The 288,358-nt window shown below is 40.7% G+C and overlaps 2 protein-coding genes across 3 annotated transcripts; one reads left to right on the top strand and one right to left on the bottom strand.

Annotated features, from left to right (window-relative positions):
• Positions 1–66,168: 66,168 nt before the first annotated feature.
• Positions 66,169–146,407, top strand: RAPH1 (Ras association (RalGDS/AF-6) and pleckstrin homology domains 1). Its single transcript, XM_077830207.1, has 13 exons — positions 66,169–66,288; positions 77,121–77,226; positions 78,091–78,611; positions 113,960–114,037; positions 116,523–116,682; positions 124,775–124,896; positions 126,727–126,792; positions 128,563–128,706; positions 130,585–130,695; positions 135,342–135,440; positions 136,728–136,848; positions 139,086–139,228; positions 144,382–146,407. Exons 1-13 carry the CDS (start codon positions 66,169–66,171, stop codon positions 146,335–146,337), a joined length of 3,747 nt encoding a protein of 1,248 aa, XP_077686333.1. The 3' UTR covers positions 146,338–146,407.
• A 15,608-nt stretch (positions 146,408–162,015) lies between these two features.
• On the bottom strand, positions 162,016–263,320 carry ABI2 (abl interactor 2). Of its 2 annotated transcripts, XM_077829980.1 has the most exons (10): positions 263,128–263,320; positions 220,358–220,525; positions 208,400–208,576; positions 193,732–193,829; positions 189,289–189,435; positions 188,048–188,172; positions 182,050–182,208; positions 174,902–174,988; positions 174,399–174,572; positions 162,016–162,492 (listed from the first exon to the last, which is right to left on the bottom strand). In XM_077829980.1, the coding sequence occupies exons 1-10, from the start codon at positions 263,242–263,244 to the stop codon at positions 162,317–162,319; spliced, it is 1,428 nt and encodes a 475-aa protein (XP_077686106.1). In that variant the 5' UTR covers positions 263,245–263,320; the 3' UTR covers positions 162,016–162,316. The 2 variants fall into 2 exon arrangements, with proteins under 2 accessions (XP_077686106.1, XP_077686107.1); XM_077829981.1 differs by lacking the exon at positions 189,289–189,435.
• Between the last annotated feature and the right edge of the window lie 25,038 nt (positions 263,321–288,358).

Raw genomic sequence — 288,358 nt, 5'->3', positions numbered from 1 at the left:
CCTGTCTGTCACATGTCTTGATGGATAGTGTTCACCTGTGATAAGCTGTAAGAAATCTCAAGGGTTAAGAGAATTTTTGCCTAGAGACCATTTAACAAGTCTCTTGTTTCTTATCTACATGGTCACAAATCCTGTTCACTCTTACTTGGCTCCTGATTTTGCATTGTGTGCTTTACATGTTTCCAAAGCAGACTGCCAACTCTGCAGGATGCTTATTTGCTATTAGGAATTTGGTCCATTAAATTTTACATTTTAAAGTACAATTATTAAAACATAACTATCGCAAGAATTTATAATGTCTGTTAAATATTATTATAACAGTAATGGTCACTAATGCAACACTGACCACACATACCCTTAACCTGATGTCTTGGATTTTTTTTTTTTTAACTGCCTCATTGGAAAGATCAAGAGAGCCATGCTGCTCATACATTTTTGTTCTTGTAATCTTATTAAAGTACTCATCTGCTTTTGTGCCTTTTCTGCACTCTTTTTGGAGATTGGATGGCAGTGGAACATTTCTTAGTTTACCATCTAGTCCTTGTATCAGTATGTATTTCAAGCTCCTGTTCCCTTGGGATGGAGATTCACTTTTTTTTCCCTCTTTGCAGTTACTACGTCAACTCTGCTTCTAAGTTCAACACATATTCTTGACTCTTTGTTTTGTTTCTGATATCTTCCTCCCTCCTTCCTTTGAAACATGTTTTGGAAGTCTTAACTTAAATCACATTTGTCTGAATTTTCTAGTATCCAAATTGTGTCCCTCTACTTAGTCACTGTTAAAACAGTATTATTTTAGTTTCTCCCTTAAGTTTAATAGACTCAACCATTTTGCGTTCTCTTACTATTGGGTTAGTAAGAGAGAGAGGAAAAGTAACCGTGACACTCTCTCTAGCATTTGGAGTAATCAGTTAATTATATAAATATTAATCATTGATTGATTGTGTAAATTCTTTTGAACTGTGTCGTTGACAGCTGTTTGAGAACTCCAAAAGAGTTTCTTGACCTTTTAATCACATAATTGTTATGTTCAGATTCTAAATTTTCATAAAATGTATTAACTAATGCAAATGTCTCCCAGCGGCTTTCTGAACATCTGCAACCATTCCTTTTGTCAGGTATGTTTAGATAACTTAAGAACCTTTCAAACTAATACATTTAGTCAAAATGTATGTACTAAATTCCCTTGGTGAAATTACTTCATTAAGTTTTAAAATTCTTTTAAAAAATTTAAAGAAGCGCAAACAGGCTCAATGATTACTTCCTTGGAGAAAATAAGAATAAACACTTCACAGCCTACCTTATTAATGAATGGCTTAAGACAATGATTTTTCACATGGGTAGATAAGTCTGGCTGACTTGGTTTGATAGGTAAACTAAAATTTACAGACTATTCAAAAAGAGTGATTTATAACTATTGTATTTGGAAACCTTCTATGTTTTGCTTATCAAAATTTCCTAGATTCTGGCATTTCTAGCAATTTAACTTTAGTTAATTATATCTGCACACAAAATTTAAGAGAGACACTTAATAGTAATATGAAGCTTTTTAGGAGAACAGGTGAATGCAGGAGCAATAGTTGTGTGTGCCAGTTTCACTGATATTATTTCTCAGAAACTAAAACCTACGGCTTTGTGGACAGCGGTGGTGGGAGGATCTCTGTTACGAGCAGAGGAGGAGAGTCTGCCTTTTCCTGCACCTCTGTTGAAGTGTGTACTCCCACCCATCAGCAGATGACTTAGTTCTTGGATTTGCTGGCTCTTTGAGAGCAGCTCCATAGAACTGAAAAGATACTTTTCAATTTGAGTTGCAGCAATGGTATGCACACAGTAGAAAAGAAAAAAAAAAACAGTAATGAGACTTGCTAGTAGTGTGGGATGTCCTCCTGTTTTCATTTAAAAATAAAAATCCATGATTGTTAAGGATTGGGAATTTGGAAACTCTTTGCCAGAAGGAAGGTATGAGAAGCTTCCTTTCAGTAAGTAAAGAAAGGAGTCGGTATGGAGAAAATTTTGAAGCTCCCACTCCCTTCCAGTTGCTGACAGGGAGAAGGGTGTGAAAGAATGGGGAAATGAGTGAAATTCTTAGATGAGCCACAGAACCCATATTGCTACTTACCTATTAATGTGGAATATGGGTATTTGAGTTTACTGAGTTTTTCTGTACTATTTAAACTACAGTTGGTAATGTATAGGCTTGGAAGGATTAGATTTTTATAGGTAAATGTCAGTAAACATTGATTTCACGCACGAACCAACGAAAAAATATTTCTATTGATGATCAAAATTTACAGGTAGGCAACATAAGAAAAATGTTTAAGAACCTAGAGTTTGATTTAAGGATATTTAGGCTTGTATATTTTGTCATGTGATGTTGACAATTTGTGTTTTAACTGTTATAAAGCTTTCACTTTTTGAATCTCAATGTCTACTGTCATTGAATAATTCTGACCCTCCATTTCCTGTGCTGGTGAGAATTTAAATTGATAAAAATTGAAAACAGTTGTTAAAAATGAGCATTGATATTATCCATTAAAGTTATTTTTAAAAATTTAATTCTGCCAAGCCTAGTAATACAGCAGTGATAAAACTCTAGTTACTGTGGTACTGTACTTATTTATGAAAATTAAGTTTTTCTCTTGTAAGAAATGGAGCTAAAAGAAGAAAATGTGGTATACTTGTGCTGTGCAGAGAACTACCAATCCATTGTAACTGTATAGGAGCAACTGATACTACAAGTCAATCCATGGTCTAAAAAGTACCCCCAGAAAAGGCAAACTAAAAATGAATTTAAGAATAACTCATCACTACTTTATATTTACAAATATAAGTTAATGGTAACTTAGTACTTTTGAGTATTTCTGGGAAGGAGTTGTGTTTCTGCTGAGGTTGAAAGTCCAATGCAGAGCAAACAAAACAAACCGGTTCATACTCTGCACTTTCAGATATGTTAGCAAGTGGTTTCACTTCTGAAGTCTCTTCAGTAAGAAATATATTTTTAAGCACTCAGATTATATGCACTTCATCTTCATTACTGTTATTTTATTAATTCGCTTATACATATACCAGTTGATGTCAGTTAGATTGGATAGTATGTCTTCCAAAAGTTGTATGCGTTCTGTTGAGTCAGTCTTTCTGTATGGCTTATGGGGATTTAGCCTGGATCTTCCAAAGGTAATAGCAGGCTTTTTTGAATGGTCATCTACATTGGAGTGTCTTCTGTCTTAAATTATTCTTGAAGGTACAGTAATATACAATAAATAGCATTTCATTATGTGACATTTTATACAATTATAGTTTGGTTTAGCTTACATTATACAAGCTATTTTTTGGTTAGTTGCATTGAAAATATTTTGAAATGAATTTTTCTTGTTCACTTTCTGGCCCAAAGCCTGATTTAGTTAAATACTACTTTATTCTATTTATGTAGACATGTCACTTCATTATCAATGAATATTTAAATTACTTGTCACGTATGTAGTGCTTTCTGTCTGAGCATCTTCGAGTCTTAAAAATGATGAACCAAGTTGTTATAAGAATGGCTGTTCTGGGTCAGACCAATGGTCCATCTAGCCCAGTATCCTGCTTTCTGTGAGTGGTCAGTGCCTGATGTTTCAGAGGGAATGAACAGAACAGGGCAGTTTCAAGTGATCCATCCCCTGTCTTCCAGTCCCCCACTTCTGGAGGTCAGAGGTTTAGGGATACCTAGAGCATGGAGTTTTGTCTCTGACCATCTTGGCTAATGGCCATTGATGGACCTATTCTCCATGAACTTATCTACCGGTAATTCTTTTTTAAGCCAGTTATACTTTTTGGCCTTCACAACATCCCCTGGCAATGAGTTCCATATGTTAAGTGTGCGTTGTGTGAAGAAGTACTTCTTTTTGTTTGTTTTTAAATGTGCTGCCCACTAATTTCATTGGGTTACTTCTGTTTTTTTTGTTCTATAAAGGAGTAAATATACTTCCTTATTCGCTTCTCCACTCCATTCATTTTATAGACCTCTATCATATCCCCCCCCTTAGTTGTCTCTCTTATAAAATGAACAGTCCCAGTCTTTTTAATTTCTCCTCATATGGAAACTGTTCCATACCCCTAATTGTTTTTGTTGCCCTTCACTGTACTTTTTCAAATTCTAATATATATTCTTGTAGATAGGAAGACCAGAACTACATACAGTGTTCAAGATGTGGGGACTACCATGGATTTATATAGTGGCATTATGATATTTTGTTATTATCTTTCCCTTTCCTGATGTTTCCTAACATTGTTAACTTTTTTGAGTGCTACAGTACATTGAGCAGACATTTCAGAGACCTCCAAGATCTTTCTTGAATGGTAATAGCTAATTTAGATCCCATCATTTTGTATATATAGTTGGGATTATTTTTTCCAATATGTGTTGCTTTATACTTCTCAACACTGAATTTCATTTGCCATTTTGTTCCCCAGTCACCTACTTTAGTGAGCCCTTTTGTAACTCTTTAAGTAAATATTATTTATAAGTATTGTTTATGTAGGAGCACTCCCACTTTAATCTCTTAGCAGCCTAAATTAGGACCCGTCTCCTATCTTTCCGTGTCACTGATACCTACATGTACTATGACCACTGGCTGCTTACCATCACCCAACGTAAGTCTGTTCATTGCTTCTGTGAAGTAATGAATGTTGTTTCTATTTTGAAGATGAGATATAGGGGCTCAGATTGGTTAAATGGCTTTCCTAAAATCACAGTACGTGTCTGTGGATGAGCCAGGAACAGAATTCAGACCTCTGGATTCTCAATCCTGTGGATGAAGCACTAGACCATATTTTCTTTTGTAACATCTAAGGGACATAGTGCAGTATACTGTCAGATATGGAAATCTGAGCTGACTTAGAAGAATTAGTCATTGTACTTCATAGGTTTAAAAATGGAAGAGGTAAACTTGAAGTATTCCTTATTTATTCACTACCATACACAGGTGCCAGCTTCCTCCAGGCCCCACCTCCACCTGATCTGTTCTCCCAAGCCTGCACCCCGCCCTGCCTCTTTCCGCCCCCTCCCCTGAGCGCGCTCCATCCCTACTCCTCCCCTTCACCCTACCTCCCAGTGCCTTTTGCATGCTGTGGAACAGCTGATGGTGGCGGACAGGAGGGCCTGGGGCAGGGGAGCTGGCTGCAGGTGGGTGCTAAGCAGGGCTGGCCTTACCATGAGGTGAACTGAGGCAGCTGCCTCAGGTGCCAGACTGTGGGGGAGTGCCACTAGGACCCAGAGTGTAGAAAATTGTGTCTGCTGCTGGTGCATACGTATTCTCTCTGCTCTAGATGCACAGAGATGGTGGAGTGCTGTGCTGGAGGAAGGAGGGCACAAGAGACATGGCAGGCAGGCAGGAGAAAAGATGAGAGGGAATAACAGAATGCAGCAGGAGCTGCAGGGAGAGAGAGGAGGAGAAGCCTCTTATGTACCTCTCTAGCACCCCCGGGAGCCTGGACGGATTAACACCAGCTTTTCAGGGAGCTTCCTGTTTCCTGCTGCTTCCCTGAACCCACTAGAGGAGAACAGGCAGTCGGCTGAAGTAGCAGGAGCCAGTTAGGCCCTTTAAGACACTGATATCTTCCCTCACTCAGGCCCTGCTACCAGCCTGCTTTTTTGTCCCCTTCAACTGAGTGTTGAGAGCCACTATAGCTGGCACAGAACAGCAGTCATGAGTGAAAGAAGAACACGCCCCTCTGGGGCAGCATTCAGAAAAAGAAAGAAAGCAAAGGAAGCTTTTCTATCTGAGCAGGAAGGAGCTCTCCTGAGATACATAGACACAGATGTTCACGGTGAGCCTTCCAGTCCCAGAGAGGATGTGAGAGGTGAGGAGATGCTTGATCTTCGGGTTAGTCAGAGTGCAGGTGACCTGGCAGCTGCTGCAGCATCCGTATCTCCATCTCAAATGGATGTAACCATGCACATTCCTGAAGAAAAGTGTAGATCAGAGAAGTGTGGTGGAGGCGCAAGAAACAGCTGCTGCTGAGTTTAGTTCCTTTAAGTCTAGATGATCCAGGATTGTGGACCCATTTGAGCAGTAGCCTGAGGGACTTCCTTGTACTGCATGGACCACAGCAAGTGAAAAACTTCATGTTCCCCAAAGACAATAAAAATAGAAGTTTCCATCGAACACATTACTGGTGTGAAATCCCCAATGGTGACAGAGTGGAGCGGCCATGGCTTATGTACTCAAAAACCAGAATGCTGCATACTGTTTTTGTTACAAACTCTTCCAGTCTAATGATCCAGCCACATTGGGTTCTACAGGAACAAAGGACTGGAAAAGTCTGGGTAGAAATCTGGCATGCCATGAGAAGGCAGCAAATCACCAGAGAGCATTCCATAGGTGGAAAGAGCTTGAGATGAGACTAAGGTTGAAGGCCACCATAGATGATCAGCATCAAGAGAAGATTGCATCAGTCTCTTTACTGGCAAAATGTTCTGAAAAGGCTCATTGCCATTGTGAGAATGCTTGCTACCCAAAACCTAGCACTGCTTGGAACTTCAGATCAGCTGTATGTGCCAAACAATGGAAACTTCCTTAAAATTGTGGAGTTGATGGCTGAGTTTGATGCTATACTCCAGGAGCATCTAAGAAGAGTCACCACCCAAGAAATGTACACACACCACTACCTTGGGAAAAAAAAAATCAAAATGAGATCATACAGTTACTGGCAACAAAAGTCAAACAGAAGATTGTGGCAGATCTGAAGTCAGCAAGATATTACTCTGTTATTCTGGACTGCACACCTGACATCAGCCATACGGAACAAATGACTTTAATGGTGTGCTTTGTAACAAAAACAGAACCTAGTGAAAATGTCCCTGCAATGGTGACTGTCAGAGAACATTTTCTAAAATGTATTGACATGGATGGTACTACAGGAGCTGGTATGACAAATGTGCTTCTTAAACAGCTGGAAGATACGGGAATTGCTATAGCTGACATGAGAGGTCAGGGCTACGATAATGGTGTCAACGTGAGAGGAAAGAACAGAGGAGTGCAGACACAGATCTGAGCCTTAAACCCTCAAGCTTTTTTTTGTCCCGTGCAGTTCTCATTCATTGAACTTGGGGGTCAGTGATACAGCATCAGCTTCTAGTGAGGCTGCTGAATTTTTCAATGTAATTCAAAGCATCTATGTATTTTTACCTGCATCAACTCATGGATGGCAAATTTTGAAGCAACATCTGGGAATATCCTCTCTGATACCGAAAGCACTGAGTGCCACATGATGGGAAAGTCGAGTGGAGGCGATAAAGCCTATCAAACACCAAATTGGGAAGATAGATGATGCCATAGTTCCCATTATGGAGGATAATGCTATGACAGGAACTGTTCGTGGGAGAACAGTGGCAGAGGGAAATGGAATCACCAGAAACATACATAACTTCCAGTTCCTGTGTGGCTAAGTGTTGTGCTATGACATACTGTTTGAAATAAATGTTGTAAGCAAGAGACTCAAGGTGTTGACCTTGATATATCTGAAGCAATGGAACAACTGGACAAAGCAAAGTCATACCTACAGTCTTACCGGTCAGATGAGGGATTTCAAAACGTTCTGAAGCGTGCACAGAAGTTGGCAGAAGAATTTCACACTGAAGCTATTTTCCCACCCATTCAAGAATACAAGTCACCGAAGAAAACAACATTTTGATTACGAGGCACGGGATAACCCCGTAAGAGACCCCAAACAACAATTCAAAGTTGAATTCTTTAACCAGGTGCTAGACTGTGCAATACAATCGGTTGAAGAACGTTTCATGCAGCTCAAGGAACACAGCAGTATATTTGGGATGTTGTATGATATTCCAAAACTCCTCACTATACCTGAAGAAGACCTACACCAGCAATGCAGGGCACTAGAAACAGTGTTGACACATGATGACATGCGCAATATTGATGCGAGTGATTTAGGTGATGACCTGAAAGCCCTTTCAAGATGCATTTCAGCAGGATCAACTGCAAAGGCTGTTCTGAAATATATGTGCACAAATGAGATGACCACCCTCTTTCCAAATGCTTTTGTTGCTCTGCGCATACTTCTAACATGTCCTGAAACAGTTGCCAATAGAGAACCCAGCTTCTCTAAGTTAATATTATTCTAATTATTATGACTAATTATTATTATTCTCTGAAGTTAATAAAAACACATCTATGCTCCACAATGACACAGGAGAGCCTGATCGGCCTAGCAACCATCTCAATAGAGCATGAGCTGGCCCAGACTGTGGACCTTTAGGAAGCAGTTCAAATCTTTGCAGCCAAGAAGGCACGGAAAGCACCACTTTGATTATTCAGACAGATAAAAATGCCAGTGTTTACTATGCAGTCAAGAGATGTTTGAAAGTTAAGTGTTACTTAAAATTTTTGAACAAGGCATTTTAAGTTGTTAGTTCTCCTTTATTGGGGTAGGTAGCAGAGCAGTACCATGAGAGAAGTAGAACAGAAAGGAGGCAGAATTGAGACCTTTCAAAGTTTTGGCCCAAGCAAAACTTTGAAACCAAAACCAAGTTTTGGCGGTGTTATTCGAGCCCCCCGCCTCAGGTGCCAAAATGTTGTGGGCTGGCCCTGGTGCTAAGCATCCACTACTTTTTTTTTTCCCGTAGGGTGCTCCAGGGTTGGAGCACCCACAGAGTCGGCACCTATGCCACCATATAAAAAACACTCTCCTTCTTGAATTATTTACTTAAATCAAGCTGCACTCTATTGTAAAGTTTGACGTAACATTTAAGTGGTATGTCTGGATTGCCAAATTATATTTGCAAGTTGTTTTGAGACATTTGTTTTATAGTGGTAATAAAAACAAACTACATCTGGATTTTGTGAAAGGCTGAAATCCACAGAGCATGGATATATTTATTGGCCTGCTTGCTGGTTAAGCTACTTTATAGTGATGAACTTCAGAAACTTACTGTAAAACTAGGGTTTTATTTACAGCAGTACTGAAAACCTGATACCCTTGCTGTCCTCTGCCTTTTCATTCTAACATACAATATTAGAATAGGAATTAGGAATATCGTTTTTCCTTTTATGTAAATTAGGTCTTAAATTTGGAGTTTGTGTGTGAGGGGAGCCAACAAAAGTATTGTGTTACATGCTTAAATTTATCTTAAAACTAATAGTGGTACAGATGTATTCCTCACTACCTCATAATGTGGCTTTTTTATAGCTATAGAAGTCTCAGCTGAACAAATCCTGTGGTTTGGCAGAAGAATCATCATTCCATTCTTGGATTTCACGAACTGTTCAAATATAGATATATGCCTGACTGAAAGTGATCAAAAATGGCAGGACTGTTTAAAAGGACTCCTGGACTACTGAGATGGGAAAAAAATCTTAATGACTCTTGTTTAGAGGTAGCAGTAAGATTCTAAAGTGCTTTTCTGGCCGAATGAGGTTAGAGAAAATTGTAAAATAAAACACTCTGAAATCATGCTGAATGGTACTCCATTTCTCATTCCAGTGTTTTACAAAGTTAGAGGTGCACACAAAATAAGAAATAATACACATGAAGATTTCAAAAATAGTGAAATGCAGAACTAGTAGCACTTTGCTTTATAGTCAGTCTCTCTCTTAGCAAGTCTGAAGTGTTTGCAAACTCAGGGAAATGCTGTTTATTAAAAAAACCCCTTAAAGTTCAATTTTAAAAATTGATATGGTTCTATTGCCCTCATTTGTAAAAGGTTGTTTAACTGAAACCTACACTTTGGCTCAAATTTAATCTGCCATGCCCTTTTATTTCAAAGGACTCTGCTAGGAGCTTGTGAATCCACCCTTGTGAGAGCTGGTCTCAACAAATGTTTTGAAGTAGGTAGTGCATTCTAACTGGTGAAGCATTTTTAAAGCCAGCTAAGATATCTAGCTAGCTAGCTATAGATAGAGAGTTTTAAAAGTCTAACCAAGTTTGTAAAATCATACAGCTTTTTCAGGAAACCCCTACAGAATCCACAGTTATGCAGAAATATACTAAGCACTCTTGATCTTAATCAGTTATATGTTCTCCTTAAAAGCTACTCCAGGAAGTGTCTTTGGTATGGTTAACAGCACTAAACAGATGGCTATGCTGTGGGAAAGGAGACCTTTACATTTTCTAGAATTTAGACCCACTAACTGCTTAAAACATTGGACATATTTCTAAGCAAATCCACACTTAATATTCTTCAGTATTTAGGAATTAATTGTTAAAATATGAATAATCCTCAGCAAGCATAATATATACTTAAAAATGTATTTGCCCCCCAAAGCCTTAATTCTTCCAAGGAGAGGGTCAAGGTGGGTGAGATAGTATCTTTTATCGGACTAACTTCTGCTGGTGAGAGAGAAGCTTTCGAGCCACACAAAGCTCTTCTTCAGGTAAGACATTAGCAGTTTTCTTTACTTCTATACTTTTGATGAGCAAGCCCCAAAGGTCTTTTCAAGCACTCAAAGTTAGTGATTGGTACAAAGTATTCATGTGATCTTACATGTGGATCCCATGAACAGGTCCTCAATCAGTTAAATGTTCAACAGTTAGTGAAATATTAAATTGTAGTAATACAATAAATGGACACAAATCAGATGTCAAGAATGATAACATTCAAAAACCAGTCGGAGAACACTTCAATCTCTGGTCACACGATTTCTGATCTCAAAGTGACTATCCTTCAACAAAAAAACTTCGAAAACAGATTCCAACGAGAGACTGCTGAATTGGAATTAATTTGCAAATTGGATACAATTAACTTAGGCTGAATAGAGACTGGGAATGGTTGAGTTATTATAAAAAGTAACCTATTTCCCCTTGTTTATTCCCCCCCTCCCCCCCGGTTCCTCAGACGTTCTTGTTAAACCCTGGATTTGTGCTGGAAATGGCCCACCTTGATTATCATACACATTGTAAGGAGAGTGATCACTTTAGATAAGCTATTACCAGCAGGAGAGTAGGGTGGGGGGGAGAGAAAACCTTCTGTAGTGATAAACACCCATTTTTTCATGGTTTGTGTGTATAAAAACATCTGCTGTATTTTCCACAGTGTGCATCCGATGAAGTGAGCTGTAACTCACGAAAGCTTATGCTCAAATAAATTGGTTAGTCTCTAAGGTGCCACAAGTACTCCTTTTCTTTTTGCGAATACAGACTAACACGGCTGCTACTCTGAAAACTTTTACTTCTGTGGCACCTATTATTATAGGATCTCCGGGTGCTTCTTAAATCATGAATTAAGCCTCATGACACACCAATGAAGTAGGTATTCTCTCTGTCTGTCTCTCTTGCATGTGCTTGCTCATTTGTTTGGTAACATTTTTCCAATATAAAAGGGTGGATTGTGTGAAGGTCGTCATCTGTAAACGGTGCCCATCTGTAATTATGGGGAAATGAGAGATTCATTGGACCTTTGTGCCTCAAAGTCCCACAAGTCTCTCAGAGCTGGAAACATAACCCAGTTTTCCTTTCTCCGAGTCTTGTGCTCTAACCATAAATCCCTCCCTTTAGTAGATGTAAGTTAACTTACTTTCAGATTCATGATGGAATTGATCTCATCTCTTCCTGGAGTTCATATTCACTTATCAGTATTAGAGAAGTTGTTATGGTCTCTTGGCACTGGAATAAAAAATATATTCTCCCAAATTTGCCCTGAGCTTATTTGGATGAAATGTGGTTGATCTGAGTAGCATCTTTCAGGTGAGTTGCTTGGCAAGGGTATCTCTCTTTCAGGAGAGACACTGTGTAATCAGGATAGAGCCTGTTTTAATCCCTATTTCATTAAACCCCCTCGCTGTATTTACTTTTAAATAAAATGTGTGTATACTAGTTCTTCCTAAAGTGAGACATTTCTGTCAAGACCTGTGCCTGGGGACAGTTCAGTGTCTGGTTCTGATGGAATGCTGTGTGCGGAGTTTTCCAGTTCTAAGGTGCAATGATTGTAATTGTTAATAGAAGCATAGTTCACACTATGACAATTCTAGAGTTGTCTGTGTTCCCATTATAGGTCTCTCTTTTTTTTAGCATTTAAGTAGCTTCTTGTTAGAGCGAAGGTTTGCTATTGTCTGAATTTGATCTTCCTCAAGCTGGAAATAATTTTTATCCAGACTTTAAAAACTGCTTGCTCATATCCTGGGACCAGCATGGCTACTACAATTCTTCTACAGGAAAGCGACTGGCTGAGCTCTCTAGAGATTTTGGGTGCTTCCTTGCACATAGGTGTGTTTCTCAACTACTGGAAAGATATTATTTCTAGTAAAGGACAAGCACTATCAATTTTCTTGACTTCTGAGTTGGTTTTGTTGGTGTTCATGAAATGTGTGGTGCCAGTTGTCTACCTGCACAAGCTGGGAGAGCATACCTTTCACCTGCTTAGATAGCTAGCTGATCACGATCACCCACGCCACTGCAGATCATGTCAAAAGATGAGTTTGTCAACACCAGGATGAGTTGCTAGATTCATCATAAACTACCTAAAGACCTGATTTATCTCCAGTAAGTGGAGTACGTAGAAACTGTGCTAGACACAGCTCGATTCCAGTCCTTCCAGACTTGGGACAGGATTCAAGACGTCAGTCTGGCTGAAAGGAGAAGAATAAGCCAGTAGGTGACAGCTCACTCTGTGCTTCAAATATAGCAGCTCATGGATGCAAGAGGCATATCTCCACATAAATGGACTCTTGAAATCCTCGTGGAAGCAAGCCTCAGAGTGGGACGCTTACATTGGATCCAGAGAATGGATAGCCTAGTGGCAGTCCAGGGAAAATTTATCATTAGGAATGAGTCCAAATGAGGATGGGGAACCAGGGAATTCTCTTTCAAACAATAGCAGTTGCACAAAAATGTTCTTGATATGAGGATGCATACATATGACATAATAAGGGCTTTCATAAAGGTGGTATTCCAAAAATTAAGGCTACCATGTTCCACATAAACACTCAAGGAGGTGCATCAGACTTTGCAAGTCCTGCAGTGTGAGACTGGAATCTGTTCCACAAGACATTGATAGTCACCACATATCTGGCAGGGAAAGAAAATAAGACCACAGACTAAGCCGATCAGTGGTACATTGTCATGAGTAGACACATCAGATCTTCTTTCATTGTGTGGGGCGTGCTTTGCCACTCATGTACAATAAATCAGTTTTCCGCTCATGGCACTGTGTGAAAGCTGGCACTAGCAAGTGATGCCTTTCTTCCACTGAGGAAGGAGGATTCGCTACACCCTTCCACCAGTTCCTCTGTTAGCAAAAGTACAAGCAAACCTCAGTGATCTTGGTGGCCCAGACAACTATTCAGTACCGTGCATACAGGTCAAAGTGGAACCACTTACTTTGCACAAAAACTGCTCAGTTTCGTTCATTCTTTAATAGTTAGAATCTAACACTCAAGTATATTTGGCAACTATTTTGGTTTATCATGAACTAGCTAAATGTAGACAAGGTAGCTCCTTATAGGTTAGATTCATATTGGGCATGACTTTAAAAAAAACAAAACCCCAAACACTTCATTATACCACCCCCAACTCCTGGGAGGGTAATGTTGTTCTGACAAAACTGATGAAAGCTCTCTTGAACTGTTCGGTTCCTGTGAGTTTCTTTTATGGAAGGCTGTCTTTTCCGAAAGAGAGACTTCATTGTTCCTAGAGCTTCAGGACTTGGTTGTTACGCACCTTATATCCGATTTTGCAAGGATAAGATGGTGCTGTAGTTTCATCTGAGATTCCTCTCCTGAGTGATGTTGGAGTTCCACTTCATGACACTCTCATCTTGTCCACATCCTTTTCACACCTATACGCCTATCCCCAGTAGTCCATACTCCTTATGCTTGATGTCAGAAGGTAGTTTGGAGTGGACTAAAGAGCTTAAAGTCTTCCCAACTTTTATTTCTTTTGATACCAGTTTTCTGGACCGTGCATGCAAAAGGTCCATCTCTAAATGGACATCTGAGTAAATTTTCTTTTTGGTAAGACCTGTTTGGCCTGAAACTAGAAGGTCGTGACAAGACTGCTTTTTTCCTATCAAGGGCATTTTTTTCATAACCGATCACTTGAAATAGGCTTATTTTGGAAGGTTCATCTCCTGTAAACTAAAGAAACTAATTGAAAGATTTGGAAGGTAGTATTTACGTCCTCCAGGGTGGGTGCATGATGGCCAATATGGGGCCTAACTTAAAATCTACCCTGCTGTCGCTATCCTCTGGAATCAAAATTCTTTTACCTGTGGGATTCAAAATTTGTTTGAGCTCTGATTTCAAGTTAAGAATCAAGAGTCCAAGTCCTGCAGGAATTAGATCTTCAGAGAATCCGAGTTAACCCTAAGTAACTTTCCCTCTTACACTGTGTGGTATGTTTCACATGATAGTTCACATGTGTAAGAGCTTTGAAAGTCTTTCTTCTGGAAGTTTCCTAAAGACTTATATTGTGTACTTTCCTTCTAAGCCACAAAGTATAGGGAACACCCGTAGTAGAAATGGTGGGCTTGATGATACATTTGTTCTTATCCAATTGGGTATCTTAAAACAACACTGATAGAGAATATTTTTAAAAACTTATATCGGAGATTGATCTTTTGAGACTAGAAGTGCTAAGAGAAATTGTGCATGAATCAGATTTAAATGTATTTCAAGCAGATAAAATGCTTTAATATTTAGATTGGTTTCTTACATAAATTTAATTTATTCTGTTCTTCTAGTTAAAGCTGCCTAAATCTTAATTTTGAATACTTTGGAGCGAATTGAATCTCAGGATAAAGAACCAGTTGTGCTCTAATGAAAATGTTAAAAGTTGCAGCTGACCCTATGCTGTCTGCATTCTTCAGCCTTGCAGTGTGGATTTAAATATTTGGTTTTACAACTGAGCATGCTTTCACTGTGTTGTGACATGCCAGAGGGGTTGAAAAAGGCGTAGCCTGTTGACAGCTTCAGCAGCTGCCTGTTCACTTCTAAAATGGGTTGTGCTATTTTTCTTACCCTTAAAGTGTTTTAACAAGATTCAAGCAATGTTAAGAAAGCGGAATGATCAGATAGTTAAAAGTAGGACTCTTGATTGACTTTGAAGTATAATATATTAAGCACATGCCGTAAGTCATTACTCAGTTTTTTTGCTTGTTTTCGTACAAAAACTGGCACTGTTGAACGTTGTGCGATAAAGTGCTAACAACAAATGTTCAGACTAGCTCCTGTAGCATGGTGGTGTTTTATTGCCTTACGGAACTTAGAATGTATAGATGAACAGTCTAACTACCTAAAGCGTTACATATAGTCAGTGAAAAGAGTCTAAAATGTAGCCTAACTTTGTGCATCGTAGTTGTTACAGTTTACTTGTAACTATTGAAATTGAGTAGTCATTTTATTATGAATCCTCACTTCTCCTTGTTCTTTACCTCATATTTGTCTTTTGTAACTTGATAAATTGCAGAAGTATTACTTGCCTCTAAAACGTGAGACGTAGAAACATTTTGTCACTGCGGTAAAGTGATATGTGAACATGTGTGTATCCAGTCATCTGTGGATTAAGGCAATGCCATTTTTAACTATCAGTTTTCAAGGTAGAATTGCACTTTGTACATAGATGATGGCCTGCCTAGGTTTTGTATGTAGCGTAGTGTGGCTTGAAAGCTTGTCTCTCGCGAACAGAAGTTGGTCCAATAAAAGATATTATCTTAGCCATGTTGTGTCTCTTCCTAGTTTTGGCCTAGTTTGAGAAATAATGTTTAGTATTCATGCCTTCAAGTTATTGCTGAAGTGCTGGATGTATTTTTGTGTAAATTACTGAGGAAATAACCTGCCTAAAACTAATTCGTCCAAACTTATTTTTGGAGGGGAGACTTGCTATGTGTAGAGCTAAATTTTTATCCATGTCTTCGCATTGTGTAAATAATCAGTTGATGTCCTTGTATTACTAATACATTTATAGTGTCTTGAAATATAGGACAGCACTTAAAAAGAGGAAGTGAGGGTTGCCTCAAAGCAGTACTTCAGGAAACAGTAAATGTTGGATTAATTAAAGATTCCATGGTCATCTTTCATCCACATTGTTATGCTGTCACTTCCTTCTCACTGTTTGTTTACTCTGCAGTTTCCCAACTTACTTTATTTCAGAGGTGGGCAAAACATTGTCTTGAATGTGATATTTGTAGATCTTTGGTCCTCATGCTAAGTTCACACAGGATGTATTCATGGTTTCTGGTCTTGATCTTTTGTAATGCTTTTGGTTTAAATTTTACCCCTAAAATCAATTACTAAAAATCACTCCTCATAACACCACATGTGACTTCTCTGTGTATTCAAGGTCATATCTGCTTGCTTCCATGACAAAATATTGCTAGTACTTACTCATGTTAGTACTACAGAGCTAACATTTTAAATGGATTATATTTCCATGTGCTCATCAAAAGAATTATTTACTAAATTTGATTTGCAGAGTAAAATCTGTTTGCAGTTAAACAAGTGTGAGTAGGGTTGTACAGGTATAATTGAGGGCATAAATTGCATTCAGTGGGACTGCAAAAGGTAAAGGAGGACTGTGACAGACCCAGACCAGTGGGGTACAGGAGTCTGGTAGAAGGCAAATATATTGGCTACTGAATGAACAGTTTTGTGTTCCCTGAGTGACCAGAGCAGGGGCTGCCCTGGAGCAATCAGGAACCTGCCAGAACTAATTAAGACAGGCAAGCTAATCAAGACACCTGGAGCCAATTAAGAACTTTCTAGATTCAATTATGGCAGGCGGCTAATCAGGACACCTGGTTTAAAAAGGACCTCCCATCAGTTAGTAGTGGGGCGTGCCAGGAGCAGGGAGTGAGAAGGCGTGCTGCTGGAAGAGTGAAGAGTTCAAGAGTGATCAGGCTTCAGGAGGAAGATCCTGCAGTGAGGATAAAGAAGGTGCTGGGGGGAAGACAACGGGGAAGTAGCCCAGGGTGTTGTAGATGTAGGACATAGGAGGAGTTGACCTGGTCTGTGAGAAACACCAGAAGGGAAGGTCTAAATTGGAAAGGGATCTGCCCTGTCCCCGACCCACTAAGTGAAACACAGAGACTGCGGGGATTGTTCTCAGTTTCCCCCATGCTGGCCAGTGATGAGGTTAGCTGAGTGGATGGCAGGTTTGAGCCACTAGCAAGAGTGGCCAAACTGAGGGCTGCCGTTAATCTCTAAGGCAAGCAAATCCGCCAATAAGCGCAGGACCCACCGAGGCAGAGGAGGAACTTTTGTCATAGGACATAACCTGGCATGCAGAATCTTCATTATTGTCTATCTGTGACCAGGAGAAATCAGCATGACTTTCAGATCCCAAGTTTACTTATCACTGCTGACATGAGAAAAAAAACCTTTTTATTAGGGCTGTCAAGCGATTAAAAAAATTAATTGCAATTAATGGCACAGTTAATAATAGAATACCATTTATTTAAATATTTTTGGGTGTCTTCTCCATTTTCAAATATATTGATTTCCATTACAAAACAGAATACAAAGTATACAGTCCTCACTTTATATTTATTTTTTGATTACCAGTATTTGCACTGTAAAAAAAAATAAAGTAGTATTTTTCAATTCACTGAATACAAGTACTGCGGTGCAAATGTAGAATTATGTACAAAAAAACCCTGCACTCAAAAACAAAACAATGTAAAACTTTAGAGCCTATAATTCCACTTAATCCTACTTCTTGTTCAGCCAATGCGAACATTTGCAGGAGATAATGCTGCCCGCTTTTTGTTTACAGCGTCACCTGAAAGTGAGAACTGGCATTTTCATGGCACTGTTGTAGCTGGCGTCGCAAGATATTTACGTGCCAGATGCTCTAAAGATTCATATGTTCCTTCATGCTTCAGCCACCATTCCAGGGGACGTGCGTCCATACTGATGATGGCTTCTGCTCAATACCAATCCAAAGCAGTGCGGAGGAGGTTGAGTTTCTTTTTTGGTGGTTTGGGTTCTGTAGTTTCTTCATATGCGTGTTGCTCATTCAAGACTTCTGAAAGCATGTTCATACCCCGTTCCTCTCAGATTTTGGAAGGCACTTCAGATTCTTAAATCTTGGGTTAAGTGCCGTAGCTATCTTTAGAAATCTCACATTAGTACCTTCTTTGCATTTTGCCAGATCTGCAGTGAAAGTGTTCTTAAAATGAACAGCATGTGCTGGGTCATCATATGAAATATTTGGCAAAATGTGGGTAAAACAGAGCAGGGGACATACAATTCTCCCCCAAGGAGTTCAGTCACAAATTTAATGAGTTTTTTTTAACGAGCGTCATCGACATGGAAGCATGTCCTCTGGAATGGTGGCCAAAGTGTGAAGAGGCGTATGAATGTTTACCATATCTGGCACGTAAATACATTGAAATGCCAGCTACAAAATGCCATGCAAATACCTGTTCTCGCTTTCTGGTGACATTGCTCATAAGAAGAGGGCAGCATTATCTCCTGTAAATGTAAAAAACTTGTTTGTCTTAGCAATTGGCTGAACAAGAAGTAGGACTGACTGGACTTGTAGGCTCTGAAGTTTTACATTGTTTTGTTTTTGATTGCAGATATGTAACAGAAAAATCTACATTTGTAAATTGCACTTTTACGACAGAGATTGCACTATAGTACCTATATGAGGTGAACTGAAAACTAGGATCATTTTTACAGTGCAAGTATTTGTAATAAAAAAATATACACTTTGATTTCAGTTACAACACAGAATACATATATTGTACAGAATATACATATTCATATCCATATATATGAAAATGTAGAAAAACATCCAAAATATTAAATACATTTCAAGTGGAATCCTTCAGTCCTTCAATGTTGTTTTTTAAAATTAAATGTTAGAAATTGACACAGTGTTTCATTTTGGGCTGAAGAAAACATTTTTTTCAGCACGAAATTATTTTTATTTTTTTTAATTGTCATCAAATTAAAAAATCAATTATTTGCACAGATCTAACTGTAAATGGAAGAGATTGAGAACTTTAAGTATGAAAACAATTGTAAAGAGGCAGATGGTGCGTTGCCAGACTATCCAGTTGACATTTTGCAGTGCTGTCTTAGGAAAAAGAATTCAGTATTCACATTTTGAGACTCAGTTGAAATAGGGTGTTAATTATTCAAATTCTTTTTTCCTCCCTTTTTAAAGAAAATGAAGTGGGATATTATAGGCCTGTTTAAAAAGGTAATTTGGTTTTGAAATATAAGCCATGGCAATCATAAATAATGAAGATGGGTAACAGAGCGGCAGATGCCCCATGGAAAACCGCAAATGTTTTTCAATTGTAAAATACCTATCAAATATTGGCCAGATCCTCAGCTGTGCAGCTTGGGAGAGTGCAGAGAAAAGGGGACTCAAAGAAACCTCACTGCTCACTGATTACTTCAACTTAGCACTGTCTATACCGGGTTTAAATTGGTTTAATGTGTCGCTCAGGGGTGTGGATTGAGATGCTTGCTGTAGGATTGAAACTGCCCTGATGTAATTTAGAGCAGTTTAAAGACTGCTTTAAGCTCTACATTGGCTGCAGTAGTCACACAGGTGTGGATAAGGCAGAAGTCCGTGTACTCTTTGGCACTCCCCACCCCAACATGCTCCTCATGTGGAGGCAAGAAGATTGGGTGGCGTAAGCGGCTACATCAGTTTTACACTCCCTGTGGATTCCCCTCTGTTGGGGAATCCCTTACACAGCATGAAGCAGTTGGAGCTGGCGTTGAGGATCTGATCAGTTTCTGTATTCAGTTTCCTTACCTTTTTTTTTTTTATATTGTCAAAGATACTGGAATTAAAACAGGATCTTTGTGTGAACTTACTATTTAATCCTCTCATAACTCCAGAACCTGCGTGTGACTTCACAGATTTAATGCTTTTGAAATTATTGTCCTCCGAAAGAGAGTTGTGACTTCAGATGAAAAATAGGAGCCAAGAATAAACTTTTGACACGTCCTGTGTCCTTGCAACTGATCTTTATAAAGAATAAGTGAATAGAAATAAATTCTATTTAGATGACCTCTATTTCCAAGCTTCTTATGAGGCACCAGTAGCTTTAAGAGATTTGGGTTGTATATTACCATTTAGATTGAAAGTCTTCTTTCTGTGAAGATACTGTCTGTAAGGGGCGTAAGGCTATCTGATGATGGAGTGCTGACTGAAATACTTTCTCTCCCTTGTTGTGACATATGTGCAGTTAATTACTTGGCTTGTAATTCTTCACTGTTTCACCCACCGTTATTCTTAAGGAGCGGCTGGCATATACCAGGTTTAGTAATGAGGTCAGTTGGCGACTTGCAAAGTGAAAATATTAAACCAGATTTTGAAAATGCATTTCTAGGCCAGGTCTACGCTAGGAAATTAGGTCGCTTGGATGTGAAAAATCCACACCCCTGAGCGACACATTAAACCAATTTAAACCCGGTATAGACAGTGCTAAGTTGAAGGGAGAATTCTCCCAATTGACATAGTTACTGCCTCTTGGGGAGGTGGAGTACCATCAGAGAAGATCGCATTTTTGCTGAAGCCCTACAGTGGTGCGAGTGCACCTGTGCAGCTGCAGTGTTTCAAGGGTAGACCTAGAATCTTTAACTAAAATATGGTTGATGGAAAAATACCTTCCATAATAAGCTATTAAACTCTTGCCTGGTGCGTATGGATGCTCGCTCTATAAATATCAATAAATGAGGCTGACAATATAGTGAAAACAAATTGTCCGACAGTGATACCTCTCCCACATGCTTCCCACATGTGCAGAAGGCTAGGACATCCAAAGGTAGTCAGATTTTGTTTATGGTTCTTTAATGGTAGCTTTTCTTTTCAAAATTTGGATTCACTGGAGTTTGGACTACAGGATGACAGAAGTAGCTAATGTTCTGTTACAGATATGAGCGCACAGGCTTGGCCAGTCGTCTTTACAACAAATCTGCAGAGTTAAGTTTACTGGCAGCTTTGTTGAGAAGGTTCTTGATAACTTCAGTTTTCATTATAGTTTTTTAGCACCTTAGCATCAAGCATTCACTCAGTTGTTAATTCTAGCACTGTTCAGTGAATCTTAAATTTACATTAGCCTTTTAATTAAGATACTATCACTTTTTCGTAATATTATAATTTTATGTGCATGTTGATGCCAATCTACTCAATTGGTTATTTTATTTACTTGGCCCTGATGAAAATGTTAGCTAAATTTTGGCAGGGTTTCAGGGTACTTTTATTTATTCACTCAGCACCTAAATACAAGGCATTGGGTTTGTAATTGTTCATACAACTATGGAACAAAACCCAGACCCCACCACCACAACCCTTTGGGTTTTGCTTCTATCCTCTTTGAATAATAAAGCTATGACTATCTTTAAAATGTAGGTGACACATTGCATTTCATACCTGCGTATATTATAGCATACCTTGAGTTTTCGTTTTCATGTGCTTTTCCTCTCTCAACACTGATATGCCATCACTCCTTTTAGAATGGAGGACTGCATTTGCTTGAGTTCACTTTGTGGAGGTGTAGGATCTCAATTTAGATTTTGTGGCATCTGTTTTCATTAATTCTGATTGTGTTGTCTCCCATCTACTTGTGCTCAGGCAGCTTGGCACATCCACAGTTGTGATCTGTGGATAGCTTAAGAAGAGAATGCTTTCTGATCTTGTGCTTTAAAAGGAAGGAGAGTTGAGATGGCTTGTTTCAGCTGTTGGTTATTGAGGAAGTTGTGGCATCCTTTAATCCTTAAGTGGGTGCTACATGTGACAAATCGCCAGGCCAATAATGAAGCGCTTGGAATTCGTTATCTCAGTGTTTGAAAAGGTTATCACAGTTTGTATGGAAAAGCCCAATGTATGGAAAGGTGTTTTTACTTTTAATAATGTAAATAGTAGAAACTGGGAATTCACCAAGCATTAGTTTAGTTTTTGCTTCTTAACTCTCGTACAGAACAGTATGTGAAACAAACTTTTGATGTCTTATCAAGTTAATGCTTAGTTACGGTATTACTAACCTGAAGATTTTATTTATATTCTGAATTCCTTTGGATTTGCCATTTGATATATTTTACTTATTAGAAACCCCCTTGGATGCCGATAGAGCTATTTTTAGTTTTATTCTGTTAAATGGTTTTTGGTTTTTTGGGTTGTTTTTCTTTTGGCCTGATTTAATGGTTATACTATTGCAGGTTGGGGTGGGGAAATTGTTTTACTTCTGAATACACCTGACTTCAGTTAAAGGCCATATTTCCTTAGAGATATTATTTCATTTTGCCGAAGCTGTACTTCCAAGATAATGATCTCTGAATATTTTCTGAGCTCTTCAGTTTATATATACACTTCAAAGTGTTTTCTAAGGCTCTGTGATCACTTGGATTCTAGTTCAAAATCTGTTTTTAAGTGGACTAGAGTCCTTTCAGCCTTAAGTGACAAATAGGTGATCCTTTTAGCTACCCACCCTCCCTGACAAGTATGGGAACTCAGTTGTGGAAATTCAGAAGCCTGGCCTGTGACATGGGGAAGAAAATAGTGGCTTTTACAGCATATTCCCCCGCACCACCCCACCCTTTTTTTTTAAAGGCCTGAGCTCCATGAGTGCTGCTCTTCCCCACAGACTCTCCCCTACTTTTTCTCATGCTGCCTAGCAAGATAACTTTCCTCATTATACTGAGAATCAGCCATGTCATCTTTGTCAGGTTGAAATATGTGAACACCCACTCCATCCATAAAATGTTTTCTGACAAATTCAAGCACTACTGTGTGACTAATCAGTCTAGTCTCTTTAGGTAGATTTCTAGATTGGATCTATAAATCAAAGGTGCTATATAAGAATTTATGCTTAAAGATCCATAAAATTAATAAGCATCCATCCCATACTCTAGATGCCTTTAAATAATTCAATTTCAAATATTGTGATTCCAGGATGTTTGCTAGTTTCACTGCCAAGGCGCTCTAAATACTAGGGATACTAGAGAGACAACGTGACTGAGATAATATCTTTTATTGGACTAACTTCCATTGGTGAAAGAGATACGGTTTTGAGCTTACACAGAAATTGGTACAACAAAAGATATTACTTCACCCACCTTGTCTCTCTCTCAGATCCTTGGACCAATACAGCTACAACAACACAGCAAACCGGGATATTAGCGTTATTTTATGTACAATGGAATAGGTTCAGTTATGAGGTATGTACTGGCTTGCTTTGAATATTAAACTGACTCAATTGTAGGTTCTACTTTGTAATATTACCAGCTGATTTGTTTTCTTGAGGCTGGTCAGATTCATGCAAATCAATAAATGAAAAAGGAAAGCTGCTTTTTTAGTCTAGGAAAGTAGTTCTGTAGCATTGATCCACTCTCTCTACAGTTATGATTAGCTTGACCAGCTGTTGTGATGTAAGTGAACAAGATCCTGTAATACTTTCGTTCTTGCTTTTTGTGAGTTAAAAATTGCAGATAGTAAGTGCTAGCCAGAACAAGCACTACGGAATCACTTCATCAGGATGGGAGGAAGCTCAAATACTCAGCTAGTATTTGCGGAGTTAAATTGTATAGTATAGCGGAGTTAAATTGTATGGAATCTCTTTCACTTGCAGAGTTTCCTGAAGCTCAGGAGCTCCGCAGGAGAAAGGAGGAGCCAAAAACCACACCCCTTCATGCACTGGAGTCAGGTAGCATTGAGCTGTCAAAAGATTTGTCAAGAGATGTTGTACCTGTTACACAGTATGATCATACAATTCAACAGAGATAATTAAAATCAAATAAAGAAATGGAAAGGCAGCCAGTACTGGTTAATTTTTTTCTCTCGAGTAATTGTGCTTCTTCAGTTGGTATATGTTTAAAATAAGCTTAGATTCTCTTTGAAGGTACTGCTACTTGCTATAAGGACAGGAACGTGGTCACAGTTAAGGTTTGTACTGCAAACGTCTTGTTTTTAAATTTTATTTATGTTTAATCTTTGCCTAACTTTTCCAAAAATATTTTCTGTTGGCTCTTTCTATTTATTAATTGTAGCTGTTTCTATTTATTAACTGTAGTTTCATTTTTTAAAAGTAAAGGGACACTGTCAAGCAATTTAGGCAAAAAATGAAGATTTTTGCTTTAAAAAAATTAGCATGGTTGAGAGTCTCGGTGCTGTCCCACCCCTCCATTGCCTGATATGGGAGGTTGAAGACGAATATGCAGAGGTTCATAGAATCATAGAATATCAGGGTTGGAAGGGACCTCAGGAGGTCATCTAGTCCAACCTCCTGCTCAGAGCAGGACCAATCCCCAACTAAATCATCCCAGCCAGGGCTTTGTCAAGCCTGACCTTAAAAACTTCTAAGGAAGGAGATTCCACCACCTCCCTAGGTAACGCATTCCAGTGTTTCACCACCCTCCTAGTGAAAACGGTTTTCCTAATATCCAACCTAAACCTCCCCCACTGCAACTTGAGACCATTACTCCTTGTTCTGTCATCAGCTCCCACTGAGAACAGTCTAGATCCATCCTCTTTGGAACCCCCTTTCAGGTAGTTGAAAGCAGCTATCAAATCCCCCCTCATTCTTCTCCTCCGCAGATGAAACAATCCCAGTTCCCTTAGCCTCTCCTCATAACTCATGTGTTCCAGTCCCCTATTCGTTTTTGTTGCCCTCCGCTGGACTCTTTCCAATTTTTCCACATCCTTCTTGTAGTGTGGGGCCCAAAACTGGACACAGTACTCCAGATGAGGCCTCACCAATGTCGAATAGAGGGGAACGATCACATCCCTCGATCTGCTGGCAGTGCCCCTACATATACATCCCAAAATGCCATTGGCCTTCTTGGCAACAAGGGCACACTGCTGACTCATATCCAGCTTCTCGTCCACTGTAACCCTTAGGTCCTTTTTTGCAGAACTGCTGCCGAGCCATTCGGTCCCTAGTTTGTGGCGGTGCATGGGATTCTTCCATCCTAAGTAAAGGACTCTGCACTTGTCCTGGTTGAACCTCATCAGATTTCTTTTGGCCCAATCCTCTAATTTGTCTAGGGCCCTCTGTATCCTATCCCTACCCTCCAGCGTATCTACCTCTCCTCCCAGTTTAGTGTCACCTACAAACTTGCTGAGGGTGCAATCCACACCATCCTCCAGATCATCTATGAAGATATTGAACAAAACCGGCCCGAGGACTGACCCTTGGGGCACTCCAATTGATACCGGCTGCCAACTAGACATGGAGCCATTGACCACTACCCGTTGAGCCCGACAATCTAGCCAACTTTCTATCCACCTTATAGCCCATTCATCCAGCCCATACTTCTTTAACTTGCTGGGAAGAATACTGTGGGAGACTGTCAAAAGCTTTGCTAAAGTCAAGGAACAACACGTCCACCACTTTCCCCTCATCCACAGAGCCAGTTATCTCGTCATAGAAGGCAATTAGATTAGTCAGGCATGACTTGCCCTTGGTGAATCTATGCTGACTGTTCCTGATCACTTTCCTCTCCTGTAAGTGCTTCAGAATTGATTCCTTGAGGACCTGATCCATGATTTTTCCAGGGACTGAGGGGAGGCTGACTCGCCTGTAGTTCCCAGGATCCTCCTCCGTCCCTTTTAAAGATGGGCACTACATTAGCCTTTTTCCAGTCGTCCGGGACTTCCCCCGATCACCATGAGTTTTCAGAGATAATGGCCAATGGCTCCGCAATCACATCCACCAACTCCGTTAGGACTCTCGGATGCGGCACATCCAGCCCCATGGACTTGTGCTCCAAACTCTTTCCCCCTGCAGAGGTTGAAGAGATGTAACTGCTATTCTGCTCAAACCATTATCATGGATGGGAGAGAGGAAATGCTGCTATCTCCCTTGGTGAGATGAGAAATACTTTTTGGATTCCCTTCTTCCATCCTCCTGATGCTGGGGTAGGCAAAAAGGTTGGTTGCATAAGGTTCATGGATTGGTCCTTAAAATGACACTGGAATGAACCACCTTTAATGCTGACCTTGGAAAGATGTACATTGTCACGAGACATAATTTTACCTCTGGAGTGTGTCATTACCTAAAAGATTTGCAGGGAGGAGTTTTTATGATAGACTTTGTATTTCAATAAATTGACGTGTGCAGTGTGGGTGGCTTATCTCCTGTTGCTGAGATGTGGTAGGAGGCAGGGGTGATGTGCAGAAAGAATTCGTTGTGAAATGTAATTTGTAACTCCAACAAGAAAGACACCTTCTCTGGCTGGTAAATCTTCTGGGCTTTGTCAGAGCCCACTGGCAAACCTTAATAGGTCCTTGGGATTAATAGATGGGAGAGGAGGAATTGGGAAAGCTTGAATCTAGCTGGTGGCTATAGGCATGGAGTGGGGCCAGGGAATCAGTATGGCCAATGGAAAAACTTGATTCACTTTTCAGTACTTTACTATCTGTGCTTTTATCTGTCAACTGCCACTTCATGTACATAGAAAAATTTGAGGAATTATGCTAATTTTATTTAGTTACGTAAATCTTTTATAAAAGTGCCTTGACCCTGAGATTTTGTCTGCAACTGCTTGATCTTACACTTTCAACTACTACAACTGAGACAGTGTTCGCTAGAGGGATCCAAAGTAAATGTTAGATTGCAAATATTGGGATGTCACAAATTGCTGCATTTACATAAAATTACCATTAATATGGTGCACAGTAGAAGCAGCAGATTTGATCTGGAAACAATTTCACTTTAGGTTTTAAGGTGTTAGTAACAAGAAATTAAGATGTGATTTTAAAATATGGCTTTTAAACTGCCCCTTGTGATCTGTGTTTTAAACCTCTAGTTTTGCCTCTGTTTTCTTTATTTCAGCTACAAAAAAATTAATACAGATCAGTTGGTTCTTGTCAACTGTTTTTTTAACAAGATGTGAATTTGTGCCAAGTAATTACCATTTCTGGTGTCACAAGTGACTCTCAAATTCATTCCTTGCACAACATGATTAACTTAGTAGAGCTGCTCTCAGCAGTAAAAATACTCAGTATGTTACCTAATGTGCATTCTGCTTTTAGAATGTATTCTGAAGTTTATTCATCTGGTTCACTCTATAGAGGGATTTCTATGCCAAAGAAGATATTTTTGAGGAAACAAAAATAATTGCTCTTTTGGGATGATGTTTAGAAAAACTCTTTCGTCTGAACCCTGCCAATTTGTTATACAGCTGTTAAAATGACATAATGGTTTTTTGTTTGACCAAGGGCATAAATAAGAACTTCCTTCCTCCTTCATTTTTATTTATTCTAGCTCTGTGCAGGATTCATGATAAATCTTTTCAAATTACTTTTGTTAATTGAGGGGGAGTGCCAGTAAAATATGTTTTACCAACTTTTGCTTGATGTAATCTGTGAGTTAATTTTTGTGAACTAGATTACTTCTCTCCCCTTAACCTCCAGTATAAATTGACCCAATGCATTGAAGAAAAACATTATACTTCTTTCACTTAGAAATCTTTCTTTGAGACTATTTGATTGTCTGAAACACCCAAAAATCTTGACACCCTTTATACTTAAGGTAGAGTAGAATGTGTTTAACCAGTGTTTAAAATGTATTTAAAAACTGAATCACAGTAACTAGTACATTCTATCCCTCTTGCTCCATGTATTTAAGGTGTTACTGTTTTAGTTATGAGGCATGTTTCCTGTCAGTGTCCAGTTTATGCTGAAGGAAATGACTACATTGGTGATCAACGTCATGAACACAGGCATAAGTGTTTTAGAAAGGAACTTAAGTTTGGCTAGGGTGGTACTATAAATAAGTATTGATTCTGCAAATTTGGATGGTATTTGTGCTTTAGGAAGGGCATGGTTCTCAGACTGTGAGTGTTCAGCAAGCATAGAATATAATGATTTCTCGCTACATTTGGCGGCAACAACATGGAGTGGTTTACTTCCCCATCTATTGGTAAAAGAGGTGAATAAGCTTTTAGATAGGTGCAAATGACGTGCTTATGTAGAAAAATGGAATGCCTGTTAACACATTCAGATATTTAAAAAATTCTAATAGTACCCTTTTACTTGTAATATTGTAATGAGGGATTGACCATAGTAAGCTATTGTATTTTAATAATTATGAAAGGGCTTCTTGAATTACAAGTTGCTTGCTTTTTAAACTTCTTTAACATTTTTCATGACGTGCACATCGCTAATATGTATGTAAGATAGTAATCCTGGGAAGGGTGATGTGTAAGAACTTAAAAAATGTCTACACTGAAATATCCAAGTTCTAGTTATGGAGAGTCATGTGCAGAATTTAACTCGCTGTCATTTTTCCCATTCCCAGCTGCCTTAGGGTCAAAGAGAGCCCTGTAGATGTCTAATGCTGAAGCTTGATGTTAAAACTGAATTGTGTGTCAGAAATTGATTTTTTTTTTTTTTTTTTTTTTTTTTGTTGCTGTTGAATTTGCTGATAAAATTCTCCAGGGCCCTGTTGTGTCTATTATATTTTTGTCCAAAGGTGACTTGATACAGTGACTCTGTAACTCTACAACATAGATGTTCACCTTCCAAATGCTGGGATACAAACATCTTTTGGCAGTAAAATTCAGAAGAAATAAAATGTCATAGGCTTGTTCTCTTCTGGCTTTTTTTTTTTTTACTGTCCTGTTTGTCAAGCTTTGCTTTCACATTGAAGGCCCCAGCCTCTGTGAGATTTGTAAGAAGGATTCCGTCAAAACAAGCGGAGAATAAAATGAAAGGTTTAGAACTTTTCAGAATATAAGGGCTAAATAATACCATATTTCCTCAGTCATATACAAACGTTTATTTTCTTAAAGGTTTAATGATCCACTTTTGTGAAAATACATTTTTAGCAGTTCTAGCTTTCAAATTCAAAAAGCAGGGAAAGAAAGGAGGATAGATATGTGAAGTGAGAGCTTGTGGAGACATGATAAAAGGAATGCTGCTGTAACTGTGCCAACCTGCATGGTGTGCTTTAATTCAATGATTGATTTGGAAGGAGTTTGCTTGAAGGTACCACCTTCTGACAGATTACCTCTGCTGCTTCAAACAGCAGTTCAATAGATGCAGACTTATTCCTTTTTAATAGCTAGTTAGGTTATTATGCAGGATTGTTCATTTGTGATACTAATTACCTGTGTCTTCTTTCTGACATCTTCTCTCACTCTTTTCCTCTTCCTCAACTCTACCTCACTATAAGGCAGTTATGTTATTTTGTACATCTGCAGATAATTTATGTGCAGTGCAAATTTTCAGGTCTTCAATTTCATGATCCTTTTGTTCTGCAGTGGTTTACAGCCACATTTGCCGATGTGGTCAGAAAGGAATACAGAAAATTTAGTCACAGAGATAAGCAGAGGACCATAAGCTGATTTCAGTACGCAACAACCCTCCACTCAGTCCTGATCTCACTCACCTGCAAAGAAAAGCCAGTGAATGGATCAGTCCGCAGGTAAAAAGAGTTGCTGTTGGCCCTCACCTCACAACACACAAGAGGAATCTGTCCGTCACAGCTCGTTAGGGAGAAGAGGAGCCACTGGGTGGTGGTGAGGAGCTTATTGTCATGGGGTGGTGATCCTTAGCTTCTCTGTAGAAGATCCAATATTCAGTCCCTTCTTCTCTATGTAGCTCGATCAATAGCTTCTCTTTTTTTGTCAGGAAGGATGATGAGGTTGCCTTCTCTCATTCCCAACCCCACACAGGAGTACTGACAATTGGTCTCTTCCAAAGCCTTGTCTATATACAAACTTGCACTAAAATCACTAACTTGGTTTTATTCACACCTCTTCTTGCTTGGGTGCAACTCTGTGTGGACACTTTTATTTCTGGATAAATGTCCACAAACACACTTGGACCAAAATAACAAAAGCTGTGATTTAAAACCAATTTAGTTAACTTGGTGCAAGTCTGTTGGCAGACCAGCCTGAGAATGAAAGCAGGTATCAGGACCTTCTCACTACTGAAATCGCTGGTCCGGCAGAATCTCTTCTTGTGGAGTGGGGAAGGAGAGCCAGGCAATAATTCTAGGCTTTTTTATGCGGTGGCCACTAAAGACAGCAGTTAGACAAACGGATAATGGTCTGAGTTGCTCACCGTATCTAGGTACCCAGTCCACCACAACTGTATATTATGGTTGGTGGTGGGAGAGCTGGATCACATTTTCTCTCTCATATATATCCAAAAGTTTCCAGACTGCTATAGGTGACAGGGAAGATTTTAGGGAGCAGTGGAATCTTTCAGATACCCATTTTCCCAAGATGTATGTAGGAGGGACAGTGACGATGGGAAGCAATGTTTCGCACTCCTGCTGGCCAGAGAATGAGCAGAAGTTTCCTTTTCAGATGTCCACAGCAGGGAACTGGGCTTCCTTTGACTTGGAGGAAGAAAGAGGGAGGGATATTTAAAGATGGTTTATTTTATCTCTCTAATCAAAGTATGTCATTAGCTTGAATGAGGCTTCCTTATTTTTAAATGTTTGTATTCAGAGGTAAGCCACACTTCGTGTTCTGGACAGAGCATCAGTTAGTCTCTTTACCTTAAGAAAGAATCTAGCAGGAGACCTTTAGAAGGTTTCATTTCAAGGGAATTTGTGTCTTTACTCTGAATTATAAACTGGGAATGAGCGACAATTTGCTAAACTTGTTTTACTTGTGAGTTATTAAAAACTACTTAGCATTGTAGATACTAGTCACACGTTGGACCCTGATGCTTATGGCTAAGGATTGTGAAAAGTGTTAGGGATTAGGCTCTGAAGTCCCACTCCCTTTCCTGTAAGCAAAATTGATTTTCAGTAGGATTTGGGCACTTCTGAAAATATTGTCCTATGACGGTAGCATACATTCCCACACAACCAAAATATTAAAGTTTTAGATGTAGTTACTAGTACCTAATGGTCTATATGGGCCATACTTTATCAATGAACTCCAGTTTTGACCTGGATAGCTGTAAAGGAATGCAGGGAATCTTCTATACCAGGGCTTCTCAACTGTTTTCTTTCTGAGGCTCCCCCAACATGCTGTATAAACTCCCCATCCCACCAGTGCCACAACAACTGTTTTTCTGCATATCCAGGATATTAAAAGCCAGGGCCGGTAGTAAGCAGGGCAACTGCCTGGGGCCCCATGCCTCAGGGGGCCACACAAAGCTAAGTTCCTCAGGTTTTGGCTTCAGCCCTGGGCAGCAGGGCTTGCACTTCAGCTTCAGCCCCTGCTCTCTGGTTTATTTTGGTGGCCCCCCGCCACCTCCTTGTGGACCACCAGGGAGTCCCAGTTCCCTAGTGAGAACCACTGTTCTATACTGTTTTCTTGAAGCCCAGCACCTCACAATCTCCAGAGCTCTGATCTCTCAATGCTTCCCACCCTTCCATCTCTTGTCAGAGCACTGAAAACATGTGCAGTTGTAAGAGAAATGTGTATACTTGGTTCAATAAAGCCTTATGCAAACTTCTCAAGGAATCAGAACCCATTACATAGCAGGCTTAACTTTTCGTAGAGCCATGAAGATACCAGGGTATTTCTCATTACCAGTGGGGAGGAAATTATGACATTTGGTCCATAAATGTTGGATCAGATACTGAAATAAAGTGAAAGTCAAAGCTCATTGATATGTTTGCAGTTAGTAGTAAAGAAAAGCTGCTACTTATACCTAAGAACAGTCACATACAAGGGAAAAACAGCCTGTCAATATGGGAAGTTAAAAGAGAAAGTCAGGGACACTGTGCTAGAAATACAGCCCAAAAGAATTTCTCTTAATCTCATTATGATGCTCCTCAGATTTTTGTTGTCTTGCATAAAGCTGGTCTCTCACACCAGAGTACATTCACACCTCCTGCAGTGACTAATAATCAGTTCAATTATATTCCTCAGTGCAGATTCTCTACCAGATACCATGACCCAAAAGCTGGGCAGGTTTTCGTCAGCCTCCATGCACAGCTATTCACCACTATCTTCCTTTGTTTTCATCCTCTGCACAAACTTCATTTGCCCATCTACAGAGAGTTCACTCACTTGTACTAAATATTTTGAGGTAGATTGAGGTGAACATTACAAACATCCTTGGATGTGGCTACCCCAAAACCAGCACAGAGAGAGAGCATATGAGTAAACATGCTGCTGGCTGTGCTTTGCCTGTTCTGCGGATAAATAGAAGTCAGTCTCCAGGGATGTCAGTCTCTCACTACTCACCAGCACAGAAGTGAATAAAATAGAACAGTGCTCCAACAAAACACTTTTTTCCATGGTTAAACTATAATTTTAAGGCTCTCAGTTATTGGGAGATCCGTTATAATTACTGCTGTGCTTGCTATGATTTTGTACTCTTTTCTTAAGTGTACTGAGGAGCTGAAATTAGATGTTTTCTGAGTTCAGAGCTTGTTTTTAATGTGTATACTTTTAATTTTATGGTGTGTTTTAAATGAAGTTGGTGTACATTTGATAAGGTGTGTTTAAGCACAATACATTGTGATACTTTGGAGAACAGTTATTTTTGCTTCATGGAGAAGTGGATTTGTGTTCCTAATAGTAATGGAAAATGAGATTTTTGTCTGATACTAGTTTGAAAGGCCTCTTTTAATTGTTACTAACTTCAGAATGTTGTTAGCAAACAAATCTATTCAATAATTAAATTATGCTAAGAAAATAGCTGTAGAAATTTAAATTATGTTTTCAGGAAAATGTTACAAATAATATCCAGATGACTCGTTTTGAAAAGGACTACAAATAGTTTTCTTAATTGTTTTAAACAGTCTTGTGGCACACCTACCACTAATGCAAACAATGGCTTAGTTTTTTATCCAGTTCTTAGTATTTTCTTTTGCTACATAATTACAAAATAAGAATCCATCCAGATTGCTCTGGCTTTTTTACAATGTTGAAAAGCCCCCAAAATCTCTATATCAAAAATAAACCGTTCATGTTTCAAACATAATATCCCGTGACCACACACAATTATAAGCTCCTTTTATGAGCTAGTCAGCTATTAGAATAAGGCAGGGTATATCTTTTACCTTTGAAGATACGTGGCTCCTGGATTAGATCAAATAGAATGACGTGGTACATAGAACCTCAAAGTTATGAACTGACCAGTCAACCACACACCTCATTTGGAACTGAAAGTATGCTATCAGGCAGGAGACAAAAAAAACCCAAATACAGTACAATACAGTACTGTGTTAAATGTAAACTACTTAAAAAAGAGGAAAGCTTTGATAAGGTAAGAAAACTGTTTCTGTGCTTGTTTCATTTAAATTAAGACGGTTAAAAGCAGCATTTTATATTCTGCATAGTAAAGTTTCAGAGCTGTATTAAGTTGTAAACTTTTGAAAGAACAACCATGACATTTTGTTCAGAGTTACAAACAACCTCCATTCCTGAGGTGTTCATAACTCTGAGGTTCTACTGGATTGGGAATTTTAACTGGTTGCAAGCTGGAGGAATTTGTGAAGGTCAAGGCCCCTGGAATGTGAAAATGTGTCCCCGTGTTGATGGATCCCATGAGGTCTCAGGTCTGTCTCCATACACCATAAACTCATTGTGCCAACTGATGCAGAAATGAGATTCAGCATTTACTCCACCAGTGCAGGTCTATTGTCAATATGCCCTAATGCTAACTGTCACTGAAGCACTCATAGGGTTGCCAACCCTCCCGCATTGGCTGGGGTCTCCTGGAATTGGCCTCAGTCTCCTGGTGACTATTAAAGGCAATCTGGGAGATTTTAATAGGCCAAAGTCCAGTCAGCGGGACTAAGGCAGGCTCCCTGGCTCCGCACAGCTCCCGGAAGTGACAGGCACGTCCCTCTGGGTTCTAAGCACAGGGGCGGCCAGGGGATCTCTGCACACTGCCTCCGCCCTGAGCACCGACTCCGCAGCTACCATTGGCCGGAAACTGCAGCCAATGGGAGTTGCGGGGGTGGTGCCTGCAGGTGGGGCATTGCGCAGAGCCGCCTGGCTGCCCCTGAACCAGACATGCTGATCACTTCTGGGAGCCGCCTGAGGTAAGCGCTGCCTGGCCAGAGCCTGCACCCCTCATTCTCTTCTGCACTCCAATCCCCTGCCTCAGTCTGGTGAAAGTGAGTGAGGGTGTGGGAGAGGGAGCGATGGAAGGAAGGGGGATGGAGTGAGTGGGGGGCAGGGTGTCTGACAAGGGGAGGGGCGTGGCATGGCAGGATCTTGGGTCAGGGCAAGGGTGTTTGGGTTTGTGCGATTTAGACAGTTGGCAACCCTAGCCACTAGGGAGTTTTATAGAATGTCTACAAATTGATCCACAAATTTCCTTAGTTTCTTATGATTTAGTTGATATGTGGTATATCAGATAACTTGTTTTAATAAAATGTAATGTTAATACAAAGGCAAAAATATGCTTAAAATCCTAATATGAATCTTCTCACTGGCAGTTAAGTCTGAGAAGTTGACCTTCGTGTAGCGACTTTAATAAAACACTAGATTTAGAGATAAGCGCCAGAAATAATAATCGAACTTTGAATGACAAAACTCAACTAGCAAACATGCTGAAATGTAAAGCTGTATATACCCAAGACACCTGCTTGAAGTTGTGCCCAGTGCTCATTCACTTAATAGAACAGCATTTAAATGAAAAAGTCTGTCTAGACTGGCTGTAGCCAAGAATTCCTTTTGTAAGGTAAATTTGAGAACATTTTATGTGCAAGAATGTGCAATTTTAGTGGGGTCGCAGGGGTTCAGTTGACTTTGGTGTTGAAATTCCAAGGAACAACACCATTGTAATTTTTAAACGCTAGAAGGATCCGCTTACCCTGAAATATCGCTGACTAGTTGTAGTGTTCTCTGGAGAACTAATGTCCCCAGACAGTAGAGTTGCTCATTTTCCATGTGTTTCAGTGCTGAGCTGTGTTGGCAGGATCCTCTCAGCCTGGGATCCAGAAAGTGCTCTCCTCCTGGGAACAATGACCTACCCCATGGTTCAAAGTCCTATTTCCTTAATAAGGCCCAGCTGTCAGCCTCCTTCCTCCGTGGAAGGAAAAGAATATGTCATACCACTGAGGAATTGTACAAACTGTTAGCACAATTCCTCAGTGGTGTGGTATGTACTTCTCTTTCCATGGGAGCTAATTAACTCCCTTCCATTGTCAGGGATGGAACACATATGCTCCAAAAAATTGAATGCTTGTCAGAGGACTTAGATTTGGTCTTAATAACTGTAGTTGAAGTCTTCTTGATAAGATCCCTTCATGTGTGTCGCTTGCCAACTTCTGTAGATCTCCCGCTGTTCTAATCCCTGACATAGAAGGAACCTGTATGACTTGAGGCTGGTACTTGGTTTAGGTGCTTCGTCCAGGGAGTACAGTGTAAAACTGATCTCCCCACTGGGATTTGCTTGGAAACTGGAGTAATGTGCTTTTTCAGCAACATATCTTCAGAGAGCATTAAGTATACAAAATGAACTTCCTTATATATTTAAAATGATTTTTGTCTTATTAGGTTTCCTTCATTACTGATTCTGAAGAGCAGTGTTCAGTTAGCTATAATTTTAGCTCGCTGTCAAGCAGCTTTTATACATTCAAGCTATTTTATCTCAAAGTGATAGTAATAGCCATAGCATATACTATAACTGAATAAAGTTATGGTAATTAGTCCCTCCTTCAAGTGAAGACGATGTATAAACAAAATTAATATGGAACATTTCAAAGCTGTTTTGTTTACTTCATACAAGAGGGTTTTTGTTTTTGTCCTTGTCAGCTTCATCCATTTTGAGGCACTTTTGAAGATTTTTTTTCAGTGACATGCTTCCAAAAGTTTAACAAGGTGCTCACTCAAAATTTCTGCCTCAATCAGTGGTATATGGACATTCCCTGAGTGAAATATGCTCTCATTCCCCATCCCCCAACACACGCATGCTCCATCAGTTTCATACTTTCCCACCCTTGCTCCATGCTTCCTCTTGGGGGAGTGGTAAATAATGAAGAGAACTGGTCACTGATTCAGAGCAATCTTGATCACTTGGTAAACTGGGCACAAGCAAACATATGCATTTTAACATGGCTAAATACAAATGTATACATTTAGGAACAAAGCACGTAGGTAATATTTACAGTATGGGGGATTCTATCCTGGGAAGTAGTGACTCTGAAAAAGATTTTGGAGCTGTGGTGGATAATCAGCTAAACCTGAGCTCCCAGTGTGATGCTGTGGCCAAAAGAGCTAATGGAATCCTGGGATGCATAAACAGAGAATCTCGAGTAAGAGTAGAAAGGTTATTTTACCTTTTTATTTGGCATTGGTGCAACTGTTGCTGGAATACTGTGTCCTGTTCTGGTGCCTACAATTCAAGAAGGATGCTGATAAATTGGTAAGGATTCAGACAAGAGCCATGGGAGTGATTAAAGGATTAGAAAATCAGCCTTATAGTGATAAACTCAAAGAGCTCCTCTATTTAACAAAGAGAAGGGCAAGGGGTGACTTGATTGCAGTCTATAAGTGCAAACTTGGGGAACAAATATTTAAAAATGGTCTCGTCAGTCTAGCAAAGAAACATATAACATGATCCAATGGCTGGAAGCTGAGGCTAGACAAATTCAGACTGGAAATAAGGTGTACATTTTTGACAGTGAGAGTAATTAACCACTGGAACAATTTTTACTAACGGTCATGGTGGAGTTTCCATCACTGACCATTTAAAATCCTAATTGGATATTTTTTAAAAAGATCTGTTCTAGGAATTATTTTTGGCAAGTTCTATGGCCTATATTATACAGGAGCTCAGACTAGATGATCATAATGGTCCCTTCTGGCCTTGGAATCTATGAATCTTCCTTAGCAACTTGTAGGGAGGCATTTCTTGGCATCAGCAGTAGCAGGGGGTTGTTCTGTAATCTCTTCTTGCCTCAGTAGTGGCAGGGAGGTCATGCTGCGGTCTCTGGCTATGGAATGGCTCCTCTCTTGTTCTTCATGTGGTCTTCCCTGACTGCTAGCAGTCTCCCAATTGGTTGCTGAGGAGGAATCATGGAGGTCTTATGCAAGGGAGTCTGGTGAGGCTCTGAATCTTTTAACTCTGTTCAGACAGTGGCAAGAGGAAAGGCAGGATACAGGTAGTGCAGGACTCCACCCACAATGGCGGCTGTGTCCCATCTTCTCTCTTTCCACCTCGGGTACTGTTGGAGGGTTCTGGTGATACATGCTCTGCACAGTGCATCCTCCAGGCTCTCCTAGCATATTTGGTAAAGAGGTAGGAGTTCCCTCTGGACCACCTACTGCGGCTGCTGGGTTGACGGGTACATTTGCAATAGGTCAATGGTCTAAATGAGTAGCAGTTGGCTCAGTCTCGGCTGGTCTGTGTAAGGTGTGAATTTAATCAATTTAGTTAAGTCTCTTTAAAAAAGAACACCACCCTCCCCCACCCCCTGAGCTATTCTTTCACTGAGCCCATTGGCTGTCACTCATGCTAGCCCCCTCCAGCTCCTCAGTGGATCTTTCTTAGGTAGAGTTCTACATGTTTTGTGGGAATAGTCTCCTGATTTTCTTACTAAGACTTAACTTGCACTATACAGACCATTTTTAGTAATCAAACCTTTCAATCTTTTTCTATTGCAACTTTTAAAAAGTACTTATGCTATCCATTTTCTCTTCGACCCAAATCCTATTTAAAACTTAATCCATCTTTTTAACCATACAGTGATATCTATGATTACTTACAGAATGGAGGAGTTGGGAAGATGTTGGTAGAAGTAAACCTAAAACAAACTGCAGATAATGTGCTTGTCACTATTTGAATAGTTTTTAAGAGGAAGGAGAAAATGATCTTTTGGTTAAGAAGTTCTGAAGGAAAGTTATGTTTTCTTGATTGCTCAGTGGTAAGACTAGATGGTGATTTATTGAATCTTTCTTCAAAGCTGGTGCATTTTAAATTATTTTTTCTACACTCTTGCTGCTTGAGAACTTCGTGACTAAAAGATTGTTTCTAGAAGTAGGGAAGAAATATATTCAAATTATAGGTGTCTATCGTATGTTCTCTTTGTAAAGCTAATTATAAAACTGAGTCAGCACATTTTAATTAAATGCTAAGAATTAGGGACAAATATATTCTAGATATATGTAACTTTTATTTTGTGGTTCTTTGAAATGTGGTGTGTGTGTGAGTTTTTGTCCAGAGATATACTAGCTCTAGTTCAGTAGAAGTGCTGCCGTTAATAATGTAATCTTAATTCTTCTCAGAAATCTCAAATCAACTTCCGGCTGCAATAGTTTGGGTTTAGCATAGAGCTGTATCAAGTTTTCCATTTGGGTACATAGAGCAACTTCTAAAGAATGTTGATTATTTATTATAGCAGCTAAAACACTACTCTTTCATTTTTAAGCCATGGCTCAAGGGTTGACACTAGGTTCTTGTTGAAAGGAATTTGGCAACTTCTCGAGTCATATTGTATAATACCCACATTGTATAAATTGACAGTCTCTGGCATCATAAACTTATCTCAAAAGTGACTATTGGCATAGATAATTATTTTAAGCTCCCATGGAGATCCCTTTGACAAAAAAAGAGTTTTATTATAGTGAGTCTTCGTACATGTTTCTCTGAAACACGAATGTCATCCATTAATTCATAAAGGTTTTATGATCATCATGCATACCTCTATCGTAAAATTTACCTCTTTAAATATTATCTATTTTGTTTGCATTATTTCCTCTTTGATTTTAATGTATATCACTCTGTTTCACACCTGAGGGCTTAAATAAGCACTGTAAAATGATTGATTTTAATAAGCAGGTATCTGGTTAATGTCTGAAATCACAGTGGTACTGTGTCGTCAGTGCAGACTGTTGGTTTCATGGTGCTACCACTTTTGCATGGCGAGCCTATCCAGGGTTGATGAGTATCAGCATTAAAGCAGTAGCTAATTGGAACGTGCCCTTCCTGTGTACAAGCCCATGTACAGTGAACTCTTCCTGGTGGCCACACTGACAAATTTTCCTAAAATACTTAAGTACCTTTAGGAAAAACAAATAAATATGAACATATACATGTCCAAATCATTGCAATTTATTTATGTAGGGTTTTTTGCAGACTCAATAATAAAATACAGTCGTATGTTGGTGCCACTGGCCCTGCTGCCTCCCCCCGTCCTCCACAGATCCCCTCTGTCTCCTGTTGCCTCCACCCACTCCCCTGGTCTCTCCCTCGTGCCCCACCCCCCATTGTCCTGAGCTCCCTTCCAGGGCCTCGCACCTCAGGCTCACCCCACTCCTTGCTGCTTGACCATGGTGTCCAGTAAGACTGGTCCTGGGCTGAAGCCCAGAGCTGGAGCCCCTGGATGCTGCAAGGAGGGGCTGCCGCTTTGCCCCTTCTCCCATCTCTGCCCAAGAGGCTGTCGTGGCTGCAGGAAAAACCCCTGGCCACGGTGGCCACATTTGAGAGAAACTGCTTTAGAGGAAATATGCTGTTAGTAGTAAAGTGTTGTTAAAACATTGTCAGTTGTGACATTGAAAAGTTACATTAGGATAGAAGTGTTTGGTCTGTTCAGAAACACGCTGAAGCTCATATGAATGTCAGCAGAGTGGCATGAAGGAGAGGAGTGGAAAGTGCATTATTCTCAGGGTAAATGCATATGTTAACCTCCTGGAGTTGATATGAATGATTACAAATGGAAATAAACTAGTGCTTTCCCATGATTCTATGTGAGCCTTGCAAAATCAGACTAGGTTTGATGTAATTCGGCATGAAAAGCAGTCTATGCTAAGACTAGTTCAGGACTGAATAAACAGGGTTGTTGCAAGTCATGATTGAGACATTAGATTGTATGTGAGACGAGAGGATGCTATTGAATGCCTCACGTAGTCTAGTATAGTTTACCGCTATGAAGAAAGGTGTAGGGCAGAGTGACATGGTTGTGTTGGTGCCATTTTCAAATGCTGTAAGGTGGATGTCTAAAATTAAATGGATGTTGCCTATAGTCCAGTGTAACCAGTACTTCACTTTCAGGAACACTAAACTTACTCATAAATTAAGTAGCAATGCTCAGCTTGACACTTTAAGCCTTTTCAAACAACTATCAAATGCCCTCTTTTGCTAAGGTTGCAGCTGTATTAAGATGTATTTTGTTTAAATTATAATTAAGTGCTCCCTGCATATGCATCCTGTCTGTCTGTCCTTCCTGCTAATAATTTAAAACTGCTCCGTAGCGGTTTGTAGAATTTTAATTTATAGAAATACTGCCACTTACACTAAGTAGCTCTCAGCTCTTAAACTGTTTTGGAATCAAGTTTTTAATTTCTACTTGAATTGAAATATTTTAATTTTTTCTATGTGACATTCTGTTTCTACTCAAGTTTGTTTGGATACTGTACAAATATGTCCAACAAGTCAACATTATTTGATAGAGGAAAAACAGTATCAGTGTTTCACTGATACAAACTCTTACACTGTATAATGAAGATATTGGGAAAGTTGTACTAATTTTTAAAATTAAATAAAAAGCATACCTTGTGAATTACAAACAGACTGCATTTTAAAATGGGTTTAAGATTATACATACTGTCCTAGTTTATTCTCTTCCCCCAGCTCATGCTTAGAAAAGTGGCAAGGCTACTCCTACAGCTGGTGAGAGAAGTGGATTTATGGGAAATTGGGTTTAAAGGACACCTGAATTTGTACTCTCTGCTTGGCCAGAATTTTTTTTAAGCAAAATTATATTTGGGGAAAGCCTTCCTTTCATAGAGTCGCTAGCTAAGCAATCACTTTAAGAAGTCTACAGGTTATCTCATAAAAGATCCTCTGTGACATGATGCAGTCTGAGATGCTCTAATTTTATGACAATTAGCCTTACATCCAGTTGGTTTCTCTGGCTGACGTTTTAGTTCAGGAAATTGAACATTAATGAATGATATATCTCTCTTCCTTTTCAAGAGAGCATTTGTTTGGCAAGCCACTAGATCAGGCATTGAAAGATATTCAAGAGAATAAAGGTTTTACTGTTTGCCTTCTCCTTCAGATGTGATTGTTAGCCCTTTCAGCAGAAATTCCAAGAATTTTTTAATGTAATTTCTCCTCTTGTCTCCTAAAGATAGTCTCCAGAGATGCGGGACCTTTCAAATCTTCTTGGATAAAATCGTGGTCAGTTCATTTAGGCTGACTTCAGTATGTGGCTCTGACAACTTTTGAGAGCATAAGCCAGCTTTTCATTACACTTCTGGGGAAAGTTGGTAGTAAGCAGAAACTTGATTTGTAGAGTTCAGTGTGTGCTGCTTTTTGTTCTTCTGGTCATTCTCTTTGTTTTCATGCTTTCTAAAATAAAATAAAATAAAATAAAGGTCTTAAGCCATGATGGATCACCACCTTGATGTCCAAATAGTATTAGTGAGCACCTCCTAAAGAGACTTTTGGATATTCATGTACTTTGTCGTAGAATTAAAGGTCAGAAGGGACCATCACATCGTCTAGTCTGATGATCTGTATATTACAGGCCACCAACACCACCCAGGACCTGCATGCTAAACCCAACAACTGACCCAACAGTTGGGAATTGCTTGGGTATTCTTAGCTCAAAAATTGAGAGATCAATTTGTGGGAAGTAATCAAAATAAGGTCTAAAAACTGCGATACTGGATATGAATGTGAAGAATAACCATTGCTCCTTTTTCTGAAAGCCACCAACCAAGCAGAAAGTTCTTATTTGCGTGTGTTCATTCTACTGAATACTCGCCTAGAGTTTCCCATACATGCTAGCATCTTGTTGCATCCCCCATCACACCTCAGCTCTTTACAAAAGTTATGACTGTGGAAATGGGGGATAGCTATTGTCCCTTGTCTCAAAAATTGATCTAAGGGTTATTCCTATGATGTTACAAGTTTGGCAGTGTTTGAAACTTAGTGGTATTGTAAAGTTATCTAGTTCTCCCAAAAAAATGCTTCGCAAGAGTTCAGTTACCTGTAATGGCATTTTTCAAGATCAACTCAGCAGGGTGGATTTGATTTAAATCAAATTGATTTTTAAATCATGATTTAAATCACTAGTCAGGAAGACTCCATTTAATCATGCATTTCTACATAAAAGTGCATTCTCATTTGTTATAACCTTAATACATATGCTTCACAACTCGGATAGATGTAGGTTTCATTTTTAGAAGGTACACACTATACATTTTTAAAGGATTTATTTTGAAAACTTTTCAGATTAGTTTTACAGCTATATCAGGAAATGAATGATTGTTTGGTTATTTCATTTAGCAAAGGTAACTGAAGCAGGTATTTATGAAGTAAGTTCACCTCCCAATTACTATCTCCAGTTCAACAGGTTAATCATTAATATTTGGAGGATTTTCTTCCCGTGCTGTATTAGGAGAAGAACATCACCAGACAGACATTTAAATTGTTTTATTTAACTAAAACAACAACGTTCTGTATCCTGGATTTTTTTCTTCAACAGCGAACATATATTATTTTAACGAAACACGCATATGAATTTTTGAATTTAGTTAAACTTTCAAGTTTTTTAAAATCAGGTTTGTTTTTGTTAAAATTGTTTAACTAAAACGTTAAATTAAATATTAAAAAAAAAATTAAATAGACTGTCAGCCAGGTCAACATGAGAAACTTAAAATATTGGCTTCCGCAGCTAACTCAGTCAGCTGCATCTTCATTTTCCTGTTTGTTCATAATCTAGAAAAGAAAAACAAGCTTTCCTGCTTTTTCAGTCCCAAACGATTTCTCAATTTGGAATGATTTAATCCAAAGGAAGAAAATATTCTTTCTACACTGGCAGAAGATGCTACTGCTGTTAAAAGTGAGATTATCAACAGTCTCTGAATCCAAGTGCTTAAGTGACTTCTACCAGTTCACTGGTGTGACTTTCTTTGAAACATCAGCAAACATATATTTCTTGAATGGTTTCAGAGTAACAGCCGTGTTAGTCTGTATTTGCAAAAAGAAAAGGAGTACTTGTGGCACCTTAGAGACTAACCAATTTGAGCATAAGCTTTCGTGAGCTACAGGTGCTACTGTATACATCCGATGAAGTGAGCTGTAACTCACGAAAGCTTATGCTCAAATAAATTGGTTAGTCTCTAAGGTGCCACAAGTACTCCTTTTCTTCTTCAGCAGTTAAGGTTTGACCCTGGTACCGAGTATTGAGAATATTTTCAAGAAAATGAGCTGGAGATAGTGCTTGTTTCACTTGTTTTTTTTAATGCTTGTAATTTAACTCTGTCATTGCATATTTCTCTTATTTTAAGATCTCACTCAGTTCCTTCCAAATTGCAACAGCATCAGCAATAATACAGCTGTTCCCCTGCATTTTGTTCAAGGCTACAGAAATAGGCTTCAGAGTATTCAGCATGTGTTCAACATTTCTCTTAAGCCCAATGTTGAGAACTTTAGCTTTGACAGTGCTATCTATCTTTTCACGATTTTGTTCACAAACTGTCAGCAGATTAGGCCAGTTCTTGATATAGTGCTCAAAACAGTCCACTACTGAGTTCCACTGCGCGTCTCGTGGGACAGTTAGCTTGGTTCCTCCCACTTTTTTCAAAGTAGCTGCTGCAAAGTGGTTGTTACGGAAGTATTTTGCAATTTCAACAACATTAGCCTTTATTTCTGGAACACTGAAGCCTTTGGCTAGGAGGTGCATCAAATGAGCACTGCAGCTGAATGTTATTAGTTTGGTTCTCTCTTCACTCTCTTCTAAATTTCTTCTTATCTTGGATACATTTGCAGCATTGTCTGTGACCAAGCTGCGTACTAGACATTTGAATTTTTTTCACAGTTTGTTATAGCTTTTACTGCTGCTACTTGTAAGTATTCTGATGTGTGTGCATTTCCTGATGTATCAATTGTTTCTGTAAGAAAGACATTCCCTTCTTCTGTTGCCACACAAGCACATACAACAGGATCATTGTGGACATTGCTCCACCGATCAAGACTCAGGTTAACAATTTTACCCTCTAGACCTTTTGCACGCTGCTCAATTTCTCTTTCATGCACTTTATCCAGCAATTTTCCTGCAACATCTGCTCTGTTGGGTGGACTATATCCTGGTCTTAATGACTGAACCATGTTAATGAAGCGGGGGTTCTCAGTCATACAGAAAGGAGAGTTTGTTGCATAAACAAACCGGGCAATTTTTTCATCAGTTACCTCTTTTTATAATCTGCTGGTTCTTATCACAAATTTATCTATGGTTGTTTCAGGATGATGGAGATTTTTTTTGTTTTTGCTACAGGTGATAGATATACTGTGACTATGTGACATACATGATGTGACTGAAACACTATCATTGGCAGATAACTCTGAAACTATAGAAAACGATGGTGATCTTGAAGGTGGATAGTCTTCAGAATCCTGTATATTGAGGATGGATTCTCCTAAACAAAATAAGTCAATGCAGTTATTTAATTATTACCATACTGCTCATTTAGTATTACTTATTGCATTCACTGATACTCCGTACTACTTTAAAGGTGAAACTGTAAAAGAAAGATCTGCCTATTTCAGCTATTTATTTTTTTATCACAACTGCATCTAAAATGACAGTACCATAGAGTATCAACTATATTTTTTGCTCAAACATGAGAATTCAAGAATAGTCCAGAAGGAAGACAGGCAGTCCTTAAGAAAGAAGTATGAAATAAAAAAGTTTACCAATCTGCAGATCCTGCAAATTCAGACATGTTTCTTTCATCATCTTCAATGCAGCTTCCTCCTGAGAAGGAACGCTTTTCATGATGTTGTTTCATTCGGGAAACCAGGCCTTGCATTTCTTTGTTGCACTGTTTGCATTTTGTACACATACCTGTTTTACTCACAGGTAGAGTAACTTCATTAAAATATTCCCAAACTGGGTCTCTTTTACAGCCTGCTGCCATTATAGGTTTTCCCTTCTAGTGAGAGAATGGTATGGTAGATCTCAAATCAATGACGGCTACACTCAGAAAGACCTCAAGACTTCTGGAATATGCTGCTCAAGCAGTTTCACTTTTGTTTCTACTGCCTGTCCCTCCCTTCTCACGTTTATCTCCAGATTTCTTCTCCTTGTCCAGATCTATTCCGTCCCTAACAATCTTCTGTTCATTGAACTTTTTGAAACTTTGCACTTTCAGAGAGAGGTAAGGGATTGACTCTGTGTACACAAATTTGCAGAGGGACAATAGGGTTGAGGTCTGTTATTTCTCACCTCTATATATTTATTTATTTATTTAAAAACTTTTTGCTGTTAACAAGCATGTTATCTCTGGAGAGACAAATCCACAGTTTGAGAACCGCAAAACTAAGCGTGTCTGATGGTATCTTCTAGCCTGAGCACTGAGTCCTGTTGGGTAAATAGATTAACCTAAATCTATACAGAAGCCCCTGGAATCCCATAAAATTGGGTCCCTAATCCATGAACTATTGGAACTCATTTACAAAACTTTTCTTAAACATTACATGAATATATTGTTTCATTTCTTGTCAACTGTTTGAAATGGGCCATCCTGATTATCACTACAAAAGTTTTTTTTCTCCTGCTGATAATAGCCCACCTTAATTAATTGGTCTCGTTACAGTTGGTATGGCAACACCCATTTTTTCATGTTCTCTGTGTGTGTATATATATCTTCCTACTGTATTTTTCACTGCTCGCATCCAGTGAAGTGGGTTTTAGCCCACGAAAGTTTATGCCCAAATAAATTTGTTAATCTCTAAGGTGCCACAAGTACTCCTCGGTTTTTTTGCTGATACAGTCTAACACGGCTACCACTCTGAAACGTGTATTGCATGATGAGATATCTTTGAGCTATAATGTATCTTAATTAAAACTGTCTTTAGATATCCTTTTTGAGGAAAAAACCTTTGGTAAAATGTGATTTAAATTAAAAAAAACATTTTTTAAAATATATATTTTAAATTGTTGATTTTTATCCCGCCTGAAACTCAGGTATGCCTTATTTTTCATCACACCCCAGACAAATATGGACAAGTAATTTCTTCTGGTTGCTTATTTCCAATCCTTCCATTATTATGAATGCTCCTTCAGTAACTTATCCAAGACCGGTCTTTGTTCCCGTCTGACTCAGTGCATTTTGGGGATACATACCTGTGCTCTAATGCTCGATAAATATTTATAAGCAGTTTGAGCTTTAATTGCCAGTTGTGGTTATTAACATAGAAATTATGTGGAGGTTCAGAAGTTTATACAAATTCTGCCTTGGATATCCAGATATAGCTGATTACTTTCATCCCAGTTTTAGAAAGCGTTAAGGAAATAGGTTGCTTGTTCAAAAGATCATTTACAGGATTTGTGTGGCTACAGAAGTTAATTTTTCAAAATGATACATATTCAAGTAAACAATGATATTTTTTAAGAACCCTTTAGTAAAAATCATGTCTGTTTTTAACAACTAAAGGGAAATGTGTTAACTATTTACACTAAAAAGAAAAGGAGTACTTGTGGCACCTTAGAGACTAACCAATTTATTTGAGCATGAGCTTTCGTGAGCTACAGCTCACTTCATCGGATGCATACCGTGGAAACTGCAGCAGACTTTATATATACACAGAGAATATGAAACAATACCTCCTCCCACCCCACTGTCCTGCTGGTAATAGCTTATCTAAAGTAATCATCAGGTTAGGCCATTTCCAGCACAAATCCAGGTTTTCTCACCCTCCACCCCCCCACACAAACTCACTCTCCTGCTGGTAACAGCTCATCCAAACTGACCACTCTCCAAGTTTAAATCCAAGTTAAACCAGAACATCTGGGGGGGGGGGGGTAGGAAAAAACAAGAGGAAATAGGCTACCTTGCATAATGACTTAGCCACTCCCAGTCTCTATTTAAGCCTAAATTAATAGTATCCAATTTGCAAATGAATTCCAATTCAGCAGTTTCTCGCTGGAGTCTGGATTTGAAGTTTTTTTGTTTTAAGATAGCGACCTTCATGTCTGTGATTGCGTGACCAGAGAGATTGAAGTGTTCTCCGACTGGTTTATGACTGTTATAATTCTTGACATCTGATTTGTGTCCATTTATTCTTTTACGTAGAGACTGTCCAGTTTGACCAATGTACATGGCAGAGGGGCATTGCTGGCACATGATGGCATATATCACATTGGTGGATGTGCAGGTGAACGAGCCTCTGATAGTGTGGCTGATGTTATTAGGCCCTGTGATGGTGTCCCCTGAATAGATATGTGGGCACAATTGGCAACGGCAATTGGCAATCAAATCCGCACAGACACACCCCTGGAACCCCGACCTGGGATATTCTATCTACTACCCAAGATCCATAAACCTGGAAATCCTGGGCGCCCCATCATTTCAGGCATTGGCACCCTGACAGCAGGATTGTCTGGCTATGTAGACTCCCTCCTCAGGCCCTACGCTACCAGCACTCCCAGCTACCTTCGAGACACCACTGACTTCCTGAGGAAACTTCAATCCATCGGTGATCTTCCTGATAACACCATCCTGGCCACTATGGATGTAGAAGCCCTCTACACCAACATTCCACACAAAGATGGACTACAAGCCGTCAGGAACACTATCCCCGATAATGTCACGGCTAACCTGGTGGCTGAACTTTGTGACTTTGTCCTTACCCATAACTATTTCACATTTGGGGACAATGTATACCTTCAGATCAGCGGCACTGCTATGGGTACCCGCATGGCCCCACAGTATGCCAACATTTTTATGGCTGATTTAGAACAACGCTTCCTCAGCTCTCGTCCCCTAAAGCCCCTACTCTACTTGCGCTATATTGATGACATCTTCATCATCTGGACCCATGGAAAAGAAGCCCTTGAGGAATTCCACCATGATTTCAACAATTTCCATCCCACCACCAACCTCAGCCTGGTCCAGTCCACACAAGAGATCCACTTCCTGGACACTACAGTGCTAATAAACAATGGTCACATAAACACCACCCTATACCGGAAACCTACTGACCGCTATTCCTACCTGCATGCCTCCAGCTTTCACCCTGACCACACCACACGATCCATTGTCTACAGCCAAGCTCTGCGATACAACCGCATTTGCTCCAACCCCTCAGACAGAGACAAACACCTACAAGATCTCTGTCAAGCTTTCTTACAACTACAATACCCACCTGCAGAAGTAAAGAAACAGATTGATAGAGCCAGAAGAGTTCCCAGAAGTTACCTCCTACAGGACAGGCCTAACAAAGAAAATAACAGAACGCTACTATCCGTCACCTTCAGCCCCCAACTAAAACCCCTCCAACGCATTATTAAGGATCTACAACCTATCCTGAAGGATGACCCAACACTCTCACAAATCTTGGGAGACAGGCCAGTCCTTGCCTACAGACAGCCCCGCAACCTGAAGCAAATACCAACAACCACATACCACACAACAGAACCACTAACCCAGGAACTTATCCTTGCAACAAAGCCCGTTGCCAATTGTGCCCACATATCTATTCAGGGGACACCATCACAGGGCCTAATAACATCAGCCACACTATCAGAGGCTCGTTCACCTGCACATCCACCAATGTGATATATGCCATCATGTGCCAGCAATGCCCCTCTGCCATGTACATTGGTCAAACTGGACAGTCTCTACGTAAAAGAATAAATGGACACAAATCAGATGTCAAGAATTATAACATTCATAAACCAGTCGGAGAACACTTCAATCTCTCTGGTCACGCAATCACAGACATGAAGGTCGCTATCTTAAAACAAAAAAACTTCAAATCCAGACTCCAGCGAGAAACTGCTGAATTGGAATTCATTTGCAAATTGGATACTATTAATTTAGGCTTAAATAGAGACTGGGAGTGGCTAAGTCATTATGCAAGGTAGCCTATTTCCTCTTGTTTTTTCCTACCCCCCCCCCCCCCCCATGTTCTGGTTTAACTTGGATTTAAACTTGGAGAGTGGTCAGTTTGGATGAGCTGTTACCAGCAGGAGAGTGAGTTTGTGTGTGTATGGGGGTGGGTTTTTGGAGGGGGGTGAGGGAGTGAGAGAACCTGGATTTGTGCAGGAAATGGCCTAACTTGATTATCATGCACATTGTGTAAAGAGTTGTCACTTTGGATGGGCTATCACCAGCAGGAGAGTGAATTTGTGTGGGGGGGTGGAGGGTGAGAAAACCTGGATTTGTGCTGGAAATGGCCTAACCTGATGATTACTTTAGATAAGCTATTACCAGCAGGACAGTGGGGTGGGAGGAGGTATTGTTTCATATTCTCTGTGTATATATAAAGTCTGCTGCAGTTTCCACGGTATGCATCCGATGAAGTGAGCTGTAGCTCACGAAAGCTCATGCTCAAATAAATTGGTTAGTCTCTAAGGTGCCACAAGTACTCCTTTTCTTTTTGCGAATACAGACTAACACGGCTGTTACTCTGAAAACTATTTACACTAAACAGTCTTTTTCTCCTTGTATTTAGCTGTGGCACTAAGTACATTTCCCAGACCTGAAGAAGAGCTCTGAGAAAGCTCAAGAGTTTGTTTCTCTCACCAAAAAAAGTTGGTCCAATAAAGGATATTACCTCGCCCATCTTGTCTCTCTAATATCCTGGAACCAACAGAGCTACAACACTGCATACTACTAAAGGAAAAGGCATTAAGACAGTTTGTCTTAAAAGACGTGCATAGACATGTATTTAATTTCAGTGGTAGTGTGAGGAATCCTGTTAGGTGTGTTTGGATATCTTGTGTGGCTATACATACTTAACTTTTAACCTTTTAAAACTGCTATTTTACTGCAGCTCCAGCCTGTTTAAAAGAACTTGCAAAACACTCTTAGTAAACCTTAACGCATGAATACTTATTTTTAACGATTAAATCCTGCTTGTTGCATGGGTCAACAGAGGTAACAAGTGTAAAGAGAAGATTTCATCCATTGCCACTCCTAATGCAGCAGGAAAGAACGGGCACGTAGCCTGCTAGAAAGGGGGCCTGGCTGTCACACCTGCTGATAACCATACCAAGAAAGTACTATCTACCTACTGAAGGGAGCGATAGGCATCAGTTTGCAGTATGTTGAAATGCATGGTGGTTGTTTTGTTTTTGGTTTTTGGGGTTTCTTTGCTTAAAGATTCTCTAATATGTTCATCCTCCATATCCCAGCTGCTTTAAGCCATTAAATCCTGTGCAGGCAGTTCTGTTTTTTGGCTCCTGTTAAGAATTTTGTAAGGGACAACATTTAGCAATTATATTTATAGTTCAAAGCTGTGTTTGTAACTTTGAACAAAATGTAAAAGTTCACACTGAATGCTCAAGTCCTCAGTAATAAGAAGGAAGGGGGGGGGGGTGAACTAAAGTCAAGTTTCTAATCTAATACATCTTCCACGCTTCCTTTGGAGCTGGAGTACAATTAGGTTTCATATGGAAGACCAGTTTAACTATGTTAGTTACCAGATGTTGATGGTAAGGGAAGCTTTCCTGGTGAGACACTGGGGGAGAAGAGCAGGAAGCATATAACAGAATTCAGGGATAAGATTTTAAAAGTCTTGTCACTTTAAAAACTGTCAGCAGCTGAGATATCTTTTATGTTTAGACTTTTTTTTTTAACTTAGTATTATAATGGGAGTCACAGGGGCAGCAAATCATAAGTGAGGTCACACAATGTTTTCCGTTCCAAGTCCCTGTTTTCAAATGCTCACAACTTTCTAAAATTTTTCAGGGTGGCTTTTTTTTTTTTGAGGGTGATCTTTTTAAGTTTAGAACAAAAAGTAATACAGGTTGGTGGTTACAAAGGAGAGTTTAAAACAAAACCTTTCCCCATTTAAAAAATAATCACATCTTGTATAAAACATATGAGACTAAAAAGATAAAATGTGACAATATCTTGCTGTTGCTGAAAAGTACCCTTGAGCAGCCTGGTAGAAAATGGTTTTAAGTAGGCCAGGTTAAGAGCCTTTAAAATCAGACTTTCCACAGGGATAGTAAGGCTTATAATGATTATAGCCCTAAGCTTATAAATTGCTTAGCTAAATGAGGTTACACTGTGCATATGTGCAAGATGTGCATTGGCTTAGGCCGGCACTCAACAGGTCATTCCTTCTCTTTTCTATTCTTGTTGTAGTGTCCCATCTTCTTCATCCTGATTTTGTTCCATGCTTATTTGCTTCCCAATAATACTGCCAATATAATTGCAAGCTACTCAGTATAAGTGGTGGTTGCAGGCACTGCAGGAGTTGTAAAAGTCATAAGTCATAAAAGTTGTTATTCATAAGCATCTTTGTGTGACTAGAAGAAGCTTCAACTCAAGATTTTCAAAAGTGTTTAGTGACTTTTTTTGATGCCCAACTTGATTGACTTTCAGAGGGTTGTGTGCTCAGCAGTGCCTTTAAAGTATCAAGCTGGACACCAAGAATCACTAACTTTGATGTGGACACAGTGACGAAATGAGGACAGACACATGCATGGAATTAAGTGGCAAGATACAGCATTTATTAAATTTTAGCTCAGGGGGTCACTACTCACCTATCCCCTATACTCTCTAATATCAGGCATTTAATTGGTTCCACTGTGACAGTTACCAGGCTCCTTACCTATAACCCATAATGTGGGATAGGCTCTCCTCAGCTTACCCCTCAGGACTTAGCTCTCTCTGAGTCCTAGCACCCTCCCTCTGCCCCCGAGGAGGACAGAGGGTGTGTCAGGATGGGAACCTCAATCCGCAAGGGCCACAAGATCTGACCTCAGCCTGGGAAGGCCACAAGGTCTCCCCATCACATAAGCCAAAGGCCCATCGCTAAATCCCAGGTCTCTGGGAACTGTTCATTTTATCCTTTTAACTACACTGGAAACCAGCCTCAAGTTGCAATGAATTAACTCAACCCAAAGTACTTCAGTTAGGTACTAAGTGTGTTCCTTCTTGACCCACCGTGGCTTGAAAATACTGTCAGGAAGGCGGAAATTCCCATGTCCTCTTCCAGTTGGCACACAGGAGAAAAATTTTCTTCCTGATTCCCCCAAACAGATGATTGAGTAGACCCATAGCATCTGTCAGGCTGGGTTCCTATTCCCAGTTCAGGGTGGGCAGGGTGGAGCTGCTGGAATGGAGCTGAAAGAGGCTACAAAGGGTCCCCACTCCAGGTTAAATCCTGGGAGCTGGAGAATGATGGCCAATCAGCATCCCTCTCCCCCAGCTGGCCAATTGCTGCCGGAGACTCTTGGTGGAGAGGAGCTACCTTGTGTCCCACAGTGAGTGTCGCCTCCATCACTGCTGGCCTCATCAAGTTCCCCCATCCATTGAGGCAGGTGGGGGGAGCGGGCATTTTGACAAACTTGAACACAGATAATTCCGTTTTAAGGCATTTGTTGAAACTAATAAAAAGTATTAGTATTTATGCAGGCATTTAGTCAGGGAGTATCTGTTCATAGTTGGCTGTCTTCTCATTTCTAGTTTAATAACTCTTTCTTAGTAAGATATGGCATTTCATTGACTTGAGTGGTAGGTAGAAATATATATTGGTTAAGCCAAATTTACAGAGAGATTTGATATTTTTATAAGTGTCGAGCAATGAGAATTTTGTAATTTACACTTTGTCAAATGTATTTTTTTTTAAATAATAAAGTAATGGTGCCATGTTTTAAACACAAGAAGAAGAAAAAAAAGCATTTAAAAGTTGGGGACAGATTGTCCCAGTTAATATGATTTCACAACTTCTTTAAAAACTTAACTATTCCTATTTTTAAGGAGCTGTGGCACACTCTAGTATCAATCTTGCCTTGCTTCTGGTTACTATTAATGGACATTTGTCTAGCCACACAGTTTGACGAATTTTAAAATCACTGCAACAGTTAAGAAATAAATCTCTGTAATCAGACATGCCTTTTGTAAATATTTTTTTTACCTGGCAAAACAAAGCCTTTGCTTTTTTTAAACTGAGAGCCACCCAAATGGTTGACATAAGATACAACATAATCCTAGCAATTTTTTTCCAATCACCTTTGTAAATTTCTTTGTCTTGAGGCAAATTCTCCAAATATATTTAAATTACATCCCCAAAAAATTGTTATTTTAAAAGAACTCTTTTAAGGTTGCAAAGTCAAGCACTGAAAAGTTAGGAAACAGCTGAATTAAGTTGTCTGTGCAACCTTAATTTGGCCCCGTTGTATATGTACATTATTAGACAGTCTTTCATTGCATGATCACATATGATTTTTTCCGCAGAACCCCTCTCTCATTCAGCGCACAATCCTCCTGATTCAATGTCTCTCACAAGTTATTTAAAACCCACTGTACAAACCCTGCACTGAGTCAAAAATCATATATATTGCCTCTTGGACATTTTTTGGTGCTGTGCCCATAGTATCAGAATGCTTCTCAGATATTAATGAATTTATTCACCATACCCCCTATAAGTTTAGATGGTAGTATTCCTGTTTTACTGATCGGAAGCTGAGACAGAGATTTCAATTTTCAGTGACCAAATTGAGATATAAAGGGAATGATTTTTTTCAGAGTATTTTGCATTTTTATAGCAATTCATGTTTAAAGCAGAGTTCCAGCCATCTTCATTTGTAGTTGAATCCTCAGCAGTTTTGGAAATCTGACCCCAATTGTGCTTATTTGGCATCTGGAAAATAAGGAACACGTAGTTAATGGTCATCTTTGAATAGTTGAGTTACGTGATTTGCCCAGCATCATTTAGGAACGCTGTGGGAGGGATAGGGAGAGAATCCTCTTCTCCTGGGTGACATTCTTAACCATAAGATCAGGAAGAGAAAAGGACGAAGTTCTCTGCCTCATTCATTACACACCTTGCAACAAATGGGGGCAGAAGTCCTACAGAAAACCACCTCCTTCACTATACAACCCTGATTTCATTCCCTAATCATTATCCATCCCGTGTACTGAATGAGACAGTGTCTTCCCCTCCATTCCTCATAATTACAGTTCACACTGTTATGGGATTTGCAAATTGAATTACATGATTTTCTTGCACTCGGTTTGTCAGCCATAATGTTTCATCATTTTAGATACTTTTAAAAAAAGGAAATTCAATGTCAAATGAAATGTTAAATGATCACCAGATGAAATTAATATATAGTGTGTGAATTTTAATATGCTCCGGATTAAACCATGAACCATATGAACGTGTATTGAAACGATTGTATATTGACATAAAGCACGACATTATTACTTAAATGTGACCTGCAAAAGATTTTTTTAAAAGTTGGTCTTTTTTACTGCTTTGATGTATTAAAAAGGCTTGAGAAGATGTGTGTTGTGTGCAGATGGGAAGGTTTTTTCTGTTAACGTAGAAAACTCAAAAATGTAAACTCTGATATTCCCTAGCTTTTATTGGAGAATTAAAGAAAGTACAAGAGATGTTTATGATGACATCTTAACAACATATCTGAAGTGGTGATGATGTTGAATCTTCAGTGACTAATTAACATTTTGAATATAGGAATCTATAAAACAAACCAGGATTTTAACTATTCAGATGGAAAAAATCTTATGCTCTTACTAGTTCATTTAATTCCTCCTTTGCACCTCCATTTCAATAGTTCTTCCAATCATAGGTGCCTAAGCTAGATAATACAGTATTTGACTTTATAATGTAAGAAATAGCTGGAAAAAGATTTCATAATTTGATATTAAAATATAATCAGGTATTCTTTGTACATCCTAAAGAAATGAAAAATAGCATATGCCCAATGTTTGTCTTCCTTTTGCAAGACATCTTTAAATGTAGCCTTAACGAACTATAGTTTTCTAAAAAGAAAAGGAGTACTTGTGGCACCTTAGAGACTAATCAATTTATTTGAGCATGAGCTTTCGTGAGCTACAGCTCACTTCATCGGATGCATACTGTGGAAGTATGCATCCGATGCATTCCACAGTATGCATCCAATGAAGTGAGCTGTAGCTCACGGAAGCTCATGCTCAAATAAATTGGTTAGCCTCTAAGGTGCCACAAGTACTCCTTTTCTTTTTGCGAATACAGACTAACACGGCTGTTGCTCTGAAACCTATAGTTTTCTATTCTAGGTTAATGCTAAAAGGGGTTTAAAATGGTGTACTATTGTTACAGGTTACCTTTAGTCCTTTATTAATCTGTTTTTTAAAACTTGGCAATGGACATTATCTTTGTGGACTTGATGAATGTAGCATTTTAACTATTAAAATGATATTTTAATTATTCCATTAAAAAAACCTAAGGAGAAAAATAATTGACAATTTGTCAGCAGCCTTTTGGTTTTCACACTTGGATAACTGAAACAGCCAACGGATTTTTATCAAACTTTTCTTAAATTTTCACCTGGTGAGGTGAGAACAAGCCTGGAAAATTATAATCTGAGGCATAACTTTTGTAAAATTGTGTCTAAAAGTAGTGGATTTGCAGGAGACTATTATGGGGAATAATATAAAAAGGATAATTCTTGTTTATATGGTGGCTTGAATTTGAATTTTGTGGCTGACAAACATTTTGTACCATATATGTTATCTAGCTAAATTTGTGGCTAAGTAATATGGAAACACCAGGCCACATTTATGGATTTCTGTGTTTGCTGCATCTAAAATTAAGTAACAGAACTAAAAAGTATTAGTTTATCTGAACTATGCTTCTAACACTTTTTCGGATAATATATTGAAAGGGGTACTGTTTTCTAGTATGCTTTAAATTAAGTAGAAATCTGGTGAAAAGATTCATTTGGAAAAGATTCCTAAGGCTGTTGTCTCGCTACCCTTCTTTCAGTCTTGTCAAGAAAAATTAATGTTTTTTTTTTAATTTTTTTTATGTAAATTTCCAGGTTTCTGCTCATAAATGTTCAAGCAGAGTTGTTATCCCTCCAGCTTTTAAAGATAGAACCGCTGAATATATTGTAATTCTTGAAGCCAGTAATATAAAATTATAAGAAAAAAAAATGTAGTGTGGAACAGTTAGATGGGTTATGAATGTCATCAGAGTCCAGTGTGTTGGAATTTATTTGGACCCTGTGATGTTGGCACTCAATATTTAAGAAGAATAAAGTACATATTAAAATGTACTGAAATTAATTTTGATCAGTTGCTAGAACTTTGAATTACTTTTGTTCAGGCCCTGGATTGCTTTCCATAGAGCAAATTTAATGTTGGCTCAGCTTTCATCTGCTGTCTGATTTATTAGCCACAATTTTACAGCCTGAAGTCATTCAGAAATCTAGTCCACTCTTGGGAATTCAAAGTGAGAATTCAGATGCACCTTTTGGATAAACTACTGCAGAGTCTAGTTTCTCAATGATGTACTGATATTGTGAATAGAGATAAATTTTAAGTTTCCTTGGAGATGGATCAAGGTTTTTGGATACTAATTGCCTGAAAACGTTCCATTTTATTTGTCTGTATATATTGATATTAAATGTGGAGGGGGGATGGAACCCAAGACAAACCAAGCAAAAACCTGTTACATGCACAACTTTAACACTGCGTTGTGTATTAATCAGGGAATGAGAAAGTTAGAGCTGAACTGCTACCTTCATTGTGCCTTCTGTGTGTGTAGTATATATTGAAGCAATGGTTAATGATGTGATTGTATACAAGAGAAAATCCACTTGTCTCCACAACCTTAGATACACTGGCATATCTAAAAAGGTATGAGCACAAATTCAAAGACAATGGTTAAGCAACCCAATGGAGTTAGGCACTCAATTCCTTTAGGCTCCCTTGAAAATGTCAGCCAGAATATGTATGCTCAAAGGGCTGGATTTAAATAAGAGGTTGCTTAGTCAAATTTATGACTTTTGAGTACTTTAGGCACATGAATGTTACTTTACCCTAGTATCTTTCTTAATTCTTTGATTTTTTTAATTGTCTTTTTAATAGAGAGAAGTCTGCAGTAACAGGCATTTAACCAGAAAAGACCAAGTAGTACCAATCAGTTTTTTGGTGTTTTTTTTTTAATGTAGATTTAACAGATGATAGCTGGCCAAAGGGTGGCTTGTCTGTCAGTACTTGGTTGATAATACTATCTCTCTTGTTTGTAGGCACTGAGGTATAACCATTTTTATAGTGCTTATTACAATAGCATGTGGATTGTTTAAAAAAAACAAACCCAAAACATACTACTTTTGGCTAATCATGGGCCTTCTGCCTTTTGAACATATTGCAGGGTTGTTTTCAATTCTGTCACCAGTGGTAACTGTATGATGGAAGACTTCCTAAATAAGTATAGTGTAGATCAGTAAGGAAGTAAGCAATTTTTCAGTAATAGTGTGCTGTGACACTTTTGTATTTTTATGTCTGATTTTGTAAGCAAGTAGTTTTTAAGTGAAGGGAAACGTGGGGGTACGCAAGACAGAGCAGACTCCTGAAAGGGGTACTGCAGTCTGGAAAGGTTGAGAACCACAGGGTAGACAAGTCCTTAGAGTCTGATTCTGAAAATACTTTTTACTGTTCATGGTGCCTACTACAATATCCTGTTGGCTTCAGTTGGAGTAGATCATGGTTGTAATCACCTTATCTGATAGCATGAGTTTGTATCACTGTGCCATTAGTCTTAATTGTATGTCATGGCAAGGAATTTTTAATTTGTTTTGACTCAAACTTACCTCGGTCCCAAAGATCAGCTGTTATTTTATTGTGACTGTAACTAATTTAAGAAAATTCCGAATCATGAAATGGAGGTTGCTTTTGACACAAAATTTTATATTGTTAACCTTAATTCATTTGAAGTTTCATTTTCTATGATCTTTTCTGTTTTCTCACACATTTTAAAACCTTTTGAGTCTCATATTGGTAGCCTTGATAGGTTAAAAGCTATGATGCTTTGCTTAAAAACAAACATGACAGCATTAAATACTTTCCTGAATGGTGGATGAGTTTTTACTAATTTAAGAGTATTTAATTGTGTAACTGAAAATTTAAATGATTGCAAAATGCTACTGCTGAGGAGGAGCTAATTACTTTTCCATAAAGTAATAAAGTAGAATAACAAACTCCTATTTTTATATGCATTGAAAACTGAACAAACTCAACTGTTTGAAGTTAGTCTGAAAACAAATTTCGTAGCCAGTTTATTTAGGGAAGAAGGTGGATCTTTTTCCGACACAATCCTACAACATAGTAGTCTTTCTAGTATAGTGGGGTCTGTAAATACAAGCAAATATATAAAAAGCTGCATATCAAATATTTACTGATTCTGGTCAGTCTCAGTATATCATTCCTGTTTTAAATCTTGTTTTCTGTAGAATTTTGCTTTTATTTTTCTTTCATATAGAAAACCTATAACATTAGTGGGAAGAGAAACTGATATTCCCAATCCTCACGCCATTTCATCAACACAATAGTTTTGCTAGTTTAGAGGAATCCTATCCAATATGTGTTCTAGAAAACCTAGAAATGAGAATTGAATTTGAAAAAACTAAAAAATGTGATGTGAGCTATTGTTTTGAATTTTGATGAACCCTAGTAACTTACCTTCCCAAAAAAGCTAAAACTTGACATTATAATATATTTTAGGAAAAGAAGAAATATTCCCTTGCCATGAAACTGGTTCTTAAGGAGAATCTAGAAAAATGGAAAATCACGCTTCTAAAGACACTATTATGATAAATTGTCAGCTCTGTTCTAATCTAAAAGTGGAAAGGAACTAAAATAATCAGCTGTTATGAAAAGTTAGATTTCAAGGGTCAAAATTTTCAAAAGTGTCTAGTGATTTTTGTTGCTTCAATGTTTGGGTACAAAGCCTGAGACATCTTAAAGAATCCTGATTTTTTTTTTTTTTTTAGAGGGCAGCTGCTCAGCAATTTTGGAGAGTCGGGACCCTTTAACATGTGTCATGACTCCCACAAATGGAGATACCCAGAATCACTAATCATTTCTGGCCAAAATTTTTCTGGTTCCCAGAAGCAGGTAAATTCTGACTTGCTGTACACAATATGGCAAGTTGAGTCCAAGACCTTGATCCTGCATTGTGCTCTATATGAGTAGACTTGAGCCATGTCTACACTAGCACTCATGTCAGCAAAACCTGTCACTCAGGAGTGTCCGTTATCAGCAATGGGATTTGTGCTAAGAAAATTCACCTTCCAGGGCCAGTTAGTGAGTGAGTTTAAATCTAAATGAGACGAGACATTTGATCATCGTAGTGTGCTTTTTGAGAACAGACACTGACTTACAGGATATACAGCTGATGTTAGGATAGCTTGGGTGGGGCTGCAAAGGAGCTAGCAGACAGCACAGAATTTTAGTACCAGGCTTCCTGATGTAAAACAGTACTGTGCTTGTAAAAGCTTTCCTTGGGCTGCTAAATGTTATCTACCGAGTAAATAGAATTAGGGCAAAGTGTCTGATGCCAGGTTAAAATAATTAGAGGAGCAGTTTGCAGCCTGGGGGATACTATTTCTTTTCTTATGAAGATCAGGTCTTCATAAACATGCAGTAATAATTACTAGATACTCACTTCTACTGGAAGAATAACTATGAAAAATACTGTTGAATAAATTAGTTGCAAAATACAGTTTGTTACAGTATAGTGGGTGGCAAAAGAAGTCTAAGGGAGGAAGAGGCTAGCCATGTAAAACCTCTGCAAATGTTAAGTACTGCCTGCATTATTTCATAATTTCCATGTATTTGATCACCCTACATCAGTCAGATTTCCCAAGGTGTATTTTTGTTGTTGTTGTTCTTGGGTTTTTTTGTGTGTAGAGTTGTTACATACCCATATAAAAGGCACCAAATACCTTAGCCTCCAAATTTAATCTTATTTTAGTTGTGTTTTTTAAGGTATTTACTAAACTTAATAGGAAAAGAAATGTGTTAATGCTGAAATATAATAGCATTGTTAAAGATACGGTCTCAATTTAAGTAACAGTTTTGTCCTATTTGTTAACCTACTTTTATTTCAATTAAACATCTAAGATTATTAAAACAAACTGGAGAAAAAAGTTCTTGTTTAAATCTTTTTGTTGGTGAAAGAGAAACTTTCAAGCTTGCACAGAGTTCTTCAAAAGCTTTGTCCCTTTCACAACACAGCTACAGAAGCACTGCAAATAGGTTCCCCAGGTTGCTTATGTTTGATTAATCGTAGATGTAGTAGCCCTACATCTTATTAGTTGTCTATCTTCAGTATTTGTAACATTTCAATCCATGACTGTTTCGCTAAAAGTTAGCATTTTTTAATTTTTTAACAAAATTAAAATTTATGCTATTTTGAACTAAACAGTAACCAGTACTTTTTAGTTAATTTATGTTGCAAATTTCAACATATTTCAAGATTTGGCCAAATTAAACCATACAGCACATCCTTAATAATAATAATAACAACAACAATAGTAATATTTATTATCTATTTCTTTTTTTCACTTCTTTGGGAGAGAATCCTTTTTTCCCCAGTTTTATGCCTCTCTCTCCTCCCCACCAAACTCCTCAGGGTGTTTGTTGGGCTTCTTCAGGCCTGATCTGTTCCTCTCCATTGTATGCTCTATTTTCAGTTCATCACCTGTGCTGCTTGTCTTTTCCTCCTGAAAATTTTAACCCTCTTTTTAATTTTGCATTTTGGAATGAATGCAGGATTTACTAGTGGAAGTCTTGGGTGTTTTGGGGAAAGGAGAGCCAGAGAAAATTAGTAAATAGTTTTGGATGCTAAAGCTACTTACTAAATTATTTATGAACCACTAAATCAGATGTTAGATAAACAGGTTTCTATTGCATTTCAGAGCTTTGGCTTTTTTTGAATAGACTTATTGTTCTTTTCACAGTTGTCAGATCAAATATATAGCTGCAGTGGTTTAATGTAAACCAATCTATCTATAGATGGATGCTTCTTGTAAAAGTTAGAATTATATGTTTGTCTCACAAGACCAGCTGAACCATGCTAGTATATTGAGGTGAGTGAGATGCCCAGAGGTGGAATGTTTATGGATGAATAGTTAACCTTTGGTATATGGAAGGTTAAACCTTCCTTCCTGTTGGATGGTCACCATAATGCCATTGAGTCTTGCATAAAAGAGATTGGGAATGAAATCTTACAGCTGTAACTGTCTCTTTCAGGGAGAGATTTTCTTTTGTTTCTTCGTGCAGTGAGCATATAGTGAATTATAACATTGCTGAAGTAATCTGGAGAGCATCCAATATTTAAACTCTGACAGGATGTATTGCTAGCATTCTCTGTGGCTCATTTAAGCAACATTTCTGTTTACAGATGTGTAGAGTCAGCTATTTGCGATGCAGTGAGACTGCATTTCCGGTGGATTGAGTGATGTTGCATATCTGTGGTCAGCTGAATTCCTTGGACTAGAGAGTTGAATTCTTTTAGTGCAAAGTCTGTTGCTGGCAATGAACACGTATTCAAGGGTTAGCATGAAAGAATGTAATGTGGCATGGTAGATGTCACTATGGACTTTGTGTTAGCTCTCTAGTTTTTTGGGTGCTTTGTACTGAGCTTGTAAATGGCAGGGGCAATGTAACTTTAGAAGAATGTGTTCTTAAATATATTAATAAAAAAAACCCTTGCTTTTGTCTCCTCTCATCATAAGGATGAAAACCATAGTGGTCCTACCCACGTTGTTGGGTTGTGTAACTATACTTTCTAAGTGGTAGGTGCTGGTATCATTCAAATGGTTGGACACAACAGTGTTATGTTGACTCACTTTTAATTTCAAACCCAGTTATAGAAATCCTTTTCAATATTTTGTTTTTTGTGGTGTAATGAATAGAGACAGAGAACACTTTTGATATATGTTCAGTGATTGTCACCACCTGTGTGTATTATGGGGAGCTGGTAGTGAATCCTTATTTAGGTTGCCTACCGGTTTCCTTTCTAAGAGATTCTTGTGACTTTTTTTTTTTAAAAAACATCAAGTAACACCTCTACTCTTAGTAGCAGACCTTTAATCATAGGTGCCAACTCCATGGGTGCTCCAGGGCTGAAGCACCCACGGAAAATCCACTGACAGACCTGCGGATTAATACCTTTTCCCCTCCAGCGCCTCCCACCCTCCTGAGGCCCTGCTGATCAGCTCTGCCCTCCCACCCCCAGTACCTCCCACCTGCCGCAGATCAATGGTTCAGTGGTGTGCAGGAGGCACTGGTGGGAGGGGCAGGAAGGGGCTGAGCGGGAAGAGGTGGGGGCTTGGGGAAAGGGGTGGAATGGGGATGGGGTCTGGAGCGGAGCAAGGGTTGGAAGGGGTGGAGTGGGGGGCAGGTCCTGGGGTGGAGTGGGGGGCAGGGCCTGAGGCGGAGCGAGGGTTGAACATCCCCCCCCCCCCCCCAGGACCTGAGTAATTTGGCGCCTACGCCTTTGCTACTTGGCATGAAGAGATCCTTATGACTAAAGAAGTGTCTTTCTTTTCTTTTGTCCTATGAAACTAAATTCAGGTTCAGCAGAATTATAAACTGTTAAATATCACGATTTCCCTTCACTCACTTGCATTTCCCTGGAAAAATTTTCCTGCATGCCAAAATAAGTAAACATAAACATTTTGAAGAGCTGGGTCACTGCCAGGAGGTTCAGAAACTATATGTTCTCTCACCTGCTCAGGTAGAAGGGAGACTATCATTGCCTATTGAAACTTTGTGCTTGTAAACTGCTGCCATGGCTAAGCAGCTGATGAAGGCCAAAATTATTCAAATCTGGGTACCTAAAGTTAGGTTTCTAAATCCATATTTAGAATCTTTGATAAGTGGTCTGATTTTCAAATATGATGCGCTCCCACTGATGTAGTAGCAGATGGAGTTGCTCTGTGCCTCTAAATAGAAGTGGTCTATTGTTTTTCAGTTGCCTAAATATGGAATTAGGAGCCTAACTTCCAGGACCCACACTTAAAAATTATTGCTTTGACCTGCTTCCTTTTCATTTTTAAAAAAAGTGTTTATGAATTACCAGTTAACATTAAGAAATGGATTGCAGTAACTGTTGTGGCCAAAAGGATTATTTTGAGAAATGGAAATCTGCAATTTCTCCCTCGTACACAGACTGACTGAGCTCTCTGCTACTGCACTAATGGGAAAAAAAATTACTCTGTCTAATAGAAGTGCTTGGGAAAAAGTACGAGGATGTCTGGTCACACATGAAACTATTTCATACCTTTGCAGTTCAATGTGTATTGGTCCCCAATACTTATAGACTATGTTCTCACTTATTTAGCTATTTAATTACTTTAATAATTAATGCACTGCATCGTCTTTATGGGGGTTTTTCAGGATTTTGAAAATAATGAATGTTAAAGTTTATTGTTTGTATGCTATTTCCACTTTGTGTATGTGTATATGTTTTGTTATATACTTATATAAAATAAGTTCTTATTTTTCTATTTGCTGTTGGATAGTATGTTGTTTTTGCTTATTTGAAGGCTTTGGAAGCACATCTGTTTGCAAATGCTGCATGCCATTTCTTGTGGGTAATACATGGCTGCCTTTGTGGTATGAAAAAACATGGTCTAAGGCAGGGATCGACAACCTTCGGCACGCGGCCCATTGGAGTAATCCACTGGCAGGCCGTGAGACATTTTGTTTATGTTGACCATCCTCAGGTGCAGCTCCCAGTGGCCGCAGTTCGCTGCTCCCAGCCAATGGCAGCCGCAGGAAGCGGCGGCCAGCACATTCTTGCAGCCCGCAGCTTTCAGCAGCTCCCATTGGCCGAGAAGGCGAACCGTGGCCACTGGGAGCTGTGGGGGGCGGTGTGTGCCTGTGGATGGTCAACATAAACAAAATGTCTCATGGCCCACCAGCGGATTACCCTGCTGGGCCACGTGCCAAAGGTTGCCGACCCCTGGTGTAAGGTCTTTGAACAGCAAGTTGTAAAATAATTTCACAAAAAGAAAAGGAGTACTAGTGGCACCTTAGAGACTAACGAGTTTATTTGAGCGTAAGCTTTCGTGAGCTATAGCTCAAAGCTTATGCTCAAATAGATTAGTCAGTCTCTAAGGTGCCACTAGTACTCCTTTTTCTTTTTGCGAATACAGACTAACACGGCTGCTACTCTGAAAATAATTTCAGTAATTTTAAGCCAGATCTTTGCACTTGCTGAAAATGTCAGCAACTTCTCCAAAATAAGGAGATGTAAGCTGTCTTTAACCTTAAAAACAAAATAAAAAAACCCTGGGATATAGCCTTGGAGTAAGAGGAGGAGGAAATCGATAAGCCAATATTGCTCCCATTGAAATTAACAGCTAAACTCCTGTTGACTTCAGTGGAAGCAGGCTTAGCCTTAAGTCAGCGTCCCCCAACTTGAACAGTATTTCAGCCAAATACTGTAGTACTAATTATGTTAAATTTTCTTTTTTCCTTTTTTGGAATCTGTATAACAGCAGAGAGAAATGCAACTATGCTGGACTCTGTTATCATGATGGTGTGTTTTACAGCAAAGACGCAAGTCAGTGCATTCTATCTCAAAAGCTGAGGCCAAAACGTGGCCTAAACTGGCTTAGGACAAAATTTACTCATTCCGTAAATCCCATATACCTAGGTGTTACTCTCAACCGCACACTCTCCTTTGGATCCCACATTGAGAAAACTAAATTTGGATCCCAGGTTAGCATATAACACAACATTCTTGGCAAGCTTGTTACATCAAAGTAGGGTGCAGACCCCTCCAGTCTGCAGTCATCACCACTGGCACTTTGCTACTCCATTCCTGAATAGACCTGTGCAGTGTGGGCAGAATCACTTTCATGGAAGAAGCTAGAACCTGTATTTACCACTGCCTGCCTCTAGATTACAGGATGTCTTAAGCTTACTCACGTCAACAGCCTCTACATCCTCACAAGTATTGCTCCTCCTGATATATGCGGGGAAGTTGCTAGTACAGTAGCACACACAAAGCATTGCACAGATTCAGGACATCGCTATATGATATAACATCAATGCTGAATCAACTGAAATCACACCAAAATTTTCTTGCCTCCATTAAACCGCTGACATTGTCACCCAAATAAACAAGGGTTCAGTTATGGAAAACAAGAGTAGAAACGGCCTGTGCACCCGACTCCTACCAGTCAAGCACCTACCACCTGATGCAGATCAACCCTGGACTTTATGGCACTGCCATAATCGATTCCACACTCAAGTTGGCCAGTCTGGAGATACAGTGATCAAGTGGGTCTAAAACGGCTGCTACTCTGAAACCTGTCAAAATATGAAGTATCTCCTGCCTTGCCACCTGCATGAGCATGAATGATCTTCACGTGACTTGCTGGAGTGCAGTGATCAGGCAGTCATGTGCATGGATATGGCAGGAAGCAGTGTAAGGACATGGCAAAAAAGAAAAGATGTGATTTTTACATACGAAAAGTCACTATAAATAACAGAAGAGAACCTACTTGGGAGAAGCTCCCCTCCTTTTCAAAAGGGATTGTTTTCAAACCTCCATTCATGACCAAGAGTAGCAGAGACCGCTGTGAACAGAGCATTCTGGAAGTTCATATCTTCACTTTTATCAGGAGGCAAGACTAGATCCTGGAATTTCTTCATGCTACTTCATCCTTTGCTCATTTTCAGCAGAGAAGAATAGAGCTGATGATTTCATATCCTGCTTCCGTCTTTGCCTTTGTACATTCTGCCTCTGATACACTTTGTGCTTCCATGCTTTCTTGATTTGCATCTTTCCGAAATACTCATTTGCTTTGAAGTGCCCAAAAGAAGCAAGTTAAGAATAACAATAATAAAAAAAGAATTAACCCCCAAGTTATTCCTGCCTGCTGGGTTTCTCAGTGAGCTCTGTGTTCTCTTTATTTGTTTTTTACACTGTAAACTGTTTGAGGAGGGAACTTTCATTACTATTGTATGCCAGGTGCTCAGCTGGTGTAAACTGGCATAGCTGCTAATCTGGCCGTGTCTGTTACAAATCCAAGCACCTCAGTGGTTAACAAATAAATAGTAATGGTTCCTTTGAAATGCAGGGTTGATTACAGTTGTAACATTTTGAACCAGAATATGGTAGCAAGAAATGTCAGTCTTAAGAGGAGGAAAAGGCAACTAAAATACATTGGAGTGAGACGGAACATTTACTCCAGTTCATTTTAATGGGGTTCCAATTCTAAGCATGTTTACTGAGCGGATTCTGTTGTATACTAATATGTCTTTGTTTCAGCCTTGTGAGAGTAAAAACAGAAACTACATTTACTTAATGTAGAAAATTTATCAGACTTAATACTATCACACACAAAAAAAGTTTACCTGTTACATAGGTTTCAGTAGCTTCTCAGAAATATCTGAGTTTCAAATGTCTACTTAGTAGTACAATTTTTCCATGATTTTGTTCAGTGATGGCATTTCCCAGTGCAGCGATGTCATTTGTAGATAGACGTTTAGTAAGATTCTTAAACTACAGTCCTGCAGAATGTTCCCAAATAGTTTATTGCAATCCTCCAAAGAGACCTTGTTCCCGCTTTTTAAATGCGGAGTGTAAATTGACTGGTGTATTTCTTTTGTGTTTCAGATGGAGCAATTATCAGATGAAGAACTAGATCATGGTGCAGAAGAAGATAGTGATAAGGAAGACCAAGATCTGGACAAGATGTTTGGACAATGGCTTGGGGAGCTGGACAAACTCACACAGGTCAGGGACGTACAAGGGTCAAATATTTCATTAAGTAATTGGCACCAGTGTTACACACTAATTTTTAATGTCTCAGTATGTTCTTAGAGTATGTATCAATGTGATTCCCACTGTAGGGAGCACATGCACCTCATGTGCATGAGATTGGAGTCTTTTTTTGAAAAGCGGTATTTGTTGAGGCTGCACATGTGCTCGGAGTCTCTTTATGCTCCTGTGCGAGGGCATAAAGGGCAGAGTGGCTGCTACTCCCCCCCTTAGTTCTCTTACCATCTGCTGCAGGAAGACTGCACCTAGTGAGTGTCCAACCCTTTATTCTACTTACAGACTTTGAAACTGGTTGTTCAACCAGCTGTGTGGAGAAATCTTCATATTGGCGTTCCAAACAGAAGAAGCAATCCATTCACTCAAGGGCCATGCTGTGGCTCCTGGGAATCTACACACTGGCCGCCTCTAGGAAACCACAAAAGTACCAACAGAGGCAAAGGACACTGACCTATTCTCAGAGTCCACAGCTAGAGTTACCCACAAGGAAAGAGATCCAGGGGATGCTTCTCTCTCCCTTTAGGCAACCCAGATCCCTTTCAGAGATGGCAGATTTGATAGCTCATGTGACTCTTGACACTCCCAATCTGGAGCCTGCCCTTACCTTCGGGAATCCCTTTCCACCAGGCCTGGACAACTGTCACAGCCAACAAATGTGCATAAGGGCCCAAGACTACCTTATACATTTCCACTCTTTAAACGCTACCTTCCTCCCTTCCCTATTCCTTTTCAAGGACTCTCCTCATGAGAGCCTTTTACAGACAGAAGTGGCCTCATTACTTCATCGAGGTGCCATAGAAGAGGTAAATGCAGAGGATAGGGAAGGAGGCTTCTTCTGTTCTTGTCCTTTCCTTATCCTGAAGAAAAAAGGGGATCTTTGTCCTACCCTAGACCTGACAAGAATGAACAAATACATCATGCTGCTTCAGATTCAGAATGGTGGTAATGGTTGCCTTCATCATCCCATCTCCTCAGACTCAAGACTGGTGTGTGCCTCTGAACTTGTGGGATGCATACTTCCATATCGCCATCCACCCGGCTACAGGAAGTACCTAAGATTCACAGTGGGGCCCAATCATTATCATTCAGTCTCCACAAAGTACCTAGAGGTAGTAGCAACACATCTCAGAAGGAAGGTCATTCATGTTTACCCTTATCTGGACAATTGGCTGAACAAGGACAGATCTCACCAGGAAACAGCAGCAAGTTTGTAATATGCCCTCTCCCTGTTCTCTTGGCTAGGCCTTCTGGTGAACTACAAAAAAATAGGCTCTTATCCCATCACAGCTGATAGAGTTCATAGGAGCCTTGATCAACTCCTGGTTAGTGAGAGCGTACCTTCCCACAGTCAGGGTTATTGTTGATGCATTTGATATTTATTAATTCAGATAGAATCAAACCCAGCTACAAAGGTGCAGGAATGTCTGGAACTGCTGGGCTATATGTCATTGTGCACATTCCTGACTTTGCTTGCCAGACTTCACCTGAGGCCTCTTCAACTCTGGCTCAGGTTGGTCTATACCCCAGATAAACACCAAATGAGCAAGAAGGCGGTGGTTACACCTCACATCATTGCAGAAGCGAAGTGGTGGAAAGAACCCAGAAGGCATGGAGGTTTACCATTCTCTTCTGCTTCCCCAACAATGATTTTAATCACAGATCAAGGATAAGTTGGGGTGTCCACCTGAACCGTCAACAAATGCAAGGGACGTGGTCCCCAGAAGGGGCCCATGTCAGTGTCCTGGGGCTCAGAGCTGTCATGTTAGCCTGCACATCCTTCCTACCCGTTTGTCAAAGCTCCACAGTGCAGCTCTTGACAAACAATATGTCTGCAGTGCACTATGTAAACAAAGAGGTACACACTCTTCGCCCTGCTGTCTATAGGCAATCAAGCTCTGGATATGGTTAACTGTGCTGGCTTTTCACCTCCCAGGAGTCAGCAACACCCTGGCAAACATCTGAGGAGACTGTGTTACCATTCACAAGTGGTCACTGTGGCGATCCATCATGGATGAGATGTTCCTTCGCTGGGGACCCTGTGATACTTGTTTGCCACCAATGTCAGGTGCCAGAACTTTTTTTTATTTTCAGAGGAGGTATGAACTTGAGGTTGTTACCAAATGCCTTCCTTTCATAGTGGTCCCAAAGCCTTCTCAATGTTATTCCACTGATCTTTATGATAGTATCCAAAATCGAACAAGACAAAGCCATGATCATCCTCATGACTACCTACTGACAGAGGCAGTTTGATTGACAGGCCTTCTACAAATATTCAGTCAGCTGCCCTCCAGCTCTCACGTTGCTTGGATCTGATCTCATAGCACCACTGCCAGATGCTCTGTGACTCAGTCACTGCACCTGATTGCATGGCTATGGGCTGATTGAAAACTGCAGAAAGAGCCTGCTCCCTCGGGGTCCAAGAATTCCAGATACAGAGCAAGACTGCATTGACCAGAAAGACTTACTCACCTAAATAGAAGAAGTTTTCAGTATGGGCAGCCAAATATGGTCTGGACTCAGTCCAGGCATTAATACTGAATATCCTCTACTACTTAAAACAAGCTGGCATTTTGTTCACCTCTATCCAGGTCCACCTCACAGAAATTTCAGCTTGCCATCCGCCTGTAAGGTGGTGCTCCATCTTCCTTGTGCTGTTCTACATATTTTATAAATGACCTGAAAAACGGGATAAACAGTGAGGTGGCAAAGTTTTGCAGGTGCTACTAAATTACCCATGATAGTTAAGTCCAAAACTGACTGCGAAGAGTTACAAAGGGATCTCACAAAACTGGGTGACTGGGCCACAAAATGGCAGATGAAATTCAGTTTTGATAGTATAATGTAATGCACATTGGAAAAAATAATCCCAACTGTACATACCAAATGATGTCTAAATTAGCTGTTTCCACTCCAGAAGGAGATCCTGGGGTCATCGTGAAATGTGCAGCGGCAGACAAAAAAAAAAGCTCACGATGTTAGGAACCGTTAGGAAACTGAGAGATAAGATGATGAAAAATGTCATAATGCAACAATCTAAATCTATGGTATGCCCACACCTTGAATAGTGTGTGCAGTTCTGGTAACCCCATCTCAAAATTAGAATTGGAAAAGGTACAGAGAAGGGCAATAAAAATGATTAGGGGTATGGTACAGCTTCCATATGAGGAGAGATTAAAAACGCTGGAACTGTTCATCATCTTAGAAAAGAGACGACTAAGGGGAATTATAACAAAGGTTTATAAAATCATGAATGGTGGGGAGAAAGTGAATAGAGAAGTGGTGTTATGTGAAGAGGTAAATAACACACGAACCAGGGGTCACCCAATGAAATTAGTATGCTGTAGGTTTAAAACAAGCAAAAGGAAGTACTTCTTCACAAAACACACAGTCAACCTGTGGAACTCTTTGCCGGGTATGTTGTGAAGGCCAAAAGTATAACGGTTTAAAAAAGAATTAGAAATGTTCATGCAGGATAGGTTCAACAGTGGCTATTAACCAAGATGGTGAGGGACACATCCCCATGCTCCAGATGTTCCTAAACATCTGACTGCCAGAAACTGGGTCTGGAGGACAGGGGATGGATCATTTAGTAGTTTTTCTGTTCTGTTTATTTCCTCTGAAGTATCTGGTACTGGCTGCTCTCAGAAGGGAGGATACCGGGCTAGCTGGGCCATTGTTCTGATCCAATATGGCCACTCTTATGTTTTTATTTTCTCACCAGATGGGAATTAAAGTTTCTCAGAGGACTATTACATACTTTCCCATCAGTCAGAGACCATACTCCTGTCTGGAATTTCAGCATAGTCCTCCTCAGGTTGCTGGAGTCTCAGTTTGAACCTCTTTTAGAATGCTCCTTGCATCACTTTCCTCTGAAGATGGTCTTTCTAATGGCTATCACTTGAACCAGAAGAGTGAATGAGGTTCAGGTGTCTGTCAGAAACTCCCTATATAACATTTCATAGGGATAACGTGTCCAGGACTTTATTACATTGACAGGACCAAACCGTTCAGACTGTCTTCCTATCTATTTCTGTCTATAGCTTGGCATCCTAAAAGTCAGGCCATCTCGTCAGAAAATAACCAAATGGATAACTGAGTATTATTGTGTTGCCAGCTGCCTGGTGCACCTCTCCCACTGAACATTAAGGCCTATACCAACCAGATCTTGAGCATCCTCCTCCTCCTACTTTAAGAATGTGCCGATATCAGAAACTACAAAGCAGCATTGCAGAGTAACCTATTGACCTCTTAAACATCGCTCTTTGACTTAGCGGTCAAGTCTGAGGCCAAATTTAGGAAAGCATTTCTTCAATCACTGTTTGACTGATTTAGCTGAAATCCTTCGATCTCATGATCCCCAGGGGATACTGCTTACCAGTAACCTACAGTGGGATCCACACTGACACTTACTCAAAGAAAAAACTTTTACTTACCCTGTGGTAACTGGGTTCTTTCTTGTCAGTTGGACCCTGTGACCTGCCCTCTGTCCCTGCATTTTGGAGTTTTCAGTTATCATAGACTTCAGAGTCGGGGGGAACCAAGAGAAGGTCTCAGCTGCTCTGCCTTTAATGCCCTCATATTGGAGCATGAGGCAGCTCAGGGTGCATGCAAGGCCCTGGTGGATATTGCTATTCAAAAGACACTGATCTCATGTGTATGAGGCACATGCATACCTACAGTGGGATTCACACTGACTACAACATCTGAAAGAACCACACTTACTGTAGGGTAAGTAACTGTTCTTTCTGTGGAAATGACGCTCAAGTGTACCCATCCTTTAATATCTTTTTAGTTAGTGGGGATAATATTTTTATGGATAGATATTACCTATAAATAGAATAAGTAATTCCTTGTTGTATATTGCATCATTTTGTTTAAGGAACAATTTTTCTTAATTCTAAGCCTATGGATAAAGAGCCATAGAAAAATCTTCATTCCTAGATGAACAGAAAACTATTTTAGTGGCAAATTTATTTCACAATCTTGTGTTTACAAATCTAAGTTACGTTAACTAGGTAGGAATGTTTTGCAAAGCCGTTGGCTGCATTAATAATTGTATGCCTCAACATATACATTTGCAAGAGGAGGAGTTTCAAAACAGATTTTTGGACTTCAACCCCCATAACTCACTTTGCTTCGTAATGCACCATTACCTTCATAATGTACGCACAACCTCTTGGAGTTTATTGGCGTATTATTAGTGGACAAAAATTACATTTACTGACAGTTAAGCTTGCATCAGGTCCTACCCCACCCAGGCAAAATCTCAAAATTCTGGCAATAAATAGTTAAGGAAAAAATGTCCTGCGGTTTTTGCCACCTTCATACTGCTCACAATGCTGTCGCCAATAAATTCCATCGCTTCATAAGGTTTTCACTTCCGTCTCCCACAGTTACTGAAAAGTAATATGTATCCCAGCTTCATCAGACTTGTGCTCTCATGCAAAACCTTAATGATAGCTCTTATGTCTATATCAACAGATTGGCATATCTGTCACACAGTCCATTTACTTGAAAAGTTATTGTCCCTTAACGTGGCTGAGGTCACAGTTAAAGATTTGGCATGAGCATAATTAGAGCTTGCAAGAAATCCAGAGTATCTCCCTGAACACATTCCTAGTGCATTCATTGCTCTATTCCAGCTGGACTATTGGAGCAATGGAAAAACAGGTCTGTCTTCTCTGAATTTTTCTTTCCCAGGTTCACTGGATATTTATTGGACCACAAAGTAAGATTTTTTTTCCAGATGGAAATTTTTTTTAAAGGATATGTTTAAACTTTATGGTGCCCAAGAGATCTTTTTAATTCACTGTACCCTCCAAATTCCCTGCCTCCCAAATAAATGTTACAAAATTTAGTCTTAAACCCTGTAGCACTTGTGGCCAATACCTTATACCATTTAGCACTAATGCATTTTGCATTAGTGGTTAGCATCGGGATATCCTGCTTTCTAGGGCCAGGGTATTAAGGAGTATCTTATTTTGTATTTTGGTTCCATTCAAGATTTTCGCTTGCTTTGCTATAGCCAACCAGCAAAACTCACCAATTCACCTTCCAAAGGCTTAGGTGAGAACTTGTTCTGCTGCTATCGCTAGAACCTATCTATATAAATGTTCATGGGACACAAAGTAATTTGTTAACTCTTGGTTTCTGTACTATACATAATGTATGTACTCCTGACCGAAACTTTTTAATAAGCAGATGAGACTTTATCAAGAGGTGTAAACTATAGGCCAGCGACTATGGGTTCAGTCTGAGGAGTTAAGCCTCCCCTACCCTTCTCAGTTTCCATATTGGTCCTCATCACCCACAAATAACTCCAGTTCCTACCTTTACTGATAGTCATAACTGTATCCAGTAGCAGCAATGTGTAAACTCACATGATTCTTGACAGTTTTACTGTTGCCTATTAGGTTCTAAATAGGCACATTTTCACTCAGGTGCTGCTTGGGAAATCTCTGGGTATCAGTAGACGCATTAGAGCCATCTGTTTGCAGCCTGAGAAAGACAGTGGTACATCACTGATTTACATTCTGTTTACATTTGGATGGTTGTCTTCCCAGTTATAAGGAATAGCCATGATTTTTTTCTCCCTAAAGAGAAAACTTAAATCTGCAGAAATTGATGATTTAAGGCACCCACGTTTATCTTTATCACTTGGACTTTTCAAGCCCAATTGAGGGCAAAGACTGAAACAAAATGGGGGTGGAGGGGTGGGTCTGACAGAATGAATGGTGTTGGGTGAGGAAGAAAAAAGATGTAAATCACACAGTTCAAAAATGAGTTGAAAGAAGATAAGAAAGAAACAGAAGTAAAATTCTTTTTTCTGTGTGTGAGGTTCAACGGCTAAACTAATTAACAATGCTACATGGCTACCTTGGAAGCTGAAAAGCATTCAGGAATTAAATTTCCCTTCCCTAGAGTTTGGGAATCTCTTTCAGTTAGCTCCTACCCCACCTCTGGATCCCGAAACACAAATTTAAAATAAAACCTCTGGTAGTAGATAAAACTTACTTCTTCCTATGAAGCTTCGCTTTTGGGAGACTTGGGCCTGTCTACATGGGAGATTTCTTTTAAGTTATACCAGTATACAGATGTGATGTTCCCGTGGTGTTCTCTGGACTGGTGATCTGCCAGGCCACTCCAATCCTTGACTCTGGGAGCCAGCCTTACCTTGCTCTGCTGTGAGAAACCCCACTCCTGGGCTGTTCACGCACAGCCTCTAGCATGTAAACTGCTCCTTGGATTGTGCAACCCAATGACACTGGCCAATATCTCCAGTCCCAGACACAACCCTAGCAGCCTCCATCTTGCAGTGTCCAGTTATGCCCACTGGACACTGCAAGCTTATGAGTTCGTCAGTTTAACACAGAAATTGATATGCACCAGGGTTGTTCTCCTAAGGGGAGTCTCTGACATGCTTTAAACCAAACGCACTGCTTCAGGTAGAATAAACAAACAGATTTGTTAACTGCAAAGATAGATTTTAAGTGATTAGAAGTCAAAGCATAACAATTTGGATTTGGTCAAATGAAACAAAAGTAAAACGCATTCTAAGCTGATCTTAACACTTTCAGTGCCCTTACAAACTTAGATGCTTCTCACCATAGGCTGGCTAGTTTCCCTTCAACCAGGCTTTCCCCTTTGATCAGCGCTTCAGTCGCTTGGTATGGTTTCTGTAAATGTAGGTGGAAGAGAGAGGAAGAGCATGGCAAAGTCTCTCCCTTTTATCATGTTCTTTCTTCTCTCCTGGCTTCCCCCGCCCCCTTCAGAGTCAGGTGAGCATTACCTCATAGCAGTCCCAAATTGACCAAAGGAAGGGGGGTGACTCACTCGGGAGTCCAACAGATCCTTTGTTGTTGCCTAGGCCAGTGTCCTTTGTTCCTGTGAGGCTGGGCTGGGTTTGGTCTCATACATGCCCTGATGAGGTGTGAACTGCCTCTCTGCTCTTGGGGAGTTTTTGCCTGGGCTTGCTTTAAGCCACGAGGGCATATTTTCAGCCTCATAACTGTATAAATGAAATTACAACCTATAACACTACTGTTACGATTACTATAACAACAATGCTCAGTGCATCATGGGCCTTCCGAAGACACCCAGCATAACAAACTTTTCATTGGATACAACACAATCATTTTACAAGGATGAACATGGGGGTGCTGGGTGTTCCCCTGAGGTACAGAGCATCCCAACAGATATAACTATAACAATGTAATTGTAACACTCTATGTAGACCAGGGATCTCAAACTCAAATCACCATGAGGGCCACATGAGGACTAGTACATTAGTACTAGTACATTAGTACATTAGGGCCACATCACTGACACTTTTTCATAAAAAGATACAAAAGTCTGCCCCCCGCTCCACCCCTTCCATGAGGTCCTGCCCCTGCCCTGACCCCATTCCAACCCCTTCCCCCAAAGTCCCCGCCCCAACTCCGCCCCCTCCCTGCCCTTTATTCACACCCCTTCCCCAAATCCCCACCCCGGCCCTACCTCTTCTCTGCCTCCTCCCCGAGTGCGCCGCATTCCCGCTCCCCCTCCCTCCCTCCTGGGAAGTCCTCAGTGCTGCCAAACAGCTGTTTGGCAGCAGGAAGCGCTGGGAGGTAGGCGGAGGAGCGGGGACGCAGCACGCTCGGGGTGGCAGAGGTGTGAGGGGAGTTATGGCAGGCTGCAGGAAATAACTCGGCAGGCCGCTTGTCTGAGACCCGTGATGTAGACAGTCTCATTCTGAAACAGGCAGTGTAGCCTCCTGTTTCAGTGGGTGCACTGTACTAAATTGTCGATTGGGCACCGACTACCTGTAGCAGCACCCTCTACCCTTGTACTGCAACCCTAATCCTGGCCTGGTGCAGAGGGATGATTCCTGGGAGTTGGGGCTGGAGAGTGAGATGTGGTATTCTTTGATTTTAGTAAGACTTTTGACACAGTCTGCATGACATTCTCATAAGCAAAGTAGGGAAATGTGGTGTAGATGAAATTACTATAAGGTGGGCTCACAACTGGTTGAAAGACCATACATAAAAAGTAGTTATCAATGGCTTGCTGTCAAATTGAGAGAGAATATCTAGTGGGATGCCACAGGGGGTGGGGGTCAGTCCTGGGTCCAGTACTATTAGATATTTTCATTAATGACTTGGATAATAGAGTAGAGAGTATGTTTATAAAATTTTCATATAACCCCAAGCTGGGAGGGGTTACAAGCATTTTAGAGAACAGATTTAAAATTGAAAATGACCTTGACAAATTGGAGAATTCGTCTGAAACCAACAAGATGAAATTCAGTAAAGACAAGTGCAAAGTACTTCACTTGGGAAGGAAAAATCAAATGCACAGCTACACAATGGGGAATAATTAGCTAGGTGGTAGGGCTGCTGAAAAGGATCTGGGGGCTATGGTGGATCACAAACTGAATATGAGTTGTCAATGTGCTAAAAAGCTGCAAAAAAGGCTAATATGATTCTGGGGTGTATTAACAGGCATGTACAAGATACAAGATAATTGTCCCGCTCTACTTGGCACTGGTGAGGCCCCAGCTGGACTACTGTGTCCAGTTCTGGGCACCACAGTTTAGGAAGGATTTGGACAAATTGGAAAGAGCCCAGCAGAGAGCAACAAAAATGATAAAAAGTTTACAAAACCTGACCTCTGAGGAAAGGTTGAAAAAACTGGGCATGTTTAGTCTTGAGAAAAGAAGATTGAGGGGCGACCTGATAAGTCTTCCAGTAAGTTACGGGTTGTTCTAAAGAGGATGGTGATCAATTAGTCTCCATGTCCACTGAAGGTAAGACAAGATGTTATGGGCTAAACCTGCAGCAAGGGAGATTTAGGTTAGATATTAGGAAAAACTTTCTAGCTATAAAGGTAGTTAAGCTCTGGAATAGGCTTCCAAGGGCAGTCATGGAGTCCCCATCATTAGAAGTTTTTAAAAACAAATTGGACAAACACCTGTCAGGGATGGTCTAGGTTTACTTAGTCGTGCCTAATTGCAGGGGGCTGGACTTGATGACTTCTCGAGGTCTCTTCCAGCCCTACTTTTCTCCTTTACAAAAACAGCAGAACATGAATTTACAAACAAATTAAATATAGTCAGCATTTTTATTTTCATGGTAAAATATTCATACAGCACTGTCTAATATACCTAGCCACATAACCATTGCTAAAGTATTCTGTTACATATCAACATGTTTTTTTAAAGCCATAAGGGATAACATATGCACAACGTGATCTTTTCTTATAAGATGGAATGAAACTCACTTTTACAACTAATATATTTAAAAAAATAATAGTCCCTATTAGTAAAGATAATTTGATAATTTAGGCAAATTTACTTTAAAAAGTCCTCTTTCTGTTGCTTCTGAGATGTTGTTTTTTTCTGAATTGCGTTGTTAGTCAAACTGATCCAGGTAACTGTAGAAAATCTCAGTAAAGTAATTCTTTCAAAATGGTGACGTGTAGAACAATACTATTGAAAAACAAATTTAAGAATATATTTTCCTTCTTTTCAGTTGTGTAGTGGCAGAATGAATGTATTTTAACATCTCTCCTAGTTGGACAGTTGATGTTAATCTCAGTAACATGGTAACTAAATCCTTTTCTAGTGCAGATGCTACAAAAGAGAACTCATTTTTTTAGATTACATTTCTCCTGCTGAAGATAAGCTTTCAACCATATTTGTAATATTGTTTGACCATCAGCTCCTGTTATATTAAATGCAAACTTTATTTTAGCTTCTTTTCTCTCTTCTCAGTTTGTTTGCTTGTTTGTTTATTTATTTATTTATTTTTTAGAGTTTGGATACAGACAAGCCCATGGAGCCAGTAAAGAAATCCCCTCTTCGCCAAGAAACCAATATTGCCAATTTCTCCTATCGCTTCTCCATGTACAATTTGAATGGTAAACAGAATTTTCTGAGACCCTCAATTTTTTCTCTAACATTGAATGAATATTTGTTTTATCAGAAAGCAGCCATTTTACAAAATGCTAAAATCCTACAGCATTAAAACATAGCATCCAGACAGACTAGGGCATCATTTTCTAGTTTGCTTACATTGTGTTATCCTGTTTATGTTGACACAGAATTCTTAGGGTCACAAACTGGATGTCTATCAGCAGCTATTATCTGAGAATCAGAATCTACTTATTTGTAAAGAACAATTATTCTGATAATCTTTTTAATGAAGGAGTGAATTAATAAGTTTGTTCCTTAAGCCACATTGGATGAAAAGGGGAAAAGAATTCTAAATAAGATGGCACGTGAAAGGGCAAATGTAGTAATTAGGTCCAATATTTAGGTTAAACAAAAAAGCTTTGTCAGTTTTTCATTATCTATGACTCTGGCAGTAGTACAGGAAACTTGCATTTTAAAAAAAATGGGTTTTGGTTTTCTAAGCAGTGTTGGAGATTTTGCCACATACCTTCTAATAAAATTAATGAAAAATGTGTAGGGATCACCTCTGCATTGCTTCAAAAATGTCAGCCAGGTTTTTTAACCAGACAGTTGCTCATTAAGCATTTCTGTACATTTGAAAGAGATTCACTGACCTCATAGGCTTCCATTACTGACACTCATGATGGCAAATGCAGCTCTGAAGTTAAATTAAATTTTAACGACTACTTTTTATTTTGAGCGTTGTAGATTCAGAATGGTGAAATTACTGTATTGTTTCTACTTTGTCCATTGCAAAGTGGCACTACTTGGAGAGCATGATTGAGAAATGGGTTAATCATGAGGAAGCTAATGCCTGTTGTTCCTTGCAGAAGCCCTGAATCAGGGGGATACTGTGGATCTGGATGCCCTCATGGCTGATCTTTGTTCCATAGAGCAGGAGCTCAGCAGCATTGGGTCACAGTCAGCAAACAGTGCTGCAATGAAACGTCTAGCCACAGAAACAAAAGTAGCTCAGAAACCACCTGCTGGTCGACTTTCCTCTAAACACAGCAGTATAAAAGGATCGTCCTCTTCGTCTGGTAGGGTAAACAAGCCTTCAAATGCCAACTTTTCCTTGGAGGACATCACTGCCCAGTTAGAGAAGGCTTCTCTGAGCATGGATGAAGCAGCCCAGCAATCTGTAATGGAAGATGCTAAACCTGTAGTTACTGCTCAGCACAGAAGGACAGCATCAGCTGGCACAGTGAGTGATGCTGAAGTGCGCTCCATCAGTAACTCATCCCGTTCCAGCATAACCTCTGCAGCATCCAGCATGGACTCCTTAGATATTGATAAAATGACAAGACCTCAGGAACTGGATTTGACACAGCAAGGCCAACCGATTACTGAGGTAGAGTCTCATAATTTCAATATAGGTTTTATTTACACTTTCTTTAAACTTTGTTTTACCTTTCTCTTTCAGTCCTACCCTAATGGGGCTTATGGCCATACATGTTCAATGTGGTATAGGGTGAGTGAGGGCTAGCTTTTTCTTAGATACAATGACATTGTTGGTTCTCTTGCTCTCTTTAAAAAAAGATTCCTTTCAAGCAAGGGTAAGGCTTTTTTTGCAGGTCTTCCCACCACCCTATCTATTCACATCTTAACATTTTCTGTATGTTTAAGATTAAAAAGTTACTAGGTTAAATGTTCAGGAATTCCAGTACTGTTCTCTGGAGATGCACTTATAACTATTTTAAACCAGAGTTTTTGAAAAGTATTTGTGGGAAGATTAGTGGTGGCATGATAGATTTGGTCATCTCCTTCATGAAGAGCCTTTTCATTCTCTTTGTTGATAATGTTAATATATTTAAAACTAGTCAGATTGGTATACCCTTTAAGATGACATTGTACAAAGACACATCCTTTGTGTTACTACTCAATTTCAAAAAAATTGGAGGAAAACATACACTATGCTATGAATTATTTTGGTTTTTATAAAGAAAGAGAAATAACATGCATAATTCAGATAATTCATTATAAATTTTACAGTATAACACAATATAGTACATTGCAAATTATGTGATAAATTCAAAGCTCAATAGTAAGAGATTATTCAGCATATGTGCTTGAAGTTCTTGCTGTTTTTATATATGGGTTATTTTTCTTCAGGCCTGAATTCTCCCTCAGTCTTCATAAAGTATTCCAGTTTGACATCTTCTTTATCGCATGACAAATCATTCTGCTGCTAGCTCGTAGGCAAAAAAAATTTTTTTTGAAAGAATAGACAAGAAAAGAGGATTCAGTATATACATGGCAACTTACCAAGTGCCTTTGAAATTTCATATTTACATCCCATTGTGCCATTGTAAGAATTTTTCTTTCAGGGATCTTAAATGCTGCATCATTTGCAGAACTAGAAATGATGATTGGATAGCCAAAATAAAGCTATACTTATACCGGCATGATACATATGGAAGAATGTCCTAGTGAATCAGAGGGCTTCAATAAGAAAGGATTACTCATGTTGTTTTGATGACATTGGAAACTACTACTGATAACCTGATTGTCATTCAGAAGTTTGCTGTGCTGATACACACACTTTTTAGTTTCCCATCTATTCAGAGGAGATAACAGGAACAAATAGGGCTTATTTTTATAGATAATTAACCCAGTTTGAATACTATACTATATTTCACTCCAGCTGAAGCAAAAGAATGACTCTTCCGACTGTAAATATGAGGCAGAAATAGGTTTATGTATTGTAAAGGCTGAATGCTGTAGCTTGGACTGAAGATCATGAACTTCTCAAGGCCACATTTGTATTTAATATTTATGTAGAATGCTTAGAAAATAATGAACAGCTCATGTTGATTTTATTTATATAATTGGTACTCCCATCAGTGTCCTCTTAACTGGAGCTGTGCCTGTATGGGTTAAACAAAAAAAAGCAAGGTGTCTTTCTTGTAGCCTGAGCTGTAGTTTTCAGTTATTAAGTGCTCTTCTGACTGTCTGCAAACCAATTGAGGCAGATCTGGGAGTTGGAGCCAATCTTCTCCTATCATTTATTCAGTGTATTACTGTTCTTGCATTTAGTTTGCTCTATATTTCTTTAGTATAATGAGGTTTCGTTAAGTTTAGTTTTGGACCTTTGGAGAGGGATAGAAACCTAATACCATCCTGAGCAAAGGTGAAACTTTGGGAAGACGTTTCCCTATACATGGAAGTTAAAATGAGTGTAGTTATCATTGCCTGTTCTCTCCTGGCTGCCTTGTACCTGAGTGAAGCTTCAGAAGTGTGTATGTGCAGAGTTTGAGGTCAGTTTTTTCAGTGAAACAGGCGCCAATAAGGTACTGAATATGAGCCTATCATTTTAAAAGAATAATAAAACCTGTCAGTCTGACCCATGAAATAGTTAATTTATTAATCCAGTAAATACTTTTTTGTAGTCAGATGTTTCAGACCTTCAAAAAACTTTTTAAAGATACTGAATTTTTATATTCACTTTCATTGAAGACTTTATTATCCTTTCCCCTACCCTCACCCAAAACACTTCAAAAATTCATCAACTTAATGCATGGCATTGCTTTATGCACAGTGAGTTATCTTGTGCCACAAAAGCACTGAAATAGGATGTTAAAAATGTGTAAATGGTTCTGTTCCTTTCTCTGTGTGTTTCTGCATATGTAGCTCTATGTAAATAGCACCTATGGCTCTAGTTCAGTCTGGGTAGACAAAGGTGGTACATAAACTGAATTTTTTTTGGTAGATGCGCATTGTATAGGAATAACTTAGATCCAGGATTTGTATGTAAACTTTTTAGTGACATGTATTTTCTGCTGCTGATTCAGCAGTTTGAGACTCTTGTCTCAGTCAGTTTTATCTTGCAAATGATATGCTGAAGCATCAGTCAGATTGCACCAAAAGTTTTGGCAAAGAAGACACAATCCTGCCCTCTGTCTTTCATGGATTTTCTAGTTCTGGCTATGGAGTGAGTAACAGGCAGTCTACTGCTCCTTGATGACTTACATCTTTTTTTTCTTAATAGAAGAAAGGGTTAATCACAACAGATGGAAAGGTAGATAGAAGAGGTGGGGAGGAAATTGCTTTTTTGTGTGCATAAGTGTGTGTGGCAGATTATTCTAATCCATGATTACTGGGTTTGTTTTTCTTGACTGCTTTCACAACTCTGAACCATTGATTGCAAGTCTGAGAAACCTGAAAGCCATCATAGATGTGAGTATGAGCTGGCCTTGTAAACGATTCCCCTTTTTAACATGAGGAGACTGACTGCTTCTCATAAGAATGTGTCTATTGTTTCTCTGCCCAGATAAATTGATAAGAATGCTCTCTTTGAGGAAGGTAACAAGGGTCTGTTAGTCATTTGAGATGAGTGTGTGAGCCAAATCCTGTTTCCTTTCTTTGGGGTAGTAGTAGCTACTTCCAATCCATTTAACAAGAATGCTTTGTTTTACGACACTTTTTGTCTGATCTGTGTTATCTCACTACACTGAAGAAGTACCTGACTCCTCTGTTAGAGAGCTTGTCTTATTTCTGAAGAATCATTAATTAACTCTTTAGAAATAAATTCATTAGCTCAAGGGAATGTCTTCTGATCTGTTGAGAAAGAAAAACCAGATGCGGTTCTCCATCCATCTACTGACACATGTTCCTATGGGTAATGCCTAAGCACCCCCAAAATAAACTCCACAGTAGCCTGTGCTTGATTAAATCCATCCTCACAACTGAAAAAAGACAGTCATGATTCCCCCCAGAAAAGAAATGTGCAGAGCTTTTGCAAAACTTGTCATTTTTCGTTTGGTGGCTCACTATCCAGGGAAGGCTGGGAGAGTTCCAGGCACTTTCCAAAAGAACTGCCTCTGTCCTTCCAAAAGGCGTATGTCCTGTGTAGTTTAGCACTTATTTTCATGACTTGGGCCATCTTAGCATCTCTTAATGAGGTGATTACTCTGGCTATACTTCCGGACATGGCGGAATCAAGCTTGTAGCCATTAGAGTGTGGGTTGTCAGCCAGAAGACCTCAGATGATGAACCCTTAAAGGGTTCATCAAATTTTAGTGCCTTTTTGGCCAGTCATTAAAATCTTAAACTTCTTCTCTCCCATCTGGCCCTGTTACACATACAAGTAAAACTTTGGAACTTTTTCTGTTACAAACCAGGTGGGAACAGTTTTCTGGAGAGAAGAAAGAAAAAAAAAAAAAAACCCAAATCCTGTCCTTCTGTCCAGTTGCACTTGAAGGAAAAGGCTGGAGCACACAGCTTTCAGAGATTCCTTGATAGAAAGGACAGTTTTAAACAACCACTACTGTACTGACTGCCCTAACTAGTTGAACTAAAAGGGAAAGGTATCTCCTGTAGGATTTGGAAAAGGTCTCTTGGTATCTGCACAAAGTTACTTCCTATTCCCTTACTTAAATTTAAGATTTTCTTCGAAGACCCTGCTGCCTAAATCTCTCTCTGCTGTGGCTGTATTCTAAGCTCTTGCTTATAGTGAAAATGATAGGTTTCAGAGTAGCAGCTGTGTTACTCTGTATTCGCAAAAACAAAAGGAGTACTTGTGGCACCTTAGAGACTAACAAATTTATGTGAGCATAAGCTTTTGTGAGCTACAGCTCACTTCATCGGATGCATCATTGAGAGAATTGAGTGGATCTGGAAGCAAAATTTTTGCCCTTAATATTCTCCTTGGACAAAGTCCCTAAGTGGCCCCTCCTTACCAAATCCTTTGTTAGGCAGGTTGTCCTTACGTGGAACCTTGAGTTTAGTCTTTTACTCTGCCTTGTCTCCCTTTTGACCTTCTATGTCCCTAAGGCTGCCAACCTTTGAAATCTTTTCCTTTCCTACAGTAGTTTCTATAAGAAGGGTCAATGGCTTGGCAGCTCTGCCCTTTTGACATCCTTTGCTGCTGCACAAGACGAGGAGAGTGGTTTTAAGAAATTTGTCTCTTTTCCCCTCCCCTAGGTTTTATTGGAATAATGAGAGAAGGAGAATGACAAAACCGGGTAACACTAAATGAAAACACCCATTGTTTTTGTAGGTGTATACAATGTTGATCTGAAATTCTGTCAGAAGAAAATTAGGGTGTTCAGTTATTCACCTTAGAGGCCTAGGAAAGGTAAAGCCTCTAAAGGTACCTTGACTTGGGAGTAATGGGAAATTCTGTTTGCCCATAGATTCCCTATGGGTTGTAACCACTTCTTGGGTAGAGAGAAGGGAAGCCTTGGTGAAACGTTTGCAATGAAGCAGTTTGGTTTTCCGTAAATTATTTCACAAATCATTCTTTGGTTAATACTTGCAGCTCAGATGATATTGCAGTTTGATTGGTACTTCTCCCTTTTACTTATGTAATGAGTTACTGACCCAAAAGATTTAGCCTGAACTTTGAGATGCAAAAACATAATTTATGGGTAAAGCTTCTAATTTAATAATAGTATTAATAAAGGGAAGGAAAGTAGATCATAATTTGACTAAATCTGTCCCCCTAGAGAGGATTTCTTGCAATGAGCTCTTTATAGGGCAGCAGTAGAGGGAAGGAGGTAAATTGGGGGGTGGGAGGGAGAGAGAAGAGAAGAACCTCAGGCATGCCCACCCAGCTAGTTTTTGTATCTGACTTTTTGTGAAAAGATCCATTCATGGCCAGTCATTGTTAGGGTACTGTGTATACTCAATGAAGGGGTTGCAGATAATTTTGAAGTCTGCCATTTGGTTTCTGGCACATAAACGGCATTTTTTTCTAATGTGATAGTTCTTAAAATCTGTAATTCAGTTTGTGTGACAGGAGGAGACTCTGGCTTCCATACCATGATAGTACATCACTTAGCAATAGGTAGTTCCAGTTAACTGAATTTGATTTTGTACTTGTTCATCTTTATCACAGTTAATTCATGCGATTAACTAAAAAAAAAAAAATTAATACGCTATTAATCGCACTGTTAAATAATAGAACACCAATTGAAATTTATTAAATATTTTGGATGTTTTTCTACATTTTCAAATATATCTATTTCAATTACAACACAGAATACAAAGTGTACAATGCTCACTTTATATTTTGATTACAAATATTTGCACTGTAAAAATGATAAACAAAAGAAATAGCATTTTTCAATTCACTTCCTACAAGTAGTGTAGTGCAATCTCTTTATCATGAAAGTTCAACTTACAAATGTAGGGTTTTTTGTTACATAACTGCACACAAAAACTAAACAATGTAAAACCTTAGCGCCTACGAGTCCACTCAGTCCTACTTCTTGTTCAGCCTATTGCTAAGAGACAAGTTTGTTTACATTTAAAGGAGATCATGCTGCCCACTTCTTAATTACAATGTTACTTGAAAGTGAGAACAGGCATTCACATGGCACTGTTGTAGCTGGCATTGCAAGATATTTGCATGCCAGATGCGGTAAAGATTCATATGCCTCTTCGTGCTTCAGCCATCATTCCAGAGGACATTCTTCCATGCTGATGACTCTTGTTCAGAAAAATAATGCCTTGATTAAATTTGTGACTAAACTCTTTGGGGAAGAATTGTATGTTTCCTGCTCAGTTTAACCCACATTCTGCCATATATTTCATCTTATAGCAGTCTCGGATGATGACCCAGCACATGTTGTTCATTTTAAGGACACTTTCACTGTAAATTTGACAAAATGCAAAGCAGATACCAGTGTGAAATTTCTAAAGATAGCTACATCACTCAACCCAAGATTTAAGAATCTGAAGTGCCTTCCAAAATCTGAGAGGAATGAGGTGTGGAGCATGCTTTCAGAAGTCTTAAAAGAGCAACACTCGGATGTGGAAACTACAGAACCCGAACCACCAAAAATTAAATCAACCTTCTGCTGGTGGCATCTTTCTCAGATGATGAAAATAAACATGCGTCGGTCCGCACTGCTTTGGATCCTTATCAAGCAGAACCCGTCATGAGCATGGATGCATGTCCTCTGGAATGGTGACTGAATCATGCAGAGACATATGAATCTTTAGTGCATTTGGCACATAAATATCTTGCAACACCGGCTACAACAGTGCCATGCAAACGCCTGATCTCACTTTCAGGTGACGTCGTAAGCCAGAAGCAGGCAGCATTATCTTCTGCAAATGTGAACAAACCTGTTTGTCTGCGTGATATGGCTGAACAAGAAGTAGGACTGCATGGACTTGAAGGCTCTAAAGTTTTACATTGTTTTATTTTTGATTGCAGGGGTTTTTTTTACGTAATTCTACATTTATAAGCTCAACTTTCAAGATAGAGATTGCACTACAGTACTTGCCGTAGGTGAATTGAAAAATACTATTGGTTTTTTACAGTGCAAGTATTTGTAATCAAAAATATAAAATGAGCACTGTACACTTTGTATTCTGTGTTGTAATTGAAATCAATATATTTGAAAATGTAGAAAACATTCAAAAATATTTAAATAAATGGTATTCTATTATTGTTTAACAGCGCGATTAATCATTTTAATCGCGTGACAGCCCTAATTTAAATTGATCTAAGAGATGTAAGATGTAGAAATCAGGACAAAGAAATTGTAGGCATTGCACTGGAATTAACTCAGCATAGTTAGTACAAAGATAGTGGAGCTTTTGGGGCACATTTCAAAACTTAAATCAGACTATGAGGTGTTAAATGTACAGGCCCAAAAAAACAGATTAAGTGTAAAATTACACTGTAAGGTGGTGGTGATGTTAAGAATTAAAATAAACATAAGTAAGGAAATTCAGAGTTAGGCTCCCTCAGCAACTGTACCTTAGTTCTTTTGTTGGTTTGTATGATGGCCATCATTAAATTAACACCTATAGTAGCTGACACTGATAACAAAAGCTTCCCAGTCCTTAGAATAGTTGTGAGATCTCACAGATCTCTGTATGTTAACTTGCTAAATGTTTATATGGTTACAACTACCATATTGTATATTAATATATTTAACTATATTCATATATAGAAAGACAAATGTTGACTGTGGACCATCTACAATAAGCAATTCTCTCTTTCAAAATAGACCTGGATCATTGAACTTCATTATATTTTAGGGTTTTTTTGTAAAATATGTGCTCTACTTCAAACAGGAATTAATTCAGAGAAATCATATGGCTTGCATTATGCTGGAGGTCAGACTGAATGATTGCATTGGTCCCTTCTGGCGTTATAATCCATGAATCTATTAATTTATTCTTGTGATGACTTAAAACAAGTCTGGCCTATTTAATCTTTAGGTTGAGCACTTTTTAACATGGGGGAGTATTGGCTTTAGTGTCTGTATTTGGGAGCCTATGTTCTGTTCCTTATGTTCTATGAATTGTGTGTGGTTAACATGTATAAAGGATATAAGCAGCTATGTGTAGTCATGACTTGCACCAATCAGGGACTGGGACTTTAACTTTGAGATTTCAAATGAAATGCGTTCTTTGCCAGTTATTTTAAGGCATTCCAATTGTTGGCCACAGGCCTTTGTGGCATGTGGTTGCTTCCAATTACCCTTTCTTTAGTCTGTAAAATTTAGCAAATGGAAAGAATTAATAAATATGAGACTTAACCATGGTTGTTAACACAGCTCCTTCCCCACTTTTTTTGAACAGTTCATCACAAGTGATATTTCTGACTTCCAAAAAAAAAAGTAACAGTAAAGGAAAATTCTGTAAATCCATCATCCTGAAGCTGGTTTTCAGCTTTTTTGGCAGCACAAGTATCAGCAGTCCAGTTATTAAAATGTTTCTGAAATACAAATCATAACTTGCCAAATCTTATGGAGTTATTCAAAATATCTTAAAGATAAACTTATCAATTTGTAATTTTTAGGAACTTGTTTGTTTATGCATTGCAATATTCATCTGCATTAGCCACTCCCATAAGTGGTTTGTGTATAAGACCAGTACGGCATTCTGTTTGTATGATGTACTATAGCTACAAGGTAGTCTGTAATAGAAGGCTTTTTTGGAGAATATTGGTTGTTTTTACTGTGTGGTTTTTATAAAAAGGAAAGTGAGATGAACTGTGGGGAGGGATTGGGAGAACTTTGGAATGGAAAATCCTAGAAAACTAAAACTCCAGTCTGTTTGCAAATCAATTTTATCATTTGTTTAGTTAACTTATTACTTCATTGCAAACATTTGTGGAAATAGTATCAACTTCTTTGGTGCACAGTGCTGGAAGCCTACATGCACTTTCTCACTTCCAGCCATTTAATGAATAGTTTTGTAGTTAAATTGCTGAAATATCTTGACATTTCAGTTAATATAGTTTTCTTGGTTAATATATAACCTGTTATAGTTATAACCTGTTATAGTGTTAAAGTTATTTAAAATCAACATGTTGTTATTGTTATTGCGTTTCCATGCCTGCAGCCATGACACTTTATGGTATGTCTTCAGATCACACAAGCTAGGAAAGCTTAGATTGGGTCAGTGTTTAGACTGGAAACCGCCATGGAAAACCTACTTGATGTAGAGAACTGTTCTTGACCATTCAATAAGTGACATTCTTCCCTCTGAGACAGAACTGAACCAATTCCCTAATCATAGTTTTAGGATGTTCTGTGCTAATGTTTAAATTAAAATTAAAAACGAATGTCTTGTCTGTCACAACTGGCTGGTTAAATTGACAGTAATGAAGGAATTTGTTGTTTGACTAGTAGAATAGAAATTTTTAAAATGTATGGTATTGCTACTACAGCCATATATTCATTGCATTCAGTTTTAGGGCTAAGTGTTGTCTCCCCGATCCCTCTGTGAGTTTAAAGTAATATGTTTTGAAGGCAAACATGGTAGACTGTTTCCTTTCCACCTTAACTTTTCTTAAAGCTATAAAAAGCAAACACAAGGAGCAGTAGGAGAGAGGGAGATAAAAATATATTCATTCTTAAAAGTACTGGCTAAGTACTGCACTTTCTATCAGAAACTTAGGTGGCTTGAAAATAGAAGATGAACTCATTCCACTAAAACAGAAGAGAAAACTGTGTCTATGATAGGAAAAAAACCTAAAATTTTCCACTATGACCAGTTATTATCTGAATCTATTTCTTAAGAAGCCTTACCAATAGCCCCTTGCAGATTACTCATATTGGTATGAAGATGTCTGTCTACCCAGATAGTTACATAACCCTCAGCACTGTACTCCTCCCAAAATTGAAATAGGATCTGAGAAGTTCCAGTGCCCAAGGCTGTATCCTTCTAGGAAGAAGAGGCTTAACTCAAGACTCCAACCTTCACTGACCTGGTCAAATGATGGCCTGTCTCCTGATCTATGGAAGGGGTATGAACACTTTCCAATAGCAGTCAGGTGAACTAGAACCTCCTTGAAGTGTTTGGGCCTTGGTCCATGCATCCGTGTGCTTTTTCTGATTAGAGCTGCTGATAACAATAGACTAATCAGAGTTTACTGTTGATACCACAGCTGTCCCCAGTAAAGTGATCTTTCTAAGTCTTTCAACACTTCACTCCTTCACATGTCCCCATGAGACAAATCAGTTTCCCTTTCCCCTTCCTCAAATGTCCATTAATGAAGAAGACCAGTATGGAACTGTGCACTCCAGTAGGAAAATATAAATAGCCCTTTCCACCTCCACCTCTCCCCCTTGTATTCCCCCCCACACACACACACACGCACATTCAATAGGTACAGATGCATAATATATACTGTACCATTAATACGGACAAACTAAGGGCATGTGTACATGGTGGAGTGATGTGCACTCTGGGGATGTGCTTTTTGTTGCGCATTAATTGATACTGTTTCAAACAGCACTACATTAAAGAGTACTAGAAAACTTCTAGTGCCCACAAGCGAGATCTGAATGGACCAATTAATGCACAACATGTTAGTGCACTTAGAAATCACTTTCCTGTAGTGTAAAAAGAAAAGGAGGACTTCTGGCATCTTAGAGACTAACAAATTTATTTGAGCATAAGCTTTCGTGAGCTACAGCTCACTTCATCGGATGCATGCAGTGGAAAATACAATGGGGAGATTTATATACACAGAGAACATGAAACAATGGGTGTTACCATACACACTGTAACAAGAGTGATCAGGTAAGGTGAGCTATAACCAGCAGGAGAACGGGGTGGGGGGAGAAACCTTTTGTAGTGATAATCAAGGTGGGCCATTTCCAGCAGTTGACAAGAACGTGTGAGAAACAGTGGTACCTCACTGTGTAGACAAGCCATAAGAAAGTAATTGAACAAGAATTCAAATATTCATAGAACCCTGTTAAAACCTCTAAATTAATAACTTCATAAGAAAATCTGCACAACTCATACTTAAGAGGAGACAGGTTTGTGCCAAGGAACTGAATCTGAACTGAGAAACAGAAAAATGGGTTTGTGACGTAGTGTTATGCTGCAGTGTTCAGAAGTTTTCTCTCGGAAGCACCCAACTCCCAATGAAAATCTCTCCCTAAAAGCTGTGATGAATTAGTATGGGAGCTTATAAATAATATATGATCACAGAATATTTTTCTGTTTTGTAAACCAGTTTCTTGTCCTCCTGATACTGAGATAATTAAATGTTAAAAAAGTGCAGGGATTCATATTGGAGAAGAGAGGGGATGAGAGATACAACATCTGTGTAAAATTAGCAAGATTACTTGTTTGGCCATACTTGGCCCAAAAACACATTTGGAACAGCTGACCAAAATTAGGAACACAGCAGCATTCAATGGAGTTGTAAAATGTGAAAGGAATTTCTGTAATTTTCTTTAATAAATCAAATACTGTTACAACTTACAGAAATGCAAACTGGGGCTTTTTGTGGGTTATAGAGGAGCTTGACACTGTGGAGTGAGACTTACTGAAGGGACAGTTGACAATTGGAGGCTATCATTTATTCTTGAGTTGCTGCTGAGTCATTCTTGCATGTGATATTGGTTAATTTTTACCAAGTTGGATAAGGATTGGATGTGACTGGTTATGAATAAAACAAAAACAGCCTTCCATTTTAGTTTAACGTGGTGTTAGGTTTAGATTTGTAGTTAGTTAAAGGGGGGAAATGTACTGCTATAAGTGGCATTATTTTCTGTGTTTGGGGTTAGAATATTTGGGGGGAGGTATGACGAAAGGTGCAAAGGAGAGAATACATCTTAGTTCACAAACCCATAGCTGTTTACTACTGTGTATTATCTGAGTCTGGTTTCTTCTTAATCAGTTTCAGTGTAGCTGAAAAATGGGTAAAGTTAACATATTACATGAAAATAAACAAATATACTCATCAGAAATTGGTTACTAGGAAAGAAAATAGCCTAGAATGTAATACACAAACAAATTGTGTATTTTTTTTGTAGGTGGAAGGGGAAAATAAGAATATATTCTTATCCCTAAAAAGTATTGATGGCTGTTGCAAAACAGGGTGGGAACAGGGATGTTGCATGTTTCTTGATATGTTTATTTTCACTTCTCTTTCTTTTACTGGTTCACATCACTGCTCATTCCCACTCTTCCTGCATGATAATAAACGGTGCCTTTTCCTCTTCTTTCTTTTTCTTTCATTTTCCCACTACTCCTCCTCCCCAATTCCTTCATTTTCACAGCATAATGTTTCTGTGGGACATCCCATCAGGCAGTCCAAGCGTCACATTGACTTCACAGAAGAGGAGGCTGAGCTGACGCCTGTAAGTTATGACGTGTCTGTCTGTGTCTCTCCTTTTTGTGCACCTGTGGCTATACCAGTGTCCCTTGTAATTAGAAACTGCATCAGTGATTTGAGCCTTAGCCATTAACACCTCAGCAATGGAGACTGTAGTGAGCCTGTATCATAACCTGTAGCTTTTTGCAGACTTCCTTACAGTTGATCTTTCCCTGTCCTCTAGCAATTACTTCCCAAATGTACTAGTTTGAGTAAGCTATTTACACTCTAATTAAAACAGCGTGTTAAGCCTGATTGCTGATAGCAAAGCTTCAGCCCTTCCAAGGGAAGGGTGCAATAGGAGATTTCTCCACTAGGTGCGTTCTATGATTTATTATGATACCTCACTTTTATACAGTGCTTTCCATCCATAAATCTCAAAGAGCTTTACAAAGGAGGTCAATGGCATTGTTCTGGTTTTACAGGTGGGGATGCTAAGGTTGTGGAGGTGAAGTGACTTGCCCAAGGTCACCCAGCAGGCTAGTGGCAGAACCAGGTCTAAAATCTTCAGTATTTATTTATAACACTAGAATAAAAGTATAAAAACTCAATTTGGTAGGCAAGTCTTTTGTCTACAGAATTTAATGTATTTAAATTTATTTACATTTTTTAGTCTTTGAAATTAGACTTATTTTTCTTCAAAAGTACGATGTAATTTTGAATCTTAAAAACTAGAGTCTGAAGACTAGGAAATACTATTATAATTTGAAATTACAGTACAGTGACCTTACATGGAATTTTCAAGAGTGTCAAAATGTGGGTTTTTTCTTATCAGATGTCACTGTTTCTGATCACATTCCCTTTCTAAATTTTTGTCACCGAGAATAGATATAATTTAAAAATGGAATTGTAAAACATCTTTCTAGTTCTTATAATCAATTTGTAAAGCATAAGTTGCACAACAATGCCCTCAGCTGGCTAAATTAGGCAAACCGTTTAGTATTCATAATATATTTTAATAGGGCTTGATAAACCAAGAGAATCTCATGAAAATAGAATATTATTTAGATTCAATACATAGGTTTTCTGCTTGAGTCATAAAAGTAAAGTTAAAAAAACCCAAAATCCGAAACCTGATCAGTCATGTTAGTCTTTGGAAAAACTTCTGGTGAAAAACCATTTATTCATAACCCAGTGTTTTACATGGACGTTTTTCAGGATTCTTCCTTTTGGTAAAGTCATTGTAGAAGATAAGTTAGACAAGAGCACAGGAAATGTAGATATCCTAGTAATAGATGAATTTCTATATAAAAGGAATTAATCAGTCAACTGGATAATGGCATACAATACTCCTGCTTTATTATTTTCCATATGTATAGAATAATTACTCTGTGAATAGAAAAGGAGTACTTGTGGCACCTTAGAGACTAACCAATTTATTTGAGCATAAGCTTTCGTGAGCTACAGCTCACTTCATCAGATGCATCCGATGAAGTGAGCTGTAGCTCACGAAAGCTTATGCTCAAATAAGTTGGTTAGTCTCTAAGGTGCCACAAGTACTCCTTTTCTTTTTGCGAATACAGACTAACACGGCTGTTACTCTGAAACCTGTACTCTGTGAATGAAAATATACAGAAAAACCTATATGGGTTTTCTCCTTGCAACACTAAGTAGGAACTTTTCTGTGTTAGTCATTTGGTTTTTGTTGTTGTTCTTGCTGGTCATTCTTTCTTACATCTGTATATTGACTTAGTTCTTATTTTTTAAACATCTGATTAATGGCTTTACTGTTACTGTTTGTTCATGCAAAATTTGTGATTAGGTTTTTTTTGTCTACAATATTTGTGATCTTTGTCATTGGTAAATGTCTTTTGCTGTGATGTGCTGTTTTCCATCTGTCTAAGTAATGGACCAAGAGCAAACGGACCAAGTGCAGTAAGATTACAGAATGGCTGGGCAGAGTGTAGCCTTAAACATCTTTTATGATTTTTTATAGTGTATTTGAAAAAATTGCTTTGTAAATTTCAATAGTTTTATGTTGTCATTGCAGTATATTTCTGTAGACTTGAATGAAGTAGCACTGACTGAATTTTAAAGGAAAAAGTTTAGTGGGGACCTCATCCATTTACAATGTAGATGACTTCATAAGAAATGTAGCAAGATGTTCTGCTGTTACTGAGATCCACACATTTTCCATGTACTGGGGTGAATCATTCCATAAAGAGAGCCTTAAAAGGATGTTGTCTGTGAAACTTTAAACAGGCTTTAGATATAGATTAAATCTACTCTGTAACAGAAAGCTAAGAATAGCAAGTTAAAGAGTAAGTGCTTAAGCAATGTCAGAAGATTTTTTGGGGGGAATAATTGTGAAATTTGCATCAAACTGTTAATATTTACGTAATGTCTATAGTGACAGTATAAAGAATATGTAAACTTATCTGTTTACAGTAGTATAGTATTTTAATATTTGGATAATGTAAAGGCTATAAATCTGTCAAATAATACATAATTAGATATATCAGATGTACTTAAGGATCATAATTTAACATAAGTTTTTCTAGGTATATTCCACCTTTTTCTGAATGGAGAGATTGCTCCATATAGTATCCTTCAAGTTTCTAATTTCAAAGGAGCAACCTCCTTAGATAAAGGAACTGATATGAAATAAGCAACTCATTTGCATTCAGTAAGGTTGGGCAATGCACTTAAGCCCTAGTTAACTGGGTTTTCATGTCTAATAGTAGTGTGTACGTAGGCTTGGAAGGATTCATTTTTTGTCGGTAAATGTCAATTTCAATGAAAAAGTATTTCCATTGATGATCATTGAAATTTACTTATGGGCAAAGTAAGAAAAATGGTGCTTGACAATTCTAGTGTTTGATTTTAAGGATATTTACTTTTTGGACAGGTGATGTTGGCAATCTGTGATTTAACGGTTATAAAGCTATAACTTTTTGAATCTCAATGCCTACGGTCATTAAATAATTGTGAGACCTCCCATGCCCCCCATTGTCTGATTTTTTTTTTTCCCAGTGGTTTCCCGCAATTCTGAAAATTTAAATAGATAAAAATTGGGATAAAAAGCTTAAAAGCCATAATTTTGCACAGCTGTGAAAGTTTAAATAGATAAAAATAGAAAAAAAATGCTTAAAAATAAATATCGATATCTATTGAAATTATTAAAAAAAAATAATTCTGCCAATCTTAAGTGTATGGTATGTTGTGTAGTAACTCTGAGCATCATATTCTCGCAAGATGCTATATTTTATGTGCATATTTTAAAAGCAGTTTTTTTCCTAAAGAATTCAGTTTGTAAATAAACAGGTTGATGGACAGATTTTTGTCTATATGTATAAATTTGCAACCCAGGATGCACGTTTTAGACATGTGACTGGGAAGAAGTAATCCATTCCATTACTGTGTGAAACACTTCGGTGTGTGTTGGAATTTCATGCTGCCTTTTTTCTTTTTTTTTTTGACTTGAAGTTTGTTCCTCTCTTGAGCACTACCAACCTCAGGAATTAAAAACAGTCCATTGAGTTTATTAAAAAGGAAACTGCAATTCTTTGTGAAAGGGGAGGGGAAACTGTTCGGTTTGGGATATTCAAAAGATTTTCTGCTTTAGTTCAATACACTTCAACACAGCACTTTCCAGTGATCATCATCATGCTATGTGCGAGTCCTCTGAGTCCATCTGTTTTATCTTGTCCAACAAAGACTTCCTTACAATTTTGTGTCTCATGTTTATTTTTGGGAAAGCTAAAGCTCTTACTAGAATCTTCAAAAGTCTTAGATGATTCATAAATATCCCTTTGAGACAGATGGGAGTGTCTTTTTTTTGTTTATAAATTGAGATTAATATAAATATTTGCAGTCTCAGTCTGAGCTGTTCTTTGTTTATAGCAAAGAAAAAATGTGAAGCAGACCAACTCCATTCCTTTCTTTCAAATAGGTTAAGACTACCAAATTGTAACTGAGTATTTCGCTACCATGGAAGGAGAAATTGTAAATACCAGTACGCAGGCAAAAGATTTGTGGTACAGCTAATAATGTCACTTGACATGTACATTAGTTTTAATTACATTCTTACAAGAAAACACTGACTGAAATGGTACATATGACCTTTTATCTTATTTAGCTGTCAAGTACATGTAAACAGTAGGGTGGAAGTGTTTTGTATAGAAGTTGATACTCTAAATGCTTGAAAACGTACTTGGTCATACTGCTCTATAGTTATAAATGTTTGCAGTATTTGTGAACAGGAGCAAATAGACTTGTAGCATTGAAATCTCTTCTTAGAATAGCATAAACATCCAGTGTTTGTGTGGAGGGCTCTTTGAAAATATTATTAAATGCTATACATAACAGCTGGTCCATGAACCTCTCTTGGTATTTAGGCTTGAAGATAATGGATGTGTCCCTTCCTTTCAAGGAAGGAAGGAATGCAGGAAATCTTTTGAAGTCCTAAAAGTAATTTGGAACAAAATACATATGCCATGTTTTTATGAACATCAAGACAAGCTGTTTTTATTGAATGAACTAGATGTGAAAAGTAATTTACATTTTAAAAATATTTATTGAAATTAAAAGGAACTTAATGTCCATTTTATTCAAATTTAGCTTTTGTCATCACAACATAACATACAAATATTACATAAAACCTGTGGTAATTCATAGAATGTGTTTTGTTAACACATTTGCGTGCTTAAATCTTTTTTTTTTCTGCTTGTGTTTGAGATTAAAGTTTAATTTTGGTAGAGTTATAAGAGGTATCCCCTATTTCTGTATTTGTTTGATTTTCAGTTCTTTGGATTAGATTTGCAGTTCAAGGATTATTATGCATGTGATAGCTTGCAATGTTTTTCAGTTTTGTAATTTTAAGGGTTGTTGTGAAGGATATGGATTAGGTTTTTATAAATCTTTTATCGGATGAGACTATTTGGTCAGAGAATCTTGGTTTTGATTTGAATAATTTTTGATACAGTGTTCATTTTATGGTATCTAAGTGCAACTTGTAAAGTTACAACTTGAAAAAATTGAAATACTATTATTAACAAAAAACTTAATGTAGCTTGAATTGCCTGTTCAGATACATTATTTTTATATATATATATATATATATATATATATATATATATATATATATATATATATTCATTTTGTACATTTTCTGTTTGTAATTTCACCCTTTGTTTTCTTCTCACCATATGTTTCCCTTTGCATCTATCTCTGGCCTTTTAAAATAAATTTTAAAAAAGGAAAGTATTTAAAAATAGTTTGACAATTTATTCTTTACTGTGCAAAACCACTCAAACATAGTGAGTTCCTTTTGTGTGTGTTGTAAACATGGTCCCTGAAAAGAGAGTGCTTTTGGTAAGAAGATCAGCTACAAGAATATATAATGCTGACTTGTAAAATCAGTCTTCTTTCCTTCATTCTACGCTAAAGGTTTTTGCCTTTTCTGTGATGACCAAAACAAGCTACATTGGACTGCTTACACTAATTGTGATGAGACCACACCTGGAAACTTTTTGTGAAGAAATCCTGCAGTGAGATCCTTGCAGAAAGCAGTCACAGCCCTCATCAAGCTCCCCCAGCAGGATACTCACTAAGCTGCTGTTTGGATTCTACCATACTGGACCCCTGTACTCTTGATCCTCTTGAGTCTGAGCATAGTCCAAGCACTGCCTCTGGCTCTGGGTCTTTAGGCATACGCTCAGGATACAGATCCTTTGCCTAGCACCCCTTCGGAGACCCTGCAGTCCAACTGCCCAGGCCCTGAAACTGGTGCTGGCGCCTCCAGACTCTTCAGTAGCTTAAGCATACCCCTTACCAAGACCTCCCACCTTGTGCCCACTCAGGTTTTCAGTTCACCTCTTCAAGGACATTGGATAGTTGAAGCAAATAGACTTTGCAACGGGATTTCAAAAGCAAACATTCATTAGTTTAGACAGCACAAGAAATACACAGAACCAGAAAAAACAATAAAACCACTCCCTGCCTCATTTCCTCACTGCTCTTGAGCGTTCTTTGAGATTTGGTCAGAGTCTAAGGTATCCAGGATCCTTCCTCTCTTCTGCACATGGCTTCCAAATCATGGAATCTGTATGACCTCTGTGTTATGACCCTGTCTCTTATAACTTTCAGTTCCCTTCCTTAGGTGACTTCTGGATTAACCTTGTCAGGCGATGTAAGTCCTCCACCAGATGACCCATTGCTTAGTTGCCAGCCAGCTAACTTGTAGAACCAGTCTTTTTGATTTGTCCACCTCTTTAGCATATCTATTGTATTGCCCAGGTGGATTTATTCACATGCCAATATGTCTCGATAGTCCTTTCACCCAACCCCGGTATGGCAAATTGACACACACTGGTGCATTGATCACCCATTCCTCACTCCCAGTGGGTGTCTCTGAAAAGAAGTTAACCTGTTGAGATCAGGTAACAAGCAGCACAAGACTGAACAACTAAACTGAGTCACACATTTTATAAAAATAATGCAGTAATCTCCCACATTGTTCACAGAAGCTAGTTCACCTACTTACACCTTTATGGTGTATAGTAGTTGACATAAGAGTTTGCTGACTCTCTAAAACTGCTTCACTGAAAGCATGGAATATTTGAAAACATGGAGTATTTGAATATTTGCAAATAGCTAATTTTATGAGTTTCGTCTAGTGCATCAGCAGGATGAAGTTCTTCAAGAACTTTCCCACTCTTTCCATTGCATGTAGGATTTAATAGCTTTATTTTATAAAAGAACTTGGGAAAGAGAGGTTAAGAAAATTCAGTCCAAGTAAAGTCAAGATCAGATGTCTTTAAAGAAAAGATGGTGTTTCAGAATGTTTCCCTATAAATAAATCAAGTAGAGGGATTCTAGCCAGGTGTACAATGTGTGTACAATTTTTGGCTTGAATAAATACTTTGTGAAAGAAGCTGGGCTAGAAATAGCTGATCATTTTACCTATTTAGCAAACTCTACGGACACTCTGCTTGACTTGGTCTTGATTACATAATGTGCATAAGTCATGTATGTATTGACTGGAAAACATTAATTATTTGAGTATTCTAGATATAGCTGTGCAAATGGCATAACTAAAGTAGAATGGAATGTCTTCTAATGCAGTACTTTCGCTCCCTTACTCCCCTGCTAGAAGGACCCTTTTCTCCTAACCGTGCTCTGTTCTTTATTTTAATGGGAGGATAAATGTTGCAGGGAGGTAGGGGGTTGTCTTTAAATTAACCATTTTTCTTAATCATCTCAAAGACTGTTTCAAGCCTTTTTAATTTTTAGTTTCCAATGGTATGCTACTTGATTGCAGTATTACAGACCTTACCCTTAAGGGAAAGAAGTGTGCTTTTTTTTATTGGACAAACAGTGGAAAATGTCTTTTAGTTATGGGAAACTGATTGGCCGTCGATGCTATGAATCAACTATCACAGCAGGAAAAAAATGTAGTGGAACACAGGATTTTATTGGCCCCCTGGCAAACACTAAATATGGTTACATTAAGGAATACTATATTGTGTCTTTTTTACTATTTTGTCTAAATATAATTTTTAGACTCTGAAAGCAGTCAGGTAGAATTTACTTCCACTGGCTGCCTTCTACTTGTTCTAACGTATTAAGTTAAAGTTGGTTTGGCAAAGGACAGAAATATCTGATAATCCAGATGTATTAAATGTATTAAAGATTTGGAAATACGGAAGAGTTACCATGAAAAGATTTTACTCACCCCTTTTGGAGTAGCAAATTTTATTTTTATGTGTATGCCATAACTCCTATCTAGGTTTCTGAATTTTATGTCAATGGTATTTCTAGATGTAAATTGTACCTAGGAAAATGTACATTCATTTAGGATTATACTTAAAAAGGATAATATGTGTCAAGGGTTTGTAAGGTCAAAATATTGACCTGCATTTTTGTAGCATAGACTCATAAAATTTAGAGAGGAAAAATTTGATAATGAGTCAGCTGGTCCATCCCTGGGGACCAATGCAGAATTGTTGCTATAGTAAATTTTTATTGCTTTGTATCCAGTCAGTCTTGAAATGTTTCAAGCAATGAGGTTTCCATTACTGCTTCTGGAAGGTTATTCCATAACTTAACAAATATCAATCTCAAAAGTTTTGAGATTGATAGTTGAATTAAATGGTTTTCTGTATTAGATAGATTTTAAGTGGTTTTAAAGTGCAGACTAAGTTTGCCCCATAAAATGGAACAAAAATAACCTTGTAACTAATCCTTTTCTTAGTTATTTTCTCGTGCCTAATACTCCAATGGCCCACCCTAAATTATTCCTCTCTCTCTGGTATTTATTCATTTCAAGTATTTGAAGAATGTTATAGTCACACATAGTTGTTGCTTTGCCAAGCTATAATGTATTCTTTTAAATCTCATAAATCGATCTTTCCAACTGGTTTAATCACTTTTGTTGCTCTTATCCATACACCCTCTAACTTCCCTACATGTTTTTGAATTTGAGGTGCCCAAAAGTAAATATAGTATTCCAGAACTAGGGTCACCATAGATTTTCAAAGAAGGACTATACCCTTCTTGCCCTTTGGCATGTCATTGCAGCTCAAATTCATATTGGCAGTTTAAGTGCCATCGATTTGCTAGCTCAGACTTTGATTGCCAGAATCAGTCCAATCAAACTCATTATTACTGCTTTCTAGGTACCTCCTTTTCAAGGAATGTCTGTATTTTAATTTTTGCTGCAGATCAGGAAAGCAATGGGAACAAAATCCACTTAGTTCTCCATTTGGCTTTTTCTTGAACAGATACTATAGACAAAAATACCTAGGTCCAGCCCCTCACAAGCAATCCTGTAGTAAAAACGGTTCTTATGCACATATGTGATGGAAATGCTTTTGTTTTGTAAAAGCCTGTTTTTAATGATGCCAGCTTGTTAACCCACTAACCATTGGTTCAAAGGGTTGCAAATTTCTATCCCTCTTTGGGAACTGGGCTTATACCTAATGCGGACAACTAAATGAACCATTAAACTATCATCCTTTATCCAAGGCTCCCTATTCCTTGTGGTTGAACAAACGAGTGAAAAGGGCCAAATTTATCTAGGGATTAGGCCAGTTTATTTCCCCTGAGATGAAAAACCTACTGTTCGGAAGAAGATTGCAGCAGTACAGAGACTGCAAAGCCCCCTTGAGATAAAGTGGGGGCTGTAGAGGACCAGCGCAGGCCAGATAGCATGTGTTGATTATGATGTGGCCAGGTTTGCTGGAGGATGTCCATTTGGAGTTCCAGCCATAAAATAAACTTATTTTAAACACACATGCTACCTTAGCAGGGAGAATGCCCCCTGAGCAAATTTACACTTCCGTGTACCAGCACTGATTTTTAAGGTGTGTGTGTATATAGGATACGTCTACTTTTCTGGACAGAACAGAATTCCCGTTCTCTGTGAAAGATTCTACTGTACTTATGCTGGATGATACCTGCTATGATTGCTAACAGAATAATTGTGCTGCTAGGGCTCAATCTTGCAAGATATTGAGCTCCCTCAACTCTCACTAAAATTAATAGTTGATAACACTCATATAACCAGCAAAATATTCTTCTTTTCTCTTATAAGAATGTCTGTCTGGCAATCCTCCCCAAAATTAATCCATAATGGAGGCGAGGAACCCCTTGAGCCATAGACCCTGGCTACAATTTCCCACAGCTCAACCATTATGCTCCAGAGCAAGCTCCTGTTACTGCAGGCCTCTTGCTCTATTTTCAGCTAAACAAACACACACAACTCCAGTGGTACCCTTTTCTGCTAAACTTTCTTTTCTTGTTTCTCCGTGGCCTGAGACATTTTGGCTTCTTTTTGCCTTACTGTGAGCATGTGTTCCCGACCCCCACTCCAATACACACACAGCAGGCGAAATGGCCAGTGTGGGGAAGAAGGGCAGACAAGAGATGTCTCCTGCAAGGTGCTATTAACAGCCTTGTGTCAAAAATTCCTTCTAAGAAACAGCGCTACCTCCTGGGGGGAGAGTGAGGTCCCAACTCCCACCTGTCTGTATCGTTGATATCCAAGAAGGCTAAGGGAAAAACAGCCCTAGAAAAGCATTCTCTCTAGCAATGAGAGTGCATCGCAAAAGAGAGGGTGAGCTGGAATCCATTAAATCCAACAAGGACAATAGTGAGGAGCTTATTCAAACAGAATTCTTTGACCCTATGTTGAGAAATGTTATAGACACCCTTGAGCTCCATCCTGACCTAGCCAAGCTGAATAGGAAGTATTTCCCCCATTTATTCACCAAAGAATTCAGTAAAGTCTCTTGATAAGACAGTATGATACATTCTATTCTTGCTGAGCAGAAGTTCCTAGGAAGGGCAGGAAACTTTGCAGGCAAGTCTTTATTTACATTTTACAACATCCTTAGAGTTAAGCTTCACTTGTTCTGCAAGTAGTGTCCCTGTGGGGGGTACTCTGTAGTTGTGGTTGTGTCCCTGCGCTGCTGATTGGAGAACTTTGGTAGCAGTGTCCGTTAGGCCCACACATGTGCGGTCTCTCCTTATTTTGCGCCAAGAGGCTAGTCAGCGCATGTGGGCTAGTTCCCCCTCAGTTCCTTCTCAACCACCCCTGACTAGAGACGGAACTGTTCCCAGTCCATTAGGACCATTACTTTTGATTTGTATTTCTGTAGTTCGCTAGCCTCCTAGTTCTTAGTTGTAGTTCTAGCTGTAGTTTTTTCTTTCTTTTTCTCCCCGCTTTAAAAAAAAAAAAACTTTTTTCCTTGTTGCGGACCCTTCCCTCAGTGTCGTCTGCCCAGCTTACCAAGCTTCAAGAAGTGCCTCTCTTGCAAAGAGGCGATTCTTGTTGCAGACAAGCATGCCCAGTGCATTCGCTGCCTCAGGGAAGGTCACATTCAATAAAAGTGTGATCTTTGTCAGGAAATCAGGCTCCAGTCTCATAAGGATAGAGAGCTCAGACAGAAAATTATCTTCGTGCAGGTGGCTTTCCCACCCTCTCTGGACCCGCACCATGAGTCACCTGGAAGATATGAGTCTTCCCCAGAGCCCTCAACATATAAAGGCTGTGGGGCGAAGAAACAAGTCACTGATTCCTTTCACAAATCATGGAAAAAGAGCAGAAAATCCCCACAGGGAGCCCTAAGAGAGCCACAAACACTCTGGTATTCTTGGTATCCTCGGTACTGCCCGCACCGAGACCCTCTGTCTGGTACCCATGGCTCACAGAAGTCCTCAGAGGCAGGTATCTTTGACAAGCCTACAGACCCGATGGGCACGGGCACCAAGTCAATGGCACTGAGGGACAAGGACAGGAGTAAGCACTCCTCTAAGAAGGTATTACCGGTGTGCAATTTAACATCGGGACTATCATCGACACCTCATTTGGCACCAGAGCATCCGATATGGACAAGATCTTCATCTTCCATGGTACCGCCAGCATCATCAAGTCAGTCAGCACTGCTGGAATTCAGACGCTCCAGGGACCTTCATGTATCACACATACCGGAGTCTCCTTGGTGCCGGGACTTCTGCACCAAGTCTTCGAACAGAATGGGAGTCTTCCCTGCTGCCCTGTCATGCCCCTCCCGCTCTCTAGTGAAGGCTCAGATAACAAACCTGAGGCTGTAGAATCACAGTACTCCTTCCAGGCTCCTTACAGTGTCCAGTATGAACAGGGTCCTCGAGCATACCCTCAGATAGCCCCACCACCACCTCGGTACAGCCACCCCTGGGCACCACCACTGACCTCTGTGCTATCACCACGCCAGTGTCCGTACTGGGATCCTTGGGCTGCATATCGACACCATGCCTCTCAAACGTCTTACCACTGATGTATTGCTCATAGGGTGGGGTGCGCATCTAACTGGCATTGCAACACAAGACAAATGGTCACCCATGGAGATATCCCTTCACATCAACCACCTCGAGCTAAAGGCAGTCAGGAAGACTGGCACCCATTTCCTCCTACTGATCAAAGTATTCACAAGAGAGTCCTAACAGACAATCGACAAGGGGGAGCCAGGTCACCTTGAAAGTGGTGTTACACTGTCAGCAGCCTACCTCCCAGGCACACAAAACTCAATAGTGGACAGTCTGTTGCAAATTCCCACACAACCATGAGTGGGAGCTAGACCCAGTAGAACTTCACAATCTATTCAGCCACCACTGACCACAGACTTGTTCACCACTTACCTGAACAAAATATGTCCACGCTACTGCTCCCGAGACAATGCTCTCCTTCTCTGCTGAGATGGAGACCTTCTTTATGTCTTTCCTCCTTTTCCCCTACTATCGAAGGTCCTGCAGAAAATAAAAAGACGGAGCTCACGTCATTCTGATCACTCCTACTTGGCCGAGACAGACTTAGTACCCTTACCTGTCACACTCCGTACCTCCTCTCCCAGTTCAGAGGACATACCCTACATGCCAGTGTGGGGGTTCTGCGCCTCATGGAATGTTTCCTTCTTGGTTCGAACATCTAGACAGCTCCTGTTCAAAGGAAGTATATGAGGTATTACTGCGCAGCAGAAAGTTCTTGACACGACGTACCTACCTGCAAAAATGGTGCAGGTTTCGAATTTGGTGTACTTCCCAACAAATCTCCCTCACATCCGTGACTCTTCCACATATCTTAGTCCCTTTTTGGGCCAGTGCATAGTCTATCTCTAAGCTCTCTGAGTTCACCTAGCAGCTATAACAGCCTTCCACCAACCAGTAGAGGGATACTCAGTGCTGTCACACCCGACCACCAAAAGGTTCCTCAAGGGCATAGTAAACCTCTTCCCGCAACCTCAGCTTCCTACTTGGACATGAGACTTAAACCTGGTACTGAAAGGATTGACCAGGCCTCCCTTCGAACCCCTGGCCACCTGTTTGCTTACATACCTCTCAGTGAAAACAGCCTTCCTGATCGTGATTACCTCAGCCAGGAGAAATAGCAGCTCTGGTGGCACATCCCCCCACATGGTATTCTTTCAGGCCAAGGTTACGCTTAGGCCACATCCAAAATTCATTTCTAAAGTAACCTACCCGTTTCACATGAACCTGTTATTCACAGGAACCAATCTTCACCTTCTACCCAAGCCTCACCATGACAACAAAGAGGCTATATTACATGCTCTAGATGTCAGGAGAGCCCTAGCCGCCTACTTGGACAGGATGAAGATTTTCAGGAAAATCCTCTAGGCGATTTTGAGGAAAGATCCGAGGGTTCAGCAATATCAGCCCAAGGACTCTCCAAGTGGATCTCGAACTTCATCAGACACTGCTACCAAGTTTGCAATATGAGCCTTCCAAATACTATTCGTACACACTCCACAAGATTGATCTTCTCATACGTCACCTTCTTCAAGAATGTCCCTATCTCAGAAATCTGTACAGCGGGGCCCTGGGCATCAGTTCACACCTTCGCAGAAAATTATGCCATCATGGGGGACTCCGTCTCTAATGCTATCTTCGTCTACACAGTACTGTGTAGTACTGTAACTGACCCAACTCAAAAGTCACAGACCTCCAGAAGAAATACTGCTCAGGAGTCATCTATAGGGACGCTACTCGTAGAATAAGTTACTCACCTTGTGCAATAACGTTGATTCTTTGTGATGTGCGTCTCTGTGGGTGCTCCGCAATGTACCTCCTCCCCTCTACTTTGGAGTTCTTGTCAATGAGTCTGTGGTAGAGAAGGAACTGATGGGGGTAGCTCATGCACGCTGGCTAGCCTCGTGGTGCAGCACAAGGAAAAACAGCACATGTGCTGGCCTAATGGATACTGCGATCAAAGGTCTCCAATCAGCAGTGCACGGATGCAAGCACACCTACAGTGGAGCACCCACACAATGAAGCACCTCTAGAGGGACACATCTCGAAGAAACATCATTACTGCACAAGGTGAGTAACTTCTTCTTTACTCATACTTTCATTTTAAACAAAGCATTGTGTTCCTTGACAAGGATACAGTATCCACAATCAGGCTTGTCTAGACTGAAAAAATTAGTTGTTTTTAAAATGTTATCACTTCTTAAACATCACTTAGCATCTCATGGGTAAAGGCCATGATATTGAAAAAGTTATTAGGTGGCCATGGTCATAGAAGGTGTGATCCATAGGATGTGCTAGCTAACACGTACTAACTAATGTGTTTGAAAAGTCTGCTTTAGACAGCCACTTTGTAACTTAACATGTGACAGGCTGAATTAAAGCTTGAAGTGAGTCTAGACTTTACTTTGACCAACTTAGCGTGGGTTAAGTTACACAGTACTGTATCTACACTCCATTTTTCAAATATATTAGAATTTGTTAGCTAACACATGTTTAAATCCTGGTCTACACAAGGACTTGGTTGTTCATGACTAGTGTGTTTTTAAGCATTAAGGCGTATCCTTGGTGGTGGTTGAAAATATGCTAATGAATTAGCTAACATGTTTTAAAACAGCTCTCATTTTCCCAATCAAACGCTCAAAGGGGGATTTCTTTCTTACCCTTACTTACCCTAGGATTAGTAACTGACATCTCGCCAAAGAGAAACACTGAATCCTCTATTTCCAGATCTTTATTCTCTGTACATGTTATTCCAGAGCAATAATGTCATATTGTAGTAACCTCTCAGGAATGACTTGAGAGAAGGTCATCAAGTCAGTTCTCAAGAAAATATCCTTCCCGTGTGGCTGATAAAGTTTATGTATAATTTAAATTCTTGGCCATTTAACACCCATGGAACAAAGACTCCCACCTCAAGCAGAATTTGGCTTCTGTCAAATTTACTGGTGGAATAGCTGCCCAAGAAGGAAAGCCATGCTTTAACAGCTCTAAAACCTGAAGAAAAGGACTTCATATCTTACACTTCACGTTACTTTTGTCTTACTGGCATAAGATGTTCAGGAGGGAGTCATATTTTGTCTTTGATCTGCTCTCTCATCTGGGAAATGTTAACCCTTGGTCACTTCCCAAATGTGGATGGTTGTCAGACAAACTCTTGTAGGAGAGAGAAAACTTGGTTTATATGTGAATTTCTCACTTGTGAGATATTTGGCAATCTGACCCATCCTTCTGGGGACTGTATTGAGAGAGAGAGAGAATATCAGTACATGGAAAGTTTAATATGTTGGCCATAGTTCAGGATTATCAGTTACTCTCATTATGGTAAGGTTTTTTTCTGCAGTTTTGGAAGTCCTCTTCTTGGGAAAACGAGCCAGGGTACAAAGCTTGACCAGCATGTCCTGGTTCCATGACTGACAGTTCTATGCTGTCTTCATCTCTGCACAGCAGAAGCAGCAAGCCCAGTTGTATAGGATTTGCATGATGTGGGTAGGATTTTTAAAAGTGTCTAAGTGACATATAAGTCCCTTTACTCATGCTCCTAAGTCACTTAGGTAATTTTGAAAATCCTAGGCAGTAACTTGTAGAAAAGAAATCAGTAACAGGTAAGAAAAAATTTTCTTTAAGTGTATTTTATAATTGTTATGCCATTGAAAAACAGGTGAAAGGAAAGATGGTGTCTTTTACTAGCACAGCTGCTTATTAAACCTTTGCTTTCTGTCAAGTGTTTCTGAAATTCATTGTCTAGAGATGGTTAGAGTTTTATGGATGGGAGGAGTTTGCGTGGGGAAGTTAAGTGCGGAAGGTTTTTAAGTGTTTGCTTAAACTCTGCTTGTCTACTATAATCAACACACTATAAAATTACTGCACTGATTTCCTTTGACTTATTTTCTTTCTCTCTCTCTCTCTTTCTTTCTGCACAAGCACTCCTATCTGGACAGGGAAACATCCCTTCTTCTGAGAAACATTGCAGGAAAGCCTTCTCATTTGCTGACCAAGGTGATGCATCTTCTTTCCACCTGCATGTGACTTTTTCCTTGTTGACAGAATGCAGCTCCCACTTCTGAGTTTATAAGTTTGATGCTCACCCCTCCCTCACTCACTCCCCTCCCCTTCTCCCCAACCTGTTACATTTACTAGAGTCACTTTTCCTCTTGTCAGGCTGTTTTTAAAGGCTGTCTCATTTTAAATATACTCTGTTAAGTTACTGCAAATATCCATCAAAGATTCCAAGTTCTCGGAGAGCATGTAATATTCATCTTAGAATCCTTGGCTAAAAAAGTCAAGTGGAGTCAAAAGTCTGTGGAGTCTGAAAGCTCTTCTGTTCTCCTCCCCTTTACAGGTATAAAAATCAAGCTGTGGGAAGCACATGGACGCTTTTTGTCATACTGCCAGAAAACAATAACATTCTTCAAATGAATTAATTACTAGCAACAGTTTGTCTTCATACTGAAAGAAAGGATAAATTTTCTATTTTGAGTGCTCTTATTTGGTGTAATCTGGAAAAAACACCCTAGTGTAAAACAAGATACTCAGAAGCCTGTTATGGATAACTCCTAAATTATTTCTGTAGCATGGAAAAAGAGTCAGTAACACCCCAAGAGCACACCTCGCATTTTAATATATTGCTGTCCACTTCCTGGCACTGTTCGTTATGTTGGGAATCATAATTACTGTACCCCCTGTAGTTATACCAGAGGAGATGAAGGGTACGGACTCTGATTCTATTCAGTGATGACCAGATGGTATGCGGAAAACTATGTAGTTTTGTGTTGTAGAGAGACTTGCACATCCATTCTATCAGGAGTCCGACTTCACTGTTGTCCACCTTCTATGTACCATTTCGTTGATTATTTAAAAAAAAAAAAAATTTAAGTGCTCCTAGGGAGAAGCTGGGGCAAATCCTGAAGATAAGGACTATATATAGATTATGCTAATATAGTAAAGCAACAAGGGCATATTTGCTAAATAGGTAGGCTGAGGCTGTATTTGCCAATTATACTTTAGAACAGGGATAGGCAAACATGGTCCACAGGCTGTTTTAAGCTGGCCTGCAAGCTCCTGCTGGAGAGCAGGATCTGGGGCTTGCCCCAGAGCACTGGGTTCAAGGCTGCACCCTGTGGCTCAGCCCTGTTCCGGCTGGGATGCTGGGTAGGGGGCCACACCACGTGGCTTTGTCCCGCTCCGGCCGGGGCGCTGGGTTGAGGGCTGCTCCAGCACTGCAGCCGGGGTGCTGGGTCGCGGGCCTCACCACGCGGCTCGGCCCTGCTCCAGCACTCCAGCCGGGGTGCTGGGTCGGGGGCCACTCCACGTAGCTCCCAGAAGCTGCGGCATGGCCCCGCTCCGGCTCCTGTGTGCTCCAGTGGCCCCTTCTGCCACTCCAATGGGAGCTGCATGGGCAGTGCCTGCAGATGGGGCAGTGTGCAGAGCCGCCTGGCCGCACTTCCGCATAGGAGCCGTAGAAGGAACATGCTGCTGCTTCTGGAAGCCACTTGAGGTAAGCACAGCTCTGAGCCTGCACCCCTGAGCCTTTCCCCACGCTCCAACGCCCTGCACCAGCCCTCATTCCCCTCCTGCTCTCCAAACCCCACGATCCCAGCCCAGAGCACCCTCCTGCACCCCAAACCTCTCATCCCCAGCCCCACCCCAGAGCCCTCATCCCCAACTAGAGCCCTCACCCCCTCCCGCACCCCAACCCCAGTTTTGTGAGCGTTCATGGCCCGCCGTACAATTTCTATTCCCCAGTGTGGCCCTCAGGCCAAAAACTTTGCCCACCCCTGCTTTAGAACTACTGTTTTTTCTAGTAAGCTGTACTTGTGTTAACACTTTTTTTAACTGGCCAGCAGCTCTCTGTTTTCCTAAGGAAATTTATTCCAGTTGCTCTGTAGTAAAGGAGCTTTAACAGCAGCCCAGAACAAAAGTAATTTTTCTGCTCTTTCCCAGCCCTCTCCTCTTTTACCTTTTTAAAACCCCTTTAGAGGTTTGGATGCGTGAGAATTAACAAATGTGGTGGCATGGACAGAAACCATGAATGTGCCTCTCCCTTTCCCCACCCCCCCTTTCCCAGTTTCATGTCTTTCCTCATGTTCTTCCTGCTTCTGGTGGATTGTATACTAGGAGGGTGTTGATGTGTACACAGTTGCCACAGCATCAAATGAAAATGTGCATGAAAAGTGTTTATCCCACTGAGTAACGTTATCTAGTTTTAGATAAAGCAATCCATTTAAAATCATCATCAAGCTACCTTTTAAATTGTAATTTTTTTGGCTGGGAAATTTTTATATACAGATTAATATTGCCAAAGTGCATTTGATTATGATTTCTTGCTTGCACATCCTTTAAAGAGAAACTTTCTGGAGAAAACTTTCAAATATTAAACTAAAAACATTTACTGGATCCCATTTCATGTTTTATGAAATCATGTCTACCACGTTCACTTAAATGAAGTGTGAACTTCATAGCTTAAATAGTACCGCTTAATTGCTAGCTTTATTAAATACAGATAAGTTTTTCTTTAAAAAACCCTCCAGATATAAGGAAGTCAACTGCAAAAAACTACATTCATGTACAATAAAATGTAAGACATCAAGAAATGCAAAAGGTAAGGTTCTTAGAGTAACATTAACTCACAATGCAGAGCCTACATCTTTTGTGTTTAAAACACAGACCATATTTAAGTACAAATTTAACAAGGAATTATGAAATATATGGGTATAATGTGGCCATGGTTAGCATTACTAAAGGAACCTTTTAACTTTTGATTTCTTGGGGTCTTTTTCAGTTTTAACTGTGCTACTTTAAAAAATTGCATTAACATAGGTTTTTTGTTATAACAGTAATAATCAGATGCAGTTGAAATTCACTTATTGAGAGAATCACTGCAGGTTGCCAGTTTTGAAAATAAACAAGAAAACTAACAAAATTTAATTATTCAAGAACACTGTATCACAGTGTAGCTTAGTTTTATATCTATTTCTATTCACTGCATGCCAATATGTTTTGTATTAATAAGATATCACTGTAGCTATTATTCCTTTGAGAAGTACAGCAAAGCTGATTTTTTTTTTTAAGAACTATTGGGATTCTGTGTTTGTGATGTGAAAATTAGTGATATTCTTCTGTAATTAGATGTAATTTCAATAAGATTCGTTGCTTGGAGTAAACTTCTTTTAGGCCTCAATCTACAAATACTTGCTCGCATGGGTAACTGTTCACTAGAGTAGTCACACTGCGTCTAGGACCTTAGTAAGTTGTACTGCTATTTCCAATTCCAAAGGGTTCTAAACTATTTCAAGTTCATATTTTAGTTTTGTTTACCATTGCAGGGGAAATGAGTTGCTAATGCTAGATGTGATTAGATTGATTAGTATGTCATATTTCTAAAATGTAGACAGTTGTGTACAACAGTTGTCAGTTTGTGGTTGAATGGCTTGCAGTGTATTCAAATTACTGTATTCAGATATTACTGTCACCTGTCTGTCTTCTCATGAAAATATATCTCACATGGAATGAGAAATGTAATTAGCTCAGTACACTGTCTGGTTGCATTGGCTTCTTGTTTGTTAATCTTCTTTGTTCCTTGTGTCAAGGTTTGTTGTTGTTTTATGCTTTGTTTGGCTTGGAAGGGGGAAAGAGGCAGATTGATTAGAGTGTAGCAAACTTTGAAAAATATCAACTTTAATCCAATCATACTTCTAAAAAAAATCATAATCCAATTGTACTTTTGGGGAAAAAGTCATGACAATACATAATTCCCCATCTTGCATCAATGAAGCATTACCTGCCAAATCTGCTGAACTATTCTTGGCATGTCAGTTAGTTTAAAAGAAAAGCTCTGTTCAATAACTAAAGAACAGTCATAACTATTTTTTTTTTAAATCACATTTTTAGTTTTGCTTTGATTTTTCTTATACATGAATTTTAATCTTTAGCATTTGCTGCTCGTAAATAAGATCTTTTTTAGGGAAATTATAATTCTAGAATTTTTTAAATTTCTAATAGTTTTAGTCTAAAAGTTAAAAGTATTGCAGTAAGGAATCATGAACATGGATTTGTCAAGAACAACTCATGTCAAACCAGCCTAATATCCTTCTTTGACAGGGTAAGAAGCCTTGTGGAGGGCGGGAGTCCTGGGAATAGCAGTAGATGTGATATCTCTCTACTCTAGTAAGGCTATTGATACTGTCTCGCATGACCTTCTCATAAACAAACTAGAGAAATATAGCTTAGACAAACTTCCTTATAAGATGGGTGCACAGCTGGTTGGAAAAGGCGTACTCAGTAGAGTAGTTATCATTGGTTCAAAATCAAGCTGGAAGAGCATATCAAGTGGAGTTCCACAAGAATCTGCCCTGTCTCCTCTTCAGATCTAGGAAAGGTACTCCCAGCCTCACAGCAAAATGCAAGGTGGAGCAGATTGTTTAGCATAAGTAGTTAGCACATAGCGTAAGGGCCCATTCAAGGTAGAGTGACACATTAACACCCCTCCAGTCATAGGACAAAAAGGGGGAGGGGCTAGTGGGGTACAAATTGTTGTTGTAATAAGCCATAAATTCAGTGGCTCTGTTGAGTCTATGATTTTTAGTGTATTGCAGAGTAATGAATTCAAGCTCCCAGACTCTTCTTTTGAAAGTATTGTGCAGGTTTTCTTTGAAGATGAGGACTAAGTCAGATATAGAGTGATCAGTTTGTGAAGAGAGTCTTGAAGTACATAAATTATGAAGTGGAGTGTGATAAATTGTTCTCCTTAACCATTGAGAACAGGACAAGAAGTAACTGGTTTAAATTGCAGCGAGAGAGATTTAGGTTAGACATTAGGAGAAACTTCCTAACTGTAAGGGTAGTTAAGCACTGGAACAAATTATCTAGGGAGGTTGTGGGCTCTCCATCATTAGAGGTTTTTAAAAGCAGAGTAGATAAACACCTGTCTGGATGGTCTACATAATACTTAGTCCTACCTCAGTGCAGGGTACTGGACTAGATGACCTATTGAGGTCCCTTCCAGTCCAACATTTCTATGATTATAGGCTATTGTTTCATCTCTGGAGCCAATCCTGTTTCAATCCTTAGAGTTTCAAATGAAAATTAATTTGGTAATAGAAACAGCACGTACTTAAACATGTTTATCATAAAACCACCACATAATCTATGATGGTTCTCTGATAAGGAATCATTTAAGACTAGAATATCAGAAAAGATAATTACGGTGCATTGGCACAGGTGTATTAGAGCCATGAGGCCTGATTCTCCAAAGCCTTGCTCTTTGTGTAGTCACATGCACCTGTGCAAAGTGGGTGTAAAATGGTACCTTTTTGATAGTTGTATACTCACTTGCACATGTACAACATGCAGTGGCATGGAAAATTGGGCCCCATGACTTATGTAAAAAGCCAAACTGAACATGTTCGCAGCCTCTGTACAGAAATAAAGGTTTATGATTGAGGTCATAGATACCACTTTAAAAGCCAGAAATTGCTCAGTTTCTCAAAATTGGTCTTAAAAATATATAAAGGGTGCATCTTGCTCTTATTGACTTCAGGAGCAGCCCAGAGCATAAAATGATTAGTTGTAGAACCTTACCCTTCTAAATAAAATAAAAAAAATCTTAATAGAGCTTTTCTTTGCTTTTGGATAACAAGTGTTTTGTGGATGAAAACAACCTGGACTAAGAGGTAGGATGAATACTCTAAAATTCTGAAATTGTATGTTTTTGGTTAAAGTTAAAAAATCTTTTCAGATATCTTACTGATTGTTTTGTTTTGTTCTTTTTTCTAAACCATATATTCTAGTATAACCTTTCCTAGTTATGTGATACCATCTTTATGATCAATTAAAATGAGTCTCTCACTAGCCTAATAAAAAGCGTTGTTCTTTGCCTAATTGAGTTTTCAGATAATGTTTCAAACCCCAATTATTACTGCTCTTGTCAGCTTATTGGCTCCTCTTATTGAAAAAGATTATGTTTCTCACAAGCAAGTCTGTACCCCTCCACAGCTGTTGCCATCTCCACTGTGTAGTATAGAAGTACAGTCTGAGAATGAGGGGACAAAAGTGGCTAAGTAGGAGTAAGACAAAGTAGCCTAGGAAGGAGCCACTCCGGAGGATGAGAATAACAACAATGGCTTCACAGAAGTGAAAAATGCCAGTAACAGTGTTACTCCTAGTGAAGTTCTGCACATATTTGAAGATGGACGAATCTTTGTCGTTAAATAAAGGGCAACTTCATCCAAACAGTGTAATAGAAAAGCAGTTTAGGGATTTTATTTGTAGGATGAAATGATAAAGAGTTAAGCACTGTAGCTGGGGCTGTCTTTCCATCATTGTGAGGAACTGTGCTACTTCTGCTCTGAAAGCATTCTTTTTTGAAGGGGACTGACAGAAGTATTTTTAATTGTGTGGCTGTCTAATTGAGTTCTACAAGGTGGTTTATGTGCTTCTTAGACACTTCACGCGATAGTAATCCAAATCTTGGAATTCTGAAATTTGAATCCTACATGCAGAGGTTCTGCAGAAGTGGTTTCTTGTTTCAGCAGATCACTTCAACTCTATTGCAATAGTAATATTATAGGCTGATTGCTGGAGATTGAAAGTAAGTATTAGTAATGTTGCAGTATACCGGTTTCTTTATGAAAAGCAATTCAGAGCTAGAATGGATTCAAATTCTTTGGACTTTTAATGTGCTTTAAATTGTAACAAACTTAGATTTTTAAAAGGAAGTGTATCAAAGAAGGAGGTTTAACTTCTTACATTTGGTGATTTGGACACTTTTTTTTAAATGAGGAAAAACATAGTATGGAGCATGGCTGAAAGGTGTAGCGTGCAAGTGTTGAGCTATTGCCAACTGGTTTAACATGTCAAAAGCTTCCTAAACAGACTGGAATAGCGTGGAATGCTATTTAATGGAAGTGTCTGTAACAGTAAGCTATGGTATCTCTCATTGTGATGTTAACTTTAATAAACTGAAAATCTATTGGATGCGTTTAATTGTACCGTTGGCAAATATGGTATGAGCTGGGACTGTCATTGTAAATCTTTGGCAAATTAAAGCATTCAGTAATTGATGGATGCAAAAGAAAAAAGTAGAATGCAAAGGAACGATGCAATATTGGCTGGCAAAGTGCAGAAAAACAATTGTGTTCTGTCTTCAGAACCACAGGGTCTGATCTGTGTGTACATCAGACAGATACAGGAAGTCTTTGCATCTTAAACATAGTCGTTTTTTTCAGCATCAATGATTGTTCCTTTAATTTCCACACTAGAGGTTGTTGCTAGTGGGGGAACTAGTATTCCTTCTCAAATTCTACCCTATAATAACCTCATAATTAGAAGCTTTGAAGTCCTGACGTTTGTTTAACTGGTATGCTGTGTCCCCACAGGAAGAGCAGGCTGCTAAACTGAAAGCTGAGAAGATCAGGGTTGCTTTGGAAAAGATTAAAGAGGCACAAGTGAAAAAGGTAAGCTACATTTATATTATTTTACATGTTTCCTAGGTAATCTTTATTGAATCAAAAAATATGGGTTCAGTTCTGCTCATCTCTGTTAATTACACTTAAACTATTTTAATAAAAAAAGACTTCTTTTCCCGTTTTTAGTTTTTCTTTTGAGGGACATTGCTCTCTGATCTGTAATTACGTTATTCAAATTTTGAGTAACTATTGTATTCCTTTTCTCTTCCAGTCAGGGCTTAATCAAGAACTTACACTATATGGTGTGACATCACGTTTTTCTAAGTAGTAGCTTATTCTACATCCAGATACAGATTTAAAAGACTTTGGCAACGTGCATTCACATCTGAAACAGAGATCCAGCCTTATTCGATTGTCTTTGCACGTTCAATAGCCTCGTATTTCAAACTGTCTTGTCCTCTTTATAGACTCTCATTCAATATACTTGTATCAGGCTCTCCAACTTCCAGTTTGCAAGATACAAACTCTCCTTTAGTTGTTAATAATAGGCAGAAGAGTAGTGAGTGGAAAACGCAGACAGTATTTGATGCTATGTCAAAGATAGTAAAGACGTTGCCTCCAAATTTAGGGACACTGTCAAGTAATTTAGGGCCAATATTTAGATATGTTTAATAAATCTGTATATCTTAATATTAACAGGATGATGTCCAGTGTTTTTAAATCATTGAAAAAGTTAATATTTAAGCATTCCACATTTAATATTTGCAAATCAAATGCTACAACATTGTGCTAGAGCATGAGAATTCAGAACAAATCAATTAACTTCTTTTAACTTTGCAAGCTGTGAGGTGCGAAAAAAGTAAGCAATAGCATAAAAGGTGGAAAGAAGATTCTAACATTCTTTGGTTTTCTAAATTAGTGTAGGTAACAGATTAGCTTGAGGTATAATTTTTATATGGACACTGCCCTCTTTTTAAAGTAATACTGAAACAGCAGGGAATTAGCAGTTAAGTTTTTAAAACAGTGCTGCTTTCCCCACACACCTTCCAAGTAAAGAAAATTTAAGAGAACTTTTTTTTTTCTGACTGCCGCACCAGTGAAAGACTAATATTTATGCAGAAAGTGGCAGAAATCTTATGACTTATAAATTTTTAAATTAAAGCTGACGCTTGCATTGCCCATCATAATTGGAAAGACACTTGTGTTGTGTTCCATGTACTGTATTTATGTATTTTAAGTGTGTTGGGTTTTTTAACTAAACAGGAATGCTAAAATACTATGGATATACTGTACTCTGGAGATGAGTGTTTAAACTAGAGTAAACGGTGAATTCTCTGTAACTTGAAGTCTTTAAATCATGATTTGAGGACCTCGGTAACTCAGCCAGAGATTATGGATCTGTTACAGGAGAGGGTGGGCAAGATTCTGTAGCCTGCAATGTGCAAGAGGTCAGACTTGATCGTCATAATGGTCCCGTCTAACCTTAAAGTCGATGCGTTTATATGCTTTTTTGTTGGTTTTGACAAAGTTAGTTAAGAAAATCTAGATGGTAAAGAAATGAAAAATACAAATATATGAGCAATAGCAGCAATACACAACTCTCCTTTTATATCATTTTCAATTAATAACAACACATTAGCCTTGCATACTTTTATTTTTTCATAAGAATAAAAACAGTAATTAAGAAAAATTCAGTGTCTGGTAGATCAATGGAAATAAATTATCATTGTATCAATTTTTAAAAGATCAATGAGTAAAATTCCATATGAATTTATACAAGGCCTTTGTGCTTGCATCTAGTTGCTTGAGACAAGCTTGTGTGAACATAGGCATCGACTTCTACTGGTGCTGGTGGGTGCTCAACCTCCCCTTTGCCTCCGGTCCCACCCCCATTCCAACCCCTTCCCCAAAGTCCCCGCCCCAACTCCGCCCACTCCCTGCCCCTAGTCCGACTCCTTCCCCAAATCCCCAGCCCGGCCCCTTCCCTGCCTCCTTCCCTGAGCATGCCACGTTCCCGCTCGTCCCTCTTCCCTCCTGGAGCTTGCTACAGCTGTTTGGCGGTGGCAAGGGCTGGGAGGTAGGTGGAGGAGCAGGGACCTGGTGTGCTCAGAGGAGGTGCTGAGGTGGGGCAGGGTAGGGAGCTTGGCTGCCAGTGGGTGCAGAGCACCCACTAATTTTTCCCCATGGGTGCTCCAGCCTCGGAGCACCCACTGAGTCGGCACCTCTGTGTGTGAAGACAAGTTTGTTTCTTTTTTTGGCAATATGTTTTTTTGTTTTTTTAATGCATAACTAAAATAAAACTACATATTGTAGATTTTTTTTTCCTTTTACAAAAGGAACATGACCTTTTGATAAGTGGGCTTTGAAATGAACATCTAGTTATTAAATATGGCTCTTTGCATCTTTAAGGGAGAAGGAATTGATTTTTATATAAACTCTATATGAGCTAAACTTTATTTTTGTAATCTAGGTTCAATAAGAAATATGTTTGGGAAACTAATCCCTGTTGTTGTTGTTCTCCTTCTGGTCACAGCTGGTAATCAGAGTTCACATGTCTGATGACAGCTCCAAAACTATGATGGTGGATGAGAGACAGACAGTAAGACAAGTACTGGACAATCTGATGGACAAATCCCACTGTGGCTACAGTTTAGACTGGTCACTGGTAGAAACCATATCTGAATTACAAATGGGTAAGTAAACATGTTGATAATGTTGATTCCTACTTGTTACCTTAGTATTATCAGTTCACTTAGCATTTGTCCATATGGACTTCATACTAATTTAAATATTATTGCTCCATAAAACTATTAACATTTATCAACCTCTGTTGGAATAAATTCTCCTCGTTTTGATTGTTGGTTATGTTTAGATTTCTGCAACCATTTCTGACTTTAATATCTTGTACCTGTATTCACTTAAAATGCGATAGCTGATGGATTCCTTCATCAAGTAGTTGCTGAACCGACTAGAGGGGATGCCATTTTAGATTTGGTTTTGGTGAGTAGTGAGGTCCTCATAGAAGAAATGGTTGTAGGGGATAATCTTGGGTCAAGTGATAATGAGCTAATTATAGTTCAAACTGAACGGAAGGTTTAACAAAAATAAATCTGCAACTAGGATTTTTGATTTCAAAAGGGCTGACTTTCAAAAATTAAGGAAATTAGTTAGGGAAGTGGATTGGATTGAAGAATTTATGGATTTAAAAATAGAGGAGGCCTGGGATTATTTTAAATCAAAGCTGCAGAAGCTATTGGAAGCCTGCATCCCAAGAAAGGGGAAAGAATTAATAGGCAGGAGTTGTAGACCAAGCTGGATGAGCAAGCATCTCAGAGAGGTGATTAAGAAAAAGCAGAAAGCATACAGGGAGTGGAAGAAGGGAGGGATCAGCAAGGAAAGCTACCTTACTGAGGTCAGAACATGTAGGGATAAAGTGAGACAGGCTAAAAGTCAAGTAGAGCTGGACCTTGCAAAGGGAATTAAAACCAATAGTAAAAGGTTCTATAGCCATATAAATAAGAAGAAAACCAAGAAAGAAGAAGTGGGACCGCTAAACTGAGGATGGAGTGGAGGTCAAGGATAATCTAGGCATGGCCCAATATCTAAACAAATACTTTGCCTCAGTCTTTAATAAGACTAAAGAGGATTTTAGGGATAATGGTAGCATGACAAATGGGAATGAGGATATGGAGGTAGAAGCGAAACTCAAACAGCTTAATGGGACTAAATCGGGGGGCCAGATAATCTTCATCCAAGAATATTAAAGAAATTGGCACATGAAATTGCAAGCCCATTAGCAAGAATTTTTAATGAATCTGTAAACTCAGGAGTTGTACCGTATGATTGGAGAATTGCTAACATAGTTCCTATTTTTAAGAAAGGGAAAAAAGTGATCCGGGTAATTATAGGCCTGTTAGTTTGACATCTGTAGTATGCAAGGTCTTGGAAAAAATTTTGAAGGAGAAGGTAGTTAAGGACATTGAAGTCAATGGTAAATGGGACAAAATACAACATGGTTTTACAAAAGGTAGATCGTGCCAAACCAACCTGATCTCCTTCTTTGAGAAAGTAACAGATTTTTTAGACAAAGGAAACGCAGTGGATCTAATTTACCTAGATTTCAGTAAGGCATTTGATACCGTGCCACATGGGGAATTATTAGTTAAATTGGATAAGATGGGGATCAATAGGAAAATTGAAAGGCGGATAAGAAATTGGTTAAAGGGGAGACTACAACGGGTCCTACTGAAAGGTGAACTGTCAGACTGGAGGGAGGTTACCAGTGGAGTTCCTCAAGGATCAGTTTTGGTACCAATCTTATTTAATCTTTTTATTACTGACCTCGGCACAAAAAGTGGGAGTGTGCTAATAAAGTTTGCGGATGATACAAAGCTGGGAGGTATTGCCAATTTAGAGGAGGACAGGGATATCCTACAGGAGGATCTGGATGACCTTGTAAACTAGAGTAATAGTAATAGGATGAAATTGAATAGTGAGAAGTGTAAGGTCATGCATTTAGGAATTAATAACAAGAATTATAGTTATAAGCTAGGGACGCATCAATTAGAAGTAATGGAGGAGGAGAAGGACCTTGGAGTATTGCTTGATCATAGGATGACTATGAGCCGCCAATGTGGTATGGCCGTGAAAAAAGCTAATGTGGTCTTGGGATGCATCAGGAGAGGTATTTCCAGTAAGGATAAGGAAGTTTTAGTAGCGTTATACAAGGCACTGGTGAGACCTCACCTGGAATACTGTGTGCAATTCTGGTCTCCCATGTTTAAGAAGGATGGATTCTCTGTACCTGTTCCAGTTTGAAGGGCTACTAGGATGATCCAAGGAATGGAAAACTTGTCTTATGAAAGGAGACTCAAGGAGCTTGGCTTGTTTAGCCTAATTAAAAGAAGGTTGAGGGGAGATATGATTGCTCTCTATAAATATATCAGAGGGATAAATACCGGAGAGGGAGAGGAATTATTTAAGTTCAGTACCAATGTGGACACAAGAAGAAATGGATATAAACTGACCACCAGGAAATTTAGACTAGAAATTAGACGAAGGTTTCTAACCATCAGAGGAGTGAAGTTTTGGAATAGCCTTCCAAGGGAAGCAGTGGGGGCAAAAGATCTATCTGGCTTTAAGATTAAACTCGATAAGTTTATGGAGGAGATGGTATGATGGGATAACATGGTTTTGGTGATTAAATATTCATGGTAAATAGGCCCAATGGCCTGTGAATGGATATTAGATGGGGTGGGATCTGAGTTACCCAGGAAAGAATTTTCTGTAGTATCTGGCTGATGAATTTTGCCCATTTAGCTGATCGCCATATTTGGGGTCGGGAAGGAATTTTCCTCCCGGTCAGATTGGAAGAGGCCCTGGAGGTTTTTCACCTTCCTCTGTAGCATGGGGCATGGGTCACTTGCTGGAGGATTCTCTGCTCCTTGAAGTCTTTAAACTACAATTTGAGGACTTCAGTAGCACAGATATAGGTGTGAGGTTTTTTGCAGGAGTGGTGGCTGAAATTCTGTGGCCTGCATTGTGCAGGAGGTCAGACTAGATGATCATAATGGTCCCTTCTAACCTAAATATCTATGAATCTATGAAAATCTGTCTCTTTATAGTTAAATGAACTTTTTATTTTTAATTAAAACTAATCTAGTGTTGTGTTTTGAACTGAATTGTTTGGTAACTCCAATTAAAGTAGCAAACTGTTGTACATTGATCCCTTACTAGGACAACAGGCCTCTAATAGCTGAACTGTCTAGGAGAGGGTTGAACAGTGCAGAACACGTGTTTTCGGGGGAAAAATTTGGGACTGGGCGTGTGTTGGGGTCACCCCGAAGGTAGTAACCAAGGCTGCTGGAAGCCAGTGTGTGGCTGGTATGTTGCTGACAGGCTGATGGGGTCAGAGTTGCTGGACCGGGGTGTAGATATGTAAGGACACTTGGGGTGAGCTACATGCTGTTTGTGAGCAGCCCAGGTTGGAGCTACAAGAGCAAAGCATTATAAGGCACCTACGGTTGCATGGCAGGTGGTGACACGACCCCTCTGGAGGAAATTCACAAGACATCTCACGCGTTCCTGGATATTTTGCAGAATGGAGGATCTAGTGGAGTGGTGCTCCTCATTAATGAGGCTGTCCTAGAGCCTGCCAAAGTCACGTGTCATACTCCAGCAGCAAGTGCACCTACTCTTAAGAGGGCAGAAAAGAAGCTGTGTCCCAGCCAAGGGAACAGAGTTTTTATTCTCTCATCCTGCCCCAAACTCTTCGGTGGTTCAAGCGGCCACTGAAAGGAAAAGGCAGCACCACACTAGGTCCACTCCTTCAGATAAAGAGGCCAAATGTGTGGACATACTCATAACAAATATTTTCATCCACCAGTCTGCAATTACCTGGCTTTGTTGTCAAAGTGTGATTGTATCAACTCCTCTAAAATTTTGAAATTCAGAGACATGCTCCCTCAGGAGAAAACAAGTTAATTTCAAGTGCTTATCGAGGAGGTTAGATTGGTGGCTAGAACATTCCTATAGGCTGCAGCTGATGCAGCCTCAGGGTAATGGCAACTTTCCTGCTCCGTCAGGAATCCTGACTTGCTCCGGGGAAGTTCAATCCAATGTGAAGGACTTGCCCTCTGATGGAAATAACTTATTTAGCTAAAAGACTGAGTCATTGAAAGGTTCAAGGGCAACCCTCTGCTCCCTCGGTGTATATATACCAGCATTGAAGAGGAAGTATCATAGGCAGCCTTACAAGTTTAGACCACTGTCACAGCCCTTCTACCATCAAAGGTATATGAACCACAGCAGAAGCAGAAGAGAATCAAACACAATGCTTCTCCTTCCTCCTCCTTGCAACCATAACTGCTGTCAAGAGTACTTTTGATGGGACCTCTGAGGCTTGCAAACCAACTGAGATGCCATCTCTTTCTGCCCCCAACATGCAATTTTAGTGGTGGTCTAGCCCAGTTTTCCCGTACCTGGTGGGTAACAGACAAATAGGTTCTCAACATCATCTGTTCAGGCTATATTGTGGAGTTCCTCTTCCCCTCCAAAACCACCTTGCCCATCCCTTTTTAGGGACCACTCTCACGAGAGGATACTCATTCACGAGGAGAGCTTAGGAGGGATTTTATTCCAAATATTTCCTCATCACAGAGAAAAGGGAGGATAGAAACCTCCAGCAAATCAATGTCTTTATCCACAGATTTAAATTCAGGATAGTCACCTTGGCATCGATAATCCCATCCTCAGAGATGACAGGTTCACAGTTCTTGACACGAAGGCTGACTATTTTCATATAGGCGTCCACCCCTCTTACGGGAGATTTCTGAGGTCCAAACCGTTATCAAGTCAGGGCGCTCCCCTTAAGAATAGCATCATTTATGAAGGTACTTTTAGTTGTGGCAGCAAGCTTCTATCACCACAGCTTGACAGTCTTTCCTTACCTAGATGACTGCTGTTGACAGGGAGATCTCGTACCTCATCATCTCTACTCTAGCATCACTGGAAATCTCTGTGAATGCAGAAAAGTCCATTTTAGTTCCCTCTGGATTCTGAGTGAGAGCTTATCTCCCTCCGTATAGATTCCAATCCATAAACAATTTAATCAATCATCTCAGAAAGAACCTGCAGCTGTTGGTTTGTTCAAACCTTATCCTCCTTGATCAAATGGGATCCTGTACCTACATGACACCTTTTGTGAGACTTCGGCTTTGCTATCTACAAGCCTGGCTTCAGACGGTATATGTGCCAAGCAGACACAATATGGACAAGTTAGTCCTGCTCCCTGCCTTCCTCTCTTCCTTTCTCCCACCCTCCACTCCAGAGGGTGGGAGACTCTAGCTGGGTGGCAGAGCAGGAATGTGGGGGGAGAGGGAGTTCCCTTCACTCTGTCCCCACCCGAGAAGATAGGTGCCTCCCTCTTAGGATGAGACACCCATCTGGACAACCACACAGCACAACAAACAGGGGCTCCTTGTGAATCCAGGAACACAGAAGCACATAAACCTCCTGGACCTGAGAGCGGTCCGAGTAGCATGCAAACAATTCTTACTGATCATACAATTCCTGCATATTTAGATAATGTCAGACAACATAACAACAGTGTTCTGAGTCAGCAAGCAAGGGGGAGCAAGATCTTATTTCCTTTGCATGGAGGTGAAACTGTAAAACTGGTGTATTCACCACCATATTATCCTAACAGCAGTACACCTCCCAGGGATACACAACAAACTAGCATACAGCCTCAACAGACCCTTCTCGTTCAACTGTGATTGGGAACTATAAGATTCCATGCTGAAGAGCATATTCAAACAGGGATCCCCATCTTGGGGCCTGTTTGCATTTCCTGTTTTCTTGGAACACACTGTATACTGCTGCAAAGGGCTGCACAGTTAGGACTCCAAGGGAGATGCCCCTCTAATACTGTGGGCAGGACACTTAAGGTACATATTCCCCACCCGCCGCCTTCCACTTTTATCTTGATTTCTCAAGAAGATTCAGCAGAATGGGGCAGTGATCATCCTCATTGTTCATAGCTGGCCCAGACAATTTTGGTTCCATAGTCTTTTCTAGCAGTCAGCCCACTCATCCATCAGTATTTAGTCTTTCATAGACCTCTTGACACAGGACAAAGGCAAGATCAGACCTCCCAGTCTGGACTCCCTCGACCCCACAGCTTTGTATTTGAATGGCTATTGAATCTAGAGCAGACATTTTCAGTATTCGAGGAAGCCATCCTTAACAATAGCAGAAGGGAATCCATCAGAAAATGTTACTTCGCTAAGTGGAAGAGTTTTTCTGTTTGGGCTCGGCATCACCAGATGTCCGCAGAAGAATCAAAATTCCCACTATTTTGAATTATCTGCTCACCTTGAAAACCTCAGGTCTTTCCCTTAGCTCCCAACAAGTACACTTGGCAGCCGCTGGTACCCTCCAATGACAACCACTCCTTTTTCACTCATCTAGTGATGTTTTTTTCCTGTAAAGGGTCTAGTCAGAGCCTTCCTCACAATAACTAAAACTGCTCCAATGTGGGCCCTTAACCTTGGTCTTCTCGACATTAACAGAGTCACCATTTGAACCATTAACAACATAATTGCTGTCCCATTTATCTGTGAAGGTCAACTTTCTAGTTACTATCACTTTGGCTAGAACAGCAGAAGAACTAGACGTCCTTATGGCTGATCCACCATAGACAATATTCCAGAAGGTTAAGGTTTCCCTGAGACTACACCCAAAATTCATCCCCAGTGTAATCTCAGGCTTTCATCTAAACCAGACAGTACTTTAACCTGTTTTTTTCCCTGAAGCCACATGCCACCAATGACTGGACAGGAGATTCCATTCCCTGGATGTATGCTGTGTGTTGGCTTCTACGTACAGAGAAGAAAATCAATTACAAAATTTCCTGGACTGTTTTATTAGCAGAACAAATCAAGGGCCCACTTTACCAGAGCACAGGCAGTTTCGGTAGCCTCACTTCATGAAGGGTCACTTGTTGACATCTGTGAAGCTCTGTCCATACCGTCAGAAAACATTATCCCTTGTGCTAGCCCACTTTAACTTTGGCCTTTCTTGAGCCTTGACTGGGTAACTTTGCAATCTTGACAGTCTCATAGTCTAGATAGTTAAATATAATTTCTTATAGGGGTGTTAGAAGAAGAAAAAAAACAATACACGCACACATCTATTTGTTTAGACAATTTAGCAGTTCATCACCAGAATTCTAAAAAAGAAACCTGCATGCCATTGTGCACAAAGTTGTCAATGGCTCAGAGTTCCTACTGATTTACCTAGAAATATTTTTGTAAAGGAGGGAAGGCTCTTGTCAGAGAATTCATACTTAACTGTGTAGTGAAGGAGACAAGGGCTCTGCAGAGCGTTTTTCACAGAGCCTGTAGTAACATCAGGGAGATGTAACTTGTATAAATTGCTTTTGCCTTATTTATTGTTCATGAACTGAATGTGCAGTGAAGTTTAATAAGCTCTTTCAGCTACTAGACTCCGCAGAAGAGCAACTGCTCTCCTGCTAGTTCCTGAGCTTCCTTATCTCATTTCACTTTCATCAACTGAGGTAGGGCTTGCTAAATGTTCCTGTGATCCTAAATTAGCTATGCACACCTATATAACCATCTTTCAGTTAGAACATCAAGAGTGTTCTTTCATTTTTATTTTTACATAATTCTTGTTTAAAAAAAGTGTCACATGGGTATGTAAGAACTATAAATTTTAAATGAGATGGTAAATAGCTGAAGATAGAATATGCAGGGCTTCACTGTACTGTGTTTATATTGTAAGTATACAAACATCTAACCCAGGGGTTGGCATCTTTCAGCTCTTTGGCTGCCCTCTTGCGGGCAGCCCTTTCTTTAAGAAACTGAATTTATTTTATTCACTTCTTCACACGCTAAAACAGTGGTCACCAACCCGTCAATCATGGCCATCCTCTGCCAGTCGATCACAATCTACGGGCCACTAAAAGTCCAGGCTGCCTGCATGCCATGGCCCCATGCCGCTCCCGGAAGCAGCCGACTGCTGGCACGTCTCTGTGCGCCCCTGGCGGGCGGAGGCTGCTCTGCATGCTGCCCCCAGCACCATCCTCTCAGCTCCCATTGGCTCGTTCCCAGCCCTTTCTTCCATTTTAACAAACTGTTAACTATATATCTGTGTTTTTCCTCACATCTTGTCTACCTACTGGATCCTCCTTTGAGGTCATGTTACAGAATGTGAGAGAGTAGAATTTTTTTTTTTTTACTTGTTTGCTCTTTCTCATTTATGCAGAGAGAATCTTCGAGGACCATGAAAATTTAGTTGAAAATCTTCTAAACTGGACAAGAGACAGTCAAAACAAACTTATATTTGTAGAACGTATAGAAAAATACGCACTTTTCAAAAATCCCCAGGTAAGTCTGAAGCTGATTTTTCACTTTTTTTATACAGATATTTGTATCTATACATACGTGTACACAAACACACACACGCTTTGCGTTTTAACAATGCCTCCAGAATACACTCTGTGGTCAGCGCAAGATCAGCCCCCTAAATGAAATCCTGATGCTCTAATCAGTCCATTTTCTAAGTGTATGAATAGGTTAGTGGAATTAATAGCAGCCCATGTAACCAGTTTACATGAAATACTCACCAATACTTAGTGCTATACACATCTACACAGTCTGGAAGAAAGGGTTTGAGCTTGTGTTGTGACACCTGTCACTTTGGGGAGACCGGCAATGCCCGCCCACACCATCTCATGAGGATAGGGTGAGGGGAATTGGATGGACTCTGTGGGGTAGGCAGCTGCCTACAAGGGAGGGGCAGAGAGATAAGGAGAGTGCATGAGGAAACCAGGGTCTGTCTTCATTCAGCTGTTACCTGATCAAGTAACAACAGAGAGGTCCCTGTTCTTTTTCAATAATTAACTACGGGGGGATGGTAGTTTCTTGATTATAAGCCTAAATGCACAAAATGTGCTGTAGTGCTAGAGGCCTACGGTACTGAGGGGACAGAGAGGTGAAAATAAAAACAGGACTTAACATAAAGGACCACTTGAAAAATAAAGAATTAACAAAGGCATGTTTAACACTTGATCACTTGCTTGCTTAATCTCTAGTGTGTATATTGGGTGCATGGATCATGTTCTTAAGTTTGTGAGGTACCTAATACATTAGGCTCTTGGGCCTAACTTTCCAAAAGCGAGTAGTGATAGCAGGTGCCCCCACTTGAGATACCTTATAAGGTGCCCATATTTTCAGCGAGAACTAAATGTCAGGCCTCTTTCTGTGATCTCAGGATGAGGCACCCAAAATCTTCATCACTTTTGAAAGCGTATTCCTCAATAAATGTCTGACATCAATACATTTCACTGGTTATTAGTATAAGAATGGGCCTTCCGTAGATGGAAGTCAGCATGAATGTGTTACTTACTCAGTTAAAAACCTTGGTCTGTCCTAATACTATGAATATTGTTTTACTTCCAGAGAGAGCAAATGAATATAAAGGGGTCTGGAAGATGCTCCCTGTCACTGTACCAACCCCTTCCAGGTTAGGTGGGGAGGCGTGCAGGATCACCTTACTAGATAAAAGGATTATATCATACCGATAATACACACACAGTATGGATAAACAATTGCTATTTTGCTTATTTTTTCAGAAGTAATTGTTTATCATGAATTTTTTTCATTTAATTATTATTATTATTTTATTACTTATTCTGAAAAACTATAGAGATGGAGTGGAAAGGAGAAGAACAGTCCCATGTCCACTCCTTCCAAAATGCTGAATGAGGGGATGGAGTAGAGCCTATTTAAAGGCCCAATTTTTTTCCATTTAATTTTTATTCTGGGTTTTTAATTTTGTTATCTGTTTATATTACCCCAATAAGTGATTGACTTTATGGCTAAACATGATGGCTGAGAACTGCAGCTAATGATGCTTTTACTTAAGGTAATGTCAGCTGGACTGGCTAATATTCCTGAAAATACAAAAGGGTTTTTCCAGCCCTTTAAGATTAAAGAATGCAATATTTTGGTTTGTTTTTATTCTTTAGCAGTCTACCACATGAGTCTCAATTTTGCTCCAAAATATTTTTTTTTAATGATATCTAGCTGTTCTAGAGGACCAGACAGGTCTTAGAACAGCTAAACTCTTATCAGCACAAGGAAGTGAAAAAGATAACTTGGTTTGACTTCAGAACTTCAATAGAAGTTTCATCCTTTCATTTTCTTTCGTTGTAGAACTATCTGCTGGGGAAAAAAGAAACCTCTGAGATGGCAGACAGAAATAAAGAAGTGCTGCTGGAGGTAAGACAACTAAAACAAAAAGAGCACAGTGATTTGTGAGCTACAATATGTTAAATTCTTAAACTATTGCTAACATTTAACTTGATGACTCGAGATGGAGGTTCCGCGAAGTGTTGAGCAGAATATGTTAAATGTGAATATGTAGCTCTGGGGAGATTTCTTCCTGTTCTTGATTAGGGAGCTTTCGGAATAAAGATGTCTCCTGATTTTTGTAATAGACAAAACTGCGAGAAAGTCCCCATCCATTGTTGGATCAAAACCATGCTATCTGCAACTGCGTTTAAACAGTTGTCACTTGCAGAATTCTAGCTTAGTTTTTGACCAGTGAGAGGAGGGACATTTTTCTGAGAATGGTGATAGCCAAACTGCTATTCAGTACCCCGCAAAGTTTTATAGCTTATTTTATAATATAGTTCTCAGACAACATATGCTGTATCCAGAACTATACTACTAAGGTAATTTAGAAGTAATTGTCACCATGGTGGTTTAATAGATTGAAAAAACCCACAAAATACAAAAATCATAAAAGCTAAGGAGAAAAATCACTGTTGGAAATGGAAAGTACTTAAAATCAAAAGAATTGAAACAACTTAAAAAGAACAATAAACAACCCAAAAGCAAATGTAGGAATAAACATAAATATCACAAGCATGACATATAACCTCATAACATTCTATAGTTTTATGCAAATTGAAAGTAGTGATGGTCTAATACTAAACATGCTATCTTAGGTGTCACGTTAAAAAGGTTACAGTAGTTTCTTACATCTAACATGGGATTGTTATATGTGTCACTTTGAAACTTCAACAATCATGAATTCATAATATGTAAATGAATGTTTAAAATTAGACTTCAATACATTTATATTTATAAATAGTGTATAAATGATTAATCATTTATTAAGTCATTAATAATTTAACAGTTTTTATAGATTGAGTCCAGTAGGTCAAAAGATTGCTTCTAGCCATGGCATTTGACCATCTATAACCCCACTTTGTGCTATGCTTGTTGTTGTCTTAGCATATGCGCAATGTGCTTCAGGTGGCATATGACCAGGATTAATGACCAAATTTGGTCTGCTGGTTAGATCACTGGCTTCCCCAGCCCAGGCCGGGTACTGATGGGGAGCACACGAATGCTGAGCCATGCCGCCCGCCCCTACTGTGCTTGTAATTTTCTGTAGCACATACTAGTCATTTCTGGATTATGATTATAACATCGGTAATGCTTTTATTTTCTATTTAATAAATGGAACCTTAATATAAAGTGTGACGTACATTTCCACTGATAGCACAAGCAGCAAAATACACACAAGGTGGATCATAGTTGGGCCCACAGACTATTACTGAGGTTTTTGTGTATGCCTGGGAAATTGTAACCCAACAGCTGAGGTGTGGGCCCATGTCTTTCAGGTTTGGTTAAAGCCATTGGAGCACTTTTGGGACCATTACTGATCAGCATTGGTTAAGAAACTTTCACACCTGTCAATTAAGTAGCACCTTTATTGGTATTCTGTACAGAGGAGAGAACTATTAAATCAGATGCAAAGTTCAAGTGGGCACATACTCATAATTATCCTTTTGCCTCTACAGGTGGTCCCTTCATCTTAGAACTGAGTGGAGAAGTCCCTAATCATGCTATATATATTCTCTAGATAAATAAAGGACTTCAGCTCCCAGGCTTCTAAACCCAATCCATTTCATTGTTTTAAAATATTAATATGTTTTTATATGTTCTTTTTTTTTCTATACTGCCATTGGCTCTATGTAGGAATGTTTTTGTGGAAGTTCTGTAACAGTGCCAGAAATAGAGGGAGTCCTGTGGCTGAAAGATGATGGCAAGAAGTCTTGGAAGAAACGTTATTTTCTTTTGCGAGCTTCTGGAATCTACTATGTCCCTAAAGGAAAAGCAAAGGTGTCTTCCTGTTTGCTCTTATAAAATATAGTTCTTAAAAGTGATTGTCTAATTTCAACCTGCCCTCTGGTAACTATCTACTTTCTGAATGAAAAACTCAAGAAAAATGAACATCGTCTTGATAATTTAAATGTGTATGGGTGGCAGGAGCTTTGAATATTACTTTAGAATTTTGCCTGCACTATGCTTTTGCTTAGATTATCATTACAGTCCATCAATTTAAAAACACAGCTTTAAAATATAAATGAACAATAATTTATTCAAGAAGGATTTGATATAAAACAATCTGACCCCCAATTCAAAATTGAGATCACAAGGATCTTCCATTTGGAAGACCTCAGCCTATGTTTGTTCGGAGTAGAATAGCTCTCCTAAAAAGAGAGTGTGTATGTACAGTGCAGGCCAGTTTGATTGCTTTTCTCCTGCCTAATCCCATAGACCTTTTTCACAGGCGAAGGACTAAGAGACACTACAAGTATTAGTGTGTCCTTGACTAATATGTGCCAGGGAAAAATTTGAGTCATTCAGACCACCAAATGGCACAGTTCTTAGTAGTTCATATTCAAGAGTTTCTTCTTAGTCTGTTTTTAACCACAGTTTCTTGAATCAATGTAGATCATACCCTTTCTGCATGATTTCTACAACTTTGTTTTCTATGTTGATGTTATACTGGAGGAAAAATAGAAAATTGCTGCTCTGATTGTTGCCTTCGTAACTTCCAGGCTGGTTTACGTGGAAATGGCTGGTCCAAAACACAGCAGCTCACCTCCTAAACAACTGGCCACTGAAAGCAAATAAACCCCAACCCAGTGTTCTGTTGTGATCAGTACATTGGCTCCCCATAGAACTAAGTAAATTTCAAATATTAGTCTTCCTCTTTGAGGCTTTCCATTTCATTAGACAAGCTACTTATAAGACACCATGTGAAAAGGGTGTACCTTACAATCAGAAATGCTTGAATATGAAATCTTAAAACAGTGTGGTTCTAAATGAGTGCTTATATTATCAGCAGCTGCTGAAGAGGTCCCAATGTGACCTTTCCTGTTGACCCCCTGCTGACTTCAAGTTTCAGTGGTGGTCTGCAATATAATACTGTCAAAAGAAACAAGCAAACAAGTTTTGAACTATTAATGCACAAAAAATACACAGATTTGAAAAAACATATCATAGTTAAAAAAAAAAATCTGATGCAAGGATTTTCTGTATAGACCTGTTCCACTTGGCGTATTGTTTTAGTCTTAATGATTATTCATTCACCATTTTAATTAACAGTACTGTTTTTTTCATGTGAATGCAGTAAGAAACATCTTAAATACTTCGGAACATGCTGGCAAGTTGTTTCAGATAACTAGTATTTTCCTTCATCTGTAGTACATAATTCTTCACTTCTTAGACTTCTTATTCGTTAAAATTCAGATACAGGAATTTTGTCCTTGGAAAATTTAGCAGTTGTTGAATTTCAGTAGCACCGATTTCTTATTTTAGTTCAATTCTAACTGTTTTTTAATTTAGCTTCTTGGAACTGGTGCATCTGCTTGCACTAATGTGCATTGCTCTTTGTCGTTCCAGTCTAAGAGGTGGTCTGCACACACAGTTCAACTGGTTCATTTTAGTTAAACCAGTGCAACTTTACATCTGGACACAGGCTTGCGTTGGTTTAGCTTGCCAGGCTGAACCAATGTAAGAGTGTCCTTACTCGTAGTTGGCCCCAGTTTAACAAAATTGGAGAAACGTTGCACCGCTAGTTAAACTGGTGCAACTTTGTGTAGACCAGGGCTAGGAGTGAAGAGCTGGCAGTGTTTAAATCAAGGTTTTTCATTGTGGCTTTGATTTTCCTTATTAATTTTTTTCATAACTGAATATTTGTGTGTTTAATAGGTCTCACGGGATCTGGTGTGCTTTCTTCAGCTAGATCATGTCAATGTTTACTACGGACAGGACTATCGGAACAAGTACAAAGCACCGACAGATTACTGTTTAGTGCTGAAGGTAACTTGTTAAATGTTTTTAAGTGTTTTACCAAACAGAGCAAGTATAAAGATGCTACAGGAATTTTAAATACATGCTACTTTTGTCTAGAGTCCTCCAACAGCTAGATTCTTCTAACTAGGTTCTAGTTGTGACGAGGTAAGAGGAATTAATACAGAAAGTTAATGGATACTGAGACAGGTTGTAATGCAGAGCATGCTTTCCACAATGATATAACTAATGGAAAATTAACCACGAGTTTTCAGTATGAATCTCGGGAATTCAACTTTAATTATGAAAAAATTCAATCTATTAAAAGATACCACATTTCTAGAAATCATAGAGCAAGTGATATATTCTCATTAAATACATTGAAAAATACATTTTCTATTGTGTTATGCTACCTCCTAGTATGTGGAACAGAGTGGGATAAAGTGCCACAGTGGAGCAATGCAGAAGGAGAACTGGCTGCAGAGGTCTTTGCTGTTCCACACCCCCACATAGCTGGCTGATTTCTCTCTATAAATGATCTACACTCATGCAAAAAGGGCGAGAAGGAGCTTAGAAAGTATTACATTAAATAATATGTTCCCACTGACAACTGCAAAAAATGCTTGAAACAAAAGGTCCCACAATGTGTTCCCCTCTGTCCCGCATAGAGGGGCTACGTGGTTACAGTGCTGCCATGAGTCAGGTGGCCAGTGGGGTATCATGGCTACAAGCCTGGCCATGCTGCCATGTGTTTGGGGAAAGGGAGAATCTTTCCAGGATGCTGATAGGCAGGAGGGGACATGGACTGAAGCATTTTGTCCTAAGAATACCTATCCCTTTTCTCGTTAGGGCTCATTTCATACCCTTGGTGATGGCCTCTACTCTGGGCCTATGGACTAAGAGAAAATGTGGGTGTGGCTGTTTCAGAAGCTGCTGTGACGTTTATTTTGCTAATTTTTGTGTAGGAGGGAAACGTCCTCAGAAACCTTCAATAGTATCATAAGCTTTTTCATAGATAAAACTACCTTAAACCTAAAGGGTAAAGTTTGCAATGTATACACCAACCTCACATCCTTTTTACCAAAAACTCACAAAGATCACATCACAGGGCCTAATAACATCAGCCACACTATCAGAGGCTCGTTCACCTGCACATCCACCAATGTGATATATGCCATCATGTGCCAGCAATGCCCCTCTGCCATTTACATTGGTCAAACTGGACAATCTCTACGTAAAAGAATAAATGGACACAAATCAGATGTCAAGAATTATAACATTCATAAACCAGTCGGAGAACACTTCAATCTCTCTGGTCACGCAATCACAGACATGAAGGTCGCTATCTTAAAACAAAAAAACTTCAAATCCAGACTCCAGCGAGAAACTGCTGAATTGGAATTCATTTGCAAATTGGATACTATTAATTTAGGCTTAAATAGAGACTGGGAGTGGCTAAGTCATTATGCAAGGTAGCCTATTTCCTCTTGTTTTTTCCTACCCCCCCCCCCGATGTTCTGGTTTAACTTGGATTTAAACTTGGAGAGTGGTCAGTTTGGATGAGCTGTTACCAGCAGGAGAGTGAGTTTGTGTGTGTATGGGGGTGGGTTTTTGGAGGGGGGTGAGGGAGTGAGAGAACCTGGATTTGTGCAGGAAATGGCCTAACTTGATTATCATGCACATTGTGTAAAGAGTTGTCACTTTGGATGGGCTATCACCAGCAGGAGAGTGAATTTGTGTGGGGGGGTGGAGGGTGAGAAAACCTGGATTTGTGCTGGAAATGGCCCAACCTGATGATCACTTTAGATAAGCTATTACCAGCAGGACAGTGGGGTGGGAGGAGGTATTGTTTCATTTTCTCTGTGTGTATATAAAGTCTGCTGCAGTTTCCACGGTATGCATCCGATGAAGTGAGCTGTAGCTCACGAAAGCTCATGCTCAAATAAATTGGTTAGTCTCTAAGGTGCCACAAGTACTCCTTTTCTTTTTGCGAATACAGACTAACACGGCTGTTACTCTGAAACCTGTCACAAAGATCAGTTATTCATGTGTTCTTTAGGAACACTGCATGCCAGAGAAGGATCTGATTTGAAAAATTCATATAGAGGAATGCAAATGGGGGCAAGTAATAAAGGAAACAAATGTAGTTAAAGCAGTTGCCCAATTGCAACATTTTAGTTAAAGCTCTGATCTTAAACCACAGAGTTAATAGCTGAAATGCTGTCAGGTATCTTTAGGTTGTGCCAGCTTTCTTCTGATCTATTCCATTCGCCTCCCGTATTTTATGTTGGAAATAGTGTTGGTTGTGGTAGACTCAAAATTATTTTGAAACAATTTTTCACAGTGTGTTCATGGTAAGAAATATTTCTTCATGAACTTCAACATGATGCTTGGGTGAGGATAATGGGTCCTGTTCCCCTTTAATAGGAATACGGTTACTTGTTTTCTGTCATCGGTCACATCTCACATTTCATTGCATATGCAATGAGCAAACATTAGGCATGTCAGTTATTCTAGTGCATGTCCACAAACTTTATGACAAGGTGATATAATCTTGCCATGAGACACTTTATCACATATTTGTGCACAGTTAGAGGTAAAAATACTTACTTACCTACTATAATAAATACATAATATTTGGGTTAAGAAACATTAGTTAAATTCTAACCTGAAAATTCTTTTCCATGTCCTCTTAAGTCATTGGCACATGATTCCTATGCAGATAATTGAGAGCAATTAAAAGCAGAGATTTAAGTATTGGTGGATATTTATAAATTATTTGATATAAATTGATTTCCGGAATGCAGAATATCAAGGCAAGTACGGATCATGCCTACATTTCCAGTGTGTCATTTCTAAAGCTAAGATTTTGTCACAGATATTCTTGGTAAAGCCATGGACTGGTCATGGGCAATAAACAAAAATTCATGGAAGTCCGTGACTTGTCCCTAACTTTAACTAAAAATATCCCTGACAAAATGAGTAGGGAGGCAGGTACAGCACCCAAAGCTGCTGGGACTCCGGCGTCCCCCACTGCTGTGATTTGTGGGAGTTCCGGGGTCTCCCCTTGCACAGTGGCCAAGCAGCCCCGGGGGGGCCAACCGCCCATGCCAGCAGGGAGCTCCAGGGGGTTCCCGCTTCTTTTTAGCTATGGTATAATTTGAGACAGAAAGTTGAGAAATTTTATTTGATCAGCTGTTGGGGCAGAGAACTGGAATCAGCACTCAGGGCTCTATTTTTGTGTCTTCTACTGAGTTGCTACATAACCTTGGGCAAGTCATTCAACTTCTCTATGCTTCCATTCTAAGCAGAGTTGTACAGGGTTTTTTTTGCTGTACTACACATATGCTAAAGGAATTGATAGTAAGATTAGTAAAAGCGGGAGTACTTAATGATTCAACAGTAGAATGAGACCAATTGTATGTTCTGCAGCTGAAGTGATATATATCTGTCTCACATTTCACAAATACTCATAGTGAGTCACAGACAGTGTTCATTGGAAGATGTAGTGTAAGCAATGCTCTCAAAAGGAGTTAAAAGATCTTGGATGCATGTGAGAGAGAACCTCCAAGAAAATGGGGATATTTTGAATCTTCCAGCAGACCTTTGTATAATTGAACCGTAATCTGATGAAGGGATTAATAGGGATACTGGCAGCTGTGAGATACATAACATTTACAAACCGAAAGGGAAATGACCAGGTATTCTGGCCAAAGTGGCTTCCATCATCAGAATTTGAAAAAACAAATATATTGATCTTTTTGAATCTGACATGTTGAAGACTGAATTTGAAATAGGATATTTTTCTAAATGAAGTGTGAAGAGTTGTGTTTCTTTTTTGTGCGGGGGAAGAGGGAATGGCAAGTAGTGTAACTGTCTGAAACAGAAATATTAGCTAGTTTTCATCTTACAGGCTTTTGTATATAAAATGTTAAAAGTAACTGTGCTTGGCAATGGCTAAACTGTTAATAAAAGTAATCGTGCCAGCCAGTGGCCAAATCCTGTTCTTCAACTCTCAAGGTACTTAGAGGTGGAAAAAGCTAGTGCGGGTTCATTTTTTCAAAGCCTGGTTTTGGCAGTATAGAAAGGTGGATTATTAAGCTTTCTTCTTCCCATCTCCTTCAGCGATGCATATGTTGGTAGAGGTCAAATGGATTAACCCTTTCTTTTCCACCACATCAGAGGTAGACATCTTCCCCCTCCTGCAGCTTCTAGAAAGTGGGAATTTTCTGACCATTTCAACTCAGTGCATGACCACCTCCAAAGATTCCAAGGGGGCAGACCAGCTCCTACACCAAAATTCTGTAAGAACAGCCCTTTTATGGTATTGCAAACCTGAAATGAGTGCTGGCCAGACAGTTCCCATGTTGCCACTTTGGGTGTCAAGTAATTTTTTTCCTCGAACACCCAACCTACCAAGAGCATATATCCCATCTTTAATGATGTATCAGTTCACAATTTCAATAGTTAGGAAGTCCTGATCTGAACCTTGATAGAATAATGTTTTTCTTGTATTTCCTGCTTTAATTTTCCACTAGATTTGAAAGTAGCAATGCCAAGGATTGAATAACAGTGTTTTGAAGCCCACTCTTCAAGAATAGCTTTTTTTAAACTCTTTAATTCTTCTTAATGTTCTTTAGATTAAAATATTGATAGACTAAATACTCTTTCTGCAGCACCCTCAGATCCAGAAGAAGTCTCAGTATATCAAATATCTCTGCTGTGATGATGTAAGAACTCTACACCAGTGGATAAATGGCATCCGTATTGCTAAGGTAACTACTCTGAATCATTTTATTCCTCTTCCATTCTTGCAATGCAGTGCTATTTAATAGTGTTACCTATATATTATCTTACTGAAACAGATGATGCCTCAGTGAGGGGAGATCGAGAAGACACACACAAAATTAACTAATCAAGAAGTTAATGAGCTATGGGTCAAATGTTACTTGTTTCAAATAATTATCGAGACAATGCATGTTATCTGTTTATAAACTTCCCTATATCTAGCCATTCTGAACTTGAAGCTCCACAAAAGTCTTAAGCTAGTTTTCGTACATATTTCTTTTTGAAGTCTATCAACAGTATAAACGTTTCTTTACCAGAATTGCTGCTTTAGGTGCTTATACAAATTTTTCTGCACCTTAATCTCTCTCTTTCCACTCTCCGATCTCACGGTGAAGTCCCACTAGACATGAGATGTCACTGTTAGTTTTTAGCTGTGCATACTCATTTTGGGCTAACTTATAAATGGATTTGAGAAAGATGGCTATATCAAAAATAGAGACTTAGTAGTTGAGGTAATGATTACTTAGAACCAGCACCTTGGCTCAATGGATTAAGTCAGGGGTCGGCAACCTTTCAGAAGCGGTGTGCCAAGTCTTCATTTATTCACTGTAATTTAAGGTTTCGCGTGCCAGTAATACATTTTACATTTACCGGGGCCGGCAGATGGAACCCCAGACTGGCAGCAGGCTGTACGGGGCCGGCGGCCAGGACCCGGGCTGAGAGGGGCCCAGCCAGCGGCTGGGATCCCAGACCGGCAGTGGGGCAGCAACTGGAACCCCAGATCGGCAGCGGGCTGAGCTCTCTGCCCGCTGCCGGTCTGGGGTTCTATCCACCAGCCCCTGCCAGCCGGGTCCCAGCCATCGGCCCCGCTCAGCCTGCTGCCAGTCTGGGATTCCATCCATCCAGGCCAGCAGCGGGCTGAGCGGGGCCGGAGGCCGGGAACCCGGGCCGGCAGCAGAGTGCCACCGTAAATCAGCTCACATGCTGCAGGTTCCCAACCCCGGATTCAGTAGATGATTTTATTGCACTTTCATGTTATCAAATAGTTTGACATTTTCTTCTGCAGGATAACCAGGTTGTTTCTGGTTCTCTAAGCAATTAAATAATAAAAGTGAAAGAAGACAATGCAACTGTTCTTAAACTAAATGAAAAACAAAACCTCTACTGAAAATAATCGAAGTGCCTGGGTTCCTCGGCAGAGAGACTGTTAATCAATCAGCTGAAACAGGCACAATCTAAACAGTTGTTACGTTTTATTGTTCCTCTTTGTTTAGTATGGGAAGCAACTTTATGTGAACTATCAGGAAGCACTGAAGAGGACAGAGTCAGCATATGACTGGACTTCCTTGTCCAGCTCCAGTATCAAGTCAGGGTCCAGCTCCTCCAGTTTACCAGGTAGCTATAATAGCCTGACCTGTAATGGAAATACTCTTAAATACCGTTTGCTTCGGAAGCCATTTGAAAACTCCAGAAAAGACTAGTGAATGTGACTGGTTATTTCCGCATAGTCCCAGTACTTCTAGACTGTCTTTTAATCTCAAAAAGCAATTTATACTATTCTATCCTTTAGTAGTTGTGATTAATATTAATATAATGTCCTTTTCTCATTCACAGCCAAAAACAGAATTTATCTGAAACTGAGAAAAGGAAACATCATTTCAAATGCCTCATACCTGTCCACACCAATTTAAAAATTACATCCCAGGCTTGTGTTTCATGATGAGTGGAGATCTGTATAGTTTTTAAACTGCTTTGGTGGGATAAAGTATATGAAATAAATACATGATAAATAGTCTCTACCCAAAGGCAGAAACGCCACAAACCTGTTCTCTCACACACGCACTCTTTTTAAAACATTGGTTCCAGTCCTGTGACAAGTCCATTTTTAAGACACATACAGTAACTCCTTGCTTAACGCTGTAGTTCTGTTCCTGAAAAATGTGATTTTAAGCGAAACAATGTTAAGCGAATCCAATTTCCCCATAAGAATTAATGTAAATGGGGGGGTTAGGTTCCAGGGCAGAAAGTTTTTGCCAGACAAAAGGCAATATATACATTTTAAACAAGCAATTTAATACAGATATAAGTTTTAAATAATTTTAAACAAGCAGTTTAATACAGGTATAAGTTTTTTAAACAATTTTAAAGAAATATTTAATGCTACAATCATCATTGCTGAGTACGAACCAATGGGAACATCATTGCTGAGTATGAAGCAATGGGAGGGGGCCCCGCCTTACCCCACAAAGGCACAAGCCCACTGGCACTGAAGACAATGAGGCAGGCAAGGAGGCTGAAGGTGCTGTAGGCTAGAAGAAGCACGCTGAATGGCGGGAGCTTCCCCTACTGTGCAAGCACCGGGGAAGGGCGGGGGCCTCAACCCTCGGCCTGCCCACTCCACCCCTTCCCTCAAGCCCCCACCCTTAACCCGCCTCTTCTCTTCCTCCCCCCATCTCTTCCCCCTTTACTCCACATGCCGCATCTTCGCTCTTCCTCCCTCCCTCCCCTGCCTCCTGCCAGTGGCAATCAGCTGGTTTGCAGCATTCAGGAGGGAGGATCGAGGACTCGTGGCCCAGGCTCCCCTCTCCCTCTCCTGCCTCCTGCCCACGGCAATCAGCTGGTTTGCGGCGTTCAGGAGGGAATGGGAAGGAGCGAGGACTCGGCGCACAGGCTCCCCTCTCCCTCCCCTGCCTCCTGTCCACGGCAATCAGCTGGTTTGTGTCATTCGGGAGGGAGGGGGAGCCTGCGCGCTGAGTCCTCACTCCTCCCCCTGCCTCCTGAATGCCGCAAACCAGCTGCTTGCCGTGGGCAGGAGGCGGGGGAGCAGGGGGAAGGCGCTGATCCGCGAGGTCTGCTGGTGGGCAGGAGGCACTGGGGGGGCGTAGGGGAGCTGATAGGGGTTGCCATCCGTTGTCAAAGCAGGTGACCAAATGACATTATAGCGGAGCGTTGCAGAACTTTAAACGAGCATGTTCTGTAATGGAGCAGGGATGTAAGATCGAAACAATGTTAAGCAAGAGGGTGTTAAGTGGGGAGTTACTGTAGCTGTTCAAAAATTGGTTAACAATTTACACGTCTTCCTCATTGTTTACAGCTAATTTACAACTGTATGGAATTGGGTTTGAGCCTGCAATGGATAGTCAAGCATAGTTCTACTGAAAACAATTTATTTGCAGAACTGTTATGCTTTGCATGGACAGGGCATTGCAAAGCTATCTGCTAGTCACCAGGACTAAGTTACAACTCTTGTGACTTCCTGGCATCCTTGGGCTAGGCAACATGAACAGAAGCTTCTGTAAGGCATGAGAAGAGGATAGCCTTCACATAACATAACTGATATGCGGCTGTCTTCACAAGGTGCAGGTGTGATTGTCAGTGTTTTTTTTGGGAGTGTGTGTGTGTGTGTGTGAGGGGGTGTTTCAGACCAGCAATTTTCCAGTATGTCTGACCACGAGCTAAGTGTTTTAGTGGAAATAATGTCCTTTGGTGAGATAATGTATTTTAGCAAGCATGAAATTAACCTGTCACCTCTGTGCCTAGAAAGTGTCACTCATGAAAGTGTCACATTACAAACTCATTGACTGACTTTGATAAAAATGAACTTTTTCCTGTGTTTCATATTTTTTAAACAGAGTCTCAATCAAATCACTCTAATCAATCTGACAGTGGAGTTTCTGACACCCAGCCAACTGGCCATGTCCGTTCCCAAAGTATTGTCAGCTCTATCTTCTCTGAGGCCTGGAAACGAGGCACTCAGCTGGAAGAGTCCAGCAAGGTAACAAGAAGACTTTAGCATGAGAATCAACACCCCCACAAAATGTACGAAACACAGTGACATCTCTTCTCATCTGTATCTTTACTGGGATTCTCTTCCCTTTTTACTCCACCTTTTCAACATACTGCATTATAATTTTTTTCAGATACAGCTTTCTCCAGGGTAATGAGTCACCTCTTGAGCCTCCTGTGAGGTTTTATACGTGCCCATAGAAGCTTGACGGGTTTTTTAGTCATTTTCCAATTATTAGGTGTAAGACAGACGTGGCTTAAAAATTCTACTGAGTAATGTTAAAAAAGACCAAGCAAAAACATTAACTGCCAAAAAGTTGAATGAAATGCTTTCAGGAAGATCTCTTTACTTAAGAAACTAGTCATGTCCTTTCATTGTGAGGCTGTGAACAGCTGAGAGGTGGAGCTAGAAGCAGACAGACGCATGAGCCTGTTTTGAAATCTGCTCCATCGGTATTCCCCCTAGGTGCTTTTATTTGGGTTCCATGATAGTTGAAGTAGTACATTTTAATATGCTGTAGACAAAATACGAAACAGAAGTAGTAACTGGGTAGTGAGAGGAGAGCGGATGCCTCATGGTGTTGGTATGGGTATAAAGGATTTCAACTCTTGGCTGCCTGGCTCAGGTCTGCTGTGGGTTAGTAATAACCAAAAGTTTTACACCTCCATTGTGAAATAAGCCATTAATGCAATTCCTCGTGAACAACAGAACACACCACAAAAATTGCAACTATGAATGACTTTGTTGGCAGTCTTGGCATAGATACCAGGTGCTGAACGGGCACAGAATCTGAATTAACAGTGTCAGGTCAGAGTTGAGGTACATTGGCAGGACAATGTGAGAGATGCTTAGGGCTACTTCCTTCAGTGCTTGCATCTGTTACAGACACTGAATTCATTTTACAAAAGACAACATTTTCAAAATGGAAACGTCTTAAAGAAAAAGCATACAGATCTCACTTTGTCCTCCAGTGGTGATGTGGGTTGTGGAATATATAACTAAATGAAGAAAATAAGTTGATGCAAATTCAAATATGCAGAAGTTAAGCAACATACAAGTTATAGTTCTCTAAGCAATGTTAACTCATCTACCCTGCACATACCTTTTACGTTTTCATAATTTGTCGGAGCATCTAGAGTCTTTGATGGGGGGAGGGTGATTTTTTGTATAAATCTAATCATTCAGTACTTAGTCTAGTAGTAACAAATTCTGCCTACTGTTGACCAAACTTTTAAAAGTTCACAAGAGCTGATCATTTGTGTGCCTGTACCAGTCCATATTTGTCATCCTGACCTGCATAATCTGATCAGGTGTTGGGCATGTGCAAAAGTGCATTTGCCCTTGAAAACTTGAATTGGTACAGCATATGCAATGTGGGCGAGATAACGTTGCTATGAGAACTGTAACTTTTCATTTCCTGATTATTTTTTTTTAAACCTGAAAAAACTTCCTACAGCACTAAAGTTTTTTGCATTTAATTTCCTTGGAGCACAGTGGACTTGTGATGCTGTATTTTTACAACTCCATCGTGCCGCTGGCAATTGCTCAACTCAAAACCTAAGAGAATTTGTACTAGATCTGATTAAAGCAATTTTAAAACACATTTTTTTCAGACAGTTCCTTATTAAGGGCTATCCATGTACAAAGACTAAAGTTTTATAATTCAGCAATTTGAGTTACTTGTCTGCAACAAAAAGTGGAACAACTTTTTTTCAAACAAGAAAAGTTGTATTTCTCCCACACTTGCCCAACACAGGTGAATGGATTGCCCTAAAAATGTCCAGAGTTCACCTTTGCACTTATGCAAAGTATGTGACGTTTTATCTCAAAAGTGCATTTTTGAAAAAGTTAAGTGTAAGGGGTTACAGCTGAAGAATTGAGTTATAACCTTAACTGCAGCAATCACTACAGCCTATAGTACCTAATTTTGGTCCTGTCTGGGTCTCTGACCTCAGTAATACCAGAGCTCCCAGAATTAAGGAGATAAGAAGAAGAATTAAGTTACATTTGGGGGGCGGGGGAGAGGAAGAATATATTGCCACTGAAATGTTGGTGCTGTGAGGAGGCAGTTACAATCACAGTGAGACATTCCTGGTACAGGCAGATCATTGACCGGCTAGACTCCAGCAGTGCCTTCTGAGTGTTTATCTTAGTGTCCACACAATATGTTTGCTGGTTTTAAAGGAAACCAAACAAGATGAAAAGTTTCAGAAAATGGAGGCTTGGCTTGACAGTCGAGTTGTAGCCCAGAGTCGGATCATTATGGGACTTGTGCTTGGTCTCTCGTTCCTAGGTCACCAGTCCTCTGCTGGGAGGAGGCCTTTCATTGCTTGGTTATCTTTTAGTCGACAAAACACTTAGGCGCCTCAGAGGGAGTCTGGCCATTGAGCAGAAGGAGAATCATAATGCAAGTTTGAGATTGTGAATAGTAAAGGGACAGGGAATAGTGAGAATCCTTCAGGTCAAAAAAGGTCTTGGAGGGGCCCCAGAAAAGAAAACATTAATAAAGGCATTAACACACTGTATGGAGCAAGGGGAGCTGTTCTTGTGTGTTTTGTCGGTGTGCTCTGGGAGCCCAGATCCATGCATATAGAGTAATTCTGCACACCAAAAAATGCTTTAACAATAGTGTAGCTATTGCATATACAAACTATGAGCTGCTCTCTCCTTATAAATAGCATTGGTATAGTTTCTAAATATTCCTAAAGATACACCTCACCATTGTGAATTAACAACTGCAAATATAAGCTAGTTTTAACTGCCTCAGAGAAAAGAAAAAAAATCTTAAACACGGAATGAATTATCTTCTAGGCCTTTAGAAACCAAATTTCGCTGAACACACTTTTGTAATGTGTTACAAATAATTGTGCATATTTTTAAAAGTTCAGAGACATTTTTCTTTGTCCTTTTCTCAATATTACTTGTGTTTATTGGTTTGTGTAAAAATCGCCCTCCTAGATGCCAGGCAAAATTCTTCATGCTTAATTGTATCTAAAATTTTAAAAGCATGTTCAAAAACCATATGGTAATCTAATTGCTGATAAAAAAAAGATTGCTGTTCGAGAATACAGTTGGAGCAAATGAATGATTCTGTATTTCTGAATAATTAGACTTGTATATCCACCAAATAATATTTTATTAACCAGTTCAGTACAGTACAGGACACCAAACACAGTGTTGTTTAGGTTGGTCTTTTTATTTACTTAGTTTACCAGCAGCTTTCCAATTTTAAATATAGCCAGGATGGCAATACAAAAGAAAAGCCAAAAGGAGAGTTCAGAATGTGGTTTTTAAATGACAAGACAAACTGGGTCACAGAACAACCTCGCATGTAGTCTTTAATTCCCAGTCTTTGCAAACCCTGCCATGCACTGATGCGTGCTTGTTATGCTTCTGTCGCCCTCTTTGTGTTTGATGCTCCTTGTGTTTCTCCTGTTGCCTCACTGTCTCAGGTGTCAAACGTGAAGCCCAGCACAGCTAAGGTCTGCGTGCCCGGCATGCCTTATACAGGGCAGAATTAAGGTCAGGGGCTATTTTGAAAGCACATTAACCTGAGTGACTGATATTACTCGAATCTTGGCGACTAACCCTTTTCAGAGATCTTAATCTTTCTTTTGAACTTGCTGAATTGCTCCAGGGTTTTGTCCAATTCCTTGCCTTACTAGCTTACTTTGACAAATAGAGGCACACGCTGTGTTCATTATAAGTTATTCTATTTCAGTCTGATCTATTTCATTATAAGTTAATATTTCAGTTTGCTCTCAGTCAAATGAAGAGTAGATATAGTACTATCCATGTATTGGCCCTTATAACAAATTGATATGCAAACCTTTTCATATAAGTTAGCTAGTCATATATAGTGGCACTGACAAAATGTGTCCTAATAAAATGTTTAGTAACTGTGGATGTCCATTCTAGTAGGCTGGTTTTGGCATCAGTTACAAAGAAGGCTTTCTATTATAATCATCATGAAACTCACCGCTTGGCTCAAAGGGGGACCATGTTATAAGGAGGATGTGGTGTTGACAAACCTTAGGAGTAAATATAATTATATTCTTTAATCTTTAACAAAAATTTAGATTTACAATTTAAAAAGCTTTAACCCTAATGCTACTGAATAAACCCAAATGAATTGGCTGGATTGTAGAATGCAGTATTCCCTCCTCTCTCAACCCATTTCTTTTCATCCCAGCTCTCTCTCTCTCCGTCTCTCTCTCTGTGTGTTATGTTCAGTTGCATGTCTAGCTGTTCTTTACCAATACAATTTTTGTGTATCAATTTTTTTATTATTTTATACAGAATGTTTGAGGATTTTTCCATAAAATTCCCCTTTTCTCTCTGCATTGTTGAACTTCAGTGCATGTTGGATGAAAATGTCTCCACGATGTACCAGCGTGTGGAGTTTGTTCCTGCAGTGTACTGCACTCTTCTCAGAATATTTTTAGGCTTCCATGTATCAAAACATTAGCAGCATAATGCCATCACCACAGCTAACATAAAATGATAGCATTCCCTGATGTAGTTCGAGATCATGGAAAGACAGGTGCTCTTGAAAGCCTCGTGTGAGCCTGGTCCAAATTCAGTCTTACAGACCTGAATGGACATCTGCAGTGTCTCTTACTCTGCATGGCTTCCTCTCTAAGGGCTCAGTTCTGCAAGGGGAATCTCCCTGGGTACATCCCTTACACCCATCTGGAATCCCATGAACGTTACTGGGATTCTGCATGGGCACAGAGGTCTGCCCCCAGGAATCTTCGCGGGGTCATGCCTCACTTCTATATGTGCTAAACACCCAACCACAATGGCAAGAGTGTTGCACCTGCCGCCCCTTGAACTGCTATCTGATCAGAAAATTTCAGCTATAGTCCATCTCCTCCGATTGTTCAGGCATATAGTTGAGTAAACCTAGCACTCCATCCTTGTGAGACTCCATCTCCACCCCATCCCCTCCATGAGCACACTCCAGTTCCTCCATCTTGTCTGTGTTCAGAATTTCCTTCTGCTGCATCATTGTGCTTATGTTTCCTGCATGCTGTAGTCTGCATCTTACTTTTTCAGTGACAAACATTTAGAACTTGCCTTTATACCCTCTCTTAATCTCTCTTAATCTCTCTTTTTTTTTTAAACTCGCCGTCTTTTAGGCCAAAATGGAGTCTGTGAGCCGACCCTTCACTTCACTTGCACCTGCCATGGCCCCACAAATTAAAGTGGCTACCCCATATACAGCTTCTCAGCCATCGCCTCCCCTTCCACCACCCCCACCGCCACCGCCCCCACCCCCACCACCCCCTCCCCCACCGCCTCCGCCGCCGCTTCCCAGCCAGTCTACGCCTTCAACCGGCTCAGCGGCCCCCCTGTTTGTCAAGTACAGCACGATCACGAGGCTGCAGAATGCCTCCCAGCATGCTGGGCCTCTCTTTAAACCTCCCCCCATCACCCAGCAAATGCCGCCGCCACCCCCAACACTGGGAAAGATGCCCATGTTGGTGGCTCCCCCTCCTCCCCCGCCCCCTCCTCCACCTACCCCTGGATCAGCTATGGCACAGCTGAAACCAAACCCCTGCACCCCGTCAGTGCCACCATTCACGCCCCCAACCCCCCCCCTCAAAATCCATCAGGTTCCACAGAACGTTACTCCCGTTGCTGCATCATCACCACCCCCTCTCCCTCCCCCTGTGCCCGCAGCGCCTCCCCCCCCAGCCCCTCCTAAACCCCTCCTGCCTGTCCCCACGCAGGTGAGCGCAAAGGCGGCATCGCCCATCGTGACCCACATCCCGCCACCGGGGCCCGTTCCCCCTCCTCCTGCAATAAAAAAACAGCCAAATTTCACAGCTTCCCAAGTTCCTCCTCCAACACCTGTTCCTCCGGGGCCTACTCCCCCACCCACCTTACCAAAACAGCAGAGTTTCTCTGTTAAACCTCCCCCATCCCCGCAGTCTCCTGTGCTGTCTGTGGTGAAGCAGATCGCCAGTCAGTTTCCCCCTCCCCCGACCCCTCCAGCCACAGAGCCTCAGCCTTTGAAGCCTGTCCCAGTCAGTGGGGCGCCACAGTCTCCCCCAGCAGTGAAAGCAAAGCCCAAGTGGCAGCCCACCTCTGCTCCGTCTCCTGATTTTCCTCCTCCTCCACCTGAGAGCTGCCTAGTGTTTCCTCCGCCACCTTCCCCAGCTCCCTCTGCAGTTTCTCCTACCCCGGACAAGGCGGGATCTCCAGTCAAAAAGGCCAGCAAGACCTCAAGTCCTGGAGGGAAGAAACCACCTCCAACCCCTCAACGAAACTCCAGCATCAAATCCAGCAGCTCTGCTGAGTACCATGAATCTAAGAGACCTTCGGTGGACAGCCTTGTCAGCAAATTTGCACATCCACCAGAGCCTTCAGGATCTCCTTCCAAGGAATCTCCACCTCCTCCTGTAGCTCCTCCAAAGCCAGGAAAGCTAAATCTTTCTGGCGTGAATCTGCCTATAGTTCTTCAGCAAGGAGGTATTTCAGCAAAGGTACCTGCAGTAGGAGTGCCTGGGAGGGATCCCATGGTAGAATTTCCTTCTCCTCCATCTGATTCGGACTTTCCGCCACCTCCACCAGAAATAGATCTGCCTTTACCACCAGTAGAGATCCCAGCTGTGTTTTCAGGTAGCACCTCTCCAAAAGTTGCTGTTGTTAATCCCCAGCCTCAGCCCTGGTCTAAATCATCAGTGAAAAAAGCCCCTCCACCCACACGTCCCAAGCGGAATGACAGCACCCGGCTTACACAGGCCGAAATCATGGAATCGCAGGGGCCAGTCAGTCCACAAGTGCCCACCTCGCCCAAGTCCAGCCTTAGTGTTCAGCCTGGCTTCCTGGCAGACCTAAACAGGACTCTGCAGCGTAAGTCCATCACTCGGCATGGCTCCCTCTCTTCTTCCCGTGTATCCAGAATAGAGCCGACTGCCACGATGGATGACATGGCATTGCCTCCACCCCCACCGGAACTGCTTGCGGACCAGCAAAAGACTGGCAGCTATGGAGGCAGTCATATATCAGGCTATGCAACGTTGCGGAGGGGGCCACCACCTGCTCCCCCTAAAAGGGATCAGAACACCAAGCTTTCTAGGGACTGGTAATCATTAGGTGAACTATATTTTGCGTGACTTTCAGTCAATTCTACAATCAGCAAATCTGTACTTTGTGTAGAGAGAGAACATGTGACTTGTGCGATAACATGATCAAGACGTGGTCTGCCACTGTCACTAAGGGTAACTGTATGCATTCCCTTTCAGACCTAGTCCAAAAAGTTTGAGGGTTTGGGTTTGATTATTTCAAGGGGGTGGAAGGGCATTGTCCTCTCCCTTGCAATGTCTTTTATCCTTCATATGGATTGGACCAAAAACCTTTCTTACTTTTTTCTGCATTTAAGAAAAAAATAATTTTTTGTAGTGTCTGTCCATGTGAGATATGTTTGTGCATGTATTATAAATGTAGTTATATAATAGATTGTGATATATTACGTTGCAGTTATAGAAGATAACCAGAATGTTTTTGTAGATCTGTATTTATTGTTTCAGTCCACTGACGTATATATTACTAGGAATTGGACTCTAACCAGTCAAACCTTTACATGAAGATGAAGATGTAGGGGGCACTTTAAATCAGAAAAGCATCTTTTGGCAGTTTGTGACGGGTAAATGGTACAGCACTGAAGCATTCTGTCAGTATCTGTACATTGTCAATTGAGTGAAAATACAGACACAACATTACCAAAACATTCTGGTCCTAATACTACTGAAAATAAATACATTTTGAGCAACAACAAAAAACTTTATATATAAAAAAAAAATGGGCTGGAGTGAAATATATTTATACTATAAAGATCCTCCCCTCCAAATAGTTGAAAACCACTCTCAGCTCCAAGTTCTTTGTCCGTACAGTAAGTGGGATACATTTATATTATTCCAATCCAATACGCATTCTAACGTGGTAAGAAGCCTGGTAGCTTATTTGTACTGATAAGGAGAAATGATACGTTAACTCATTGTGAGAGCTGTCTGGAGCTCCTACACTCATTGCTGGGCCACAATTCCTTACTTTGACACATTGGGAGGCTCTGCTGCCCAGCACCAAAGGCTTAACGATGTGTCATGTGATACATCATCAATACATGTGTACATCTTATTGAAAATACAGGTATGTTTCTGTATTCAGTAGTACTCTCTGCCCCATGCACACACCATATATAGATGCTCACCTTATCTGTGCCTGAAGAGATGAATTATCTTTACAAAAAATGGCTGAGAACCCTTAAGGAAGCATTGTTTGTAATTCACCAGCTGTGAGCTAGAAGCTTTCATTTGGGGAGGGAGGGATGGGAGTGGTAATTTCAGCCCACAAATAGCTGGTAACCCGTTTTCTTTGACCTTTTGAGACGGCAACGAATGCATAAGCCTATTAATTAACAAATTGCACTTCTGGCAGTCATGGAAGATGACTGAAAAAAATATATAATTTGGGAGCTGATAAAATCTGTTAGGAATCCAGTTACAGCATCAGGGGCCTTATTAGGTGGAAATAGAATACTTTATTTGATTTGTTATTTATTTGCTGCTGATTACAACCATAAGGTCAAAATAACAGAATCCTTTTTCTTGTAATCTGCTAGTTTTTGACTGTGCAGTCTTACCCGGGCATCGTAATATGGTGGTATAGTTAGAATGAGCGACCTTGCGTCTCGTGCACGTGCAGCACAGTGTACGTTGTCAAATAATGCCAATATCAGCACTGTACGTTAACGTGCTCGTTTGTGAATTTCCTTGATCACTAAAGGGACACGATCAAGATTGGGGTGGTCAGATTTTTACCTTTTTTTCCCCTTCAAAAATAAATGCTCTCATTTTTTTCGAAACCAAGAAAGCAGCCCAGAAATCACAAGCAATGCTGCAATAGATCACGTGTGTCGATACAGTAGAAACTAATATTTGGTGAGAGAATATTTGCCATTTGGGCTTGTCGATGTGAGAAGCATCGTTGCAGCATTCCCCCCTTTTGCAAGTGTCATAATCACGTGAGGAAATGAGTGTTTGACTCGGAAAGAAGTGGTCACAAAACATCTGTACTTGTACAGTGTTATATAAGTGCATTGTGAAAAGAAAAAATGTGTGCTGCTGACCTGTTTCGTATGATTCTGAACCCACTTCAGCACCTCCAGCGGCTCCTGGAAATCGTTGTAATATTTTAGAGTAGTTTATTTGAGCAATAAGACTATACCATTGTGTGCATTTTTAAAGCACTGCTGTGGAAAGGCACTTTTTTGTATCTTTCAAACTGTTCACAAAAGTTTTATTTCTATTTTTGTGCTTATAAAGTGTCCTTAAAAGCATTGGCATTGTTGATTTTAAGCATGCTCAGTTAGCGGATTAGTGTCTTAGTAACAAGATCGTTGAACTATGCGACAATTAATGGGTGCTGTAATTTTCTACGTTGTTCCTTCTGCTGCTTGTAATGTATGCTGGCCCTCGATCTCACACCTTCCAGTGGAGTTAAAGGTGCACAGGTAGGAATTCTAGCCTCATAGTTTTTATGGATAAGTTTACCTACTGATCACTGCCAGTGTGTACCCATGTTCTCTGGGAGCTAAATCAGTTAATTCTTTTATCTTCATCCTCCCCTCCCCCTTAATAACTCCACTGGCGTGTGTCAGCCTGATCATTCTTCCTTTTGTTCATTTGATGTAGGTGCCTCTGGGATCTGCACTTGTTCGTAATTATGGCAGAGGAATGTCTTGAATGCAATTTCTTTAAAGGCAGATGAGAATTGTTCTTTTCCTATGATCAAGTTCATTTGTCTAATATTTGTTTCCCATGGGACCATGAATCTGTGCTCACTAATGCAGGCCACTGAACAGTTTGCTGGAAGTCAGAAAACAGAACTCCATATTTGCAGCAAAAAGAGTGAGTGTCATCCAGGGAACAGGAATTAATCTTTTTGTTATTTGTTAGCTTTGGGCAATCCGACAACCTTTTGTGTCTTTGAAGAAATGTTAATGCAACGAATTTCCACAGTTCCCATGTATTTTATTTCTGTACCTGCATGAGTTATATAAACCAAAAGATGCAGTTCTCTTTTAAAATAGTGTCACGGGGGGGTGGGGTTTTTGAAGCTTCTCCTTGAGTTCTGGGTTTCCCACCCCTTGTTTCTCAGCATTTGTGTTCTTGGCAAAACTCAACTTCAAGATGCTGTAGTCTTTGCTAGTGTTTATCCCCAGTCCAATGTTGGTACAAGCTAAGTGGTAAAAAGTGGCTGCAATGCTCTCATCGCAGCATACTGAAACTAGACCACAGGGTGGCAAAAATTAAATAACCTGGTTGCCATTGCAAACCTTGAGAATCCTGATGGTAACTTGCTTTTCCAGCTTATTTGCTGTTCTGTTCTAGTGTTCAAATATATAAGCCTTGTTTGCAAGTAATTTTCTCCCTGCATGTTGATTTGAAAATTGCCCCATTTCTTCCCTCTCTCATAGCGAGAAGTTAGTTTCTGCAAAGAATATTGACCATAATTCCTTTTGGATTGAGTCAGCATAGCACCTTGGAGCTGAAAAGCCATACTTTAGACAAATGGAACAGATGGTTTGATCCCACATTAACAACAAAATACAGGTGTTGTTTAAATTACTTTTAAACAAATATTTACCACTTGCTAGGACCTCCACTCAGAATGTTTTTTCTCTTGCAAGAGCAGCTGATCCCAGAGCTGCATTCCGTAACCTGTTGTGATGTTCTCTATACCTATTTTCCCATCTGGAAAATGGGGATAACTCCTATCTGCCTCACCAGGGTGTTGTGGAAACTAATTAGTGTTTGAATATGTAAAACAGTATTTTCAGAAGTCTTAAAGGAGAAACATAAGCCCTACCATAGAGCCTAGTATGGAAGCACAAGAGAAAACGACATCCTGTAAGAAAATGTGAATGTTCTAGTCAGCCTGTGTATGTTGTTAATGATTTAGAATCTGAAGCTCTTTTTATTTAAAAAAAATTTTGATCAGAAAACACTGATGGGTCTGCAAGGTGCTTTTGGAGTTGCAGCTGCCTGAGAGACTGGAATTGTTGTGAGAATAAAAGGTGGGGTGTGTTTTTCAGATAATTTTGCTAAACCTAAGCCAGCCAAGACAGGACAGAGGTGTTTTCAATACAGCAAAGCCAGGCAGTGATGCTTTAGGTTAGCTGACTGATGCGCCTACTGTATGTCAGTACTGAGAAACACAAAATAGGCAGGAAGAAATCACTGAGTGAAGGAGGTGGAGTGACATGAACATATAACACAGTGACAGCTCGCTAGATTTCTCTTATGTTTGGGACAAGGTGGAACTCTAGGGCTAAATGGCAAGTCTGAGGCATCAGAATAAGTACAGTGAGAATTGATGAGGTCAGAAAGTAAGTGGGGGAAAGAGAAGAGGACTAGTGAATAGCTCTGTAAAACAAGAAATAAGAGGAATTGGAGCCAAGTTTGATTATCCCTTCTAATGTTGTCAGAGCAAGTAGCAACCACTAGTTACTAAGTGCCACAGCCTAGGAGAAGGAGGCAGAATTCATTCAATCCAAACATCTTCAGTCAGAAGAAAGTAAAAAGCCAAGTGTGTATTGAAACAGAGCCAGTGGAGGACCAAAAACCAGGGAGCTACTTCAGGGTAAATTACGATGACTCCAAAACACAGACTTGGCCCATCCCATTGCTCACCTGGGAGAAAGTTATCCTGGTGCTGCTTCTCCTTGGTAGCACCAAGGGCCACCCAGCTAAATTTCTGTCTCTGTTTTAATTGCAACAGGAGCCATAGTTAGTCCTGTGGTATATTTTGCTAGGACTCAGTTACTTTAGAAAGATCGACCAGGCTTAATTTCATAGTCTGTCAATTAACTGCAAAAAGTACTTTTAACATATCGTTGATCACCTCTGAATAAAGATTGTAACAGTTATTGAAATGCAGGTGTTTTAAAATAGCTTAGTGTGGAATTGCACACTTTCCAGGATGAGTTTACATGTAGATTGGAGGAATAGCTGATGTGTTTTGCTGATGTCCTCTAGCGAGTAGGAGAACATTGCCCTTCACCATGAAATTGGAGAGCACTGATCATCCAAACACAAGCGCTGTCTCCTTGGTAATGCTTTGCTTGTAAAACGCTGTTGTTTTGCCACAGAGGGACATTTGAGTTCTGTCAACTGACTGCGCTGAATATGTGCAGGTCTGCAAAGGTAGAGAGCACCTCCATAATGTGCCCAGAGAGAATGATCACTATTTGTAGTGCAGCGCAGAAGAAAAACCGCTAAAAGTAGACTGTCACCTAGATTTCAGAACAGAGAAAAAGGAATGTAAACAATTCTCGGCCCAGTGTAGTTTTGAAATTGCTATAGTGTCTAGTGCTTGAATGTTCTCGCGTTGCACAATAAGAAGCTATTTTCATCTTTTTACCTCAGTGCCCATAGGTGAAATTAAATCCAAGAACAGTCAGCCTCAGTCTGGATTGAAACTATTTTCTTCCATGAGAAGAGAAGTGAAAGTGCAGGTTCAGCACTAGAAGGAAAAATGATTTTCCCCACTTGTTACAGAAAACTGCAAAGAGCCCTATTCCATTAGCGAGTGACAAGGGGAAATTGTTTTTCATGCAGCTGAAGCTGACGCTGTCCTGTTAGATTGGTTTTTATGCAGCCCTAACATACAGGAATCTAAATGATTATTGCGTGATACAACCACTCCACCCAGAGTAACTCCACTGAAATCAATGCCGTTGCTCTGGATTTGCAGTGGGATGACTCGGAACAGAATGTTTTATATTTGTAGGCTCTTGTTCAAACAGGCATTAATTCAGGGAAGTCTTAGGGCCTGTGATATACAGGAGGTCAGACTAGCTGATCACAGTGGTATGTTCCATGGTAGTTGAGTACGCACATCAGCTTGCAGGACTGGTTTTATAGAGCTGAAGTGTGTTGGTCCTTGATGGAGCAAAACTCCCATTTGAGCTGGAGTTCTGCGTGAAATTGACCATGATATGTTCTAGTTGATCTTTTAGTTCTCCTGAAAATTAAATCCAAGAACACTTGTTTATAAATTTACATTGGGGTTGTTGCAACTCCCTCTGTAAATCTTTTTTGCAACTTCACAAATGTTCAGCATGCAGGTTTTTCTTTTCCATAAAACTGAATTTGCTGAAATCTCAATTATTCAAAGTTTTGATACTATAAACGCTAATTCAACAGCCAGCCATAACCTGAGATAAAGACCCAAATAATCTGTTTTTTTCTTCTTTGAAGGGTACATGTTAGTAATTTAAGCAATGTTCCTCTACTGTTACTAATACTCTAGCATATTAACATTGAAGTGATTTTAAATATTTTACGTCGCTTTTTATTTTATGTTGCGGGGGAGGGTGCGATTTCCCTCGGCCTGGACAGTGAAAATAGTCTCTCATACTTCTCTTTACTCATTTTCAGTTCCTGGTGTTCTCAAATTAGGAGGATGCTGTAGAGCAGATGGGTGGCAAACACTTCGGGGGAAATGTTTCCTTTGAAATGTTTCAGCCCTGAAGGTTCCTGTCTGTAAAGCTTTTATTTATAACATGTACATTTTTGTTGTAAAGTGACTTGCCATTTCCCTTTCAAGTCTTTTCATTTGGGGGGCAAATAAACAGCAAAGCATTCCAATAACAAGTTACATGGTACCAAGTGCTGAGAGCAAAGGGTTCTGCTGATTATGTTCCATCTCATGAATTACAAACTTAGTTAAGCTTTGAAGAGAGAAATAAGTACTGTAAATACATTTATTCCTTGTATATTTAAATAAAAAACACCGCAGAGAATGGAACCAGTAATGGTCCGTCTGGATTCACACAGGGCCTAATTCTGGGGTTGGGGGTGGAGGGAATAGGTGCTAAACACCCACAGCATCCACCAGGCCTGTGTATGGCGCTTGAGAGGAGATGCAGCAGAGGCTGGGCGGAAAGACTGTCAATTACCCAAACCCAAATTCCCCCCTTGGTTTGGGGTGCAGTACTGTAATATCTAGTGAATGACTTGTAAATAGTGTTCCTGAGATAAGGAACTACTAGTATAAAATGTAAAACCCCTTTTTGGGACTACAATTTCAGCTCCATCACAGGTGGATGCAACAGTGCTTCTGCCAGGTATTTGAAGTCCTGAGTATACTTTCAGAAGGCAGGAGAATTGACCTTTTCCTCTACTGTGAGAGTCTCTTACCCACCACTGCCCTAGCTACACTTCTTTGCGATTACACCGCTGTCTACCAAAGATGTCGCCATTACCTGCTTTCTTCGTTCTTGAGAGTGAGCATGTAGGAGTTGGGGTGCAGCTAAATTAAAGAAATCAACAGGTGCCAATGTACAGCATGAAGAGATAAGGCAGGTGTTTTGCAAGAGGTGGCAGGCTTGTGCCCCTGTGGAGTAGATGCTGTTGCACATTTGTAGTGTAATAATTATCTAGAACAGTGGTTTTCAACCTTTTTTCATTTGCGGACCACTGAAAAACTTCAAAGGTGCGAACCCCTTTGGAAATTCAACCTCTGGTCCACACACCCCTACCATAGAAGTCAGACTGGAAACTGACCGAAAAGCATTCAATCAGTGTTGCATGTGCAAGGCACAGCATTTGACACAGCGGGAGAAAGGGCGCTAAACTGTGGGCTTCTGTGGGCTGACCTGCAGGGGGAGCTATTCATGTACTTTTGATAGATCAGAAGAACAGAATGCGTTCTCTGGGATCTGAAACTTTATTTTCATAGTCACATTTCACAGACCCCTTACAGTCTGTGGACCACAAGTTGAAAACCACTGATCTAGACACATTAAGTCCCCATCTCACCATTCAGGAAAAATAATGTAATGTAGTAAAACACTCTAAGCAATTTGCTTCCTCAGTCTTCTGCTGCAGTGGTGAGTAGTTCGTATTTAAACAGAAAACAAAATGGGGTTGGTTTTCCTGTCTGCTTCGTCATAAGTTGTAACTAACTCTGTCTGTTGAACTGCCATGGAACAAGCATTAACTGGAACATCACCGCTTGTTTCACGGCTTTCACTAACTGTTAGCAGCCACTGATGGTGTCCTTTATAATAGTGGAGATGCACATGTAAGAAAATATTACAATGATTTGTCTGTGCAGCAAGCTTGTGCTGAACGTGCTGTAAATACATTCATATGTTTACTGCTTTAAAACAAATTGCACATTTTATCTTTGAATGGGACTGCTCCCCCTCCCCCCTTTCAAAACAAAAAACAAGGCTCTTTGAAACTCTGACAATTTCAGGTTGGGGGGAGCTTTGCCATGTTATAAATATATATAAATATATGTATAAATATACTTTTTTAAGCATGGGAGAGGACAAAAGAAATACTGCATTATAAAGTACCCACTATAGCTCATTATACAATAGAATATGCACAATTCAATAAAGATGTAGTTAAATTTAATGCTTTCTGTTTTATTTTCCCTGTCTTGCTATTTTATGTTTTCATGAGATTATAATGTGCCTTGCTGGAGTGAAGGTAGACATACCAACCAGGCTTTCATGGGACTAGCAGGTTCTGGTAGTATAAACTAAATCCTCTGGTCTGGTCTGAAATGAAATAAGGCCTCAAACTGGCTCATTCTTGTCTGCGTCCTTGAAATGTTATGTAGCCTTATCATTCCTTACTAGAAATACATTGGAAAAATACTGCACTTCTACAGAATGCCCCTATTAATAAAGCAGCTGGACTCACGTTGAAGCTCAGATTGAGCACTGCAGGTTTCACAGCCTGAGACAAATGAGGTTGAGGTTTCCTGCAATCCGCCGCCTTTGCTTCAGGCATATTTCTGCACCTGTGCCCTGCGCCAAGCGGTGCCTGGCCTGTGAGGCGAGAATCTGGCTCTAGCATTGTGGTCCCAAGCTGGTCACACAGGAAGGCCACACAACCTGGTCTGGGCCAGACAGATTCTAAGTATTTAATAAGATTTAAAGTCACCTGCATTGATTTAAAGTTCAGCTTGTTTTGTGTGTATTTAGACAGGTTATTTCTCTGTACAGTAGAGTATATTAACGTACTTGATAATGATGTAAATATGATGACAAAATGCTAATGAATAAGCCATTAGCATATTGTGTTGAAGCAGGCTCCAGGTCTTAGGTTCTGGTGGACCATACGTTGGGCACCCTGCTCTAACAGAACCAAACGGAGAGAGTGTCAGGGCTTGTCTACATGGCAGTCTCCTGTGAACTGCACAGAGCACCACATTGTTGCACGCTATCTGCCTTGAGCAAGGAGGCCTAGTGTATGGTGATGTAAAGACAAGTTTTTGTAATGCAAATTAGGTACCTTTGGGGTTGTGGCTTCCCCATGTGGCACTGCAGGGCTGGTGTTTAAGAAAGATGCTCTTCCCCTGGCATACAACACAGAGTGGAGTTGCTGTTCCTCTGTGGCCACTAACAGGGAAGTTCTTACATCCCACATATGGCCTAGCCCTGCTGCTTCGGCTACAGAACCTCACGCCACCATCCCCTTCAGTTGCTTTTACATGCTGCTTCCAAGAACAGCAAGACTGTTGGGTTTGCTTGACTTAGGTTAGTCTGTGGCCCCAGTCGCAAATGCTAGGCAGGGATGGGTTTGTGCCAGCTTCCATGCGTCTCCAACTAAAGGAGAGGGTAGGAACACAGCTCCTCTTGCTAGCACAGCTGTTTCTGTTCCCACTTTAAGATAGGACTATGGGGGACTGGTGCCTAGCAACACTGTCTTAATCCAGGGCAAGGGAAGAATTTGGATCATGAATTACTTCTTGACGTCAACGCTGCCCCTGTGCAAAAGGGAAAGTGAGAGTTGGCTATGGGATTAGGGAGGTGGTGCCTCTGATGTGATTTTACCCACCTCTGTGAAGCACTGAAGTGGAAGGCTGGAAAAAAAATGAACCCTATTAGTCAAACCTTAGAAATCGTTAACACACAGCGGATGACATGCTGTAGGCATGTGTCTAGTTAATGGTGCAGTGGAGATAGCTCTGATCTCTCGCAGTATGTCCACCTGAGAGCCTGCTGGCAGCTGTGTGACCGACTCTCGTCTGTCTATGCCCATTATTTGCTGGCCAGCAATTGTCATTAACCCATGAAGTGTTACAGAAGCAGTATATTCACAGGACACTTGGATGTGTGCTTTGTGTTTTTATTTAGGACTTGTTACAAGAGGGTTTAGTACACAGCAACAGTTAGTTCCAAGTACAATTAAAAAATTTAAAAAAATTAATGTTCCCCAATCAGTGGAAGGTGGTTTGAATGGTACGCACCCAGGAACTGTTTTCTGGTGGCATGCAACTCCCCTGAGTCCTGCATGTTTTGTAACTTACTTCACCAAACTCAATAGCAGAGTGGAGGCTCTGAGTAAATCAGCCACAGAGCCAAAAATTGCTTATTAGACTGAGCCAAAGTGGGTGTTTTGTTTTTTGAAGAAAAAAATGTACAGGAACAAGAGGACAGTGATGTTTTTCCAGAGAATTCATAGCAACCACGTGTCCTTACACGTTGCAAAGATGAAAATAAGCACTTGTTCTTCACAAAAATCTCAGATGAGGTCAGCGCTTAACCTTGAAACCAATTTGTACACAGCTCTCTTTTTCTCCAGAGGTTATCAATATGAACCAAAAAATGTGCTGCCCCCCTCTCGGCAAAGTCCTGTATTAATGAGTCAGGAGGTGGGTTGAAAGGCTACCTTTTAACAGCCTGCCCCAGAGGCTTTATCAAACACCCTGTTGTGACATGTGCCTTGTAAGAGTAACAGTGCAATGTGCTAATAGAATCAGCATGTTTACTGTACCCTTAGACTCCACTTTTGGCCATGGAAGTTGCACAGAACACAAATGAAAGCAGAGGTGGCCCATGGTCTGTGATTTAGCTTTCAAGTATCTTCCCAAAGATGGGGCTGGGGTGCACTATTATTTTTGGAGTTTCAAAATAAAGCACTAGGACCATGGAACTAGTGAGTTCAGCTACTGAATATTAAAAAAAAAAATCTTGCGTTATTTTTTCCACGGTGTATTAGAGCACTATCCAGAAAAATGTAATTACAGGCTGCAGGAGCGGGAAATTTGGACTCTTAATCTCCCACCCTCAGAATTTGGTTTTGGCTGGTTCCAAATACTAGAGGCATGAAACAAGATTACCCCTTTGGCAAATGCAACAGCTGTGTGCTTTCCCCTGTACTCTGCCTCGAGCTCAGGTTTTCAAAAACTGCTATGGCCAAAGTATGCCTACAGCTTCCTTCATTTGGAAACCAGCTACCGGTGATTACCTGAGCACAGGGCTTCAATATTCACAGCTTAGAACCTAATCCATCACTCAGCCCCATTTCTTACATGCCCTGTTCTGCTCCCAGTGGGGCAGGGCTATAAGTAATTTTCAACGTATACAGTACCCCAGTTTCACAGCCCCTGCTTCTGTAGGGGAACCCTCTCAATCATGTTCTGCTTTCATGTTAGGGCAGCAGGCTAAGACTGGAAACGAAGCCCTTCAGGAAGAGTAGATCCTAGTCTCCACTGGCACACAGCAGAAAAGCCCCTAAGGACTGGACTCCGCATCAAAGGGCAGGGTTTATTTTACCACATTGTGAAAACTGTTCCCCCCCAGAGGGGAGCACTGGTCCACTGGTGCCTCTGGCAGAAGGTGAGCGTTCCTCACTGAACAAATTGTGCTGTGTGAAGAGCACCTCCCCCCCCCCCCCCCCCACCCCAGACAGGCCTATCAGCGTGCTTCAGCCCAGGTGTCACAGGCTGTCAACGTCAGGGGTTTTCCTATGACTATGAACAGCAAACAAGTTTGGTTGGCAACTATTCCCATTTCCCTGTGCAGAGCAGATCACAGCCTGGCCATGGCCCATCCCTCCCTGTAATGAGGGACTGTGAGTGAGAAAAGAGGGGCACTTCCAGGCTCAGGGGAAGTAAGCAAGTGGCAGGGGTAACCTGAGACCTACATGGGAGAGAGGCGATGCCCCTGAATTTGCCACACTTCACCTAGAGTGAAGGGAGACAAATCTGCATTGAAGGCAGGCGCTAGCCTTCTAACCCACTCCATTCTTCAACTGCTTGGAGACCTCCACTAGCAACTTGATCCTTTGAGAACCTCCTAAATCATTTGCTCTTTCCACTGCCCAAGGGAGGGGGGTTGGTTTGGAGTAGTTGTAATCTCCTGCTAGTGAAGATTCATACTTTGTAATTCTCCTAAATGTGCAGTGGCACCTGGTAGCAAATCGCTCCTCCCCCCCAGTCCCTGAAAATGACATTGTGAAATATCACAGGGAATTATCTCCCCTATAGTGCTTTACAACAGCAAAGCTTCCACCACAAACTAGCTCTTTTGTATGCCTGCCTCTGAACAGCAGGCCCCTTAGGGCAGTGCATGGAGAAGCACAACTTATAGACGGTCGTATCTGAGGACTTGGGAACCAGTTGCTGAATTTCTTGTACACGCCCCCTCTGTGAGCATCAGTGAGAGAAGCAGAGCCGTATTCAAAGAAACAGGACTCAAAGCCAGCACCCTCCCCGGGCTGGCTGTAATACAGGTACCAGACCCCCCCTTTGTAGTGTAGCTTTGTGCTAGGACCAGGATGTATTTCGTTCTTTTCCAGGAAACCAAAACTTCTTAATAAAGTAACATTTTTGAAAGACTTGCACAGCACCATTTCTTCAGCAAGGGCTATTCCCATCCCAACTAACCCTCTAACAAGAGCTCCAGAGGCCATGGTGGACTAGTCCCCCCCCACCCCTACTTTTTGTGGATTGAAAAAAGCAGTGGGTTGTGGGGAGAGAGGGATAGAGAACTAGTATTTTGAGCCTAAGGCTTGCTTTGGACTATTCTGCTGTGTACTTTTCTCCTACCCCCCCCTCTACAGAGAGAAAAACACTGAATAACCAGCAGCTTGTAATTCTTAACACCTTCATTTCAGCTTTGACAGGACTCCATGCAAAGAAGTTCTGCCTCTATTTGAATAGCCTATTGCCCAAGCCCCCACCCCTTTTTGAAGTAACTATTTAAATAAAAGGGGAAAATGAAATGGGGGGGAGGGATTACAAATGATAGAACTGGAAACACAACCCTCACTGACGTTAATAGCATGCAGTCTATGTAACAGTACATACAAAATCCGATTACTTTGGGCCTGGTCTATGCTCATTACATAGCATCATCCCTGGACACTCTACAGAATTCAAAACTGTACAAAATAAAAAATATGCATAAAACCCAACAAGTGTTTTTTACAACATTAGTACTGCATAAAAAAGCATCAAACCAGCAGGAGGTGACCCAGAAACTCCCTCCACAGCAGCTGTGCAGGATGAACCACCTCGTAAGTGTCATGTTGTCAGCAGGGAACAAACAAAACACAAGCCCATCTTGTCTGCTGGCGAGGGCTCAGGACCCGCTGGACTCTACAAATCCTCTGCTTTGTGAGCTCACCACACCAGACATCTTTCCAATGGAAACAGCTAGTTTAAGGAATATTGATTCTGTGCCCAGTCTGTAGCACAAGCATATACAGATCAGGGCACCACTTACAACATCGATGTCGATGACTCAGAAAAAGCACATCTGGTCTGTAGAGTAGATGGGACCCTAACCATGTGCCCATCCCAGCGAGCACTCTGAGGAGTGGGTGGGGTCCCCATTTACACTACACAATGCAGCTGTGCTTTAGCCATGTTGTGAGCAGGTGGGTTCCCCTAGTACTTGCAGTGCAGACATGCCCTTGGGACTCATCTACATGACAAAATGGCCCAGAATAGCTCTTGTACTTTAAATTCACATCCTACCTCATTTCATAGTAACTTCCTGTGTAGCCAAGCCTTAGAAACTAACAGTAGCCTAAGTGTGGTGTAGGGTAACTGCCTAGCTTTGTCTCACCCAGACACTCCTACAAAGACACCGGGCAATGTCTGTTTTCAGCCATTTTGCTACTAGGAGACAAAAAAACCCAAAAGGGATTTTTTTGGGGGGAGTCAGTGTCACCTAATTCAAGCATTTTTGCCACCTTCCAGAAGGGCAGCAATGAGATGAGCCCTGGCAGACTGCAGCGTGGCAGGGCTTGAAAGATGCGGCTCAGTGGAACTATTTTTGCAGCACACAGCTAGAAGGGGTAATTGAGTGGAGAAGCTTCCTGACAAGGACATGACAGCATTTAGGCTCCAGTGCCAGCTAAGAATAAGTACTGGGAGGCAGAAAAGCTCCAAGGAGACTTCATATCCAGAGTATAAGGAGGAATGGCACAAGTTGTCCATTCCTTTCCCTTTTCTGCCCCCTGACGCATCAGTTTAGCAAAGGTCCCATCTAGCCCAAGTGTCCCCACTTGCTCGAAATGCACATCTCTGGCAAGATATTGCACAAGCTACTGAGTTATGAGACTGGCTTGACTGTACACATTTTTACTAAGAAGGAAGGAAAACCAGCCTCCAGTTAGTTATCTCCACTACTGTCCCTGCAATATTCCATTGTACACACATGGCTTAGCAGACAGCTGCAGCATTATCTAGACTTGAATAAGGTACTGTTGGTACTGGCTGGAATTTCACCTTGGCTCAAATGAAAATAGTTCAGGAAGAAACCTTGCTCAGTACCTCCCTATTACGGGAGATTAGATGAAATGTACATGGGCTGCCCTCCTCCAGAAGGTGGACTACAACAGCAGGTCAATCAGTTTGCTGTGTTAATGAATTACGTTAACATTCCTCTTTTCTTTGAGGTTCTTCCTAAACTGGCACAGATGACCGTTCACAGTTCTTTACGCTGATCTGTGAAGCCAACTCAAGTGATGGCATTTTCATCTGAGACGGTATTAAAAAGCAACCTACAAGTGTACGTGAAACCTTTACAGTGTGTGTGTGATTCACACCTGGCTAGGTATAGCTATGAAAGGTATTTACTATTTTATAAACACTGGGAGGGGCAGGGAAAAGAGCTAAAATAATGACCAGTTTGTGCATAGCTTTCCATAGAAAACCAACACCTGTGGCCGCCCTTTTTACTTCCACTGAGAGGAGATTTTGGTAATAGACCTGAAGACGACAACTGCTCTTTGTCCTGCCTCTGCACAGGACAGTCACAGCATATACTCAGATCTGGAACCAAAGTACAAAAGAGCCAATTTACCAGACCTGATTGGGTTTTTTAAAAATTACACTGTGCATAATACTGACATTTAGGATGAATTATCTGTCTCGTGCAAGGACGCACGAATAGATTCAAACCTTAACTCCTAGAGTTAGCCTCAGACTCCCAAGGAACCTATAAACTTAACTTCCCCCTCACCACAAAATGCACTTGTGTTCAGCTTAACCCCTCCGCCCCAGCAGGCTGGGAGCTTATGCCAATGGGGATCACTTTCTACACCAGTGCATAACACAGATCTAACGTGGGGCAGTCAAAAGACTAAGATTACACAATGGTGAGGTCTTCTGGGCTGCATCCATCTTAATTATCTAAACTGAAAGGTAAGTGAACCCAAGCCAGCTCTGTGAGCCCCCACATCAGTCTACACGTGCAGTTGCAGAACTGTTTATGTTAAAGATGTAACGAACCATCTGGAAGTCAGATACAGGAACTGCTTTGTGTAGGAATCCAAATGTTAGATAGCACACACGTGTCCTTCCAGCTGCATGTGAGCATAGAAAAAGTGAGGGATTTCCACTAGCCAGTTACATTAACCCCTTTGCACTGGCATCCAGGATGTCCGGTGCCAGAGGTAATATCACAGGGCCATACAGTATTCCTGAGAAAGATCCCAGATCACGCTTGAATCAGTCTGAATTTTAGTCAAGTATCAGCTACTCCAAAGTTCGTTACATCTCCACTACCTACATCCGAACGGGTCGGCTTAGTCAACGTCAGGTACAGCCACTGCTGGCAGCTGGAAGAGCCATTTGTTCAAACAACTCAAATCGCTATTGTATAATGAGAAAAGCAAAAAACAAGAGTGGTTGTGTTACAATTATCCTTCATTCAGTTCACTTGGGTGGGCCCCTAGGGGCTGGTGGAGAGCTGAGGTGCCCTGACAGTTCCTGTGGAGCAAGGTGCAGCTCTGCACCCTGTGGTCTTCACTCAGAGTAGTGCATGATGGATTCCACATAGTTCCCTGGGAAGAGCCCCGTCACTCCATTCATGACACCCTCATACCACCCATCATCGTTCTTCTTAATGACGTAAATGATGGCACCTTCCTGAAATGAGAGCTCGTCCTCCTTGTCTTTTGTGTAGTCATAAATCGCCACGACTAGGAAAGGGAGGAGAGAGAGAAAAAATAACATTGAATAAGGGAAGGTACTAGTGGGAGAAGGAGAAAATGCAACTACAACGGCCACAGTGTGTCGCACTCTTGTGTTTAAAGCAACCTGCCAAAACTCTACTTCACCCACTCGTCTGAGGTATCCCGGAATTTGCTCCGCCCCAAATCCCTTCCAAACTTCCCAACTGATGCTGGGCTTCTTTTCTAATCCTTATTGATTAAAGTCTGGCTGTTCTCATCATTTATATAAAAACTCAATGCTTTCTTGAATGCTGATCTTCCAGATCCATCACACGATGGATAAACACAGTAGAATTAGACCAAGTTTGGTTTGGCTCCACACTGGTGCAGACACAATGCAAAGCTACTAATGCCAATTTTTATAGATTAGTAAAATGCAAACTTATTACCTGTCCAAACACAGGCTGGGAAAAGGAACAAAGAGCACTGGAATGAAGTCAGGAAGGGGAAATGATTCTGGGAGCAATTCTCAACTGTAGTAGGAAAAGAACTTAGGGGAAGTAGGAGCTCTGGGTTTCCATGGAACCTCAATCCCAAATATCCCACAGTCTGTGAATGCACATGTGCAGCCCCAGCTCTGGGACTCAGAGTGCCAGGATAAATTATCCAAAGCGTGGGGGGTCTGCTGAAGTAAATCTTAATCAGATGACCCTTTAAAGGAAAACGTAGGCTAGATATTAGAAAAACTTGTTGAAAGATTAAGCTGTGGAATAGTTTTCTTAGGGAAGTGATGGAAGCCAAATCACTCTGGTCAAACCATTGGGAAATATTAAGCAAGGGACTTTCCTGTATTGGAAAGAGAGAGGGTGACCCAAGAGATTTTTTCCATCTCTAATTCCTATGACAATGAGCACCAGAAAGCAAGTTATCCAGGCCAAAATCTGAATACTGCTTTAGCAAATTGCATCAATCATCACTTCAAGCAGATGCCACTGGCACACCTGGCACTGGCCTTGAAGCAAAATGCATGTTGCACAGATATCCTGATTCTTTATGCTAGCGAATTAACAGAAGTTATCTGACTAAAATCCAGGGAGAAATAATGAACAGCATGAGTTCAGGAGTCAAGTGTCCTGAAGTACTGCAAAATTCATGATGATTTTGCAAACAGAAGATGAAGCTTTTCATTGAAGGAAGTCACAGAGAAGTTCAGGACAAATGTTTGCTATCGGCACTGGCTTTTTCAGGATGACCAGCAGAATTCATAACCACAGTCCAATGAGAGTCAAAATAGCTACCTTGTAAAGAGTGTTAATGTGTGCAATATTGACCTGTACAATTATTTCATTTGTACAAAGTGCATTAAAAAAGCATGCATTATAGGCTCTTCTTTACATTCCTCTATTTGTAAATTAATGCATTCTTACCAGTTTTTGATGTACCATTCTAAGGGAATAAAACATGAATGGTGAAATGAATAAATGTTTATTGCATTTGTTTTTGATCTTGGAAATTTAGCATTGAAAACCATTTTTATTTAATCAGGATATTCTGGTTTGTGTGATACAATCCTCCCAAATTCCTATTTAAAAATACATTAAAGCTCCTGGTGAATCTGTTGATCCTAATTTTAAGATGTTTTTCTCTTAACTAAAATGTTCCTGCCCTATCTAATAGTCAGGAGAACAAGTTTAAGTTTAAGAGAAAAATGTCTTAACTGAGAACCAATAACCCATTTAATTGGATGATTTAATTGGGGATTGGTCCTGCTTTGAGCAGGGGGTTGGACTAGATGACCTCCTAAGGTCCCTTCCAACCCTGATATTCTATGATACTATGATCTGTTTAGATGGTACTTTCTGATTCCCTACTTTCTCATGTGCCAGTTTGCACCATTCCCTTCTGATAATTTGGAAAATATTCAGCATTTCTAGTTTACTAACGTACATTTCCTCATCATTCCATGAGGAAATAATGCAAGTCTGGCTGCTTGAGTCTCTTATAAAATGACTTTTTTTATATAAAGAAAAAATTAAATCTGCATTATAGATCTCTCCTTGTAATCTGTTCCTTCTGTGAATTACTTTCGCACTGGGACCTTTTCCTCATTCTCAAAGAACGCTTAATCCTTCTGTCTGCAGTCAAACCACTTCAAGCTGTGATCTGGGCAGAGTTCCTAAATTATACGGAGTCAGGGCCAGCATTTCAGTGAGATCTCCAGATGCTGAAGTAGTAGTATCAGGGATTCAACAGGTGGCAACCTTCCCTCTAACAAGACTTAGGCAGGTCTTATTTTCAGGTGTAGCTGAACACACTTCAATGCAAAGATTAAAAATACAGTTATCCACTGGGTTGTAATAAGCTGGTTTTTCTAGCTGATGATTTTTGCATAGTTTTTAAACAACTATATTTGGTTTGACAGAAATCTTCTGATGGATTATAACAAACTGACCACAAACCTATCCAAGATTTGCTCCCAGACCCTGGAATTCTGGAAGTGAAATGCGAGGGTAAGACCAGATTCCCTTCCTACATGGCATGGAAGAAGATTTCTCCCCTCTAAATATCTATTCCTACCATCTGCTTCGTTTGGTTAAGAATCTTCCTTAGCATGGGCCCCATCCTGGGGATTAGGTGAGGCACTGTGGTGCTCACAGGATGGCCTTTTGGAAGAGAAAAAACTGAAGTTCTGACTGCCAATGGTCATTAAAATCATACGGTGCCCTGCTCAAATTTAACAACCCCAGAATAACTGCACCAAGCGGTTTAAACTGGATCTGGTATCCACTTCCTACCCCAAACTACTGTATAGTGTTGCTGTGCACTATTAGACACAGAACCCCAGGGTGCCATTTCTAGTCACTTTTCAGAGCAGAACCACACACTTTAGAGCAGCCACAGCCTATATCCATCGCACTTCCCAACAGCTTTCCTACTTCTACATCCTCAAATTCTGCTACAGTCACTTGGTCTCTCAGAAGTTCTTTCCTATCAAGTTAAAGGTTAGACATACAAAAAAGCTACACAAAATCTTTGGCATTGTCACTGCTAATTTGTTGGGGATAACTGAATGTCCACCTTGTCTGTCAAAAAAAACAGTTTTTTCTTCTCTTGATCATGTAGCACAGACAATCCTGTTTATAAGAGCACAAGCCATTGCCATGGAAATAATTATTTTGCAGCAGATAAAGCTTTGTTCGTTCACAGCAAGATAAATGCATAAGTTCCTCTAGTATGAAAATCCCCTTCTATGTAGAACTTTGGCTTTAGAGCTCGTTTGCCCTGACATGTTAGAAAAGGAATTTCAAGCACTTCCCTCCTCTCCCAAATCCAGTAAAATGTAGTAAAATATCTAGAGGTTGTTTTTGTACAGCGACCAAATTATTCATATTCACAGTGGTATCCACCCTTGCCTTCAAGATCTCCTTGAGTTTCTCTTATCCCACTGAGCTATTGTTTAGCTGTTTGCTCATCATACATTGGAAGAACCTCAATTTCCCTTGTTATTTTCATTTCGTCAAGTTCTTTTGTTTGTTTCTTAACACAATCCCTTAGTCATTTGGTGCCAAGAGACAGGATCTGAATTAGATTTTGGCAGGGACCCTGCACTAACACCAGGGAGTTCATTTCCCACCCCCTATCCTCTTCTCTTTTATAGATCCAATATAAATCCCTTCCTCCCCCAACATCATTTACCTTGTGAATCTGAAATCAGCACACTTATTGCCTGCTGGGACATTTACAATTACCTTGCTGCTTTCAGATGTTCTCATTCACAGGCCCATAAAAGTCAGAGATGGGGACTGAAGCAGGATCTTGTCTCTTGAGAAGCATTCTTGTTTCAAATTTAAAGTATTTTCTTCTGGACAGAGACACTTTCAGTATGAATACAGTTTTCCCCCCCAAAAAACAGCTAATGCTACATTTTGTAGTGTCAAGATTATTCTTTTTTTATCAACACAAGATATAAAGGATAGATAAAACACTGGTGTCTTGTTAATGCAGCAACTGTACCATTAAAAATTTAGACATCTGTTATGGCCCATGAATGTTAACATGTTTAAAACAAAATTTTAATGGAATAAACTTCATATATATTATGTATATCCTCTAATAAATATGTAGTACAACACATTGGTGTGATCCACAGTAATTCTTCAACAGGATCTGGCGCATTATAGCATGAAAACTGCTGATACATGACAAAACCACTTCTATGGCACCTCTTATACACTTAATGAGATATCAGTAGCTTTAGGTGAAGAACTGTAAAAGTTTTAAACAATTTGATCGAGGACGCTTTTGTTACCAGACCCACAAAATCCAACCTCAGCCTCTTTTCCTCCACTGACTGCAATCCAAGGTACACATGCATTACTCCTTATAAGCATTTCACACATCCCAAACTCCAGATTCCCCACTTGTTCCCAAAGCCTCCAAGCAAGAAGCAGGGGAATGAGGACACAATTATGACAAGTAGAAGTTTTTCATGTGAAAGGAACTATTAGGTACTTAAGGGCTGAAATAATGATGAATCAAGACTTCCCTTTCCCTTAGTAAAGTGGGAGAAAAACTCCCTAGCTAAACAGAATGGTTACTCATTTCTGGGGAGTTTGGTTTGTGGGGTTTATTTCACAGGTAGAAAGCTCGCTTTATGAATAGTGCAGGGGGTGCACTTAACATTTATACCATTTTGAAAGATTCTACTGGTTTGAGACACATTTCCTGTACTTAAAATGGGGAACACCATTGGAACCAGAAATCGCTCAAAACACAAGGAACAGACCACTGTGTCTACTGAATGCTGACTATATGACTTTGCTGTGTGACCACTCACATTTTTCATTTCAGCACTCAACTGCTTTCTCCGCCCTGCCCCAAGAAGCTAAGACTGTACATCCAAGACTGCCATGTGAAGCATCCTGATGTCTGATGGGCTGCTTAGCCTAAAACCTGGGTACACGTGCTGGCAGGTGAAGGGCTGTCCTGAACTTATTAGGTAACAGCCATCACCTGAGGCCTAGTGAGGTTACTGGGCCCCGCTGTGCTGGTAAGGGTACAATTCTGGCCGTTAAAGCTTGAGGGGGGAGACACAGCAGAACGATATAATTCCTTTCAGCAGTGTGGGTGGGCCAGGAGAAGAGGACTGGCTGCATTATATTTCCTTATCAGACAATCAGGTAATATATGGATAGGTTTGAGGTTGGAATCCTGCGTTTTCTGTGGGACTTTTATATAACAATATTTGGTACTCCTTTAGCAGATAATTGGCGGACATTACCAATTTTTTGCCCCTTTGGGCACTCCTCAACTCTCCATATCAGATACACCTTTACAGTCATTTCAGAGCTTAGTTATTTTGGCTGGTTCAGTAGTCTAAAACATACTCCTATGACCATCTCATCTACAGCCTCAACCCACAAGGAATTTGCACTATTGATTTTCTCTCAGATCTCCTCTTTCCAAAGAGCACCAAACTTCCTTTACTAACGAACCGGAGCCACCTTTTACATATTTGTCTGTTCAAAACTAGGTAGGCTTCAAAACTCAATCTCCCCCACACCGGTCATTCAGAGCTAGAAGAGTCAGTTATAGAGTCTCCAATTCTCCTCCCTTAACCCCTTGTACTCCATTCACAGACTGAGGATACTGTGTAAAGGTTGTTGTAACTCTGTAAAAACTTGCCCAACAAAATCATTCTGTGGGAAGAAGGGGTTAGGAATCCCCGAAAAGTTCCTTGATCAGATCAGAATGAAACTCCACCCCTACCCCTACCGTGGCTTCTGAGAATAAGTGCTAGAGGACTCGCCTAGGTACTGCCATTGTGAAGCAAAAGGAACCTGCCTTGGGTTTCTGCAAAAGCTAACGGGGTGGGAGGAGGGAAGAATCAGAAATTCCTTTCACAATGGAAATCGTTTACAAACCAGCAGTTCCCCCTTTACCTTGTTCCATATGGGAATGTGCATAATCCTGACATTGACTCTTCCAAATCTCTTCTGAAAGGTACTCTGAAGGCTGATGTATAGTCATCTTCCTGCCATCATAGGTTTACCCACTTGACTTCTTTAGCCTTTGTCTGTCTAGTCCAGGGGTCGGCAACCTTTCAGAAGTGCTGTGCCGAGTCTCCATTTATTCACTTTAATTTAAGGTTTCGCGTGCCAATACTACATGTTAACATTTTTTAGAAGGTCTGTCTCTATAAGTCTATCTTATATAACTAAACTATTGTCGTATGTAAAGTAAACAAGGTTTTCAAAATGTTTAAGAAGCTTCATTTAAAATTAATTTAAAAGGCTGATCTTATGCTACCGGCCTGCTCAGCCCACTGCCGGCCTGGGGTTCCGTTCACCTAGGCCGGCAGTGGGCTGAGCGGGGCCTGTGGCCGGGACCCTGGCTGGGAAGGGGCCAGCAGCCAGAACCCCAGACTGGCAGCAGGCTGAGTGGGGCCAGCAGCCGGGACCCCTGAGCAGCTCAGCCCGCTGCCGGTTTGGGGTTCCGTCCGCCGGCTTCTGCCAGCCAGGGTTCCGGCTATCGGCCCCGCTCAGCCCGCTGCCGGTCTGGGATCCCAGCCCTGCCCACATAGAGTGGGTACCTATCTTCTCCCTGGTTCTAGTCCATTCTCTTCCTCTCTCTCTGCACTGAGCTGAGGGTGGGAATGCACTGAGCACAGGTCTGGGGGTGAAGGAGCAGGCTAGGGGTTGGGATGTAGGGTCTGGCCAGGAGCTAGAATGAGGGAGGGGGCTCAGGGTTGGGGCAGGAGATCTGGGTGTGGAGTGCTTACCTGGGCAGCTCCCAGTTGGTGCAAGGGGTGCAGGAGGGAATCTGTGGAGGGTGCAGGAGCTCCCGTTTGGTGCTCAGGATGAAGGTGGGAATGTGGGGTGTGCAAGAGTCAGGGCATGGAGTGTGGGGGGGCTGGAGTCAGGGCTGGGGGTGGTGTGAGGGGGGTGCAGGGGTCAGGACAGAGGGCTGGGGTCGTGCTCCATGAAGCCATTCCACCCCCCTTCCCCAAGGCCCCGTCCCCACCTCTCCTCCGCCTCCTCCCCGGAGCAGCACACGCGCGCTGTGGCTCCACTTCTCCCCCTCCCACGCAAGGGCGATCAGCTGATCGGCGGCAGGGAGGGAGAGGAGGAGGGGCAGGAACCCACCACGCTGTGGGAAGAGGTGAGGGAGGGGGAGCTTGCCTGCCCTGCAGCAGCAGCCAGCAGGACCAAGCTTCTTCACCCTGCCCCCATGGGAGGGGGGTGGAGAAGAGCGGGCCAGGGCGGGCAGGATTTTTTAATGGCAAGCTGCTGCCTGCCGGGGTCCTGGCCTGGGTCCGGTGGCTGGGACCCGGCAGGCAGCAGTGTGCCATTAAAAATCAGCTCGCGTGCCATAGGTTGCCGACCCCTGGTCTAGTCGTACCTACATGGTTCCTTTAATCTGAGGATATCAGTCCTTCATCCAAGAACCGTTCACCTTCTAAAATATTTAACTACTTCATGCCCAAATTTCCCAAAATAAAATGACTAAAATGGCTTCATGGGGAGTCATGTTCATTAGGGTTCTGACTTTCCGATCGAAATTTGCTCAATTCATACATAAGACGTTTTTCCCCCCCTAAGAGTTGGCACTGCAAATTCATCCTGAGATATGAAAGTTATTTGGGTTTATCCATCGCAAAAAGATTCAGTGAGTGCCTCCAGTTAAACCTGGCCAACCAGGCTGAACACAATGGGGTTGCCCAAATGGAACTGAAGGCAAATATTTGCCCTCCAACCGGAATGCAATTAATTCTGCTGAGGCAGAACAGAATCTAGTTCACTTTCCCATAGTACTGAACAGCCACAACAGCTAACGGGAGTAATCAGAGGTAAAAAAAACAAAACAGTCTTTGCTCAAAGACTAAGCAGATATAATGCACAGCAGTTTGTGTCCATAAACTGCACTTCAACATCAGCTGGCCCACCAGCTTTGAACCTTACGTCCTTCTCTAACTAGCAACTATGTCACACTTCTTTAAAACCCTGCATTAGTAACACAACAAACAGTGGCATTCTCCTTTATTCGATTAAAGACCAGCAAAGTTTTCCTGAGGTCCAGGTGACAAGGCTACCAGAACTTGAGTGAAGATTGCTCTCTACAAGTGTATTTGGAGTTAGGAAATACAACAACAGCCAAAAGAGTGAGAAGTCTCACATGTGGAAAGTTCTCCTCATTAAATATTTGGGACTTACTGTTTCTTATGAACACGCTAACAGTGCAGTAAGCTTCACCCAACAGAAAATGCCTCGCAGAATAAGCAGTGTCCGCAAGCAACAAAAACAGAGCGAATGCTGAGTGCCCTCAATACTACCCAGGGTACAAAGCAAGAAGCAAATGTTTGTGAACAATTAATCTGATCAACAAGGGTAAAGATTTACAGAAGTGACCTGTCCTGGTCCTAGTCTGAAGAAAACATGCCACCTATTCTCACAGAAGGAAGTGCAATGGAGAGATTTAACCTCCCAGAAAAAGCTGATCACTCCGTGTCAGGTGCACCAAGGTCAGTAATCGGCATGCCCATTCCAGACACTCCACTGTGACAGTCATGCTTTGTGTCAGTGGCTTTTTTTCCTGCCCTCCCTCATGGAAATAAGCCTCCTTGACACAAATAAGCTGAAGCAATGTTTATCAAACAAAAGAGTCTGTGTGCATCGATAGAACGATGTCAATCAGATCCATGGAAAGGTCACTAAGTGTAGCAATGCATGCAAATATCCTGCAAGTCAGACATTTTGTCTGACAAGTTGTTTCAGCCTGCCGGTGAAGTCTGGGTGTTTCGTGAACCACACACTTATGGCAGTTAGATAGGAAAAGAGACAGCAGTTTTGGAGTCTGCTGGGACTGGCAGAGGTTGCTTCTTCACAATCTTCATTTCTTCCCCAGCTACTTTCAATTTTTTTTTTAAATAAATAAAAATAAAGTACTTTTCTTGCATGGATGAATTTTCTCTCTTGGTGCAGCGTGACAAGGGTTGCCAGGCGTCCGGTTTTTGACCAGAACTCCAGGTCAAAAAGAGACTCTGGGAGCTCCAGTGAGCATTGCTGACCAGGCCATTAAAAGTCCTGTCAGCAGCACAGCGCAACAAGGCAGGCTCCCTGCCTGCCGTGGCTCTGCGTGGCTCCCAGAAGCAGCAGCATGTCCCCCCACTGGCTCCAATGCATCGGAGAAAGCCAGGGGGCTCAGTGCGCTGCCCCCTGCTGCAAGCATCAGATCTGCAGCTCCCATTGGCCAGGAACCGCGACCAATGGGAGCTGTGGGGTCAGAGCCTGCAGACAGAGCAGCATGCAGAGCTGCCTGGCCGTACCTCTGCATAGGAACCGGAGAGAGGACATGCTGCTGCTTCCGGGAGCGGTTTGAGGTAAGTGCTGGCCGGAGCCTGTACCCCTGAGCCCCTCCTGCACCCCAACCCCCTGCCTCAGCCCTGATCCCCCTCCTGCACTTCGAACCCCTCAGTCCCAGCCCACAGCACCTTCCTGCACCCTAAACTCATCATCCCCATCACCCATCCCCACCCAAGAGCCTGCACCCCCAGCCACAGCCCTCACACACACACCTCGCACCCCAACCCCCTGCCCCAGCCCAGTAAAAATGAGTGAGTGAAATTGGGATGAAATGAGCGGGGGGGGGGGGGGTAGGTGAGGCCTCTGAGAAGGGGCAGGGCAGCGGTTGGACCTCAGAGGAGTGGGGTAGGGGGCGGGGACAGGGTGTTCCGTTTTGTGCGAGTAGAAAGTTGGCAACCCTAAGCGTGAATGTTGGAGTGTCGAACATTCACTACCCACAGCTGGAAAGTCTTGCTGTGCTACATTTTATATCATTCTTTATTTATTTATAGGCACACTGCCCTGCTTCGCAACTGGAACCAGGATTTCTCAACAAAAAGTTTTCAGTGGCAGTAACACAGAAATTTTCATTTTTCTGTGCACTGTGGTGACATTACCCTACTCTATATTAACCATGTTTTTAGCCTGTGAAAGAAATTTAGTGTAACTAATTCCCCAAAAAGGTACCCGGTCAAGATGGAATTTAAGCTTTACACACACACGCGCACACACTCACTTTTCGTTCTGAGATTCTTAAAACTATTTTTGTGAGCAGCTCTAACTTCATCGCTTTCAGGAGGCCTTCAAACTCTGGCAAGGACAAAACACTGGGGGCAGGGAATGGCCTCTTTTTTGCCCCATGAATTCCCATTTAAGTTTGGCAGAGAGATAAGCTTTTGAAAGTCACCATTGCCTTTCTGATGTGTGTCATCAGCATGCCAAAATCACTTAACGTGGACATTCCAATGTAAGGCCAGGTCAGTGCTGTCACCACAGCAGTGCCACACACTTCACGAGGAACCGTGGGAACAGATATCTTGCCAGAAGTGTCGGAGAGGAAAGAGCTAAGCTTTTTCACACTTAGCTGGATCCTGCAGACAAAGCCAACAAGTAGAATGTGCATAGACTACTAAAATCTGCCCTTGTCTCTGGAGGTCTGGCCAGCCAATACCAATGTCCATGGTGCAGACAAAAACCAAGTGTGCAACTGCCACAAGCTGTCTAACACTTACTAACTTTACTACCATCTAACCACCCTTAGGGGAGATTTGGATAAAATCCCCATAAATCCCTGCAGCCATCAAGAGAAAGTTCCTACACACACAGCTAACCACAGAATGGAATGAACTGGTGTGGCTGGCACTAGGCAGCCCTTTTATAACCTCATGTCTGAACATCTGTTGCTGAGAGAGGGGCACTGCTTTCTAAAGGTTCACGAAATCCAGCAGTCCTGAGGAGAGTGGGGGTTGCATACTGCTTGAGGGAAAATACAGAAACTACCTCAAGGAAGGTGACCTCTCTGACAAAGCCAGCATAGCTTGAAAGGTCTTGATCTGGACAGACTTCTAAGTCTGGGTATAAGGCTAATGCCAGCTATGGGGCACAAGGAGCTTGCCTGGTACTTGCCTTCCAAAGTCTCACTTCTCAAACATATTTTGCTTAAAACTGAAACTTTTCCTAAACATGTCTCTGTCAAAGTAACATGCAAAATTTCAGACAGGTCTCTTTTTTTAAGAGATCAAGGAGAGATTAAAACTGGAGTTATAATAGAAAGCCAACTGCAGTCTTAAGTATAGCATCATTACTGTGACTCAAGCACAAACACATCAAGTGGCAGGAATGAGGAAGAAAAGCTATTTAAGCTAGAGGACTATGTTGGTAACAAAAACAAATAAATATAATTGGCCATGAATAAATTCAGGCTGCAAATTAGAAGAAGGTTTCTAACTATGTGAAGTGACTCTCTGGAAAAGCCTTCCAATGGGAGTAGTGGGGATGGGCAACCTAAACCTAGTTTTAAGAATGAGGTTGATAAATTTATGAACAGGATTATATGACGGGTTGCCCATGAAAGCAGGGGACTGGACTTAATGGCCCAGGAAGTCCATTCCCTGTCCTATGTTCCTGGTAACCTTGCAGAATGTACTTTATAGGCACCATCTCCAGTACAATGGGAAGAGGGGAGAAATCAGATGGGATACCACACAGTAGCATACTCTTAATATCCAGTATTGTGTTAATGAAGCAATGTGCAAGAAACCTGTCCTACATAGCAACAACTCATATTACTAGACACACGGTGGCATCCTAGAGAATTCGTTTGAATAAAAAAAACCATTGTGATTCAACTGAAGGGATCAATTCTGCACCCAGAGCAAATCTCTAGAATCACAAACTATATGGACTGACGGAAAGGTGACAAAGTGACTTCTTTAGGAATTGCAGATTAATGATATAAAAGCTTAATTATCCAAAGCAACCAACAGACCTATTGAAAGATTCTCATTTAACAAAGGTAAATTCTGAAGTTAGGGGTTTTAGCAAAAGACTGTAGACCTGACGATACCACCATCTCTCTCTCTTTAACCCTACCCTTTTCTAAATAGGTCCTTGGTGCCCATGGAGGGTCCTCTTCAGCATAAGGATCACTGTACTCCACCACAGCTGCCTCCTCCTCTTCATAATCTTCTGGGGGTGGGGGTGGAGGCGGGGACTCATCAAAGACTGGCTCATCTACAGGTGGAGGAGGAGGGGGAGTATCTGAAACTAAAAATAAGCAGCAAGATCAGCATGAAACACCCTCTAGAACTACGGTAGCAGATTAAAAGTAGTGGTCTCTAGTCAAGAGCTTCCTAGCTAGTTTCATGGGGACCTACCGCTAGAATTTAGGAACACTAAGATGGGGAGGCGAAAGGATCAGATTCCCTTGACAAATATTTTTCATCTTGTTTGTTTTTTTCCTGTTTTATTTGAAATTCACCAAAGAAAAATATTAAAAAGCAGAATTCAAGCTACGTACAGCTAAGGTTTTTCCACACATGAAACAAAGGCCATACCCAATGCCCTATCATAGCACAAGGAAGAAGCAAACTTACTATTTTCTTGAACTCTGGCCACAAATCCCATCAGTGGTAACTGTGGAGTTACCTGTAGGATGGAAGGAGGAGGAGGAGCAAGGGATACTGCAGCAAAGGAGTAAAAAAAGACAAATAAATTAGAAATAAAACCGCGACAAACAGGAAAGTAGGCATATCCATCATTAGGGCACTACAGCAAGCTGCCAAAGGAGGTGTGACAAAAAGGATGACATCCAAAAGAAAGAGCTTTAAGAAATATAAATATCACTTGCAGCAAGTTTTAGTTCTCTCTATCTGAAAATTCCCACACCAGCTCCTTATCATAACACCAAAAACTCAGTTTAAGAACTTGTTTCATCGAACTACCATGAAGATACTTTCTTCTCTTAAACTCTATTTTTATTGGAGTAGAATATAAAACTTTATGAACAGCTCTAACAAAATACAAGAGAGCTTTTCCTTTTTGATCAACAACATAATATTGATTTGTTGACAGTGTTCACGTAACCATGCTGGTCTGAGGATATTAGAGTGACAAAGTATGTGAGGACCAAGTTTTCTTGGTGAAAGACAAGCTTTCAAGCTTAGAGAGCTGAAGATCTCTACATAAGCTTGAAAGCTTCTCTCTTTGACCAACCGAAGTTGGTCCAACAAAACACATTACTACACCCAGTCTGTCTCTCTAACGCAATGATCCCCAAACTGTGGGCCGCACCCCCCCCTAGAGGGGCACGGAGGAATGAGGGAGGGGAACAGTGGGGCCTGCGGCAGCCCAGATGGGGGGCAGGAAGGGACTGCCACCCAGCCACACATAGCCCCAAGCCTGGCTCCGCCCTCATTCCCTCTCTGTACCCAGGCCAGCCATGCCTCTAGCCCCAGCTCCTCCCCCATCCCACCCCCAGTTTCACCTTCACCCCAAGCTCCAGAAGGGATTTATCTAGATACACCCCAAATGACCTCAGGAAACATGCAATTCACTTGTGTTAGGTGTGAATAAGAGAGAGAAAACCCTTGAGAAACTGCACACACTTGGAAGATGAAGGAACTTTCAGTACTTCTCTTATAAACTTTTATTTTCAGGGGTCTAGAGCCTCACTTTAAAATTCCCTCAAGAGAATTAACTGTCCAGGAATTATAAATTTGAGAGGGGGTGGGGGAGAACAATTTAAATGGTTTTGTTTGAAGGCAGAGGAAAAATATATTTAATTATTTAAGATTATTTCTCAATCACCCTCATTAACTTCCTTTAAAAAGTAAGTACAGAGTTCTCATTAAAATAAAGGGCTAAATATCTGAGTATATGTATGACCTGTGCAAAACAGTGGTGTTTTAAAAGTAGGATGGTATTAAGAGAATTTTTCATTTTATTTTGTAAAGAAACTTGGCATTACTCTAATGTAGAATGTCTACACTTTTTTTTTTTTTTTTTTTTGCAACTAGTATTTAAAATGGGTTAGTTAATATTTTGAAAGGGTTGCTATGGATCATCAGACAATATCTTTTAGTGGAGATATCAAACAGAGGCCTTGGCTATTTGTGATCAGTAGAGATCCTGTTGTACTTCATAAGATTAGTCTTGATAGACAATTTTTGTTTCTGTGATCAGCAACTCTTTAATGATACCTTAGGTACAAGTTATCATGACTTGATCACATTTATAATGTCCGAAAAGAATAAACTCTAAATCAGGAAAATATATACTTGGTCCTTTAAGAAGAGCCAGAAAGCTGAAAACAATCATGAGCCAAATCAGCCAGGAGGAAGAATTTAATCAGAAAAAAATGTGAATACTAACTGGGAGACATTTAAGAACACTTTAGTAGATGCCCAAAAAGCCACGATCAAGAAAGATGACCATATTGGTGAAAAAACCGACCTGGTTTAGGGGAGAAGCGAAGGCAGCTATAAAAATAGAGAGAGAGAACAACAGAAGAAAGTTGATAGTAACAAATATGGATCAGAAGCTAGGAGTTGTATAAATTTGATAAGGGAACCAAAGGGACACAAGGAGAAATCTGTGACCAATAAGGAGTAGGTGTTTTAAGTATATTAGGAACAAAAAGTATCCTAACAATGGTATTAGTCCACTACCACATAAAAATGATAGAATCATCAATCATACTTCACAAAAGGCAGCCAAATTTTCAATAAATCTTTCTTTTCTTTATTTGAAAAAAATCAGATGATGTAGTCTAATCATAACAACACTGTTCATTCCACTAGTATCTCAGAAGAATGTTAAACAGCAACTACTAAAGTTACATATTTTTAAATCAGCACACCCAGATAACTTGCATCCAAGAGTTTTAAGAGAGCTGGCCAAGGAGCGTGCTAAACCATTAAATGCTGATTTTCAATAAGCCTTGGAACACTGGGCTAGTTCCAGAAGACTGAAAGAAAGCTAACGTTATGCCAGTATTTTAAAAGGGTAAATGGGATGACCTAGGTAATTATAGGTCTGTCGGTCTGATATCGATTCAAGGCAAGATAATGGAGTCACTGATAAGGGACTCAACTAATAAAGACTTAAAGGAAAGCAATCACTTAATGCCAAACACCATGAGTTTATGAAAAACAGATCCTACCAAACTAACAATGTTTTTAATGAGATTACAAGTTTTTGATTGATAAAGACAATAGTGTTGATGTAATACACGTACCCTTTGGTAAGATGTTTGACTTGGTACCCATGACTATTTTTATTAAAAACTAGAATGAATATAAAATTAACAGGGCACATATTAAATGGATTAAAAGCTTGGCTAACTGATAGGTCTCAAAATGTAATTGTAAATGGGCAATAATCATTGAGCAGGCCTGTTTCTATTGGGGTCCTACAGGAATCTGTTTTTGACCCTACACTAAACTTTTTTAATCAGTTACCTGGAAGAAAACATAAAATCATCACTGATAAAGTTTGCAGATGACACGCAAACTGGGGAGAGAGGAGTTAAAATATTGAAGAGGACAGGCAATTAATACAGAACAATCTGGATTGTGTGGTAAACTGGATGCAAGCAAACAATATGCATTTTAGTACAGTTAAATGTAAATGTACACATCTAGGAACAAAGTAGGCCATACTTACAGGATGGGGGGCTCTCTCCTAGGAAGAAATAACTCTGAAAAAGATTTGGGGGTCAAAGTGGATAATCAGCTGAACATAAGCTCCCAATACGATGCTGTGACCAAAAGGGCTAATGTGATTCTGGGATGCATAAACAGGGGTATCACGAGTAGGAGTAGAGAGGTTAATTTACTATGGATCTGGTGCGACCACTGTTGGAATACTGTCCTCTGTTCTCGCGATCACAATTCAAGAAGAATCTTGCAATGGGTTCAGGGATGAGCCATGAGAATGATTAATGGATTAGAAAACCTGCCTTATAGTGACAGGTTTCAGAGTAGCAGCCGTGTTAGTCTGTATCCACAAAAAGAAAAAGACTAACAAATGCATCTGATGAAGTGAGCTGTAGCTCACGAAAGCTTATGCTCAAATAAATTTGTTAGTCTCTAAGGTACCACAAGTACTCCTTTTCTTTCTGCCTTATAGTGACAGACTCAAAGAGCTCATCTCATCTAAGGGGTGACTTGATTAGAGTCAAAGTACCAAATGGGGAACAAATATTTAATAGCGGACTCCTCACTCTAGCAGAGAAAGGTACAACATGATCTAATGGCGTGAAGCTAGAAAAATTCAGGCTGAAAATAAGGTGTACATTTTTCAGTGAGGGTAATTAATCACTGGAACAATTTACCCAGATCACAGTGGATCCTCCATCACTAACCATTTTTAAAATCAAGATTAGAGGTTTTTCTAAAAAGATATGCTCCAGGAATTATTGTGGGGAAGTTCTATGGCCTGTGTTATACAGGATATCAGACTAGATGATCATTGATAGATCCTTGTGGCACCTTACAGACTAACAAATTTATATGAGCATAAGCTTTCGTGAGCTACAGCTCACTTCATCGGATGCATCCGATGAAATGAGCTGTAGCTCACGAAAGCTTATGCTCAAATAAATTTGTTAGTCTCTAAGGTGTACTCCTTTTCTTTTTGCGGATACAGACTAACACGGCTGCTACTCTGAAAACTGTGATAAATGTGGCAATTTCCTGCTATATCCGGGACAAACCTTACTGAATTAAATTAAAATTAATTCAATGAAGTTTAAGTATTTTAGGAGTTTGCTGTATTAAAAATGCAAAGTGTATGTATTATTGTGGGATTGTATGTCACTTCTATAGGGGAAGATGTGGTTAGTGTATACCTTGGGAAGTGTTATGTGCTTCAGAGGACTATTTTCAACAATGCACCAGACAAACAAAGTTAAGTGGAGTTCTCACCACCTCTGGTTATGCAAAGATCCAACCTTCTGAAACTTCGCCCTGAGGACGGAACCATTATCTGGCTGATTACTTATTCAGGGTCTCTGCAGATCAAAGACCCAAACTGTACAAAGGAGTGACTCAGAGATACATGGGGGACTGGGGGCTTGTTCTGAGCTAACAGCTATTTTGAACTTGTGCCCACAGAAAAAAATCCCTTTGTGATGTCTGAAGAACTCATCAACTGCCAGATTCCTTGCCGGAGTTGGGGTGTTCTCTGGTAGGCTTATCGGCAGGCATATAGATTCTTCTGAGGAGCCTGGCGTCTAGAGTGGGTGCCCTCACTGGACACAGAGGGGGAATACAGGTGCAGTTTCCCTGAACTGTGACAATCACACTGATCCTGTCTGACCTTGGAATCTATGAAAAGACTAGGGATGTTAATACCAGCGTTCTGTACATTCTCTAACTCAGGTAATTTTGTTCTATCTGAATTCCCCCCTTTAGTTGCATTTGGACACGGTATACTTCACTAAATATAACTGCTGGGCAATATTACTGAGTATTACTAAGCATTCGTGTTGCATCCCAGAAGCAGTTGCATTTCTGTGATGAGTGAAGTGATTGTATGCAGGTGCCATCTTTTACTCAATTCTCCTTCTTTCCCACAATGAAGGAGAGTCATAAATCCTCTTTATCCTCAGTCAGTAATTTGCAATTGGTAGTAGCTCTTCAGAACCCAGTTTTAGACATATTTATATAAAACACAGACATGCTTACATCCCCACAGCCTTCCAAAAACAGCCTCACCACTGCAGCATAAAAGTTAAACAGCCTTAGTAGTGCTATCCAGAAAAAAATTTATGCCGAAAGCACATAAAAAATACACTGGGGGTGGGGGGGGGAATGCATCAATATCCCCTGCACAAAATCCACACAATGTGAGAGAAAAAAAAACAGTACTGGCTTCCTTGAAAAAAAAATGCCACACATGAAATGGGATGAACCTGCTCTGACATCCCCGTTTCTTCTATCCTGATAATCTCCAAAGGCCTTTCCTTCACTTCCCCACCCCAAAAATCCTCTCCTCCTTCTCCTCCCTCCACTGGTCTCCCCAAACTTTAAGATCTGTTCTTTCTCCCACCCTACAGTAGGGCTAAGCAGCAGCTATGGTCCCCCATCTTGCCAATGCTTCCTCCTTCTACAAAGGGAAACCACAGCCACCACTTGTCATATGCCCCACTCATGGATTCTAACTTGGCGAGTCCAAAGGCGCCCCTTCCCTTCCTGGGAGTCCAGATACATAGATCCTGCCTTAATACCCCCCTGAATACAACTAAGATTCCACATTCTGCCTGGACATTGATTTAGAAAACGTCTTCTCCTGCAGCTCCTTATTTATGCTGTGCCAAGTGTCCCTGCCATGGAAGTATTTTCTTTGTGATTTATAGTTCAAGTGAATAATCCTTTTAATAATTACTTTCTTCTCGGGTAAGCAGACTGAATTATGGTTACATAACTTATTTACAGAATATCTGGCATCTTTTACAATATAGTAGTGGTAACTTCCAAAGGAGGTTTCATTAAAAACAGAAATACAGAACAGTGGTCAAGAACACTCTGGATATACTGAAAATCCTCTTTACTTCAGACAGCATTTCTTTTTAGTTGTATCTGACACTATTTCCTTTACCTTCTCCCTCTATCTTTTTTCACCTTTCAACATGCCTATAAATGTACATTACAAATACTATAACTCAAGTAGCTAGTATAATTAAGTCATGCGTTTTCACTCCCCCACCCACCATCTCGTCCTCTTGGAGGCTAGCTAGCAACTGGAGATAAAATGATATGTTTGAGTTTGATCAAATCCCCGAGGCCAGATGCTGGAATCTGACCATAATTCCAAGTTACGTGTACAATTTAAAACTGTAGAATAGCATCACTGCACCACTTGCACGTATCTAGCTTAAGTATAAGAAATTTGAAAATCAATAATCTTCAAACATTCCTACTGAATCTCTCTGCATCTTCTGTATAAAGGAAAATCTGTTCTTAAGCCAAACATCTTCCCATCTCCATTATTGTTACAGCACCTTCCTCTCTAATCAGAAATGTGGGCAAGAGGTCTGGTTATATGAATGGTCAGCACTTTCCTACTCAGATACAGGACATGTCACTTCTTGTTAAGTCTCAAAATTGAGCAGATAAGAATTAAACCACCTACTTTTAGAGAAGGGTCACCAGTTAGACTAACACCAGCATATATGAAGCTTGACTCCTGTCGCAGAACTCCTCCTACCTGCCATGTCTAGCACCAATGGCATCCTGACCCTAGATGCCTGATAAAACACACTCCAAGAGGAAAGCCCTGCCTCCTAGACTGACCATTATTCAGGAGAGAAACATACAAGTCTCCAGGCTGAAGTAATTGGGAACCAGGATTCGAATAGTTCATGAAAGACCAAACACTCAATCCTCAACCAGTATTGGAACAACAGGGGTACTGCAGACCAAGAATGAGATCCACCGGATGAGCCGTGTAAAGGGGATTGTGTGTAGTGCCTCCCCACACTGTTTTGTCGAGTCAGACACTTATTTTATACTCGCTTCAATTAAAAATAAACTATTCTAGGCTGTTTGCATTAATGGGAACTGAACACCTTATATGTGGACAATAGCCTTACCAGGGCTACCAATACTGTATTAGAAATCACCTAAAGCAGCACACAAAATCTACTGTGGAAACAGTGCAGTATCAAAGAGACTTCACAACTCTGAAGTTATGAACACACTGGTGTTTTGGATTGGATATACTGAAGTAACCCTCTTACCTGGGTTCTGGCTATAAAAAGGCCCTCCATTCATCTGGTTCTGAAGGCTCGTTTGTGAAGTGATGGAAGGAGGGCGCCTGTATGGTAAAGAGCCCCCTATTGTTGGGGGGATGTGCCGGGAGGCAGGTCTGTTCATGCTGTAGAACTGAACTGGGTGACCTGGGTTAGAAAGAAAGAGGCATTAGCAGAGAGAAGATTGAAGTCTGGCTTTTTTATGCCTATATTCAAGACTTACTCCAAGGATTGAATTTGGGAGGGGGGGAGGGAACAGTAAGTCTGCATCTTAAGAGCATTTTGTTCAGTTGCCAGATCAGCTGAACTCTGAATGTCAGATAATACTGACACAAGGAAAAATAACTCTTACTCAACTGCTATACTTAGCACCACCAGCAAAAGCAAATACAAAAATGAGGAACTTTTAGCTTTAAAACGTTAAAACTGGAGGACACTGTTTCCAGTTAGTAATATTATATGATGCTTCATAATAAATGTAAATTCAGGAATGAAGGTCTTTTTCAAATTGAACTAGAGTTTCATTCACAAATCAGGCAGAGATGCTTCATTTCATTGTTAGCTAGCCAAGTGTTCAAATCACTCACAAGGTACCCGCTAATTCAATTGGAAGTCATCTCTAGGGATTACAAATGTGTTATATTCTATGACTAAAGGCCACAGCCACAGCTCTCAGGAAATGTGTGGAGGATCATTTTTGGAGAATGGAAAAGAACAAACAGCTCGGGAAGAGGAAAGGGAATCCAGCACAATGTTCCAATGTATTAGAAAAATTTTAATTGACTCAATCCCTTCAATACCTCCACTTTATTCCAGCCAATGTTAACATTGCAACACACAATTTCTATATCAAACTGATTCAGACATCTGGTAAATAATGTGTGCTTACCTTAAACTACACCCCAGAAGTCACAACTAGAAGACTAGTAATTTGACTTGAATCTCATTGTCATCATACTTGAACCAGTCATAAACCACGATGTTAAGCTACCATGTATTTACATCTAATTAAAGCTCTGAAGCATGCTATTGACACAAAGGTAAACTAGACAGTTTTCAGTTTACATGGTTCCTCCTCCACAACATTACAGGTGAAACTCATGGTTGTAAAAACCTCCAAAATCCCTGCCCCACCCACACCCCCCGCCAAAGACCTCAACCCAGTGAATTTCTGTCCTCCTCACTGACATTCTCCCTTTTTTTCAATCTGTCACTTTGACTGATGAAGCCTTTGCTTAAAGCTTTTTTTAATGTATTAGAAACGTTGGGGGGAAATTTCAGACTGAGAATGAAAGCTTTAAGCTCAGGGAAGTGATGAGATCACAAAGGTTCTCGTTATGCCTATTAGGAAACAGTAAGAAGGTTCCAGAACTATCCAGAAGCCTAGGGGAGGAGGAGAATGGGCGGAGTCACTGGTTGGTGGAGAGGGATGCTGCTAGTGCAGGGGTGGGCAAACCTTTTGGCCCAAGGGCCACATCGGGTTGTGAAACTGTATGGAGGGCCGGGTAGGGAAGGCTGTGCCTCCCCAAACAGCCTGGCCCCTGCCCCCATCCACCCCCTCCCACTTCCTGCCCCCGGACTGCCCCCCTCAGAACCCCTGACCTATCCAACCCCCCTTGTCCCCCTGACAGCCCCCTCCTGGGATCCCTGCCCCTAACCATCCTCCAGGACCCCACCCCCTATCCAACCCCCTCTGCTCCCTGACTGCCCTGACCTCTATCCACACCCCCGCCCCCGAGACCCTACCCCCTATCCAACCCCACTGCTCCCTGTCCCCTGACTGCCCCAATCCCTATCCACACTCCTGGCCCTAACCGCCCCTGGGACTCCACCCCCTTTCCAACCCTTCTGCTCCCCATCCCCTGACCTATCCCCTGACCCCCCCGCACAATTCTCTGCCCCATCCAACCACCCCCTGACAGGCCCCCGGGACTCCCACACCTATCCAACTGCCCCCCTGCTCCCTGTCCTCTGACTGCCACGACCCCTATCCACACCACCACCCCTGAATGCCCCCTGGGATCCCCACCCCATATTCAACCCCCCCCTGCTACCTGTCCCCTGAATGCCCCAATCCCTATCCACACCCCACCCCCCATCCAACCCCCTGCTCCCTGTCCCCTGACCGCTCCCCCGCCCCCAACCTCCACCCCATCCAACCGTCCCCTGCTCCCTGTCCCGATTGTCCCCCGGGACACCCTGCCCCTTATCCAACCTCTCCCCGCCCCCTTACCACGCCGCTCAGAGCAGCAGGAGCTCACAGCCACGCCGCCACACTCCCCGGCAGGAGCGGTGGGCCAGAGGGCTGGTGGCACAGCGCACGGAGGCTGCAGGGGAGGAGGAACAGCAGGGGAGGGGCTGGGGGTAGCCTCCCCGGCCGGTAGCTCAGGGGCTGGGCAGGACAGTCCCGTGGGCCGTAAGTGGCCCGCGGGCCGTAGTTTGCCCACCTCTGTGCTAGTAGGTAAAGTCAATGGAAGACAGGAGGCCTGAATTTTATCCATTAAGAATCTGCATTCCTGTCTAGCCAGCTTGACATCAGCCGCGGTGGGGTTTTTTTAGCATATCTGGATTGGCAAAAATATCATAACATGTTACTTTTTCAACACTAACTCTGTTATCTGTATCCACGGGAAAATACAAAAGATGTAAAGTAGACTGAGAATTACTGGATTCTTGTTTTACTTACAGAATTTATAACAGTGTACTTTTTGTATTTAAGGAATAAATATGCTCAAAGTCAATCACATAGAACAGGTTTTGTTTAATAAAATTAGTGGCTTTTCTATTGGCCTTTTTTTCCCTAGAAGGTAAAAACAGTGACTTTCTTCATTCTCAAAACAAAATTATTATCCTCATGCATCCTATTTCAGGGAAGTCATCTGAACACTAGGCTAATATAAGGAGAAAGTGGGCAACTCTTACTTTATTTCTTAACAAAGGGAAGATAGTAAATTATTTTTTAAAAATCAGATAATCTGAATTTTTATTAAAGGACTTGAGTTTTTCAATTCTATTTAATTCTGATTGTTTTATCAAAAATCCACAAGTAGTGCAGTTTAAGACCTAGAGACCTGTAACATTTTTCATAAACCAGTGCATCAAAACTGAAAATCAATCCATCTTCTAACTGCACAAATACTTCAGACATTATGACGATTTGTTGCCACTGAGATTCATCACAGCTCAGGTGCCTCTACAGTTGTTATAAGAATTCTTATATATGAGATTAGGAAATAATGATACATGCTTAATTTAACCCTTTAACTAAACACTACTTAAAGAATATTTTCTCGCATGTTACAAAATTTCTAAATAAGCCTGAATGTAGACCACAGTTATGAAACATCCGAACTAATACAGCGTTGTGATCAGAGGCAGAACCCATTACAATCAGTTACTTCAAAAACATGTAAGCCATTTTTGATATATAAAACAGATCTTTACATAACAATACTACATCCAAATCAATCAAACAAAAGGCAATACATACTAGTCTTACATTATATTTAGTAAACATGTTGCAACTTCAGCAATTAAAGAAATAAAAATGCAGAGAGGCTTTATAAACGTTAAGAAAGCAAGCTTGAGTACACGCAGTATATATCACCTATTGAACAAAGTCTTTTGGCAGAAAACGACTCAATTTGTGTACTAAAACTTCCATTTCCCTAGTAGTGAAACAAAAATGTATGTCTCTTTTGCAACAACTAATGGAAAGGAGAGATGTTGGCCCAATACACCTCATGGTTAGGGCCCTACCAAACTCACGATCCATTTTGGTCAATTTCATGGTCATAGGATTTTAAAAATCATAAATTTCATGATTTCAGCTATTTAAAACAAAATTTTCATGGTGTTGTAATTGTAGGGATCCTGACCCAAAAAGGAGTTGTGGGGGGGGAGTGTCACAAGGTTTTGTAGTGGGGGTTTCAGCTTGCTACCCTCACTTCTGCACTTCTGCTGGAGAGCAGCAGCTGCTAACTGGGTTCCCAGCTCTGAAGGCAGAGCCGCAGCCAGCAGCAGCACACAAGTAAGGATGGCCTGGTATGGTATTACCATCCTTACTTCTGCGCTGCTGCTGCTGGCAGGGCGCTGCCTTCAGAGCTGGGTGCCCAGCCAACAGCTCCCACTCTGCGGCCACCCAGCTCTGAAGACAGCGCAGAAGTAAGGGTGGCAATACTGTGACCCCTAAAATAACCCTGTTGCAATGCCCTCTTGGATCAGGACCCTCAATTTGAGAAACACTGGTCTTCCCCATGAAATCTGGTTAGATATAGGGTAAAAGCACACAAAAGACCAGATTTCACAGGGGGGAGACCAGATTTCATGGTCCATGACACGTTTTTCATGGCCGTGAATTTAGTAGGGCCCTAATCACGGGAGTCAGGTCACAGAAAACCATACACATCACACACTTCATTAGAGGCACCATTTTAAATCCAATATTAGAAGGAAAACAACTGCTTGATGTCAAAAGAATTTCTGCCTTTATCCTACATACGCTTCTCTGAGAGCTCACATTATCCACACTGCCACAAACATACAACATAGTGGTTGTTTATAGGACTAATACTCTGAATCTCCTGGAAGAACAGGTGTTTTCCGACAAAACTCATATCCAAAAAAAATAAACCAGAAAAAGCCATAAAGATTGATGACTCCCAAGGATCTCTGAAAAGCCTCAGATTGTGTTCACAACTTGATTCACCTGTCTATGAAATGGAGCAAAGACTCACCTGCTGAGGGAGTGGAAGAAACAGCAGGGGGAGTTGGAGAGGTGAAGCCATCAGCAAGAGGCTGGGCTCCTGCAGCAGCAGCATCTGGGGCAGCGGAGGGGGCAGTAGCAGGAGCAAGGGGGGAAGGAGCAGGTGCAGAGGTAGCAGGAAGGGGAGAAGTGCCAGCTGAGCCAGCAGGGGCTATGTGAAAAGAGGAGGAAGAGGTAAAGTTAATAAGGAGATCAGGTTAGCAAGGATTAGAAAAGCCTTCTGACAATTCAGTGTTAGATATTCAGTAAACATTAAATGTTCTAGCACAAAAAGAGGGGATGAGAAAAAAATGATGCTTATGTTACAGGAGCATTCCAGTATATGCAGCAAATAAGGGTACCTGGGTCAAAAAAGTCTGCTATCAATTACAGATGTGGAAACCAACCTCTGAACATCTCAATGAAAGTCATTACTTTAAGAAAGACTGCTTTCCCCCTTTGATAGTTACTCTCCAATCTGTAGCACACAACTTGGTAGCTTTTGTACAAAATTAAACATATAGCAGAGGGAAGCCATCAGTTTCCCACAGCAATGTTTGGCACAGAAAAATAACTCTTCAGAACACAATTTATGCTAAAATAATGGTTTTCCTTCATTTCACTGAGAAGACTAAGGAAAGAAGCACGCAGAAAATCCTCAACACTGTATGAGAAAAAGAAAGGAGAGTACAAACACTAATTTCTGTGAACCAAAAGTGTTTATGTTTGACAGACTGCCTTTTCCATGACAATCTGCTCTGCTTTCATGAGTATACTGAAGATTTACTTTACTGTGCTCTTGCCTTTTTAAAAAAAATAAATCTAAGCTTCTAATAAACTTCTAGATGCCTACACGAACAGAAAGCAAATGAAAGACCATTCATCTGGCTAAAAGGAGCTAGAGATACTGTTTTCTTGGAACAGTGCTGTGTCCTATCTAGTCACGTCTAGACAAGAGTTCCTGTCTCAGCTGGTTTAAATGAATCAACCGTTTTGATTAACCAATAGACATAAAAGGCAAACAGGCAAATATCAGCATAACCAAACATTTCCACACTCAGGGGATATCAAGGTACCCACATTTTAATTATTAGCACCAAAACAATGTTAAAGTTTGTATGGTTCTGAAAAAGTTGCCTTGAAAAATTCTCTTGGAGATTCAGAGTCTTGCACACACAACAGTAAATAAACTCAAACATTAGAACTTGGGGAGAAAGAGAGGAAGGTGAGATTCCTATTTACCTGGATACACGCTAGGAGGAGATGGAGTGGGGACAGCAATAGGTACACCCACACTTCCACTTCCACTGTTCTCTCGACTGCTGCTCCGACTACTTGGGTGGCTCCCTCCACTACTCCCACTGCTGCTAAAGAAACCAAAGCCACCAAAACATTAATAATCTGGTCCATGGAGAAAATACATAAAAACCCAACAATAGAAACTTGCTACTTCACACTAATAACTGGCAGAAACAAACAACTGAAGCTGATATAACAAAAATCATTTTTCACAAAAGCATTTAATTTTGATCAAGAATGATCATTCGTTTGGCACTAGTAATCTAACAAGTATATATGGCATTTTGAAAAGCTAACTAACATGACACCACTGCAATACTATTAAATCTTTGAGTGGAGAGAGACAGCCCATTTTTGTACAGATTATATAAAGCATGTGGATTTGCAAGATTCTATTATATATGCTTCCACATTAAGTATTGTTGGGAGTAGAAAGGTTAAATCTATCAACATTTGCTGAAGTCAATAAAATCAAGTTTTCTCGTGTTTAGAATGGATATGGTATAAAGCTTATTTGTCAGCCTACTTAAATGGTTTTGAAGAAGAATTTAATATTTTAAGAGAGACATTTTAGCTCTCAGGTGGCATCTTATACCTCTGACAATTCCTAGGACTGAGGAAGTCTTCTAGTGGTCAGTGAAACAGTATCTTCTGTTATACATCATAACATCTCTCTGGGTTCAAAGCTAGTCGTTTACTCATTTATAAGTTGTGATTACTTCATTTTTACAGAACTGGTTAGCACTGTTCATCCTAAAGTCTCAAGATCTTTTATTTTTCAAAAAACATTGATTATGAAGCACGAGCAATTTTTAGTCCTCCAATAAGCATACCTCATAATTCGCACACACAAAATAATCTCCCCAAATCTTTGTAAAGATTAAATAGAGTGATGTTGCCAAGTTCCATATTATTATGACTGTTTCTACTACACAATTTTACTAGTAAATTATGAAGTACTGTACCTTACAAAATTAAAGTGTAATTGTGGGGAAAAAGTGAAGTAAATTTTAAGATAGAATATTATTGTTTTAACTGTGTCCATGAGTCAATGGGTTTCTCAGTCAGTAGTGTATTAGTGAGGTTATTAGTAGGATCTGGGTTTGATTTTAATCACAGCAGTGCATCTTGTATAGATTACTGTATTAGGCCAACCACATTCTGTGCAGGAGTAGACTGAATACCTGTATGTGCGATTCCTCTGATTCACAGAAGCTGTTCTAACAGGGCTCTGTTGCGAGGGAGCCATATTACGTGTTGGGCTAGGTACATAGTCATTTGGTACCACTGGAGGACGCACAGGCTCCAGTGTGCGATAGGGAGAGTGACGCCTGGACAAAAAAAGCAATATGTACAGAAGCAAATTTAGTCAGAATATAGCGCAGCCACAGATCTTTTACCAGTGTAAAATTATAGTTATATGTGTCGCAAAATCTAAGGGACTCAAAAAAATGGTTTTTCCACACGTCTGCAATGTCCAATTTATGACCAGGGAGTGGAGGATGGGATTTATGCTCTCCATTACCCAAACCCCTTTTCCTATGCAGGAATTTTCTGTTTTGCATATTTTATTGATCTGAATTGAGCAGTTGAGGAGTCAGTTTGCCTTTCCACTACTAGATCAGAGTAGTTTGCATTTATGTAAATATCTTATTTTGAATTTAACACAATAAACTCTGTTTCAGAATCAGCCATTACATGAACATAAGAACGGCCCTACTGGGTCAGACCAAAGGTCCATCTAGCCCAGTATCCTGTCTTCCGACAGTGGCCAATGCCAGGAGCCCCAGAGGGAATGAACAGAACAGGTAATCATCAAATGATCCATCCCCCGTTGCCCATTTTCAGCTTCTGGCAAACAGAGGGTACGGACACCATCTCTGCCCATCCTGGCTTATAGCCATTGATGGACCTATCACCCATTAATTTATCTAGTTCTTTTTTGAACCCTGTTAGAGTCTTGGCCTTCACAACATCCTCTGGCAAGAAGTTCCACAGGTTGACTGTGTGTTGTGTGAAAAAGTACTTCCTTCTGTTTTAAATCTGATGTCTATTAATTTCATTTGATGGCCCCTAGTTCTTGTGTTATGAGAAGGAGTAAATAACACTTATTTACTGTCTTCACACTAGTCATGATTTTATAGACCTCAATCATATCCCCCCTTAATCGTCTCTTTTCCAAGATGAAAAAGGTCCCAATCTTATTAAAATCTCTTCATACGGAAGCTGTTCCATTCCCCTAATCATTTTTGTTGCCCTTTTCTGAACATTTTCCAAGTCCAATATATCTTTTTTGAGATGGGGCAACCACATCTGCACGCAGTATTCAAGATGTGGGCGTACTGTGAATTTATACAGAGGAAATATGATATTTTCTGTCTTATTATCGATCCCTTTCTTAATGATACCCAACATTCTGTTCACTTTTTTGACTGCTGCTGCACATTGAGTGGATGTTTTCAGAGAACTATCCACAATGACTCCAAGATCTCTTTCTTGAGTGGTAACAGCTAATTTAGATCCCATCATTTTATATGTATAGTTGGGATTATGTTTTCCAATGTGCATTACTTTGCATTTATCAACACTGAATTTCATCTGCCGTTTTGTTGCCCAGTCACCCAGTTTTGAGAGATCCTTTTGTAGCTCTTCGCAGTCTGCCTGGGACTTAACTATCTTGAATAGTTTTGTGTCATCTACAAATTTTGCCACCTCATTATTTACCCATTTTTCCAGATCAGTTATGAATACGTTAAATAGGAGTGGCCCCAGTACAGACCCCTGGGGGACACCATTATTTAGCTCTCTCCATTTATTCCTACCCTTTATTTCCTATCTTTTATCAAGTTACCAATCCAGGAGAGAACCTTCCTTCTTATCCCATGACTGCTTACTTTGCTTAGGAGCCTTTGGTGAGGGACCTTGTCAAAGGCTTTCTGAACATCTAAATACACTATATCCACTGAATCCACTTTTTCCACATGCCTGCTGACCCCCTCAAAGAATTCTAGTAGATTGATAAGGCATGATTTCCCTTTACAGAAAACATGTTGACTATTCCCCAACAAATTATGTTCATCTATGTGTCTGACAATTTTGTTCTTTCCTATAGTTTCAGCCAGTTTGCCCTGTACTGAAGTCAGGCTTACAGGCCTGTAATTGCCAGGGTCTCCTCTGGAGCCCTTTTTAAAAACTTGCGTCACATTAGCTATCCTCCAGTCATTTGGTACAGAAGCTAATTTAAATGATAGGTTACAGATGACAGTTAGTAATCTTTCAGAAATGTTGGGTGAATACCATCTCATCCTGGTGACTTCTACTGTTTAGTTTATCAATTTGTTCCAAACCTCCTCTAATGACACCTCAGTCTGGGACAGTTCCTCAGATTTGTCACCGAAAAAAGAATGGCTCAGGTTTGGGAATCTCCCTCAAATCCTCAACCATGAAGACCAATGCAAAGAATTCATTTAGTTTCTCCGCAATGGCCTTATCGTCCTTGAGTGCTCCGTTAGCACATCAATCGTTCAGTGGCCCCACTGGTTGTTTAGCAGGCTTCCTGCTTCAGATGTACTTAAAAAAAATTGGTACTACTTTTTGAGTCTTTGGCTAGCTGTTCTTCAAATTCTTTTTTAGCCTTCCTAATTATATTTTTACATTTCATTTCCCAGAGTATATGCGCCTTTCTATTTTCATCGTTAGGATTTAACTTCCACTTTTTAAAGGATACCTTTTTGCCTCTCACTGCTTTTTTTACTTTGTTGTTTAGTCACGGTGGCTCTTTTTTGGTTCTCTATGTTTTTTAATTTGGGGTGTACATTTAAGTTGAGCCTCTATTATGGTGTCTTTAAAAAGTTTCCATGCAGTTTGCAGGGATTTTACCTTTGGCACTGTACCCTTTAATTTCTGTTTAACTAACCTCCTAATTTTTGTGTAGTTCCCCTTTCTGTTGGGTCACCGTGGTGTTTTCCCCGCCACAGGGATGTTAAATATTATTATATTATGGTCACTATTACCAAGCGATCCAGCTATACTCACCTCTTGCGACCTGAACCTGTGCTCCATTTAGGACTAAACCAAGAATTGCCTCTCCTCTTGTGGGTTCCAGGACTAACTGCTCCAAGAAGCAGTCATTTAAGGTGTCAAGAAACTTAATCTCTGCATCCCTTCCTAAGGTGATACGTACCCAGTCACTATGGGGATAGTTGAAATCCCCCATTCTTATTGAGTTTTTTTATTTTAATAGCCTCTCTAATCTCTCTGAGCATTTCACAGTCACTATCACCACCCTGGACAGGTGGTCTGTAAGATATGCCTACTGCTATATTCTTATTATTTAAGCATGGAATTACTATCCATAGAGATTCTATGGTACAGTTTGGTTAATTTAAGATTTTTACTTTATTAGATTCTACACTTTCTTTCACATGTAGCATCACTGCCCCACCAGCACAACCTGTTCTGTCCTTCCAATATATTTTGTAGCCTGTTATTACTGCTTCCCATTGACTATCCTCATTACACCAAGTTTCTGTGATGCCTATTATATCAATATCCTCATTTAATATGAGGCACTCTAGTTCACCCATATTATTTAGACTTCTAGCATTGGTATATAAGCACTTTAAAAACCTGTCACTTTTTAGCTGCCTGCCATCACATGATGTAATTGAATGGGACTTTTTTTCATTTGACTGTTTCTCATCAGGTCACACTACGCAGGTCACACAAGTATTTCATCTTCCATCCTCTCCTTCTTATTAGGACATCAGGAATCTCCATTTATAGATCCTCCCCTAAGGGATGTCCGAACCACGTGCTCCTCTGTACCTGTCGGCTTTCCCCCAGACCTTAGTTTAAAAACTGCTTTACGACCTTTTTAATTTTAAGCACCAACAATCTGGTTCCATTTTGGTTTAGGTAGAACCCATCCTTCCTGTGTAGGCTCCCCTTTCCCAAGTTTCCCCAGTTCCTAATAAATCTAAACCCCTCCTTCCTACACCCTCATCTCATCCACACATTCAGACCTTGCAGTTCTGCCTGTCTAATTGGCCCTGCACATGGAACCAGAAGCATTTCAGAGAATTCTAACACGAACATACACTACATCAATGCAATAACTAGAAGGGCTGCTGTTCCTCATGACACAATTCATAAGGACTATCAGATGAAGAAAATGTAGAATTCAGGTTCATAGCTCCACTGGAAAGCACATTTTACCATTCACAGCATATATGCCCAACCTGTGACACAGTATGTCAATTTAGATATTACATTAGCTACTGCAGATAGACAGTACAACCTGTCAGAACACCACTAATTCTATCCACCACAGATAATACAAGCCAAAAGAAATCAAAGGAAGTCTTCCTGAATAAAACTTCTAATGACCTTCATCATCTACAGTGAGCAACACATCACTTACAATTTAAGATGTGGTCAATGAAAAGGATGGTGGTACAACTTCTCCAAGCCTCACAGCCCATCTTTAGATGGTGGACAAGAAGCAAGAATAAGGAAGATGTTTAAAATTTTTGCCCTGGTAGAAATTTAGGTGCTCAGCTGTTTAGGAATATCTCTTCCCCATCTACTCTCTACAAAAATATTAAGTCTACAGTAATTGTGCTCACCCAATCGTTCCTTTTCCTGACATTGGTGGGCTGGGCGGTTTCTGGGTAGGTGGAGTGGTACGAGGCAGCCCACCCATCTTCATATTCTGTGTACTAACCTGCATGAAAGAACGGAGAGAAAAACAGCCTTTACTATACTCAGACTTTAGGTAATAAGAGCAAGATTCCTTGAAAATTCATTCTATAGTACTAAAGAGGCCAGGGGAAGGTTTAAACTGAAAAAAACTGAGAGGCCATGCATTTCATACACAACTTCTACTCTGCCAGAGGTCAACAGTTGCACTCAAAGGACTCTTTATTATGTGGGGTTTGCAAAGATTTGTATATAGAAACTACATTCACCTTTAGGCCATCACATGAATATTAAATCTCTGCTGATGTTGAGCTGTACTTAATCCAATTAAAAATCCCTTTTAGCAGGGCAACAAAGTCGTTTTCTTTTTTGTTTTGTTTTGTTTTATTTGTTGAAGATAAAAGCAGTTATTTCTAGTTGCACTGTTTAATGTTAATTCCCCCATATTTTTTGAGAATGGACTTTAAAAAACTAGAGGAGTAAGTAGGGTTACAGATAACTAAAGAGCAGCTAAACTTTAGTAGTTATTTTTACATTAAAGGTATTCTCCAGTAGAACTAATCTCTCACATTTTAAGATTTAATATAAAATTATGCTTTAAACAGAATGCTATATATTGTAATGTTTTCACATTAATATACCAAAACTATTTAATGAACATAAACTACACATACGAAACATGTAGCCACACTAAATTTATAACAGTCTAAGCTAAACTAAATCTCTAGTCTGTGGAATAGGAAAAAAGAAATCATGACTACTGATGTGATCTTTCCAGTTTTCTTCCTTAGAAAATAGTGAGATAATCAGAAACTACAAATTCAAGTTAATATTTCACTATTTAAGTCATCAGCATCAATGTTGACTGATCTCAGTGCTGATCAAAAACAAAATGTTTTGATATTTATAATTCATGATGTTAGTAGTAATTATGTTGTTAATGTATACACCAAGCCAATGAATAGCTCTCTGGCTGCATACAAAAGTTAGACACAGCAGGTAGAGAATTTATACACATATATGTAGGGAGGATCTATAAAATATCTTTTTAATCTATGAGCCCTAAATCTATTCCTCATCATATAAATAATGTCAAATGATTCATGCTAAATAATTTAGGGTTTTAATTGTTTTAATGTTGGTTATTTCCCATTATTAAATACTCTTTATACTCTCCTTTTTGGATACCCATGCCATGCTCTATTGCACACAGCTACAGCGTATATCATTTCCAACATGTATTGTTTCCAAATAAGGTGACATATTCCCAGAAAGTAAGTCCCCCTATTTATAGAAGAGGCTCAGTGATCAAATTGTTTAGAAATATTCTTAGAGGCAAATTACATCCTTTTAATCACTCCAAAAGCCAAGCAGTGTTTATTTTTGTTGCTGTTTAAATGATACAGATTATTTAAGGATTAATATATTGCAGTATCCTGACACACTGAAACTTGATTCCTATATAGAAGGTGAAAACAGAAGATGGAAATCTCAAAGCTATGCTGCTTTTAGCTTGTCGTGGGTGGCGGGGGGGGGGGGGAGTTTAAAGAAGTGACTATTGAGATTTTTAGAATTTGAGAGACAGTAAAAGTCTCAAATGTTCTGATTAGTTTTACAAACATATCTTGCAAATAGTATCATAAAGTCCTTTAAGCCAACTTTAAGCAACATGAAAACTAAAATTACTTTAAGTGAAGGGCTAGGTAAACACTGAATTCCATCAACTTGAGCGGGAGAGGGAAAAAAGTGTATAATTAAAGGAAAATACATTTTATTCTTTTCACAGAACATGGAAAACATCCCAAAAGCTGGAATTTTTTTTTTTTTTAAAGTTGCAGCATCTCCTTCATCTCCTTTCATCAAACTTGTCGGTATCACCCACTTACCTGTCCGAGTTGTTTAAAACAAACATCCTTTATTAATGTTAACCCCTAGGTCACTTCTTATGCAGAGGATGTCAGTGGCACATTAAGCTCTATGAGTAGGATTTTCAAAAGTCTTCAGATGGGAGCAGAGTTAAACCAGTGTAAGCACTTTCGAAAATTCCATCCTAGATATTTCAAACCTCCCCTAAGTGTCTATCACTCGGGAACACAAACTGCATCATAACCACTACCTATAGGATTATATTTAAACTATATGATTAAATCTAATTTAACATACCCTCAAAGAAGAAACTACATTACTGTTATTAGTAATAATATTACAATAGTAATAGGTACTGCAATAATGTATTAGGCTCCCATTATACTAGGAGTTGTACAAACAGAGATTATAGTCCCAACCCCAGAGTAGTGGGATGGGAGTAGTTGAAGGATAAAGTAAAGTGAACAGTGTAGCAGAAAATTGGAAGTCATGCTTGCTGTTTTCTTCACCAATGTAGAACTCCAGAGACTGCCAATATATTTTACATAAGATGGACAAGAAACAGCTTTAAAAAACGTGACTTAAAAACAGTACAAGAATCTCTTTGTTAACAAGGAATTTAAACAGTGAAAAAGAAAGGAGACATTCTTTAAAAAGACTAAAATGAAAGAGGGGGTAATGCATGACCGGCAGATTAAATTTAGACTCCCCCATGTGATGACTTTGAAATTGTAATGCTGAAAGAGGGCAAGTAATCAAGGTTTACAGAGCTGATTTACAAATCTGAAAGAGTTGACTGATTAAAGTTTAGCTATTGTCTGTTACACAGCTCTGTTTGAAGAGTCTCCACTTTGACTTAAGGCCAAATAATCAAAAAAAGCAATGAGAAATATACAGCTATTTCAACAGTTCTGATTAACACTGACTGACTGATTGACCTTCATTGCTAGAATAATACCACACAACATACAGAGAAAGCTTTCCGATTATCTTGGATGAGGAGAAATGGAGAGAGACACAGCATTAGGATAAAGTAGGAAATTGCATCAGTAACTTTAGCTGAGATGCAAGTCAGTTCACCCCTAACCCCCTACCCCAAGAAAGATGCAATTTTCAAGTCCCTCTTCACCGTCTATGTAAAGATTTCTAGTACCAGAAATAGAGGGAAAATATTCATTCCCCCATTACTGGGAAAATGTTCACATATCTGCATATGTATACCCTTTGTATACCCTTTCTATGTGTGTGCACGCACATGCATGTCATACATAAATATCTTCCTACACTAATCCTCAACTCGGGGAATTTAAAGGAGTGACCGTAAAGATTTTTTTAAAAATAAGCAGCAAGAGAACTGAACATTACTCTTGCATTCACTGCCAGATTTTTAAGTTTGTCCAGTATACTTAATTTAACTGTACTTGCTAAGAGGTTCTGATTTTATTTCCTAATTAAGTTCCTCCTAAAAGATAAAGGTGTTCACGCGCCAAGTAGCTGAAGAGCAGACCAAATTGTTGCACTCTAACTGCCCCACGTTGATGCTGCTGGTGCAAACTAAATGGTACCCAGCTCGTGTTAATGTATTCCTCTTTCAAACAGTACTACTTTAATGCAAATTAGGTACACTTTAATTCACCCTAACAACATCACCATGGAGCAGTTAGAACACAACACTTTGGTGCACTCTGAAATTCACACCCTCATACTCCACCTTGCAGTACAGTATACAGGCTTAGTCTCTCTGTGCCTCAGTTCCTCATTTATAAAACAGGGATACTAGTACTCCCTGCTTCAGAGAGTCCTGCAAGCTAAAATTCATTAAAGATTGTGAGATGCTCACACACTGTGGTAATGGGGGCCACATAAGTATGAGAGAGAGAGAGAGAGATCTTAGTTGTACTTGCCCTTCCTCCTAACTCTCCCTTCCTGTCACGCTCATTTATCTCAGTTTAGACTGTTAGCTCACCTGGGCTACGTGTTTTAATACAGCACTGTGTGTGTGTTCATACAGAACCTAACGCAACAGAATTCTTAAAATTAAGCTTTACAAAGGACACTTTAAGGAACTTGTGACCAATAAAAGCAGCAACTTAAAAATCACATACTGTTCAGTGCTCTGCACCTCTAAAAATCAGGAGACTTATATAGGTACCTAAATATGGTTTAGATGCCTGACACTAGGCACTCAAATTTTGGAAAGTCACTAAGGTCCAAATTTCTAACTTGGGCTTGACAGACTGGGAACACTGTAGAACCCAAGCCTTCTGACTCCCAGTCCTCTGTACTAACTACCAGACCATGCACAGCTTTTCAAAGTAATGACCTCAACTGAAAAAACTAGTAAGTGGACAATCCACGTAAGTGTTCTGAGACATTAAAACGGTTCAATGGTAATTCAGCAACACTATGCTGGAAGTACTTCATTCATACCAACTCTGAGGACGCTCCTGCCATTCCTACATACCATATTAGCAATACATATTTTCTGAGTCCATCCACTTGGTATTACTCTTTTATGGAATTTTTAAAGCCCCACGATGTTTCATTTTCAACATTAACAAAACCAAACCACATTTCCTTAAACTTTCTCACATTTTTATATGTAAAAAAGGAAACAACTTCCAATTATGATACTTAACTTTTGGCTCTTAACTGGCAAAATAAAGAGAAATTTGGCAAGTTTTGCAGCATTTTCTGAACTTCTGAAGCCATATATCTTGTGGGGGCAGAATTACACACACGACCTACAAAAGGACAATGAACAGTACTTAAAGTTACTTTCTTTTTTAGTTTGCTGGTACTTTTTAAAAAAAACAAAAAACAAAAAACTGAAGTCCCACAAGTAAAGTTGAAGGTTTAGAATCGTGTTTGTCCCATTATTCTTAATAATTTAGATTCCTGCTGGAAAATTTTGGGTTTTTTAATTTTTAGGGGGGGGGGGGTAAAAAACGTGAACATTGCGAACTTTCTTCAAAGCTATTTCTTCTGGACAAAGGTCAAAAAAAGAAACCTCTAGCTGCTTTAAAAGCTACGGTCACCCTATTCGTGTTTGGTTACCTTCAAGCAATTCCTTATTGTGTGCAACTAGAAGTTAGCAATTCAGAACATAGATGGCTCTAACTGAGTGATTCTAGTCAAGCAATGGACACCCTATTGCTATGTTATAAATTCCATATGATAAAGAGCACCTCCATGTTGTTTTTAATCACACAATTGTGTCTTTCCTCCTATACTGCCACCAATGATGAATAATGGCCATATTTCATTAACTATACTATCTGTCCAAAAAGGCTCACAGGAAATTTTACCACACAACTACCCACATGATTACCTATCCACACAAAGCTATTTCCTCAATTCATGTTCAGAATACCAGCATAAATAATATCAGCATAAATTTAACTCCTCCCTTCAGCTGCATTCTTGTGGGGTGGAAATGACAGTAACATTTACATTTCTCATTTCCTCTGATACTCAACTAGTATAAAGGTGAGTCTAGGTTTCCCACGCAAGCTATGTCAAGAATGAATAAATGGATGTAAGTATTGTCAGACTGTTCAGTGATTTATTAGGCTGTAACTCCCCACTCTCATTGCAAAAAAGGAAGCAACTTAATTCTTTCTATATTAGGCAGTTGAAAAGATTTTGAAAAGTAGCATGCTGCATTGTCTTCTAGTGCCCCATGAACTACAAGAACCATAAATACTTCTAAGGTGTTTGATTCCTGGATCTACTTGTGATGAAGAAAAAATGATAGGAGATACTGACAAGATAACTCTGATTCAAGGGCAGCATGGATTTAATTCACAGTCAGAACAAGTTTGGAGATTATGCAACACTTATCAATAGAGACACCCAAACTGGTGGAAGACAAGGTGGCTGAAGAACACAAAACTGCTTTGCAAATATTTAAAAGTGAACTGCAAAGGAAATAAAATTACTTGCACATATTTGTTTCTTTATAGGTATAAAGGCAGCTCAAAAGGTATGTTTTCAAAGGCTTTTCCCCTGTTTTTCTAATGCAAAATAAAAAAGGAGGGACAGAAAACTCCTCCTTTAATAAGTTTAGGCCACCTTCTTTATGAATCACAAAAAAGAGAAAATAGGTGAACACTCATTTTTTCCTTTGCAGGTCACCCTGGAAACAATCGCCAAACCTACCAGCCATTATTTTTGAACTCCCAATCCTCCCCAAAACCAGCTTTTTTCAATTTTTAACCATGCCACCCTCTTACGCCATCAGCTTTTTCAGCAGGAAAGATAAGCTCAACAACTCTGGATCTTTTACAAATCATCCAATTTTAAGACTTTTCAAGTGAAAGAATCCATCACATCCATTGGTAAATTGTTCTAATGGTTAATTACCCTCACTCTTAATCTGTTTTTTCAGTTATTCCTTATTTCCAGTTGCTTTACCTCAGCTTCCTGCCACTAGATCTGGTTAGGTCTTTGCTAGATTAAAAGAGCTCTGTGCTATCAGAAATCTTCTCCCTGTAGTCTTAGAGACCATCATCAAGTCATCTCAATCTTCTCTTTGATAAGTAAAATAGATTGAGTCCTTCAGTCTCCCACTGTATGGCAGTGTAAATCTATTATGAAGCAATTGACTTATAGCTGATATGAAACTACAACAATTAGAGTAAAAAAAATTAATTTTTTTTTTTTTTTTACATGACAAAGCAGCCTTGAATGAACTGCACAATTGCTCTGACTGAACTATTCAACCTTCAGGAATGATTTCATGGGAAAAAAAGTAGTCCCATGAACAAATATTTTATAGATACATAGATATGTATTTTATAGTCGTACTAACACCTAATCACCAGACATGCTACGAGCTCCTAGATTTGCACAGGTGTATTGTATATTCACATGGCATGTTGGCAACTACTGTCTATAGATCTGAAGAATTAACAACAGGATCTACTTTAAACACTGTGACCCTTTAGCTGCAAATAGCAGTGAACATGTCAATAGAGAACATTTCTTTAAATACAAAATACTCTTCAGGATCAGGTCTCAAGAGGAAGCACTCTCCAGAGAAGAAGTCAGACTTAACCCACTGCACATACTTCACCCTCTAGGGAGAGGAAGAGAGAACAAACAGGTGACAGATACATAATCACACTGCTTAATGCATTCCTGGAAGGCACTCAGATTCTACATGGTAAGTGCAGTATAGAAAAATATATAGAATAAAAATCCCTAAAGAGATGTTTTCACACATTTTTATGGGAATTCCTTCATTGGTCAATCAGACTTCAGATTTTCTAGGACATTCAAGCACGAACTATCCTTCTCCCATAATGTAGATTAGGGGTGGGCAAACTTTTTGGCCCGAGGGTCATATCTGGGTATGGAAATGAAATGGTGGGTCACGAATGCTCATGAAATTGAGGGTTGGGGTGCGGGCTTTGGCTGAGGGTGCAGGCTGTGGAGTGGGGCCAGAAATGAGGAGTTCAGGGTGTGGGAGGGGGTTGGGGTGAAGGCTGGGGCAGGGGTGCAGGGTGAAGGCTCCAGCTGAGGGTGTGGGCTCTGGGGTGGGGCTGGGGATGAGGGGTTGGGAGTGCAGGAGGGTACTCCATGCTGGGACTGAGGGGTTCGGAGGGCAGGAGGGTAGATCTAGGCTGGGGCAGGGGGTTGGGGCATGGCAGGGAGTCAGGGGTGCAGTCTCCTGGCGGCACTTAACTCAAGCAGCTTCCGGAAGCACCGGCATCTCCCCCCTCCAGCTCCTACGCGGCGACGTGGCCAGGCAGCTCTGCATGCTCCCTGTCCACAGGTGTCGACCCTGCAGCTCCCACTGGCAGCAGTTCCCGGCCAATGGGAGCTGCGGGGGTGGCACTTGGTGCAGGGGGCAGCATGCAGAGCCCCCTGCCTGCCCTATGTGTAGGAGCTGGAGGGGGGACATGCTGCTGCTTCTGGGAGCTGCACGGAGCCACAGCATGCACAGAGCAGGGTAAGCCCCCAACCCTGCTCCCCGGCTGGAGCGACAGAGCAGGGCAAGTCCCAGACCCCACTCCCTGGCGGGAGCTCAAGAACCAGTTTAAAACGTATGAAGGGCCTGATGCGGCCCCCACGCCGTAGTTTGCCCATTCCTGATGTATACCACTTATACTTACAGCCCTTCTGAGAATAAAATGAATGCCCCATTCAACAATACTCTAGGAATTATCTTCAGGTATTTCAAATATCTAAGATGTTGGAGCAATCTGTCACCTAATACCAGCAAAACCAACCTCAGGCTGAGAGAAAAATTACCTTCCCAACCCACCTCAGTTCTTACCTATTATATGTATACTCAGCTGACTGAGCTTGTGACTGTGAGCCAGAAACTTCTGAGTTCTAACCCTGGCTTAGATTTACTCACTTGCCCAGGCTTGTATGTTGAGTCAGTGGCAGGTGAGCAAACCTCTCTGTATCACGTCCAACTAACATGGAGTGATGGGAGAACTGTCTATACTAAAAAGTTACAGCTGCAATGTGTGATTTTTAATTTGATTCAGTTAGACTGGTGCAAGAAGCTGTGTGAACACTTAGTTCAGTTTAGCCAGCCTTATCTTGTTTTAGCTAAAGCAGATTACAATTCTGTTTAAATTAAACCAAAAATAAGCCACTCAAACATACACAAATGTCTAAACAGAGGTTTGCATTGTTATACCTAAATCAGTTTAGCAACCCATTTAGTTAACCTGTGCAACTTTCTTGTGTAGCAAAGCCTGCACTTAAAATGTGAAAAAACAAAAACAATAAATGCTAAGGTAAGTATTATATATGTGATCTCCTCCAAAATGGGACAACTGTAATTCAATTGTATTTATATGACTATGGAGGCCATTTTTCACTTGCAGCTTCAAGTCATATGTGCCAGTCTGTGCACCTAGAATTTTTAAGTGCAAGTCAGATCAAATGAACTGTTTAAACCTCAAAGAGCAACATACAACACACCTTTTTAATTATTATTATTATAATAAAGAAAACCCCACAAATCTGGCAACAAAAGATTGTCTGACACACATTGTCTGACTGGCCTAATCAAGCTTGAGATCAAGGATGTTCTTTGACAAGTAACTTTAAAATTCCAATTTGACCTACATTATAAAGAAAAATATGCTAGCATCATTCAAGTTCTATATATAGAAGAATTTCTTACTCTGAAAGGCAGAAAAGAGGCTCTTACCATCACTGCAAAGGGGAAGAGAACCTGCCAGCTCTACTCTATAATGAAGTGAACATACGATACTTTTAGATCATTACTTCTGCATAACTTGTGCTTGGAGAAAGTAATGAAAACTTTAAGAATATGCCAGCTGCTTTTCCAAATCATTCAAAGTTACCATACCAAGAATAGGATTTTTACAGAATTGCTCTCTGTGAAATTCAGTATTAAATATGCATAACTACTGCATTACAAATGCTGTACTGTCAGTCTAATTTTGATACCTGGAAAGATACTACAATAAATTAAGCAATCAATTTATGAGCATCTAGAAGATAAGGTAATAAGTAATAGCCTACATAGATTTGTCAAGAATAAATCATGCAAACCACCAATCTAATTTCTTCTTTTGACAGAGCTACTGTACTATGCCTAAGGGAGAGCTTCTCCTGTTGGTGTAATTAAACCACCTCTGCGAGAGGCAGCAGCTATGTTAACATAGTGCTGTCTACACCGGAGGTTAAGTTGGCATAACTGCATCACTCGGCGGTGTGGATTTTTCACACCCCTGAGTGACAGTTATACCAAGGTAAGTTTCTAGTGCGGAGCTGGCCTTAGGCTCACCTGGGAGTACTCACATGTGATACTTTGCAGGATTGTGGCTTAAGTACATTGATGAGTTAAACATAATACTGCTAGATTAGTGGCATACTAAAAGCAATCTGATATTTTTAAGAGAGGGTTAACATTTTGCATAGTGATATTCCCAAGTCTGAGAAAATATGTGTAATATTTGCCACTATACATACAGTATTTTATATAAAGAGTAACTCTGACATTTATTCAAAGTAACTAATGTGTGATACTGCAACTTTAAAAAAAATGCAGAACTTCATATAAAAAATTTTTGATTTTTCAACACAACCTTGGTGTCCCTTTATCTGAGTAAGTTTACACTGAAATATTGGTCACAAAGTGAATCATAAATCACACCGTATATAGGATAAAAAGAGTATTACACATGGGGAGGTTTAAATTCGGCTAACTACTCATTTATATGCCATTTATTCCTACTCAGTGTAAATATACTATTTCTCCCTTGTCAGGTGAAAACTAGCTATCCTAAAATGAGTCAACATTTCACTGTAAGCTTTTATAATTAACTGCAAATATTAGCTACATTAAACCCATCCATTTATATTGCAAAATGTCAATCTATACTGAGACTGAAGGCAGAGTACATACAGAGGGAGAAGGAATGGCTTATTCTTTTAAAAAATTATTATTAGTGACATGCTAATTTCAAATCTCTCCCTATGTGTAATAGTCTCTAAAGAATAAGAATGGAAATCCAGCCCTGGGGTTTCTTACCTTAAATCTAAGCAACCACTTAATGCATACATGGAGCAAATAAAAGAGGTAAGGGAAAAAAGCATTGAAAGGTTAGTTGGAACTTCAGGATATGAAGAGAAAGGAAATAAGAAAGAAAAAGTTAAGCATTCAGCATCAACAAAATAATGTATCAATAGATCATAGAAAGAGTGGTTAAAGCAGAATGTGCCATGAACAAAAGATTTTCAAGATGAAACTTTTAATAGACACACTGATTAATCAAACAGCCTTCAGATATGTCTTAAATTTAACTAGGTAACTAAACATCCAAATGTTTGGAGGACTACTCATGAGACAGTGCAAGTTCTCCCACTGCTAACATTCGAAGGGTTAACATTTTCCCCACAGTGAGGGTTAGATTCTAAGTGGATAAACTTTAGAAGTGAATTTATACTAGATGGCAAAAAGCATCCTCATTGATTGTGAGAATTTGGATGCGAGTAAACGTTGTTTTACATGTATTACTATCATTCCAATTTGCTGAAGCAGCAGTACATTAATACTGGAGTATTAACCTAATCTAAAAGTGCCCTGTCAGCCAACCCTGTCATGTCAGCTAGCACTCGACCGGAAGTGATGAAAGATTTCCTAGCAAGGAGAACACTGAATCTCAATTTTTTTGCACTCCAAAGGCCAAGTAAAATTGGGAGTTTAGGCACTAACTTTTAAAGTTAAGTTGTATTTATGTCCTGCTGCCACAATGCCGGATAGTTTCACAAGCCCAAAATGTGTTCGGAAATACCAGTCCATTGGTTTGACTATCTATTTGGTTTTTTTAGTTCTAAGTAATTTTTAAGAATGCTGCATTTTCTTATACCCTATGTAATACTGGGAACACTGAGCAGCTCAGAATCCCAACTGTTAATCATCTAGACATACCATATTTTGGGTCATCCGTTGTTTAGTTCCCAAATAAACCCCACTATATTATATGGGTATAATACATTTTTCTGATTTACTGAAAATTTCCTCTAAATTACAAGGTCCACAGATCTAATAACCAATAGGCTCTCAGCTTCATGAAGCTACATAACCAGAGCCAGACTTGTCAGTCACTGCCACAGGAGAGCATGGCAAGCTACTCTGAAGAGCTCACCAGTTGAGACAGTTTCCATGGCAAAGGGTAATATCCCCTGTGGTCTGAAACTTAATGAGATTATATGCACTACAGTAATATACTGTGAGTTCTTACTGCAGAGCATAACTGTGAGTTAACTGAAATGAACTGAACAGGATTTTTTATCCTATTGGGGAGAGAAATACTCTAAAGAAGGGAGGGTCAGATCTGAGGATCTTTTAACTCTGAAGAAGAAAATTTTTAGCAAATCAGAATAAAAATTTCCCTCTTCTCTTTCATCTACAAGGTCCACTGATTCATTAACCAATGGGATTTTCATAGTGTGGCTTCAGGGAGGGTTCAAATAGAACTAACTACATATAGGATTTTAAATTCCTTCTCTACTACAGCATGAAACATTCTTTAACTGAAGGTACCATCCACTGATGCCTGAATGTCCAGCTTATAAATTTTTGAAAAGGGATGAATGGATAACCCAGTGGCTATCCTGCAGATCTCATAGCACATGTAGAGTTACTTAGCCGGGTCGGCTGCTGCCACTCTCAGTGAGTGGATTTTGACCTCAGTTGCTGGAAAGAGACACTGACTTTTAGGCTTCATGGATGCACCATCTCAACCATTCTGAAACAGTAGCTTTGGATAATCTATCTTTTCTTTAGATATCAGATGGTAGAGAATCATTGGAGCACTGTGTGTGACAGAGGTAGATCTCAAAGGCTCTACCAACATCCAATATATGCCACAACTTGTTTCCTGGGAGATAATTTTTCCACAGAGCCCAAAAAAATCATACTCGCCACTGTTTGTCAAAAACTGAGTTAATTTTCGGGATAAAGGCTATGTCCATATCATTGTGGAACATGTATTATCCCTCAATAGATAAGGCCCTAAGCTCTACCACCTTCGGGGGGGGTAATGGCTACCAGGATGGCCACTTTGATGGAGCAGAAATATATGGATACCTTCCTGTTGGGCTCTATAAGATTAAGAGTCACCATGTTAAGGATCACCTTTAGGTCCCATGGCAGTGCTCAATAAATCTTAGGAAGATGAACTAAAGATGTATCTATGAGAAATTACTTAAAATCCCAGTATAAAGATATCCTCATTCTGTCTGTATGCTGGATTGTGCAGCCACTAGACATTTTGAAGTTGAAACTGTAAAGCACTTGATCAGACTGTTCTGGAGGCAGAACAAACAAATCAAAAAAAAAAGTGAACTCTTCCGTGTGAGGTGACTAGTTCTGTCTATAGAGTTGCATAAAGGATGAGAGTCCATTATCTAACAGATCTGTGGACCTTACAGACAAAAGAAAAATTATTATTTCAAGTAGCAGTGCACACTGATGATCATTTGACAAACTATACAATGTTTACAGACTTTCATTTCCTAAATAAAAATGCAGCACAATTTAGAGGTTCTTTGGAGCAAACTTTGCTTTTAAACAACTGTCACAGGACCTGGTCACAGGGTCTTAACATGTGATCCACTGATCCATTCATTTGAGCAGGTTTGATGTCAGAGTCTTTTGCAAGAACATAGTTTATCATATCACTTTGGGCTTGATCTTGTTGCACTGAAGTTAACAGGATTTCTGATTACAATGGGTGTACAACTGAGTCTAAATTAAATTGTGCTGTAGCAGAGAAATAATTTTTCCTTAATCTGTCCTGAAAGAATATCACTAACTCAAAGTTATCATAAACGATAGCTATGATAATTCACTTTTATGCGCTACATGTTAATATATTCATTGATTCACCATAAGGAATTCTGCTGATATGCACTAATTCTTTTATAGAAACAGACAGCAGATTTTAATACGAGGCAGCTGATTTCTTAAAGAGCTTTCCAGATATGAAATATTTCTGCAAAAATGTGCTGAAAAACATCACTTCTTTTTTTACCAGATTATGTACACAAATTGAGTAGCAAACATTTCCAATGAAAAATAAGATATGTATTTGTTATAAAAACAATGTTCAAAAGCTCTTGAATAAAATATTGCTTTATTGAAAAGATCTTTAAAAAAGAATGCTTTGAATTTCAATTTTAAATTCAAAGATGATTTGTCTACTTGCATTAATCATGTAACTTTATAAAATGTAATTCAGACAGTGTGAAATAATGAAATTCATGTCAAGCACAAGAAATTTTGCAATCAATTGATTTAAAGCATGTTATTGCACCACTACTTTGAAAGTTTTGTGGATTTGTTAATGTATGTGTTTTGTAAATGATACTGCTTCATGTTATTTACATTTCTTCTTTCAGAAAGTAATGTTGACAATCCTTTTATATTCAAATGGTTTCTTAATAGCATAAAAATAAGGTCACATCTGCTAAGATTTTATTTACATTAGATGTGATTTTTAAATATGTATGTCTAATTTGCATATGGCATTACTGTGTATACCAACCAACTTGCAAAAAAGCAAGCAGTTATGGGTCTAGTCAAATTTGCAGTTAGTGCCTAATTAGCTTGTGCAATTCTAGTAACTACATGCAAACTCAGGCCCTAAAAATTGTACTATTCATCCCAAATCTGTGTTTAAAAAAATTCCTGAAAAGGCATAACTGGCTGGCCCAGGTTTTGGTGGCAGTCTTTAGGTTCAGAAAACCCATTATTGGACATCAGCCACGTTGCAATTCTCTTCAACAACCACTAAAACTAAAGCACATTCAATGCTGCCTTTTACACAAATACATCCTGCTAATGAGCCACATGGTAGCACTACTGGTATTACATCTGAGTCAACATATGCATTTTGTGGCAATAACCGGACAGAGGGTTAATAGCCTTTCATTACTCAGGTACCTCCTGACAACAGATTCAAACAAGGGAAAAGGCATTAGCCTCTATCCAAGTAAGCAGGTTTAGCCGTGCCCCAGAGGAGTTCCATGGTCATACACATACCCAGAATCACAGGTAAAATGGTCTGCAAAGTTAAACAGGACCTGGGGATTCCTCTTAAATCCATCTGGATTAGACAATTGAGAAAACCCATGCTGCAATGTGGAAGACAGGAATAAGTCACTATTCCAGGTCCTTACGTTTTGAAAACATACAATAATTTAAGAGTGTTTTATAACATCACCTACCTTCACTCCATGTCCAATATCATCTAGAATTGTGTAATCAATAGGTTTTCTAATGTAGCGAACTGGTCGCTCCAGGTTGGCTGGTGCAATGATTTTGTGGGTTCTTGAGGTGTTTTTGTTCGTAGTCAAAATGCCAATTTCTCTTCTAGCAACTTTCTCTTTATGAATGTCCACTGTCTGAAAAACACAATGAGTTTACCAATAGCGTTGAATATTAAGTGTACATTTGGTATTAAAAACTTGATTTGGCTCCATGCTTTTATAGATTGCAGTTATATACAGATATATCAGTACAAACATTTGCTGAGTAAGCACTGCTTACACTCCTTTTGTTCAATCTCTGTTAGAAGTTACCACCTTCTGATTTCATTTGAATTCTTTACAATTAAGCAAAATCCCTCCTAAAGTTTCCGCTCTATTAGTAACTATTATTAATTCGGTTTCATTAATTTAACAATTTCTGTACTTTGACAGCAATTTTAAATGCTAAATGAGTATCTATACTTTAATAGTCACCCTCCAAAATGTCTTTCATTCTGATGAGGCCCCAAAGGTCTTTTCCCAGTCTGTTTCCCCCAGTTTGTGTGTGCCCTGTAATACAAACCTCTGACATAATTAATTTGTTTTGTCAGACTGTGGAGTAGTTTCTCATTATGGTAATTTATTCATTCATAGTAGCAGTGGTATCAAAAAGGATAATATTGATAATAATCAATAAGGATAATATCAGAAAAATCAGAACAGGTTTCTCATTCATTACACACAGTTTACTCTGCATAAAACGTCAGATTTTTCTTTAAAGTGCTTAGCACTTATCTAGCTATTCCCACTGTAGCCAATGGTAAAACATCCACTGACTTCAACGGGAGCAGCATTAGGGCCACAGCTAAGCACTTTTGAAAATCCCACCCTACATGCACAGCAATGACTATTATGGTAGAACAATGAATATGCAGCAAATTAAAAAGTATCGCTGCCAAACAGATGTCTCGTGAAAGTTCCAGAGATATTAACATCCAAAACTGATTAAGGCTGTATCATTAAGCAAAAAAAAGCAAGGAACTACAAAGTATAAGCCAGATGCCACATCTTTAACTTAACCCTTTGTACCTAAGTATTACAGATGATACTGTGAGCCAAACTCTCTCTACTTGAACTCCTGTGAAGTAAATGAACTTGGTCCCTTGCAGGCATCAGTCAGTGACCTCAGACTGCACAGTGGTTCTCAAACTTTCATATACTGTGAGTGGTTTAAGATTCATTTTAGACCATCCCACAATCCTGAATGCTTCTTCCCTACTTCCATTGCAGTGCTTGATTACACAGAAATAATATTAGTACAAGAAAAGACTGAAGTATACTTGCTTTAACACAATTGCTTATGTTGCTTTGTGCTTTTTCTCTCTCTATTTCTTCTCCCCTGACACAGAGTTATGTTTACCAAACCTCCCCCCATTTCCTGCAGCTTTAATTGCTAATCTGTCTAGGTCACTCGGTAGGATTTTCCTTTGCTTGCTGTTGATCCAGTTTTGGTAAAATTGGTCACATTTTAATTTATACCAGAAGAACTTGCACAAAACAGAGCAGTTGCGCAGGGTAAACAGAGGTATCTGATGGATTTTCATTTAACTGGTCAAAAAATCCTCTGGAAATCCTAAGGGTATTGGCTTGGGATATGACTAGGAAAAAGCAATGCAACTTGAAGGCAGACTTGCTTTCTTATTGTGAAAGAAACAGCTCTATGGACCACCGTTTCAGAGTCACAACAAGACAACAAAGCACTTGAAACCAACATTTTGGTCAAACCCATTGCTGACCTCAAACTTAGTAATTTCACATGAGGAAATTTATACTGTGAACAAAGTTACAGCTATGTGGACTTATATAATCCCACCAAAAGTCACTCTCATTGTGATTTCTAGTGTCTCCTGTTTGTTACCATTTTAAACACAAATTTAGTGTTTGTGAATGGTAACAGACTGACTTTACGCAGTCAAGAGGGAGAGAAGTCCTCTTTATACAAAGTCCTATTTAGCCAGAGAACATGTGCAGCAAGAGATCTGTTCTTTGCATGTACTCATTTTCATACCAACAAGAATAACTTATTAGTGTTTTACACTCCTGTTTACACTGCAGTTAACAAAACTAAGAGCAAACAGGATTCTATTGCATCTTGTGCATCAAAACCATTTTTATTACTTTCCAGTCAATTGCACTTGTGCAAACTCTTTCAAGAAAATAGGGTTCCCAGTTCTCACTGACTTTCAGTAGGAGATGGATGCTTAACTCTTTCCCATCTGTGCCTTTGAAAGTCTCCCCCATACAGGCCAAAAAGGAGTTATTGAGTCACACTAGGAAATCTGCTGTGTTTATAAGAAAGAAAATAGGGTTGCCCCAGTGTCCCAATAGAGGCATTAGCTAAAGACAGTGGACTGCCAATATGTAACCACCTTTATTACTAATGATATGGAGAGATGGAAGAACTCAGTTTGACTCAGAATCTAAGATGGGTTTGAAGACATAGCAATTAGAAATATCTTTTTACTGGTAAACTGAACATATGTGATAAAGAAATCATCACTGGCAACAGCAAGGATGGAACCAAAAATGCCATTAATACAATGACTTTTCAGAGCAGATACACAAGTTTTCAATCAATTTTAGCAAGACTTTCTTCAGAGCTATAATTCTACTCCAGTGCTCATGGGAGGAAAACGGAAACCTACAAACAGCAAATCATTTGTCTGTTCATGCCAGAAGAAAGACAGGAAGCAATGAATGTGGTTTCATTAGGCTTCAACTTTATTCACTTAAAATACCTGAGAGTTCCCAGCAACAAACTGTACAGTGCAAGGAGTGGGGTCGGCTCCCTGCTGTTCCAGATGTAGGAGGCCCAGAACTCCCCAACTCAGCTCCTTGAAGAGATGCTTTCCTTCAAATCCTTTTCCAATCCATTTGACCCACCAAGTGTATCCCTTCTATACCAACTACAAATTTAAAAAGGAGTTAATTCTTACACAAAGTTAAATTGCACAGTATACTTTCTTCCTCCATTTTAGGAGTAAAGAAAAAATACCAGAGCATCTTATGAAGCTTAACTGATACACAAATACTGATCAAACAGTGAACTGTGTTTCAGTCCTCAGTATTTTCTTCTGTCTGCACAGCAACCTAGCAGAAAGGAATCCTGGTCCATAACTAGGGAGTCTAGGCATGATGATAACCCTAACAATAAGGCCTTGTTTGATATGCTGTCTTGTACATTATCATACCATTTGGACACTGTTATCCCATGATACAGAACATTTTCTATGACATGTAACTACATTTTGCCAGGTATAGAATAGAGGCTTTAATGACTTTGTTCAAAAATTATCTATGTAAATATTCCAATACAGAGAGTTGCTAAAGTCACTCTTCTCCTCCCCCCCCCCCCCCCCCACGTCAGAAAAAACTGAAGACCCTGCCCAGAGTATCAGGACCGTGCACGGTCCTCACTATTACCTAAAATTGAATGGAAAGTTTGTTGTTCATTGATTACCAATAAGATGACTGATCAAGTATAAATTTGAAAATAAACATTGCAGAACTTTGCGCTAGACTTCTCTGTATTAAAGGTGATTAAAATGTAAGCACTACCCTTTTTTCTGATGGGAAAAAGATTTTAAATTACTTGTTCTTACCCTGCTCAATCATAATCTTGGCCAGAGACTATTAACTTTTGTACTGCAGAAACTTGTTTCCATAAAATAAATAGTATCTTATTAAAAGTATAACTACATCGGTCTTCCTTGAGGAATACTGTATTAGCTGAGACACTGCTATAGTTATCAAATAATGAAATGCTTAAAAACTTATTAAAACAGAAAAAGATCCAGTGGGAAAGGGCTTGCATGGCAACCCAAGCCTGTATCTTTATCTCTTAAATGTAAGTACAGAACAACTGAGCATCTGACCGTGGCACTCACTTATGGTAAATATACAAAGAATTCTACCTAAAAAGATTTTGCAGAGAGGCTTTTCAAGAAACTCATTTGCTTGGTTGGAAGACTGTTGCAGATGTAATATCTTAACAGTCTCATAAAACAACTACCTTGCAAGAACACTGAGGCAGTTGATTATATGAGAAACTGACAACTCAGAATAATCTGCAACTAAGGAAACAGACATACTATGATCCTCAATACACAGGTGACTACCATTACCACTGTCATACTCCCTGAAGTAACAAGGAAGAGAGCACTGACGGTATGTTTATTCAATAGTTTATAAGTTCCATCAAGCTGATCTTATCATGAAAAGATTTTCCTCAGAAAACCACTGGAGTAAAAAAGATTCTATCATCTTCATTTTAAAATGCATGGGTGTAACAGGTTCCCCCTGGGGTGCCACCTGGAACTGAGGTACCACTGAGCCCTCTGACTCACCAGCCTGGGCTCCCTCTCACACTGTGCTGCTGTGACAAGCTGCAGACCCGCTCCCAGTCTTACACTTCCACCAGCATTCACACAGGTAGGGACACACCGAGCTGCAGTTACATGCAGGCTCTCTGACCAGCCACTGCATGAACCAACAATGGAAAGGCTACAGGCAAGGTAACTCCCAGCTTCCCAGGCATGCACCACCTCTGGAGCATAAACCCAAAATTATACTGTCATGAACTGCACAAGGAACTGTACAGTGTAAACTGATAGAGTTCCTTCTTTCCTTCCTTCCTCCCTCTTCCCCCCCTCCCCCATGTGGAGCAGAATATGCAACAGCCTTTGCCCCTTGAGCTACAATTTTCCATGCACTTCACTCCAACTCACTGGTTTAGATTAAAACAAAAACAAGTGTATTAACTACAAAAGATAGATTTTAAGTGATTATAAGGATAGCAAACACATCAAAGCATATTACCTAGCAAATAAACAAAAATGCACACGAAGTTTAACACACAAGTTAGATTAACTATGAATTAGCAGTTTCTCACCCTGACTGATGATACCAGCAGTCTGGTAGATTCCCCAAGGCATGAGCTGCATTTCCTTTGCAGCTTGGGTTTCTCAGGTTTCTATACTCAGGCTAGAAATCGCTTTAGCCTGGGTCCAGCACTTCCCTGAGTTCAGCCTTTGTTCATCAGTTGTTCTTCACTCCCCACACAAGAGAACTCCTGGAAACACCTGAGGATGTCACTCCCTTCTTTCTACAGCTTTAGCATATAACGGGAACCCTTTGTTCCAAAACTCAGTTGCTGGAAAAACAATGATATCCCAAAATAGAATCCAGAGTCATGTGGCCTGGTCACATGATCTTGTGGAGTCATAGCAGCCATTACTTACAGGCTGTCTGGAGCATTCTCAGGAAAGCTCACCAGGTGATGGATAAGCTTCTCCTAGACCTATTGTTTTCCTTGATGACTCATTGCCCTGGATAGGTCCTTCCCCACCCATATCTAGACTGAAAGCATCTTGCCTAATGGGCATCATTTGAAACTACATTTGAAATACAGATACGTAGTCAATAATCGTAACTTCAGATACAAAAATACATGCATACAAATAGGATAATCATATTCAGCAAATCATAACTTTTCCTACGACAACTTAGAATTTGTTCCTAATCAGCAATTTCAGGCTACTGTCAACACTGTTCTGTGAACTTCTCCAAAGTTCTATTAACTTTGGGCCACTGCTTTCAATTGTCAGATATTAAATATCTGGACAGAATTTAGGAACAGTTACTATTAATCTTTTGATAAGCAATTCAAGGTGACTCCAAGAAAATTAGAGTACCTTCAGAAATCATCATTTGCTAAAGAACACATCTGAGGCCAATATTCAATATGTAATTTGGCAAAATATTGTACCAGTCAGTTCTGGAAAGGGGTTACACGAATAATGAATGCATTAGATAATTTTTGAGCAGTCACCAACATACAGAGCCACCTCTTACATTAGAAATATCTTCAAATCCTATAAGAGGAGTCTTTCAAAATATTAAATTGGCCTTCTAAAAGATTTACTATTTGTTGACAAGTTTCAGAAGTGAGATTGCAAAAGGAGTCCTGAATGCTTCCAAACTGGGATTTCTGAAAAAACTAAGATTCCAACCAATTCTAACTTGGACTTGTAACTCAGAGTATGCGTCTAGAAGACTTCTAAAATTCACTTTTAAAAACTTGATTGGAGACAACAATACTGACAAATGTTTTTGGAAAGGAATGGATCTTAAATATTTTAAAAATACCTGTTCACCAGGAGTTAAACATTCAGAGCACTGGGCAGAAATCACGTTGCGTCAACACCCACCGCGGACCTTCACGCTGCTTTGTTTTAATTAAAACAGTCGGATTCCCCTGGTCCACACCAGTTCTAACTCCAAACTGTTGTCCCTTTAAAACTGGCTTGTTGCTTTAACATAGGAACCCCTGTTTAAGTTTGGCAAGTTCACAAACTTGACAAAATGATTTTTTTAGGAGACAGTTGCCTAGACTCAAGATTTATATTTCAACTAGTATCAGTAACAGCAGTTGTGATGGCACTGTTAAGATGCTGAAATGCATCCCATTCTATACACTGGTAATACATGGTTCCAGTTCTGGAAAGTTATACAACTGTGCTGGCACTTTTGGAGCTGGCTGTTTGTTCCCATGGCTTGTGATAAGAGACAACTAACTGACAGTGGTTCCAAACTTTTCCTGACAGAATGCCACATGGGGTGGGGGTTCCAATGGTGGCTACATTGGGCTGCCTCACACATGCTCTTGAAGCTTAGCTAGGTGCCATGGGAGCAGTGGATAGAAGCTGAAGACTGTGGGCTGCTGTGGGGGCCCTGCAGCTCTGTACACATCACAAGCCACACACTGTGTGTGGTGTTGGAGGCAGAGGGATATAAAAGAGAAGGACAAGGGCAGAGATCAAGGATGAAGCAGTATTTTCACTCTATCCCAGCCACCTGGGTTAATCTGCGGCTCTCCCAGTAGAAAACAATGAAAGGAACATTTACCTTGTGTGAGGTCCTCGGTTAGTGCTGTGCCCTTCCCAACTACTGCTACTTCTTGAGCTCTTTATGACAACACAACAGGAGTATCTTGATTTATGACATTACAGTTGACAGATGGAAATTTAAAAACTAGCCTTGTATTCAAAGAATTATTTATTACAAAACTTTACAAAATCACCCCTTAAACCACTTTGGCAAGTTTTCAGGTTCCAATATTAGTTTCAAGAATTCAGAAGCCATCAGTATTCTGTTTGTGAACTTGAACAACTAAAATAAATGTAGTATTTAGATATATTTATCATTATAAATTGATGTTTATATAACACATGTATTTAGGGTTTAAGCTTTCTGCCTACTAGTAAACACTATACAAAGTAAAAAGCGTGACCTAATTATGAGAAAGGGATACTTTCCTGATTAGGGACCGTAAAGGGTTCGGACTCACCCGGCGGCGCCTTTCTGCTGGTAGTCGTCAGGAATTAGCTTGTCCAGCCACCGGAGCGCCCTCTGCAGGCCGGTGATCCGCCTTACCACCAGCCCGAGTCCCTCCCTGGACCCAGTGTCCCTTTTTCTGGGGTGCTGCCCCCCTGGCAGTACTCCCACACACTCAGATTCTGGGTCTCCCCACCCAGGGGAACCCCCACCCTCTAACCCCACCTAGCCTCAGCCTGGGCTACTGCCAGTCCCCACTTAGCCCCTTGTATCGGGGGTATGTATATGCCACTCATCACAGGCAAGGGGGTTTTGGACCCGCTGCCTCCGCCTACCCATAGGCTGCCCCTCTGCAACCCTGCACCTATTTGGTCAGTAGTCAGACCTGCAGCAGCCTGAGGCTTTCCAGGCCAGAGCTCCCAACTCCTCTGGCCCTTCCCCAGCCCTGCTCCAATCTAGATTTCCTGCTCAGCACCTTGCAGCCAGGCCCTTCTTCCTCTATAGGCAGAGGGAAACTGACTGGGCTCCAGGCTCACAGCCTCTTATAGGGGCCAGCTGGGCCTGATTGAGCTGGCCACAGCTGCGGCTGCTCCCTTAATCAGCCTGGGCTTTTCCCCACAGCCTCAGCCCTGTCAGGGCCGGAGCAGGTAACCACCCCACTACTGGACCTATAACCTGAAATACCCAAATTACTTCATCAGCTTTAATCTCAGTGCTCAGATTAAGTCTGCAAGGTTGGCATTTAGAAAAAAGTAAGTTAATTGATCAAATTTGGCATTTAAATCAGTTGAACACAATGAGCATGTATCTCCAGAATACCAGCTTTTTAAAATTAAGTGTCTTTTCAGAAGAGAACTGCACTTTAACAAACAAGCCATTTTGAAAAGTGTTCCTACTAAAAATGCCAGGTGGCCTTATTCTTCAAAATATTTATTTGGAGAGCACTTGTCTAATAGATTCTGGATGACAGGACATCCGAGATTCAGTTCTTCCTTGGTTAGAATTAAAGACAGATTAGCTCATCCTTATCTCAGATTTTGTACTACAGACTGTTTTCCGGGCTTAAGGATCAGTCTGAAGTGATCAACATACTACTCTGAAGTACAGCCATGTATGAATTGAAGGAAGAGGTAGACCTGTGCCCATTCTGAAGCAGAGCGGATGAAGTAGCTCAGCCTCAATTAAAATCCTTTGACTTTCTTGTACACATGACGTATTCCACCTAGCACTAGAAATAGTACGACTGGCATCTTTACACTGGACATGAAAAGCAATAAACACTGTAGAAGTCTTCTGCATATATATTGAAGTTGAACTATATTTGAAAGACAATACTGTACCTTTCATACGATGGGATTAATTGATCTTCGAACGCTGAAATTCTAACATTGCATATACACCTCTACCCTGATAGAACGCTGTCTTGGGGAGCCAAAAAATCTTACCGCATTATAAGTGAAACCGCATTATACTGAACTTGCTTTGATCCACCAGAGAGCGCAGCCCCGCTCCCGCGGAGCGCTGCTTTACCACGTTATATCCGAATTCGTGTTATATCGGGTCGCGTTGTATCGGGGTAGAGGTGTATTAAGTGTGCCTTTCCAGAGAACTTTGTATAAATGAATTTAAAACACTCCTGCATTGTAAATAATTACACAAGACAAATGAAAAATGATTGTGTCGTTAATAGTTGGAGGCAGGGAGGCTGTTCTTTTCGTTTCAAGAGACGGAACTACTGATATTCTTTCAGACTGACAGCAGCACACCACAGCTGCCAACAACCCCAGTTAAACTCCTATGGTATAACTGTTTCTCATGAAAGCACTGAAAATGTCCTTCACATGAAATGCTACAGTCTCAACAAAAGGAGCACATATTCAAAAAGACACCAAAAATGCAGAAAAAAATATTTTTAGCTACGTGTTGTTATACAAATGCAGCACTGAAAATGTTGGCAGATATATTTCCGTTAGCCTTTTGGCACTGGTAATTTTGCACTTCTTTGTAATAATGAAGCATTTTGCATTTATACTAGTGGCGACAAAATAAACTCACATTTCAATTAGTATAAATGTCATGTATTCTTAGAAAGAAAAGACAATTGGAAATGTGATGGCATTCCTAAAAAAAGCTGCTTTACATAAATGACAGAACAAAAATATAACAAGCTTTTCACATATGCAGCATACAAAACTGATCTGCCTGGACAAAATAATACTTTCCACTTCTATAATGCCTGCTGTATAAGGATCTTAAAGCTCTTCACAAATATTAACGAATATATTCATTTTTACAAATTTGGAAACTATCACAAATTAAGTGACTGGGCCAAGATCACAGGAAGCCTGTGATAGAAGAAATGGAACCCAGACTTTCCAGCTTTTAGCTTCACTCTTAACCACAGGACTTGCAAGATTTGTCACCTACTAGACGGAAGACTAAACCTGCTACCTGGAGTGAAAAATACCTGGCTGCCATACCCCTTGCAATTTAAAGCACTGTTCTCTCCATACTATTTAATGACAACTTATCTAACTACTTTCTGTTTAGTACATTTAAGAAAGTGGAACCTACTATGTCTCACCTTTGTTACTTTCTTTCCCTCCCTGGTTTCACTCCTCTCTTTTCTTTCCTATATTAGACAATGGCTCATTTTTTCTTGTTCTGTCTTCAGTGTCCGCTTCCATTTTAACTTCTCGCCATCCATCCCCTCTTCTCTCCTATCTATCTCCCTATCTCTACTTTGTTTCCTTTCTTCTCCCACTCTTCCTCCTGTCAAATAATCTCTCTGAATACCACACTAACCTATTTTAACTTGAATCAATCTCTCCTTCACACAATCCCATCTCATCCAAGACAGGAAATTTATCAAAGTCCTAACAGCCTGAGAACTATGACTATTGGTCAATAATTGATACAAAATATAGTGCCCACCATTGTCCAGCAGAAATGCTTAGGTGAGAAGCCAACCACTGCTCCCCCAGCTACTGGGAAAGCAAGGATGCTGGAAATCCTGCCAGGGTGTTGTCCCAATATCCTGCTCAAATGGTTTCACATCCTTTTCTATTAGTCAAAAGCCAGTAGGTCTCTGATAAATCTGTAGCATGGACTCAACCCATTCTGGTGGCTGGAAGGCAGAAGAAGCATTTTTGTCAGTTTCACTATAGCCCACTGGTTCTGAATAGCAGCAGGTTTTATTCTGCTGCCAACAAAGCTACAAGCAGTGACAAGCTACTTGCAGATTTAAGACTTTGTTGGACAGAGGGGGAAAGTGATGCATGTTTGTGAGATAATCTTCATAAGCACAAGGGCTAAACACAGGATTTTTTAAAATAAAAGTTGAGAGCCTCAAGAAGTTGATGATACTCAACCTGGGAAAGCTTTACAATCTAGTGGCTTTCTCAAGTCCTGCTTAACCACAAGGTCTATGTCACGTATGAGTCCAACTTTACTTTCACATGTTTCAAAACCAGAAGAAACACTTTATTTCATGTCATTTGAATTATATGTAAATAAATATATAACTGATGTCTTGACCAAGCAACATCTTACTTTGGCAACACTTCTGGAAAAGCAGGCAGATCTCAAGATTCCTCTCCCCCACAGAAAGTTATATGATCTTTCTATCATCCGCAACACTAAGTGTTGACCTGAATTGCCTTTGTAAACAACACTAAAATGCCAAGCACTTGTAGACTTGCAGGAGGAAAAGGGAAACCTGACAGAGAGGATACTAACAGGAACCTAGAGCTGTGCACATTTCACAGGAAAATACTCTACTCTGAATGCTTTTCAGCATCAACTCCTGTACTTCATTTTGTAAATAAGTAAATCGATTATTTTCAAATACCTGGTTTTACATTTTACTTTATAGCTTAATTGTATAATTATTTGAATTTACCATGTGCCATAATAAATGTCAAGAGAAAACTAAATTAAAACACAGTAAGTTTAAAATGGACAACAGGAAATGCTACTTTACTCATTAACAGGTAGAAACTACTGTTACAAACAACAAGATTCAACATAGAACAGAAAAAACAGCATCTGTATTTACATTAGCTAAATATAAATTACAGGGACTATCAAACCTCATGCTTCAGGGTATCTGTAAATTAATTACCAAATAGGGGCTGGAGAGATGTGTCTCAAGGCATAGCATTATCCATTTTGCCAGATGCCTTACGGGATTGTTTGCCTTCATCTGAAATATGGACTAGACACCACTGACAGACAGCCACGCTGGGACAGTCCAATGATCCATCTAATATGCTATTCTATATAAATTTCTTAAGATAAAAAATTAAACAAAATGTATAAAGGCAAAAAAATCTGATAAACATTAATAATACATTAATATAATAATTATCTAAGTCAAACATGTGAGTCAGGTGCAGTAGGATGCCCTGCTGTTTTAATGCCAACTGTCTTTTCTTATCCACTCTATGAAGCATAACATCAGATAAACCAAACCCTTGTTGTATTATCTCCTGTACGATTTCAGTAACACATACGGGATGATATAAGTAAAAACTGTCTCACTTGTGAAATATGGTTGATTGAAGATTCCATGCGCCGAAGCTGGGATGCCTGGATATCCAGCATTTGGAGAACATTGTTGGCCAAAGTGTTGATCAGATAAGCTACACTTGCTAAGGACTGGGTTGTGTAGGCTTTGGTTTCTTCTAAGGCTCGCTGTTTATCTGCTGACTAAAAGCAGAAAAAAATCCATTTATTAAAGGAACTGACAGACATGAAGATTTGCCATATGAATTGCATTTGCATCCCTCTAAAGGATAGGAATTTCTACAATTCTACAAAATCAAGTCTAACTCATTATATTAAAATTACTATTTTTCTTCACCTAAAATTCTTAATTACCCAAAAAAGATTAAGTAACGGTTCTAGTCAGAGTTTCCTGTTTTTGCAATGAAAGGAAAATTTTTGAAGCTGCTATATACTATCCTGTCTCAAGAAACCATTAAAAATACACTAGTACTACTACGAATGCTTAGTTCTTATACATGGGCTCGGCAGGATTCGGTTTAAATTGACATATGTCAGCAAATGTCAATTTCAGCTGATACACTGAAATGGACAAGAACATATCCATCAGCAAGAGTCATCACAAGTGCAGCCACCACCCTTCCCCTCTACGCACCTTGCGCCTCCAGGGATTGGGCGTCACTAGCCCTGCAGTAGCACAGAAAGCCCTCTGAAGCCCCACTGTCATGGGAGCGACTGAGCAGGGCTGTGACAGCAGAGCTGCAGAGGGCTCCCTGCACGGCCACAGGGCTGATGAAGCTGAATCACTGCAAGTCCAAGTTGCAGGGGAAGCTATGGTCCTGGCAGGGCAGGGCAGAGATCCCCACCAGGGCTGTGAGGAGGAGGATGGTTGCAGGGGAGGTCACCCGGCTGCTGAATGGTCTCCCCGGTGTCTAGGAGTTTGTCCTCCTGGCAGTCCTGGCCAGGGGCATTTGCTCTGCCCAGCCAGGACTGCAGCCTTCCCTGCACTTTGTGCCTGAAGGGTGTTGCAGTGCAGGGAGCCCTCTGCAACCCCTGCTGGAAACTCCCTGCAGTTCTGATGCCACCACTGCCCTAACTCCCACCCTTAATTTCCTGCAACTGTGAAAATTAAAATTGTTAAAAATCAGGGGAAATTTTTAAATAAAAATCAACATCAATCATCAAAATTGCAACAAAATAAAAATCGAATTCTGCCGTGCCTACTTCTAAAGTGCTTTTCATCAGTAGATCTCAAAGCACTCACTGGTACTTAAAACATAAAATTTCCGCAATATTTTTAAATTCATGATTGTTCATTTATCCATTTACACATGCAAAATGCTCATTACAGAATTCCAATACTGCTTGCTCAACTTTGTGTGCTTTACTTAGATCTTGCAGTAAATGCCTGAAATAATCTGCCAAATAGAATATTCAGTGGTTCCAATTATTCAGACCTCAATGGGCTTTAAAAATGGGCTTTAAAATGGAAGTGAGTTTTCACAATGGATGAACTGTAATTGTTTTCCTAAAATGGTAGCAAAAATATTACCATACTAGAAAAATCACTTTAAAATGATTAAATTAGTAGTAGTACATTTTATAAAAAACCTTAATATTCCTACAAGTTTGAATACAGGCAGTCGGACACATCTGGTTCCTGAAAATCGCATCTTAAGTCGAAACCTTTTCCATAGGAACAATATCTGATCGAGCGGCGCAAAGTCAAAACTGATGTCAAAGTCAAAACTGACATCGGAAAGTCGAAACAGGATGTCAATTTACAAACGTCGCAAGTGCCATTCGTCGTAACTTGAATGTTGTAAAGTCGAGGACTGCCAGTACTCTTCACTCTCCCTTTTTAATCAGTCCTCACTTTGTTGAACTTTCAGACAACTGGACATGAAAATTTGACACTAAAAATATTTAAGATACCAAACCAGCAGATTCCTGTTTTAAAATATTAACACAGACAGACATTTTAGAACAGATTTAGAATTAATAACTTGCTAAGAACTCAGCCCTCAGGGTTATGCTTTTCTCCTGGAACAGCAGAGGACATCACAAAAACCTAAATTAGTTCAAGGAATACAGTTAAAAGCATTGTTTAAGAAATGAGAAATGTCAACTGTTGCAAGAGAAACGAATCTGAGATTCTGAACTCTAATCTTTCATGTGAACATATGCCAAAAGATAACAGCCTTTAATTAGACAATGCCTATTCTCACAGCACAGCCACAAAAATAGCTCTCAGTGCAGGTACCTTGGTTCTACTATGACTTCAAGTTATTTCCCTTTGTTTGTGCATCAATATCAGAAGGTAACTGAGAACCAGGACACTGTCTACATTTGTTTCTACAGCATCCAGCACAAAAGGTCCCTCATTCTGATCAGAGCCTCTGGGCACTACAGTGCTATAAATATTAAATACTACTAAAATAATTGACTGCTGCCACAGAAGATAAAATACAGAATATTGTACTTCTGTGTTTCATTTCTTCCCCCCCTTACAGAGTTTCACAAATGGCCTAGTCTCCATGCCCCAATACCAAGCTATATGTAGAATCTAAAGAAGTTTCGCTGCTCACTCTATGTATTTTTCACATAGGTTAATCTTAAAAATTTGATATGTGCCTTTGTTATAGAGATACTAGCCGAATGATTCAGATTCTTATAACCCTACCAACTTGGTCAATGATCTACTTGAATGCAAATATTTTGTGAAACACTGAATGCAAACCTTGTCTCTCTACTCCAGGAATAATTATTCCCAGGGACTGAAAAATTTTCCTAACACCCAGTAGCCTGAGGACTAAATTTGCTAGCCTTCACGAAAAATACCTATGTCAACATATATACAATATTTCACTCTGTCACCATCCATCCCCAAAAATCAACATAATACATCCTCCTCCCAATCTTAGCAGGTTCCTCTTTGCCCACATACCCAACAATGGCTGTCTACATAGCTCCCTTCTTTCTCCCAGCCTGCTTCCTAGGAAAAGGGATGTCAGCTGCTGCTCAATCACACCAATGACTTTGTTTCCCAGCTCATGGTCAAAAGGGAGAAAACACTGGCCAGACAGTTTTTTGCCCATCCAGCAGCCCCTAGCAATGGCAGTAATTGACCAATATTTGACAACTACTATGAAAACAAGGTGGGGTCCCTATGCAGAAAAACACTTTGGCAAAATGCCCTCTCCCCAACTTCCCCTCCATTATGACCAGCTGATGGGAAATGCTGTCTCTGGACCCTACTTAGGGCTTTTCATATCCTTTGGCTAGTGTAAGTCTTATGTACTTGAAGATCCACACCAACCCACCCCAAGAGAAAAGGACAGGACAGGACAGGACAGGACAGGGAGAGAGATCTGTCTTCTTTCCCCATTACAAAGCCTCTTGGCTGCTATGGAGAACCACCTTCTTCCCTACTCCATTTCCCTGTGAATGACATCAGCTCAGTTTTCCCAAGCGCATGAAGCATTACAACTGATAAACAACCAGACAATTTCACAACTCAAAAGGCTTGAGAATGGCAACAGTGAAATGGTCTGTAATCCTATTAGTTTTATTCTGCAGCATTTTGGGAATTCTATGAACAGAACCAAAAATGCCAATTTGAATCTACACAGAGATCGTTCTGGCCAGCTGACATTAGAAATCTCCGAATGCAACAAGGATTTTCAACCATTTCACAATCATTAGCAGGCAAACTTTTTCAGAACAGGAGACAGGCAATTTATGTTTTTAAAAACAGCACAGCCTGTGCTATGACTCTGTTGTAAAAAGAAAAATGCATTAATCTATTTTATGTTCAGAGCCAGCCCCTCAGCTGGCGTAGACTGATGTAGCTCCAGTGAAGTCAGAACTATGCCAATCCATACCAATTGAGGATCTGGAGCTTAGGACTTGTCTTCACTCAAGTTCTGCAACTAACCCAATCCCCTCCACGCACAAAAATCTGTAGCTTGAGTTAAATGGTGCTTTAAACTCAAGCTAGATGGCCCGTAGAGGGAGTCAGTGCTGAAGCTCAAGTGCTGGTGACTCTGAAGTAATGTAGTAGTGATGCAACAGACCAAATTACAACGAAGTCATCATCTGCTAATTCAATTACTCTGCAGTTGAGATGTTTCAGTGTGATCCCTCTCACTAAGGACTTGTCTAGCCTTAAAATGCCACAGCGGCATGGCCACAGCGATAGCGCTTCGGCATAGGTAGTGTCTACAGCGACAGGAGTGATTTTCCCATTGGTGTAGGTAATCCATCTCCACACCCTGTACGACGTAGTTATGCCAACTTAATTTTCTAGTGTAGACCAGACTTAAGTGGAGTAACTCAAGGCTGATCTACACTGAAAAGTGACACTGGCATTGCTACGTCTCTCAGGTGCAGATAAGCCGACCTAAGCTATGGCTACACTAGAAAGCTTACCATGATGCAGCTGCACCGAGGCAGCTGTGCCGCTGTAAGCTTTCTAGAGTAGCTGCTCTAAGCCAATGAGAGAGCACTTTCCCATCCACTTAATTAATCCTCCCCCAACGACCAGCAGTAGCTATGTTGGCAGGGGAAGCTCTCTCATGACATAGCACTGTCCATACTGGGGATTAGGTCCATGTAACTAATGTCACTCAGGGATGGCTTATTCACATCCCTGAGCGACCTAAATTACACCAATATAAGTGGTAGAGTAGACATAACCTAAGTCCCTGTGTAGACGGTATTAGGTCAGTGATCCATGGAAGAATTCTTCCATCAAACTAGCTAACGCCTTTTAGAATTACCTATGCCGACGGAAGAATCCCTCCTGTTGATGTAGGCAGCATCTACACTGAAGCACTACAGCGGCACAGCATCTTATATGTAGATAATCTCAGTGAGCAAACAGTTGCAATGAAAATAACTCCTCAAAACTGAAATAAAGAAAGCATTTACACATTTTATATTAACATTATCTTGTAACCACTTTAAGCACAGAAACTTTATAATACATGCATTTTTGCAGGCCATCTGTTAATCACAGTATTTTACTCAGACCCTGAAATTCTTTGAAAGAAAGCTGCACATATTTTGTTTGGCATAGGAACCTGAAAGCTCAAAATTTTCACATGTACAGTATAACCTGCAAAATGTGCTGCATGTGGAAGTTAATTAAAATTGGCATTTGAGCTTACTATTGTCAGCCATCTCCTTGAAAAGCGCTATTAATGACAACATTCCAGAATAACTCAATTTACATCTCTCTAATATTTTGTAGGTAAATTTGGGTTTCATGAAAGTGATAGAAGCTAGCAGCTTTAGGTGTGGGCGAAGTATACCGTGAATCAGCCCTCCAGAAGTTTCCCCACACAGCTATATTAAGTACACCTCCATCCTAACCTCAGATTTGTAATGATGAAAAATGGAGAGTAGAATGAAACCTAGCCATCTTTTACCTCTAAACACAGTATTCTTTAAACTCAGATCTCCAGAAGAAAAGGCTATATCTATATCTAACTATCATGCAACCTTTTCTCCTTTACATCACAGAAATCTAGGACTGGAAGAGACCTCGATAGGTCATCTAGTCCAGTCCTCTGCACTAAGTATTATCTAGACCAGTGTTTTCAACCTTTTTTTCATTTGCAGTCCCCTAAAACATTTCAAATTGAGGTGCAGACCACTTTGGAAATTCCATCTGTTGTCCGCAGACTCCTGCCATAGAAGTTTTAGACTGAAAACTGACTGAAAAGAATTCAGCTATAAATACTGCATGTGCTCAGCACAGCATTTGACACAGCATGAGAAAGAAAAGGAGTACCTGTGGCACCTTAGAGACTAACCAATTTATTTGAGCATGAGCTTTCGTGAGCTACAGCTCACTTCATCAGATGTATACCGTGGAAACTGCAGCAGACTTTATATATACACAGAGAATATGAAACAATACCTCCTCCCACCCCACTGTCCTGCTGGTAATAGCTTATCTAAAGTAATCGTCAGGTTAGGCCATTTCCAGCACAAATCCAGGTTTTCTCACCCTCCACCCCCCCACACAAATTCACTCTCCTGCTGGTGATAGCCCATCCAAAGTGACAACTCTTTACACAATGTGCATGATAATGAATTTAGGCCATTTCCTGCACAAATCCAGGTTCTCTCACTCCCTCACCCCCCTCCAAAAACCACCCCCATACACACACAGACTCACTCTCCTGCTGGTAATAGCTCGTCCAAACTGACCACTCTCCAAGTTTAAATGTGGGCTTCTCTGGTAATGACAACAACACTTTCAGGTTTTGACCTGTAGGTGGGGCATTCACATACTTTTCATTGATCGGAGAAACAGAATGCCTTTGGTGGAATCTGAAACTTTATTTTCAGTCACCTTTTGCGGACCCCTTATACATAGCCTGCAGATCCCCAGGGCTCCACAGACTAAAAACTACTGTTCTAGACTATCCCTGACAGGTGTTTGTTTAACCTGTTCTTTACAGCCTCCAGTGATGGGGATTCCACAACATCCCTAGGTAATTCGTTGCAGTGCTTAATTACCCTTACAGATTTTCCTAATATATTAGCTTAACATAGATAATATATATGAGGAAGTTTTTCCTAATATATAACTTAAGTCTCCCTTGCTGCTATGTAAGTCCATTACTTCTTGTCCTATCCTCCAGGGTTAAGGAGGACTATGTACTTGAAGACTATGTCTCCCTCCCCCAATCTTCTCTTCTCCAGACCTTCTATTGACAATTTAAAAACTGTATTAACTGTTGCCACCATGCTTAAACCTGTCAATTGACTTAAAACAAATGTTCCCTCATAATTTGCAGTATCACCTAGGTATCCTATATATAAATATAGAGGTTATGCCAAAAACAAAGTCACATTACTAAGCTATCAGTCAAAAGCAAAGTTTAAGCATAGTCACTCTTATCAAATCATTTCTGATTTTTTTAATCTAAAACCAGATTGATAACTCTGAAGACTGAGGTCCACTGTTTATCCATAAATACGTCAGGTACACAATCTCCACTAATATACTTCAAACCTGACCTAGAGGGACCACCTCAAGGGTAAAATGGTAATTTAACCTCTGTGCTCACCCAAATCCTTTTCTCCTCTACCAAGACTGCTAACAAAGGCACTGACCTGGCTAGATTCAAACTGGAGACAACTATACAATACAAAACAACGTTACATATATTTTTATTTGTGAGGGGCAATACACACAGGGCTCTAGTATAAACCAGCACAATGGGGATTCTTTATTTAGAGTGCAGGCCGATGACCTGTAGCTCTCTGGTTCTCAGACTGAGAAACACAGTTTAGGCAAACTGAGTTGTGACACTAACAAGCATATGTCCTGGATTACACATCCTGGGATGCACTGTATACACTGCAACTCCATAGACTGCAATTCTCCCTTGAATCATAGAATCATAGAATATCAGGGTTGGAAGGGACCTCCGGAGGTCATCTAGTCCAACCCCCTGCTCAAAGCAGGACCAATCCCCAATTAAATCATCCCAGCCAGGGCTTTGTCAAGCCTGACCTTAAAAACTTCTAAGGAAGGAGATTCTACCACCTCCCTAGGCAATGCATTCCAGTGTTTCACCACCCTCCTAGTGAAAAAGTTTTTCCTAATATCCAACCTAAACCTCCCACACTGCAACTTGAGACCATTACTCCTTGTCCTGTCCTCTTCTACCACTGAGAATAGTCTAGAACCATCCTCTCTGGAACCACCTCTCAGGTAGTTGAAAGCAGCTATCAAATCCCCCCTCATTCATCTCTTCTGCAGACTAAACAATCCCAGTTCCCTCAGCCTCTCCTCATAAGTCACGTGTTCCAGACCCCTAATCATTTTTGTTGCCCTTCGCTGGACTCTCTCCAATCTATCCACATCCTTCTTGTAGTGTGGGGCCCAAAACTGGACACAGTACTCCAGATGAGGCCTCACCAATGCCGAATAGAGGGGGACGATCACGTCCCTCGATCTGCTCGCTATGCCCCTACTTATACATCCCAAAATGCCATTGGCCTTCTTGGCAACAAGGGCACACTGCTGACTCATATCCAGCTTCTCGTCCACTGTCACCCCTAGGTCCTTTTCCGCAGAACTGCTGCCGAGCCATTCGGTCCCTAGTTTGTAGCGGTGCATTGGGTTCTTCCGTCCTAAGTGCAGGACCCTGCACTTATCCTTATTGAACTTCATCAGATTTCTTTTGGCCCAATCCTCTAATTTGTCTAGGGCCCTCTGTATCCTATCCCTGCCCTCCAGCGTGTCTACCTCTCCTCCCAGTTTAGTATCATCCGCAAATTTGCTGAGAGTGCAATCCACACCACCCTCCAGATCATTTATGAAGATATTGAACAAAACCGGCCCCAGGACCGACCTCTGGGGCACTCCACTTGACACCGGCTGCCAACTAGACACGGAGCCATTGATCACTACCCGTTGAGCCCGACAATCTAGCCAACTTTCTACCCACCTTATAGCCCATTCATCCAGCCCATACTTCTTTAACTTGCTGACACGAATACTGTGGGAGACCGTGTTAAAAGCTTTGCTAAAGTCAAGAAACAATACATCCACTGCTTTCCCTTCATCCACAGAACCAGTAATCTCATCATAGAAGGCGATTAGATTAGTCAGGCATGACCTTCCCTTGGTGAATCCATGCTGACTGTTCCTGATCACTTTCCTCTCATGTAAGTGCTTCAGGATTGATTCTTTGAGGACCTGCTCCATGATTTTTCCGGGGACTGAGGTGAGGCTGACTGGCCTGTAGTTCCCAGGATCCTCCTTCTTTCCTTTTTCAAAGATTGGCACTACATTAGCCTTTTTCCAGTCATCTGGGACTTCCCCCATTCGCCACGAGTTTTCAAAGATAATGGCCAATGGCTCTGCAATCACAGCCGCCAATTCCTTTAGCACTCTCGGATGCAACTCATCCGGCCCCAAGGACTTGTGCACGTCCAGCTTTTCTAAATAGTCCCTAACCACCTCTATCTCCACAGAGGGCTGGCCATCTACTCCCCATGCTGTGATGCCCAGCGCAGCAGTCTGGGAGCTGACCTCGTTAGTGAAGACAGAGGCAAAAAAAGCATTGAGTACATTAGCTTTTTCCACATCCTCTGTCATTAGGTTGCCTCCCTCATTCAGTAAGGGGCCCACACTTTCCTTGGCTTTCTTCTTGTTGCCAACATATCTGAAGAAACCCTTCTTGTTACTCTTGACATCTCTTGCTAGCTGCAGCTCCAGGTGCGATTTGGCCCTCCTGATTTCATTCCTACATGCCCGAGCAATATTTTTATACTCTTCCCTGGTCATATGTCCAACCTTCCACTTCTTGTAAGCTTCTTTTTTATGTTTAAGATCCGCTAGGATTTCACCGTTAAGCCAAGCTGGTCGCCTGCCATATTTACTATTCTTTCGACACATCGGGATGGTTTGTCCCTGTAACCACAACAGGGATTCCTTGAAATACAGCCAGCTCTCCTGGACTCCTTTCCCCTTCACATTAGTCCCCCAGGGGATCCTACCCATCCGTTCCCTGAGGGAGTCGAAGTCTGCTTTCCTGAAGTCCAGGGTCCGTATCCTGCTGCTTACCTTTCTTCCCTGTGTCAGGATCCTGAACTCAACCAACTCATGTGTCAGGATCCTGACCTCAACCACCTCATTTAAACTAAAGTAAAAAACAAAAAACAATTAAACTTTATCCTATTTGTGAAAATGATGTACATCTATTAGGGCTGTCAATCACAGTTTAATGCCTGCAAATAACTGAAAACAAAATTAACACATTAATGCATTTATCGCATACCTCTTTATTATTCAATCTGGTGGTGGTGTTCCTCACAATAGAGAAGAAACAGGACTCAGATGTAATAAATGCAAAGGTGATTATTTAGGACACAAGCCCAGCAGCTCACTAGCTTTCTGCCAAAGTGAGGAACACAGTTCGTGCTATAGTATTATGACACTAGATTTGCACAAGATCTGGTCCAGCCTGATGACTATACAACATATCTATTATCAATCCCAAGTCATTCCATGCCCCAAAACAAGAGATTGCAAAACTGTAATTTACTATGGAAAAATGTGAAGTTTTACAGTTAGTAACAACAGCACTAACGAAACAAAAAAAGTAGATGCTGTTGGCTGGATAGCTGAAGCGCAGAAAAAAGATAGGGGAAGGTGAGAGAAGACCAGACTAAGTGACCTCTCAAAGGAACAAGATAGCCATATCACTGACATTTGCCTACAAATAATGACAGGTGAAATGGCACATAACTCTCAAGAGCGGTGATGAAGCCTGTGAGCCATTGTGTAACAATCACGAGCAATTCCCTATAAAAAGAGGAAACAAAGGAGCAACTGAAATGTTGAAGGTAAAATAAGAGGTATATGATGAAATTAACACAATTTCACTTATACAGCTTAAAGAAACAAGACACGATAGCTCTATAAAAATTATTCAGAGAGGATTTAAAATAAGATGGAACACATCATTGAGGTTGACCAAGAATGGCAATGACAAGGACAAGTAAAGCTGCACAAGTATGAATGACAAAGATGAATATATAAAGAAAGCTCTTATCAGTAGATGCACAAAACCACCAAGAGAGATCACAGAGGCCTATCAATGGAAACGTTGAAATTAGATAAAACTCTGGTAAATACTGGATTTTGCAGCCATGGTCACTTCCTACCCAAACTTAATTTTTGTGACGGTTCAATCACTGGACATTTTCACAGTAAAGTTAGTCTGAGGTTAATCCAGCTGGAAACTCTGGGCTTCTAAACTGCTAAAAACAAACTGTCACCTCTGAGTGCCTAATGCTAGCAGCAGTATCAAATTAAATTTGAAAACATTTGCTTAAATATATTTTATAGTTGATACAGGCAAGAACAACTTTTGCAAGGTTATCTGTCAGGTTGTTGCAGTTCACAAAACAAGTGTAGTTTCTCTCTCTGGAGTTTTGGGAAACTTGAAAGGTATTAATGTACTACTAACCGCAGCTAACAATAACCAACATATTTCTTACAAAGAATCACAAATGTAAATTCTCTAATTCAAGTCAACACATTTCACAAGTGTCATTATAGGCATTATAAAGTGCAGTATGTTAGCACAATAATATTTAGATGTCATGAGTAGAAGCAGAAGTTCAACAGGTCAATATGGGATTAATTCCATTCACAAATGAAGTGTCTGGAATCTGATAATCCCTTTTTCCAACACATACAATGACCTTCCATTAACTCCTACAGCCATGTTAAAAACACAATTTTTAGTAGCGAAACAACAAAACCCATATTTTCTCAACCAAACGCTGCAAAATCCTTAAGTGAACCCCTCAAAAGAATCTGCAATGAATCAGACTGAGAAGTTATTACTTTCTCTTCATTACTGCAAAAGGAAGTCCCACTTGTGGCTTCTGTTAAGCCCTGGCAAGCAGAATTCAGATTTTTACAGAAGTTTCAAGACATATGTAGTGTTCTAGCAGCAGGGTTCCCCTCCGTTTGGGTCCGTGGGAGGCCACACCACCTCACTACACACCTGTGCATCGCCCACTGTGGGGAATTAGCGGGGCAACAAGAGTCTCTAGCTCAGGCCTGTTTTCAGGGGGCAAGCAACAAACACAGTTAAATAGCCCTGATACTCAGTCAGGGCAGGGAAACAGGAGTCTAGAGTTCAGGTCTGTGGTCAGGGCCGGGCAGTGAACAGATAGATGGCCCAGGCCCCGAGTCAGGGCAGGGCAACAGGAGTCTGGGGCTTGGGCCTGTGGTCAGGAACAAGCAGCAAACACAATCAGGGAGCCCGAACCCTTAGTCAGGGCTGGGCAACAAGTGCCAATATCTTCAGGACTGGCTCTAGGCACCAGTAAAGCAAGCACGTGCTTGGGGCAGCACATTTCCAGGGGCGGCACAATCCGGTCATCCTTTTTTTCGGGGCAGTTGCGCTCTCGGAGCTGCGCCACTTTGACAGGGCAAGGGCGCCACGCCCCCGGTCGCAGCAGGAAGGGGAAGCCCCAGCCCCAGGATGCTGAGTTGCCAGAGCCCAGGCGCCACGTGGGGAGGAGAGGGCGAGTCCTGCCGGGGAGCCAGGGCTGCGCCACCTCATCTGCGCACTGGCTGCTGCGCTGCCTTGTGCCACCCCTTATATCGGGGCTTCTCTGCACGGCTGGACGGGGGAGGGGGGAAAGCCCCTGCAGGCGCTGGGAGAAGGTGAAGTCACTCCCTCTGCTTCCAGCACCGCCTGCAAGCCCCAGCCCCACCTGAGCTTGGGGCAGCAAATTTTTTGCTTGGGGCGGCAAAAAACCTAGAGCCGGCCCTGAATATCTCGGGCCTGTAACCAGGAGCAGCAAGGGGTTCGCACATCCTATCTCCTGCGGGATGGCCGACAAACGCTGACTCCATGGCCGAGAGAGGGAGAGACTGCCACCCCAGGATTAGGGTGGTAGGGGGGAGCAGGCCCATCCACTCCACTGCTTCCCGGCCCAGGGCCCTGACAGCGGCAGACCAATCTGCCATTGGGTCAGCAAGGATCCTGACCGCAACACGCTGACCTAACTTCCAGCAGCGCTGCAGCCAGATTAGGGTCAGCTGCCCCGGGCCACTTCCGAACTCAACCTCAGGGCATACCTGGATGTGTAGGGGGCCCTCCAGATCATCCGGGTAGAAGGCCTGCGGTAGTCCTGGCCACTTCGCTGCGGTCGGGTCAGCAGGCAGCTCTGGGCAGTTCTCAGTTCCACAGGAGCCTGCGGCAGTCTCCCAGCTCGGGAGCAAGCAGGAGGCATCTGGCTCCTCCGGCGGCTGCCCCGCAGCTGAGCTCCCAGGCCCGCCTTTTATACTTCCTGTCCCGCCCACTGAATTCTGGCAGGAAGGGTGAGCACGGCCTGGCTCCACCCACCAGGGCTCAGTTAAGGGTTCCTCTCCCTCTGCATCCGTGGTTGGCCACACTACCTCACTACAACATATTCAAGCCATCTACTAAGGAGAGGTTTTAGAGTAACAGCCGTGTTAGTCTGTATTCGCAAAAAGAAAAGGAGTACTTGTGGCACCTTAGAGACTAACCAATTTATTTGAGCATAAGCTTTCGTGAGCTACAGCTCACTTCATCGGATGCATACTGTGGAAAGTATAGAAGATCTTTTTATACATACAAAGCATGAAAAAATGCGTGTTTACCACTAAAAAAGGTTTTCTCTCCCCCCACCCCACTCTACTGCTGGTAATAATCCAACAGGAGAGTGGGTTGGGGGGGCGGGGGGGAGAAAACCTGGATTTGTGCTGGAAATGGCCCAACTTGATTATCATACACATTGTAAGGAGAGTGATCACTTTAGATAAGCTATTACCAGCAAGAGAGTGGGGTGGGGGGAGAGAACTCCTTTTCTTTCTACTAAGGAGGTTCAAACAAACTGCAATATTCAATAAGCCTACTTTATTAACACATTGAAATATGATGACAGGTTTCAGAGTAGCAGCTGTGTTAGTCTGTATCCGTAAAAAGAAAAGGAGTACTTGTGGTACCTTAGAGACTAACCAATTTATTAGAGCATAAGTTTTCGTGAGCTACAGCTCACTTCATTGGATGCATTCAGTGGAAAATATAGTGGGGAGATTTTATATACACAGAGAACAATGCCACATTGCTTTTTGGCTGTGTTTTTGGAAGAACGGTCAGGTCCTTACCCAGCCCTTTCATTTTTAAATGTTGACAAACTCCCTGGAATAAGTTACTAGATGCCTAATGAGAAGTAGCCCTTTCTGTTGACGTACTCAGTGGTAAGGTGGGCTGGCACCAGAATAGGAATGTGTGTACCATCTATCGCTCACCGTAGTTAGGGAACTCTATTGCTGCAAATCTATCCACTATTTCCTGCACTCTATCAAGATTCACAATCCTGTGTAGTCGGAAACGATCAATGACCTTACATATTTGGATCACAATGCTCTCCGCTATGGATTTGCTAACTCTAAATTGATTGCCCACTGACCGTAGAAATCTGGCATTGCAAGCTTCCAGAGCTTAGTTGCAACTCACTCTTCCCCACTGTCAATGCCACTCAAATCCTTCTATTCCCGTTGCAACTGGTGTCATGGAGGTTTTCCATGTCTTTGTTAAGTACTGTAATGTAGGTTAGGCCAATACCTAAAATTCTGAAAAAGCTAGTTCTCAAAGAAATGTATAAAAATTCTAATACTAATTCTGTCATTTTCTTAAGAAACGAAAAAGATTTAGCAGTCCTCTAAAATAGTTACTGCATATTTTAAAAGTGCCAAAGAAGCCAATACCAAACAACCACACTTAGTGCGTAGTCTGTGTGAAGAGCATCAATCCAATGCATGTCAACAAAACTCTGCACTGGCACAGCTCCACTGACACCTAACCACTTGCCCCATTGTGTTTCATGCTGGTAGTGCTAGTAAATCTGCTATTTCCCTCAGAAATGGTGAGTGGACACTGGTGACCGCTTTCAGTTCAGTCACAAAAACATGAACGACTTTAGTTTTCACATACATGTGCTTTACTCTAATCAAAAGTTGCAAGTTTTCTTTCTTTGAAATGCTGAAAATCATGCTTATGCTTTCACTGTGCTGATGCAGCATCTACATGGGGCATTATCACCCAGCAAACTGGCAAGCTGTAGATTCACATCCGGACTTGCAGCACTGTAACTTGCCATGTGGACAAGCTTAGATGAAAGCTGACCTGTGTAATCTTTACTACTCGATGATACACAAGTCAAAGAAAATAGCACAGCTTTCTGAGTGCAGCCATATACAGTGGTGACATTCAGAAAGAAGCTATAGTATTCTAAGAGAATTTGATAGGGGATGCAACACTACAGAAGTGCATCAGTAGTAAACAATTTTTTTTCTGAAAGTCACTGACACAAATATGGATTCAACAATGACTTTACAGTCACTTTTTGGAACAGAAATGCACTTAAATTAAAGCAAATCAGAACCACCTATTACATTCACATAGTCATAAGAACTACATTTACTGACATCCACAATGGAATGAACATGACAGATTTTACAACCTTATTATGAGAGCTGACAACACCTTCCAATTTAAAGGGGCACTATCTATTTAAATTTGCCAAAGTATTAGCCGGAGTGCAGGGATTTGTATAATCACTAAGGTTATTTCTCAATATTCTACAGTGACTATACCCATCTCTGTATTCTGACTACTATAAAAATTCCTCTGCTCCATTTATTCATGTTTATTACAATACTGCCTAGGGACCAGCCAAGAACATTGTACACTGCCTTGCACAGTGGAACCAACATAGAACAAGAGACCCTGCCACAAAGAATTTACTACCCTCATAAGCCCTTGTCCATATTACCAACATCAAACATGGTCAATTCAACCTCAAAACCCTTTCCTACTTTGTCAACCCAAGTCCTTTCAATAACCATCCATCCCCTTCTGCCTTGGGGCTTAAAAAAATCTTATCACTCTCTTCTCTATGGGTAACTACATTTTCAATTAACCACATTTAGTATCTGGAGTTATGAGGGGTGTCAGACGTACAAGTTGTCAAGCTTGTGGGCATATGGATGCATAGTTCTGAGGGCAGTAGATAAAACAGAGGCTTTTATAATAACTCAAGTACAGGTATTTGCATAATCACTCATCTATGTAATGAGATTCTAGGTTTGTCACCTGAAGACTAGAATCTCTGTAAAGTCTGAAGGAAGTCATGGAAACAGCTATAAGCATGGTTTTGAGCTCTTTGTTCAGAATATCACAGGGTTGAATCATCAATGGGTTTTGCGGTCTGTTAACATCCAAATTTTTTATTTCTCTGCTATTCTGACTTACGAATTACACCCATATCAGTACAGTTCCAGTAAGGCATGTATCTATGCCATGCCAAGAGTCCTTGATCACTACGCTATCAAGCCAACCACTCTTACTCTACAGCTAATTTGCATGCAACAATTTCACTGGTTGTAGGAGGGAGACTGCACAGATAGTGGATTACTCAGCCTAATTGCTGCAGTTCTTCAAAACCACCCACACAACACACGTGGCCTCTCACCACAGCACATACCTCAATCACCAACTGTATAAACCAACATAAAACCTTCCAGGCACAGCACATGCTTACCTTGAGTGGCTAAGCCATGGGTCATCACTAGTTGGGAAATAACCATACTGTGATAACACAAATCCCTCAACTCATTGTTCGATTCTTTAAAATCACACATTCTTGTTCAATGCTTTACAAAGTTGTTGCTAATGCAGCCAGAGAGCTGGCAGGATATACTCAAGGAAACAAAATGTCTTCAGATACATATCAAGTATCTCACATTAGAACAGAGGTTCTCAAACTGGGGAGGCAGGCCCCTGTGAGGCAGGGTGTGTGGAATGTATTCTGGGGGGAGAGAGGAGAAGTTTTAGGGGGGAGGGGGAAAAAAAAAACTTACTGCACACATTTTACCCACAGGAACGAATAACTAGCAAAGCTGATTCCTCCAGACATATCAGGTCCTCAAATGGCACTGTGCGTTTGACTCTAGATGGCGCTGTGCATCTTGCAGATTTCTGTTAAGCTCGCATAGCATTATATAAAGTCGTTGCCATCTTAAATAAATCGGTTTGCTATGACACGGTATGCACATTTAATTGTAAGTATCAACCACAATCACAATTTTGCTTTTGCTCTTATTACAATGGATCACTGGCTCTGTTTGAATCAATGCTTTACTGTTTTTAATATTTAGTGAGAGCTGCATATTGATTTTTTTTATCACTATATGTACTTGTGTGGCTGAAGGGGAGGTGTATACTACTACTAAACACAAAGAAGGGGTGTGCGATCAAATACGTTTCAGAACCACTGCATTATAACAAAGTATATTATGAAAAATCTGATAAAGGAAAGTATAAGCCAAAACCAAATTTCACATCAGATGTATAACATTTGTGAGGCAACAGTATTTTCTGTAGGATCCACAGTGCCAATATTTTGCCCTCAAGCTAGCATAGTCTGGGAATACTGCAGGAACAGTATGATCAGCCCTGGAGCAGTGGGAAAGTAGAAAAGTGATGTCTCTGTGTGGCTACACGACCACTTTTAGCAGATGACAGAAAGGTAACTACAAAGGATTGACGCAGGGTTTTAAAAGTACCATGTATAAAACCAAGGTGATGACCGACCCAAGACTCAATTCTAAAAACCAAACCTGGAATCTGGTAGCCTTCTAAAGCCACTATGCTTGCCTAAAAGTACTGGTTATGCTGTGCTTGATGAACTATCACTTACTTACCAACCTATAAATATGTTCTTCAAGCTTACTAAAGAAGCTTCTCTTTCATTACTATGCTCATTAGCAGAAAAGTGACAATTTTAGCCATTCTTTTCTCAAACTATTTTATTCCTCAGGCAGGGTGATAATGCAGGACTTTTTTTAAAAAAATATTCTGAACCTGCTGTTTCTAAAGATCACACTTTACAATGACAGCTCAGTAGAAAAATATCTATCCTATAGGTGTCTGAATGTAACACCACATAATCACCACTCCTCTGCTTTGGTAATCCAGGATCCTTTAAACAAGAGTTAATGGAGAAGCTTGGAAGGACTACGTGATTTAACAATTTCAACCAAAAGCAACATGTGCTTCCCCGTATTTCAAACTGAGTCAAGTTTTTGCACCAGCAAGAAATATAACTGAACTAATAATTATGTAAAATGCAATGACTAACTAGATTCATAACAGCCAGGGGCTGAGAAACTCATTCATCCATGGCATATAGGAAGCTTCCTCAGGCAAGTGCCATCAACTTCTACAGAGTCACTTCATTTAAAAACTATGCCTTTTGCCCTTATATCTGTAACAATATATTTTGTTCATATTTTGAAGATTAATAAATGCAGTTCCATCTTTGACTCTGCGACAGTTTTCAGAGCTGTTTCTAGGACCTCTATAGACAACAAGGAAATGGACAAACAGGTCAATTTAATTCTGATGCTGCTAAGGAACTCTGCAAGTAGAAACAGGGGCAGACACTAACTAAGACAAGACCAGGGAGAGGAAAACAGAAGAGACATCTCTATGCAACAGCCACAGAATTGAGAGCAGAGTAGAGTAGTGAGAAGACAAGCCCTCTCCTCCCTTCTGGCAGTGAGAGTGTAATTTGTGAAGGCCTTCAAACGTATTCGACATATACTACCTGGTAGCTGATGAAAGAGAGCCATCAACCAGAACCCGTGACAAGAATCCCAGCAGATTTGGGGGGGGGGGGGGTGGAGAACAGGGGAGAAGGGGCCTGGCTTCTCACCTGGATATTTCTACTAGACAATGTCCCCTATCTGCTGTCATAAAGGTTTGTGGCTAGGAAATTAAGTAATTTGGTGTTAGGTTCAGTAAGATTTCAAGCACTATGTGTGGTGGGGGGGGTTATTAAACAGATTAGAAAGGATAAGCATAGTATTGAATGAGATTTTGGGGAGAGAAGAAAGGAGTAAGAAAACATAAATTAGGATGACATAGTATAAGGGAAAGAAAGATGTAAATGGTGGAGAGAACAGGAGATAGATGCTGAAAGCAACATAAGACATCTATTTTAGCAAGAGAAAACAGAAAGTGAAGCCAGAAAGGAAAGAAATGCAAGTCTGCTCTGAAAAGTTACTATATAAAGTAGCATCTTCTTACTAAAAAGATCTGCTCCCAGTGTGTTTTCAGAGTTATATCTACTTATTTTTCCAACAGTATTGTTTTAGTTTTTTTGCTCCTATTATCACTGCACAACAGACCATACTGGGAAAGCAAGCTGGATTCTAGTCTCTCTCACTCAGCAACAGAATTGCTAGCCAAGTTCCAAATGTCAGCTGAAGTCCCATGTAACTCGTGATTGTTGAAGTCCCATGTAACTCTTAATGGTGATCACACATTAAAGAGGGCAGCTAGACTCTCAGAACAGCTTGAGTCTGTAGGACTGGCAGTTTGTTTATATCTTTTCAATTATCAGTTGAGAAAATCTGATATGGAGATATCAACTCTCAAACATAGAAGGTCATGTTTAGAGTGGCGTTTTTCAGAATACAAGGACACTTTAAAGGACTTAACTATAGAACCCTAAGAAAGTGTACAGCAGATAACTATCACAAATCTAAATGTAAAACACATTTGTTTTGATGTTAAAGCTAAAAGTTACTCACTTCTTATCAGTTGAAACAACTTTAGTCCATTTACTTCAATATTTGAAATCTGTGTTCTTATGCGGTTTAAGTGTAGGAAGTTCTGTTATACACAACTTGCACCTTATAATTTACCACATCAGCATCAAGTCTTCTGTAATTATTGTAATCAAGATACATATTTTACATATTTTTTTTTTAACAAATTTTCACACAAATTGTGAAGCGTCTTCCCCTGAAAGAGACTACACCAGGAATGTGTTTGGGGTTGTTGGGTTTTTTGGTTCTTTTTTCAAAGCAATGTAAAGAGTACAGATTGTGTTTATAGCATAAAACAGTATGAACTTGGATCTATTCTATGTAATTGTACTTATTTTAACTAAATGAGGATGACGATGAACTGACCAGTCAACCACATACCTCACTTGAAACCAGAAGTAAGCAATCAGACAGCAGCAGAGACGAAAAAGAAAAAAGAAAGCAAATACCACACAGTACTGTGTTAAATGTAAACTACTAAAAAAATAAAGGGAAAGCAGCATTTTTCTGCTGCATACTAAAGTTTCAAAGCTGTATTAAGTCAATGTTCAGCTGTAAACTTTTGAAAGACCCACCATAACATTTGTTGAGTTACAAACATTTCAGAGTTATGAACGAACTCCACTGCCGAGGTGTTCATAACTCTGAGGTTCTACTGTGAGGTTGCCCAATTTACTTTGAGACACTGTTACCCACAGCATTTTTACGTTTTTGCTGACTGTAAAAGCCTGTGTCTCTCTCTGATAGGAATACATCTTAAACTAAACCCACTAGCCAAACCTATTTTCACCAAAATCTCACCCTCAGCTTGAAAAAACTAAGTCAAGTTAATGTCTGATCATCTCTACTCTACATTGTAAAAACTGACTATGAATAATTTTCAAATGGCTTAAATATTGCAGCCAAAATGAATAGCCAGAGGGTGCTAAAGATTGGCAGAGATTGGTGCTAGTGCGGCCTGTCTCAGAGAAAAGCTCTGCATCCCATTTGTTCCAAATATGCAGAAATACAATTACAAGTACAGTTTGTTTTCAGCAAGCCCTCTGCAAGGTGACCAGCTAATAAACGCACTAACCTATTCTATAATACAACTTGTAAACACATTTGGAAAAGGTAAATAGATATGAAATAAAAACTTACTCATGTTTTAGGGATTCTTTATGCAACAATGAACGTCAGATCACAGAAGAAAGGCTGGAGAGTAAGTCTACAATTTTTCAAACCGTCATCTATCTTTTTACAGTTCACCAAAAACTACAGGTTCAACAGAAAACATCCAGCAGTTCTGCAGCACGTACACACTGGACTTGCTCATTTTTCCTAATCAAGCTATTCAAGAGGCATCATAGCAGCATTTTTTTTTGTTTGTGCAAAATGTTAAGTAGCATTGGTCAAGTAATTTACTGCTTGTGTAAAGCCTGCCTATAAGAGGCCTGAATTTTTTTATTTTTAAAATGTAAATAGTTGGGAAAGAACAAAGGCATTTGGGAAATTTCAGTAAACTGTATAAAGTCACATCAACCACGAACTTAGGAATCACCCTTGGAGGGGGTGGAGAGAGAAATCTATAACAAAAGGGCATCAAATTAACTGGATTTGGTGTTTCTGATTAGAACAGATCTTTGCGAGTGGACATCTGTACTGTCAGGGGCTTGACTGAAGCTCTGCTTACTTACAGAAGAAGAAAATAGATCATCCTAGTGTGGTCATATGCTTCTAAATGAGATGATAATTCTATGCTGTGAGACACATGTACTCCATCCAAAGCATAAATTCAGTGTTGCACTCATGGCAAAAGAAAAAGCTGCATTTAAAAAGCAAACCACTGGCATAACGATGGCCAAAACAACCCAAAACTTGACAAGATAATGTAAGTGTCTCTGAATGGTTATTTTTACTGGTTTACCCATATCAGCACAGGAAATTATATACAAAATAACTCCTCTGAATCAAAAGCTTAGAACCTTGAAAGATAGCAAGTTACCACAAAGAGTGATCTTAAATACTTGAAAAAAGAAAAGGAGGACTTGTGGCACCTTAGAGACTAAGAAATTTATTTTAGCATAAGCTTTCGTGAGCTACAGCTCACTTCATCGGTGCATCCAATGAAGTGAGCTGTAGCTCATGAAAGCTTATGCTCAAATAAATTTGTTAGTCTCTAAGGTGCCACAAGTCCTCCTTTTCTTTTTGCGGATACAGACTAACACTGCTGCTACTCTGAAACCTTAAATACCTGAGAACATTAGCTGTACTAAAGAATATTTTGGAAGCAATCCGTAAGCAGACTCAAACATTTCAGCCTGTCCTCTTGTTTACAGAGGATCCTATTTGTTTTATATTCAACATTTTCAATTTTTAAAATTTTCTACCTTTAGCACAAAGAAAGTAAAAGACAGAATATAACTTAACAAGGAAATACTGCACTAAGTTACAGATTTAAAGTACCTGACATGGCAGAGACCCTACAAGAAAGATTGCAACACCACCTTAGCCTCCTTGTAACCCTCACAAGCCACTGTAATCAGTAGCATCACTCTGGAGGGAGATCACAGTTTTATCTGTGCCCTTGGCCTTTTACAGTCAGCTACCCTTCTAGAGGTTAAGGAACAAAGTTCCAACAGAGCACGTTACCCCAGACAAATAAGTTAACCAATTCATTTTGATTTCAATAGAAACTCTGTATTTTCAAATTTACAAAGAGACAACTATAAAAACAGAACACCATACAGCTAGAGGAATACTATGGGACATACTGCTACACCAGCACAAGAAGTTAGTAGCTGAAAAATATGTGATCCCTCCTCATGTGACAGATGTATATATGAACAAGACAAGCTCTTTAAAGATGCTCCAGAAAGTGTCTGTGTAGCCCCAACCCTTGGTCATTAGACCTTCCTCCTATGTGGACATCCACCTTTACATCAGATTAAATCATAACCATACATTAATCAAGGAATACCCAGTTCTAAATATCAATTTCTGGTACACAAATTTTCTTCCTATTACAAGGATATTTTCAGATAACATTTTTAACATATATTCTCCCCAAAAATCAACAAATACTCCTTATTTCCTGCTCTTTAGAATGTATGTAACATTGCATTTCCAATAGACCTTTCAGATATGTTCAGCTGCTGATTTCTGCACAAAGTGTTGCTATTCTACCCAAATCTTGCATACATGTCCATTAGCCACTCCTATCAACAAGGGTTTTATCAACACTTAGCAGCACTTCATTTCCATCCAAACAGAGGTACATATTTCTCAAGACCTGTTTTTTTAAACTAAAGAACACCATTTTTAAAATCAATATTTATGCAGCTGGCAGAACTCATATTGGACAGGCTACAAACCATCTGTCACAACCATCTTGACAGAAGCTAAAATAAAAATGTAACCATTTTATGCTATTTTTTCCCCCTTCAGACAGCCACAGTTAGAGATAGCTAATACAACTGAAGCAATTTCAGAACTTTCACAAAACATTTTTACACACATTTCAATCAATCCAAAAATTATATATAAACTAGCAGAACTTTTACTAATTATCCAAGTTTGGCTGAAGGTGGATTGTTATATATAATCTCTAAGGAGAAAGAGATCATATAGCAACTGAGATTACTTTGAATAAAAGGAAAGCTCCTTCCTGAGATATAATTCCCAACTTGAACCTGGAATGTTTCAATAAAACCTTCATTTTATCCCAAACAATAGAATTATTAAACAACTTCCTATACAAACCAAATTTCATCCTATCTAATGAGCAACAATACCAGATAATTTTACATATGTTAATAAGTCTCACAGTGCCAAGAGATAGAAGCCATAATACACATCCCTAGTGAGAGATTTTAAATCATTACTACAGCCATGAAACCAACTTATTGGTATAGCACCAACAACATGCTCAGAACCTTCCAGACAGTTATACAGGGTTGCCAACCCTCCAGGATTGTCCTGTAGTCTCCAGGAATTAAAGATTAATCTTTAATTAAAAGATTATGTCATGTGATGAGACCTCCAGGAATACGTCCAACCAAAACTGGCAACCCTCGATACCTAGGATTTATATGGCACATGGAAGAGGCATGGAGGTATAGCAAACCAGGCTGGGGACTAGGTAGAAGAGTGCCAGATATATGGGGCTGTGTGGAAGAAGACCCAGCATGAGAGGAAAAGGAGGAAATTAAGGAGGTAGTTAAGACATGCTTTTGGAGGGAACAAAGAGTTAGCTTGCTACACAAGGCTTCATAGGCAAGAATAAAGAATTTAATGACAGAGGCAATGAGAAACCAAGGAAGGAGATTTGAAGAGAGGATGAACGTAGCAAGCACAGTGGATGAAGTAGATGACGTTTGTACAGTCACCAGAACACTCTTCCCCCAAGGCAGAAAGAAGATCCTCAGTAGTTGGAGGAGTTTTTTGTTTTGTTTTTTAAACACAAAGCAGCTCACTTCCTTCATCTTCAAGACCCTCTACCCTATCATCCAACAACCCATATTTCCAATTCACTATCAGACCTGAACTGGCCAAGCAAATAAGCACAGAGCTACAAGAACACTTATTCAAGGGACTGTCTCTGCAACATTCCAAACATCTTCTACAGGAGCAAAGAGCTAAATTCATGTCTCAAACTTTGATCATTTCTCAAGTGCACTGTGTCACCGCTATCTGCTCAGTATTGGAACTATATTTTCAGAAAATAATGTCTTGAGAGAAAAGCAAAATGTGGTACCACATTTCACAATATTTCAGTGTAATACTCACAAAGTTATGTTTCATTAATAGAGCCAGACCATTTCATCTGTCTAGGGAGTAAGATGTGCAAGGAATTGTGGCAACAAATATCAAAAGCAGCAGACAGCTTTTCTAAATTATTTTAAGTTTATGCAAGTAGCATGATTGACCCGGACTCAAAACCACCAATTTTTAACATTGTCATCATGCCCATCCTCCTTTATGGAGCAGTCACGGCAATCACAACTGAAACTGATAAGATCAACGCATTCCAAAGTAAATGCCCACAGACGATCTTCAGGGCCCACTAGAAAGACTTTTTTGCAATATCAGAAATTCTAAGTGGAGCAAACCAGTCTAAAGCAAATATGGTAAGATGACAGACATATTTAGGACACTCTTTAAGGATGCCACCAACACAAAGCTTAAATGTCAAGTGATAATAGGGACATTACCTGTAAAAAGGAGGGCAACCTAGATAAACATTATGCAGAACAACAGAGGAAGAAGCCCAATCCATCAACATGACACTCAGAAGCACGAACAGACCAGCACAAAACCAAAATAAATGGAGGAATCTGGTGGATGTCCTATGTGCCTGTAGGTCTGGGAGGATAAAGAAAAGACATGGCAGAGCAAGGGGCAAAAACAGAAAATGATTGTAGCTAACCTGTTTCAGAGTAGCAGCCATGTTAGTCTGTATTCGCAAAAAGAAAAGGAGTACTTCTGGCACCTTAGAGACAAACAAATTTGAGCATAAGCTTTCGTGAGCTACAGCTCACTTCATCGTAGCTAACCTGTAACTGTGAAAGAGAGCCTGGGACTCCTTTTACAGCAGCTTTTGCTTGATTACAAAACATTAAGCAGCCCCAAATTTCATTAGAACATTTATCTTAATTATGGCACATTGCCAACATTCAGATATATATAACGGACACGCAAACTTAGCCTATGTACCCATTTTCTAACAGTATTCTTTTCTTGGAGCATAAAACTGATGAATGAAAACTAAAAGTAGCATGGCTACAATTTAAGAAAAAGAACATTTTTTATTCCACTGCAATTTACCAAGTCATATGTATAACATCAAATCAGTGACTGGAAACAAAGTGTGATCTACAGGTAATAAAATTCAGATAACAGAAGACTAGCAAGCCAATAAAAGCTAATTTGTCCTGTTAATTTGTTCAAGAGTAAGACATTCTCATTTTAGGATCATAACTGTTAAGCAGAAATTAACAGCTGATCATATCCTGATAATTGGGAGAAGAGGGAGACCTGTACAGGAGACTGATCAGTTAAATCTGACATTATGTTCCTGTGGGCTACACATACTTCATTTGTAGGCAGTCTGAGTGCTCTTATATCTTTACGTTCAGGATTGCATTTACACAACAAAGCATAAAGTTCTCCCTTTGGCCTATTGTTGAAGCTTAAACTCGCCTGCCCTTTCGAAGGTCAGAGAGTATTCTTATGGTGGCAGTCCCACAACTACCTGAAATAAGGTTCGGAAAGTGGAGCCAAATAAGGCTTAAAAGGTTAAAAACTCACTACGAGGTTTCCCCCTAAATCAATGTGTGGTAATTTTCTGCTAAAACAGCAGCTCTGCAACTGCCTGTTAGCAACCACGTGGAGGTAAAACTTCTGGACAGAAGCTACAATGGAATAAGCTTGAAATAAGGATGTAAAAGGTTAACTGGTAAGCAATAGTCTTATTGCTCCAGCCACACCGCTCAGACAGAGCAGCACCACCCAGCTGAAGCAGCCCAGCCCCACCAGTTCCGTCAGATCAGCCCCAGCCCTAGCCATACCGGACAGTTAATCAGTTAACCATTTAAATGAAAATTTTAATCGTTTAAATGGTTAACTTTTTAAACAGTATTTACATCCCTAGCTTAAGAATGACTGAACCATGACTAATCCCTTCATGGTTGCCTTCCATATCAGCCAAGCAGGATGGCAATCTATTGGCAAGGCTGGTTTGATATGCACCTGAAGGGTAGCTGACCACAAGGCACAAAGAGCACTCCTGCAACGTGATCTCCCTAAAATTAACCATATACATACAAATATATGAAATACTTTTGCTAGACAACTGCTTGATTCTTTCAAGTTAATGAAGTTTCAAGGTTAAAAAGAATAAGGGTTAAAATGTGACCTCACTTTTTTTTTTTTTTTTTTTTTTTAATGTTTTCTGGCTTATTTTAAGTCCAAAACTGCTTGGCCTAGAAACTCCATGCAAGTTTCAATCCATTAGTCTTGAGAAGGACTCATGACTTTGACTGTTTTTGAGGGAGCTGGAATGAAAAGTTGTGGGTTCAAGCATTTCACTGTTGGAAGCATTTTCTAGGACATTAATGTCCCAATGAGGCTCTCATAAATGATGCATATCGCATGTGGATGGCGTGAAGAGGGGTAGGAGGCAGGCAATCTTGAAAAAAGGAGATTCCATGGCACGGCCCACCCACCTACCCACATGTTATCATGAGCAAGGAATAGGAGACAGAGTCACAAACAAACAAACAGAGATCTAATCTTAGGAACAGGACCATCTCCAGATAAGGTAAGTGATCTAAGGGATTTTCCAAAATACACAGGTACTTCTATCTAATTATTATTATTTGTATTGTGATAGCAACTAGGAGCCTCAGGTTCACTATATTAGGAACTATAGAAACACAACAAAGAGATTCTCCCCGTTCTGCAAAGTTTACATTCTAAATACATGACAGCAAAATGGATACAAATCTTAAATTTTAAAAACAAGAAAATACTCAGGCCAAAAAATAAAATTTTAATTAAACTGGAGTTATGGTTATTAATATCTGTTATGCAAGTGAAAGCCCCAGAGATTACAAAAATCATTCTAAAAAATATAATAAAAAGCCTAACCATTTCAATGTTTAAGATAATCAAGTTGAATGTGTGTAGGTCTTTTAATTTTAAATATAAATTTCCATACTAAACTTTAACTCTACTCATTCTCATTGGCCAAATAAGTGAAAGCCTGGTCACAAATAATCTACATCTTAATTTTCATGAATTGGTTAGTCTCTAAGGTGCCACAAGTACTCCTTTTCTTTTTGCGAATACAGACTAACACGGCTGCTACTCTGAAACCTGTCATTAATTTTCATAGTCACTAACAATGAAGAAGTGATTTAATGGGATTATCTTACTCACATTTGCTATACATGACAACACTTGAAGTGTTTTTAGATTGCTACAAACTATTCATGACTTCTTTAAGACTATACATGCTTACCAAATAGAGGCTTTTAATTACTTCTCTTCAGCACACATGAACACATTCCTCAGAAGTACATGGAGTTCCAAATGTGAGTTTCACACATAAAGCTACTATTATCTGATGTTATCTTAAGGGCAAGGCCAAAATTTAAACTGTTAACATAACTGAGGCACAGGGTGACAGGTATATTTCATTTATGTATTAAACATATAAGTACAAAACCAAAGCTGTGTACTCCAAAGTTTCTTCACATGCAAGGCAAACTATGCAAATAAAGCGGAAGGTATCTTTTTAAACAACATGTAGTCCTTTAAAAAGCATCCTTTTTTGTGTGGATATAATTGAGAGATTTAACACAAGCTGCAATGGGCATACACTGCAGAGGGGATCAGCAAGGTATAGGTGGAACAGACTTAAGGTTGTTCAGGTGACCATAACTATGCACTGCCCTGTCTAATGTTTGGGGTTTAATATAACTAATTTTCATTTCCAAGCTGGTATGTGTGTTTCAAAAAGCAAAAAATCTTCCTCTAATCATACCATTCTTCCCTATTACCAGCCCCCCCTAAAGTTAAACATATTTAGAATCCCAGCTCCAATGTGATGGGGTTTTTAATTTTGCATAGGATTATACTGCAGCTGTCCTTGGTGTCTTTGGATAAAGGCTTTCTGAAAAAGCTATTGCATAAGCAAAACTGTCACTTATAATATCTTGTCAGTTTTAAAACAGCTTTTCAAAATAGCTATTGCCACCAGACCATATAATGGACCAATAACTGATGACATTTAACTACTTGTTCTACTACCTCTTCTGTTCTCCCATATGGCGATTGCAAGAGGTTGGGAGCAGACACTGGTAGACATGTCCCTCCTGTTATCTCCTACTGATACCCAGGGATAGAATGAAAAATATACTCCAGTATATCTACTTTTATTTTTGGAAGCAATGCAGACTTCCATCATCAGAATTGCTACCAACAAGAGAATGCCAGTACAATACAGAGAGTTCCAAAAACAAGCTGTAATCCACTAGTGAGTCACAGTCCCAAAACATTTCATGATGTAAAGATAAGCCACTTATATTACTATATAGTTATCAAAGGCAACTGAAATGTTAAGCATGACCACTAAGGTAGTCTGGGGCTATACGGGGAAAAACAACTGGATTACAATTCTAAGACACCGACTACAGGTAAGAATAAAGCAAAGTCATGTATGGGTCCATACTTCGAGACTAATTTTTCTTTTGGTTTTTAGGACATCAAGGAGTAAGAGCACTAAAAAAGTAGTACACAGAGCCAGTGGTAGACACCTTTGCACCACTTTAATGGCACCTCTAGCTGACAGGAACTGAAGAAAGCAGTATCCAGTACTCAAAGATGGTCATGATGACTGTCTTAAAAGTGAGTAAGAGGAAAAACAGGACTTTGAAGAATGAGTTGGTAATGCAATCTTAATATTTCTTCCATTGTCAGGGCTAATAAACATACAATTCAATAGTTTAATTCACTGTACCAAAAATTAAACTTTAAGTCATTGCTAGATTGGGACCTTTGAAGTTAAGTTTCAACCTTCAGCAAATGTATCACCAAACTATAAATTCCAGAAGCAATCAAAATACACAGAAAAATGAATAATTGCTGGTGGGTTTTTTGGTTATCTCAGAGACAAAATACAATCACTGGAAAGATGCAATGATCAAAATTAAGAAAAAACGTTTGAAACATGTTTAATTCCTGTTCATTTGGCAAAAAGTTCATTTACCCTGAATTCTTTCATGGTTAAAGTGGTTTCATTTGTTTTTGAATTGACCTTACAGCTATTTTAAATCTATATTCAGCAAGTTCTACTACTGCATGAACCAAGGGGCATTTCTTTACACCATGGTCAACGAAACTTCTGCACAATGAATCTTTTTATTTGACAGGGACTTGTTTACATGATAGCCCCATCTCTAACTATTAACAATATTAAACAAAGCTGTTCAGGCTTAAAGTCCCTGAAAAGTTATAGGATGTGAAGATTACAGGTGCACTTGCTCAAGGGACTTTTTTTAATCTATGCATTCATTTCTCTATTCCTCATGCAATCCCCTTCCTCATTCCCACTGGTTTCTTAAGTCCAGAAGACTCCCACCAACTTCATGTCTACCCTAACCACCACCATCCCAAAAACACACACAAATACTTACTTTACTTACTGGCTTTTCTTGGTGTTCATACTGGAATATCAGACCATTTTACATACTGCTAACTAATAATGCTGGCGAATATCTGAATATGTATCATATTAACTGTACACACACACACACACACACACATATGCATTAAGCACAAATATTGTGACAGTGATACAGCCTAAACTGGCCTATACCATGATCTAGTTCACTGATGCTAAATATCCTATAACTCCTTGCATTTGCATTAAGCGGAGAGGAAACTTGTCAAAAATCAAGATACATTTATTCTATGTCTTAGTACAAGCTAAGGAAGAACCTTCACAGACCAGTACCTGGAAGGCTAGCACCCAAAACAAAGATAAGGAAGGAAAAACAACAAGAAGTTAGGGAACTGGGTTAAACTGAGGGTTGGATTTTAGTGATGCGTAAGGAGATGTGTAACTTGTAAAATCATATAAATAATACCAGCTAAAATGCGTGACCTGCGAAAAGACACCTTTGGTATAAGGCAACTGTACCATCGCTGTACGAGACCGCTCTTCGGAGACTGATATTGTATAGAACCTTTTCCCTGTACCATATTAATAAACCTGACATTGGTTATTTGGTTTCTTGAGTATATTTCATAATGAACCAAAGTGCGGTCTAGCAATTGACTGTACAATTTATCAACAATATAGTCTCAACACCCCTAATTAGGGAAGTACAAACCTCATTTTGCAGATGAAGAATTTTGGTACAAAGGGATAAAGTGATTAACCAAGGTTACACAGGAAGCGTGTAGCAAAGCCAGGAACAGGACACAGCAATCCTGAGTTCTGATCCATTGAGCCCTGCAAATCCACAGATATCCGTATCCAGGGACTATTTTTTGGGGATCACAGATCAGACGTAATTTGTATCCACGCAGGGCTCCGCCAACCCAATGCCTTAACCACAAGACTATTCTTCCTTTCACACATGCCTCCATTTGGCTATCCCATGTTAGAACTAGCTTTAGCAGGACTACAGTAAAAACTATTTAAGCAGTGCCATTAACTGTGTGCAAAGCCCAGTGGAGATGGATCCTTGGGGAAGTAAACTCACTTGTGTGCGACTTGATTTCCTCATATTGTGAAACAGAAAGGATACTTATCTTCCTTTGTAAGACCCTGAGATCTACAGATAAAAAGCATTTTACATATGAACTATACTAACTAAAACTGCATAGGAGTTTAGGTAGACAGAACATAAGTGCTCAAGGTGTGATTCGGTTTGTGTAGAAGTGTACAGTGTAGACAATGGCATCCTGGAGATACTTAAACTTATGCTCAAATAAATTGTTTAGTCTCTAAGGTGCCACAAGTACTCCTTTTCTTTTTGCGAATACAGACTAACATGGCTGCTACTCTGAAACCAATCTAAATACAGTAGTCAGGACAGAAAGGAGGTGTTATCCCCATCTTACAGATGGAGAACCAAAGCACAGAGAGAGAAAGTGACTTACCCAATATGAGAAAGGAAGTCTGGGGTAGAGCCAGGAACTGATGCCAAAATCTTGAGTTCCATTCCAGTACTTAGCCACAAGACCAACCTTTCTCCTCACCAAACGAAATGGTGTAGTATATCAGCCTCAAAGGATGTCCCACTTGTGGAAAACTGCTGATTCGACGTAGTCTCTATTGTAGCACATATGATACACTACTGTCTTCAAGGTGACATCCAAAAGAAAAAATGTGCTCATTTTTGGTTCTTTATGGTTTATAAAAGACACAAAGGACTTTTTCCTCCAAAAGAGCTTTCTGCCTTTTTTTTTTTTTTTTTTTTAACTTTAGAAATTGAGGTCTTGCTTTGTTATTCCTTGAAGTTGCTATGTCAACGGCAGAAGCTGGCCAACATTATGTATTCAGAATGTGAAAGCTGAGCAACTGCCATGTGAAAGGATTAAGTTAGACTTGTCAAAACTGTTTTTGTTAACACCTATTTAAGTCAAACAACTGACAATCAGCTGGGAAAGAAAGATCTTTGTTAAAGATTTAACACCATGACCTTTCAAATAAGGGCAGAGAAAGCTCTCACTCCAATTCTCTGATCCTGTAAGGCAGCCTACATCAAAAACAGTGAGACAAAACCTCATACTTTGTATATCTTTAGGGTCAAACCCAAGCAAAAAAAACCCACACATCTGTAAAAATAAGATGCAAGTCTTCTTTCATCATAAAACAGAAAAAATATGACAACGCAATTTTTCTGTCCCCTCTTCAATTCACCTTTAAATCAATTCCTAGCCCAGTGAAGTTTGGGCCTTCAAAATAGCATTCTTCACTTTCTGTCCTAAATGTTATACACTGTTACAGGTTGCGTTCCAGCTTACCAATAACTACACATCACTTCAGATGCAGTAAGGTGATTTATAAGAACATAAGTCCAAAGTAGTATATATCATTTGTAAACGGTCTTTGAATAAGTAGCATTAATATATTACAAAGGCTTGCAACAGGCTGATTCACTGACAATTTACGTATTTATATTGAGCTCAAATCTTGACATTGAGTAGGCAACCTTGGACACCCCCAAATACATGAGGGGATATCCAAAGTTTGACTTTTTCCAAGGTTGCCAAAAGGTCAGTTTGTCTCATTGACTTTCAATAGTTCCAGATGCTTTTTAGCCTGAGTCATGATATTTGGTGCGTATTAATTAAGGACTGCGCAATGCTGAGAAAGTTCCAAATTTGGTATTTCTAACAGATCCCAAGATGATCCATAACCATTTACAAAAGTTCTGTTCATTTATTCCATTAAGTATCCTGTTGGGTAAGCTCGTGAGTACTGTTCTCTTCCATTTGAAGAAAGATAGATCAACTGAAGTAACCAATTTTATGTAATGCACTCAGACAACAACAAAAAAAAGTTAAAGGCAAACTATTGCATTGTAAGCAAAGATGTTGACAGCAGATCCACCAGAAAAGCAAAATACTGTCAAGTGCAATATCAGAGATCCTGACTCTACAGATTATTCTCCCCATTCTACGATCCCAGTTTGTAGACTTATGTACGGAAATGTACTCAGACAGAAGAGGCTACAGTCTAAGTGCTTATGTGGGTACTTCCTGAAAAAGGTCAAAAGAACTTTCTATGATATTCTGAGGATCACCAATGTCCTAGCTAGCAAGGCTAAGCACACACTGATCCTTTATACAATGCTACATCATTTGCTCCAGGACCTTGCACATTCAACAGCTGGCTAGTTCTGGAGACGGAACCACGCTGTGAAATCAAGCTGCCAAAGGAAGGACATCAGGATAAACAGCCTTACCCCTCTTTAGAGTTAACCCACTAAATGTTGGATAGAGAAAATGCTGAGGAATGCCTCCATAGATACAACATACCACATTGTTGCATATTGGTCTATTCCATTCCTTTTACATCCTACATTGTTTATTTTTTAAACTCACTACATACTTAAAGCTCATCTTCACTGGACTTTATCTTCAGTTAATTGGTCACCAATTCACTTGAGATACTTAACACATTTGTAAAGGCTAGTGTGCACACACCCCGGTAGTTTCATCAAATCTATAAACATTTGTTCTTTTATCCAGGCTGATTCCTGTATTCTGGAACAAATATCTCCAGCCTTCTTGTGCATTCAAACATTGAGCCCCATTTCCTGTCTCTCAAACTGTATCAGACAACTTCCTGCTGGGAAAGATCAATAAAACAGAAGCTTTACTGGGAGATTAACACCACTCACAGTTCCGGTACTAATAAAAGAGTGGCAAATACTTCTGAACTGTGTTGAAAATTCATTACAGTATTCTTATTCAGTAAACATTTAACTATGATAAGAAAATTTTAGGAATGTTAGAATTACGAATAAAACAAACCAAGACAAATTAATTCAACCACCTCAACCTCATTTTAGACCATTTATTAAAGTAGCAGCTTTACACATACTGTCAAAGGAACAGATTCTGCTTTTTTAAAAACAACAAAAGCAGACCTTCATTTAGCCTTAATGCTAACCCATCGCTAATAGATGCCAGAACAAAACACTATTATCTATTATTAAAAGACTAAGAAAATTCCACTAACTGTAGTTTTTAATGTGGGTAGTTACAGGATACAGAAGCTGTAGCAAAATTAATGCCTTTTTTCTGTCAAATACAGCACATGATCTAGATCCTGCCTACTACACTTATAAAATATATGTTCCCCCAGCCTACTTGGGTCCTCCACTCCCAGGAATAACTGCAGTGCTGTGCATTTTTCCAAAGGTGCAAAAACATGAAATTCACATGATTCTTGACAGTTTCACTACTACCCACAAGGTTCTGAACTGAAACAATTAAACTGATCAGAGTTGTTAATTTCATTCTACTGTTGCCTGGCGCAGCTAAGAGGCAATGGAGCCCTTCATTTCCAGATTTTGTAAAGCCCTAGATTGGTTAACAACCACTTCACATTTGAAAGACTACCTTTATTAACCAGAAGGGTTAAAAAAAAATTTTTTTTTAAATGAACACTTAATCTACAAAAGACAATCACTTAGGCCCTCACTCTTCCAGGGAAACTTCGTCCTCAACACTCAAAAGTAGCTCACGAAAGCTTATGCTCAAATAAATTGGTTAGTTTCTAAGGTGCCACAAGTACTCCTTTTCTTTTTGCGAATACAGACTAACACGGCCATTACTCTGAAAAAAGCACGTAAGTGAAATTTTCAAACCCTCCTAACATAAGCCACCATATAAAAAAAAATAGGTTCCACTTCATATTCAAGTCACATCATTCTGGGGCTTGCTATGGAAAGGTTAACAGCAAGGTTTCCTTCCACGCTCAAAACTTACGGGTGGTGTCTCCCATGTCATTTTAATCCACACTCATCTCCTTCCCTGAGAACCTAGTCAACTTCTGTTTAAACAATCCAAGAACCTAAAATTAAGGTTGCACAAAACCCCATTCATTCTGACTGAAACATGCATGAGATCCATTTTCACCTAGCAGTTTATTTAGTTCCAGGAAAAAAAAAAAAAGTGTCCAAATTGGCTAATCAGAGCCCTGAAAATTGAAAAAAAAATTACCCAAATACATTATGTTGCCCATCATCTATCCCATCTAACAGAGCATTATCTTGCTTTATAAGTTTCAGAGTAGCAGCCGTGTTAGTCTGTATTCACAAAAAGAAAAGGAGTACTTGTGGCACCTTAGAGACTAAACAATTTATTTGAGCATTTATTTGAGCTCAAATAAATTGGTTAGTCACTAAGGTGCCACAAGTACTCCTTTTCTTCTTGCTTTATAAGTTATTAAAAGTGCATTAACAAAGATTCTCGTTCAAGTAAAAGGATAACCAACAAAATTTAGAGGTTTTGCATTGGTAAGCAAGATGTTGCTTTCAATTATACACAAGTAAACAAAGAATAGCTTAAAAACTTCATCTTCACAAATTCTACTAAAACTGGGCCAGCACAATTTAGCATTCAGACTGCAGTTAAAATCTGTCATAAAAACACACCAGCTAGAGAAGTTCTTCTCTCTCCTCCAATCATGGTTCAATTTAACTTAATGGAGATCTGAAGTTTTTCACTTAGCTGAATGCTCCTTGGTGAAGGCTTTGGGTGGGTTTTAGATATTCACCACAATGGTGTACCACTTCCTGCACTGAAACGTAAAGCACTAAAGCCACAAAGATTAATGATCACAAATACATATAAAATGTGAGCAACAGAATTCAGATTTTAAAACGCTTATGATGCATATATAACAGTGAACATAAGCTTGCTGCTCTGAATGGCATCCTTGATCAACATTATTCAATGTCTACATCATCAGGAAGTAGATACACAGCAGAAGATAGCTACCAAAATGCCACTCTCAACAAACATACTCAATGATACAAGAATAGATGTGCCTCTTTTCCAGCAGTAACTATATAGTATTCATAAATTCTGTTTTCCCATCAGTGCATGGGATAGTAAAACTGATAACTCCCATTAACACAGATAACAAATGGCTCATGCTATTCTGAACACACAGAAGAATCAATCCTACTATTTTACAAACCATGATTTTTAACTCAGTGACCCTATTAAATGCTTTGAATGACTCTTTGTAAAATGTAACACAGTTATACAAAGGAAAGTACAGTGGTTGAGTGATAAACGCCTAGTTTACCAGTTATATGGCTCATTAGGGGGGAAAAGGCAAAATGAGCTGATAGAGATTATCACAATACCAATTCAACCAACCCACTAATGATCTCTCCATAAACCTGGACCACAAGATAAATACACAGTAACAGCAGCCCATAACTCGGATGTGCTTGCAATGAATGAATACACACCATCGAATACTATTCTAGGTATAAAAAAAAATAAATTAAAGAATCATTTTTTAAGAAAAAATCAATTGAAGACATGTACACATAGTATTGGATAAAATAACAGTCCTTTTTAGATATTTACAGTATATTTAAAATACGTAAAAAAATTTAAAGTGCTCATTCTTAAATACCTGTATCAGTCTGATTTTTCTCCTAGCTACCTGAGCCTCATTACTGATGCCATTCCACAGGAAGGAGATATTTTGGTTATCCCGTTACCTAGACATGGAAGCTAAAAACCCTCACATTTAATTAACAGGACCTGCCAAAACCATTAGCCTCCTAATGGACTGACAGCCTGGACAGTTTAGGCACCTAGGAGGAAAAGACAAGTTATAGTAAATTAAAAACAATTGAAAATACATTTGTAAGATCTTCACTGAATTTACAGGGGGAAGCTCAAGGGGAGAGCACAAAAAGGGAGACACTTAGGCTTGGTCTACACTTAAAATTTAGACTAACCTAGCTAGGCCACTCAGGGGTGTGAAAAATTCATACTGTCATGCTACAGTTTAAGACAACTTAATTCCCAGTGGAGACGCAGCTAAGTCAATGGGACAATTCTTCCATCGATCTAGCTACCTCTGCTCGGAGAAGTGGGAAGCACCTATACTGCAGTGCTATGGTGACACAGCTGTAGCACCCATAGCATGGACATGGCTTAAGGAAAACTATGAGAATTTCCCATTCCCCAGCAGATAACTTTGAGCCTAAAGAGAGACATGTCAAACAAATGCTTGCTTTATTTCAACAGAATAGTGGCTACATACAACCTTATTAACAAGGAATGTTCAGTTTACATAGCTATTATACTGCTTGGTATTCAACGATATTCAAAAAAATAAGTAGATACCATAAAAGCAGAGAGTACTTGGACCTTCCCTTAGGCAGTTATTTAAATTATATGATTTTTGTGGAATGCTACAGTAGTCTGAGGGTAAAAACTGCATGTGCATTGGGGAAACAACAGGCTGAAAGTCTAACCATTTTATGTACTGATATGTCCACAGATCCATCAGATTTGTTTTTCCAGTTCCCTAATTTTGTTAAGCAGCTTTAATTTATCAGCATCTTTCTGCACTCCTCAACTATTGCAGCCTTAAACTCATCAATGACTCTTTTATATTTGCAGAACAAGCCTTCCATGCACACTTGTAAGATCCAAGTATAACCACTAATATACTAGTAGCTAGCTTAAAAAGAAAACAAAATTTAAAGGAACAGTCAGGTTAAAAATAGTTTTTAAAAACAAATTTACTTGCATGCATCACTTTAATATTAAAAGGAGAAGTTTAATAAACCTGTTTACTTTGCATTATTTGCACTGTTTGTTTACTTTGTGCAAATCTGTTATTTGGACATTGAAAACAGAATGATCTGGCTATAGTAAGTTTCTCATGTACTAACACAAGCTACAATATGCTATAGTGATAGGTAAGGTCAGAAGAAGAATCTGAACAGAATGTTTGGGTTGCAAATACTGCAGCAGAGTATTTGTTTAACATTATTTATACAGTAAAATCCCTTATTTATGTTCCATGATGAAGTAGGATTGCTAAGAACAAATGGGAAGGCAACTGAAATAGGCTAGAAAATTCCACCCATGAGCAGGAAACTTTCCCATCTCAATACAAGAGCCTAGAAGGCTATTAATTATGGCTGCACCTTTTTCTTTTCTTTTTAATTAAAAAAAAGTTTATACCCCATACAGTTGTGGAAAAATCTTCCAAATATAAAGAATGCAGTATTGTCTTGTAGAGTTCACAGACAGCTCCTATGTTTTAATAGTGATTCAGTTTGGGTAAGAAATAGCAGAGTGAAGTTAACGACTCCGGTCAGTTTCAATGCTGCTACTCAGAACCCTATGGGCAGTGGTAAAACTGTCAAGAATCATGTTGATTTCACAGTTCTACTGCTTAGGGAAGCTACCTGCACCAAGGGAGAGCAGGCACTAAAGTTATTTACAAGGGCTTCGAAAAGTAGTGGCTCTAGAGCAGGAGTCGGCAACCGGTGGCATGCGTGCCGATTTTTACTGGCATGCTGCTGCCAGCCGGGATCCCAGCCACCGGCCCCGCTCAGCCCACTGCCTGCCTGGGTGAACAGAACCCCAGGCCGGCAGCGGGCTGAGCAGGGCTGGCGGCCGGGACCCTGGCTGGCAGGAGCAGGCGGATGGAACCCCAGACTGGCAGGCTAAGCCGCCGGCCCCGCTGCCGGTTGGGGTCCCGGCCGCCGGCCTTGCTCACCCGCTGCCGGTCTGGAGTTCTGTCCGCCACCCCGCTCAGTCCGCTGATGGTCTGGGGTTCCAGCAGCCCAGCCCCTTGCCAGCCGGGGTCCTGGCCGCCAGCCCCACTCAGCCCACTGCCAGTCTGGGGTTCTGTCAGGGGCCCCTGTAAATGTAAAATTTATCAGGGGCTGCAAAACCTTAAATTAATGAAGACTTGGCACGCCACTTCTCAAAGGTTGCCGACCCCTGCTCTAGAGGAAAGAGAGTAGTAGAAACCTACTGGCCACTCCTCTCCTCACAACAGCCAAGAGACTGGAGAAGCCAATACAATACTGGAAACGCACACCCCTCACAGCAGCCTTGAGGCTCTGAAGGTGGGGAAGGGTGGGAGAGCTCATTCTTACTTTCGAGCAACTAGAGATGAGTGGAGCATCACATTCTTCAAAGACTGAGAATGACAGTGCCTTTCAGAAGGCTCCAGGGACAGCAGCTGGTAGAAATCCCAGCACCTATCCCAAAAACTAGATGTGGCACGCTGGCTTTTCACCTGAACACATACCTCAATGGCGGAAGCTCTCCACTCTAATATTTTATATCTGCTTGTGACAAGTAGGTTTAGTCCTCTGGCCAGCATGTATCTAGTAATTTTTCCAACTCACTTTCAAAGCGTGCCAAAAGATTTGAGAGTTCATGAGTTTTGGAAGCTAGATGCATTGCATGAAATGAGAGGCTTTTTAAGAGAAGCAGTGATTACTGGGTAAACCAAAAAAGGTCTGAACAGAGTATAATAGTTGATTATTCTCACAGAGACCTGTAGTATAACCTTCAAAAGATGGATAAGCCAAGATAATGCTAGGATTTACTTTAGTATATTAGTAATAGAAATAAGTGTGATTAAAAAAAATGTGCAATCACATCATGTGTAACATTTCTTGGAACAGCAAAGAAAATTCTAAAACACCAAAATTATACAATTGTGGCTTATTGACCAGTCTGAGCATTCTTTGCTTCTTATAGGAGACCCATACAAAAGGACTGTACAATGCAACTATTTTTTGTGAAAATGGAGACCCTGAATAATTAATTAAATTCTTGGTCATCAATTAGCTACTCTTCAATAAAGTTAACTTTATAACATGGTGCAGACTGAGCACTGAACTGGGTATAATCTGCAGAGCATGAGAAGATGAGCCTATGAATAACCAGCATCAGATTCCTGCCTCTGATTAGCAAACCCTAACAGCTCTGATGAAGAGTCTTCTGAACAAAGTTGTTTGAAAAATGCACGTACATGCTGTATTGTATTTTTTTTTTTTGAAAGAAAATGCAGAGATCACTATGTGCTTCCCCCAACTTCTTTTTATTGTAGGAATAAGTCTTGTCTGTTGAGTAATGTTTATTTTTATTCCATTTCTCTATAAAGACTGCATATTTTGATATTTATGTTTATGAATTTAAGTTTAGAAACTGATTTATTGCTCTGGGTAACCTTATGCCTATTTTTGCTTTAAGTCAGATATTAAAAAAAAGTCTGAATTATTTGAGTGTAATCTGGAAATTTTATTTTTCCATAGCATGTATCAATTTATTTTCCTCTTCAGCAGAGTTAATGGCTGCTGAAAAACATGTCACCATATCAGTTGATTGGCTGGTGTACTAAAGAGGGACTCAGTGGAGAATTTAAAAAGAGCAAACATTTTTCTAGAGCTAAAACTGAAGAAAGCTGTTTTCTGCCAAAACACTGGTCTTTCACATTTTTTCTCCTCTTATATTTGCAATGAAATTAAATTACTTACTATACATTTGATGTTTTATCTGATCATTTGCTATCACAAGATTTTAGGGTGCTGTATCAGCACATGCAAGGGAAGGCTGGTTACCTATTTCTTGAACACTAACCATAAGAAAGGTTTACCTGCTTTTGTTTTTAAATGGTGCTGAAGTAACTCTTACTCTTCATACAACAAATCAAGTATAGCTGATTAGCCAGATTTCTATATTTGAAGTTTATGACTCCCAAAGTTGTACAATCTGAATACCTAGTTTCATAAGAAACATATCAAATTACAGTAATTGCTCCAGCTAGCAAATCCCATGCAGAGATCTCCATGATACCTGAAGATATTTGAAGCACCTTTCAAGTTGCTAAGAAAATCAAATATATATTAACAGTATACTTCAAATTCTCTATTAAGTGATATAAGCAGATGAATCTTGTCAGACTTCTCACAGTGATCTACACATCCGCCCATTTTAACAACAATTTCTATACTTCGGAATAAAACTACAGAGCCTACAAATCACCAACTGGTACACAAAACTGCTGACAAACTGATGGCAAAGAGGTCAATATGAGCATATCACTTTCATGCTCCAATCACTGTAGCGGCTACCCATCCAATATTAGATCAAATTCAAATCTTAGTCTTAGCTTGGCCTAGCCCTTAGACATCGCAAAGGTCCCCATAACAAAGACCTCCTGAAACTGCAGCAGTCAAACACACAAGGAAATTCTAGAACAGTGGTTCTCAACCAGGGGTATGCAGAGGTCTTCCAGGGAGTAATTCAATTCATTTAGACATCTGTCTAATTTTACAACAGGCTATATAATAAGCACTAGCAAAGTCACTACAAACTAAAATTTCATACAGACAATGACTTGTTTATACTGCTCTATACACTAAACACTGACATGCAAGCACAATATTTACATAAACAAATTGATTTTATAATTATATGGTAAAAATGAGAAAGTAAGCAATTTTTCAGTAACAGTATGCAGTGACACTTTTATTTTTGTAAGCAAGTAGTTTCTAAGTGGGATGAAACTTGGGGTACGCAAGACAAATCAGACTCCTGAAAGGAGTACAGTAATCTGGAAAGGTCGAAAGCCACTGTTCTAGAAGACCATGGCAGAACTAGTAGAAGCTGAAGACAGGGCTTCTTGGAGGCTTAATTCTCCACCATAGCTAAGAATGACCACAACTCTGACCATCTTCTGCACAAACTGCAGGACTAACCTTTTTCACATGACTAAGCAAAATAGCTCACAATGCTGCTTGTTTTTGGAAAGGGATAGACCATAAAGAGTAATTTAGTCCCCTCTACTTGTTCCTGAAAAGGAGAAACAAAAATGTAGCTCTAAGCATGGACTATTTGGGTGAATTTACGCAATTTTGTAAGAGGCTCAGATAGTCATAAGCATGGTATAGATACCTAGACAGATCAGTAACAAAAAAAGATTCAGAAGTCCTTTAACCAAGCTGGTTATATCAGTAGAATATTTACTAATGGAAGACTCAACATTTTGTGAGGACAGTGCCAGATAAACTCTAAAAAAAATGGATACACCTTGCACAGGAAAACAATACAAAGGAAATACTGAAATCATTGAGATCTTTAGATATGCACAACAAGGTCCTGGTCCATGATGAGGGCTCCTAGATGCTATATGGTAATACAAATAATAACATGGACACAATCATCTTGTATCTATAGGGACAACAGATAGTCAAGAAGGGCATACACAGAGGACAATAACTGAATTACATCTCCCCACTTCCTGTGCCTTTGAGACTCTTCCCACCCACCCAAAAGACAGTCAGCTTCGCAATACAGATTTTAAAAAGTTACATATTTAAACATTCATATTATCAAAGTACACTTTTGATTAAATAATTTGAAAAAGGGGAAATAGTAATGATATAACATGCTGTTAAATACTGTTCATTTTCTAACAAGGTATGTATTTAGCTGTGTCATCACACTAATTGAAATCTTATTGTAAATGACCTAAAATATCAATAAATAAAATATTTTTCCCAGTAAAATGTTGGTCATTCTATGATGTGGATGCCGTGAATTAAACAGTGTAATCTCTTCTATAGTGACATTATTTTAACTATTCTCTCCCGCACTGGTTATATCATTCCCGTCCCCCGGGTCACCTGCTACAGTAATCCTACCAACATCTCAAACTGGCCACAGCTATTATCATCCTTATGTGCCAGTTCTGAAAGAAACACACAAAAACGGCTTCCATGGGGGGGAAAGAGAGAGAATATGAAACTGGGGTCCCAGGCACTTCTTTTAATGATTGTTCGGTACGGCAGTGAGGAGAGTGCTGCAAAATTCTCGACAGGTACCAGGCTGTTGATTCCACCTTCCCCCTCTTCACTGGCCTCATCTCTATTCTCCTGCGACTCCTCACCCCACGGGAGCGATCTCACTCTGACAGCCCCCTGCCATGCTCCTCCACTCCTCTCGGCAACCCCCCCCGCAGCACTAGCCTCCTTCCTCCACACATGCCCGGCCCACGTGACTCCCCACCAAGGTCCACCGCAAGCCCCTGTCACCCCCTCTTCCCGACCCCGCCACGGCCGCCAGCCTAACTGCGCGCCCGTCGCTGCTTCCTTCCCCCACGATGCCGACGGAAAGCGGCTGCATCGGACCGAAGAGCCCTGCAAGACCGAGCCCTATAAATACCCCCCCCCGCAGCGCTTCACCTCTTCCGTCCCCCATCTGCCGACCCCCCTACAGCCCTCATCAGCTCTGCTCGCCCAGCGCCCGCCGCCTCCCCAGCCGGGGCCAGCCCAGGCTGGGCATCAGGGAGAGGCGCCCGGGCGCCAAGATACACCCGCCCCCCGGGGGGTGGGGGGGCTTTCGGGAGGTGAACCGGTCTCCGGAGGCGGCGGCGGCACCACGCACCCCCCCGCCGCCCCCCGCGGGCAGAGAGCCGGGCTGGGCCCCCCACGGTCATTCCCCTTTCTCCCCAGCTGGAGCCCCCCGCCCCCTCAGCCCGCGGGGAGAGGCGGCCCCGGCCCCGCCGCCCGGCAGCGCCCGCTCCCGCCGGCACCTGGATGTAGTTGGTCTCGCAGTACTCGGCCACCCGCTCCAGGTTGGTGTAGCTGTCGAAGAGGGCCCGGCGCCCGCCCGGGATTTCCTCCTCCAGCAGCATCTGCAGCTCCGCCATCTTCACATCCTCGCCCCCGCCTCGCCGCCGAGACCGGGCCGGGGCCCAGGGAGAGAAACACCCACCGCGGCGCGGCGCGGCGCAACCACCGGCCACCCCACCGCGCAGGCGCAGAACCCGGGCCAGACAGACCGCCCCCCCCCCCTCATCCCCCGGGCTCGGCGCCCCTCACGCGCACACCCACTTCCGGTTCATCCCGGCAGGGGGCGAGGGGGCTGTCCGCCAGTAACCCCGTCCCCGCCGCGGGGGGAGCCAGAGGGGCGGGGCAGCGCGCCTGGAGGGGCGAGAGGGCTGGGGAGGTCGGAGGGGAGGGGCAAGGGGTCTGGGGGCTTGAGGGGCGGGCATTGGAGAGGGATGAAACAGGAGGGCTGGCGAGAACAGAAGGAGACCATCTGGCTGTGCAGGGCAGGGATTGTGTGTTACGGGGACTAAGCAATGACTGACGGGATGGAGTTGGGGGAAGGGATGAAACCAAGGAAATTCTCTCTCTGCACTTGCATCCATCCGTTTGCTGCCTCCAAGTGCTGCATTTTCAACCTAGCAGCCCCCAGAGCGGTTTCCTTACCCACTGCTGTGCACCAGACAGGCATTTTGCACTTGCACATCTGGGCCCCTGTTACACATGTGCATATGAGCGTTTGAGGCGAGTACATGGGTGTACAGTCCTAGTACGTATCCATCCTTGCAAAGTTGAAAATCTGACCCTTGAAGTTTCCAACACCGTCATTCTCTGTTTCTCTTTGGTTTCCATCACAGGTTATAATAAAGCAAGTCCAGTTCCCTGGAAATCTAGGATATAATCCTTGAATAGAGGATGCTGTGTAACAACAATTAACTGAAACTACAATTAAACTAAAGGCCCTCATTGACTAAATATATTGTGGCAGGTTTCAGAGTGGTAGCCGTGTTAGTCTGAATCAGCAAAAACCACTAGGAGTCCTTGTGGCACCTTAGAGACTAACAAGCCTTCCTACCAACGCTACAAAAAGAAGGATTCTGTGTGGACTGCTCCTGAAGGTCGAAACAACAGACTGGACTTCTACATAGAGTGCTTCCGCCGACATGCGCGGGCTGAAATTGTGGTTTGTTAGTCTCTAAGGTGCCACAAGCACTCCTCATTTTTTTAAAATATGTTGTGACTATACTCTATTTACCTCAGTCTAACACTTGTTGAAGATTCCCCTATGAATTTCACAAATAAACCATCAGAGCCAGTATAATCTGTGTACTTCATGCCCACCCTTTCTGTATATTTTGCTGCCCATCTGCTGAAGGTAGATGCCTGATGATCACAAAATTACACCCAAAAAGGCAACAAATATAAACAATATATTTAAGACAATATAAAAAAATATTAAAGTCACAGTGTATTATATACTGACATTGAAAAGTATATATCACTGAGCTGGTCATCAAAAATTCTAGGAAAAGTACTAGATATTATTGTACAGTGATGATAGCCAGTAATTTCACAGTTATGGGAATTATTTCAAAAAGCCAATGTCAAGCACTTTGTTCAACCACATTTTATTAATGTACTTAAGAATGGTGTCAATGTGACTACTCCCATGCTTAAAATTATGGACATGCTTAAGTATTTTGCTGAATCAGGGTTTACTTTTTTCCCCCTCAGGTTTGTGACTTACGTCCTCTGAAAATAGTGTTTTCTTTACTAACCATTTTGACCTACATTTCCATTTTGTGAACTTTTGACTTTGTGCTGCTGTCTTTCTAAATTAGATAATTGCAGCATGTCAGTGGCAAGCTAACAGCACATTTCTGAAACAGAGGTCCAGTCCTGCACCATTCATCTCAACAGGACTACAGTGTACACCAGGATCAAGTTTTTGTGCTTTTTATGTAACTACTGCTCAGTTCTAATTAGAAGAAGAATAAAATGTTTCTTTTGTATGGATCCCACATAAAAAGCTGCAATTGTACAGGGAGAGTGAAAGGGTAAATTCTGAGCCACAAACCAGTGTGCTTTTCAGAATCAAAAGAGAACATTTTATAATCCAAAGGGCACTCCAACCAGAGAGGAAGGATTGTCTTGCGGCTAAAGCACACCGTTTATTTAGTCTTGGCTTTGCCACTGAGTTACTGTGTGATCTCAGGCAAGTCACTTAATATCTATACAATTAAAATTATAATACCCATCCCACATGAATGTTGAATGATTTAATTCCTGATCACTTCCCTTTAACCTGCACAGAAAGTCCCTTTTCTGTGCACAGAACTCCACCTCCCATACAGAAAGCTAGGTCAGCCACTACTGGAGAAGCATTTCAGCTTTCCCAGGAGAGCTCTTTTCAGAGCTGGGTATCTGGACAGGGGGAGAGGGTAATCTGACTTGCATCACCCTTCCAAGAGCCCCACAGAGATTCTTGCACAAATGTAATACAGACCCAGGCAGTATTACATTTCTATTCTTACAGTTTCCGTGTTGCAAGGGATTCTGGGGTAGCCACCAGCTAGAGAAGCCTCAACACAGCAGTCCTATTGGAGCTGCACAGCGATGGCACTGTGGAAGGGAATATTGCCAGGGATTTAGAGCTGGCACAATACCTCCACCTAGATGGGCCTGGCCTCCAACTGATTTCCTAGAATATATGTGGATTCTAAAGAATCTGCAGGATTTGTGAGCCAGACCTACAGCCTTTGGGCAAGCCCCATTCTGCTCTTCTCTCAAGAGAATAATTGGGAAGAAATCACTGCAAGGAAAAACTCCTGGAGACTTCTTCCTCTTAGCCCTGATCCCAGGTTTTCCCATGGGAGGAGTGATTGGATGTAATGTTTGTTCAAGTGTTTTAAAATCCTCACAGGCAAAGTGTTATTCTAACATTTTTTATGCCGGTTAAAATTTGCAATTTACAACTTCTTGATAGTGTGTTTTAATTTTTCTAAAGCAGTTAAGGTTCCTTGAGACTAATTCATATTTCATAACTGTAACCAGTTTAACTCCATATAGACAGGTGAAAACAATGAAATACCCTATCATACGTATTCTACAACTACATGCACTGAAGATTTCAATACTGTACAATCTCAGTATTGCCAATCCCAGAAGTTCAAAGATCTTGAGTTACATCCCAAAAAACACTTGTTGCTTTTAAAGATACAATCATGTATTTTAGTGTGTCTTCTGATTTGTGAACGCTCCTGACCCAGCCCCACTGTTGCATGTGAATTTTGCAGGGTTGCCAACCTTGACAAATGTATAGGAGGAGGTTTTGACCCCTGCTGCAGGAGCTCTGGCTAAAAGACCCAACTGAGTTCACATTACAAAAATGGTGTATGAAGTACTGCCTGCTAATGTGGAGCTTCCAGCTTCTCCCAACCCCTCCCCCCTCCACTAATTAATTCTGTGTCCCAGCTCCGCATCTGCCAAATCCTCAGCCCGATATCAATAATTATGCACCCACCTAGCCCACATCAATTTTGTGCCCTCTCAGCCCCATATTAATTCATATTGTGCCTACACTACTGCCTCAGACCCACATCGACTCTGCCTCCCACCCCTGTACCACATCTGCCTTTGCCCCTTGGCCTACCCAGGCAGCTCAAGGTATTCTTCACACACACTCCAGGCCTAAGATGAAGCTCCAGAGGCTCTTGGCATGTGGCCTCAGCCAACAGGGGGTTGGGAACTTCAGGACTCTTCACTCATTCTCTTCTTTGGCACCAGTCAGCCAGAACCCATCCCACGTATAATCCCTACATTATCTGTTTGCAAGAGGAGGATGTTGCCGAGACCTGCAAGGAAGGTTTTCCAAAGATGCTGATAAGAGTTTTGGTTTGGATTAGGTAGCAGCAGATTTTGGTGAGAGGGAGTTTGTAATCATAGAAATGTAGGACCAGAAGGGACCTCGATACGTCATCTAGTCCAGTCCCCTGCACTGAAGCAGGACTAAGTATTATCTAGACCAATGTTTCTCAATGACGGGTCCATGGACCGGTGCCAGTCCCTGAGATTTCCCTAACACAGTTTAAGAAGGCAGCAAGCCGGCCTCTGGTATCAAAAAGGTTGAGAAACACTGATCTAGACCATCCCTGACAGGTGTTTGTCTAATCTTTTCTTTAAAACCTCCAATGACAGAGATCCCACAACCTCCCTAGGTAATTTGTTCCAGTGCTTAACTATCCTCAGAGTTAGGAAGTTTTCCTAATGTCGAACTTAAATCACCCTTGCTGCTATTTAGCCCATTACTTCTTGTCCTGTCCTTGGGAGTTAAGGAGAACAATTTATCACTCTCCTCTTTATAACAACCTTTTACATACCTGAAGACTGTTACCATGTCCCCCACCAGTCTTCTTGTCTCCAGACTGAACAAACCAACTTTTTTCAGTCTTTCTTCAAAGGTCATGTTTTCTAGACCTTTAACCATTTTTGTTGCTCTCCTCTGGACTTTCTCCAGTTTGTCCACATCTTTCTCTAAGTGTAGTGCCTAGAACTGGATGCAGTACTGCAGTTGAGTCCTTATCAATGCTGAGTAATGTGGAAGACGTACTTCTCTAGTCTTCCTTACAAGACAAGCTAATACATCCCAGTCTGATGTTTACTTTTTTTGCAGCAGTATTACATTGCTGGCTCATATGTAGTTTGAAATCCCCTATTGCCCGCAGAGCCTTTTCCGCAGGACTGTTTCCTAGGCAATCGTTTCCCATTTTGAATTTGTGAAATTCATTTTTCCTTCCTAAGTGTAGTACTTTGCATTTGTCCTCACTGAATATCATCTTATTTGTTTCAGACTATTTCTCCATTTTGTCAAGATCATTTTGAATTTGAGTCCTGTCCTCCAAAGCACTAGCAACCTAAGTTCCCTGTAAGCTGTGCAGCCGCACATTAGCCTATTTAGAGCTACGCAGGCACTCAGGGAACCCACCCGGGGACCGACTGGGGGAGGGGTGCCCCTCCCCCAGCCCCCACCTAGCCCGGCCCCCAAGCTGCCACGGCAAGGGCACCCCTCTGCCAGCCCCAACTCAGCTGTGGCCCAGCCCGGCTGGAACAGTGCAGACCCAGGCGCAGCCGGAGTGGCCTGGCTTGGCTGCCCCAAACCCAGCCCTGGCCCAGACCTGCTGGGGCCAGGGGAGGGGTGCCCATCCTGCAGCCCCAGCTCAGGAGTTGCCACTGTGGGGAGAGGCACCTCTCCCCATCAGCCCAGGTGCTGTTGTGGGGAGAGAAATCTGAGGGGAGTCCTCTCATGTCATCTCCATATTGGGGCATATAACAAAATTCATTCTGCACATGGGTGGGAAAAATTAAAGGGCTCATTGGAACCTGTCATAAATATAAAGGGAAGGGTAAACCCCTTTGAAATCCCTCCTGGCCAGGGGAAAGCTCCTCTCACCTGTAAAGGGTTAAGAAGCTAAAGGTAACCTCGCTGGCACCTGACCAAAATGACCAATGAGGAGACAAGATACTTTCAAAAGCTGGGAGGAGGGAGAGAAACAAAGGGTCTGGGTCTGTCTGTAGTCGTCTTGGCCGGGGATAAACCAGGAATGGAGTCTTAGAACTTTTAGTAAGTAATCTAGCTAGGTATGTGTTAGATTATGATTTCTTTAAATGGCTGAGAAAAGAATTGTGCTAAATAGAATAACTATTTCTGTCTGTGTATCTTTTTTGTAACTTAAGGTTTTGCCTAGAGGGGTTCTCTATGTTTTTGAATCTAATTACCCTGTAAGATATCTACCATCCTGATTTTACAGGGGGGATTTCTTTATTTCTATTTACTTCTATTTTTTATTAAAAGTCTTCTTGTAAAAAACTGAATGCTTTTTCATTGTTCTCAGATCCAAGGGTTTGGGTTTGTGGTCACCTATGCAAATTGGTGAGGCTTTTTATCCAACATTTCCCAGGAAAGGGGGGTGCAAGTGTTGGGAGGATTGTGCATTGTTCTTAAGATCCAAGGGTCTGGGTCTGTAGTCACCTAGGCAAATTGGTGAGGCTTTTTACCAAACCTTGTCCAGGAAGTGGGGTGCAGGGTTTTGGGAAGTATTTTAGGGGGAAAGACGCGTCCAAACAGCTCTTCCCCAGTAACCAGTATTAGTTTGGTGGTGGTAGCGGCCAGTCCAAGGACAACGGGTGGAATATTTTGTACCTTGGGGAAGTTTTGACCTAAGCTGGTAAAGATAAGCTTAGGAGGTTTTTCATGCAGGTCCCCACATCTGTACCCTAGAGTTCAGAGTGGGGGAGGAACCTTGACAGAACCTCTCCCAGCTTGGTAGTGTCAGCAAACTGTATAAGTGTACACTCTAGGCCGGGGTTCTCAACTTTTTTCTTTCTCAGGCTCCCCCACATGCTATAAAAACTCCATGGCCCACCTGTGCAACAACAATTGGTTTTCTGCATATAAAAGCCAGGGCCGGCATTAGGGGGTAGCAAGCAAGACAATTGCCTGGGGCCCCATGCCACAGGGGCTCCTGCGAAGCTAAGTTGCTCAGGCTTTGGCTTCAGCCCCAGGTGGCAGGGCTCAGGGCCACAGGCTTCAGCCCCATGCAGTTGGGCTTCAGCTTTCTGCCGAGGGCGCGAGCGACTCTAACACTGGCCATGCTTGGTGGACCCCTGGAACCTGCTCGTGGCCCCCCAGGGGGCCCCAGACCCCTGGTTGAAAACCACTGCTCTAGGCCATTATCCAAATCATTTATGAAGATATTGAATAGAACCAGATCCCTGAAGGACTGTGCTCAATATGCCCTTCCCACTTGATTGTGAACCATTGATAACTACTCTCCGAGTACGCTTTTCCAATTAGTTGTGAACCCATCTTATAGTAGGTTTACAAGGCTATATTTCTCTGGTTTAAAAAGGTCATGTGAGAATCTCAAAAGCCTTACTAACATCATGAAATAGCACATCTACTGTTTCGCCCATTTTTCCCCTGGTTAAAGAAGGATATAAGCTGTTTTGACATGATTGGTTCTTGACAAATCCAGGTTGACTGTTGCTTATCACTTATTATCGTCTAGTGTTTTCAAACGGATTGTTTGTTTGCTCTATTATCATTCTGGGAACCAAAGTTAAGTGTACTGGTCTCTATTTCCCTGAGTTGTCATTCCCCCTTTTATAGATAGCCACTATATTTGCCTTTTTCCAGTCCTCTGGGATCTCTCCTGTCCTCCACAAATTGTCAGAGATAATCACTAATGGCCCAAAGATCTCATCTTCCCTCTAATGTTTGGATGTCATTATATGCACACAGTTAAAATCTGCTTGGGCCCTTTTGGTCTCAGCTGCTGGATTGATCTTGGGGGGAGGGATAGCTCAGTGGTTTGAGCATTGGCCTGCAAAACCCAGGGTTGTGAGTTCAATCCTTGAGGGGGCCATTTAGAAATCTGGAGCAAAAATTGGGGATTGGTCCTGCTTTAAGCAGTAGGTTGGACTAGATGATCTCCTGAGGTCCCTTCCAACCCTGATATTCTATGACCAATAGCCAGGCTTTCTCATGGGAGAGTTCGCATCTGTAGATCCTGTTCCTGGTCTGCCAGAGGGTATGTTTAATGATTTTTAGGGTATAATGTAAAATCTTATGTTAGGTATACACACAGGCCTAATCACCATAGTATCTGGGCTCACCTGTTTGCATAGGCTCATAGTTAGTTCTTTACCATCACAGCAAGGCAGGGTGGTACACAATTTTATGGAGTTCCCTATTTGAATGACTCATATTTTTTGTTTTTAATTTAAATATGGAAAGTCCACATGTCACAGCAACGGTCACCCTCTGATCAACTATACAAATACATAAGATAACTTGTAATGGTGTCAGGGGGTATTCCCTCCCAGAGAGGCAGGCAGTGGGATGGGGTCCCCTTTTCCTCCCTAGCAGTGGCAGCAGGGAACCCCCTCATCCCAAGAGCAGCAGTGGTTCCTGTCCAATAGGGCACATGACCCAGGGCAGAGGAGACAGTGGGGCACAGCATGCCCCATGGGCTCAATCTGGCACATGGCTCACAAAGGGCAGAGCCTACCACAGGCAGGTTTGTGGGGCTGTGTGACATTACCCAGCGTACAATCTGGACTGTTGAATAGCTGTGTCGCCTTAGTTCTCCAGCCTGGGGTGCCTTTTACACTGCTTCACTCCAAGAGCAACCACTCCTGGTCTGCCCACACACAGTCTCCAACACATAAATTACTCTCAGCTATATTATATGAGTGCTGTGGCCAGCCACTCTTGAATTACACTGCAGACTAATGCCATCAAATTCCCAGTCCCAGACTTCCCCCCAGAAATGTGCGTCTTGTACTGCCCAGTCCTTTCCTGGGCAACACAAGCTCAAATAAGGTCTGTCATTTTATTAATAGAAAATAATATGCACAAATCCTGTTATCAAAAAACATTTCAATACAAATACACTGGCTTAGATAAAACAAGTTTACTATCTACAGAAAGATAGATGTTAAGTGATTACAAGTAATGAGGCATAAAAGTCAGAATTGGTTACAAAGAAATAAAAGGTAAAACACAACTAATTCTTAATTTAACAAGCTAAGTGAATTCAAAGCAAAAAGTCTCTCTCACCACATACTTCAGCAGTCTTACTGGCTGAACTCCTTTCAAAATCCCTCCTTCAGTCCAAAGCTGTTTCTTTGTTCCTCAGGTATTATGGCTGGAGAGAAAAGGAGAAATATTTGGGGCATCTGTTCCCCTCATTCTTGTACATTTTCTTCTCTTTAAGAACTATCTCCAAGGGTTCAGGAGACAGAAAGTCTGTGGGGATAGGAACCTCCAGCTGTTTCTCTGTTGCTGCCCCACCTGGGATAGGTGGCTTGGGGAAGAGCTGGGGCTTCCCCTCCCAGACCACAATGTCAGGACTTGGGCAGGAGCTCTCCCATTGGATGGGGATATGGATGCCCCAGCCCGTTACTTCCTGTGTGGGTGGCAAGTCTTGGGCCATGGTGCCACCCTGCTGCTGTCTTGGGCATGGCCATGTGGGAGGCAGGGGCTACTGGGTCTCTGCAACCTCAGAACTGGTCAAGTGGGGCAGCCTGGGCCCCTTGGTCCCCTCCCCTTGTTGCACCCCTGGCCTGCTGCACCCTTCTCCTGCCACACACAGGGTCCCCACTAAGGGTAGTGTTGACGGGGCCCTCAAAGGAGTGGATCTTGGAGCTAACACCCCATTGAGATGCCTAGGGAAATTCACCTCTCTCACAACTATTGTTTCAGGCTCTCTGCAGCCTCACGCAGATGATATTGGACTGGTTACACATGGTTCACATTTTCAAGCTTTTCTTCTCAACTATAAGAGCTAGCAACTTACTTTTTTACATGAAAGCTGCGAGTCTGATGTAATCACATGATTCCAGGAGCTGGGACCCTGAGCCTGTAATGCCTGTGCCTTAATCCAGCCTTGCTTGGAACTGTGCTTGAACCAAAAGAAATACATGGACACAGGAACATTTCTCAAAACTTGTCAAGATTTATGCTCCATTGGCTATTTTACAGTGCTACCAAACATATGTGCTGCTCTTGAATAATTCATGACCATAGAAGGCATACACACTTTCTTTGTCTGAAAATTGTGGTAAACTGTGTGTGTATGAAGCAATCTTTCCTGCTTCTGTCACACATCCGATTGAATAATCCCTTTTTGCTAGTCCATGAAAGCAACCCCTCCGTGACCCTGTGGCTTCTGCTTAGCACCTTGTTCCCACCCATCCACCTTCTTCTCCAACATGGCTAATAGGAGCTCCCATCACACTCAAATAGTTTTATTGTGGTGGTAAAGTATGAATCTCATTGATCCACTGTTAAATTATTGGAGATGGAGATGGAGAGTGATGATTCCCTGGAAAACAGAGGTAACAAAAACTGCAGCTTCACCCAGCTCAGCGTGAAGCCCTGAGTTGACCTAGTACTTATGTGGTGAATTCAGACAACCATGCTTACACTGTCTCCTCTGAGAGGGAGTTTAAAGGAACCACTTGTTTCAAAGGCAAAGATTTCTTTGAATTGTGGGAACTCAGAGTGGGGTCAGAGTTATAGTGTGGACTCCAGGTGTCAATTTTCCCACTAGGTTACTGGACAAATCGTAACCTCTGTGCCACAGGTTTCTGCAAAATGGGAATAATAATAATTCTTGACCGCTTTGTTAAAGTGGATTGAGATTCTAGGATGGACGAGGACATAGAAGGGACCAAGATTATTATTACTGAAAGACTCCTTTTCATCTGAATCACACATACATACATAGCGTCTGACCTAAGTCCCCGTGGAGTCCATGAAAAGACTCCCATTGACTTAATGGGGCTTTGAATTAGGTTGCAGTGAGGCAGTTTCTGATATCACATCACTTTTACACCACTGTAGCCCACTAGCTTTCAAGGAGTTACTCTGTATTTACACCACTCTAAATGAGATTAGATTCAGGTCCAGTGGCCTCAGTTCTCAGGTACTTTTGATAGATATGTGGATCAGCATGAATGTTTTAAGTAATATTTCCCGATGACTGTGTAATAACAAAGGATTTGATGGTTTTCAGCAGATGAGGTGGTAAACAGAGTCACAACACACTTGGAACAGCATTTGAGGGAATCTTAGAGAAATAGTCTGGCTGAGGATGTGAACACAAAGCTGTCCTGTTGAATGTGCAATGCTATATTTATAAGTAATAGAACCAAACCCTGTTCAGTTACACCTATGTAAATCCAGAGTAACTCCATTAGCCTAAATGAAATTGCTCCGTAGTTACACAGTGAAACTGAGAGCAGATTTTGGCCTAATATCTGCATTTTGGTTCTGCTATCTAAAACCCATTGATGAATACTGTATATATTTATCAACAAATCAGGTTAGGATGCAATCTGATTTCATTCAAAACAAACAAATAAAAATCCATCTCTCTTAATATTAGGTTTTGTACTTTTTTTTTTAACACACAACCTACATTTTGCCCTTTTAATTGGAATTACAAGTACAAGACATGTTCCCAAGGGCGACAGAAAGGATGCATTGCAGACAATGTTTCATATTTGAGTAATTTTAAACACAAGGAAGTGGGGGGATGGAATTCATCCTTTCTGTAATTTGAATGAAATCAGTAGATGAATGTGTCCTCATGACTCAATTCTGCAATGGGAGATTTGGGTGCAAAAGGACTGACGACAATGGGGTGAAATTCTGGTCCCACTCAAGTCAGTGGGAGTTTTGGCACTGACTTCAGCGGGGACGAGATTTCACCCTGGATGTTTTGGGTGTGCAAGAAACACAAGCTAGCGAGCTCTAGGTGCACATTCTATCACAAAAAAACAAGCAGTAACATTTTGTGAAGGGTGCTAAGGGCAATTTAGAACAAGACAAACCAATACATACATCGCTAAAAACATCAAAGACATCTAGGGCAGTCATATGAGGTTACATAAAATATTCTGAAGCCAGCCTTAACACACAAATCACACACACCACTACCCAAGCTCTCACTGACCAGCCCCCGCAAACAACCTTAACGCTGGCCCCATAGGTCTGTTATGATATGTCTACACTGCAAACGAAAAAAGACTTGCAGAAGTGAGTCTTGGGAGCAGGGGGATTCGCAGGGCTGTTTGGGCTTAGGCTGGAGCCCAGGCTCTGAACCTCAGTGAGGGGGTAGGACTCAGACCCCAAATGTCTACACTGCTGTTATCCCCGTTGCACAAGCCCAAGTCAGTTGACTGAGACTCAGTGTCATGAGGTTTGGTCGTTGTTGTTGTTTTTTTGCAATCTAGGCATATCCTTATTCTTTTATGGGCCCTTTAAATACTGCATTTAAGAAGTGATCACTTTTGTTGCAATATGTTCGGGAACTTTGTATAACATTTCCTCCATCAGAATGACCCTGAGCAATCCTCTAGACACAGTACATTAACCATAACATTGCCTGCTCAAATGCCCTCGCACTAGCCTGGCAACACCTGCAGATCATCTTCCTTTTCATGCACACAAGAAGGCACAGTAACAGCTTGCATCCCCCTGTCAGTGTCAGCCTACTCTGGCTGTAAAAGCATGAAAACTCTTGAGTCATCAGGAACAAAAGTCTTGCTCTCTTCCTTTTGATACAACAGCTCAGATTTGATACTTTTTCTCTTTTTGATGACAGTTTAATTTTACATTTGTCTGTGTTGGCATAGAGATTTACTGAAAGGTATCTGGTCAGCCAGTACAACCAGTGTGTTTGGCCACCCAGGAAAATGTCATTCCCTCCCCTCACAGTGATTACTGTGCCAGCCCAGCCTTTGTATGCACTGCAAGCCACTCCAGACCCAGTAGACCTTCTGGCTGGAAGGCTGACTGTACGGTTAAACCATTAGCCTTATTCTCAAGAGATTTAGGATTAATTCCTAGGTCTGACCCAGTCTTCCTGTGTGACCTCAGCTAAGACACTGATCCCTCTGTGCCTCAGTTCTCCATCTGTAAAATGGGGATAATATTCTCTCCGCCCCCTTTATCTATCTTGTCTGTTTAGGCTGGTATTGTCAAAGGAGCCTACGGAAGTTAGGCATCTAAATCCCTGAATTTCAATGGGCATTGGGCAATTAATTCTCACAGGTTCCTTTGAAAACCCCAGCCTTAGATGGATAAGCTCTTTGGGACTGCTTTTTGCTGAGTTTTTGTACACCACTGAGCATAATGGGGCCCTGCTCCTGGGTGGAGCCTCTGGGCGCTACTGGAATAAATAAATGATAATAATAATATGAAAGCTGCACTCTGAAGTTCAGTTATATCAGTGTGCCAGATGTACAGCTATGTGCACGTTGCCAGTTTCACACAGTGATTTATTTGTAGCGGGCAGCCAGGGAAATTCCTCCTTTCTAAAGTTTCTGTTCCCTGGCTCTCAGTGTTCAACACACGCTCAGCCAAGGAATGCATTTTCCCTTTTGCTATATATTTTTCTGTAGCGTGGATTTGCTATATATAATACGACACCCTCTTTACCTTGGTTCACAGCTTCAAGACCTGTGCATGGCTTCCCTGATCTAGGAATTTCATTTTGCAAATAAATCACTGATCTCACATCACATCGCATCCTGTGTGTGAAGTGAAAATATTGTAATTTCCTGTCCTTTCCAATCCATTCAGTGTTGCTGGAATGTGCATATGCTGCAGCAGCTGTTTTCGACAGCCACATCTGGCAGCCTCTACAAGGTATGTTTCCCCAATAGGACTACAGCAACCAAGCGGTTAATCATTTTCGTTAATGTGCAGAGGCCTATAACTCAGTGCTAATCAATTTGTCTGCTTTAACTAATTCTGTTTTTGGTTCAGTTTGCATCCCCTTTGAAGCCATCATATGCATACAATTTCAATACGTCAGCAGACTTCCACATCAAAGCTGTATTTACGACCAGTTAATAATTCCCCCTTGCACAGAGTTTGAGATGTGCATTTTTTTCCCCCCAATGTTCGTTAAATAAAAAGTTCCCTTGGAATTTGCAGTCTAATTGTATTTGCTGACCTGTAGTATGCCTAATCTCCAAGGCCTATCATTTATTTGTATAATAGTCTGTTTTTTGTCAGTACATATAGCTTTTTCAAACAAAATAATTCACTTAGGCACAGTCACTAGCTGCAATTCTTGAATCAGGAGAACAGCACCCATTTATGTATCAACTGTTGTTTAAGCATATGCACAACTAGGATAAAGGATATTGTTTGGGGCCTGGGCTGGTTATAGTCACTAAATTGCCAGAAATGGAGAAATATCACTTAGAAGAGGATAGCCGCAAACTTGCATTTGGTACGACACTTTTTTTGTTCCTTAACTGCCAACCTGATTTTTGTAAGTGGCTCTTAAAAAAATAGCAGAAAGGAGAAATTTTTAGCTTCTAAAATGGCTGGAAGCTCAGTGAATTTAGCAGCACATAGGATAAAACACCAGCAGTAGAATTCCACCTCCTCAGGAATCAGCAGTATTTCTCACTGCTAGCTACCTTTATTATCTAAACGCCTGCCCACATTGCGTAATTGAATGAGTCACATAAGCGAACGACTTGGTGGAGTTCTATGAGGAGATCACACTGTGAAAAACCCTATCTCATCACAGAATGAAGATCATAGCTGAGACAATAATTTCAATATCTGTGCAATGCGGGAAAAGAAAGGTAAAGGCAAGAAGAATTTTCAACACAAAGGTGATTTAGAAAATTAGATTGTTGGGTTTGGTTTACTGTATTTGAGCATTGCAGCTCTAAACGGCATAAAGACTAACACAGGATGTCATAGCAGTATTCTTCCCACCTAGTATGAAAAATTCACCAGCAGGGGCCTGCTCCAGCCCATTATTGTCGGAGAGAGTTTTGACATCAACTTCAGTATAAATAGAATTGGTCCCTAACCACTTATCGGTTACAATAAAAACCTGAGATCTGACCTAGCAACCCTTTATTTTTATTATTACTAATGATTTTTATTAAGGTGGGCGTAGATTTTTAAAAGATATGTAGGCATCTAGTGGAATTTGCAACAAAACCTAAATCCCATTAGGCATCTATCTGAATATTTAGAGATTAAAGCCCCATTGTGCTAGGCTATGCGAATAGTTGTACTGAATTTACTGAAACTACATACAATAAATAATAACACATGAATAAAAGCTTACAAGCCTAGGCCCACTATAGAGGTAAATTGGAATGGTGAATTATCAAGCAATGAATTTACTTCTCTTTTACAAGTACGGTCGCTTCATATCAAGGCATAATCTCTTGCAAATTTAATGTGAAATTGTTCCACTGGCTGACTCAAGGATTAAGTGATTCAAAGATCCTCCTTCTAATAAAATGCTTTGCTCAATGTTGAATGTGCGACACCTGCATTCTCACCACTTGTGCTAGTTGACTTTCCAGGACACACCATGGTCTATTCATGCAGTCATCACTATCATCTTGCATGAACTTATTCAGTCCTATTGCTCCCAAGATGCCTTTTCATCTGTGCAAAGGTTTTTAGAATGTGATGGGTGAAAACAGGACACCAATCCTGCAAAGCATGAAAGAAAAGTAAAATTTGCAAGCAGTTTTGCCACAATATGTGTAATTTTCCCTCCTCTGCATGCAAGAAGGTGTCAGGCAGTAGCAAATCTGCCAGAAGGCTGCTTTGCTGGAATGGGAATCTTATTTGTGGAAAGCTTAGAACTACGTAAGAATGCTAATAAATGCTGTAACAAGCCAGCAGCTTCTCAAATAGTTGTGCAGAGGTAATCCAGTTACCACTGTCTGATGCACGTACCGTTTTGAAGCTTTCAGAGTAACAGCCGTGTTAGTCTGTATTCGCAAAAAGAAAAGGAGTACTTGTGGCACCTTAGAGACTAACCAATTTATTTGCGCATAAGCTTTCGTGAGCATCCGATGAAGTGAGCTGTAGCTCACGAAAGCTTATGCTCAAATAAATTGGTTAGTCTCTAAGGTGCCACAAGTACTCCTTTTCTTTTTGTTTTGAAGCTGTAGTAGACTGGGTTCAACCACTAGCAACACAAGGATTGATTGATTGCTATCAATCAGCCTTTGACAACACTGGGTTCTGAAGCCTACTGAGCAGGAACTGACGTTGCTGCCTTGCTGTTCCTTTGTTAGCCTAGAATTGCTGGCTCTCCAAGCGTTCCATCAAAATACAGATTTCAGAGCTACAGAGTCACTGTGCAGCACAAGAGCTGAAAGGCCTAAATGCTCTGCAAGGATTAGATGGAATAACAAAAATATGTAACCAGTCACTTACATCTGACGAAACTGTACAAGCAAATTATTTAACGTGCCATTCCAGGAATTACAAATCCAGGGTGTGCCGTGCCTTTCAAAATTGGTGGTGTGGCATGAGGCCACCACTGTGCCCTCTGGATCAGCTGAAAAAAGATATCAGAGTCTGGCTTCGGCAGGCAACAACAAAGAGAATCACAATGACAAGAAACTATGTCTTAGAGCTGCATAAAGTAGTATTTTGCTACTATGCGCCATGACAGTTGCCTTTGTCACCAGTGAAGATAGAATAGTAGGCATGTGGAGCGGGAAGGCCCTTGAGAAGTCACCTAGGCCAGCCCCCTACACTGAGGCAGGACCAAGTAAACCTAGATCCTGACAGGTGTTTGTAGCAATCTGGTCTTAAAAAGATGTAAGAAAATCCCCATGAAGGGGGACTAAAATGTTGTTAATTGGAGGTGAACCTTGACTCTTCCTGGGCCAGATGCTCCGCTTGTGTTAAATCGGTGTTGATCCATTGACTTTGGTGCTGATTTCCACTAGCTGAAACTACAGCTCTCTGTTTTTAAGAACTCTCTGACCAAAATGTCTAAGAGCTACTTACTGTTTTTCCTCTGTTCTGGTATATTTAGTTCCTTCCCTGGTATAAGGGCCTGTGATAATTTGGTTCCCAGCTACATCCCTACTATTTGTCCTAGCAAGAGCATAATATCGGGCATTCATATAGTGCTTTTTCATCCGTTTGGCCTTTATATACCATATACATACAGAAATGGCCTCAGCCATCAGTGAAATGCTGCCATTCAAGCAGCTCACACACAGCACCCTACACAGTGATATGTTAGTGGACATGGTGGCCACTGACACTAGGACCAGCTCTGTCACTTACTCCGCAAAAAAAGTGCCTTGGGTTTTTTGATGCTTTGACAGAGGGCTAACTATAGCAGCTTGGTCACCGAAGTTGCAGCAGCATAGAGAAGGCTGCAGGGTACACGCTTTCTTTTTGGGGGTGGGGATTATTGACACCTGGGTAGTAGTTACCGGGCTAATAAGACAGTTGGCTCAGTAACTGGGAAGTTTTATATATATAGTTGGGAGGAACAGGAAGTAGAAGAGCTCAGAGGATGAGCAGGGGAAGGCTGGATCATGTTCTGTTTTGCGTAGGAACTGAAGAGTAAATGTACACGGGGTGAAAGGGGAAACAGCCTGGATGTGTTTGTGATGGAAAGATAGCAAAAACAGGTAAGTCACCACTGCTCACTGGGTAGCTGAAGAGGTGCCCTATTATCTACTCATGGAGCAGAGAGGACCATGGTTGCAAAAGTCTTGTCTAAAAGATCTACAGTGTATTTATGTTGGCAGGATGAAGGCTGAGTCTACCTTACCAGCATGTGACCCTGTGTTTCCAAGGAGTCCTGGCTTTTCAACTATGATGATCAATAGTCTCCTTGCTGCAGTGGCTGAGTCATTATTGACTTGGAAGTGTCAGTTAAAAATACCCTTTTTGTAGTCAGACTAGAAAGTCAGGAGAGGAGCCAGATCTCTCCTCTCTGGGCTTCTGACAGCAGCGACCTGCTTGGGTTCCATAGGGGGAGATAGAGCAGAGAATGCCCGTTGTGTACGGCTATTAAGAAATTGATCTCGGCTGAGGCTTGGCTGGTACCCTACAGCAAGAGGGGATCTGGTGCCCTTAATGCTGCTGTCACCAGAGGATCCTTTGCATTGATTGCAGCAGCATTTCACAGGAGGTGCTTATGGTAGGGTTACCAGGCATCTGGTTTTCACCTGGAACACCCGGTTGAAAAGCTCTAGTCAGTGGTGCCGACAGGGCCATCAGTCTGGCTGGTGGCGAAGTGGGGACCCGGGACTAAGGCAAGCAGGCTCCCTGCCTGCCCTAGCTCCGTGTGGCTCCTGGAGGGAACAGCCGAGAGCACCAGGTCAGGCCACAGTTCTGCAACTGCACTGCCCGGCCGCCCAGAGCATTGCGCCAGCAGCGCAGAGAGCTGAGGCTGCGGGGGAGGGGGAACAGCAGGAGAAGGGCCGGGGGCTAGCCTCCCAGGCCAGGAGCTCAGGGGCCGGGCAGGAGGGTCCTGCGGGCTGGATGTGACCCATGGGCCGTAGTTTGCCCACCTCTGATGTGGAGTCTCCCTGGCTGCCCATGCACCTAGGGGCTGCAGGGACCTGGTGACCACTTCCTGGGAGCTGCAGTAAGTGCTTCTGGACCCTACCCCAACCCCCTGCCTCAGCCTGGAGTCCCCTCCTGCACCCAAACTCCCTCCCTGAGCCTGCATCCCCCCAAAACCCCACCTGCCAGCTCTGAACCTCTTCCTGCACCCCAAACCCCTCATCCCTGGCCCCACCCCAGAGCTCACACACCCTCCTGCACTCTGAACCCCTCAGTCCTAGCCTGAAACCCTCATTTCTGGCCCTATCTGGAGCCTGCACCTACAGCCCATTATCCCCAACCCTCTGCCCCAGCCCCCTCTTACAACCCAAATCCCTCATCCCCTGCACCACCAGCTGGAGCCCAGCCCCGCCCCTCCTGCTCTCAAACCTCCTGCCCCAGCCCAGTGAAAATGAGGGTGGAGAGAGCAAGTGATGGAGGAAGGGGGGAATGGAGCGAGTGGGGGTGGGGCCTTGGGGAAGGGGCTGAGAAGGGTGTTCAGTGTTTTGCCATTAGAAAGTTGGCAACCCTAGCTTATAGATTCCAATGCCAGATGGGATCAGTGTGATCAGCTATAGGCCACTGAACTTCCCCAGACTAATTCCTCAAGCATATCTTTTAGAGAAACAGCCACCTGTGATTTAAAAATTGTCAGTGATAGAGACTGAACATTGGTAAATTGTTCCAATGGTTAATTATCCTCACTGTCAAAAATGTATGCCTTATCTCCAGACTAAATTTGTCTAGCTTCAACTTCCAGCCATTGGCTCATGATGCTGTAACCCCACTCAGGACTCTGACTATGGCCAACCTTTTGTCTGTCTCACCTTTCTTTGCTTTTTTGAATCTTAAGTCCCTAGTTTCTCTTGGCCAACTTCTATTTTCAGTTACATTAGTGGAGGTGCTATATCACTTGGTATCTAAGCACTGACTATAATCCAAATTAGAGTTATTCTGGATTTCTACGGGTGGAACACAGCAAAATTTGCCCATGTGGCTTTTTAATGGCAAGCACTGGCCCTTGCTAAACCACCTCCTCTGCCAGGGAGATGAGCACGTGCTTTTGTCAGACATTTGGCGAAGGGAATAGGACAATGATGGATACTTCTGTCCTGCTGGAAACAAAATGTTTCTTTTATGACATTATTTATCTCGTGGGGGCTGGCTCTCCAGGAGAAAAAATGCCCTGAAAAGTAGGGAAAATGATTTTTTTTTTTAAATCCTAAAACCTTCCAGGGAGATGCAAATGTATTTTGAATGCTAAAATTCAGAGAGATTTAAATATCTATCTATCTTGAGGCAACATTGCCATGACAACTCTTATCTTCTCTCCCCCCACTCATACGTAGAGCATTTTATTTGTCTTTTCCTCGTGGTTCCTTTTACCCTTCCCCCATCCCCAAAATCCTAGCACTTCAGCAGGAGAGATGTCATGTGGCATCTGCCTAAGTGAAAAGTGATCAGTGAGAACCCTAAAAGAGACAGCTGCCAATGTGGTGCTCATCTTTGAGCTCCAGGGAGACACTTTGCATCCCATATAATAGCCTTAGCTCAGGCCAAATGGAGGTCCGCAAGAACTGCTAGTATAGTTGTCGTGGTATCACCTTCTGGGGGCTGAAGGCTTAACCACTAACAATAGAGATTTGCCTTTAACTCAAGCATTAAAAGCTGCTGCTTTCAGTTTCAGACCACCCCATCCAGGAGAGAGAAAGGGGTAGGGCCCTGTTTCTCCAAACTGCTTTCACAGGTGCGATCCTAGCTGGCTCCCTTTGCACCACCTCCATATATAGAGCTGGATACAGAACGGATCCAAATATCCAGTGTACTTCTAGTGCACTAATCAGAATGCTGGGATCTATACACCAGCATCTAATTCCAGGTAGTTCTTTCTGCAGTAATGAAAAAAGCCTTGAAAAGAGCTAAGTAGGGTCACAGTCAAAGGTGAGCTTCTAGTTATTGCCTAGGGGCAATACACATATTTTTCTATATTATCGCCGACATTTTCGTGTAGTGGTAGTTGACCTTTAAAATGGGCAGTTCTGAAGTGCCCCTGAAGGTATTATCCAGGTGATTTTTCAGTTTGCATGGACAACCACTGGGGTTCAATGTATTCAACACAGCATAAATGGGGAGTCTAAGCTTTTCCAGGTGTTTTAACAGAGGAGTCCTAGCCTTGGTCTACACTAGGACTTTAGGTCAAACTTAACAGTGTTAAATCGATGTAAACCTGCACCCGTCCACATGATGAAGCCCTTTTTTTCGACTTAAAGGGCTCTTAAAAGCGATTTCCTTACTCCACCCCTGATAAGTGGATTAGCGCTTAAATTGGCCTTGCCGGGTCGAATTTGGAGTACTGTGGACACAATTCGACGGTATTTGCCTCCGGGAGCTATCCCAGAGTGCTCCATTGTGACCGCTCTGGACAGCACTCTCAACTCAGATGCACTGGCCAGGTAGACAGGAAAAGAACCGCGAACTTTTGAATCTCATTTCCTGTTTGGCCAGCGTGGCAAGCTGCAGGTGACCATGCAGAGCTCATCAGCAGAGGTGACCATGATGGAGTCCCAGAATCGCAAAAGAGCTCCAGCATGGACCGAACGGGAGGTACGGGATCTGATCGCTGTATGGGGAAAGGAATCCGTGCTATCAGAACTCCGTTCCAGTTTTCGAAATGCCAAAACCTTTGTCAAAATCTCCCAGGGCATGAAGGACAGAGGCCATAACAGGGACCCGAAGCAGTGCCGCTTGAAACTTAAGGAGCTGAGGCAAGCCTACCAGAAAACCAAAGAGGCGAACGGCCGCTCCGGCTCAGAGCCCCAAACATGCCACTTCTATGATGAGCTGCATGCCATTTTAGGGGGTTCAGCCACCACCACCCCAGCCGTGTTGTTTGACTCCTTCAATGGAGATGGAGGCAACACAGAAGCAGGTTTTGGGGACGAAGATGATGATGATGATGAGGAGGTTGTAGATAGCTCAAGCAAGCAAGCGGAGAAACCGGTTTTCCCGACAGCCAGGAACTGTTTCTCACCCTGGACCTGGAGCCAGTACCCCCGCAAACCAACCCAAGGCTGCCTCCTGGACCCGGCAGGTGGAGAAGGGACCTCCGGTGAGTGTACCTTTTTAAAATACTATACATGGTTTAAAAGCAAGCATGTGAAAGGATTAATTTGCCCTGGCATTCGCGGCTCTCCTGGATGTACCCCCAAAGCCTTTGCAAAAGGTTTCTGGGGAGGGCAGCCTTATTGCGTCCTCCATGGTAGGACACTTTACCACTCCAGGCCAGTAACACATACTCGGGAATCATTGTACAACAAAGCATTGCAGTGTATGTTTGCTGGTGTTCAAACAACATCCGTTCTTTCTCTCTCTGTGTTATCCTCAGGAGAGTGAGATATCATTCATGGTCACCTGGTTGAAACAGGGTGCTTTTCTTCAGGGGACACTTAGAGGTGCCCGTTCCTGCTGGGCTGTTTGCCTGTGGCTGAACAGAAATGTTCCCCGCTGTTAGCCACAGGGAGGGGGGAGGGTTGAGGGGGTAGCCACGTGGTGGAGGGAGGCAAAATACGACCTTGTAATGAAAACACATGCGCTATGTATGTAATGTTAACAGCAAGGTTTACCCTGAAAGAGAGTGTAGCCACTGTTTTATAAAATGTGTCTTTTTAAATACCGCTGTCCCTTTGTTTTTCTCCACCAGCTGCATGTGTTTCAATGATCACAGGATCTTCTCCTTCCCAGAGGCTAGTGAAGCTTAGAAAGAAAAAAAGACGCATTCGAGATGAAATGTTCTCCGAGCTCATGCTGTCCTCCCACACTGACAGAGCACAGACGAATGCGTGGAGGCAAATAATGTCAGAGTGCAGGAAAGCACAAAATGACCGGGAGGAGAGGTGGCGGCTGAAGAGAGGGCTGAAGCTCAAATGTGGCGGCAGCGTGATGAGAGGAGGCAGGATTCAATGCTGAGGCTGCTGGAGGACCAAACCAGTATGCTCCAGTGTATGGTTGAGCTGGAGCAAAGGCAGCTGGAGCACAGACTGCCACTACAGCCCCTGTGTAACCAACCGCCCTCCTCCCCAAGTTCCATAGCCTCCACACCCAGACACCCAAGAACGCGGTGGGGGGGGACCTCCGGCCAACCAGCCACTCCGCCACAGAGGATTGCGCAAAAAACAGAAGGCTGGCATTCAATAAATTTTAAAGTTGTAAACTTTTAAAGTGCTGTGTGGCATTTTCCTTCCCTCCGCCACCAACCCTCCTGGGCTACCTTGGTAGTCATCCCCCTATTTGTGTGATGAATGAATAAAGAATGCATGAATGTGAAGCAACAATGACTTTATTACCTCTGCAAGCGGTGATCGAAGGGAGGAGGGGAGGGTGGTTAGCTTACAGGGAAGTAGAGTGAACCAAGGGGCGGGGGGTTTCATCAAGGAGAAACAAACAGAACTTTCACACCGTAGCCTGGCCAGTCATGCAACTGGTTTTCAAAGCTTCTCTGATGCGTACCGCGCCCTCCTGTGCTCTTCTAACCGCCCTGGTGTCTGGCTGTGCGTAACCAGCAGCCAGGCGATTTGCCTCAACCTCCCACCCCGCCATAAACGTCTCCCCCTTACTCTCACAGATATTGTGGAGCGCACAGCAAGCAGTAATAACAGTGGGAATATTGGTTTTGCTGAGGTCTAAGCGAGTCAGTAAACTGCACCAGCGCGCCTTTAAACGTCCAAATGCACATTCTACCACCATTCTGCACTTGCTCAGCCTGTAGTTGAACAGCTCCTGACTACTGTCCAGGCTGCCTGTGTACAGCTTCATGAGCCATGGCATTAAGGGGTAGGCTGGGTCCCCAAGGGTAACTATAGGCATTTCAACATCCCCAAGTTATTTTCTGGTCTGGGAATAAAGTCCCTTCCTGCAGCTTTTGAAACAGACCAGAGTTTCTGAAGATGCGAGCGTCATGTACCTTTCCCGGCCATCCCATGTTGATGTTGGTGAAACGTCCCTTGTGATCCACCAGAGCTTGCAGCACTATTGAAAAGTACCCCTTGCGGTTTATGTACTCGCCAGCTTGGTGCGCCGGTGCCAAGATAGGGATATGGGTTCCGTCTATGGCCCCACCACAGTTAGGGAATCCCATTGCAGCAAAGCCATCCACTATGACCTGCACATTTCCCAGGGTCACTACCCTTGATATCAGCAGATCTTTGATTGTGTGGGCTACTTGCATCACAGCAGCCCCCACAGTAGATTTGCCCATTCCAAATTGATTCCCAACTGACCAGTAGCTGTCTGGCGTTGCAAGCTTCCACAGGGCTATCGCCACTCACTTCTCAACTGTGAGGGCTGCTCTCATCTTGGTATTCATGTGCGTCAGGGCAAGGGAAAGCAAGTCACAGTTCCATGAAAGTGCCCTTACGCATGCGGAAGTTTCACAGCCACTGGGAATCATCCCAGACCTGCAACACTATGCGGTCCCACCAGTCTGTGCTTGTTTCCCAAGCCCAGAATCTGTGACCTCACAGAGGCGACCAGGAGCACCTCGGACATGACGATGACAGCCACCAGTCCTATTGCACTGTCTGCTGCCACAAGGCAATGGGTTGCTGCTGCTGTGTAGCTATGCAGTACCGCGTCTGCCAGCACCCAGGAGACATATGGTGACGGTTGCCTGAGTGGGCTCCATGCTTGCCGTGGTATGGCGTCTGCACAGGTAACTCAGGAAAAAAGGCACGAAATGATTGTCTGCTGCTGCTTTCACGGAGGGAGGGAGGGAAGGGGGGCCTGACGATATGTACCCAGAACCACCCGCGACAATGTTTTAGCCCCATCAGGCATTGGGATCTCAACCCAGAATTCCAATGGGCAGCGGAGACTGCGGGAACTGTGGGATAGCTACCCACAGTGCAACGCTCCGGAAGTCGACGCTTGCCTCGGTCCTGTGGAAGCGCTCCGCCGAGTTAATGCACTTAGAGCATTTTCTGTGGGGACACACACACTCGAATATATAAAACCGATTTCTAAAAAACCGACTTCTATAAATTCGACCTAATTTCATAGTGTAGACAGACCCCTAGAGTTGCCAAACAAAGACTTTTCAGAGAGCAAGTGTCAACTGGCCCTGAAAGTTATTTCCATTGCAGGATGCAAAGTGAAATATACAGCACTTACCCCAGAGCTGGATGCTACAAATATAGTCAACCATTTCTCAAATGTCAAGTAATAGGCTATGCATATTGCTATTCCTAGGCAACTGGTTTATATGCTGGGTAACAGTGACTATGAGCCAAGGCCATTTAATGGCTATTTGGAGGCCTGGCTGAAATAAGGTGGTTGTTCTAGTTGACAAGTGCCTGTATCACAAAACCACCACCATAACGGCACTTATTATCCCCCTTTGTGGTCTCTGCAATACAAATAAAAGGGCAGCCCTCTGCACCCACTCCCCGCCTCCAGAACTTGCTTGGTTCTCATTGCAGGAACCTAAATAGGCATGGAGACAGATTTACCGTCCACCCCTACACATGGCTTAATTCTATGATAAAATACCATAAATAACAGAAAATAACCTTTCTGTATAAGGTTTTTGAACCATCCTATAGGATTTAATAGAATTATAGTTTTGCTATAGACTACAGTAGAACCTCAGTTACAAACTGACCAGTCAACCCCCCCGCCACCCCCATTTGGAACTGGAAGTCTGCAATAAGGCAGCAGCAGAGCCAAAACAACCACCAAAAAGCAAATACAGCACAGTAAGGTGTTAACTGTAAACTACTAGAAAAATAAAGGGAAAGCAGCATTTTTCTTCTGCACAGTAAAGTTTCAAAGCTGTATTACGTCAATGTTCCATTGCAAACATTTGAAAGAACCACCATAATGTGGTGTTCAGTTACAAACATTCCAGATTTATGAACAACCTCCATTCCTGAGGTATTCGTAACTCTGAGATTCTACCGTGGAAGCCTATAGGACAGTTTAAAAAAAGCCTATAAAGGCAATTTCTCTACCACCCTATTGGTTTTGTCTCTAGAGGACTTTTCCACAAGGGCTGTACTGCTCCTGCAGGTGTTGACCCTGTTCTGTGACTAGGGGGGCTTACTGTCTGAATGCTTTGGCATTGGTGCTAAATGGCAAACCTAAACATTCACTTAAAAAAATCCCCAGCCAACCAAACCCACACACCTTGGAGAAAAAACAACTGCCTACTGGAAATGACCATAAAATGTATTTTTGAGCTTTTAATATGAAAATGTATAACATGTTAGTAAGGGAGCAGATAGCAATGATCCTTG

This window comes from Eretmochelys imbricata, chromosome 11 (genome assembly GCF_965152235.1).
Source record: "Eretmochelys imbricata isolate rEreImb1 chromosome 11, rEreImb1.hap1, whole genome shotgun sequence".
In the NCBI taxonomy this organism is placed as follows: domain Eukaryota; kingdom Metazoa; phylum Chordata; order Testudines; family Cheloniidae; genus Eretmochelys; species Eretmochelys imbricata.
Note: the sequence above shows the minus strand (reverse complement) of the source record. Positions and strands in the feature narration are given on the sequence as shown.

Excerpts from the sequence above, each read along its gene's own strand:
- RAPH1 (XM_077830207.1), top strand. The coding sequence starts at position 66,169 with ATGGAGCAATTATCAGATGAAGAACTAGATCATGGTGCAGAAGAAGAT. Across the intron at positions 124,897-126,726 it reads CACTTTTCAAAAATCCCCAG|AACTATCTGCTGGGGAAAAA; the intron begins GTAAGTCTGAAG and ends CTTTCGTTGTAG. Across the intron at positions 139,229-144,381 it reads AGCTGGAAGAGTCCAGCAAG|GCCAAAATGGAGTCTGTGAG; the intron begins GTAACAAGAAGA and ends GCCGTCTTTTAG.
- ABI2 (XM_077829980.1), bottom strand. The coding sequence starts at position 263,244 with ATGGCGGAGCTGCAGATGCTGCTGGAGGAGGAAATCCCGGGCGGGCGC. Across the intron at positions 220,526-263,127 it reads GCGAGACCAACTACATCCAG|TCAGCAGATAAACAGCGAGC; the intron begins GTGCCGGCGGGA and ends TTCTGCTTTTAG. Across the intron at positions 182,209-188,047 it reads TCCTCCTAGCGTGTATCCAG|GTCACCCAGTTCAGTTCTAC; the intron begins GTAAATAGGAAT and ends TTTCTAACCCAG.